Below are 288,358 nucleotides of genomic sequence, written 5' to 3' on the forward strand. Positions count from 1 at the left end.
ACTTTTTCACTACATGTTAATACATTTCATTATACGCGCTTTGAACCTCACATATGTCAGTTAAGTGAACAATTTTTGTAAGGCAATACTACCATAAACAAATCTGCAAACAATCTCTCACAAAATGTTGTCGGTTTTTTTTTTTTTTTTTTTTCTTAATTTGTTCTTTCGCTTAAAAACATTTGGTTAAACTTCGTTAAGCAGTCAGACATCTTAGAAATTCCAGAGTGGTCTTCAGATTTTGTTTCTTGTCTTAAAGATAAAACTAGATGGACCAATATGGCTTGGATTTTACTATTCACCATTTAGATAGCACTTGTAGTGTGGGAATTAGGGCTACAAGAATATTTTTTTAACATACAGAGCTTCTTTCTGTGATTAAAACTGTGTCCTCCTTGAACCTCAGGTTTCCAGAATGAACTCTTGATTCTCAGCCTCCCACCTCCTCTGACTGCACCCACAGGACTTGTGGTCGGACAGATGCAGGTGGGGTTTCCATTGACCTCATCTGTCTCACACACTGCTTTTGATCCCCACCCAGATACTTGTCACGATACTGCCTTCAGGACAGATTATGTTCTTCCAAAAATTTCTCTTCGGGGATTCTACTGGGGCTATCAACAATTACTAATGTCTACACACAGAATCATCCATCTGTGATAGGGGCTTTTTGACTTGACAGTCATCTGGATCAGTCCTGTCTCTGTGTTGTCAGATGTGACCCTCTTGAGAGCACAAGGAGGCATCTCTTCGACTCCCTTTGCCTCACTGCACCCCAACATGGTGACTTCTGCTGTGGCTGCTCAGTGGATGAGCCCGTTTCTAGCTCCTTAAATTCAGTTTGATAATCTTTTAACTAACCTCTTAAAATAGGTTTGTTTACTGAGATGTGGATGGAGAGGAGGTGAGGCCCAGCACAGAGGTGTCGGAGGGGCTTCTGAGGTCTCTGCTGCTGCTGCTGCTAAGTTGCTTCAGTCGTGTCCGACTCTGTGACACCCCAGAGACAGCAGCCCACCAGGCTCCTCTCTCTGTCCCTGGGATTCTCCAGGCAAGAACGCCGGAGTGGGTCGCCATTTCCTTCTCCATCTGAGGTCTCTAGATGGTGAATGGATGGGTGACGAGGCCACTGACAGAACAGAATCCTGACAGAAGCTGGAGATGACAGACACCAAGTCCAGCTTATGATGTCAGTTTGAGTTGCTTGGGGGGTTGACAGATGGGAATATCCAGCAGGCATTAAGGAAATGAAAATAAAAAGATCACAGGATATATGTGATCTTTGAACATATCAGTTGGATATTGCACAAATATATGTACTTCTTTTATATATATATATATGTAATGTGCTACACATTTATTAAAACAGCAAGACAGATTTTATCTGAGCTATTGCAATAGGGGAGAGAAACCTCAGTATGGAACTGGGCAGCGTGGAAACAAAAAGCCTTTGGGCCACACTGACTCCTGTGCCCGGCAGCGCCTGCAGGACTGTGGTTCTGAAGGGCCTGTGTAAGCGACACACTCCTAGGGCCCAGCCTTGCTACCTCTCACCTGAATGTTGTCCAGTTAGCACTTTAGCATCAAAGGCTGAAGACATTAGAAAGAACAGGACACAGATGGAGGAGGGGAATTTTCATGTACAGACAAGAGAGTGAGGGCTCAGAGGATGTGGACAGAAAGGTGGACCCTCCAACCTAGAAAGGTGTTCCTGAGATGGAGGAGAAGGAGGTGCACATATGTCTGTCCAGGACAGTTTTGTAAACAAATTTAGGGGCAGGAGATGTCACAGGAAGGCCCGTGTGCACGCAACGGCCGCAGAGGTACTGGAGCAGCAGAGAGTGAGGCAGACGATGCCAGCGGCAGAGTTAAAAAGCTTAAACTGGTGTCTGAATATTCAGGTAGAAAATCACTCAACATTTTGAATTTTCCCTTTGCATAATTTTTTATTACGTGTACTCTCTTCTCTTCCAGAATGCTCACTCATCAATATCTACCTTTCACACTTACCCCTGTTGGAATTAGAGCTCTGGCTTCTGAGCGGTGAGCTCTGAGAAGAAGACAGTCACAGTCGTGCTCCACAGGAAGGAGCCCAGCTGTCCCCAGTGAGCAGCTCTGATGCCACCAAAGTCCCCAGGATGGAGGCAGGAGGTCCACAGGCTGCTGTCCCTCCAGAAATGAGCGTCTCCCTGCACTGCACATCCCAGGTCCCAGAGCAGCGTGCGGAGCGCACGGGTGCAGGAGGAGAGCTGCTGAGTAAGGGGGCGGGGACACAGAAGGGAGTTAGACCCAGTTTACTACTAATGTTGTTCTATCACGTCCACTACCCAGCCCTTACTGGAAACAGGCACACACGTCTGCACCTGTCTTGTAAGAAACATTTTATTGAAACAACACTACATACAGTGGCATGTTCCGTTCTGACAAATGCGTTCGCTCAAGGAACCCATGTGGGTGACAGAAGGCGTGTCTGCCACCCCAGAAGGTGCCTCTGCCCCTCCCCAGACAAGCGCAGAGGCCGTCGGGTTCCTCTGGTCACAGGCTTGTTTGGATTCTTCTGGAACTTCCTGTAACTGTCATAACTGTGTACTCTTTACTGTCTGGCTTCTTCCACTCGGGACAATAACAGTTGAGATCCATCAATGTCACTGTGTGTGTCAGAGGTGAGCGCCTCTATCAGTGAGAAGTGTGCCCTGTGTACACAGCCAGAGGGCCTCCACAATCCTGGGGACGGACTCAGGGCTCACTCTAGTTCTGATTCTGTGAACAAAGCTTCTGAGAACATCCCCACACAAGGCATTCTGTGGACATGTATGTTCTCTCTCTGAGATGAATATCTGGAAGTGGAATTTTTGAGACACAGGGAAAATGTGTTTAACCTTTTTAAAAAGTGCCAAATATTTCCCTAAATCATTCCATTTTACACTCTATTGGCTGTATTTGAGAGTTATGGTCAAACCCTTGACAACACTTGTATTGTCAGTCTTTTTAAGTTATTGGCATTCTAGTGAGTGTGTTGAAGTATCTCATTGTGGTTTTAATTGCTTTTCCCTGATGCTTAATGGTATTGAGCAATTTTCCCTTTCATACTGCCATCTGTGTATCTTCTTGAGGTGACTGTTCAACTACTCTGCCCATTTTGGGCTGTTTATCTCTTCCAATAAATTATATTAGTTCTTTATGGACTGAATTTGAGCAAACTCCAGGAGATAGTGGATACAGAGGAGCCTGGCATGCTGCAGTCCACGGGGTTCCAGAGTGAGACATGACTTAGCGACTAAACAACAACCCAGTAATTCTTTATGTGTGGAGACACTAGCTTTTAGTGTGATGTGTACTGTAAACATTCTTTCCCATTCTGTGACTTGCTTATTGATTTTCCTAATGCTGTCTTTTGAAGATAAAATAGTTTTTCTCCATTCAGAAAGAAAAATGGTTAACTTAGTTATCTCACCCCCAAATTTTCAAAGTATAGTTTCCTTTAAAACAATTAGATCATACTGCATGGATGCATTCCACATCTTTGAAAGAAACACGCTACCTTGCTTGTTTTGCAGTAGAATGTTAATCAGTATGGTTTCACTTAGGAAGGTTTGCATTTTCGTGTTTTCTCACCCATCTGAGATGTGTCTCAGCCCCCCAGGGCTTATTTACTATAGATGGAACGTTACTTGACGCGCCCAGGGACCTGTCACAGCATCACGTGCGGCTCTCCAGGTCCAAAAGCCAAGTTTCGGTTCTTTAGTGGAAAGTTGAGCATTATCGTGGTGGCTAGTAAATATCTGTAAACTACAAAAGCAGTGTCCTCCCTGGATAAGACGAGGCTGCTGGACGTTTCAAGACCATTCCGTAAAGAAAGGCACAGCAGGAGGGCAGAAGGACACCAGACAAGTGGGACAGCAGCTTGAGAGTCGGGGTCAAATCTGAGACATTTCCAGGAGATGCTGGGACGCAGCCCGTGGGAGCAGACCAGGGGCTGAGCGCTACCGGCAAGAACTGCATCAGAGGACGGTGACGCTGAGCCCACGGGAGTCCAAGCTCCAAACGTGGAAAACGGCTTTACTGAGTCTTGCATTTCAAAGAGGAAAGTGTGCGACCTGCAGAGTCATTCTGTTACATTTTTGTAATTTTCCTTCTCTTCCTGCCAATAGTTTGTTTTGCTATCCGGATGGGTAACTACAAATTTAGTACATAGTGATTCAACTTGGAGCTTCTCTCTATAAACAGTTGCTACTGAAATTCAAATGACATGTGACAGCCGTTAATGACCTCAGGGTCATAGCCTGTGTTGTGCCCACAGTGGCTCACAGCCTGCAGGCACCCAGGTCACTGGGCGGACACCCCTGACCACTGCGCTTCCTTAGAAAGGGAGCAGAAGTAGGGAAGAGGTGGTCACTCGGACGGTAAGAGCAACAAGCTAGCACCAATCTAGTAAATATTGATGATTTAATATGGTTCAGTCTGATAGTATCAGCACCAAGATCGCTGCCAGACATCTGAAAAGCTATCCTTTCAAATGTTGAGTTGTCCACGCCCCACTCGAACCCCTCCTTCCAACTGATGCATCTGTAGGTGTCAGCACGTCCCACAGATTTCATCCTTTCCACTGTTTATCCGTCAACCATTTGCAAAACACTAATAGAACCTTTATTATGAAAACACCCAGGCACCTTCCTCCCAATGTCCAAAATCCAAAGTCACTTCTACTAATGAAAAGGAATGTGCTCCCACATCTGAAAAGAATGCCTTTAAACAGAATGTCAAAAATGAGCAGAAACTGTTCATTCCAGAATTTGTTTAGATCACCCCCTCTGCGGCAAGGCTTGGGTGGACCACAATCACATTCTTGCTTTGTTGTTTAGAAAGATATGGTATGCCAAAAGTTGTGCAAACCCATGACATATGCCACATAACATGAGTCATTTTATCTTTCAAATACCAAAAAGGAACCTTAATAGCTATTGTGTGCCAGTTCCAGCCTGTCAATAACCAGCACTGTGACTGGACCAGCCCTTGTGGTTCTCATTATGATTGCAAGACACCCCTCAGCACTAGCTATTGGGAAACTCAAAAAATAGATGTTTATTACTTATAGAACCTGGGAATTACATGGCACCCCTGGTGCCACACTGCAAGGTCAGGGCGAAGAGAGACAGACAGGAGGAGGGAGGGAGGGAAGGTCCTGTGAGGACAAGCCTGCGGTCTTACCTTTACTGGGGCTCAGGGTGGGGACCTGGGGTTTTCCTGGGCTCCCTCTCTACTAGTGAATTTAAAACATAAGAGTAGGAATTTAAAATGCAGGAAGAGAGAATAAATCAACTGATCCAGTGACCAGTCACAGAAATCAAACAACATCTTCCAAACAATGGCACCTCCATGGGGGAGGTGGGCTGGCCCTTTTCCCTGGAAAGCCTTCCTTGAAGATGATGCCTGCTTTGAGGTGGGAGTCTTGGCAATCCAAGCTTAAGTCAGGCACTTGCATTACAAAAAAGAAAAATGCCCCCTGTTAGGCTCAACCCTGTGATGCCAAGTCATCAGAATCAACTGTGAGGATGGTGACGATGAGACCACCCAGGCAGCTGATGCAAGAAGTCAGGGGGAGGGGGCATTGCAACTCAGAAAGCACAGATCTGAACAGGATTCTAGTCACAAATCCTGTAATAACTACACAGACAGTAGTCTGAAATTCGATCTATAACAACTGTACCAAACTTGAAGGGTCCTGCAATAAAACTTAGTCAGTGACCTTGGGGGCCAAGGAATCCGGTCACAGATCTGGGTGACACTGTCGAACACTTTATTGTCTTGGCCGCCTGGTGTAGGTAGGTTTGAACCTGTTCTGAGTTGGTGGGTTGTCTCACTCTCATTGAACCCTCTCTTGGTCCTAAGAGTAGCTCAGTTCAATCAGAGCTTGTGTCTCTTTTCAGGAAGCGGCGATGCAGGTGGGCTCCCCACACTGGGCCTACGTGGTGCACATATTTGCACAAGGTTTTTATTAAAAGTAATAAATTTTGAGTAAACTCCAGGAGTTAGTGATGGACAGGGAGACCTGGCGTGCTGTAGTCCATGGGGTCGCAAAGAGTCAGACACGACTGAGCAACTAAATCGAACTGAACTTAGTAGGAAGTGCTTCCATGGAAACACAGGAAAAACAAGGCTAGCGATTGGAGCAGACAGTAGTCCCAGCTGTGGAGTTCTAAAGGCCGCAGGTCAAGATTTCTAGATTTGGGTTTGAAGCATCTTCAGATGGAGTGAGGCGTGCAGGGGCAATCTGAGAGCTTCTCTCCGCAGCTTGAATGTCTCTGGGTCTTTCTTAGTGAGCACACAGCAACAGGCACGAAGCTGCTATGGCAACACGAGCTGCTGTGATTTCTCTAAGTTCATATCAAATTACCCAACTTTAGCTTGCATGGCTTCAGGAAAAGGGCAGTTTTAGTTCTTAATGATTCCAAGTCAGAGGGTGGGAGATGAACTGGGAACATTAGTTTGGAGAGCTGAGGCCTGAGATTAGAGGAAACAGGGAGCATTTTGGATCCGGTCTAGTTTACGGGTCCACAGTCAAAACCTCAAATACAATTAACAGAACTAGAATTTGATATCCACAACTGTATCGTAAACTTTCTACAGAAACATGTTTCCTTTCTCTGATTATCCCCATTTCTATTGAAGAAAACTTAGTAAGACTAATTTGTTTACAAATTAAATGCAGTTTCAATGATTTGGCCTGATTATTTATGTAAGTGCAGCAGGTACTCCAGCTGACCATTTCGATTCCTTCAAGTCTGCTTTGCAGAGTCTTCTCCCCAGGAATCTCAGATTGAACTTAAAGCCTCTGGAGGCTAGGAAGCCAAGCCAAGAATTTACCATTAGATTTTGTCTGTGATACTTACAGATTTGGGTTAATTCCTCTCTTCTCAAGGTCCCCAAAATATCCTGAGCTTCCTGTACCTGCCCAGAAGTGACCTCCCTTACTCACCTGATAAGGCTGCCAGGAACCCAGTAAGCAAACTATCAGACTGGTTTTGCAAACTGTCTGGTCATATCTGAATCTGCACACATTCTCAATACTTTTTAGTCAAAGTTTTGGTAATTAAACAGTGTTTCCAATTGTGTCCTGTTATAAGGAGAATGGGTTTCCCAGGTGGCACTAAGGGTAAAGAACCCACCTACCAATGCAGGAGACATAAGAGATTGAGGGTTCGATCCCTGGGTCAGGAAGATCACCTGGAAGAGGAAACGGCAACCCACTCAAGTATCTTTGCCTGGAGAATCCCAAGGGCAGAGGAGCCTAGCAGGCCAGTCCATAGAGTCACAAAGGGTCGGACACAACTGGAGTGACTTAGCACACGAAGAGAACAGATCCTTACTCAACGTAACCATATTGCCACAAAAATAAGAACACTCACTGAGAGTTCTCTAATTCTGGAGGGATCAGGCAGGGAGGAAAAAAGATAAACATTTCATCTTTGTTCACAAAGTTATACTTTACCAAATTGTTTGTTATAAGTCATAATTTAAGAGATTTCTTGAAATCTGGAAAAATCAAAAGATTAAAGAATTAAAAATTTTCAAACAAAAAGTCACAAAATTATAATTATCCTCATTTGCTCATTCACTCCTATGTAATTAATTCTTTACATTGACACCCCTCCGCTTGACATGGCCATTATTATCTCAGCAGTAGCTTTTCCAAATTTACTTTGTCCTACATTTTCCCTTGCTAAATCTCCATGTTAGTGTTTTTCTTTAAGATATTATTTAGCTATTATTACTGACATTAAATAATTTAAAATGTATTTTTCTTAAAGTCACATTTGATATAACTGCAATCAGGACTTTTGGAAAAATTTATATAAAAATGAAAGCAATATACAACAGAAACTAACATTTAGTATAAAAAGTCATACACAAAACCGGCATGTTAAAAACAATAGGATCTGATGCACTGTTGGTGGGAATGCAAAATGGTACAGATGCTTTGAGGTTCCTCAAAAAATTGAACGAGAATTACCACATGGTCCGGCAAGTCCACTTCCGGGTGTTCATCCACAAGAATTGGAAGCAAGATCTTAAACAGATACTTGGAAGCCAGTGTTCATAGCAGTGTGGCTCATGGTAGCTGAAGCGTGGAAGCAACACGCGTGTCCATCGATGGAAGAACAAACAAGAAAACTGTGGTCCATCCGTGCGACAGAACAGTAGCGTTCAGCCTTAAGATGGAAGAAACCCCGACACCTGCTTCAACACAGATGGGCCTTGAGCTCATCACGCTCAGTAGCACGAGCCAGTTACAAAAGGACAAATACTGCCTGATTCCACTTACCCAAGGCCCCTGGAGGAGTCACGTAACGGTCGAATGAGCGGAAGCAGAGGTGGGTGCAGGGCCGGGGGGGCTGGAGTTCGGGTTTAACGGAGACGGGACGTCAGTTTTGCAAGAGAAAATGCTCTGGAGATGGTTGTTGGTGATGGTTGCACAACAATGAGATTGCAGTTAAGAACAGTGAACTGTACGCTTAAAAATAAAGATGGTGATTTCTGTTTTATGTATATTTTATATACATAAAATATATATATTTTTATGTATATATATATATATTTTTTTTTATGTATATATACATAAAATATATACAATAAATGCTGGAGAGGGTGTGGAGAAAAGGGAACCCTCTTACACTGTTGGTGGGAATGCAAACTAGTACAGCCACTATGGAGAACAGTGTGGAGATTCCTTAAAAAACTGGGAATAGAACTGCCATATGACCCAGCAATCCCACTGCTGGGCATATACACCGAGGAAACCAGAATTGAAAGAGACGCGTGTACCCCAATGTTCATCGCAGCACTGTTTACAATAGCCAGGACATGGAAGCAACCTAGATGTCCATCAGCAGACGAATGGATAAGGAAGCTGTGCTACATATACACAATGGAATATTACTCAGCCATTAAAAAAAATACATTTGAATCGGTTCTACTGAGATGGATGAAACTGGAGCCCATTATACAGAGTGAAGTAAGCCAGAAAGAAAAACAACAATACAGTATACTAATGCATATATATGGAATTTGAAAGATGGTAACGATAACCCTATATGCGAGACAGAATAAGAGACACAGATGCATGGAACAATTTTATGGACTCTGAGGGAGAAGGTGAGGGTGGGACGTTCTGGGAGAATAGCATTGAAACATGTATATTATCATATGTGAAACAGAACACCATTCCATGTTCGATGCATGTGACAAGGGCTCAGGGCCGGGGCAATGGGATGATCCAGAAGGATGGGATGGGGAGGGAGGTGGGTGGGGGGTCCAGGAAGGGGAACACATGTAAACCCATGGCTGATTCATGTCAATGTATGGCAAAAACTATTACAATATTGTAAAGTAATTAGCCCCCAACTAAAATAAATAAATTTATAAAAAAAAAAAAAAGAAAAGTTAAACATTTAAATGATGTAGCTAAAATTAAGAATATTAAATAAGATTCCATGAGCTCACTTGCCCATAGACTGCGTCATTTACTTATTTTAAACTAGTTTTAAGGTAATTTTATTTTAACAAAGAAGAACAGTATAGTTGCCATAAATGGATTAAAGTGTCTGGATAACTCCGGAATGTTTGAAAAATTCAGGTCACTTTTTCTAAAATTTTGCTCTTTGGAAACAGCAAGAAGAAGCATGTGTACCTGTGGTCAATGAAGCTGTAGTAGGGAGCCCAGGAGATCAGCCCCGGGCATTTCTGAGGAGTGGGGGCAGTTGAGTCTCGGGGAGCAGGGGCGTGGGGTGGGCGGGGCCTCGGCAGGTTCCGGTGGGCTGGGTAACACCGGGGCTTCCCAGGGCGTTTCCGCGCGGGCGGACTCTTGTGCTGTTGGGCACCTGTATCTGGAAGAGTTCTAGAAGCATCCTGATTCTTCTGGGGCTCAAGAAAGGCTTGGTTCTGGGGTCTCTGGAGGCAGGTACATCTCTGAGGAATCATATGAGGGTGACTGGACGCTGTCCCCGCTGGACAGTCATCCGGTGGTGGGGGAGCCCAGAAGCCAAGCTGTATGTGAGGGTGGAGGCCCCGGCAGAGGCTAGTCCACCCAGCAAAACGGCCGCGTCCACCAGAAGGCCAGGGCTTAGGGCCAGCACGGCCATGTTCCCACACCCGGCGAAGCCTCTCTCTCCCCCTCCGCGTCTGTCTGTCAGTCCCTCTGTCCCTGTCTGTCTCTCTCTCACCCTCCCCTCTCTGCAGACTAAATTATGAAAGAAATACTAGGTTACTTTTTATTGAAGAACATTCTATTTTAACTTGACCAAATTCTGTGCGGAAGTGCTGGACGCCATTTCCATTTTTCCAGGGCAGGGAATCCCCGTCAAGGAGCGGGTGGGCCGTGGCTGTGAGGGTGGCTCAGACGTGCGGGCGGCCCAGATACTGACCGGCTCTCTCAGGACGAGGACCCAGACACAGGCCACGCTCTGGCCCAGCGGTGCCCTGCCCGTGGGCCAGCATCACTCGGCCTGAAACAACTGAAGCTTGCCGTCCAAGGTGGCTGTGACGAGCTGCGATGGAAATAAAACACATGTGGTTTCCGTCGCCTGTTATTACATGAGAAACCTGTAGGAGAATCAGCTGATGTGGGACATTTTCCTTATTGATATTTTATAGACCACAGAGCAAAAGCATCCATGTGTACAGCACATTCTGTGCCTATGCTTGATTAATCCAAACTGCATTCCGTGGCCATTGCAACATTTGTGAGAGCTGTGGTCAGAATCAGTCCATCTACACTACCCAGAGGGGACAGGGCGCCCTGCTCAACGTCCCATGGTCCCAACCAACCATGAGAGCTCAGGGACCAGAGGCATCAGCTGGGCGGCCCAAGATCCTGGGACGAGTCGGCCTGCGGAGGGGGCCAGAACACCATGGGCCGCTGCCCCAGGGGGCTGTGTCAGGGCCCAGAGCCGGGCGCCTGGCTGCCCCCTCAACCCCACTCCTCCCTGGGGCCGTGTTTCCAGGGGCTAATTCAGCAGAGGCCAGCCAGCCTTCCGCCCTTTGCCTGTGGGCTCCAGCTGCCCTAACCATAGACTGGGGCGGGGCAGTAACAACACAGCTGGAGGCTCAAGTCCAAGGTCAAGGTCAGGGTGCCAGCTCTAGCTCTGCTGAGGCCACTTCCTGGCCGGAGCTGGTGTCTCACCGTGTGCTCACGTGCCCTCTGCCCCTCTCTTCCTCCCAGGAGGCCAGCCCCACAGGGGCAGACCCCACCCTGGGGCTCATTCAGCTCTTCCCACAAATTCAGCCACAGCCGGGGCAGGGCTTCACCAGATGAACTGGAGGGGGTGGCAGCAGGGCACAGGGTCGGTGCCCCCCAGGCCTGCTTTCCGCTTTCCTTCTCCATCTCCCCGCTCCACATCCACCCAGCCTGAGCTCGTGCGGAAACGAGTGCTGCGCTCTGACCGAACCCCGGCCCGTGCCGACACGGTCAGATCAGAGAGGAACTTGGACCAAACCGTGCAGGGCCCTGAGCTTCACCAAGGGCCGGAGCCCATCTCACCAGGACAGCAGTGCGCCCTTTACCGGTGATTCCAGCAACAGGTAAAGGTGGGGGCCAAACACACAAGCCTGGGTCCCTGCAGAGCCTGAGCGGGGTCCCTGCCAGGAACTGCTGCCGGCCAAGAACCCAGAGCTCCGTCCTCGCTCCCCGTGGCGCCGTGAGTCCAGGCCAGGAGGCTGCGCCGAGGCCCCGGCCCCTCCCGAGGCCACGGCTGGCTTCGGTGTTCTCATCACATCAGCAGAGGCTCATCCCAGACCCCCAGCTGTCTCTTTTCCCCAAGGAAGGTGGATTTTATTATTTTAAGCAATACAATGGGGGCTTCCCTGGTGGTCCAGGGGCTAAGCCTGCACTCTCAGTAGAAGGCCCCAGTTCGATCCCTGTTCAGGGAGCTAGATCCCACATGCTGCAACTAAAGATCTCCAGGGTCACAACTAAGACCCAGCTCAGCCTAAATAAATACATATTTTAAAAATTACAAGGGGATAGGCCTGCTTTCATCAACTTGATCAGAGAATAAATGAGTGAAGTGGTTTCCATGGAAAGGCCAGGGAAGCACTAGCATCCATGGCTTGGGAACTCTGTCAGTGGGAGCAGATTTCCGTGGCAGGGGCCAGAGGGCCCTGACTGGGTGAACCTGAGCGGGAGGCGCTTCTGAACCTGCTGGGTGGGTGTTCCCTTTGCCCAGTGCCTTGACAGAGAACTAACACTACACTAACACTAGTTCTAACACTAGTGACCTCCGCCTCGTCCAGCCAACTGTCACGCCCATATGCATCGTGCGCAGGCCTGCTACGCTGGCATTTCTGGGTGCCCTGCAGTGGCCTTGACTCTGCACTGAAATGCTGTATTGCTGTGTCTATGGCCACCTGGATTTCAAGTGTAACTTCAAATCCAGTGAAGGCATACTTGTCCTGCCATGACACCCGTCTGTCTGTCAAGCGATATAAAATCTGGATCAGCCTTGGAACCTTCTCTTCATTCACACACAGACTGAGCATCTCACTGTGGCCGCCTCTCCCCCTTCGGATGCCGCTGGGCTGGGCTGGTCCTGACCACTCCCCCTGCAACCAGGCCACCTGGGGCTCAGCTCCGGCCTCACGTGTCCACCCTGCTTCCAGTCCCTCTTCCTGAGTCAGCACACAACGCCCTTCAGTATTACGGTCAAGAATTTGAACAACTCCACCAGCCGTCCCAAGGTCAAGTTGACTTTGATCTTGGCTGCAGTGTTCCTTGTGTTTACTGCTGTGTAATAAATACAATGTCCAGTGTGGTGGGGCAGACGGGGCTTCAGAGTTCCCACAGTCACATGGGGTGCAGAAACTACATAAAAATCCTGATACCCCAGCCCTGGGACCAGAGGTACTTTGGAGATGGTGCTGTGACACAGCCCCAGGAGTCCTGAGCAGCCTGGAGCCGAGAAACAGAGGGAGGTCCACTGGCAGCGCCTTGACCCCCTCCTTACAAATGCCCCGTCTCAGCCAGCTCAGGACTTAAAGCACTGGACATTGAACAGTGTATGAACTACTGAAATTGAATTCTCATGGTCTGGAGGCTGGAAGACCAAGGCCTGGTGATCGTGATAATCTGAACTGATGCTGACAGTCAGACTTGGGTCTGAGGATGCGAACTGTTCTAGAGGGACAACTTAGCTCTTACTTCAAATAAAAAGCTAAAAGAAAAATTTCACATTGGGGCAGAATTGCTCTCATTCACAGGTCCCAAAATAAATTTATGCTCATGAGCATGTGTCAAATTTATTTCAAAATTTCTCTTGAATTGGATTGTATCAGAGATGATGGGAAACCACACATATCTGGGATTAAAAAAAAATAACCCAGTCTGCAAAACACGGCTGCAAATCTCATACCAACAACATCTTAGAACATTAACAATCCTTTCTTAGAACTGATTTTGAAACCATATAAACAATTTTCAGATAGCAGTAGCACTGCTATTTCAAGACTCTTGAACCATTAAGAAAAGGGAAAAGCAACAAAATCCAGTGGATAAATGTATGAGATCTTAATCACATGAATGTTGTTCAAATTTGGCAGGAATTAACCTCTGAGTGTCTTTTTCCAGTGGTCATGGTGAGAGATGGACCATAAAGAAAGCTGACCAATGAAAAATTGATGCTTTCAAACTGTGATGCTGGAGAAGACTCTTGAGAGTCCCTTGGACTGCAAGGAGATCAAACCAGTCCATCCTAAAGGAAATCAACCCTGAATATTCATTGGAAAGACTGATGCTGAAGTTGAAGCTCCAAAACTTTAGCCAACTGATGTGAAGAGCCAACTCATTGGAAGAGACTCATGTTGGGAAAGATTGAAGGCAGGAGAAGGGGACAACAGAGGATGAGATGGTTGGATCGCATCACCAACTCGATGGACATGAGTTTGAGCAAACTCTGGGAGATAGTGAAGGACAGGGAAGCCTGGTGTGCTGCAGCCCATGAGGTTGCAAAGAGTCAGACAGGACTGAGTGACTGAACAACCTCTGAATGTCAGGTCTTCTTGCACGTGGAACATACGCTGGGTGAACCCCGGCGCCTTCACTGGTCCCTCTGGAGCAGGTGCCGTCAGGTGCCGAAGAGAAAAGAGGCAGCAGGTGGGTGCGGGGCGTCATGGAAAGCGGAGCTGCAGGAGGACAGCGCCTGACTGAGCTCCAGAGGACGCGTGCTAAAAGATGCGTGGACAGGAGATGAGTCCCTCTGGAGCCAGCTGGCAAAGTGAAACCCAGAGTCAGGAAAAGGAAAACACTCCTGACTCATCTGCAAGGAGGACTGGAAAGGGGCCGTGAGAACTCAGAGGGGGACACAAATGGCTGTTTTGGTTGCAAGGGACAGAAACCCAACTTGGACTAGCTCAACAGAAAGGCATTCTATTATGTGTTATGGGATGTTTGATTTCACCTGAAGCAGGGGTATTGATTCCACCAGTGTGTATTGCAAATCCAAGGGCAGTTAGTGTGAAGGTTGTAACAAGTCTGAGGCTTTCCCAGGATGCATGAATGTATACAGTCGAATAGGCAAGAAAATAAGGGCAAAAATGAAAAAAGGACAGATAGTCAGGGTGGTAAGTTCGTGAGGCACACTCTGTCAGCCTCAGGAAATCAGTGGTTTCTGCTTTTAAAAGATGAGGGACTTGGGCTTTAATGGCCATATGGACACAGAAGGCAAGGGCTTGGGATCTGGGGAAGGGGACTGGGCCCGAGGAAGCTGAGTGTTTAAAGCTGAGTGACGTGTGGACCAGAAGGACCACCCATATGCCCATGGAGACTAGGCTATCTTAGCTTGAGGCAAGGAAGTCGTCTCCAAATCCATAACCACAGGACTGCTCTTGCAGTTTTAGCTTATGCTACCTGACACAGGATGTCCAAGCAAAGAAGCTCACCAAAAAAAACCAAAACGTGGTCTTGGCTGGGAAGACCCAGAGCACTTCTCAGGGCAAACCAAGACCCTCTTCAGCCATCCCTTCAATTAAAATCATGTAAGACCCTCAAGGATAAACTCTGATCATGATCATATTTGAAGATTTCCTGTCAAGTAGAGTTGGTGGACACAATAACCATCAGAAACGGAGTACAAAAACTTTAGACAATAGAGTCATATCATACACAGTCTTTAAATAAATATATTTAAAGTGACTAGAAACTTAATAAGGGTATAAGGCACTGTCGTAAAGAATGGAAAGATTGAAAAGAACCAAAGTGAAACTAGAAATAAAAGTAGTTACTGATGAGTTAGAGCTGGTGAGCTCAGTAAACTGGGAAACAGATATGAGGAAGTCATCCAGGATGTGGCTCATAGAGTTGAAAGGATGAAAAATAAGAAAGAGAGTTTAGATGACAGGCTCCGTCTAATATCCATCTAATAGGAATTCCAAAGAAGAGCACTCAAACAGAAGGTAGAAGAGGGACTATTTGAGGGACATTAACTGTAACCAACCAGGATTAGGGGGCAATGTGATTGCCACTGATAGAACAAAATGAGTTCTAGGAAAGTTCAATAATAATAAACCCACACCTTACATTAAGTCTCCAGGATGGTACGCACAATACAATGGGCCCGTGTCTACTCGTAGAGACTTGAGCGCAGTTAGGGCGGGTGAGGCAAAATCAAGACACCAAGACACAGTGACTATGAGACGCAGCGAGAATCAAGGCTCCCTTCTTCATATATTACTCACTTTTAATTTTTAAGTATTACTGTCAGCTATTGGTCATTAATTTTATCATGGTGTTCATCACTGAAAATAACTCTTTAACTCTGATGAAAATAAATTGATCAAAATTTTTTGTCTACTGTTTTATACTTTCCAGATTTTGTTTTAAAAGTCTTTCCCAAGCATAGGTCACAATGCTCTTTTCCTATAATCTATTCTACTTACTTATAGTTTTACCTTTCAAATTTAAATAGTTAAGTCATTAGATGCATGCATGTTTAAACAGAAAGAGCTTAATTTTTTTCAAAATAGCCAGTTTTCCCTTAAACATTGTACCAAATAATCTATCTTTTCCCCACAGTTCTGTGGTGTCATACTTAATAAAATTAAGTTCCCAAATATCTCTGAAATTTCTTATATATTCCTCTGGCTTTATTCCAGTTATTGAGCCAATAACACGTTGTTTTCATTTTCATGGTTTTGAAGTATTTCTCATTATCTAACAGGGAAAATATGAAGTTAACTTAGCCTTTTATGTATCTTTTTTTCCCCAATATATGTGTTTTGGAATAAGCTCATTGAGAGGTACTGGAATTTTGATTGAGACTGCAATAAATTGATAAATTAGTGAAGAATTGGCAACCTTATAATCTTAGGCTGTAACTTAAATTATGGAAGGATATAAAATGCTATTTAAATCTTCTCTGCAGTTTGTTAGCATTTCTCAAGTTTTCCCATGATTATTTTTTTGTGTGTGATTAAGCTCATAGATATTTTCAAGTGTTATCTGCTATAAAAAGGAAATCTTATTATAAGTTTTGTTAGTCATTATTGGTGTATTGACCGATGTTACTAGTTTTTATATTCAATAACCATGAAAAGTCATATTAGTTCTAACAGCTTAATGATTCCACTGTATTAGTTTTTCCAGTTAAGTGAATGAAATCATCTGCAAATATAAGACTTTTGTCTTTCTTCTTTCAAGCCCTTTCACTTTCATTTATTTGCCTTTCTTTGTTTTATAAGCCAAGATCTCCAATATTATGTTAAAAGCTGTTGGAGTAGTTGCTCTTGTCATGTGCTTCATCATCAAGAAAATGCTTGTAAAACCTGTCCATTATATTTAGTATTTGCTCTGAGTTTTGCTACATAACCTATACCACTCTTACATTGCTAGAGTCCCTTTTAATCTTAAACAGTAGTGGATATAAACGTTCTTTCTGCATCTACTGAGACAATACAAAATATTTTCTGTTATTCAAGTAGTAAATTAAGACCTTAGACCTTCTAATGTGGAACCAATCTTGCATTTGGGGATAAATCTTAACTTAATCAAGATGTATTTTTAAGTTCACAGTGGAATTCAGTGGGTCATGTTTTATTAAGGATTCACATAGATTTACTCATAACTGAAATGGGTCAATAATCACTTTTTGTTTTATATTCAGCTGGGACTAAAATAATAAATATGCTACTCTCATTGTGAAACAAGTGGAATTCTTATACATTCATAGCTACTGGGAATGCCAAATTGCACAGTCACGTGGAAAATGGTTTGGCAGTTTCTTATAAAGTAAAACATACACTTAATGTATGACCCAGAAATCTCAGATATAAGTATGGATCCAAGAAAAATAAAAACATATATTGGCACAAAGAGCTGTTCATGAATGTTTCTGTAGCTATATTCATAATAGACTAAAATTCAGACAACCAAAATATCCACAACTGGTGAATGCATATACAAAGTATGATAATCATACAATGGAGCTAACTACTGGTAGGTGTAACAAGATGAGAAGTCTCAAAAAGCATTATGCTAAATAGAAGACTCCACACACTAAACACACATCGTACTGTTCAGTTTATTTGACTTCCTGAAAGGACGTGTAGGGACAGACATTAGTGGCCAGGACGGGAAGAGGGCGCCGACTGCAAAGGCGCTCAGGAGACCGGGTGGTGGGACTTGGGGAGCGAGATATCCTCTAGGTATTTTAATGCCTGAAACATTATAAAAGACTTAAGCACACCCTTATGTGCATACAGGGGAGCAACCCTGCAAAATGATAACTAACAACCAGCTGTGAAAAGGTAGGGGTGTCGTCCCAGCAGTAACTGAAGAACGAGCAAAGACGGCCAGCGCCCTCGTTTCCACGTGCAGAGTCGTGCTCACACTCACTGCGCGTGTAACTGTAACTCGCTCCTTACAATGCGGGCCGCTGAGACGCTGCATGCTCCTACTCATTGCCTTCCCCGTAATCATGACCTCACACAGCCTCCCTGTGCCTCGATGGCCCCTGAGGAAACAAGCTTTTCAACGGTCCCTTTTCGTCACTGTTCCCACAAACTCGGAGACTCGTTTCTTCACTCACTGAGAACCATCTTCCACATGTGTGACAAGTGGGGCAAACCCGCGTTTCTCTAGAAGCTTCACACTCTTTCTGTTCCCACACGGAGCGCGCGGCCCGTTGGAGGCAGAAGGCAGCAGGGCTCGGGTCTGGGCACAGGCTGGGTCCGCGGTGGGGCCTGACCCGTGTGCTGTGCCCTCCCAGTGAGGCCGCACCAGCTCGCCTCCTCGGCATTCCCGTCCATGCAACAGGGTCATGCGTGCTAAGTCGCTTAGCTGAGCCCAGCTCTGGACAACCCTGTGGACTGTAGCCTACTAGGTTCCTCTGTCCATGGGATGCTCCAGGCAAGAACACTGGAGTGGGTGGCCATGCCCTGCCCCGGGGGATCTTCCCAACCCAGGGATCGAACCCGCATCTTTTAGGTCTCCTGCATTGGCAGGCAGGTTCTTTACCACGAGTGCCACCTGGGAAGCCCAACAAGGACAAGGTTACAGAATCATGTCCGCCCTGACTGTTCTATCCTTGGGGATGAGAACACCTTCCACCTTCCACATCAGAGACTCTGAGAACCAGGTATGGCAAATACTCTTGCTTTAGAATGTAAGTATCACCTCCTCTGGGACAACCAGGACCGTCTCCTACATTTTGGTTCCAATGTGAGAGGTGCCGTGAGGGAGAGGGGGCACCAGCCTGCAAACAGCAGGCGAGGTCTGGCTGGACGTACACACTCAGTCCTCTGCTGACCCGTCAGAAGTCGGACCGGCCCTTCCGGCTTTCGGCTGCTGTGAGAGCTGCGATAACAGGGCAGACTTGCCTGTGGGGCGGTGAACCCTGTGAGTGAGGTCCTAGGCTGACACTGGAACTGGGAGAAAGTGATGAACGCGAATAACCAAACACGAGGCATGATCATCACGCCAACAAAATCCACGCTTCCAACGTTCTCTTTTCCTGCATGGATCCAGCCTAAGACACCACCTCTCTATGATCTGCATGTGTGGTTATCTACAAACCATCCTTTCACTGGATGTCTTTCCTAAACATAAATAAATCCCCAAACTCAGAGCATCCTTGCAAAAAGAAAAAAAAAGAAAAATTATCGAATTTATTCTGAACAACAGGCACGAGTGAATCTGTCTCAATCGCTCTTCACGGGCCGGGGTTTCACGGACGATCAATGAAAAACGCCATAGAAGAAGCAGGCTTAATCTGATTTGCTTAAAATTCTTAGATTTGAAAATAGTTCTGACAGCTGAACCCTTTCACTTCCAGAGACCCAAGGTCTGAGCTCCTCAGAAAACCCATCTCCACCTCCCAGCTGGAAGTGATGGGCCCACAGGAACGCCGAAGGGGAGGTCCACCTTCCACTCCCTGTGACGCGGGCTAGGGGGCTGGCACAGGGGGCACTGCTCCTTAACACCACACCCGACAGCACAGACGGCAAGGGAGAGAGGCCCCAGCTTGTCGCTGGCGTGAGGAGAGGAAGGCCTATCACTGTTCAATCGTGCACCCTGGGTCCCAGCCTAATTGAAGCCTGGATGTATCTGTGCCAGGATGAATCAGCTGCCAGGCCCTCTGGCACAGCCGCTGTTTGTCTTTGGCTGAAGGAAGCCAGAAGGCACTTGCTTACGTGCTTTGGAAGACCTTGTGGTAGACGAGGGGGCAGATCTGAAATCGCCACAAAAAATTTAGTGTTCAGCCCCATCCATCAAAAGGAGAAATTTAGAAATGAGAACAGACTTTCAAATGTTCTCTGAAGCAGAATTTGAAAATTATATTCAATGATATGCTATCCCATTACTCCAAATATGACAGCTTACAAGGAGAAAGGAGCAGTATGTGGATGGTCTGTTCACAGTCAATAGAACGGCCTCGCTTTAGGGGGGCAGTGTCATGTGTCAGCTTTGATCTTTTCTAACCCAGTATTAGAACCCCCTCATCCTATGATATTTCTGGACTTTCTCGGGTAGCCAGCACAGAACCAAAAGGAGACCTCTCCAACTCTCTTCCCCTTTTCTAACCTTGTACAAAACCTTAGAGGCTAATGTAGAATAAAACGGTAAGAAGACCACAGATGAAGCAACGCAAACATCCACGGGCAGAGGAATGTGGCACATATATACAATGGAATAGTACTCAGCCATAATAAAGAATGAAATGACACCATGTGCAGGAACATGAATGGACCTAGAATGTTCACTTCATACTAAGGGAAGTAAGCCAGACAGAGCAAGACAAATATCACATAGTACCACTTAGACATGCACTCTAATAGGTGCAAACTAATGTCTATGAGACTTTCCTCATAGCTCAGGCAGTAAAGAATCTGCCTGCAATGCAGGAGACTCGGGTTCGATCCCTGGATTGGGCAGACCCCCTGGAGAAGGGAATGGCAACCCACTCCAGTATTCTTGCCTGGAGAATCCCATGGACAGAGGAGCCTGGTGGGCTACAGTCCATGGGATTGCAAGAGTCAGACATGACTGAAGTGGCTTAGTATGCATAAAGAAGACACAAGGAGACACAGGTTTGATCCCTGGGTCAGGAAGATCCCCTGGAGAAGAAAATGTCAACGCACTCCAGTATTCTTGCCTGGGAAATCCCATGGACAGAGGAGCCTGGTGGGCTACAGTCCAGGGGGTTGCAAGAGTTGGACACGACTGAGTGATAGGTCCAAGGAGCAGCGGCTGCGCGGGCACAGGAGGGCTGAGAAGAGTTACTCCACATTCAAGGTCAGGAGGGGCTGTCGTGAGTAGATACCCCTTGTCCAAGGTAAGGAGCAACGGCTGCACTTTGCTGGAGCAGCCGTGAAGAGATACCCCACGTCTAAAGTAAGAGAAACCCAAGTAAGATGGTAGGTGTTGCGAGAGGGCATCAGAGGGTAGACACAGTGAAACTATGATCACAGAAAACTAGCCAATCTGATCACATGGACCACAGCATTGTCTATCTCAATGAAACTAAGCCATGCCGTGTGGGGCCACCCAAGATGGATGGGTCATGGTGGAAAGGTCTGACAGAATGTAGTCCACTGGAGAAGGGCATGGCAAACCACTTCAGTGTTCTTGCCTTGAGAACCCCATGAACAGTACGAAAAGGCAAAAAGATAGGACACTGAAAGATGAACTCCCCAGGTCGGTAGGTGAACAACATGCTACTGGAGATCAGTGGAGAAATAACTCCAGAAAGAATGATGGGGTGGAGCCAAAGCAAAAACTATACCCAGCTGCAGATGTGACTGGTGATAGAAGCGAAGTCCAATGCTGTAAAGAGAAATATTGCATAGGAACCTGGAATGTCAGGTCCATGAATCAAGGCAAACTGGAAGCGGTCAAACAGGAGATGGCAAGAGTGAACGTCGACATTCTAGGAATCAGTGAACTAACATGGACTGGAATGGGTGAATTTAACTCAGATGACCATTATATCTACTATTGTGGGCAGGAATCCCTTAGAAAAAATGGAGTAGCCATCATGGTCAACAAAAGAGTTCGAAATGAAGTACTTGGATGCAATCTCAAAAATGACAGAATGATCTCTGTTCATTTCCAAGGCAAACCATTCAATATCAAGGTAATCCAAGGCTATGCCCCGACCAGTAACACTGAAGAAGCTGAAGTTGAACGGTTCTATGAAGACCTACAAGATCTTTTAGAATGAACACCCAAAAAAGATGTTCTTTTCATTATAGAGGACTGGAATGCAAAAGTAGGAAGTCAAGAAACACCTGGCGTAACAGGCAAATTTGGCCTTGGAGTACAGAATGAAGCAGGGAAAAGGCTAATAGAGTTTTGCCACGAGAATGCACTGGTCATAGCAAACACTCTCTTCCAACAACACAAGAGAAGACTCTACACATGGACATCACCAGATGGTCAACACCGAAATCAGATTGATTATATTCTTGGCAGGCAAAGATGGAGAACCTCTATACAGTCAGCAAAAACAAGACCAGGAGCTGACTGTGGCTCAGATCATGAATTCCTCATTGCCAAATTCAGACTTAAGTTGAAGAAAGTAGGGGAAACCACTAGACCATTCAGGTATGACCTAAATCAAATCCCTTATGATTATACAGTGGAAGTGACAAATAGATTTAAGGGACTAGATCTGATAGACAGAGTGCCTGATGAACTATGGACAGAGGTTCGTGACATTGTACAAGAGACAGAGATCAAGATCATCCCCATGGAAAACAAATGCAAAAAAGCAAAATGGCTGTCTGAGGAGGCCTTACAAATAGCTGGGAAAAGAAGAGAAGCAAAAAGCAAAGGAGAAAAGGAAAGATATATCCATTTGAATGCAGAGTTCCAAAGAACAGCAAGGAGAGATAAGAAAGCCTTCCTCAGCGATCAATGCAAAGAAATAGAGGAAAACAATAGAATGGGAAAGACTAGAGAGATCTTCAACAAAATTACAGATACCAAGGGAACATTTCATGCAAAGATGGACTCGATAAAGGACAGAAATGGTATGGACCTAACAGAAGCAGAAGATATTAAGAAGAGGTGGCAAGAATACACAGAAGAACTGTACAAAAAAGATCTTCACGACCCAAATAATCACAATGGTGTGATCACTCACCTAGAGCCAGATATCCTGGAATGTGAAGTCAAGTGGGCCTTAGGAAGCATCACTATGAACAAAGCTAGTGGAGGTGATGGAATTCCAGTTGAGCTATTTCAAAACCTCAAAGATGATGCTGTGAAAGTGCTGCACTCGATATGCCAGCAAATCTGGAAAACTCAGCAGTGGCCACAGGACTGGAAAAGGTCAGTTTTCATTCCAATCCCAAAGAAAGGCAATGCCAAAGAATGCTCAAACTACCGCACAATTGCACTCAGCTCACACGATAGTAAAGTAATGCTCAAAATTCTCCAAGCCAGGCTTCAGCAATACGTGAACCGTGAACTTCCAGATGTTCAAGCTGGTTTTAGAAAAGGCAGAGGAACCAGAGATCAAATTGCCAACATCTGCTGGATCATCAAAAAAGCAAGAGAGTTCCAGAAAAACATCTATTTCTGCTTTATTGACTATGCCAAAGCCTTTGACTGTGTGGATCACAATAAACTGTGGAAAATTCTGAAAGAGGTGGGACTACCAGACCATCTGACCTGTCTCTTGAGAAACCTGTATGCAGGTCAGGAAGCAACAGTGAGAACTGGACATGGAACAACAGACTGGTTTCAAATAGGAAAAGGAGTACATCAAGGTTGTATATTGTCACCCTGCTTATTTAACTTATATGCAGAGTACATCATGAGAAACGCTGGGCTGGAAGAAACACAAGCTGGAATCAAGATTGCCGGGAGAAATATCAATAACCTCAGATATGCAGATGACACCACCCTTAGGGCAGAAAGTGAAGAAGAACTAAAGAGCCTCTTGAAGAAAGTGAGAGAGGAGAGTGAAAAAGTTGGCTTAAAGCTCAACATTCAGAAAACTAAGATCATGGCATCTGGTCCCATCACTTCATGGGAAATAGATGGGGAAACAATGGAAACAGTGTCAGACTTTATATTTTTGTGCTCCAAAATCACTGCAGATGGTGATTGCAGCCATGAAATTAAAAGACGCTTACTCCTTGGAAGGAAGGTTATGACCAACCTAGACAGCATATTTAAAAGCAGAGACATTACTTTGCCAACAAAGGTCCGTCTAGTCAAGGCTATGGTTTTTCCAGTAGTCATGTATGGATGAGAGAGTTGGACCATAAAGAAAGCTGAGCGCTGACAAATTGATGCTTTTGAACTGTGGTGTTGGAGAAGACTCTTGAGAGTCCCTTGGACTGCAAGGAGATCCAACCAGTCCATCCTAAAAGAGATCAATCCTGGGTGTTCATTGGAAGGACTGATGTTGAAGCTGAAACTCCAATACTTTGGCCACCTCATGTGAAGAGTTGACTCATTGGAAAAGACCCTGATGCTGGGTAGGATTGGGGGCGGGAGGAGAAGGGGACGACAGAGGATGAGATGGTTGGATGGCATCACCGACTCAATGGACATGAGCTTGGGTAGACTCCGGGAGTTGGTGATGGACAGAGAGGCCTGGTGTGCTGCAATTCATGGGGTCGCAGAGAGTCGGACACGACTGAGCGACTGAACTGAACTGAACTGAAAGGCCTCAGACTGGCTCACATTTGAAAGTGCTGGCTTCAGGCCCTCTCAGCAGAGAAGAGCTCGAGAGGTCACCGAGGACCCTCACTGCCACCTGGATCGCCATCCTTGTGTGTCACAGGTTTCAGGAAATCAATTCCCCCGACGGAGCATTGCCCCTCCGCAGTGAGTGGCCAGCCTCTCCTGTGGGCGCGGGGCCCCGGTCACCGCGGCCACCTCTGCCCGCTATCCTGACCGTCCGGGCTTCACGCAGGGTCCTTGGCTCAGGTCAAACTCCTGGTCGAGGAGCCCCGGGTTCCCGGTGTGGGTCTGGGCAGCGGTTTCTGAAATCTCTGCCGGCGGCCCCGCAGTGAGCCAGGGCGCAGCTCTCCGAAGGCTTGCATGCTGTCATCTCGTTACTTCTCCAGCGCCTCTAATCCAGGATAAACATTCCCACGTCCTTCCAGTTTGCCGAGGCCCACATGTGGAAATGTTTTGTGGGTGTCCTCTGGCTTCTCCCCGCGAACGTTCCCGTAACTCGGGCCCAGCCCCGCGCACCAGGGAGGGCTCTGGCCCCGGGGGGCTCCGTGGACACAGGTCTGCCCGGGGTGGCCTCGCCCAGATGGCGCGGTGCTGAACCGGTGGCCCAGGGACAAGCGCGTCCTGGGCCGGCCCTTCGGCGCTTTCCGCGACCAGCCTGGGGCAGGGTGCGCTTGCCGTGGGACACTCCATGCCACAGTCGGCGGCGGGACGTCCCCAGCCCAGGTGTCCCGGCAAGGACAGGACTCCAGCAGTCCTGCCCTCTCACCGAAGCACCCCTGCATGGTTATTAGACTGAGTCTGACCCGGGAGCTGGGGGCTCCAGCAGGCCAGTGACAGCCTCCCTGTGATGGGCCAGGAACCCGCCGCCTTCCACCTGGGGAGGCCCCCAGGGAGGGGAGCTGTTAACAGGTGGGTTTGTCTCCAAGAGACTTTAGGGTCTGCAGGGGGAGGCCAAGGGGAACAGACCCCTGCTGCTCAGGGTTGGCATGGAGGTGAGGGTGTGGGGGGACCTCATTGATTGGGGGGTCCTGGGTATAGAGGGGATTAGGGTGCCAAAGAGGGTCTGGATGTAGAGGACGTGGATGTTGGAGGGTCTGGGTGCTGGAGGGGTTTGTGTGTGAGGGGATGGGAGGGGTCTGGGTGGGGGTGGGTGCGGTGGGAGGGGTCTGGGTGGGATGGGTGTAGGCTGCTCTGACTGGCACGTGGGCTCAGCGTGCGCGTGCTTCCTGCTTGGAAGGAAAGGGTCCAGAAGTCTCCGGAGCCCACCCTCGCGGGGGTGAGCCGATGGCTCAGTAGCTCATGCAGACCCCGGCCTGCGTGCCCACCCCACAACCCACACCTGCAGACGTGGCCGCGCTGCGCCCCAGCCTCCCACGCAGACTCACAGACTTGCTTCGGTGACTAGAAGACCCTGCGGTGCCGCCTCATCTGACGTCTCCAGAGAAGCAAGACTCTCTCTCTCGGGCCAGAAGTCTCCAGAGAGAGGAGCGTGGTAACCTTGACCCGCCTAAACCTCACCTATGTCAATGACAGGGTCCGAGTTCAGAAGTGGAACTTCCAAGTGGATGAACAACTTTATGGGCTGTTTAAACTATCCCTACATCACTGGCCACACACACACACACAAAACATACTGCTGCATAAAAAAATTAGAATGAGATAATTACTCACATATTTTAACAAGTAGAGAATCTTCTGTCACAGAACCCAAGAATTCTGTTTTTGTTTTGAAAGAGAAAAAACTTGTTGAACTAGAGTCACTGGTGTGAAGTCCTGCTCCACAGTCCTGCACTCAGGTCCTAGCCAACGGGGGAGGGGAGACTGCAAAAAGCAAATTCAGGGACGGAGCTACAGAGAGAGGGCAAAGGAGAGACTGACATGCTCCTCAAGCAGAAGCAAGTCTGTAAATGAAAATTCTAAACACATTTAAACTGAACCCTAAGGCAGAGAGTTTAATAACAGCTGGAAGATAAATGCATTCCAGATCAATTTGAAATAAATAAATAATAATGATAATTTAAAATATGTATAATTAATTATATATATTTAATTAATTATAATTAAATTATAATCCACATTATATAATATATATAATTAATTATAATCCACAAAGAGATGAATGGACAATAGCCAAATGAAAAGCAAGAAATCATTTTACACACTGCAATGAAATATAAGAAAGTAGATATGCTAAAAAATATGCTGCAAATTTTAAAACACTAGAAAAAAATGCAGAATACTGCCTGCTGAGACAAAACACATTTGAAAGAAGTTCATTAGAATATAATACTAAAGAACCATCCAAAATTCAGCTTAGAGAGACCAATTGATTTAAAAATATAAAAGATCAGTTAAGAACCATGGATGATACTTTAAGAGTTTCAAAAACATATGTTGATATATGGCAGAAATCAACCCTATGTGTAAAGCAATTCTCCTTCAACTAAAAATAAATAAATTAAAAAAGCACGTCTGAGAGAATCCAGAACAAAGAATAAAGGCAATTTCAGAGAAACAATATTTAAGAGGTAAAGGATGGCAAATTCCTTATCAGCAGCATTAGCTATCAGGAAGCAATAATATTTCAAAGTGCTAATAATAAAATTAATGTTAATACTATATCAATCTAAAAATGTACACCAAGCTAACCTATCATTTAAGAGTGATGGCAAAAACGAAGACATTTTCAGATACACAAAGACCAAGAGATATTATCATTTTCAATACCTCACTGAAAAAAATGCTACTATGAAAAGCAGCCTTTCGGCAACGGAAGGTAACCTATAGGAAGAAACAAGATACGAGACACAGCCAGACACAGAAAGCGATCCAATCGAGGCAGGAGCACGGCGCTCACAGCGCGGCGGCCTCTTGGAGCAGAGCCATGGAGCGACCTCAGACTTTCTCACTGAAATGTGTATCCTCGCATAACCAAGTATATAAAGGACAGTGCTAAGGGTGACAGTTAAAATAGGAACTACATTCTTCAGATTCTAACCAACACTGAGAAACATATTTAAAAATCAAACTTGCACAGGCAGAAAGGGCAACAAAAGAATCAAAGCGCGACATGAAAACAGCAAAACTCACTTGTAAATGTTTTATGTCCGGAGTCCAAGATACCATGGATGTAAAGGCTCCAGGTAAAAGGCCGTAACTATGAACCCAAGAAAGTCAGCTAGAGAAATTGAAAGAAAACAGATGAGAAAATTATGCCACATGCATATTAATGAGTATAACGTTTGTTTAGTGCTGTTGATGTAAAATAAAGTTAATTTAACTTCAAAAACAAAAGTAGGGAATAAAGTTGAATGAAAAATAATAATACGAAGCAAAATCCTTGGGAAGATCACAAGCTTTACACACAAACTGCATCAGATGCCTAACGCAGAAACTGGAAGGGCTACAAGGAGACGCTGAAGCTGCGGATTTTAACTCACCCCCATTATAAATCCACAGACCAAAGGCAGATATATGTATGTTTCACAAGATCTGAAAAGCAGCATCATATTTGATCCAAAGGCTATGACGTAATAGATACTAAGCAGAATCTTGTACATATAATTCATGCATATTTTTTCCAGAAACACATGGACATCTTATGAAAATTGACTGCAAAGCAGGTCACTATGCCTGGGGCTAGGTCAATACCAAACAGATCATAACCTTCGGAAATGATTCATTAGAAATCACATTTGGAAATGTTAAGAAAAATGCATTCCTAAGTAATTCATTGACTACAAAGGAAATTGTTATAGAAATTTTTTATATAATGAAAAATTAAATAAAAGAAGTACTTCATGCCAAAACTGAAACAAAACTGATGTTTGAGAGAAACCTATAGCTTTAAATGTAAATGTTAAGAGACAAAAAAAGTCTGAAATAAATAAGTGAAAGATTCAACACAATAAGCAATAAGCTTAGAAGAGTACAAATGAATGATACTAAATGCAGAAGGAAAGGATAAAAGACAAGAGCAAACACTAAAGAATAAGTTAAGAAATCCGAGTGAGGCCAAAGGCTGCTCAGCTGCAATGACTAATGTTGCAATGCCCTTCCCTGCAGCAGCCCCACCTTGGACGGAGCAAGGAGAGAGGCAAACATCCCTGAGACAGCAGCAAACAGCCGAGGTCAGCTCAGAAGGACTCATCCCTCTGCCTCACGGCAGCCCTGTGAACTCTCTCTGCGAAGTCCCAAACTCAACCTGAACTCAACACACTTCCTCTCCCACCAGATCGGAGAGAGTAACCACCACCTGTCTATTCTCGATTATGTCTGTGGTATATACCATGTGGGCTCCTATGCCTTTAAAAGGAAAGCTTGCTAACAATTGAGGGAAAATTGCAGTTTAAAATGGTCATAACAGGTTAAAAGTTCAGGTATGGAGGTACTGGCAGGAAGTGTACTGACATGTAGATTATTTTGAAATGCATCAGAAATCAGATGAGTGGATAAAGAAGAAGATAGACGGATAGTTATGTGATAAAGCAAATGTGGTGAAATATCAATCATAGAATCTAAACAGTGGGAATTCAACTGCTTCCTGCAAACTCTCTCAACTTTGATTATATTAGAATAGGTTCATAATAACGTTGGACAGCGTAGCAGCCTCTGTCTTCGATGAAGGTATCTGGTTATCCACTCTTAACATCCTCTCAAAGCTTTGATGAAAATCAATTATTTTAGGCTTAGCGTTTCCATAAAAGAAATGAAAATTTTATCTTCTACTTTCTGTGTAATTTGCCACAGATCCTCAGATGAGGTCTGTCAACACAGACAGTATTACTTGGCCGTCATTCATCACAACAGTGCCACATGCGGTTCCACGTGACAATCACCAGGCCACAGCTGAGCAGATTGTCCCTTGGCAACAAATAGCGATTATATAAAAGTGTATCAACATTAACTTTGTGAGTCAAGTTACTGTGGGGTGTTCTTCAGGTCCTGATAAGCTCTGGTTAGTTAAAAACCACGTGCTAATAGTCAGGATCTTAGTTTTTTGAATGTTGAGTTTCAAGCCAGCTTTTTCACTCTCCTCTTTCACTTTCAAGAGGCTCTTTAGTTCCTCTTCACTTGCTGCCATAAGGGTGGTGTCATCTGCATATCTGAGGTTATTGATATTTCTCCCAGCAATCTTGTTTCCAGCTTGTGCTTCATCCAACCCAGATTTTGCATGATGTACTCTACATAAAAGTTAAATAAGCAGCGTGACAATATACAGCCTTGACATACTCCTTTTCCAACATGGAACCAATTTGTTGATCCATGTCCAGTTCTAACTATTGCTTCTTGACCTGCATACAGGTTTCTCAGGAGGCGGGTAAGGTGGTCTGGTATTCCCATCTCTTTAAGAATTTTCCACAGTTTGTTGTGACCTACATAGTCAAAGGCTTTAAAATAGTCAATGAATCAGAGGCAGATGTTTTTTTGGACTCTCTCACTTTTTCGATGATCCAACGGATGTTTGCAATTAGATCTCTGGTTCCTCTGCCTTCTTTAAATCCAGCTTGAACATCTGGAATTTCTTGCTTCATGTACTGTTGAAGCCTAGCTTGGAGAATTTTGAGCACTACTTTGCTAGCGTGAGAGATGAGTGCAATTGTGTCATAGTTTGAACATTCTTTGGCATTGCCTTTCTTTGGGATTGGAATGAAAACTGACCTTTTCCAGTCCTGTGGCCACTGCTGAGTTTTCCAAATTTGCTGGCATACTGAGTACAGCACTTTCATAGCATCATCTTTTAGGATTTGAAATAGCTCAACTGGATTTCCATCACCTCCACTAGCTTTGTTCATAGTGATGTTTCACAAGGCCCACCTGACCTTGCATTCCAGGATGTCTGGCTCTAAGTGAGTGATCACACCATCGTGGTTATCTGGGTCATGAAGGTCTTTTTTGTACAGTTCTTCTGTGTATTCTTGCCACCTCTTAATATCTTCTGCTTCTGTTAGGTCCATACCATTTCTGTCCTTTATTGTGCCCATCTTTGTGTGAAATGTTCCCTTGGTGTCTGTAATTTTCTTGACGAGATCTCTAGTCTTTCCCATTTTATTGTTTTCTTCTATTTCTTTGCATTGATCGCTGAGGAAGGCTTTCTTATCTCTCCTTGCTATTCTTTGGAATTTTGCATTCAGATGGGTATATCTTTCCTCTCCTCCTTTGCCTTTTGCTTCTCTTCTATTCTCAGCTATTTGTAAGGACTTCTCAGGCAACCATTTTGCCTTTTCTCATTTCTTCTTCTTGAAGAAGAATGGTCTTGATCACTGCCTCCTGTATGCGCCGCCATCCATAGTTCTTCAGGCACTCTGTCTATCAGATCTAATCCCTTGAATCTATTTCTCACTTCCACTGTATAATTGTATGGGATTTGATTTAGGTCATACCTAAATGGTCTAGTGGTTTTCCCTACTTTCTTCAATTTAAGTCTGAATTTGGCAATAAGGAGTTCATGATCTGATCCACAGTCAGGTCCTGGTCTTGTTTTTGCTGACTGTATAGAGCTTCTCTATCTTTGGCTACAAAGAATATAATCAATCTCATTTTGGAGCTGACCATCTGGTGATGTCCATGGGTAGAGTCTTCTCTTGTGTTGTTGGAAGAAGGTGTTTGTGATGACCAGTGCATTCTCTTGGCAAAACTCTGTTAGCCTTTTCCCTGCTTCATTCTGTACTCCAAGGCCAAATCTGCCTGTTACACTAGGTATCTCCTGACTTCCTTTTTGCATTTCAGTTCAGTTCAGTTCAGTCGCTCAGTCGTGTCTGACTCTCTGCGACCCCATGAATTGCAGCACGCCAGGCCTCTCTGTCCATCACCAACTCCTGGAGTCTACCCAAACCCATGTTCATCGAGTCGGTGATGCCATCCAACCATCTCATCCTCTGTCGTCCCCTTCTCCTTCCGCCCCCAATCCTACCCAGCATTGGGGTCTTTTCCAATGAGTCAACCCTTCGCATGAGGTGGCCAAAGTATGGGAGCTTCAGCTTCAACATCAGACCTTCCAATGAACACCCAGGATTGATCTCTTTTAGGATGGATTGATTGGATCTCCCTGCATTCCAAGGGACTCTCAAGAGTCTTCTCCAACACCACAGTTCAAAAGCATCAATTCTTCGGCGCTCAGCTTTCTTCACTGTCCAACTCTCACATCCATACATGACTACTGGAAAAACCATAGCCTTGACTAGACGGACTTTTGTTGGCAAAGTGATGTCTCTGCTTTTAAATATGCCATCTAGGTTGGCCATAACCTTCCTTCCAAGGAGTAAGCGTCTTTTAATTTCATGGCTGCAGTCACCATCAGCAGTGATTCTGGAGCCCAAAAAAGTAAAGTCTGACACTGTTTCCACTGTTTCCCCATCTATTTCCCATGGAGTGATGGGACCAGATGCCATAATCTCAGTTTTCTGAATGCTGAGCTTTAAGCCAACTTTTTCACTCTCCTCCTTCACCTTCATCAAGAGGCTCTTTAGTTCTTCTTCACTTTCTGCCATAAGGGTGGTGTCATCTGCATATCTGAGGTTATTGATATTTCTCCCAGCAATCTTGATTCCAGCTTGTGTTTCTTCCAGCCCAGCGTTTCTCATGATGTACTCTGCATATAAGTTAAATAAGCAGGGTGACAATATACAGCCTTGACGTACTCCTTTTCCTATTTGGAACCAGTCTATTGTTCCATGTCCAGTTCTAACTGTTGCTTCCTGACCTGCATACAGGTTTCTCAAGAGACAGGTCAGATGGTCTGGTATTCCCATCTCTTTCAGAATTTTCCACAGTTTATTGTGATCCACACAGTCAAAGGCTTTGGCATAGTCAATAAAGCAGAAATAGATGTTTTTCTGGAACTCTCTTGCTTTTTCGATGATCCAGCGGATATTGGCAATTTGATCTCTGGTTCCTCTGCCTTTTCTAAATCCAGCTTGAACATCTGGAAGTTCACGGTTCATGTATTGCTGAAGCCTGGCTTGGAGAATTTTGAGCATTACTTTACTAGCATGTGAGATGAGTGCAATTGTGCGGTAGTTTGAGCATTCTTTGGCATTGCCTTTCTTTGGGATTGGAACGAAAACTGACGTTTTCCAGTCCTGTGGCCACTGCTGAGTTTTCCGAATTTGCTGGCATATCGAGTGCAGCACTTTCACAGCATCACCTTTGAGGATTTGAAATAGCTCAACTGGAATTCCATCACCTCCACTAGCTTTGTTCATAGTGATGCTTCCTAAGGCCCACTTGACTTCACATTCCAGGATGTCTGGCTCTAGGTGAGTGATCACACCATCGTGATTATCTGGGTTGTGAAGATCTTTTTTGTACAGTTCTTCTGTGTATTCTTGCCACCTCTTCTTAATATCTTCTGCTTCTGTTAGGTCCATACCATTTCTGTCCTTTATCGAGCCTATCTTTGCATGAAATGTTCCTTTGGTATCTCTAATTTTCTTGAAGAGGTCTCTAGTCTTTCCCAATCTGTTGTTTTCCTCTATTTGTTTGCACTGATCGCTGAGGAATGCTTTCTTATGTCTCCTTGCTAGTCTTTGGAACTCTGCATTCAGATGAGAATATCTTTTCTTTTCTCCTTTGCTTTTCGCGTCTCTTCTCTTCCCAGCTATCTGTAAGGCCTCCTCAGACAGCCATTTTGCTTTTTTGCATTTCTTTTCCATGGGGATTTTCTTGATCCCTGTCTCTTGTACAATGTCATGAACCTCTGTCCATAGTTCATCAGGCACTCTGTCTATCAGGTCTAGTCCCTTAAATCTATTTGTCACTTCCACTGTATACTCATAAGGGATTTGATCTAGGTCATACCTGAATGGTCTAGTGGTTTTCCATACTTTCTTCAATTTAAGTCTGAATTTGGCAATAAGCAGTTCATGATCTGAGCCACAGTCTGCTCCTGGTCTTGTTTTTGCTGACTGTATAGAGCTTCTCCATCTTTGGCTGCAAACAATATAACCAATCTGATTTCGGTGTTGACCATCTGGTGATGTCCACGTGTAGAGTCTTCTCTTGTGTTGTTGGAATAGGGTGTTTGCTATTACCAGTGCGTTCTCGTGGCAAAACTCTACTAGCCTTTTCACTGCTTCATTCTGTATTCCAAGGCCAAACTTGCCTGTTACTCCAGGTGTTTCTTGACTTCCTACTTTTGCATTTCAGTCCCCTATAATGAAGAGGACATCTTTTTTGGGTGTTAGTTCTAGAAGGTCTTGTAGGTCTTCATAGAACCGTTCAACTTCAGCTTCTTCAGCATTAGTGGGTGGGGCATAGGCTTGGATTACTGTGATACTGAATGGTTTGCCTTGGAAATGAACAGAGATCATTCTGTCATTTTTGAGATTGCACCCAAGTACTGCATTTCACTCTTTTGTTGACTATGAGGGCTACTCCATTTCTTCTAAGGGATTCTTGCCCTCAGCAGTAGATGTAATGGTCATCTGAGTTAAATTCGCCCATTCCAGTCCATGTTAGTTCACTGATTCCTAGAATGTCGACGTTCACTCTTGCCATCTCCTGCTTGACAACTTCTAATTTACCTTGATTCATGGACCTAACTTTCCAGGTTTGTATGCAACACTGTTGTTACAGCATCAGACTTCACGTTCATCACCAGTCACATCCACAGCACGTGCTGTTTCCACTCTGGCTCCGCCTCTTCATCCTTTCTGGAGCTATTTCTCTGCTCTTCTCCAGTGGCATGTTGGGCACTTATGAACCTGGGGAGTTCAACTTTCCATATCATATTTTTTTGCCTTTTCATACTGTTGATGGGGTTCCCAAGGCAAGAATGCTGAAGCGGTTTGCCATGCCCTTCTCCAGTGGACCTCATTCTGTCAGAGCTCTCCTCCATGCCCTCCATCTTGGGTGGTCCTCCACGGCATGGCTCACAGTTTCACTGAGTTAGACAAGGCTGTGATCCATACGATTAGATTGGTTAGTCTTCTGTAATTGTGGTTTTCATTCTGTCTGCCCTCTGATGGAGAAGGATAAGAGGTTTGTGGAAGCTTCCTGATGGAAGGGACTGCCTGTGGGGGAAACTGGGCAGTAAATGGTAAATGGTAATCCCATTTCTGTTGATGGGTGGGGCTGTGTCTCTCCCTGTAGTTTGTCCTGAGGCCAAACTATGGTAGGGATAATGGCAACCTCCTTCAAAAGGACTTATGCTAGCATGCCAGGACTCCAAGGACTGTTGTATTCAGTGCCCCCTGACCCTGCAGCAGGCCACTGTCCACCCACACCTCTGCCAAAGCATCCTGGACACCCACAGGCAAGTCTGGCTCAGCCTCTTGTGGGGTCACTGCTCCCTTCTCCTGGGTCCTCGTGTGCACAAGGGTTTGTGCCCTCCAAGAGTCTGCTTCCCCAGTTTGTGGAAGTTCTGTAATCAAATCCCACTGGCCTTCAAAGTCAAATTCCCTGGGGGCTCTCAGTCCCTTTGCAGGATCCCCAGGTTGGGAAATGTTGTGGGCCCTAGAATTTTCACAACACTGCAAGAATTTCTTTGGTATGATTGTTCTCTAGTTCGTGGGTCATCTGCTCAGTGGCTCTATGGTGGGATAATGGCGACCTCCTCCAAGAGGATTTATGCCACAAGCCACACCTCCTAGGTCTGCTCCCTGTCCCTGCGGGAGGCCACTGCTGACCCATGCCTCCACAGGAGACACTGAAAGGCAGGTCTAGCTCAGTCTTCTTTGAGCCCTCCGAGCATCTCTGGTGGGTATGAGGTTTGATTCTAAATGTGATTTCACCCCTCCTACCACCTTGCTGGGGCCTCTCCATTGGCCATGGATGTGGGGCATCTTTTTTTGGTGGGATCCCACATTCTCGTGTTGATGGTTGTTCAGACTCCCTTCTGGATGCAGGCAAACAGGACTTGGACCATCTGAGTGACGGACAGGTTGTCGGCAGAACTGAGACACAACCCCAAGTGGACAGCCAGTGTTCCCCAGACCAGCAGCTGTGACAATTACTTGTGAGCTTATTGGAAAGGCAGGTCTCTGGCCCACCCAGAGCCACTGAATTAGAGCTACCTCTTCCAGATCCCAGGTACTTGGAAGATGCTGACGTCTGAGAAGTGCTGGCAGGCCCAGTCCCTTAACCACACCATCGGGAATGGTGTGTGGGCAGAACCAGCTGGCAAAGCTGACTCAATAGGAGCGCAGGCCCACCCCCAGGAGTCTGGATTCAGTAGGACTGGGGGCGGGGGGTGGGAAAGAGGAGCCTGCATCCAGTAAGTTCCCTCCCATGAGGCCAACGGCTGCCGGTGCAGGGGCCACACCCGGAGAACCACTGCTCTGCAGCACTGCCTCCCAACAGGCCTGGGTGCCGCGCCTGTGTGTCCAACACAAGTGCTACTAACAGCTTCCCAGCTGTTAAACCGACGGACGATGCTTCCAGAAATTAACTCCACGGTGCACATTTGCACTTGTATAACACTATCCTGTTTTCAGTGGAACTGCAATTTCTCTGCAAACGTGCAGTATTTCATCTGACCTAAAAATTGAAATGCTCCAACTTTACAAGCTGAACCTGGGGGACATCCAAGCACTAATTTTTCCATTTTAATCAGGATTCCTTTGCTTGGAGAAGACTGGCACACATCAGGACATGGGTGATCTCCAGGAAGATGACCATCGGAATGCACGTAATAATCCTTGTGTGCTGTCTCAACCCTCTACCCTACACGACACTGAGCAAATACAAAGTCTAACCATTCACATGCTGACAGGACTTGAAGTAAGTGATCAGAAAAGAAAGGCCAGGGGGCCTTGTTGGTGCCTTGCTGTTGTTCAGTTGCTCAGTCATGTCTGACTCTTTGCGACCCCATGGACTGCAGCACCCCAGGCCTCCCTGTCCTTTACCATCTCCTGGAGCTTGCTCAAACTCATGTCCATCGAGTCAGTGATGCCATCCAACCATCTCATCCTCTATCATCCCCTTCTCCTCTTGCCCTCAGTCTTTCCCAGCATCAGGGTCTTTTCCAATGAGATGGCTCTTTGCATCAGGTGGCCAAAGTATTGGAGTTTCAGCTTCAGCATCAGTCCTTCCAATGAATATTGAGGACTAATTTCCTTTAGGATGGACTGGTTTGATCTCCTTGCAGTTCAAGGGACTCTTAGGAGTCTTCTCCAACACCACAACTTGAAAACATCAGTTCTTTAGTGCTCATCATTCTTTATGGTCCAACTCTCACATCCATATGTGACTACTGGAAAAACCATAGCTTTGACTAGATGGACCTTTTTGGCAAAGTAATGTCTCCGCTTTTTAATATGCTGTCTAGGTTTGTCACAGCTTTTCTTCCAAGGAGCAAGCGTCTTTTAACTTGATGCCTATCTTAATGGAATTTTAATTTGGAATTAAATGGAATTTTAATTTGGTGCCTATTTTAATGCAAAAGAGTAAGTAACTTTTCCAAGTGTCTGAATTTACCATCTCTAACTCCTGCCTTCTCTTGTAATTGCTGAAGCCCAAAGACAACAAAACATTATGCCATATGAAGAGCAAGCCTGTCTGAATGGAGGAGAGATGCAGTGATTCCAAGAATTAAAAGAAGCAATAGGAACGAGTGAATTTGCAGAATCATGTTCACAGGACAAGAATGCAGCTGGTACAGGAAAACATAGGCAAAGTAGGTAAAAATATAGTTATTACGGGCTAGCTGTATACCTACACTTACCATCTTCAAAAAGTATGCCTTTTTCACACTAAAGAATCCGTCTGCAATGCAGGAGACCTGGGTTTGGTCCCTTGGTTGGGAAGATCCCCTGGAGAAGGGAAAGGCTACCCACTCCAGTATTCTGGCCTGGAGAATTCCACGGACTATACAGTCCATGGGGTCGCAAAGAGCTGGACACGACTCAGCGACTTTCACTTCACTTTGCACTAAATCTTGTGGTACTCGCATCACTTGGTTTTTCAGAAGTGGAGTGAATACCATGGGCAGTTGTGCTCCTTCTGCCTGGGACACACCAGGAGAGAACCAGACATTAGCACACGTGGGACGGCGGGATGAGGAGCGCCATTAACAAACTGAGTTAATTAGGTCATGGTTGACAGCAGCAGCCACAGAAATGGACTCTCAGCAAACAAGCTCGCAGAAGACTGTTAGGTTCAACTCGAGGATGTCTAATAGGTGAGGACACTGTGGCAACATCAACAGGTTACTAACAAGGAGGATGACCTCAAGACCTTTTCCTCGACTCCTGACGAGTCCACAAGTGCCATTGATAATATCTGCTTAAATGTTGTTGATTTAAGAGGTCAGTAATTCAAAGTGACCCAAGAATTAGTAATTCAAAGTGACTGAAGGGTTAGTCAGTAGTCGGCCTGGAACAGCTACAGGTGAGACTATTTCAAAAGAAGTTGAGAAAACACGGATGTGGGACAACCTGAAGTGGAATCCACGAAGTCGTGTCACAGCTGACGGTGCAGAAAGTATGGAGGGAAAGACAACACCTCTGAGAACGTGCAGTGTGTGAAGCTGAGGGCGCTCTGCCAACAGGGACTGTGCAGAAGGTGCGGTGAGCTACGCCATCTCCGTGAAGTGTGGTGATGATGGTGAACTTAGCGCCCTGGTCTCCTGACCGTCCACAGCGGGGTGGAGTCTGGGGAGACACAAGCTGAACACTGACTCACTCGCTGTGACAGCTCGGCGGCGTAGCATCCGTGAAGCTTTACTGCAGCTGTTGAGCTCGCAGTGCAGACAGAGTTTCCTGAATGAGAACTGCTTTCCACCATGTTTAGCAAACACTGAAGGACTGTGGAATTAGCTTGATACTGTGTCTTAATAAACCTAGCCTGAAATTACAGGGCAAAACAATACTTACGGGCCAAAGTTACGCTGCGCTAAAGTCATTCTGATGGAAACAGACGCCTGCATCAAAAGTGACAGAGAGCTTGTCGGCTCCCTGTGCTGTCAGAGTCCAAACATGGAGAGAGCGCTCCACACCCTTATGCTTGAAGCAGAGAGATTTCCAAAGCTCAGCCCACAGCAGCAGCTCCAGCAGAGAGTTTTTCAGGCCTCAGTGCAGGGGCAGGACAAATTTCCACATTTCAAAGTCCATTCAGCTGCATGTGAAGAGCTCCTACCTAACCTTCAACCGAAGGTGATTAATGAAACATTAACGGACAAACATCAAGAGTGAAATCTAATGGGTTCTATGACCACTTGCCAAGTGATGAATATGCTCAATTAAAAGCAAATGCTTGTGGGTTGATATCAGTGTTTGGTAATACCTATCTGGGTGAAAAGACATTTTCAAAGATGAAATACGTAGAATTTCATAATAGATAAGCATTAACACATGAACATTTGCAATTAATTTTGATATAAGGAATGTTAACTTTGAACTCCACATTAAAAACATAGTATGCCTCCCAAAAATCTTATTTGATTCTTCTCATCTGCAGATCCTTTATTACAACAAAAACTGCACTCAATTTTACAATGATATTTTGAAAGTCACTGGTGAAAACACTGCTGAGATCTATTTCCTTTCTTCTTATATAAGTACATACATAACATCCTCAGTTCTCCTCCTGGCTCACACCTAAAACACTTTCTTGCTGGTCCTTTACCAAAAAAGTTTTCTAACCTTTACTCTAGATATCACCTTCAGTTCAGTTTAGTAGCTCAGTCGTGTCCGATTCTTAGCAACCCCATGAGTCACAGCACACCAGGCTTCCCTGTCCATGATCAACACTCAGAATTTACCCAAACTCATGTCCATCAAGTCGGTGATGCCATCCAGCCATCTCATCCTCTGTCGTCCCCTTCTCCTCCTGCCCTCAATCCTTCCCAGCATCAGGGTCTTTTCCTGATGAGTCAACTCTTCGCATGAGGTGGCCAAAGTATTAGAGTTTCAGCTTCAACATCAGTCCTTCCAGTGAACAACCAGGACTGATCTCCTTTAGGATGGACTGGTTGGATCTCCTTGCTGTCCAAGGGACTCTCAGGAGTCTTCTCCAACACCACAGTTCAAAAGCATCAATTCTTTGGTGCTCAGCTTTCTTCGCAGTCCAACTCTCACATCCATGCATGACTACTGGAAAAACCATAGCCTTGACTAGATGGACATTTGTTGCCAAAATAAGTCTCTGCTTTTTAATATGTTGTCTAGGTTGGTCATAACTTTCCTTCCAAGGAGTAAGCGTCTTTTGATTTCATGGCTGTAGTCACCATCTGCAGTGATTTTGGAGCACAAAAATATAAAGTCTGACACTGTTTCCACTGTTTCCCCATCGATCTGCCATGAAGTGATGGGACCAGATGCCATGATCTTAGTTTTCTGAATGTTGAGCTTTAAGCCAACTTTTTCACTCTCCTCTCTCACTTTCATCAAGAGGCTTTTTAGTTCCTCTTCACTTTCTGCCATAAGGGTGGTGTCATCTGCATATCTGAGGTTACTGATATTTCTCCCGGCAATCTTGATTCCAGCTTGTGCTTCTTCCAGCCCAGTGTTTCTCATGATGTACTCTGCATAGAAGTTAAATAAGCAGGGTGACAATATACAGCCTTGATGTACTCCTTTTCCTATTTAGAACCAGTCTGTTGTTCCATGTCCAGTTCTAACTGTTGCTTCCTGACCTGCATACAGGTTTCTCAAGAGACAGGTCAAGTGGTTTGGTATTCCCACCTCTTTCAGAATTTTCCAGTTTATTGTGATTCACACGGTCAAAGGCTTTGGCATAGTCAATAAAGCAGAAATAGATGTTTTTCTGGAACTCTCTTGCTTTTCAATGATCCAGCGGATGTTGGCAATTTGATCTCTGGTTCCTCTGCCTTTTCTAAAACCAGCTTGAACATCTGGAAGTTCACGGTTCACATATTGCTGAAGCCTGGCTTGGAGAATTTTGAGCATTACTTTACTAGCGTGTGAGCTGAGTGCAATTGTGCTGTAGTTTGAGCATTCTTTGGCATTGCCTTTCTTTGGGATTGGAATGAAAACTGACCTTTTCCAGTCCTGTGGCCACTGTTGAGTTTTCCAGATTTGCTGGCATATTGAGTGCAGCACTTTCGCAGCATCACCTTTGAGGATTTGAAATAGCTCAACTGGAATTCCATCACCTCCACTAGCTTTGTTCGTAGTGATGCTTCCTAAGGCCCACTTGACTTCACATTCCAGGATGTCTGGCTCTAGGTGAGTGATCATGCCATTGTGATTATTTGGGTCGTGAAGATCTTTTTTGTACAGTTCTGTGTATTCTTGCCATCTCTTCTTAACATCTTCTGCTTCTGTTAGGTCCATACCATTTCTGTTCTTTATCGAGCCCATCTTTGCGTGAAATGTTCCCTTGGTATCTGTAATTTTCTTGAAGAGATCTCTAGTCTTTCCCATTCTATTGTTTTCCTCTGTTTCTTTGCATTGATTGCTTAGTCCCCAAATTATACTTAGTGTGTTTAGGTAATGCCTCTATCTGTTATCATCATCTGTGTGGATGAATGGATAGATGGATAACTTCCTGTTTTGCAGTCTTAATACAATGATCCATGGCTGTTAGTTTACTGCTGTCAGTGAAAGGGACGTGGAGCCATTCTGAAATGCCAATGTTGGGAAAAGCAGGCCCTGGTCAGGGTACCCCACACCCATGTGACTACAGATGGCAGTTTACATTATTTATTACAAGGGCCTTCAATCCAAATTACAGCAAAAATAGCTTTGCTGAGCACATACAAAATATTATGCTATTTCACTCTACATAGAGAAGCAGCAGCACTAACACAATACTCATTGTAAGACCGCCCTTCCGACGGCGGCTCAGACGGTGAAGAATCTGCCTGCAGCGCAGGAGACCCAGGCTGGATCTCTGGGTCAGGAAGATCCCCTGGAGAAGGGAATGGCAACCCACTCCAGTGTTCTTGCCTAGAGAATCCCATGGACAGAGGAGCCTGGTGGGCTACTGTCCATGGAGTCACAAAGAGCTGGACACGAATGAGCCACTGACACTTTCACTTCACTTTCCAATGGCAACGGCTCATGGCTTTGTCAAACTACAATGTCTTCTCATCAAATGTGAAAACTCTAACCCAGAATACTTGAAAATGTAATTAAGCATTGTTAACCCACCCAAATAACTAAGTCTACTTTTTTCTAACGCAATACTTTGCCTTTAGACAACAGAATGCTATTTCAGCTTAAAGTGTAACTGAAGTAAATTCCTAAATAAAATTTAACTGTTGTAATGTTTAAAGAGCTCCTCACCCTGAAGTCAGCAGCCCAGCACAATGTCATTACTCCCAGGTTTACACGGGGAGCTTTTCTTTAAGAAACTGATAATAGAAATGCAAGCACAACTGGATTCTCTACTCTCAGCTGCTCAAGCTTCCAATGGGAGTTTCAGAAACTTTAGAAACTGCCATTTCTGCTGTAATACATCATTGTTAAAGTAACAAAGCAAGACATTCTGTTGCTTCAGTCTTTAAAAATTATGAAATTATCCAACACTAATTCTTCTACTCCTGGCTGCTTATTTTCCCTGACAGAAGACAAAAGCAAACATCAAGTTTTAGTCACTAGCAGTTCGCACCCAATTTTCAACTGTGGCTTAAACAAAAGACGACAACAGCAAAGCTAACAAGAAGCTTTCAGCATAAAGGAGTCACACTATCTTTCTGACACCAGCAATTCAACAGGATCACTCCCCAAGGGTCAAGCCCCTGGTGGGTCTTTTAGTTGCTCTGCCCAAGGTGTCTATAAGAGGTTTGGCTGTTATTGTTGTTTAGTTGCTCAGTCGTGTCCAACTCTTTGTGACCCCGTGGACTGTAGCCCACCAGGCTCCTCTGTCCATGGGATTCTCCAAGGAAGAATACTGGAGTGGGCTGCCATTTACTTCTCCAGGGGATCTTTGACCCAGGGATCACACCTGCATTTCCTGCATTGGCGGGTGGATTCTTTACCCGCTGAGCCACCAGGAACCCCCATGAGAGGTTTGTGTAAGGCACTAGCTTTGTGTTCTGCTTCACAAAGTCAATCAGTTGTTTAGATTGTTTTAATACAGGAAAGACAGAGCGTCAAAAAAGAGAAAGTCCACAAGACAGAAGCATGATCACAGGTCCCAAAGGAACTTCAAATTGTGTTATTCCTTTCAGCTGCTTTATTTCAGAGGAAGCTAAAATTAGTAAGGCAAAGAACTGCGTAATATAGCTAACAAGACACCACCAAGAAATCACACTGGCTTTCCAGACTACACACAAGCAGATTTTAATTATGTTATTTAAAACTCCTTTAAAGGCAGCAAACATGAGCATTGAAACACTGGAATGCAATAGAACCATCTGTCTATTTTTGCCTTTTTATATATTAGATATAAGGACTTGAATCGCCTTTGATTTTATATTAACAAAAGGTTATATTCACTGTTTCAAGAGAAAATATGGAAAAATCAGTGTCTGCCTAGTAGGCCTGCTATAGTCTCTTCCTCTTAAAACAAAGTATGTTAAGAGATAGGAAAGAGACCATGTAAAGAACTAAGAAATGAGAATGTTAAAATATGGACAAAATCACCACTAACTCTGAAGAAAATGGAAAAAGACTGAGAAAATATATCTTCACGAAATAAAGAACGTTAAAAAATACAAAAAGATGTTCTGATTGTTTACTGTTGTATTACAAGCTATCCCCAAACTTAGCTGTTTAAAACAATGACTGTTTTCTCATATTTCACGGTTCTCAGGGTCAGTGAGCAGACATTCCCACAGATGGAGCAGGAGCTGGAGGGGCTTCTGCAGGTCTTAGAGAGCAGTGTGCCTGACGTGCATGTTTCATCGGTAGAAACAGCCGTGAGAGCACCCAGATCCATGAGGGAGGGGCGGACACTCACCTCTTCTTGAAAGAAGCATCAGACAGCCCGCAGCCACGTTTTACAACCCTAGGTTCCGAACCCACCGTTCATTCCCTGATTAGAGTTTGTCCACTTTGACATATTCACATATAGTCAAAGATAGCAACTTCCAGAAAATAACCAGGCCTAAGTAGCAGCAGTTAAGAATAGAATATGACACTTTGATCAGTCCATTACTTATAAACAAGGTTCTAAAGGACTATCTCTAACAGTGAAAGGCAAAGGAGAAAAGGAACGATATACCCATCTGAATGCAGAGTTCCAAAGAATAGCAACGAGAGATAAGAAAGCCTTCCTCAGTGACCAATGCAGAGAAATAGAGGAAAACAATATAATGGGAAAGACTAGAGATCTCTTCAAGAAAATTACAGATATCAAGGGAACATTTCATGCAAAGATGGGCACAATAAAGGACAGAAAATGTATGGACCTAACAGAAGCAGAAGATATTAAGAAAAGGTGGCAAGAATACACAGAAGAACTGTACAAAAAAGATCTTCATGACCCAGATAATCACAATGGTGTGATCACTCACCTAGAGCCAGACATCCTGGAATGTGAAGTCAAGTGGGCCTTAGGAAGCATCACTACAAACAAAGCTAGTGGAGGTGATGGAATTCCAGCTGAGCTATTTCAGATCCTAAGATGATGCTGTGAAAGTGCTGCACTCAGAATGCCAGCAAATTTGGAAAACTCAGCAATGGCTACAGGGCCGGAAAAGGTCATTGTTTATTCCAATCCCAAAGAAAGGTAATGCCAAAGAATGTTCAAACTACCACACAATTGCACTCATCTCTCATGCTAGCAAAGTAATGCTCAAAATTCTCCAAGCGAGACTTCAACAGTATGTGTATTGAGGACTTCCAAATGTTCAAGTTTTAGAACAGGCAGAGGAACCAGAAATCAAATTGCAAACATCCATTGGATCATAGAAAAAGCAAGAGAGTTCCAGAAAAACATCTACTTCTGTTTCATTGAATACACCAAAGCCTTTGATTGTGTGAATCAGAACAAACTATGGAAAATTCTTCAAGGGATGGGAATACCAAGCCACCTGACCGGCCTCTTGAGAAATCTGTATGCGAGTCAAGAAGCAACAGTTAGAACCAGACATGAACAATGAACTGGTTCCACATTGGGAAAGGAGTACGTCAAGGCTGTATATAGTCGCCCTACTTATTTAACTTATGCAGAGTACATCATGAGAAACGCTGGGCTGGATGAAGCACAAGCTGGAATCAGGATTGCCGAGAGAAATATCAATAACCTCAGATATGCAGATGACACCACCCTTATGGCAGAAGGCGAAGAAGAACTAAAGAGCCTCTTGATGGAAGTGAAAGAGGAGAGTGAAAAAGCTAACTTGAAACTCAACATTCAAAAAACTAAGATCATGGTATCTGGTCCCATCACTTCATGGCAAATATATGGGGTAACAATGGAAACTGACAGACTTTACTTTCTTGAGTTCCAAAATCACTGCAGATGATGACTGCAGCCACGAAATTAAAAGATGTTTGCTCCTTGGAAGAAAAGCTATGACCAAGCTAGACAGCATATTAAAAAGCAGAGAGATTACTTTGCCAGCAAAGGTCTGTCTAATCAAAGCTATGGCTTCTCCAGTGGTCATGTATGGACATGAGAGTTGGACTATAAAGAAAGCTGAGCGCCGAAGAATTGATGCTTTTGAACTGTGGTGTACGAGAAGACTCTTGAGAGTCCCTTGGACTGCAAGGAGATCCAACAAGTCCGTCCTAAAGGAGATCAGTCCTCAATATTCATTGGAAGGACTGATGCTAAAGCTGAAGCTTCAGTACTTTGACCACCTGATGTGAAGAACTGATTCATTGGATAAGACCCTGACTCTGGGAAAGATTGAAGGCAGGAGGAGAAGGGGACGACAGAGGATGAGATGGTTGGATGGCCTCACCGACTTGATGGACATGAATTTGAGCAAACTCCGGGAGTTGGTGATGGACGGGGAGGCCTGGCGTGCTGCAGTCCATGGGGTCGCAAAGAGTCGGACAGGAATGAGCGACTGAACTGAACTGAACTGAACTGATCTCTAACAGTCAATGTGGTAGAAATGGAGTCAGCCATTCATTTGTGGAGCTTCTTACCGTACATCAAGGGTCAGACCTATTTGCCAGTCCTGTCTAGAAGATACAGATGCAGGAATAAAGAAGTTGGGCGTTGTCTCTGTCTCTGAGAAATCAGGTGCCCAAGAGCACAGGCGTGCAGCAGCGCTCCAGTAGCTTCTGACTGTTACCTCGGACCTCCCTGACAGACACCTAACGAAGACCGGAAGGCCAGCTGGCAATCCACACACTCTGATAGGTGACAAACTCCAGGTCTAGATAAGACTCACTTATTTCAGGTTGAATAAAGAGAGAAAACAGCAAAAGCAATAGCTTCACAAAGAAAAAAAAATATATATATATACACACCCACTCAGTCGTGGACATAAAATTTTTAAATGCAAAATAAAAATATGATCCAAATATATCCCTCAATGTATTAAAAATTCAATACATTAAGATCAAGTTGGATTTATTCTAAGAATAAAGATTGGTTTAAAAAAAAGTAAAAAAAATGATCATTTCAATAGTGCAGAAAGAGCATGTGTTAAAATTTAGCACCCAGGACTTCCCTGGTAGAGCAGTGGGTAAGAACCCAACTGCCAATGCAGGGAACAGTTTCAGTCCCTGCTCCAGGGAGATCCCGCGTGCCACGTAGCAACTACGCCTGTGTGTTACCACTACTGAGCCCACACACCTAGAGCCTGCGCTCCACAACCAGAGTGGCCGCTGCGAGGAGAAGCCCGTGTCCTGCGAGGAAGGGCAGTCCCCACTGGCCACAACTAGAGAAAGCCCACACACAGCAGCGAAGACCCAGTGCAGCCAGAAGAATTTTTTTTTAATTTAGCATCAATTCTTAGCAAACAAGTAAAAGGGAACTTCATTTGACAAAGAATAATTTTTAAAAGCAATGATAATTTCAGAAAGCTACAACAAACAGCAAACTCAACGAAATGTTGAAAGCTTTCTCTGGAAGATTGGGAACAAGATCTTACCACTTGCATTCAACATTTTGCTAGAGAATTTAGCCAGTGTAGTAAAAAGAAAAACAATAGATAAAAGTAGTGATGAGATTTTAAAGAAAGAAATAAAACTGTCATCATTCAAAGATTACGTGTAATAAGAAATAAAACTCTTATTAGTCACAGATTATATGATGCTAAAGAATAGAATCTGCTAATATATTTTTATAATAAAATGTTTAGCATGATTTCTGAATACGAAATCAATATAGAAAACTCAATTGTATTTCCACATATGAACAAAAATATTAAAATAAACTTTTAAAGACATATTTTGTATAGCATCTGAAATGTCAGGTACCTAAGAGAAAGTTAACAAAAAGAATGTAAGACATTCTACACAGAAATTTATAAAACACTGAGATAAAATCTAAATAAACAGAAAAGAATGGCAGGGTCTTGCACGAGAAGAATTAATATTGTCAAGATGTCTCCGCAACTAACCTATTAGTTCAATTTCAGTTCAGTTCAGTCGCTCAGTCGTGTCTGACTCTTTGTGACCCCATGGACTGCAGTGCGCCAGGCCTCCCCGTCCATCACCAATTCCCAGAGTTTGCTTAAACTCATGTCCATAGAGTCGGTGAGGCCATCCAACCATCTCATCCTCTGTCGTCCCTTCTCCTCCTGCCTTCAGTCTTTCCCAGAGTCAGGGTCTTTTCCAATCAGTCAGTTCTTCACACCAGGTGGCCAAAGTATGGGAGTTTCAGCTTCAGCAAAAGTCCTTCCAATGAATATTCAGGACTGATCTCCTTTAGGATGGACTGGTTGGATCTCCTTGCAGTCCAAGGGACTCTCAAGAGTCTTCTCCAACACCACAGTTCAAAAGTATCAATTCTTCAGTGCTCAGCTTTCTTTATGGTCCAACTCTCATATCCAGCCAAATTCCCCACAGGTATCTTTTGTGAAGTTTAATAATATTATTTAAAATTCATATTAAAATGAAAATGGCAAATCATATCAAGACAGTTTGGGGACTTCCCCGGCAGTCCCATGGTTAAGACTCTGCACTTTCACTGCAGGGACTGAGGTTCTGACACCTGGTCAGAGAACTGAGATCCTCGGGCTTCTTCGCACGGCCAAAAAAATAAAGGAAAAATACAAGCCTATGACCCTTCACTTCCTGCCCTAGTTGCATAAATGGAGAAATCTGTTCACATGTGTAACAAGAGCCATGGGTGAGAATGGGCAAGGCAGCCTCATTTGTAATAACCAGAACAAAGGAAACTACATTGCATGTCATGTATATTCAGAAACAAGGAATATATATGTTTTGGGGGTGTATGTTTTTAAAACTAAAAATAAATCCAAGGAGGTGATGATCACGAAAGTTAGAATACCAAATATATTTTTGGAGAAATGGACACAGAATCTATTGGTACAATGTTCAATGGTAAGTCACTGTGGGGTACACAATTGTTTTATATACATGTCTTCAATATATTATATTTCACAATAACAAGAAAAGTGGAAAGAGTAATAAAAATACAACTAAATCTCTTAGTGAAACAAGATTCTACTTATAAACAGTGGGGGAAAATTCAAGCCAACGATAAAAAGCATGCTTAATTTTTACACTCTGTAGCTATTTCTGCTAAATTCACAAATATACCATATCCATGGTTATTGAAACTTCTCCATAGTTAGAAATTTTTTGTTTTATAGTTTTGCTACATCCCAAATGTCATGCTTTAATTAAACAAGAATGCTTGCTACCACCACACTGATATAACAGTACTTGAGAATGTTATAAATATAACTTGGGAATTTTATCTAATAAAATATTGGAATAAAATAAAATAAGGACCATACATTTGGAAATTAAGTGTCAAAATTATTACTATTTCTGTTAAGAGTATTTACTTAAAAAATCAAGGATACCATGTGAATAAAAATATTCAGTGAAAGAATCATCTGCAAATTGATAGCTTTTTTATGCCAACAATACATTCTTAGAAAGTATAATAGAAAAACAGACTTCATGGGCTATTTCAGTACCATAAAATAAACACAAATATGCATACATGTTTATTATATACTTATCTATTATAAATATCTTTGGGTACCTGATGCGAAGAATCAACTCATTGGAAAAGGCCCTGATGCTGGGAAAGATTGAAGGCGGGAGGAGAAGGGGACGACAGAGGATGAGAGGGTTGGATGGCATCATCGACTCGATGGACACGAGTCTGAGGAGCTCCGGGAGGCTGGGGAGGACGGGGAGGCCTGGCGCGCCGTGGTTCACGGGGCCGCAGAGGGTCGGCCGGGACTGGGCGACGGAGCAACAAAACTATAAATAGCTTAAATAAATAAAATAAATAAAGAAGAAATTAAAATTTGTGTAAGTGTATATATTTTAAATAACTTACAAAGAGATACATAAGCAGAAAAGCATATCAAGTTTTTGAATGAAATCTTCAAAATTATAAGGTTCTCAGTTCACTGAAAATTGATCTATGAATTGAATGAACTCCAAGTCAAGACCTCAATATGAATGACTAACTCTGACATTCAGCTGAAAAAATAAATCACAAGAGTGACTCAGAGGAAAACAGCAGAGAGATAAGAAACGTGAGCTTCTGTCCCTCCATAAAGGCAGTGACAAATTGGCACGAACGGACAGAAGTGGCTTCTTTTTTTTTCTTCAGAAGTCTGAGAATTAATCAGAGGTTGCAGGCACCATAAGAACATTTACTCAAGAAAACAGTTGAATCTCAGTAAGAACCAGAAGGTTTCTGGGTTTGACTCACCTCAGACCCATTCCCCACCCCCTTGCTCAGGGGTAGCCATGACAGTAATCCCCTGCATCTCCTGTACTGGATGGAGCAGAACGGACCTCATGTATAAGAATTTGAATCACTTATTTTGATCTACGTGATGTCTGCCTGGAAGCCTGGCTCCAAAGCCTTGCCTCTGCTTTACCAGAGGCAGTCTGATCCAGGGTGGAAGCATCTGCCCAGAACTGATACAGGCGGACACTTCCGTTGCTGCTGCCTGGGTCACGGTGACACTGGAGCAAACAGCTCACAAACCAAAAGCCTTGGGAGGAAAGGCTGGAAAATGAGACATCGCAGGAGCTGAAGCAGCTCTGCTGAGGTCCTGGGGACTGAGCAGTCCGTGTGCTCACCTGGGGCCGTGTACCGGCTCAGGAAAGGTCCAGAAAGCACCCAGTTCTCACCTTTGGCTGACCGTGAGGTTCAGTGAAGGGGTGGTGGGTAAGACAGAGCCGTGTGCTGCTTGGCTGCGTGTGGAAGATGTGCGCGCGCACACACACATACACACACACAGCTCCTCTTCAAAGACAGGGAAATCGTTTGGTTCCAGACATTTAAGGAAATCCCTGTCTAATCATTAATTGACAATGAAGTCAACTGGCTGGAGACTTCAATGGCCATAAATGACAAACAATACATACAGAATTTTCACTCAGAAAGTCAGCAAAAGACAGATAAAGATGCCTGCCGTGAGGAGCAGTATAAAATCATCCTGGGAAAGGGAGAAAATCTGGTTTCTAGAGGGATCACATTGTAACGTTCACGGAACTCGTTTTCAACAACAACAAAAGTATGAGTCATGTAAGGACACAATAAAGAATGACCCATTCACTGAAAAAGGCGGCAAAGAGAAACTGTCCCCAGGGAAGCCCACACATGCGACTTCGTAGACAAAGACTTTCAATAGGTCCAAGAAGCAAACAAAAAGAAACTATGCCTAAAAAACTAAAGGAAAGTTTGAAGATAATGTCTCACCAAATAGAGAATGTCAATAAAGAGTGAGAAATCATAAAGAGAAATTCTGATGTTGAAAAGGACAATAACCAATATGAAAAACCCACCAGTCCCAGAGAGACTCAACAGCAACTCACATAGGCAGAGGAAGCTGTCAACTTGAAGCCAGGACAGAACAGACACAAGTGGACACAACAGAGTGTCCACCCAAGGACTGGGAGGACAAAAATGAAGACAAAGGGACAGAGCCTCAGAGACCTGTGGGCACCGTCAGGCCCATCAGCACCCAGACACACTGGGAGCCCAGAGAGGAGGAGAGAGGAGGCGGGAAGAGTGTGTCAAGAAACAATGGCTGAAAAATGCCCAAATGTGATGAAAACCATTATTCCACATATTCAAGAAGCTCAACAAACTCCACGTGGAATAAACTCACAGATCCACACCATCAGGATGAACTTATCCAAAGATAAAAGCAAATCTTGAGAGCAGCATGCAGAGACTGACTACCCGAAACTGGGCGCCCATGTACAGGAACTCGATGCCAACATCAAAGCTAAATGCCAGAAAAATGAGAGTGAAAGCCAGTGTTTGCAACAGGATCTCAGTTTCCTGTGTACACGCACATGCGCATGTGTTACATACACACATATGCACACACACATGCCTGGAAGACCCGAAAGCTCAAGCATTAACATGCCAACAGCGGTGAGCTCTGGGTGTGAGCTCTGAAGGACCGAGTGTCTGTTTTTCCCTTTTCTTTGTTCACTTTGTTTCGTTCGTGTATGTTTTCTATTTTCCAAAATAATATATATTGTTCCTTCAAAAGTGGGAATGCATTAAGAGATGATGTCAATTCTCAAGTAAAACAAATAATTCCACCAACATATTATTTCTGTATATCTGTATGCTAAATGTTTCATAAAATGACTTCATATTCTACCTATTCTAAGAATAGAGGCTTCTATTCATTACGGGCAAAACACACTCGTTAAACCAGAGCCATCTTTTAACTCCGCTCTGGCACATCCTTTAGTAGGTAAATCAAAGTGGTGAGTTTTGGACAAAGCCTGTCGATATGGGCCCCATCTTAAAAATTCAGGGAGGTTACCACCAGCACACTTTCAACGAAGTCTGCGAGCTTTATATGTGGAAAATTTTGTTATGATACCTTTTCCTTTGGCATTCTCTTTTCTTGAATAACGCTTATCCCTGAATGCAAAATAAAACCAGTTGCCGTATTTGCATAGTTCACAGACTCTGTTAGCACTGTGCCATGACTAGCAATAACAGAATTATGTGTAACAGGAATCCTATGTGTTGAGGACAACTCCAGCCTCCAGCACTGCAACTTATTTAAAGATAGCGTTTTCAAGTCGACCTTATAAATCATTTACAGAGAAGCTGAGCGGGGCTGAAACTACCGTCCAGCCGCCTCATTCCTGAGCCGTGAGCGCAGTCGCTGGGGCGGGGGCGGCAGCGGGAGCGAGCGCGGAGCGGCCGCCAGCCCGTCGGGAGCGAGCGCTCGCCCTCGCCAGATATTAGATCAACAACCATTAAACATAATACGAACCATTTTCCGTGGCCAGGGCTCAACAGCTGCGCTACAAACGGCTACAAATATGTCCCGGGAGGCTGCGGGCCCAGCCCGCGGACGGCCCCGCCGCGGGGCGCCTCCCCAACGGCCTCCGGCCGCCACGGGGCCCCGGTTCCTGCACCCAGATGCACAGGCACGTTCGTTCCCCGTGAACTGCACACACGCCGGTCCCCACGCCGGCCTCAAGACACACCCACCCGTGTGGCTTCTGGGGGGCAGGAAGTGGCCCAGCTCTGCAGAAACCCAGGACGGGCTCTGAGCGCGGAGTCTGTGGCTCGTGTTTGTCACTCGCTTGGGGACCTGGCTCCGGGGTGTGTGAGCCTGGGGTTCACTGCTGGTGAAGGGCAGCTCTGTCCTGAAGGAGGTCAGAGGTCAGTGGCCACACCTCTCCTGTCCCCTTACCACACCTTCCACCTATTCTGTGGATCCAATAAAAATAGTACATTAGTTACTGAAAGGCTGAATGTTAACATCCTGAGACACAGGTCTAAATTCTATGATTACAGAATTACGTTTCTGAGAAGTGTCACAAACCTCCCTAAAACAGAGCACACATACACAGACAGACACACACGCGATTTACGACACACACACCACCTCCCCCCGCTTTCACCAGAGGCCCGGACACTGCCCCGTGTTATCTTGGTTTTGGACATTTACTGCCTGTGTTCTTCACTAGAGTAAGTTTCAGTGACAACAAGGATCCATCGGCCTGTCCATTACTGTTCTTCACGACACTCGATAATTCTGACTGAACGAATGCGTGAGTGGGTTACATCTGACACACAGAATTACATTCTCTTGTCTGTTTTAATAAAAGCGGGCTGCTGCTGGTCTCCTTGGGTCAGTTTTCACACCCTCATCTTTACATATCTAAGTGAAAGAGTTAGGAAGCAATGAGGTTTTCTGCAGTTGACAAGGACCTTCAGCCTTGGTACTGTTTCCTCACCGTTAAGCACCTTCTGAAGACCTTCCCACCTTGGGGAACCCGCCACCTTTCACGTCTCGCATCGCCCGTGAAGCTCGGGAGGCAGGCCCCCAGCGCCCTGCTCAGGGCGGGCAGCCCCGCCTGAGGTTCACAGACGCGGTGCAGGCATCACAGGGGACGTCAGTCTGGACGACAGCAGCAGCTGGGAGCAGTGCTCATCACCAAGTCTGGCCTGTTTTCCTATTTTTATTCCTATTTTCATGAACTGAGGCTTTAACTCCAAGGCCAACCCTTCATCAGAACCCCCAAGCTTGCACAGTAATTATACTTAGTTACCTTTAAATTTTGTTAACTTTAGTCGTATGAAACTCGCAGCTTTACGTGTTTTCAGTTTTTGAGGTAATAAATGTGTTTCTGTCGAGGTAGATGAATAGAGTATGTGTTTTTTACATTTTAACTAAAATAAGAATTTTAGACTCTCATTTCTGACAATGCCTCACCCTAGGCCCCTAGGACCAGGAAACTTCAGGAAAAGCAGATGTCAAGGATGAAGGTTCACCTTGAAGGAGAGTGATCACTGGATCTGTGTCACCACTGGGCCATCTGACTGTCGATAGCAATTCAGCACATATGTTTGAGCATATGTGGTTTCTGCCAAGTAACATGCTAGCGTCTAGGGCAGTAGAGTTCACAGATGACGACAGCAAGGAACAGAAACAGGAAAGGAAGTTCGCAGGTCTTTAAAGGGTCTGGGAGATAGGGCACAATCCCCGCCCAGGAGAAGACGGGAGCCCAGGGAGGACACCGTGGGGAGGTAGGCTCTTGAAGGACAAGTAGGCTCTAGAGGAGGGAGACAAGTGGAGAGAACTTTCCAGAAAGAAGAGCTGGCCCAGGGCGGGGGCACGGCCGCGTGAGTGCACAGCCTGCAGGGGGTGCGGGGTCCAGCGCGGCGGGCAAAGAGCGCACAGCCTGTGGGGGGTGCAGGGTCCAGCGCGCCGGGCAAAGAGCGCACAGCCTGTGGGGGGTGCAGGGTCCAGCGCGGCGGGCAAAGAGCGCACAGCCTGCGGGGGGTACGGGGTCCAGCGCGCCGGGCAAAGAGAGCACAGCCTGCGGGGGGTGTGGGGTCCAGCGCGCCGGGCAAAGAGAGCACAGCCTGCGGGGGGTGTGGGGTCCAGCGCGCCGGGCAAAGAGAGCACAGCCTGCGGGGGGTGCGGGGTCCAGCGCGCCGGGCAAAGAGCGCACACCCTGCGGGGGGTGCGGGGTCCAGCGCGCCGGGCAAAGACTTTCGGAGGAAAAGAGCACATGAGGCCAGAGGACCAGGTGAGAGACATGCAGTGGGTTCTAGGTCCACGCCCAGAGCGACAGCTGTGACTACACAGGAACTGGGGAGAACGCGCCTGCATCCAGAGAAAGGTCCCTAAGAGAGTGATGCCAAGTGGAGTCCAAGGGTTTCCTAAAGACGGCAGACCCCTGTTCAAAGACAGAAAAGCCAGAAGCAAACGGTGTGTGCTGAGATGCCACACCTGGTCCTCCCTTGGGTTCCGTCTGTTACGATGACACTCGAGGGAGAGGACAATCCCAAAGTACTGGTGACGCGTCACCAATGGCAATGATTCTCAACATGTGACTGTTCATGTGCCCAAGTTTGTGTCTCCTGTCTAACTGCCCCGACTGGAACCTCATGGACAGGATAGATCCATGTTCTCAGGACAATCATGAACACAAGTGGTAGGAGTGGACATCTTACATCTTTCCTAATCTTAGGGGGAAAGTATCCAATCTTTCAAAATTAACAATGATGTTAGCTGTGAGTTTTTCATAGACGGATTTCTATCATTTTGAAGTTCGATTGTTTGAATAATTCATTAATGGCTGTTACATTTTGTCAAATGATTTTTCTGTGCCTACTGAGATGATCATACATACATTTTCTTTATTGACATAATGTATTATGATACATTAATTTACTTTTTTTATTAAGCCAACCTTGCATTCCTGGGATAAATCTCAATTGGTAATGGTATATAATTTTTTATATATATTTCTGGATTTGATTTGCTAGTAATTTGTTGAGAATTTTTGTGTCCATATTCATAACAGATATTGGTCTTAGTTTTCTGTTCTTTTGATTTTTTTTAAAAATCAGAGTAATACTGATCTCATTGAATGAGTTATGCTGTGTTTCCTGTAATTTCTTGGAAGATTTTGTGAAGAAGTGGTATTAATTCTTCTTTAAATGTCTGGTAAGATTTACCAGTGAAGCCATCTTGTCCTGGATTTGCTTTGTGGAAAGTTTTAAAATTATTATTATAATGTAATCTTGTTATAAATCTACTAAAATTTTCTATTTATTCTTGAGTCAGTTTCACTAATTTGTACTTTTCTAGAAATGTTTCCATTTCAACCAAGGTATATACATTACTGTGATACAGCAGCTCATTGTAAGGCAGGCAGAGATGTCTCCACTTCCACTTCTGATTTCAGTAATTTGAGTCTTCTTTTTCTTCATCAGTTTTAGCTCTTATCATAAGTTCAACCCTTGATAACTTCATGTATTCTAACATCTGGATACATAAATTTCTCATCCAAGTAAAATTTGAAATTATTTGTATTTTCTACTCATCTATAAGAATGTTTTAATGTAAAAGATATCTATGAATATATTTTTAATTTTTTTGTGAACTGTTTAAAGTATAATTTTATAAGATGACTCACCTAAAAATTAAGATAGCTAATCATACACAGGTAAAATTCTAAATTATACTGAAAGGCTACCATACTGTGGGAAAAACACCCATTTAGGATTCTAGAGACCTCTGTAACGTGTGTTCTGCCATGCTGCTGCTGCTGCTGCTGCTAAGTCGCTTCAGTCATGTCGGACTCTGTGCGACCCCAAAGACGGCAGCCCATCAGGCTCCCCCGTCCCTGGGATTCTCCAGGCAAGAACACTGGAGTGGGTTGCCATTTCCTTCCCCAAGGCATGAAAGTGAAAAGTGAAAGTGAAGTCGCTCAGTCGTGTCTGACTCTGAGCTACCCCATGGGCTGTATCCTACCAGGCTCCTCCGTCCATGGGATTTTCCAGGCAAGAGTACTGGAGTGGGTTGCCAGTGCCTTCTCCATTCTGCCATGAACTAGCTCTATAATTTTCACTAAATCACCTCTTTTCTTTAGGCTACAAATGAAATACCATAGCTGGAAGGACTAGCTAATGCATCCCCATCAGTGGTGGAGAGCTTGAGGTGAGGCAGATAAACTCTGCTCAGAAGTGAAGTCTGAGCCCAGGTTTCCTGCACGCCAAGCATGATGGATGCTACAGTGCCCGTGTGCGCTTAGCATGGGCTTCCCAGGTGGCTCAGCGGTAAAGAACTCACCTGCGATGCAGGAGACCCTGGTTCGATTCCTGGGTTGGGAAGTTCCCCTGGAGAAGGGATAGGCTGCCCACTCCAGTATTCTTGGGCTTCCCTAGGGGCTCAGCTGGTAAAGAATCCACCTGTAGTGTGGGAGACCTGGGTTCAATCCCTGGGTTGGGGAGATCCCCTGGAGAAGGGAAAGGCTACCCACTCCAGGATTCTTGCCTGGAGAATCCCATGAACAGAGGCGTCTGGTGGGCTACAGTCCACGGGGCCGCGCAGAGCCGGACACGACTGAGCAACTAAACCATCATGCTCTTTTCATTATTTTCTTCAAAGCACAAAGTTTTTTTTACTTACAAGTAGGTTTCCTTGGGTCTAACAATTAAAAGACATGAGAGTCATACAGGAGACCATGAACTATTTCAAATTCTTAAATTCAGCAACAGGGGAAAAAACATTGAAACTTCTTTTTTCTTCCTTTCTTTTATAATCTGACGTAAATCACAGAAAGCAAAGGCAAAATTTAAAAGCAATAAGATATTTTCCAGTAGTTCACCTTATCCTTGGAAATGAGACTTATTAACTGTTATCCAGATGTGTTTAACATAGCTCAAAACAACTGCACTCTGGTTTTAAACTGTAGGGTAATAATTTAACAGTGTTCTATCTGCCTGAAACAAGACCACCCACACTTGAGAAATTTCCATCTCTCTTGAAGTCTGTATAACACAGAACTTGGCAAGCAAGGAAACGGCAGTAAAGAAGGCGAAAATAAGGTCGGGAGAAGGCAGTTTCCTATACAGAGTATGAAACTGCTGATGATAAATAGAAGCAACTATTGTTCAGTTTTCATGCCCAACACATCCACATTGGAACAGTTGCTTCCAGCGGGAAACAGCAGCACAATTCCAGATCTGTCTCCATTTAACCCAATGCCTTCCCCCTGCACTTTCGGCTGAGAAGCCAGGACCAACGACTGCACACAAGGCGAGGGATCGCTCGACAGAAGTGCATCCTGAGGTTGCCAGCGTGCCTGTGAGCCTTCATCTCTGGAAAATGTTAGAGCACCTTTGTGTGCCAGGAACAAACACTCAAACGAGTGAAAGTGAAGCCGGCACCACAGTTCAAATGAGGGTGGACGAGGAGTCTTCTCTTGGAAGATTCTCCTGAGTCCTTCATCAGGACCACAGCTGCCGTGTGTTCCAGGGGACCCCAGGGCGGCCAGGCCCCAGGCACCCTCTCAAGCCTGCGTGCTCGCCGTGACCCCGCACACACCTGCATGGAAGCCCCTTGGCTCCAGCCACAGTCACTATTGATCTGGGTACGTTTCTTTATACCCGAGTATCCCGTTTAAGTGGGCTCCCCTGGTGGCTCAGATGGTAAAGAATCTGCCTGCAATGCAGAAGACCTGGGTTTCATCCCTCAGTTGGGAAGATCCCCTGGAGAAGGAAATGGCAACCCACTCCAGTATTCTGGCCTGGAGAATCCCATGGACAGAGGAGCCTGGTGGGCTACACTCCATGGGGTTGCAAAGAGTCAGACACGAATGAGCAACTAACACTATATCCCATTTTAAGTATGGAACTAATAACACAGGTGACAGAGAGTGCTTAAAAATGAAGGAAAATGCTACAGAAAAGATTGCTTTTTCAATTCCAGCTGACCGCCCCAAGATGTTTGATAGCACGCATCAGACAGCAAGGATTCATCATGCTCCCGAGACAAGCCACGCAGGGGGCTCTGCACCCCGAGGAGTGGAGCCAACACACTGATCAGATGTCTAAACTGCACCCGCGAATTGGAGCTCTCCCCGGGACCAGGCTTCACTACAGATGTCAAGGATGCAGCCCTCAGGGGGCGGGAGGAGTGGACCTGGGGTCCGAGCTGCCCTGACCAGCCCTCCAGTCCCCGCCTCCTCTCCGCAGCTCTCAGCAAAAGTCAGGGTCAGGTCACACAGCGGGGCCCTCAGGGGCAGGAGGGCCTCCCTGTCACGCCTCAGGGAGCTGTGCAGCCCGTAGGCATTTTCTAGGGAGCCGCGGCTCGCAGATCCACAGGGTGTAGATTGACTCGAACACGCAGCCCTAACCCAGAGTCATCCTGCTAAAAGTGCCACAGAGGTCAGGGCTGTCCTCTCAACAAACAGTGGGAACTTCTGTACCAGGAGGCGGCTGTCCCCTTAGTAACAGAGGCAGTCCAGGGCGCCTGCTTCTTTCTCCCGAGTGGCCCCGCGCGATCCTAGTGACTGAGAGACAAACTCATCCCAGGCCAGCTGCCCCAATGTTTTCCCCGCCTCTACACGAGGCAGGTGAGGCGCAGCCCCCTCCTCCACGTGGCTTGGATTCCGTGCGGAGGGGCGGCCAGGAAGAGCATAGACATGAGCGCAGACTGTGAAACGGTAACAGGACCAAGGACGAGGGCCAGGGCTCCGGGTCGGTGGTCGGAGGAGGGCTCTCCGCAGGTGTGACCCGGGAACTGGGATCCTTGAGACAAGAAGCTGTTGATGGAAAATTCAGGGAAATCACTGTAGTCAGGGAGAAAAGCAGGGCACAAATCCTGAAGAAAGAACAGCTCTGAGTGGAGCAGAGACATCTGGGGAGCTGGACGTGCCTGCGGGGTCGAGCTCCCTGGGCGGGGAGGAGGGTGGGGGCAGCACAGGCCGCAGGCGGATGCAGGGCCTCACAGGACCCCGACCTCCTCGGGCAGAGGTAGGCGCCGTCCCAGGGGGGAGGTGAGGGCAGGAGGGGAGTGACACCCGCTGGTCTGTTTCAGGGACATGTCTGGCCGCCGGTGAGAAAGGGCAGAAGAGGGGCGTGGTCCAGGAGAGAGAACGAGGTCTGCACGAAGGTGCTGGAGGAACTTGCAGAAGAGTAGACAGATCTGACTTGTGGGTCAAGACTGTGGCCAGGGTGTGTAATCACATCTCAACAAAGCAGGGGCTAAACTCACGGCCAAGAGTCCTTATCTCCTGAGGATATTACCGCATGTTGAGATAGTCATAGCTGAGGTACACCCTGCCAGAGGCATCCTTCCTGATAAGTGGAGAGTATTCTGGGGTCGGGGGCTAAAACAAAACAAGACGTGTTATAACTGTTGAAAATGGAAGGACACGGAGATCCAGTAAGCAGTGAACAGACGCTTGAACTTCTCCACAATAAGACGCCTGCAAGTGGAAAGCACAGGGGCGGACAGGCCTGCTGGGTTGGAACCACTCACACAGGGCCCCACAACCTCTCCAAGTGACCCCTCTCTGCCTAGAACAGCAGGAGACTTCTGAACAAAATGTACTCTTTTTAAGACACTTTAATTTGTAGAAAGGATCCATTCATTTGGCAGTTTGGAAGTTCTTTGTTACACTGAGCTAAAAATAAATCTTTCTGAAACTTCCAACCCTGGGACCTGGTTCAGTAACGTGGAAACCGAGAAGCAAGTGGACTCTTCCTACATGAAAACTCTATAAAGACTGAAGGGCAGCTGTCAGTTCAAACTGATCCTTCAAATTGTTCCCTAAAACCAAAAGGAGATGTTTTCCCATAAATAGTTCTTTTCTTCTTCCTTCTCCTCTTTTTTAGCGCAAGGCCAGGTGCCCTTAGCTTCCTTCTGTGCTTGCTCACTGACTCGTGTCCAACTCTTTGCAACCCCATAGACTGTAGCCCACCAGGCTCCTCTGTCCACGGGATTCTCTAAGGCAAGAATCCTGCAGTAGGTAGCTTTTCCCTCCTCCAGAGGATCTTCCCAACTCAGGGATCGAACCCGGGTCTCCCACATTGCAGGCGGATTCTTTCCGACTGAGCCACCAAGGAAGCTCTTCTAGGACCTTGCAATTTCAACTGAAGCCTCTCTTTTCACTGGTTTGCTCACAGACATTGTCCACATACTGAATGCAGGTCAGGAAGCAACAGTGAGAACTGGACATGGAACAACAGACTGGTTCCAGATAGGAAAAGGAGTACGTCAAGGCTGTATATTGTCACCCTGCTTATCTAACTTATATGCAGAGTACATCATGAGAAACGCTGGGCTGGAGGAAGCACAAGCTGGAATCAAGATTGCTGGGAGAAATATCAATAACCTCAGATATGCAGATGACACCACCTTTATGGCAGAAAGTGAAGAACTAAAAAGCCTCTTGATGAAAGTGAAAGAGGAGAGTGAAAAAGTTGGCTTAAAGCTCAACATTCAAAAAACTAAGATCATGGCATCCGGTCCCATCACTTCATGGCAAATATATGGGGAAACAGTGGAAACTGTGGCAGACTTTATTTTTTTGGGCTCCAAAATCACTGCAGATGGTGATTGCAGCCATGAAATTAAAAGACGCTTACTCCTCAGAAGGAAAGCTATGACCAACCTAGACAGCATATTAAAAAGTAGAGACATTACTTTGCCTAACAAAGGTCTGTTTAGTCAAAGCTATGGTTTTTCCAGTAGTCATGTACGGATGTGAGAGTTGGGCTATAAAGAAAGCTGAGCACCGAAGAATTGATGCTTTTGAACTGTGGTGTTGGAGAAGACTCTTGAGAGTCCCTTGGACTGCAAGGAGAGCCAACCAGTCCATCCTAAAGGGGGTCAGTCCTGAATATTCATTGGAAAGACTGATGTTGAAGCTGAAACTCCAATACTTTGGCCACCTGATGTGAAGAGCTGACTCATTTGAAAAGACTCTGATGCTGGGAAAGATTGAAGGTGGGAGGAGAAGGGGATGACAGAGGATGAGATGGTTGGATGGCATCACCGACTCAGTGGACATGAGTTTGAGTAAGCTCGAGAGTTGGTGATGGACAGGGAGGCCTGGCGTGCTGCAGTTCATGGGGTCGCAAAGAGTCCGACACAACTGAGCGACTGAACTGAAGAAAGTGAGATCTCACTAAACTCCATTAAGACCTCAACCCTTCTAGTTCAAACACATCCTATGAAACATGAAGCGGCTTTGGGACTCAGGGCCCCAGCACGTCCTCTCTGGCCAGAGCTTCACCGCTGTGGCCCTTTTCCCGTGGGTGCTGAGCACAGGGCTGAATGCACCCGCGTCTCCTCCGCTCCTGAGAAGCTGGAGAAATGTCCAAACTCACACGGAACCCCTTCTCTTTGGGGATTTCACTGAGTTCCACTAAATCTTAAAAAGGAGACGACAGTAGGAGCGTTTTCTCAAATCAGAGAATAAAAGGGTTTTTCCCTTCGTTTAAAAGGTTTTATTTAACTTACTGGCGTGTAGCTTATTTACGGTGTTCTGTTGGTTTCAGGTGTACAGCAAAGGGAGTCAGTATTACACCCATCTGTCCCCTCTTTTCTTAGATATTTTTCGTAACTTTCTAAACCGAGTGGAGGAGACTCTGTCACGTCAGCGACTGGTGTAGGTGCTCAGTGAAACGTTTACAAAAGGTAAACTTTCAGGAGAGCACCAAGCCGAGTGGCCTCTGCCCCACTGGAGGAGAACAGGACGCCAACAAGTCCCTTCATGTTTGCACACAGTCTCCGATGTTTTCATGTGGGCACGAGATAAACAGAGCGCGTACTAGACAATTCCAGGGAAAATAAAACAGTGGAGGAAACAGGAAGTCCCAGCCGCGCCTGGGCCAGCATGGCCCTTCACACTGTTGTGAAGGGGCGTGAGGACCCACCTTGCTGCGTGAGGCTCTTTCACTGGGAATAAACCACGAGAGCAAACGTCTAAACCACAGGGCCTCACAAGGTTCTAATCCTCCCCTTCATTAGCCAGTTAGATGGCAGGCACCCTGCCTCCACTGCCTACATGCGTCTGAGCCCCCGACTTCACCCCACCTCCTGTGCCTGCTCCCCTGCACCTGGCGGGTCTGCGCCCCCCACCCCATCTTCATCTCCTGTACCTGGTGGGTCTGCGCCCCCCCACCTCACCTCCACCTCCTATGCCTGCCTCCTCCACCCACAATGTTCTGTCTCCAGCAGACCAAGTAAGCCCTTCTTCTCTTTCTTGTACAACTATCAGAAGGAAGTGCTGGTGCCAAATATTCACTGAATCTTTATAATGTACCTTAGAACAGAAATTAGGAATTAATCTTACGGCATGAGCTTGGGCTATAGCGGTGTGCATTCTGGAAGACACATCACATCCACCAGCTCACGTGGTGTTACAGTCATACACATCTCGGGCTGGGGATGAGCCACAGAAGACCCCTCCCTTTACTGGTGCTAATGAAGCTTACAGTCAATAGAAAACGCTCGCTGTTTTAATAAAACACAAGTATTTAAAAACATTAGGAATGAATAGTCACAAAAGGATGAGTAAATATAACAATAAGTCAGAAAGTCAGGAAAAGAGGGATCAGCGCGAGTATCGTGGGCAGGTTCTGGTTGTGGATGCGGGATTTCTCCTCAGAACCCTCTCTCAGCAGCTCTGTGACCCTGGGTCCATCTCAGCCTCCCTTGTCTGTCTGTTTTTCTATAAGAAATGATGACACCTTTTAGGATGACTTTGAAGGCTAAATAAATATCTACTTGATGTGAACACAATAACTTGCTATGGAAGCCTAAGGATGATTCTCAAGGTCAATCCTCCTAGAAGAAATAGCTCTTAGAGCTATTACCATGAACGTGGAGCACAAGCCAGGGGGTGTCCCTGCTTGCGCGCTAGGGCCGGGTTAGGACAGGAGGAGCTACCGCCCGGGTTCCACACCAAGGCTGCTTTATGTGAGCTCTGTGGCCCGACTCCTCCAGATGGCGGCAGGGTGCATTTTATCAAAAATGTAAAATCATGAGTGTTGTCTCTGATCTTTCAAGTTACTTCTAGCTCTCAAGTGCCACTATTCTAGTTCTGCTAAAATGGACCACGAGCAAACAGACTAACAAACAAGTCGTAATCATCTGAAGCAGCCAAGTAAGAACCAAACCGCACGGGACGTGCCTTCCAATTTAAGGCAACTGTGGAAACTTGATTCCGAACTGCGTTTCCAAGCTAACTGTAGGCCCACAGTCCCCTCGGCCTCGAGATCTGGAAGAACTTAGTGGCTTGGCAGGATGGCATGGCAGCTGGGCACGGAGGCACGCAGCCTCCCAACGGAAAACCTGATGGCTGTGCAGGCCGGGGGTCCAGTAACCAAGGTCCCCCTCCGCTCCAGCGCTGCAGGGAAGAGCCGCGCCTGCGGCGGGTTCTGAGCAGCCCAGATCGGAGCCCTGCTTACCCTTCTCCTGTCTGTGGGTGTCATCCCTGGGAAAGCTCAGGCTTAAATCCTGAACTAGCACAGGGGTGACCGAACAACACTAATGCAGTGAGTCCTTAGAAAAAGTAAACACCTTAGGATCCCAGATCTCCAACTTCTGAAGCCACGAAACAGACGTTCGTGTACATCCCTTTGCCATCTCACTCCCAGGGCAGCAGGACCAGCGGCCTTCGATCGATTCACAGGCAACAGTGGAAGGGGCCCTCTTTCTCAGCTGGTCTGGGGTTGCACTAAAGTCTACATTTTACACATAAACTCACTCTGTGTTTCTGCTGATTCATCACTTTAAATGCCTGCAGAGCAGACCAGAGCACAGCTGGGTGTCCTAGACCCTGGGTCTCATATGTGGATTTCTGCCTCCATGGGAGGGAAATGCCCTCAGGGGAGACTGTGACTCCCGGGGCCGAGCGAGCGCAGTAGTCAGCAGTGGTGATGGGATTGTGACACGCTCGTGTGCACACACACACATGAACACACCCAACACATGCGCACGCACAAACTCACGATTCACTCCCCAGGAGACACTGAGCCTTTGCTCTGCTGGTGACGGCCTGACTCTCAGTCAAGCATAAAAGTGAAAGTGAAGAAGCAAAACCGTCCTCCTGAGGCGCGCAGACTCCAGCGGGGAAGCTGACACGTGAACCAGCCGTTCAGGAATGGGCACTCGCGCGCTGCTCACTGTAGCGCTGTGCTCAGCCGCTCCTCATGTCCCACTCTTCGACCCCATGGACTGTAGCCCACCAGGCTTCTCTGTCCACGGGGTTTCCCAGGCACGAGTACTGGAGTCGGCTGCCCAAGGTGAGCGGGGGTCTGCCTGAGGACCACACCGAGGGCAGCAGGGGCGCGGGGCCGGCGCAGGACCCCCGTGAACAGTGTGGGGCGGCAGAGCTGGGAAGTGGGCCAGCTGAGACCTTGTGGGACAAAATCCTGGAGGCTGTGCTGAGGATTTACATTTACAGTTTCATTTATGCTTTTTTACCAAAATCCTACAGAGAGAATTATACAGCAGTTAAGCAAAATGGTGACTATGAGGTCACACAAGGTCAATTACAGTACTATAGTGAGTATTTTCTAGAATAACATTGAGCCTTCAGTTTTATAATGCAGTCACAAGCAGTCAAACATTTCAGACATGTTATCAGGCATGTAGAGAACTTTTGCCATAAGCACCTTTGCCACAAGCGTTTTCAGTGCGTGACTAGTTGGCATTAAACCAATTACTCGGGAAAGAGCAAAGGGCTGGAGGCCGTCTGGCTGACTTCCTGGTTCTGTTTCCCCTTCACCGTGCTGCCTTGTTTTCATGCGACACAAGCCAAAGCCCTCATAACGGTCTACACTGTGACAGGCAGACGGGCAGCCTTAAGACAGTGGATGATAACGATGCATATCAACCGGGCAGAAAATAGGGGAGTAAAATTACCGGAAGTGAGAGTGCAAAGCCGCACTGCATTGTCTACCAGAAAGTGACAATATATCGGTTTGCAAATCCTCTGGTGATCTGAAGGGGCAGAGTCGTCACGGGGATGTGTGACAAGCAACAGTGGACCAGGAGCGCACAGCAGGGCTCAGGTACACAGAACATCTCAGCACTAGGAAACCGATACCTCTCTTAGTAAAGAGAGAACATGAGCAAAAAAAGAAAATGTGCAACGCTGAATGAGAAGATGAATCAACAAGCAAAAAAAAGTATAAAATACTACAAAGGAAAGACGTGGAAGGCAACCACAAAATAAAATCGGTCATTTATACATGATTGCCATGACGCTACATGCATTTTAAATTATTCAAATATTTTGTATTTCACAATAAAAACTTTTTCTTTTTTGTTATTCATTTCACACTATGTACTTTGAAATGTAACTGTTTTAATTTTTGGTTTTTTAATCCTTTATGGCAAATTTGCCTTATAGCCAATTAGGTATTCAGAATGCTTGCAGCAGAAACACTAAGAGCAAAATACTTATGGCAAAAGTTCATAGAACCATCGACAGGAGACTACGGTGTAAGATGTCTTTTCAGTGCTCCCAGAAACCTTAATATCTACCAAAACCCTCCTAACTTTATAGTACTTCATGATTTCTTCAAACTTTGAGTACTGGGTAAATTATGCCATCATGTTTCCTCACGTGATTTAGTGTTTTCTGGGTTCAAACTAGCAAGTGTGACCTGCATTTCATCAGAAATTGGTCTAAATCCAACATTTCTCTCGACTTGCCATTTCCTACAAACTCGCAATGGCTTCTGGATATAAAATGCCTTCCTCACTGGAGTACTCTGTTTACAGTTCAGTTCAGTCGCTCAGTCGTGTCCGACTCTTTGTGACCCCATGAACCGCAGCACGCCAGGCCTCTCTGTCCATCACCAACTCCCGGAGTTTACCCAAACCCATGTCCATCGAGTCAGTGATGCCATCCAGCCATCTCATCCTCTGTCGTCCCCTTCTCCTCCTGCCCCCAATCCTACCCAGCATTAGGATCTTTTCCAACGAGTCAACCCTTCGCATGAGGTGGGTCTGCTAATCAGTGATCCTGAAGCATACCTGCGTTTAGAACTTTCTCTTTGCTTTTTTTAACCAGGTCTGCCCACTGGGTCCCACAGTGGCCTGGGACAGTACTGATTTCGTGCAGGTAACGACGCCTGGGCTGTCTCTGGCCAGGCTGCAGATGGAGCCGGGGGCATCTAGACCATTGAGCTCAGCATTGGCCCTGGGTTCAGGTTCAGTGGGTTCTTGCTATAGAGTGATGGGTGTGGGCCTTCCTAGAAAAGTGGGTGGAGGTCAGGGGTTGAAACCTAAGCGCTGGCAGTACCCCAGGAGGACAGCGACGTGGCAGTCGGCCTCTGTACTGCCATCCAGGTCACTTATCACAGAAGCCCCCAGAACGGGCTCTGACACCCACCCTGATGTTCTAGTGGGAAACTCAGCCGTCCAGCCTCTTGATGGACCTATGGAGGCAGCACACGTGGGTCAGGACGCAAATATCCCTGCTTTCTTAGAAACGCCCTCGTAGACTTTCACGCACAGCACGCGAGGTGTACTCCAGCCCGAGTTCCTGCTGCTCGGCTAAAACAGATTCCGCACCTCTCCAGGGCACAAGAGCCATAAATCCACAGCAAAACAGACTTCAGTAGACCAACGTTGGCAACTTGAGCCCTGGAATAAATTCTGCTACTAACGGTTCAAACTGGAAATCCTCTGTCTCGCGCTGTGGAACACGACGCCCTCTCTCTGTTACAGCCTCACCCACTCGGGTGGTTTCCAGCACAAACAATAGCTCCTCCCAGCTTCAGAGGTTCAGTTTCCTTCCTCTTCTGTTGAAGAAATTCTGTCAGGAACCTTGAGGCCAACACCTTATTTGTTTCATCTTCGTAAATAATCATCTGGACAGGTTATGCCTACACTACAGTGAAAGATCAATTTGTGGTCCTTTTTCTGGCCATCATGGGAAATCGCTTGAATATTAAAATAAATAACGTGACAGTAGCAGGCTTCCTACTCCTCAAGTCTGCACTACATTTAAATTTATGGTTTGGCTGTTGACTTTGCTAAGATCTGCAGAACATTTTCCAAAAGGGAGATACTGTAGATTTTTTAGAAGTGAAATTAACTTTTATGATGTGGGCATGATGAGAAAGTCAGGAAGTATCTGGGAATAAAATACTCTTCAGAACCAGAGCACTGGATCTGAAAACACATGTTTGAAAGCACTTGACGTCTAAAAAAAAAAGCATTAATGCCACATTCACAGAATATATATTACCTCCCATAGAATGGAAACAAGCAGCTCTTTTGCAATCTTGATGTAGAATTCATCTCTAGTCAGAGAACCTAAGATGGAGAACATGCTGCTGGTCCTCAGGTCTCTGTGAGTAAGAGGCGGGCTCCCCTCTCGTCCTGCGTGTTTCAGATCCCGTTTCTCCTGGGAGCCTTCCCAGGCTCACAGGGCACTTAGGACTCCTCTCCTGTTCTTACACAGCTCTTTGGCTGTGTAGTGTGGGCACACCGCTCCAGAAGGTGGGACCTGAAGTCAGCTCGATGGAAAACAAACCTTAGCATAACTACTCGCCAACCACATGGGTTTGTTCAAGTATGCTAACTTCTTCATGCCTCAGTTTCCCCATCTGTAATATGAGGATAATTAAGTACCCACTTCTCCAGGATGTGATAATCAAATAAATAAATGTTTATTAATAAATATCACTTCAGTTCAGTTCAGTTCAGTCACTCAGTCGTGTCCGACTCTTTGCGACCCCATGAACTGCAGCATACTAGGCCTCCCTGTCCATCACCAACTCCTGGAGTCTACCCAAACCCATGTCCATCAAGTTGGTGATGCCATCCAGCCATCTCATCCTCTGTCGTCCCCTTCTCCTCCTGCCCCCAATCCTTCTCAGCATCAGAGTCTTTTCCATTGAGTCAACTCTTCCCATGAGGTGGCCAAAGTATTGGAGTTTCAGCTTCAACATCAGACCTTCCAATGAACACTCAGGACTGATCTCCTTTAGGATGGACTGGTTGAATCTCCTTGCAGTCCAAGGGACTCTCGAGAGTCTTCTCCAACACCACAGTTCAATAGCATCAATTCTTCGGCGCTCAGCTTTCTTCACCATCCAACTCTCACATCCATACATGACTACTGGAAAAACCATAGCCTTGACTAGACGGACCTTTGCTGGCAAAGTAATGACTCTGCTTTTCAATATGTTATCTAGGTTGGTCATAACCTTCCTTCCAAGGAGTAAGTGTCTTTTAATTTCATGGCTGCAATCATCATCAGCAGTGATTTTGGAGCCCAAAAAAATAAAAGTCTGACACTGTTTCCACTGTTTCCCCATCTATTTCCCATGAAGTGATGGGACCAGATGCTATAATCTTAGTTTTCTGACTGTTGAGCTTTAAGCCAACTTTTTCACTCTCCTCTTTCACTTTCATCAAGAGGCTCTTTAGCTTTTCTTCACTTTCTGCCATAAGAGTGGTGTCATCTGCATATCTGAGGTTATTGATATTTCTCCCGGCAATCTTGATTCCAGCTTGTGCTTCCTCCAGCCCAGTGTTTCTCATGATGTACTCTGCATAGAAGTTAAATAAGCAGGGTGACAATATACAGCCTTGACGTACTCCTTTTCCTATCTGGAACCAGTCTGTTGTTCCATGTCCAGTTCTCACTGTTGCTTCCTGATCTGCATACAGGTTTCTCACTTAGAACAGTGATATTACACAGTACATATTAATATCTAATGAGTAAAAGAAAATTTCTAAATTGAACTCAAACCCTTTTGTCTTTGGCTACAAATAAACAATCAGGCTCGGGCGTGTGGCCGGGAAGAGAGACTCTGAATGGGATTCCTTTAACACAGCGCGTGGAGGCCGGCAGCAGCTGGACAGAAAACTCAAGAGGCATCAGAGGCAGAATCAAAAATGAGACTTGATGCCTCTTGGATTTGAATCCAGACAAAGACGGGCTCAGTACTGGCTCTGCCACACTCTGGGTATCAGACCTTGGTCAACAGGCCCCCATACTCCTCAGTGGCCTATCCAGTTTCCCATATAATGCATATAATCATATGTGGATATAATATAAAGAAAGTAGAGAACATATATCTACACAGATAAAAAAAAAAACCCACACAGGGAAGTCCCTGGTGATCCAGTGGCTAAGACTCCACAGTTCCACTGCAGGAGGCATGGGTTCAATTTCTGGTTAGGGAACAAGATCTCACATGCCACATGGCAAAAAATAATAAAAAAAAAAAGATAATATTTTAAAATACCATACACACATACTCCTGCACACAGAATTCAACATTGTAACAACCCTCTTAGCTGTTCTAGAATCAGAGAGATTATATAATTCAACAACCCAATTTTAGAGATAAGAAAATCAAGTCTCAAGAGGTTCAGGGAAGAACTACATGGCAAATATATAAGATTTTGCTGTTATTGTTTAAATCTGCTTAAGAGATAATGTTTAAACAAAACTGATAATAATGTAATGTGAATTTATAGCATATTGAAAAGTGAAACACATCATTATCAGAGATTAAAGGCCTGGAGAGGAGAAATGGAGATGCAGTTACATCCATCTACAAGGTTTTTACTGTAGATAAAGGGCTTCCCTAGTGGCTCAGACAGTAAAGATTTCGCCTGCAATGCATGAGACTCAGGTTCGATTCCTAGGTTGGGAAGATCCCCTGGAAAAGGGAATGTCAACCTACTCCAATATTCTTGCCTGGAGAAGCCAATGGACAGAGGAGCCTGGTGGACTACAGTTCATGCAGTCACAAAGAGTCAGACACGATTGAGCGACTAAGACTTTTAGTTTTCATAGATAAAGTGGGATAATATAACCCGAAGGCATGCTGGCATAAGTTAAAGTATACACTTCAAAATTTAAAGCAACTTCAAATTGCTAAAATAGCATGCTATAGCTAGAATCCAGAAAAGTTACAAAATAGAAGTACAAAAAAAATCCAACTCAGCCAAAAGAAGACAGGAAAAGAAAATAACATATGGACAAATGGAAAACAAATAAACAAAGTGAGAGTCTTAAACATAATTATATCAATAATCACATTAAATGTAAGTGGTCTAAATATACCAATTAAACAACAGAGAACATCAGATTGGATAAGAGTAAGACAAAGCTGAATACCACTTATAAGAAACACACTTTCAATATAAAGACCAAACAGGTTGAAGAAAAAAATGAAGATATACTATCGTAATGCCAATCAAAAAGCTGGAGCAGCCATATTAATATCAAGTATATTTCAAAGAAAATAAGGAAAAAAGACACCATTTCATAATAGTAAAGGGATCTAATCATCGAAACAACATAACAATCCTAAGCCTAATACAGGAGCTTCAAAACCCCACGACACGGACAAGACTTTGACTAAATCGGCTCATTGCTCTGGCAATCCTGCGAACATCCAGTGTGGAGAATCACTGACTCTAAGAGGAAAAGGAGCCAATTTTCAAAAAAAGAACAAAGTTGAAAAGTGTCAGTGAAACCCCGCGCGAGCAGCCGCAGTGGTCCAGGCCTGACAGGAGCGAGCGTTTCTGGCGAAAAGCGGCCCCGCGGCCTCGGGCTCAGGGGCCCTGGACCAGACTGAACTGGCCTTGACCACGTGCCTCTGCAGGCCTCAGTCATCTCCAACCATAGGGTGCTTCCTACTCAGGGCTGAGCTTCATTTTTTTCTAAATGTTGTAATCAAGAGCAAAAGGAGTCTGCGAGGCTCTGTTTTCTCACAAGAGACAAAGAGACAGGAGAAACAGTTCAAACAGACATGGTAGCAAAAGTCTTTTCTCTGCCAACATAATTTTTTAAAGTCTAATGCTAATCAAAATAGAATTCTTTTGCTTATTTTAAAAGTTAAAATGCAAACCATTAGAATAATGAAACTTATTTCCCAAGTTCACAGACTGGCTTGACTTTCTGATCCTGATGGCAGGAGGGCTGCAGGGAGCTTTAAAAAGAAAGGGTCACCATTTCCGGGGCTTCTCAGAAGAGCCAGGCAGGCACCCAAACTGCATCTACACGACCCGAGTTAACCTTTCCGACTGGAGGGCAGTGTCCCTTGTGAGGCCTGTGCTTTCGGCCCCAGGAGGCCCTTCCAGCCTCACTGCATCAGCCTTGGTGGGTGACGCGCCCCCCATCCTGTGAAACCTGCGGGCTCCACAGCAGGTGCCCGACACCCACATGGCAGGTGGCAGCCCCCTGCTGGCTCGGGCCACGCTGTCCATGGCAAGGGCGCTGCTGTCAGACACAGTCCAGGCAGCCGGACACCTGCGCTTCCGTCTGACTGCAGCACGGGGGCTCAGCTGGAACCCACCTGGCTGGTGCAAGGCGCTGACCAGACTCTCCCAGCTTCTGGAAAGCTCTCTGGCCCCTGCCTCCCAGCCTGCTGTCGCCTGGCCTCGGCCTGCATGCTGGCCTGGCTCGGGCACTGCCCCATCCTGGGAGCTCTTGAAACAGTCCCAGTAAATGAACAGATCCACCTGGTGTTGTTTGAGTCTGCAGCACAAGGCCACTGCGCAGAGCTGCGGCTGTGGACCCCCGGTGCCCGACAGGCTGGAGGACGTGCACTGTCCACTGCTGTCCACGCCCGCGGAGGAGCTCAGAGCCTCTCGGGTCACAGCAGTCTCCACTCCCACCTCGACCTGGCAGGTCTGGGTGCTTCCTGACTAAAGTCAGACACAGGAAGGAACCGCAGGCTGTCAAAATCCACACTCAGAAAAACTACACACAGAAAGAGAGCCATTCTCTGGGACACTGCTTCGCCAGAAGGCATGATGATCCTAGAGAGTCACTACAGTTAGAAAAATTACAGCCAACGTGTCAGCCGGGCTCACTGCACCCTCTGAGGATTCAGAAGACTGAGAACTGGGAGACGGATCCTCACGTTACTTAAATGGCTACATTTGCACTGACGTACTTTGCCCGTGGGCAGCTGAGAACTGACAGTGGAACGCAGGACGTGATATTAGTTCCATTTTATGCATCTTTGCTTGGACTTTCAGGCCAATTGCTAAATGCAGAGCCTAACTTTCTTTGGTAAAATTTTAAACGAAGATGAAATTTTATCCTAAACCAATAGTCAGAAGACTGAATGTTAATACTGATTCCCCACAATATTCAAAATTAGAAATACCCTGGGAAATTGACTCTCTATCCCAGGTAACGGAAAAGGCAATGGCACCCCACTCCAGTACTCTTGCCTAGAAAATCCCATGGATGGAGGAGCCTGGTAGGCTACAGTCCGTGGGGTCGCTACGAGTCGGACACGACTCAGCAACTTCACTTTCACTTTTCCCTTTCATGCACTGGAGAAGGAAATGGCAACCCACTCCAGTATTCTTGCCTGGAGAATCCTAGGGACGGCGGAGCCCGGTGAGCTGCCGTCCATGGGGTCGCACAGAGTCGGACATGACTGAAGCGACTTAGCAGCAGCAGCAGCAGCATTCCAGGTAAGACAGAATGCTGCCTGCCCTGATCTATGACTTGGTTGATATTTTAAGAGGATCATGAAGTCCCACCTACCAAGAACACCTCCTCCAGATGTCAAGCACCCGTGATGTATGTGGGCGTTGCCTTCCTCCCTTACCGCTCCTGCCTTGGATGCGGACCTGCCCACCACGCAGACGCCAGCGGGGCTGGGAGCACACGGACCAGGCCGCTGCTGAAAAGCTGAGCCGGCCGGGGCCCGGGGGCCGGGGGCGGCGGCCGACAGGGGCTAGGCAGGGCCGGGGGCTGGGGGCTGGTGGCGGCGGTGAGAGGAATTACCCAAGGACCAAGGTAAGAGAAATCCAAGTAAGACGGTAAGTGTTGCGAGAGGGCATCAGAGGGCAGACACACTGAAACTAAAATTACAGAAAACTAGCTAATCTGATCACATGGACCACAGCCTTGTCTATCTCAATGAAACTAAGACATGCCGTGTGGGGCCACCCAAGACGGATGGGTCATGGTGGAGAGGTCTGACAGAATGTGGTCCACTGGAGAAGGGCATGGCAAACCACTTCAGTATTCATGCCTTGAGAACCCCATGAACAGTATGAAAAGGCAAAAAGATAGGACACTGAAAGATGAACTCCCCAGGTCAGTAGGTGCCCAATATGCTAATGGAGATCAGTGGAGAAATAACTCCAGAAAGAATGATGGGATGGAGCCAAAGCAAAAACTACAACCAACTGTGGATGTGACTGGTGATAGACGCAAAGTCCGATGCTGTAAAGAGCAATATTGCATAGGAACCTGGAATGTTAGGTCCGTGAATCAAGGCAAATTGGAAGTGGTCAAACAGGAGATGGCAAGAGTGAACGTTGACATGCTAGGAATCAGTGAACTAAGATGGACTGGAATGGGTGAATTTAACTCAGATGACCATTATATCTACTACTGTGGGCAAGAATCCCTTAGAAGAAATGGAGTAGCCATCATGGTCAACAAAAGAGTCCAAAATGCAGTACTTGGATGCAATCTCAAAAACGATAGAATGATCTCTGTTCGTTTAAAAGGCAAACCATTCAATATCACGGTAATCCAAGTCTATGCCCTGAGCAGTAACGCCGAAGAAGCTGAAGTTGAACGGTTCTATGAAGACCTACAAGATCTTCTAGAACTAACACCCAAAAAAGACGTTCTTTTCATTATAGGGGACTGGAATGCAAAAGTAGGAAGTCAAGAAACACCTGGCGTAACAGGCAAGTTTGGCCTTGGAGTACAGAATGAAGCAGGGAAAAGGCTAATAGAGTTTTGCCACGAGAACGCACTGGTAATAGCAAACACTCTATTCCAACAACACAAGAGAAGACTCTACACGTGGACATCACCAGATGGTCAACACCGAAATCAGATTGATTATATTCTTTGCAGCCAAAGATGGAGAAGCTCTGTACAGTCAGCAAAAACAAGAACAGGAGCTGACTGTGGCTCAGATCATGAACTCCTTATTGCCAAATTCAGACTTAAATTGAAGAAAGTAGGGAAAACCACTAGACCATTCAGGTATGACCTAAATCAAATCCCTTATGAGTATACAGTGGAAGTGACAAATAGATTTAAGGGACTAGATCTGATAGACAGAGTGCCTGATGAGCTATGGACAGAGGTTTGTGACATTGTACAGGAGACAGAGATCAAGACAATCCCCATGGAAAAGAAATGCAAAAAAGCAAAAAGCTGTCTGAGGAGGCCTTACAGATAGCTGGGAAGAGAAGAGAAGCGAAAAGCAAAGGAGAGAAGGAAAGATATTCCCATCTGAATGCAGAGTTCCAAAGAATAGCAAGGAAAAATAAGAAAGCCTTCCTCAGCGATCAGCGCAAAGAAATAGAGGAAAACAACAGATTGGGAAAGACTAGAGATCTCTTCAAGAAAATTAGAGATACCAAAGGAACATTTCATGCAAAGATAGGCTCGATAAAGGACAGAAATGGTATGGACCTAACAGAAGCAGAAGATATTAAGAAGAGGTGGCAAGAATACACAGAAGAACTGTACAAAAAAGATCTTCACAACCCAGATAATCACGATGGTGTGATCACTCACCTAGAGCCAGATATCCTGGAATATGAAGTCAAGTGGGCCTTAGAAAGCATCACTACGAACAAAGCTAGTGGAGGTGATGGAATTCCAGTTGAGCTATTTCAAATCCTCAAAGGTGATGCTGTGAAAGTGCTGCACTCGATATGCCAGCAAATTCGGAAAACTCAGCAGTGGCCACAGGACTGGAAAACGTCAGTTTTCATTCCAATCCCAAAGAAAGGCAATGCCAAAGAATGCTCAAACTACCGCACAATTGCACTCATCTCACATGCTAGTAAAGTAATGCTCAAAATTCTCCAAGCCAGGCTTCAGCAATACGTGAACTGTGAACTTCCAGATGTTCAAGCTGGTTTTAGAAAAGGCAGAGGAACCAGAGATCAAATTGCCAATATCCGCTGGATCATCAAAAAAGCAAGAGAGTTCCAGAAAAACATCTACTTCTGCTTTATTGACTATGCCAAAGCCTTTGACTGTGTGGATCACAATAAACTGTGGAAAATTCTGAAAGAGATGGGAATACCAGACCATCTGACCTGTCTCTTGAGAAACCTGTATGCAGGTCAGGAAGCAACAGTGAGAACTGGACATGGAACAACAGACTGGTTCCGAATAGGAAAAGGAGTACGTCAAGGCTGTATATTGTCACCCTGCTTATTTAACTTCTTTGCAGAGTACATCATGAGAAACGCTGGGCTGGAAGAAACACAAGCTGGAATCAAGATTGCCGGGAGAAATATCAATAACCTCAGATATGCAGATGACACCACCCTTAGGGCAGAAAGTGAAGAAGAACTGAAGAGCCTCTTGATGAAGGTGAAAGAGGAGAGTGAAAAAGTTGGCTTAAAGCTCAACATTCAGAAAACTAAGATCATGGCATCTGGTCCCATCACTTCATGGGAAATAGATGGGGAAACAGTGGAAACAGTGTCAGACTTTATTTTTTTTGGACTCCAGAATCACTGCTGATGGTGACTGCAGCCATGAAATTAAAAGACGCTTACTCCTTGGAAGGAAGGTTATGCCAACCTAGATAGCATATTTAAAAGCAGAGACATTACTTTGCCAACAAAAGTCCGTCTAGTCAAGGCTATGGTTTTTCCAGTAGTCATGTATGGATGTGAGAGTTGGACGGTGAAGAAAGCTGAGTGCCAAAGAATTGATGCTTTTGAACTGTGGTGTTGGAGAAGACTCTTGAGAGTCCCTTGGACTGCAGGGAGATCCAATCAATCCATCCTAAAAGAGATCAATCCTGGGTGTTCATTGGAAGGTCTCATGTTGAAGCTGAAGCTCCAATACTTTGGCCACCTCATGCGAAGGGTTGACTCATTTGAAAAGACCCTAATGCTGGGTAGGATTGGGGGCGGGTGGAGAAGGGGACAACAGAGGATGAGATGGTTGGATGGCATCACCGACTCGATGGACATGGGTTTGGGTAGACTCTGGGAGTTGGTGATGGACAGAGAGGCCTGGCATGCTGTGGTTCATGGGGTCGCAAAGAGTCGGACACGACTGAGCAACTGAACTGAACTGAACTGAAAGAAAGGGGTTTGGTACACCCGGCACCAGCTTCTCAGTAGCTGACTTTGTAAGTCCAACTCTTCCTTTTCATTATCAAGTTTCTGCAACGGCTCAGGTTTTGTCTATGAGCGACTATGTATCAGAAGGAAGCCCTTGGTCTGCTACGTAACAAAGAAAGAAGCATTTGTGGTGAACACACAATAGCACCACTTACCAAAGCCCTGTTCTTGATTTCTGGAAATCCTCGGGTTAATTCCAGGAGACAGCGGTGAGGCCCTCAACCATTTTCTCCAGCATGGGGGCCCCAAAGGAGGACTGGGGTCAAGTCACCCACAGGCTGGCGGCCCTGGCACCCACCAAAGCCACGGGGAGCCAGTGTCTGTCCGCGCGGACCCAGACCAGACCCTCACGGTGTTCTTGCCCTCAAAACATGCTGCTGCGTTCGAAGAAAAACACACAACTGTTTTGACGTTGACCACTGATGACTTTTCACCGAGGCCGCTGTGACGTTTGAACCGCCAGGAGGGTAACCTCACGTGCCTACCACAGACTTGTCACGTCCTGGGGATGGAGCTCCGCCTGGGGGCCCCCTCCCCGCTCTGACGACGAGACAGGTACACACGCGCAGAGAGCGAGCACGCTCTGATGAGGCCTCAATGGCAAGCCCCAGCCCAGCCGAGTTTACGTCACATGTCTGTACTGTACCGCGATTATCACACAAGGCACGCAACATCTGAGCCCAAGGTCCTCACAGAGGAAAAACAGGAACACCACACTCTCACCACTCACTGTCCTGGGACTTTAGATCCCCCCTGGAGCCAACCAAGTGCCCAGCACAGAGCCTGGCACTTAACAAGCAGTTGAGGCCGGAGGGTAAATCAGGAGCTCGGGATTAACAAACACACACACAACCCCGTGTAAGACAGGCAACCAACAAGGACCTGCTGTGCAGCACGGGCGCTCTGCTCAGCACGTTACGCTCACCCATATGGGAGAAGACTGAAAAAGAATGAAAACATACATCTGTATGACTGAAGCGAAGAGGAGTTAAACAGCCTATTGATTAGGGTGAAAGAGGTGAGTTCAAAGCTGGCTTGAAACTCAACATTCAAAAAACTAAGATCAATTAAGACCATGGCATCCAGTCCCATCACTTCATGACATACAGATGGGGGAAAAGTGGCAACAGATTTTATTTTCTAGGGTTATTTTCTACTGACAGATTTTATTTTCCTGGGCTCCAAAATTATTGCAGACAGTGACTGAAGCCATGAAATTAAAAGATGCTTGCTCCTTGGAAGAAAAGCTATGACAAACCTAGACAGCATATTAAAAAGCACAGACATTACTTTGCAGGCAAAGATCCATATGGTCAAAGCTATGGTTTTTCCAGTAGGCATGTACAGATGTGAGAGTTGGACCATAAAGAAGACTGAGCACCAAATAATTGATGCTTTTGAACTGTGGTGCTGGAGAAGACTCTTGAGAGTCCCTTGGACTGCAAGGAGATGAAACCAGTCAATCCTAAAGGAAATCAGTCCTGAATATTCATTGGAAGGAATAATTCTGAAGCTGAAGCTCCAGTACTTTGGCCACCTGATGCAAAGAGCTGACTCATTGGAAAAGACCCTGATCTTGGGAAAGATTGAAGATGGGAGGAGAAGGTGATGACAGAGGATGAGATGGTTGGACGGCATCACCGACTCCATGGACATGAGTCTGAGAAAGCTCCGGGAGATGGTGAAGGACAGGGAGGCCTGGCGTGCTACACTCTCAGTTCAGTTCAGTCTCTCAGTCGTGTCTGACTGTTTGTGACCTCACGGACTGTAGCCCGCCAGGCACCTCTGTCCATGGGGATTCTCCAGGCAAGAATACTGGAGTGGCTTGCCACGCCCTCCTCCAGGGGGATCTTTCCAACCCAGGGATTGAACCCAGGTCCTCCCCATTGCAGGAGGATTCTTTACCATCTGAGCCACAAGGGAAGCCCAAGAATACTGGAGCGGGTAGCCTATCTATTTCTCTAGGGGATCTTCTTGACCCAGAAATCAAACCAGGGTCTCCTGCATTGCAGGCGGATTCTTTACAAGCTGAGCTACCAGAGAAGTCCCAAATCAACTATACTTCAATAATTTTTTAAAAAGTAGTTGATAAATATCACTGTTACAAGATTTACCAGCTGGTCCTTGTCCTAACACCTTCCTCCTGCCTCTTTCCTCTTTAGAGAGTGGCATCTAAGAAGCAAAATGAAACCGGAGAAATGCTTTTCTAAGAAAAGATCATCAGATTTCAGTTTGGAAAGCTCAGGACAAACATCTCAGCCACAGTCTGTGCATTAACGCAGTGTGGACATTCAAAACTGGGGGCTCCAATGACAAAATAATATTGAATATGCTTGGGTTTACTGCAAATCTTTAAAAAAGGCCCACAGTGGCCCAGGCGGAGGGGAGGCAGTCAGCATGGATATGAGGCAATTGCTGGACTCCATCCCAGCCCTCAGACAGAGCAGGAGCCAGGGGAACCAGGGAGTGGCTGGGACAGGGGTTCACACGTGCGGGCTCTGATCCGGGGGCGGCTCTGATCCGGTAGCAGCTCTGCAGCCCAGGGGCATCTGGAAATGTCGGCACTGCTGGGAGGTCTCAGCATCAGTGGGAAGGGACCATGGATGAGAGTCTGGCTGTGAGTGAACAGTTGTGCACGTTTTGGGACAGTGACCTGAGGAACCATTCAAATGCATCTTCCTACAGAAACTAGAAGTCCAGGTGCAGGAGCCCTGCGCACCCTGACAAGACAGTCTCTGTGCGAGGACAGGGCAGGTTTGTATCCCGGTACGAAGAGCATATGAACTTCAGAGTAACAATTAGGAATAAGAAGATGTGTCAGGTTCTCCAGAGAAACAGCACCAGCAGGACAGATAAGGACACATTATAATGAGATTTATTCCAGGAGGTGGCCCACTTGGAGATGGAGGCTGAGAGACCCAGGATGGCTGGAGGGGCCACTCAGTGCAGCCTGAGGGCCATGGGGCTGATGGCCGAGGCAGGGGAAGGCGGACGCCCCGCTCAGGTCGGGGGAGGAATTCTCCCTTCCTTCCACCGCGTGCGGGCTCCAGGCCCTCGGCATGGGGTGAGGCCCCCACGGCGGGAGGGCAGTCCTTCCCCGGTTCACCAGCGCAGATGCCCCTCTCCTTGGAGACCCTCCCAGACATGCACAGAAACAGTGCTTCACCAGGCGTCTGGCCTCCCTCACCAGTCACGATGACATAAAATTAATTATCACAAGAGCTGTTCTTAAGCTCTCTCTAAACATACAGTTTTACTTCTATGGCAACTTCTGGAAGTCAGCAGAGAAATAAAAATGGAATAAAATGGAATCAGCTCAGAACCCCAAACGGCCCCCACAACACTCTCCAACCAAAAATGAAAATTATAACATTACAAACAAGGACCAGCCACAGACATTCGACTGCAAAAATCTGGAAGATATTTTCCTGTAACCGCAAGACTAAAGGACATAGATTGAGAAACAAATGCTGGCGTAAACACGCACCACCCTCTGAAACAACGCGATTGTACAGGGCAGGGGGAAGTCCCGGGCAGCCCCCGGCTCTGAGAGCCGCACAGCCGCCCCAGCTGGGAAATGCAGGACATGGGGCGGCTGCCCGGATCCTCAGGGCCGTCTCCCGACCAGGACCTCGCCTCCTACGTCAATTTGAGGCTGCAACTCCATCAGTAAACGGGTAGCTTGGAAATGCAGGACATGGGGCGGCTGCCCGGATCCTCAGGGCCGTCTCCCGACCAGGACCTCGCCTCCTACGTCAATTTGAGGCTGCAACTCCATCAGTAAACGGGTAGCTTGGAAAAGACAAGACAAGCAATGGCCCCAGCTGATCCAGGAGACGCCAACATACAAATTACGGGGAGGGCAAGCGGTGCGCAGAGAACAAGACCGCCCTGCACAGACCGAAAGCGCAAATGCACCCAACCTGCTGAAACCGGTGGGCCTGAGGCCATGGAAAACCCATCCTCACGATGCCGAAGAGCGAATAGAGGACCAGAAAAGACTGCTTTCTCTTTTCCAGGAAAACAAGGTCAAGATGGCTGAGAGACGGTGAGGACTGGACTTCTCAGTAGTGCACGTTCCTGAGGAGAAACAGGGCGGGATGATTTCAGGATTCCTTGTGATTCCTGATGACCTGCGGTAGCTGACGGGGAATGAACTGTGCTGTTCAATATTTATGCTTTGCTGCTTCATTTAGGATGTCGAGCCTTCTCAAAAAGTGAAGCTGAGAGGAAACACAGTCATTTCATGTCAGGTCCCGCACACGCGAACACGTCTGTGTGGGACACGGCCCCGCACTGTGCTTAGTCAGCCGTGTCCCACTCTTTGCGACCCCATGGCCTGCAGCCCACCGGGCTTTTGTCCAAGGGGATTCTCCAGGCAAGAATACTGGAGTGGGTTGCCATGCCCTCCTCCAGGGGATCTTCCCAACCCAGGGATTGAACCCAGGTCCTCCCCATTGCAGGAGGATTCTTTACCATCTGATCCACAAGGGAAGCCCAAGAATACTGGAGTGGGTAGCCTATTCCTTCTCCAGTGGGATCTTCCCGACCCAGGAATCGAACCAGGGCCTCCTGCATTGCAGGTGGATTCTTTACCAACTGAGCTACCAGGGAAGCCCGTGGCCCCGTGACTTGGGTGTAAGTCCAGGCTGGAGGCAGGCAAGACGCCCCTGCCCAGGCCCGCGGATGCTCATGCAGTAAAGCCTCTTCCCAGCGCCCGCTGGGGAGCAGAGGCTCCGTCACGCTGCAGCCTCTTCCACCGGCGCAGACACGGTGAATCTCAGTCCCTCAGAGCAGACACTGACGCGGAACGACCAGCGATGCAAACGGAGGTTGGTGCTGGACACCACGGCAACGGGGGCCTCGATGCACCACGGCGATTTCGTGCAGAAGAAAATGACCTGTGGCTCATTTTCATTTGTAAATTTTCATCCAACCTATTAAGGTCTCAGTTGTAAGACCTAGTTTCCTTAAGCCTTTCAATATCTTATTTATCACATGTAGAACTCTAGTAGATTTTGACCATCACATGCAGAGAGGCCTTCAATTTGTGTTGACTCCACTCATGATGAACAGATTGAAATCCCTTAGGCAATGATTTAGTATAATTTAAATTCTCTTAAAATTATTGATTCCTTTCAAGTGTAATATATTACATTTCTTTAAATGACAAAAATAAAAAACCAAAATGCTCCCAAATTCTTAATTCTCAAAAATCTAAAAAACTAAACTGTATCAATATGATGACTCTCAGTTCAGTTCAGTTGCTCAGTCGTGTCCGACTCTTTATGACCTCATGGACTGCAGCACACCAGGTCTCCCTGTCCATCACCAACTCCTGGAGTTTACTCAAACTCACGTTCATCAAGTCAGTGATGCCATCCAATCATCTCATCCTCTGTCGCCCCCTTCTCCTCCTGCCTTCAATCTTTCCCAGCATCAGGGTCTTTTTCCATGAGTTAGTTCTTCATATCAGGTGGCCAAAGTATTGGAGTTTCAGCTTCAGCATCAGTCCTTCCAATGAATATTCAGAGTTGATTTCCTTTAGGATTGACTGGTTCGATCTCCTTGCTGTCCAAGGGACTCTCAAGAGTCTTCTCCAGCACCACAGTTCAAAAGCATCAATTCTTCGGTGCTCAGCTTTCTTTGTAGTCCAACTCTCACATCCACACATGACTACTGGAAAAACCATAGCTTTGACTAGATGGATCTTTGTTGGCAAAGTAATGTCTCTGCTTCTTAACATGCTGTCTAGGTTGGTCATAGCTTTTCTTCCAAGGAGCAAGCGTCTTTTAATTTTATGGCTGCAGTCACCAACTGCAGTGATTTTGGAGCCCCCCAAAATAAAGTCTGTCACTGTTTCCATTGTTTCCCCATCTATTAGCCATGAAGTGATGGGATCAGATGCCATGGTCTTAGTTTTCTGAACGTTGGGTTTTAAGTTAACTTTTTCACTCTCCTCTTTCACTTTCATCAAGAGGCTCTTTAGTTCTTCTTCACTTTCTGCCATAAGGGTGGTGTCATCTGCATATCTGAGGTTATTGACATTTCTTCCCGCAATCTTGATTCCAGCTTGTGCTTTATCCAGCCCAGCATTTCTCATGATGTACTCTGCATATGAGTTAAATAAGCAGGATAACAATATACAGCCTTGACGTACTCCTTTCCCTATTTGGAACCAGTCTTCTGTTCCATGTCCAGTTCTAACTGTTGCTTCTTGACCTGCATACAGGTTTCTCAGAAGGCAGGTAAGGTGGTTTGGTATTCCCATCTCTTGAAGAATTTTCCACAGTTTGTTATGGTGATGACTATAGGAAACCAGAATTGAAAGAGACGCGTGTACCCCAATGTTCATCGCAGCACTGTTTACAATAGCCAGGACATGGAAGCAACCTAGATGTCCATCAGCAGATGAATGGATAAGGAAGCTGTGGTACATATACACAATGGAATATTACTCAGCCATTAAAAAAAATACATTTGAATCGGTTCTACTGAGATGGATGAAACTGGAGCCCATTATACAGAGTGAAGTAAGCCAGAAAGAAAAACAACAATACAGTATACTAATGCATATATACGGAATTTGAAAGATGGTAACGATAACCCTATATGCGAGTCAGAATAAGAGACACAGATGCATGGAACAATTTTATGGACTCTGAGGGAGAAGGTGAGGGTGGGACGTTCTGGGAGAATGGCATTGAGACATGTGTATTGTCATATGTGAAACAGAGCACCATTCCATGTTCGATGCATGTGACAAGGGCTCAGGGCCGGGGCAATGGGATGATCCAGAAGGATGGGATGGGGAGGGAGGTGGGTGGGGGGTCCGGGAAGGGGAACACATGTAAACCCATGGCTGATTCATGTCAATGTATGGCAAAAACTATTACAATATTGTAAAGTAATTAGCCCCCAACTAAAATAAATAAATTTATTAAAAAAAAAAAAAAATGAAAATGCTGCTCAAAAACTTAGTGAAATTTTCTTATTTTTCTCAGCTAAAAAGTCACAAGTCAAAAGTCAGTTCACATTTCAAATTAGAATCAGATACTTTAGTATAACAAAGTCCTTAAAACATTTACAAACACCTTAAATACCACTTATCTTCTGATTATTCCTAAATTTATGAAAATCTATTAATAGTGCAGGCGTATGTACTTATCTCTATATTTAACTGTAATCACTGAAGAAACACTTTCTGATCTACAGTGAGTTGGAGCCGCATTTCGGGGGAGCCAGCACACACATCATCAGTCAATTTTAAATTAAAAGCTGGAACAATCAGTAAGCAAAAAGATAAAGATATGAAGAACAAAAACAAGTAATTTACAAATGAGAAGAAAAAACCTGAATACGTGATAGCATATGAAATAATGAGTAGTCTCCCTAATATTCAAAGAAATTCAAATCAAAATAATGGGACACTATTTCCTGATAATGAATTTAACAAGATAATCAAAGTGTTAACAATTGATGCTGGTGGGGAAACAAGCAGCACTTTGAAAAATGTCTGTCTGTATTTATCAGAATCCTTTCAAAGTTTCACTATTTTACTCAGCACTACTGTTCCTGATAAACCTAGTTACAGAAAACGCTGTGTACACAGAGATGTACATCAACACGTTACTTATAACATCAAGAACAATTCAAATATCTGTTATGAAAGTATCACTATGTTAAAGCAAAGTTGGAACTTTCCAGATTTCCACCCCTCCACTCCCCCTTTCCCCAGTCGCCAGCTGGCTCAAGGCAGGGAGGACAGAGGTCGTGGCCTCACACACACAGCCCGTAACTGCTCCTGGTCCTTCCTCCACCGGGTCTAAACCACGCCTGGAGCTGGACTCCACCTGCGTCCTGTCTCTTTGCATAAACAGTTTTAGGTCTCTCATGTTCCTACTCTATTTCTTGGGTAATGTTAGTGACGTAGTTAAATGCAACCCAGCAAAGGTGGAAAGACCAAAGCAGGATTTTCCATAATAAATCCCACATGGCACAGAAACGGACAACAGAAAATAAATACCTACTTAATACCCTAAATATCCACTGTCAATAAGAAAGGGCTTTTGTGTTATCTTTCATCTATGCTGTATTTCATTAATTATTTTATAATTGACATCAGGTAAAATGGATGCTGTGATATCAATGTAAGATACCTTTGATGACATGAAGTAAAGTTGTATCTGTGACTGCTGTTCATTCCAACAAACGTCCCCTACCTCTGTCTTCCCGTGGAGCGGCTCTCCTCTGCAGCTCACTTGCCCGTTTCCTCACCTTCTTCCCTGCAGGGCCGCAGACCCGCTCCCCGCAGCCTGCCCGCTCCCTCTCCTGTCTTCTTCTGACCTCCGGTTTGAATACCCTGCATCGTTTGCTAGAAATCAGTCTTGCTTGGCTACCATCGCAGCCGGGATAGATTAACTGTGAAGTTCGTCTCCACCTCAACAGTGAAGTATGTTAAGACAAACACACCACCTTCTATAGACTCAAAGCTGACCACCTGCCCTCCAGACCACACTGGACCTGGCCACCCGGCACAGCCGCACATCCTGGCAGGGCCATAGGGGGCAGCGTCCTCACAGCCTCTCAGGTCTCGGCCGCCCTATGGAGGCCCTGCTCCCCGTAAGCTGGTAGGACCCCCCCGTCACTGTCAGAGCCCTTTTCTCTGAGCCACACGCACTGTTGGAATCATTTCATCAGTACAAGTATAAGCTTCTTGCAAAAGACTCACAAGTCTTACTTTGACACCCGAGCAACATCAATAATGAAAAGTCTACTCTGGGACCATATCTAGCAGCTTATTCCAAGGGCCTCAAAACTTTAATTTTTGAAAGGGGATAATATCTCTCTCAATTAAAATTTATTTACAAAGAAAAAAGCTAGCCATGGGATCTGTCTCCTGACTTCCCCCAAAGCTATGCAGCATCCCTGGAACAAAGCTGGCACCACCCCAGGAGTCCTTGTCTCCTTCCTGACCAGGAGATGCGGAGGCTAGCGCCCACTTTGCTAATCCTCATGAATGTGCCCTTAAACGAGGTCTGGACTGCGGGAACACGGCCAGCAGGTCTGCGTAGCCTGCCAGCCGCTCCCCCCAAGTCCAGCACGGTCGTGGGCCTGACCAGCACCAGAGCCACCACGGGGCAGCCAGTGTTGACCAGACAACCAGAAGCACAAACAGAGGGAGATCTGGAGTAAAAGATGTAAGCAGTATTAAGTACTAATGAAAATTGAGTATTTGGGAATTCTGATCTCCCTCTGTATTTTAACAAGATCATTCACTTTTCTGGGCTGATTTGCAACAGATGTTACTTTATCTTAATCCTTTCTCCTAATTAACATTCTTTAAATTTTGTGGCTCTCCTTCTCCCTCCAAATTCTTTTCTGGGGAATTTTGAAATCCATTCCTTACTTGCACTGTACTTGCTTTCCTCCTTCCATCTTCCTGTCCAAGAAGATCTCCTTATTTATCTACATTTCAGTTGGAGCAAATGTCCATTGGCACAGAATGACAAATACTTTCATTGTAAAATGAAAAACCCTCTATTTCTCTTCCTCCTCAGTAAAGGTCAATTTTCGAAGTTTATCTCCCTGCACTCAATGAGAACTAGCATGTAAACTTAAATATAATAAAATTCTACGCAAACACAGTCTGACAGATACAACAGCTATGACATGAGACTTGTATGAAACAGAAGAAACCATACCTGAGCGGCAACTGGGCTGAAGGCCACGGCGGTGACCGTGTTGGTGTGTCCTGAGAGTCTGCAGGAGAAAGTGCTGGAGCTGGTTTCGTACACGTACGCCTGGAAGACAGAAGGCACAGATGCTGTGTTGCAGACGCGAATAATCTGCAAGGAATCGTGCAAAGCAGAAGCAAGTTTCCCAGCTGATCATGCATCAGAGCTGCATCCGGGGCAGCTGACACACTGCCTAAGCCATGGAAGCAACGTCGTGAAACATGCTTTTCTCTTTTCCTTTTGAGACAGTTCGTTATCTTCATGAATTTACATCATACTTTCTATTTTCTGCCATGAGCCTCTACAAAACCCTTTGACCAGTTTTCAATATATGCTCATGTGTGAGGATTAATTTTAAGTAAAGGGTTTTGTATTCCACCCTTCTCTGAAGTCCCAAATTGAGCGGGAAAATCTGTTTTATTACCCTTTTCCATAAACTTGAGAGGCAAATGTCTATACTTTGCTTCCTACTAGTCAGGTTGGAGTTTGAGCAATTCAAACATTTAGAATTTTCTCCAAGCAGCTAATGAAATGAAAAGTAAAAACATACATTCCTCTCTAATTGTATTACTATATTAAAAGATATACGTGTGGGGTCACTATTGAATGCTTCATGTTAGGGATAAACTCTGGTTCTCAGGTGTGGGAGAACAATTCTAATTATTAAGCAACAAAATGTGCCAACAAGTATTATCTAAACTCCACTGATTATTAAGGCAAGTGCCATATGCAGGAGAAAGACCTCAAAGTTGATTCCTTTTCTCCAAAAATATCAACTTTAATGTGCTAATGAGTACTTCATATTTAGACTTTCCAAGTGATTCTGTCATTGGCTAAACAGTGGAAGGACTGATGCTGAAGCTGAAACTGCAATACTCTGGCCACCTGATGTGAAGAACTGACTCATTGGAAAAGACCCTGATGCTGGGAAAGATTAAAAGCAGGAGGAGAAGGGGACGACAGAGGATGAGATGGTTGGATGGCATCACTGACTCGATGGACATGAGTTTGAGCAAACTCTGGGAATTGGTGATGGACAGGGAGGCCCGGCATGCTGCAGTCCATGGGGTCGCAAAGAGTTGGACATGACTGAATGACTGAACTGAACTGAAACAGTGGTGTTGCAATAAAGTCTACATATAGATGTTTTATATATTCTGAACTAAAGTGGAAAAGTAAAATGTCTGCCTTTTCCTCCTGGCCCAAAGATGCGTTTATTTGAAATGAATATGTTTACTTAACTCTAAGACTTCTCATGTAGCTACTGGGGTGAGACCCAAAGACAACTTGAGAATATGCGTTTCTAACAGTTCCCAGGGGAGACCCCACTCCGAGAACCACAGGGCTAGAGTAAGCATGACACTTGTACAGTGAATCTCCGTCTGCAAAACACTTCACCGCTGTCACACCAGCCACAGCTGGCCAGGGTGTGTGTGCGTGCAATGATTAGCACTTCACACGCTACCGAGGAAACTGAGTCGTGCAGGGAGCAAGCCACCAGCACAGCCATCAGGCGTCCACACTGAGATTTTCCACTGGTTTTTCTGACTCTAAACTTTTATTTGCTGGAAACAACACCCTTCCTAAAGGGCTAGGGCCTCCAGAGCCCCTCTAGCCCCACAGAGGCTTCAAAACCCTCCTTGCTGTTTCTTGCCCCCACAGTGAGGGGTGCTCTCATTAATTCTGCAGGCTTCTCAGAATCAAGGCTCTCCTCTTGTCTGCTATTCAGATTGAGTGGATAAGAGAAACGACAATGACCACACCTCTGCTGCATCTATTATTTCCAACTATAAGATACCGAGATTAATGATGAAAGCAAACACTCACTGAACCTAACTTGGATATCAATTTCCTCATGCAATCCTCTCTAGAGTCTTACAAAAAATATAATTATTGTCCCAATTCTACAGGCAAGGAAACCGAAGTTGGAGGTGGGTGCTCTTCCCAGATCTTGCAGCTGCAGGAGCTGAAACCAGGCTGGACACCATAGCTGCCTCACTCCAGCATCTGAGCTGCTCACCAATAAACTGTGCAGGTCTTCTGGAGCCTTCACCTCCTTCTGCATGTTCCATATTGTGTGTCAGCTTTGATGTATCATTTGTCACCCTAGGACTTCCCTAGTGGCTCAGACAGTAAAGCATCTGCTTACAATGCGGGAGACCTGGGTTTGATCCCTGGGTTCGATCCCCTGGGAAGATCCCCTGGAGAAGGAAATGGCAATCCACTCCACTACTCTTGCTTGGAAAATTCCATGGATGGAGGAGCCTGGTAGGCTACAGTCCACAGGGTCGCAAAGAGTTGGACACAACTGAGCAACTTCACTTCATTTCACTTCACTTGTCACCCTAACTGTAGGTTGTGTGCACATGTGTTTACATCTGTGTGCACGTGTGTGTACATCTGTGTGTTTGCTGTGTGTGCATGTGTGTATGTGTGTGCACGTGTGTCCCCATGTGTGTGCGTGTGTATATTTGTGTGTGTATACACATGTGTGTGCGTCTGTGTGGCTGGTACATCTGTGTGCATGTGGGTGCACGTGTGTATACATCTGGGTGCACATGTGTGCATATGTGTGTACATCTGGGTGCACATGGGTGTACATCTGGGTGCACATATGTATGTGTGCACATGTATATGTGGGTGCACATGTGTACATCTGTGTGCACGTGTGTGTATGTCTGGGTGCGTGTGTATATGCATCTGGGTGCATGTGTGTGCATGTGTGTATATTCTGTGTGCTCATGTGCATGTGAGTATGTCTGTATGCAAGTCTGTGTACATGTATGTGCATGTGTGTGTACAGCTGAGTGCACCTGTGTGTATGTCTGGGTGCACGTGTGTGGGTAGGTGGGTACACATGTGTGCATATGTGTGTATGTCTGTGCATGTGTGTGTACATCTGGGTGCATTGTGTGTTCACGTGTGCATGTGTGCGTGCATGTGTGTATGGGTGCGTGTGTGTGTGCCAAACATTTGGTGCTCGATTGTTCAAATAGTACAGCTGCCTTGGAAGCTTCCAACAAAATTAAACCTACACCAGCCTTCTGACCCAGCAACCTCACGGCTCTGTACACACCCAAAAGAAATGAAAACAGATGTCCACAACTGCTCTTAGCAACTTTCTTCAAAAAGTTAACCATACAACTACTTTATGACCTGTCTATAAATATGTCAATAAAATTATAATTTTTGGAGGAATATACACCATGTCCCCTACATATGAATGAGTTCCATTCCAAGAGTGCATTCATAAGTTCAATCTGTTCTTAAGTCCAACAGTTAGCCAAGGTACCCAACTAACACAATCAGCTATACAGTACTGTACTGTAATAGGTTTATAATATTTTTCACACAAATAATACATAAAAACAAATACAAATAAAGAAAACATTTTTAATCTTACAGTATAGTACCTTAAAAAGTACAGCAGTACCAGCTATATCACCACTGCTTTCACACTTGCTTCTAGACATTCTGGACTTGAAATAAAGATAACAGACTAGTGTATCCTATGCAGTAAAGTGCACATAAGCGCCTTCACTTGTGGAAGGTGCATGCACACGAGAGTGTACACCTGACGCGTGAAGCAGTCTGTGTGACTGGACGCGCCAGTGCACACTCGCATCTTTGAAAATTCACAGCTTGAAGGTTTGTATATAAGGCACTTGCTGTATTGCATATTACTACACATATGCTGCACGCGTGCACACACACTTTCTAGATTCCAGGCTCTGCAGGAAGGGAGAAGCAGATTTCCGACCACCACGGACATCTCCACGCTGCAGTTTAAGAGACTGAAAACCACTAGAACCAAACTGAAGTGAGACTGGGGCTTCGGGTAGCAGGTGTTCAAGGGAAACCAGTCACTGTTTCTAAGTTTAAAACAGCCAGGTCTTCAGGTGACGCCAAGCAGCTGCCACATTCAGGAAGCAGGAAGAGGCTGGCATCAGAGACTGACATGTATTCAACTTGTGATGCATGAACAGCTCAAATCATGGTTGAATTTACAACAGAAGACGCGAGAAGAAGAGTCAGAAAACAACTAGACAAGTGCCTAAAGAGAAGCAACTGGAGCAAAAGATTTCAAGAGATAAGAAAAGGGCGGGAAAGGAGGCCTGGAGGTAACCGGGCTGATGTCAGGAGTCTCAGTGTGATGTGTGACTGAGTTTCAGTGTGATGTGTGACAGACACAAGTACAAAGGTAAGGTAAGTGCAAGCTTATGGCTTACGTTAGTATTTCTAAGGCCCAGAGAACTCGCCTGTGGGCTAATGGAAAACAGGGCGAGAAAGAGACAGAAAGTTCTCTGACACAACAGTGCCTGGAGGGTCAAGAGTGGATGCACCCAGGCAGCTGCAGCAGCAGCCAGCAGAGCAAGAGACCGCCTCTGCGCGCCCCCCGCCCTGAAGGACCGCGGGCGAGGGCGGGTGCAGACACACGGCTGGAGGGCCGATGTGCAGAGGGCGGCTCCGAGAGCTCGCAGGCAGGGCTCGAGGCTTGAGCTTCCACTTTCATCAGCTTCTGTCACAGGATTACCTCTTGTTGAAAAGTCCTTCCTGAGACTCCTCATTTTTACCTAAATCCAAATGGGAACTAACACTGGCTTGTGTCTGCCTGGACTCTCAAAATGCACCTAAGATGACACTGTGGTATTCACTGTGAAGCAATTCTAAGTAAGAGTCATCTAAGAAACAGTCTTGTGTGTTCTACATGAAAATGGCATTAAAGGAAACATATCTTTTAGGACTTCCCTGTGGATAATAATCCACCTGTCAACGCAGGGAACACGGGTTCAATCCCTGGTGTGGGAGGATTCCACATGCCACCCGTGTGCCACAACTACCAAAGGCTGTGCGCCAGAGCCTGTGCTCTGCAACGAGAGAAGCCACTGCCGTGAGAAGCTCGCACAGCAGAACCAAGAGCAGCCCCCATTCACTGCAACCAGAGGAAGCCTGCATACAGCAACAGAGACCCAGCACAATCAAAGAAATAAAGAAACGTAAAAAGAAAAAGAAAGGAAAACAAAGAATGAACAAAGGGAACAAACATAAAAAAAATAATTTGATAAATAAACGAAACATGTTTTCACCCAGAAGGTTCCTGGGTCAATGAAAACAGCCGTTTGCAGCTCCCAATATCAGAAATATTTTTATCACGAGCTGTATTCCACACAGTGGCAACGACCAGTCCAAAAGGACAAAATGTGCTTTATGTAAAGAGTGGGAAAGTAACAAGGAATTCTGTAATTGACTCAATTTTATTACAATCTGTGGCAAGAACAAAATGTTTTAATTAGAGGTAACAACAGTTATTGATTCATGAAGCAATCTCCCCATTAAAGAGAGATAAGTGTTAGCTAAAATGTACTAAGAAAATAAAAGAAACTGAAATAAAACCTGGATAGAATAAGTGTTACTCTGAAACTAAATCAATCCCTGGGAAGAGGGGTGAGGAAAAACGAAGCAACATTTTTCAGGCAAAAGATGAGGATGTGGCAGAAACCACAGGGGTGCTGGAATAATACTGCCCAAAATATTTTCACAAAAAGTGTAAGGGACTGAATGTACTACTGAAAAAGATCAGCGTTTTGCAAACAGGACTAGACCAGTTCATTACAACTGTTTTGTAATTCTGTTGAACCGTATCCGCGAAGATGAAGTGTCTTTCATTTTTTCATCTCACGGGATTCTAACACGTGTCCTCCATTTTCCCTTTCCCCAAATTAACCCCACAGAAGAAAAAAGAATTGCAAACAAAAGTGAATTCTGTATTTCTGAAGCTTCATAATAATTATATGGTCCATGGGGGAATCAACTGTCAAACTATGGACACTTACTTTGCTTTTTAAAATATTTCCAAAAATGATATTTCTCAGAACTGTGCACATTTCTTCAGATCACCGAATTTTTGTTAAAAAAAATAGTATTTTCTCAGAAGACCAAAATAGTCAAGGTTTAATACAGAGCCCTATTTAAAATCACACTGAGGCAGAAATGCTGCCTGTGTCCAGGAAGCTGTGGAGAGTCTGTTAGAGAATGTTGGTGATGCTGCTCTGGGCTCTCCCATCACGTCTGAGGCAGACACACAAGCTCCTTCTTCTCTCATGGATCCCCACCAAGCCCAGACAACAAGAATTGTGACAAGCAAGGTGACAAGCTCCTCTCTCAGAGACGGAGCACGGCAGATGCCTAGACGGCCCTGACTGCAGGTCTAACTGTCGGGGTCGCCCACCCAAGGGAGAAGCAGCCCCTTTGGTCTGGAAGCAAATCCTGATCAACCTGGTTTCCAATAACTGCTTGGTCTTTCTCAGCATCTGTGGACCTATGATGAAATGTGCAACTAATTATCTGCAAGTGTCCACTAGTTCATTCCTTCATTTTGATTTCTCTGCAAAGGTGATTCTATAATGAAATAGCGGGCCCATGGTTTTGGTGTGATCCCGAGCAATTCATCACGGTACAGTCACAGCTCTCTGCACAGTAAGATTCAAGTGACATTTCTAAACCACAACCACGCACACGTATTATCTCCTCTTCCCTACAGTAAGCACCGCCGTGTGCTACGGCAGATGGAGACCCCACGGATCAGAGACCCAGCGATTCCCTTTGGTACAGAGAAGAAGCGGACACAGACGCAGGCGCCCCTGAGCCGAGCAGCCCCTTCCGTGCCGGGCCCCGCCCTCGAGGAGGCCGTGAAGGGGCTCCTGCGAGGGTGAATCAAGCTCGTGCACGTCAAGGACTGCTCCCAATGCCCGTGTGTGGCCTTGCATTTGGAAATTTTTCAAATACGTGCAAAAGTACAGAGAATTATACAGGAGCCACACACACACACAACCCGAATGCAACATCGTCAAGACCTGACACACTTGCTCCAAGTGTCGTATCTTGTCTTCTTTTTCTTTCTAGTTTTTGGGGTTAAAAAGCATGAAGTACTTTGAAGCAAATTGCAAAAATGAGTCCTATGTATTTTGTACGTATTTAAACACATGGGCATTTTACACCTAACTGTACTGCCATTTTTACATCTAAAATAACAATAATTCCCTGATATTTACTACCCAGTAAATATCAATACCTTACCCAAGTATTCTCGAATGTCTTTTAACAATTATGTGGGGTCAACCGGGATCCAGTCGAGATCTGTGCATTGCTCTTATGTCTCCCTATTTTGGAGCAATCCTTCCTCTGCCTGCCTCTTTTTCATGCCATGCTGTTGTTGAAGGAACTGGACCGGTGTCCTGAAAGATGCTCCGTATCTAGGACCTGTCTGCTTCTTTGTGCACCCTTTCAATTTGTCCCATTATCCTGGGTATTTTCTCTTAAGCCAGAAGTTACCTACAAAGACTCAGTTAGCTCTGGGCCCCCCGTTATCACAGGACTGCCTCTTGGTGAAGACTGAGGAGGCACACACTCTAAAACAGCATCAGTGACGCACACGGACGCCTAACCGGCTCCATACTTAATGACCTGAATGGCGGCCAGGAGGTCCAGGCTGTGACAGCAAGATGCTCCCTGGGAGAATTTTCCATCAACCTTGTTTTTAATTGTACTGATGACATTTAACATAAGTTCACCTTCTTAACAAGGTTCAGGTACACAGTGCAGTGCTGCTGACCTCAGACGCCAGGTTCACAGCAGAGTCCAGTCCTTGCTCGTCCTGTATAACTAACCCCTGTGTCCCCTGCCCAGAATCTCCCACGCCCCCACCCGAGCTCCTGGCCCCACTTTCCACTGTCTGCCTCTATGAGTCTGTTTTAGGTTCCTCATATAAGTAGGATCACACAGTATCTGTCCTTCTATGACTGGCCTGTCATACCTTGTGTGTGATTGCTATTTAATACCATTACTATGTGGCAGCCTCAAAGCACTGGCCCCTAGTCAAGATTCTATCCTAACAGGCAGCAGTCTTAATTGTCTCCACAAGAATGGGTGTAGAATCTCTGCCTGAAGACCAGCACACTGCCACGGCAGCACATACGTGTCTGTCCTCAGCACCACAAGCCACGTATCGGCCACAAGGGCTAAAAGCAATTCCACACGGGTAGCAGCGGTTTGGATGTCCTTCAAAACGGCGCTCACACCTACAAGGAAGAAAAAGCCACCAAGAGAATTTCTCAATCCTGAACATAAATTAGGAGGAAGACACTGACTTATCTTCACAAAAATGAGCAAACTAACAGTGAAACAACATCTTTATATGGGAGGATTATTAATGATAAATGGTGAGGCAGCCTATTCTGCAGACCCTCTACAAATAATGACACACTCTCAAAATCATAAATTCACAAAAACAACAAACTAACATTAAATAAACTTTTTTATATATGAAAAGCATACAAAAGTCACACAGGATAGAAACAGAGGGTTTATACTTGTTTAGTGAATGAAGAAGAAAACAGGCAGTCTGCTACTATTGTCCTTACGGATATGCATACGTCACACGTAAAGACACAGAGACAGATGGAAGCAGTTACTCTGTTAGATACATTATATACTCAATGGCTGTCTGCCATAATTATCAGGACATTTTAAGGAATAGAATTATGTGTGTGTGTATAAATATGTGTGTGTGTGTGTGTATCACTGTGTGTATATATGTATACATATATATACACATCTGTTACATGTATGCACTCGTGTGTGTATATACATATATACGCACATATTTTTGTATACACATATACACACACACACACACATCTAACTGTAATACGTATGTATCACTGTGTGTATACACATTTGTATACATATATACGTACATCTCACTATTACATGGTCATATCACTGTGTGTGTGTGTGTGTATTTGTATACATACATATACACCTCACTGTTACATGTATGTACCCCTGTGTGTGTGTATTTATGTATATATATATACACACATACTTTGAATACATATATATGTACACACATCTAACTGTAATATGTAGGTATCACTGTGTATATATATACATTTATATACAAATATATGTACACCTCACTGTTACATGTACATCTTACTGTGTGTGTACATGCTTGCACACATACATATACATCTATTACACACAAGCACACTGAAGTCTAACAGTGAAGTGATCAATTAACTCCCTGTACATTTCCAGCAATCAGAGGCCACATGTCACGTGTAACAGAGGAAAGACCAGTCATCTGCTTTTTTATCATTCCAAACTGTGTGACCCTTTCTGTGTATAAATCAGACTTTTCTTAGTCAGTGTGAATAGATTCAACACAACCTTGTCATACTTGGAAAAACAAGCTCAAGTTGAGTTTGCCATGAGCTTTAATTAAAGTATATTGTGTGGCAAAAACCACTACAATATTGTATAGTAATTAGCCCCCAACTAAAATAAATAAATTTATTAAAAATATATAAATATATATTCTATGTGGTCTGTCCAGCCTTACCCCCAGCTGCAACCCAAAGAGCAGAGGGAGCCTCACCTCAGGGTCCTCAGGTCCCAGAGCTTTACCCCATCACCAGTGGCTGTGGTTGCAAAGAGATTATAAGCCTGGGATTGCTGGGTTGTGAATGATGACCCCTGTAATTATACGGGGAAAATCAAGGCATATTTTTTACAGGTTGAATTAATAAACATTATACTAATCATGTCTAACAACACTGAATCTAAAGAAAGAAATTAACAAATAGCTTTTTTATTCATAAAAATTTTAGAATTGGACTCCAAAAACTTCCTATGGATAATTGCTAATGGAACATTTTGACCTTAAGAACTACTGATGTATGTTTTCTCTATATGTAATGCCACAGAAAGTTATAGAACTACAAATGGCAAAAGATCAAAAGACTGATAATAATACACCAAATTTATTTTTTAAAGTGTAGGTCATAAGCCACATTCAATAAATTATCTGAAAGATGGTCTTAATAAGGCATTTAAAGCTTGAGGTCAGTTATTAGTTTCCTGATTATCAAACTCTGAGACCCCCTGAGCAGGTGCCTGTGACGCTGACTTGTGTGAAATCCAGCTCGTGTCCAGCAGATGCTGACCTTTCCAAGGACCTGCCTCTGGTCCAGTCACCAGGCCCTCAGGACCCTCACCCTCTCCAAGCTGCTGTCAGAAGAAGTATTGCCATGATTTTCAGTGTCTAGTGGATTGAAACTGAACTCCATCTACAGAGCCATCTGGTCCCAAACATTACTTAAATATAATGTGGTTTATAATAATTTCCATCTTCCTACTATGTCAAGAATATCCAAACATTAATGTTAAGACAAATCTAATAAAGTGTGTCCACAAGTATTTATGCTTAAAATGTATGCATACCCACAAGCGATTCTTCATTTACAAACCGGAGTCAAAGGCTTATATAAATTCAGTGACTAGAAAAACAAACAAATATGCATTGAATCTTAACTCTGCACCCACAGCATTCTGAACACTTCACATTTCCTCCTCGTAGCAAACTTGTGAAGTGTCACCTATTTGACTCCCTTTTTCATATGAGAAACACAGCATACAGAGGGGTCCATTCACTGCCACCCAGTAACTAAGATCAACACAGCATGTGACCCACAAACTGCAACTGGGTTAAGACAGCTTGATAACTCATAACATAGAAACAATAGACAGTCAATAAATATTCAGAGGTCACCTACTGAATGTTGGGTGCTCTGCAACACCCTGAATATAGAAAGAATAAAACACAGATCTAGTTTAACAGAGAGATGAGTGTACAGTTACAAGAGCTTACAACATTGCTAGTTTCTTGAAATTGAACAGTAAAAAATGGAAAAAAAGAAAAACAGAAATAATATACAGAGGTCAAACATTTTGAGGGGAAAAAAAGAATTTAGAAAAATATCTGATCAATCCAGTAGAGACTGAAGAAAAAAATGAAGCCAAGAAAATTCATGGTAAATAGAAATTGAAGTGTTCTTTTTAAAGATTGATGAGAAAAACAAAATAAGATCAACTGATGAGTCATCATAATAATTTCTAACAGAGTAAGCCCAACAAATAAGAAAGATTCCTAGTTGGATTTCAATAAAAACACTTGAAATATATTAATTTTAATCGTTGAAAGTAAAGGGTGGGGAAAAAGAGCATATGCTAAGTAAAAGGAGGAAAGATTGATAGTATAAGTATTAAGAAAAAATAGAAGTAAGGCAAAGTATACCTTACTAGACTAGAGATCTCTTCAAGAAAAGACTAGTGCTTTCTTCAAGAAAATTAGAGATACCAAGGGAACATTTCATGCAAAGATGGGCTCGATAAAGGACAGAAATGTTATGGACCAAACAGAAGCAGAAGATACTAAGAAGAGGTGGCAAGAATACACAGAAGATCTATGCAAAAAACATCTTGATGACCCAGATAACCACGATGGTATGATCACTCACCTAGAACCAGACATCCTGGAATGTGAAGTCAAGTGGACCTTAGGAAGCATCACTACAAACAAAGCTAGTGGAGGTGATGGAATTCCAATTGAGTTATTTCAGATCCTAAGATGATGCTGTGAAAGTGCTGCACTCAATATGCCAGCAAATGTGGAAAACTCAGCAATGGCCACAGGACAGGAAAAGGTCAGTTTTCATTCCAATCCCAAAGAGAGGCAATGCCAAAGAATGCTCAAACTACCACACAATTGCACTCATCTCATACACTAGTAAAGTAATGCTCAAAATTCTCCAAGCCAGGCTTCAACAGTACATGAACAATGAACTTTTAGATATTCAAGCTGATTTTAGAAAAGGCAGAGGAACCAGAGATCAAATTGCCAACATCTGTTGGATCATCATAAAAGCAAGAGAGTTCCAGAAAAACATCTACTTCTGCTTTATTGACTATGCTAAAGTCTTTGACTGTGTGGATCACAGCAAACTGTGGAAAATTTTTAGAGAGATGGACATACCAGACCACCTTACCTGTCTCCTGAGAAATCTGTATGCAGGTCAAGAAGCAACAGTTAAAACTGGACATGGAACAACAGACTGATTCCAAATCAGGAAAGGAGTACATCAAGACTGTATATTGTCACCCTGCTTATTTAACTTATATGCAGAGCACATCATGAGAAATGTTGGCCTGGATGAAGCACAAGCTGGAATCAGGATTGCCGGGAGAAATATCAATAACCTCAGATATGCAGATGACACCACCCTTATGGCAGAAAGCAAAGAAGAACTAAAGAGCCTCTTGATGAAAGTGAAAGAGGAGAGTGAAAAAGTTGGCTTAAAACTCAACATTCAGAAAGCTAAGATCATGGAGAAACAATGGAAACAGTGACAGACTTTATTTTGGGGAGCTCCAAAATCACTGCAGATGGTGACTGCAGCCGTGAAATTAAAAGACACTTGTTCCTTGGAAGAAAAGTTATGACCAACCTAGACAGCATATTAAAAAACAGAGACATTACTTTGCCATCAAAGATCCATCTAGTCAAAGCTATGGTTTTTCCAGTCGTCATGTATGGATGTGTGAGTTGGACTATAAAGCTGAGCACCAAAGAATTGATGCTTTTGAACTGTGGTGTTGGAGAAGACTCTTGAGAGTCCATTGGACAGCAAGGAGATACAACCAATCCATCCTAAAGGAAATCAGTCCTGAATATTCATTGGAAGGACTGATGCTGAAGCTGAAACTACAATACTTTAACCACCTGATGAAGAACTGACTAATTGGAAAAGACCCTGATGCTAGGAAAGATTGAAGGCAGGAGGAGAAGATGATGACAGAGGATGAGATGGTTGGATGGCATCACTAACTCAATGGACATGAGTTTGAGTAAGCTCGGAGAGTTGGTGATGGACAGGGAAGCCTGGCGTGCTGCAGTCCATGGTGTTTCAAAGAGCTGGACATCACTGAGTGACTGAACTGAACTGAAAGTACACTTAACTAGTAATCGTTTTTGAAAGTGATAAAAACAACTATACCTGAAAATATAAGATATTGTTCAGTCACCCAGTCATGTCCGACTTTGTGACCCCATGGACTACAGTATGCCAGGCTTCCCTGTCCCTCACCATCTCCCGCGGTTTGCCCAAGTTCATTTTCATTGCATCGGTGATGCCGTCCAGCCATCTCGTCCTCTGATGCCCTCTTCTCCTTCTGCCCTCAATCTTTTCCAGCATCAGGGACTTATCCAATGAGTCAGCTCCTTGCATCAGATGACCAAAATACTGGAGCTTCAGCTTCAGCATCAGTCCTTCCAGTGAATATTCAGTGTTGATCTCCCTTAAGATTGACTGGTTTGATCTCCTTGGAGTACAAGGGACTTTCAGGAGTCTTCTCCAGCACAACAGTTCAAAGCCATCAATTCTAAGGTGTTCTGCCAAATTTATGGTTCAGCTCTCACAGCCGTTGCCGGCAGAGTAATGTCTCTGCTTTTCAACACATTCTCTAGGTTTGTCATCACTTTCCTGCCAAGAAGCAATCATCTTTTGATTTCATGGCCGCAGTCAGCATCTGCAGTGATTTTGGAGCCCAAGAAGAGGAAATCTGTCACGACTTCCACCTTTTCTCCTTCTGTTTGCCATGTAGTAATGGGGCCAGATGCCATGATCTTAGTTTTTTTAATATTAATCTTAAGCTGCCTCTTTTCACTCTCTTCCTTCACCCTCATCAAAAGGCTGTTTATTTCCTCTTCACTATCTGCCATTAGAGTGGTATCATTCGCATATCTGAGGTTGTTGATGTTTCTCCCGCCTGTCTTGATTCCAGTTTGTGACTCATACAGCCCGACATTTCTCATGATGTGCTCAGCATATAGGTTAAACAAACAGGGTGACACCACCTTTATGGCAGAAAGCAAAGAGGAACTAAAGAGCCTCTTGAAAAAGGTGAAGAGGAGAGTTAAAAAGTTAGCTTAAAACTAAACATTCAAAAAACTAAGATCATGGCTTCTGGTTCAATCACTTCATGGCAAATAGATGGGGAAACAATGGAAACAGTGACAGACTTTACTTTCTTGGGCTCCAAACCACTGTGGATTGTGACTGCGGTCATGAAATTAAAAGATACTTGCTCCTTGGAACAAAAGCTATGACAAACCTAGACAGCATATTAAAAAGCAGAGACATAACTTTACCAATAAAGGTCTGTATAGTCAAAGCTATGGTTTTTCCAGTGGTCATGTATGGATGTGAGAGTTGGACTCTAAAGAAAGCCGAGCACTGAAGAACTGATGCTTTTGAACTGTGGAGAAGATTCTTGAGAGTCTCTTGGGCTACAAGGAGGTCAAACCAGTCAATCCTAAAGGAAATCAACCCTGAATATTCATTGGAAGGACTGATGCTGAAGCTGAAACTCCAATACTTTGGCCACCTGATGCGAAGAACTGACTCACTGGAAAAGACCCTGATGCTGGGAAAGACTGAAGGCAGGAGGAGAAGGGAACAACAGAGGATGAGATGGTTGGATGGCATCACGGACTCAGTGGACATGAGTTTGAGCAAGCTCCAGGAGATGGTGAAGGACAGGGAGGCCTGGCGTGCTGCAGTCCATAGGGTCACAAGTAGTCAGATACAACTGAATGGCCAAACAACAAACTAGTTTATGTATGTGGAAAACTGAAAGCTCATATGTAAATAAAGGCTAGGTTGAAAAAATCAGAAAATATTTACTGTTAAATCAAAAGGCCATTTGCTAAACTAGCAAATTACAACCAAAGCAGCATTCAGAGAGAAATTTATAGGCTTAAATGCACATGTAAGAAATGCACAAAAATGGGTAAAATTCATGTCCATGCATGGTGCCGTGAGGATGAGGTAGCCAGGGACACACAGTGGTCAGCGCTGCTACAGGAAGGAGCACACACAGGCTGCAGAAGGCAGTGTGTGCTCTGAACGCGCACATTGGAAGTTCAGTCCAGTTCAGTCGCTCAGTCGTGTCCGACTCTTTGCGACCCCATGAATTGTACCACGCCAAGCCTCCCTGTCCATCACCAACTCCCGGAGTCTACCCAAACCCATGTCCATGGAGTCGGTGATGCCATCCAACCATCTCATCCTCTGTCATCCCCTTCTCCTGCCCCCAATCCTTCCCAGCATCAGGGTCTTTTCCAATGAGTCAACTTTTTGCATGAGGTGGTCAAAGTATTGGAGTTTCAGCTTCAACATCAGTCCTTCCAATGAACACCTAGGACTGATCTCCTTGTAGTCCAAGGGACTCTCAAGAGTCTTCTCCAACACCACAGTTCAAAAGCATCAATTCTTTGGCGCTCAGCTTTCTTCACTGTCCAACTCTCACATCCATACATGACCACTGGAAAAACCATAGCCTTGACTAGACGGACCTTTGTTGGCAAAGTAATGTCTCTGCTTTTCAATATGCTATCTAGGTTGGTCATAACCTTCCTTCCAAGGAGTAAGCGTCTTTTAATTTCATGGCTGCAGTCACCATCAGCAGTGATGGTGACACTGTTTCCACTGTTTCCCCATCTATTTCCCATGAAGTGATGGGATCAGATGCCATGATCTTAGTTTTCTGAACGTTGAGCTTTAAGCCAACTTTTTCACTCTCCTCTGTCACTTTCATCAAGAGGCTCTTTAGTTCTTCTTCACTTTCTGTCATAAGGGTGGTGTCATCTGCATGCACTTTGGAAGAGTCACAGTGAATTCAGCAGGGTCGGCAAACAGGAACGAGAAGGGGGAGAACAGCTTTTCCTGTAGCAAAAATCATTGCACTTCTTTAAAAAAGAGAAAAAAGTAAGACCTAGAGCTAATGAAGTATCTATTTTAAAGCAAATTATATCAACTTAAGTGACTATTATCTCTGAAAATCTAAAGTTCTGGTGTGACAAGATAGTTTCATTAAACTATTTAAAATTTTACATATTTTTTAGCTTTTCAATTCAAATTAACTGTCTAGTATTATACATTTGGGCTCCCCCGATGACTCAGCGGTAAATAATCCGCCTGCAATGCAGGAGACCTGGGTTCAATCCCTGGATTGGGAAGATCCCCTGGATGAGGGAAAGGCTACCCACTCCAGTAGTCTTGCCTGGAGAATCCCATGGACAGAGGAGCCTGGCGGACTACAGTCCATGGGGTCGCAAAGAGCTGGACACGACTGAAGAGGCTGAGCACACGTGCACATTACAGATTTACATCACAAAAATGCAAATATCTCATTCAGACACAAAAAAGAGTAATAGCCAATCAGATTTTTTTAAATATATAAAGAAAAGACATCTGCTGTGATTCTTAAAGATATCAATAAATCGTAAAAAATACTTATGCACTTTCATTCTAAAAATAAGCCATTAGTGATATAAAATAGGATTCAAAAATAGGAACACGTGGCCCTCACTTTTTGTGACTGGATGATAAAATGAGTTAAATTCTGCTTGTGCAACACAAGACAGCTGCAAGTGATCCTCAAAAGAGGTCATTACACGAACTCAGATGCTCAGGACGACAGTTCCTGCGGGGCTGTGGTTAGTCTGAACACTTTGATGCACACGGCGTAACTGAACAGAAATTTAAGGGAAGTTTAAGAAAACTATTAAGCCATGGTGTAAACCTCTAACCTTATACCCTCATCTTTTCATTCCATCATATACCACTCAGATGTTTATTTTCAGGAAGTAAAACTGGTTCTTTTCCCATCAAACCCCGCAGAACCCCCTTCCCAACATAACGCCTCTCGTCTGACCGCACAGCGTGGGCTGCTGTGCCCTGCTTCCCACCCTCCATGACACGCGGACGGCTCAGGACCCACCGGCTCTCAGGCCCGCAGGGGAGAAAACCTTGTGTGGCCTGGCCTGGGGGCCGCAGGGCGCTCCGCTCCACTGAGGCCTGGGAGAGCGGCAGCAGCAGGACTGGGACCAACGACCCCACGGGCACAGGAGCCCGAGGAACCTGCCCCAGGTGGGAGCCGCTGAGCCCCCTGGTGGGAGTGACGCCAGGTCTGTGCTGCCTGGCGCGGGGCACCCCACAGCAGTGCCCCCGGGCAGGAGAGCAGCCCTGGCCTCGCAGATGCCCCACCCTCTCACCTGAGACAGAGGGTCCACACCCACCCTGAGGACAGCAGGCAGAGATGAGCCGAAGGCTGGACGCAGAGTCAGGAGTGTGTGTCCCCGGGGCCCCTGCGGAACTGAAGGCTGGACGCAGAGTCGGGAGTGTGTGTCCCCGGGGCCCCTGCGGAACTGAAGGCTGGACGCAGAGTCAGGAGTGTGTGTCCCCGGGGCCCCTGCGGAACCGAAGGCTGGACGCGGAGTCAGGAGTGTGTGTCCCCGGGGCCCCTGCGGAACTGAAGGCTGGACGCGGAGTCAGGAGTGTGTGTCCCCGGGGCCCCTGCGGAACCGAAGGCTGGACGCGGAGTCAGGAGTGTGTGTCCCCGGGGCCCCTGCAGAACCGAAGGCTGGATGCGGAGTCGGGGCTTTGTGTTTTAGCAGCAGGCTGGGGGTGCAGGGCTCTTGGAGGGGCAGGAGTGGACCGGGGCCGAGGCTGACTGGGAGCTGGACTCACACCTACATCCTCTGGAGGTTTGGGTTCGTGGCATTAACCCCCTTCTGGGATTTTATATTCGAGTCAGTCTGGGAACACAGGAACCTGAGACCCAGGGACCTGTCCGGACCCTCCGGCAGGAGTCAGGTCGCCCTGCTTCTCTCTTTCCTGTACTTTCAAAGGCCCCATAAAGTCAAGTTCTGTCTGACCACGTGTGAAGGACCGATTTCAACCAAATGCTGTCTGCTCTGACCTTCCAAAACAGCACAAGCATCCTGTTCTCATCGCTGGGGGCGGGGGCACTCTTTTCTCCCACCTTACAGAGCTTAAGGGGACTTCCCTGGTGGCTTAGATGGTAAAGAATCGCCTGCAATGCAGGAGACCCGGGTGTGATCCCTGGGTTGGGCAGACCCCCTGGAGAATGGAATGGCAACACACGCCAGCATTCTTGCCTGGAGAATCCCAGGGAAAGAGGAGCCTGTTGGGCACAGTCCATGGGGTCGCGAGAGTCGGACACGACTGAGCGACTAACACACTCTACGGAGCGTCAAGAGTCGATTTGCATGAGTGAGGGTTACTCACACGCACATCTCCCGCCTTCCAGGCCGCAGTTTCTTTGAAAGCAGACGTCATTTTTGTAATAATTCAGCCTGACTTTCAACTGCAGGAAGCAAAATTCTGTACATTTCTCCTTAATACTCATGGGAATAAAGGAATTGTGTGAAATTAGTTGCATATGAAGATTAAGAGTTTTCTAAGGCAATGTCCACCAGCCCTCATAAATTTATATTGTTAAAAATAGCTTCCATTTAATGAATTTAGCATATGCTAAGAAATCAATATACATTATATTATTTAATCCTTATAACAAAATCTTTATATGCAAAAGGTTAAAATATCTTCTTTTATGAAATGGAAACAGAGAGGAAGATATCAGTCAAAACAGCAACATATTACTTTTCAAAATGAAATAACTTCTCTGAAAATATGACAAAATCTGGTTAGCTAAGTTTAAAAGAATTGTCTTTACCACTATTTTAAAGCCAAGGCTTTATTTTTACGTTATAAGTAAAAGAGTATCAAAACACCAAAATTATACTTTGCATTTTCAACTTAAACAGTTTTGGGGAACCAAACTGAAGAAACACCTTATGCTGATCTCTAACATACCAACTTTCAATCAAGTTTTTATGGCTGTATGATAAACTTCAGAAAGAAATAAAGATTAGAACATGCAAAAAAGAAAATAGGATTTATAATGGATTTATAATGGAAAAGATATGTGAGTCTATTATCAAATCCATTGAAAAGCCCAGAACTCTACCAGGTCTAATAATCAATCTGGCAGATCTTACTTTGAAATGAGCAGCGTGAGACCACAGTTCCCAAACGCAAACCGCACTCCTGCCGTGCAGGACACGGCCCCACAGCCCTCCCAGGACCGCGCCGGCAGGGGGCGCCACCACGCCGCACGGACTCACGCCTGCGCTGGGTCCGAGGCTGCTACGTCCGCAGCGCCACGTCACTGCGCTCTTCAGAGGGCGCCTTCATTCATCTGGGGGAACCTACTGCACAGTGTTTAAAATATTCTTGCTCTGTTTTTTATGCAGTTAAGATTGTTCCCAAAAAAAGATGCAGAAAAATAATCTTTTCTTCAATAACTCTCAGCAAGCTGAAAACATCACAAAAACCAAAAAAGCCTCCTCTTAATTGTAAATGTCCTCCTTAATGAACCCCCAAGGGTAAACTGGGGGAAACGTCCAGGTAGGACCCAGTCTGAGCCTCAAGGCGCCCGTCCACGACCAGGTGCCCCCCCCCCCGGGAGGAGCGGACGCTTGCCGCCCCGGGGAGGCAGCTCCCCCCTTCCTTGGCCCCCAGCCGCTGCCCACCAAGGCCAGGAGCCGGGACTCTGGCCACGGTCGAGTGGACGGGCCGTCCAGACGGACCTCCCAGGACTTGGACGCGGGGCCTCAGGCCACTGCCCCTCACATCGGGGGTCTCCCACTGCCCCCAACACAGTCTGACTCTGGGTCCAGCACCCCCGGCTCCCGCTCCCCCAGGACAACACCAAAGTCCATTGGTGAGAATTCAGCTCCACAGCCCTGGATCTGTGGCCTCCTCCCACTCAGCCACTTACATAACCTCACCAACTATCAGACCACACACGCCGTCACACGGAAACTTAAACCTGAATAACATCTTAAAACTGTGGATAAGAGAGTCTTCTTTGAGCAATATAGAAAGACTTCACTACAAAAGGAGAATATCCTTGAACCATAATGCATATTTCTTCACGCATTATAAAGTAAACCCTTAATTTGGAAAGCAATTCCAAATCTATCAAAAATCAAAGTTGTAGTCCTGAAAAAAAAGTTCTGTTCACAAGTCTCTTGGTTGTTCTTTTGGGCAACAAAGCATCTTTTGAACTAAACTGTGAGACCATGAATCCATCAGAATGGCCACTTCCTCAGTCCCTGACCTTCAACACCCAGTTGTGTGTTATTTTGAACTCTTCCTCTGTTGAGACAGACCAGCTGCACCCTACAGAGAGACCTGCAAATCCACAAAGCCTGATTCACATCCCTGCAGAATCTACCCAGCACTGGAAACGCCCAAAACCACAGCCAAGTGGTAAATGAAAATGGGACCATTTTCATTTGAAAGTGGTAAAATTAAAAACTGAGACTACAAAATCATCAAAGACAAAGGTACAAACATCCACATTTGACACAGCATCCAAATGCCTTCTAACATCAAACATTAAGGCTTACAATAGCTTCATGACCAATAAAAATCACTGTTGCTTTTGGCAGCAAACTGCTATCAGATTGCATCGTAAGTTTGTTAAACACTCAAACGCCAAGTTTACAAAGGCTGTGCGCTGTCAGAAGCTCACTCACTTTATTCTGACAGATCTGGTGGATGGGCCGAGAATGGGCTCCCGTGATGACGGCCGCACTGCAGCCCACGTTGAGGTCGAAAATCTCCAAGGTCCGGTTCCGCCCAGCAGCAAGCACGAGGTCTGGGGCTCGGTTAGGGAACTTCTCTCGGCAGAAGGTTGCACGGACAGATGACCAGCTATGATCTCCTAAGGCTCCACAGGACAGTCCTGACCACAACTCACTCCCCACCTGATCCCGGGTGCCTGGCCAGAGCTGCTGGGAGGATGAGGAGGCCAGGCATGTGGATTTCCATGCCGGAGGCGTAGGTCCACTGAGAGTTAAGCGAGGTTTGAGATGTCAGGAAACACCCAAATCAAGAGGCGGAATGGCCGTCCTGCATGTAGGCACCGAGCTCAAAGACGGGTCTGAGCCAGAGATTAGACGGGGCTGCCGTGGAGGTGAACCACGCCCCCACCAGGCCAGGCTGCCTGCATGGAGGACAAGCCTTGAACACAGCACATGGCAAGGACGCTTCATCCACGTGGCCAGGAGGGACAGTGGTTAAGACTCCATGCTTCCACTGCAGGGGTCATGGGTTCAATCCCAGGTCAGGGAACTAAGCTCTCACCTGCCATGTGGTGTGGCCAAAAAAAAAAATGTATATGCACTAGAAAAGTACAGAATAGAAAAAGTACTAGACCTAATAATAAACCCAATGCTAAAGCCAAAATACTCAGGGATCCTCACTCAAGGACAGAATAATCAGAACAACACATTTCTGCTAAGGGTTTTTGTGTTTTTAGCAAAAGGTTCTAGCGTAAAAAAAATTACGTTTCTAACTAAAATATACTAGAACCTCTAATACCCTGTATCAGTCCTTCTGTAATTTCAAGAATAAAACTTTTCAGAAGACTCTGACTTAGACCTTTGCATAAGTCTATAAGATGACTCCCTAAAGATCAGAGCTTTGTTTCTAGGTAAATTAAAGTCAATGCTCTTTAATTTAAAATGATGATGCAACCACAAAAACTCAAAACTGAACATTGTGGGATCAATTTGCTGTTCAAGAGCACTGCTGTAACTGTGCCATCTTCCACATGAGTGGCGTACACCATTCAGTTCATCAAAGGATGCACATGGTAAGTGTAGCCGTGTCCTGTTTAAATGCGCTAAATTACTGTTACTCAAGAAGCGAGCAGACCAGAAGCCTCAGGTCATGTCACTCTGCTCTACGACACAGGCTCCCTGCGTCCAGCTTTCCTTTCCCTCCAGGGCTCTTTTCATTCTTGAGATGAAGCCACTACACGAAGGCCCCTGAGCTCCACGAGGTCCGAGCGCTTAGCCCGTGCCTGGAGCCTGGACCCTCAGCACAAGCCTCTGCCGGAAGGATGATGGTCAGGAGGTGAAAACATCGGACGCACAGCAGGAGAAAGGATACAGGAGTGGAAATCGTTCACTGCGGACAAGCTGGCGATCTCCGTGGCGTCGGTCGTGAGGAGCCTGCACACGGGCGTGCACCAGCTCTTCTGCCTGTACCTGCGAGAGGGTGGAGGACGGTCTACCCCCTTGTTCCCCTTTTGCCACAACCCAAGATTCTACCTTCAAAACTTGAAAACAAAAGTTTTCATGTCAATATTAACAACCATATTTCATTAATAAATATTAATAATAAATAAATTGTATTAGGTAGCAAGTTGACTACCCAAGTTATCCTTTAGGTAACTCTAGCTTTTCCTTTAGTAAAACTTCATGAAAAAAAATCACTATATATATAGCCAAGTGGAATTCATCCCTATCTATGAGAAAACAAATTTTTCTCCTAATTTTAAAATAATTGTGTATGCTTAGCAAGACTCTACAGATTAAACCCGGGTCTCCAGCATTACAGGCAGATTCTTTACAATCTGAGCCACCAGGGAAGCCCTACACACTTAAGATGCCCAATGAGCTATAAGCTATTTGTTGTTGTTGTTCAGTTGCTCAGTGGTGTCTGACTCTTTGTGACCCCATGGACTGCAGCACCCCAGGCCTCCCTGTCCCTCACCATCTCCTGAAATTTGCCCAAGTTCATGTCCATTGCATCGGTGATGCCATCCAACCACCTCATCCTCTGATGCCCTCTTCTCCTTCTGCCCTCAATCTTTCCCAGCATTAGAGACTTTTCCAATGAGTCAGCTATTCACATCAGGTGGCCAAAATACTGGAGCTTCAGCTTCAGCATCAGTCCTTCCAACGAATACTCAGGGTTGATTTCCCTTCAGGTTGACTGGTTGGATCTCCTTGCAGCCCAAGGGGCTTTCAGGGTCTTCTCCAGCACCACAGTTCGAAGGCATCAATTCTTTGGCACTGTGCCCTCTTTATGGTCCACTCTCACATCCACACATGACTACTGAAAAAACCATGACTTTGACTAGACAAACCTTTGTTGGCGAAGTGATGTACAGGTGGGCAATGGCCAAAGCCTTTAGGGCTCAGTGTCCAAACCTCTCAGACACTTGAGGTGTGGATGAGACTTGGTGTCGGCCCATCCTGTCCACAGGGAGGTAACTGCTGGGCAGGGGTCTGATGCCCAGAGCCAGGCACAGAGTGGCGCCCAGAGGGGTGACTCGGAGTGCAGGGACAGGCCTCACGTCCCGGGAGGAAAGGCACATGCAGACTCAGGGGACAGGCCAGGCCAAGTCTTGGGGAAGCTTGGGAATGAGGCTTAGTGATCAGCAGAGATTTCATAAACCCCTGTGTGTCCTGCTGAGAGACGGCCCAAAGCCACACAGCAGGACGGCTAGAGAGGTGATAGCAGCAACTTAATGTGGACAGAACAGCCCAGCAAAGGGGGTGCAGACACCCCTGCAGTGGGGGAGGGCCGGGAGTGCCTCACGGATAAGTGCAGGTGTTCCTGACCCAACCCCACACCTGCCCAGGGTGCAGGAGTCCCCAGTGCTGGAAGCTGGCATGTGCCCATCAAGGTGAGCCTGCCAGCACCACGGGGACTCTGGGTCAGAGATGAGGGAAGTGGGAAGGGGCCAAGACAAGAGGCAAACAGCTTGTCCATGAGACCAGCCCCACCCAACACCCAGGGTGCTCCTGGGGCCCTGAGACATGCAGGCTTAAACAGGTCTCCCTTTCATCTTGCCATGAGAAACACAGATGTGATGCCTGGAGCTACAGCAGCCACCTTGCTCTGCAGAGTGACAAGCAGTGGGACAGAGCCACCCAGAAGAGGGTGGTGGGCAGCACCTGATGGAAACACCAACATCACGGTGTGAACACAGTGAGCGGCTGGTCGGCTACAGGAAGGAAGCTGGTGGATGGGCCCCTGCTCTGCAGGATGCAGGACAGGGGTGACTGTTGGCACCGCCTTCAGAGAAGTGCGAGCCCACCACCACACTGCTGGGCACCACATACGCCCCCTGTGGGGTAGCCGGAGAAGAGAGTCCAGAAACACCCACCTGGCCCACCGCCAGATGCGCGCAGAAGCTCAGGGCAGCCCCACTGGAGCAAACGAGGCGTCTGTATGTGGGAACCAGGAAGAGCTGCGGCCGCCTCCTGTCGCCCGACAAATCCCCACAGGTAAACCCAGAGAGCAGCCGTGCTCGTGAGCATGGTCGCGTTCAAAGGTGTGTCACACGTGAACCGCCCATCAAACCGCACGGACACCTGGATGGGCAGCAACTACAGACCAGGCACAGGACGCGAGCACGTGGGTCTCAGGAAGGGGAAGAGGGGGCGGGGCTCAGAGGGGAGGCCTCGGCTCTCTCTGCAGGTCTCATTTGCTTAAAGACAGCCAAGCATCAGTGTCTGCCAGCGTCAGGTGTGCCCGGCGGGTGTGTAGCAGACCTCATGCCTCTGTGGGTGCATATGAAACGTTCCGTGCACGCATGCTCAGTCGCCCAGTCATATCAGACCCTTTGATACCCCGTGGACTGTAGCCCACCAGGCTCCTCTGTTCGTGGAATTTTTCAGGCAAGAATACTGGAGTGAGTAGCTATTTCCTTCTCCAGGAAATCTTCCCAACCCATGGATGGAATTCCTACCTGCTGCACCGGCAGGCTGACTCTTTACCACTGCACCACCTCAACTTACTATAAATAGTAACAGTCTCACATACAGAATGTGTTAATCATGTTGCTGAACCAGGGCGACAGCCCCCTTTCCTGAGCCCCGGCCACTAGTGAGTGCCCCGAGGCCCAGGCCCAGCCCCCAGGGAAGCTCTACATGCGGAGAAGGGACTTCTGGTCACAGGAGGGTGTGATCACCTCTTGGACCACGTTACTTTATTTACACCCAACACGCTGTTGAGATGCAGCGTCCCCGACCGCAGGGGGTGCTACCTCCGTAAGTCGTCCTTGCTGGTGTCGATGTGATGCTTGAGCAGCTGGACCTCAGGGCCAGAGGACGACAAAATAAATGCATCGATGTAGTAAAACTGGGCCGACTGGACAGGCTTAGGGAACGTGTCTTTGTCCTGCAGTGCAAATCCGTCATCATCACTAATGAATAAGTGTCAGTAAAAACTCTACTGCTGTAAACATGAAACCCTCTCATCCTAACACAACCATCCACTTATTCTAAATGTACAGGATGCGTCTTGTTAGAACCAATGTGCAACCTTTGGCTCTTCTTCCTGACTCTCTAAACGATGCTACATATTTAAAATTTTACTGTAATGAGTGTTTGGAATTCCGGCCGTTTAAAAACTCTACAGTGAAAGAAAACTTGCACCTGACAGCACACGCTGAAGCCAAAGTTCTACACCTGCTTTAAGCCCAGCTCTGAGGGGTCTGCTCCCCCGATGACAGGGCACAGCCCATGCAGGGTGCAGAAGGCGACAGGACTCCGGGCCCCAAAGCCAATCCCGTCTCTCCCCACGGCCTCCGAGGCCCGCCCGCCGTCCTGGGAGTGACCAGCCTCCCTTGAGCAGTGCCCCAGGACTCAGTCCCCTTTTACAAGACTCACAGGATGGGTGCTAACAGCGTCCTTGAAACCGCTTCCTGCCAGCGAGGAGCCTGGTGACTCACAGCCATGTCGCCTGTCACCCCCCTACCCGCGTTCCTGACTGCCTCCCCTCTCTTTCCAAACGATCCCCCATGAGGTCACCAAAATAAGACATCTTTCTCCCCAAAACACACTCCCCCCACATAGTGTCCTGTGGGCGTTATTACCACCTCTACTATAGAATCATGTTTATTTTTATATTTAAATTGTCCCCATACTTTACTATTGTTCTGCCATTTTCAGACCGTACAGGTGTAAGGCTTATTTACCTGTGTGCACGTGCACACGTGTGCACGTGTGTGCTCTGCGTGTTTGCGTGTCACATGTGCGTGTAAACACACTGTGCTGCCGGGTGGGGCAGGACATTGGGCAGGAGAAGCTGGGAGGGGCCCCCGACCGCCCGCCGTCTGCGCCCCGGGTCCCCCGTTACCAGACGCAGTGCCGGCTGCAGGCTGCGCACGGACCACACGCGCAGCGTCCCGTCCTGGGAGGCGGACAGCACCCAGCGGCCGTCGTGGCTCCAGCACACGCTGCCCACTGCCCCATCATGACCTGAGGGCAGAACAGGAAGAGCGGTCCCTGAGCCTCCCCAGAGCAGCCGACCCGCCGTGTCCAGAAGGGAGTGACCCCGCGAACGGAGGCGTCTCCCAGCCAAGCGCCCCAGCGAGCCGACGCCCAAGCAGGTGGGCCTTGCTTCATCTAAAGGCCAAAGACAGTCTGCGAAGAAGGTGTTAGACGATGACATTGGCCGACGATTACAGTGTCTGAGCAATCAGACCTGCAGATAATGGACCGCTTATCACTTAGCCCGTCCCCTCCTTTCCGGGGGAATAAGCGGGTGCTCAGGAAGGGAGAGGAAACACTGCCCAGATCAGGTGGTAACACCAGGGGCAACACCACGGCCGCTCGTGGGGGGTCCCCGGCCCCTGCCGGCCCCGCATTGGCTGCCGGCTGGTCTGCTTGGTCCTGATGAAGCGTCAGGACCCACTGCAGCTTCTGTCTCGGCCCCTCCGACTCTCCCCACCCACTAGCCAGCCCTGCCCTCTCTGCTTGGTGTCAGCCACCTCTGGCTCTGAACCCACACACGACCTGATTTTTGGACCCGCTTTGTCCTCACAACCCCTTAGAAAGGCCATCGCGGCCGGAAGGCAACCTTAGAATCACCCAGGACCGCGCCCACGGCCACTGAGAAGCGGAGGAGCCTGTACAGGGAAGGGTTCTCGGAGGTGGATACTTGGAGTTTGGGAAGAGAAAACCGTGGTCCTGCAAGAGGAGATTCAGAACCAAGAGGGCTGGGCCGGGCTGTCCGCGGGCCACGGTGCACGCACGCGGGTGAGAAAACCAGTGACGCCTCCCGTGCTGAGCAAGGCTGCACCTCTGAGCCCCACGCCGTCCCGGGGCAGGCTCCACGGACCTCCCCAGGGCCCGCGATCCAGCGTCTCGGACTTCCAGTATCGGAAGCTTTGTGACAAACTGCAGAGAAAGAACAGTGGACGAGGGGACACTCTTGTCTCGGCAAGCTCACCCCAGATGCCAGTGCGCACCCGGGGATCAGCGTGTGAACTACACTCGGGAACCTGAGATGGGACAGAGAGGTGTAGCATCACCGCATCACCCTGGTCAGAGAGCCCACAGGAAGAAAGGGGGACACCATCCTGGGAGGATGGACAAGCGTAAACAGGACCTGGAGAAAACGGAGAGCCAGGACCGACCGAGCGGAGAAACACCAGAAATGGCTTTGCTGCCCTCTGCTGCAGGCTCCCGGGAGCTACAGCGAAGGCACCGTCTTGTCCCCAAGTCCGCGTGGACAGGCGGGAGCTGGACACGCCGAGCTCCACACACACACCAGCTCACGCCGAGCAGCTCCCCTCCCTCCTGCCTCAAACGAGGCTGCTTGGGCGCCACCACCTCCCCAGGCGGCAAGAGGCCTCAAGGCCACGTGAAGCGGATTCAGCAGGGCTCCCTCCCCTCGCCCACGCGGAGCGGACCCCTGCCTCCGGTCCCCCCACACCCCCACAGCTGACGAGCACCGCCCCTCCCCAGGAGCAGATCGGTAAGGAGGCTGCCCGCTCCTTCCCGAGGACGACTCCCAGTGACCACAGGACCCCAACTGGACCCTCTCCTCCAAGCTCCGCCTTGGACACCGGACGCGCCAGGACCCCGAGGCCTGTGCAGACACTGGCCTCAGGGTGAGCGCTGACACCCCCGGCCCTGCTGAGCCACGTGCCCCCGGGACCCCACCAGGCCCCCCTTTCTCAGTGTCTTCCCCCCACAGCCCCAGCAGACGGCTGCCGCCTCTGATGACCCACGGCCCCAGGTGCGGAGAGTGCGCACTCGAGAAAAAGAGCAACAGGACACACAGCCCCGACCTCAGCCCTCCCCCAGGACACACAGGCCTGAGCCCAGCCCTCCCCCAGGACACACAGCCCTGACCCCACCCCCAGGACACACAGCCCCGAGCCCAGCCCTCCCCCAGGACACACAGCCCTGAGCCCAGCCCTCCCCCAGGACGCACAGCCCTGACCCCACCCCCAGGGCACACAGCCCCGACCCCAGCCCTCCCCCAGGACACACAGCCCCGACCCCACCCCCAGGACACACAGCCCTGACCCCACCCCCAGGACACACAGCCCTGAGCCCAGCCCTCCCCCAGGACACACAGCCCCGACTCCAGCCCTCCCCCAGGACGCACAGCCCTGACCCTCCCCCAGGACACACAGCCCCGACCCCAGCCCTCCCCCAGGACGCACAGCCCTGACCCTCCCCCAGGACACACAGCCCTGACCCTCCCCCAGGACACACAGCCCCGAGCCCAGCCCTCCCCCAGGACGCACAGCCCCGACCCCAGCCCTCCCCCAGGATGCACAGCCCCGACCCCAGCCCTCCCCCAGGACCACAAGGGCAGGAGCAATGGTGGAGGTCGGGGACCAGTCTACAGGCACCCACCAACAGGAAGGACCCTGGACGGGGGCCAGTGGGCAGCCCTCGGACAGACGCAGACCTCAAGAGACGGCAGCAGGAGTGGCAGGCTCAGTGTCACTCCTTCATACGACTTCGCGTGTCCACAACCCCACCGCACTGAATGAAATCTGAAGCGACTGACCCCAGGGTTTAGCTGCTACGCCCCTTGCCCTCCACCCGACATGAGGGGTGGTCCTCCCGGGCCGCACTCAGACCCTTCCAGCCGTGCCCACCAGTCCGCCCTGTGCCAGGTGCACCCTCAGGGGAGGGACGGCACCGGGCCCCCCGGCTTCCCTGCATGGCCACGTTGGACGGGAAACACTCTCAAGTCTGAAGCATGAACACAGACCCTGCCAGTGAACGACACCCCACTGGGATCCATGGTCGTCACACTGGGATGCATCACCAGCTTGTGCTCTCAGAAGCGGAGGCCTCCAAGAGGGGATTTAACTGAGCATCTAATACTGCCAATCAATCAAAACCAAAATACCCAGAATGTACTTCGCTTAGGTGATGATGGGAACAAAGACACGTATCTTTCTGCCTCTGGGTGATCATCGAGAGGCTACTCATATTTTCAAGGCTGACTTGTCTGGCCATTAACCACCCTCGTGCACAGACGAAAACCTCCATCTGACACAGGAGAGGCAGGTGATAAGGATGCTCTTCCACAAAATGGAAATAGAGCACGCTCTTCAAAGGCGAGCGGGAACAGCCACTGCACTGTCTTAATTCAGCAAGCAGAAGCCCTTTTCCAACAATAAAATGCACAGAGACACGTGCACAACCAACATACCACCATGGACACCACGTGGCGGCTGCTGGGGAGTGAGCCGTGGGCCTCCAGAGAGCACCCCCTCCCTGCACGGTGTAAGCCCCCGAGTCATGGGTGCCCTGGAGCCCCGCGGGCTGGGGGTGAGGAGGAGAGAGGCTGTGGGAAGCGCTCCTGGGAAGGGCAGCTTCCCCCCCACCATGCAGGCCTCCACTCTGCCCAGGGGTGCAGATGCTGGGAGGAGCCAGTCCCGGGCCTGGGGAGGGGCTGAGGCCCCCTCTCCTCTGCTGCTGGGTGGCAGGGCAGGCCCCCCCCCTCCAGGCCCCGGCCATGGCCCCCAGCCCCTCCTCTCTAGTTCACAGAAACAGACGTACTAGTGAAAGATGTTCTGTGTTTTAGCTGTTATTAAGGTGCCTGCCAAGTATAAGTTTTGAAGCAAGTGGCATCAGGAGCCTCATGAAGAGGGCAGGATCTCAAGGTTTAGGACCAGGAATCTACATGTCCAAGTCACAAACAGAAACGGCAATAATTTTAACATCACTGCCCTCATCTCAGTGGGCTTCCCAGGGGGAAATAGTGGTAAAAGAACCCACCTGGCCAGGGCAGGAGATCAAAGAGATGCAGGTTCAATACCTGGGTCAGGAAGATCCCCTGGAGGAGGGAAAGGCAACCCACTCCAGTATTCTTGCCTGGAGAATCCCACAGAGGAGTATAGAGGGCTACAGTCCATGGGGTCGGAATAGTCAGACACGACTGAAGCGACTTAGCACACACACCCTCATCTCAAACCTACTCACTTAAAAAAGTTCTTTCCCTTATTGCATTCACAAAAATGTTTATGTACAAATGCTACTAACGTCCAAGCCACGCTTCTGTCCTGGCTCTAAGATCGACTTCCCTCTCGCAGCACCACGGGCCCCTTTCACAAATGCGCCTCCAGGTCTGGCCCCACACGCGACACTCACCCTGCTTGGCTCAGCAGCATTCGGCAGAATCTGGTCATTTCTTTCCCCAAGTCAGCCACAGCTCCAGTCTGTTCTTGTTTGAAGGGAACAAGCGTGGCGCTTGCAGACTAACAACAGGACCATAATGAGGCTGAATTTGCACCCCAGAGAATTAAAAAGGCCACACTGAAGCCAGGCCCACAGGGCAAACAGAAACCCAACAGAAATCCTTGAGCTCATCCTACGGAACAGCAGGTGAGGGACGCGTGTCAGAAACCCTCCACTGGTTACCACCCTCACTGAGCAAGCTCACCCTATAACCACCCTGACAGATAATGCCTCTGACATATGGGTCCCTATAGTTCCAGGGGCTTAAGCTGGTTTCAGGAATGTGGAATCAGCTGTGTGCAGCCTGAGCTCAGCCCAGCCAAGCCTGTTGGGAACACTAACCCTAAAACAAGGCCTGTGCAGATGTCCGGCAGACGACCTCCTGACATCAGTGGGCCCAGAACGCCCCCCTCGCCTCATGGCAGGTACCTCTGCTTTTGTATGTACATCCCATGACGAAGCATGCTACCCTGAGACATCTGTGCAGCACACAACCTCCTCGCCTTGTCCCTACCTCCCGTCCCGTCCCCCGCACCGAAGACCACCCTGCTTCTCGGTCCCGTAGCTGCCCGGCCCCGCCTCGGGCAGCAGGCCTGAGCTCTGCCCTCCCGTCTCCTTGCTCGGCTGCCTGGTGTGAACCCTTCCTCTGCTGCAAGCCTTGGCATCTCAGCATTTGCCTCTGTGTCTGGCAAGTGGACCTGATTTGGTAACAAGAGAACAACGCTTACAAATCCACATTAACTAAAATTCTACATCTCACCTGACAAAACAGCAGGTGTCCCAGTAAGATCAGCGTTGCAGACAAGGCACAAGCGGTCGGCTAAGCCACAGGCCAGCCGCCGTCCATCTCCTGCTTGGAAAGGAAGAGAAACTCCTTATAAATCATAACTCAGAGGCACCACACTTGCAACAGGTAAAATTATAGAGTTTTTCAGTTAACCTGATGTTTGTTTTTTCAGGTAGTGAGGAAACCTGAAGCAGGTAGCAGCGTTTCCTCAACTCCCAGTCGCTGGGCGTGGAGGGTCCACTGGGGGCCTCCTGCCATGCCCAGCTTCTTCTGCAGACAGGAGCCGAGGGCTGGGGCTGGGGGGCCTGCCCAGGATATGGGGCTGGTCAGAGGCAGCACCAGGACCTGAACCTGAGCCTGCAGGGAAGCTGTGAGCAGCTGGCTTCCCAGCCTCCCATGTCTCCTCTTAGGGGCATATTTGCCTCAGCCATGCCATCTAAACACTTCTCTAAAGTAAGGCATCATAAATTATACATTTCCCCCATTATATTCAAGCTTGAGGATTCTACTTTTATGGTCATGCTTGGTAAGCAAGCATATCAAATATCACATAAATATTTACCAATAATACTACATATCCAACTTCCCAAAATTATTCAAAAAATTATTTGGCTGGCTGGAATTCTATGAAAAAAAAACAAAAGGAAGTCAGCGCAGTTGTAAATAACAGTAACCTTTCAGATTTGGGCAGACAGCTGCTTTGGGCAGACAGCTGGTCAAACACTCAAGGAGGTGGGGGCGGGGGCTGGTGCACAGACAGACCCTGGACTTGGGCAAAGACATATTCTCACCTGTAAGCAAATCTAGAAACCAGAAATGATGTTTAATCTGAAAAGAGCTTAAATAGTGGAGCCACCTGGATGAGAGCTGCCTCCTGACTTCTTCTTTGAGTTCCCAGGAAGGAAGTAAAGTGTTCGGATGCCCTTGACAGGGAGTGGTTGCCAGGGGCTGAGTGTGGCTTTGGGGAGGCACCACCCACTGGGGAGCGATGGGCTCCACCCACTGAAGAACCAGGAGACCAGGTCTCCAGGGGGCAGTGGCAGCTCTTCTGTAGCCTCTCCTTTGATGAACCAGCCTCTGTATGCAGCCCTCCTGCCAGGCTCCCTTGGGGCTCATGGAGGAGACGGCCACCTACTCAGAGCACAGACCTGGAACAGCTTATAACCAAACCAGAGCTCCTGCCGCCAGAAGCTGCAGGGCATGCATGGATGCCCTGGGCTAACCCTAGTGACATTCCAGGGGAAGAAGCTTTGATTTTAATCTAGACTCAAACAATGTCATAGTACTTCAAATAACCAAGATTTTAAAAATCTATTTTAAATGGAATAATGGGCAAAATAAGAAGCTTGCAGTGAAGCGCAGCTCTGGCTGGAGCAGCATACCTGAATGCTGAATGCAGAGCAGGGCAGCCTGGTCGTGGGCCGTGGCCAGCTGCCTGCGGAGCTCGCCTGGCAGAGGACTTTCCAAAGGGTACTCCTTACTTCAAGGAAGATCAGAGAAAATAACTGAGACAGTCCAAAGTAACATTAGAAATAAAAAATATACCAGAAAGAAGGTGAATGCTTCCCTATTTACATGTATGATTTTATTCCATGACATTTATATAAATATATATATACAAACTCTTACATTCAGAACCATGAAATAATATGCATATGCTGCCTATAGGAGACTTACTTCAGAGCTAAAGACATACACAGACTGAAAACGAGGGGATGGAAAAGCTTATTTCATGAGAATGGAAACAAGACAGTAGTAGCAACACTCAAATCAGACCAAACAGACTTTAAAATAAAGGTTATTAAAAAAGTAAACAATGGCATTACATAATGATAAAGGGATCAATGCAAGGAGACATTATACTCATTAACATATATGAGCTCAATAAAATAGCACCTAAATATATAAAGCAACTATTAACAGACATAAAGGGAGAAATTAACAACAATACAAGAATAGTAGGGGACTTTACCACCCCACTGACATCAAAGGACAAAGCATCCAGACAGAAAATCAATGAGGAAACATGTTTTAAATGACACAATAGACAAGCTGGACTTAATAGATACCTATAGGACATTCCCCACCCAAAAACAGCAGAATACACATCCTTTTCAAGTACACATGGAACATTCTCCAGGATAGGTCATATGCTGGGCTACAAAACAAGTCTCAACAAGAGACAGAGGACAGAAATTACATCCAGCATTTTTTCTAAACATAATATTACGAAACTGGAAATCAGTTACAGGAAGGAAAACGTGAAAAGCGCAAACACATGGAGACTAAACAACAAGCTACTGAAAGCAAACGAGTCAGCGAATAAATCAAAGAAAAATCAGAAAACACCTCAAGACAAATCAAAATGGAAACACAGCTTTCCAAAAATTTATGGGATGCAGCAAAATAAGTTATCAAAGGGGAAGTTTTATAGTGCCACGGCCTTCCTCAAGAAACAAGAAACTCTCAAATAAACAATCTAATCTTCCATCTAAAGAACCAGGAACAGAAGAATAAACAAACGCAAAGTCAGCAAAAGAAAGGAAACAATAGAGAGCAGAGAGGAAATAAAAGAGACCAAAAAACAACAGAAAAGATCAGCAAAACAAGAACTGCGTTTGCAAAGACAAAACAAAACTGACAAATCTTCAGCCAGGCTATCAAGAAGAGAAGAGAGAGGCCCAAATAAATTAAATAAGAAGTGAAAGGGGAGAACTAAAACCAATACCGCAGAGGTAGAAAATGTCATTAGAGAATACTGTGAACAGTTATATACCAATAAACTGGACCACCTAGAAGAAATGGATGAATTTCTGGAATCATGCAACCTTCCAAAACTAAATCAGGAAGAAATACACAATCTGAAGAGATGGATTACTAGTAGTGAAATTTTATTAGTGATTTTAAAAACTCCTAGCAAAAAAAAAGTCCAGAACTGAACAACTTCATGGGGGAATTCTACCAAACACAAAAAGAAGAGCTAATTCCTATTCTTCTCAAACTATTACAAAAACTTGACGAGATGAAACACTCCCAAATTTACCTATAACACCACCATCACCCTGATACCCAAACCGGACAAAGATGCTACAAAAAATTATAGGCCAATATCATTGATGAATATAGATGCAAAAATCCTCAACAAAATATTGCAAGTTTGAATTTAACAATGTATATAAAGGATCATACATGCTAAAGTGGGATTCATTCCAGAGATGCAAAGATGCTTCAATACTCACAAATCAATCAGTGTGATACACCACATTAAAAAAAGAGATGACAAAACAACACAGTCATCTCGACAGATGCATAAAAAGCATTTGACAAAATTCAACTTCCTTTTGATAAAAAAAAAAAATTTTAACTCCCTGGAAAAACAACCATAGGAAATCCAAGCTCAGCAGAGCCCAGGGCTGCATTCCATACTCGACCATGGATGTTTGAGAGGGTCTGATGGGACGTGAGGGCATCTGGTGGAGACGCCTACTCAGTAGTAATGACCTGCTGACATGGGAACAGCAGACAGGGGCAGGAAGAGAACCAAAGGACACAATTAAACGCGGGCAAGTCAGGCCCAGCAATGTCTTGTGAGCCAGTGACGGCAGGTGCAGCTGTAACACTCACTGGAATGAGCAGCAGTTCAAGTGCCAACAGCCCACAGTCTCTGAGAAGATGGCGTCACTTCTAACAGCAGAACCGGGGGCCCTGCAGGCCCCAAACACCTTCCTGTCTAGAGAGACAGACGCGGGGAATCTGCAGAACTCGTCCACCATCATGGGACATGGGGACAGGTGTGGACGCAGAGCCAGGCAGCCAGCCCTGAGCTGAGGGCCGCTGGGTAAAGGAAGCATTTCCAAGCCAAAGAGCCCATCGCAGGCCACCCAGAGTGGCACTGAGCACCGTGCCTACTCAGACTTCCTGTCCAATTACGACCTAAGACACTTATCAGAATAATCGTTAGCTCTCCAAAATGAAACTTAAAACAAAAATTAAAATTTCTAAATAGTTAAGGTGATAAAAGCAGCAGCATGTCTGAAAAATGATTAATATGAATTAAATTTAACTAAAAGAACAGGTAGATACAAAAATAATATATACATATGTGTGTGTACATGTACATACTTACACATATGTACTTAAAAGGTCTTATATCTGTTTGAAAAAAATAAATTAAAGTATCTAAAGAGTTCCTCCAAATTATCTCAAATTTATTTGGGATGCACAAACTAGGTTACATACCACCTATAATTGTTCTTGCATTTTGAAGCTCTTTTACCATCATTTTTGAAATTAGTCTTTGGTGAAAACATAGTTGCACTGTGGAAAGAAGAACTCTATGTGACTCAGAGATTAAAAGTTCTAAGGTTAAGAGACCTACTTTGCAGTGAAAAAATAAACATAAATACATAAATGCTTCCCATGTCCCAAGTTAGTAATAAACTGAACATTTAATCACTTTAATTTTGACAGCTATTCCTCTAATTCTATATCCATATCAGCTATTTCACTAATGGGGACATAAGTGTATTCGTGAATTAAAATTCTGGAGAACACTGTGCTATTTACCTACAAATTCTGGGTTCCTAGACAAAAACTAAGATAATCACTTTGCAGCCAGGCATGCAGGGCAACCCCACATTTCAGCTTCAGGTCTGGAGCCCTGGGAGAGAGACAAGTCAGGGGGAGGGGGCTACATTTGCTGCAGAATCTGCAAGTCTACTGGGCAATGACCCGGAGCAGACCTGGATGAGGCAGGTGAGGACACGCACATGTGCCCGTGAGGACCAGGATGGGGCGGGGGGCTCATCCCACCCAGAGCACAGGGTCCAGGCAGGCTGGGTGAGGGTGGTGGCAGCTGGGTGAGGTCTGAGGAGGAGGAAGCACCCAGGCAGGGAGGCAGGCAGCCTGTCAGCCTCACCACCCCCAGGACGTCACAGTGAGACACAGCCTCACCCGGTGACCTCACCTAGAATCTCCCTGTACTTTTCCCAGAAAGTTCAAACCCTGGGGCTAGTACTTAGGACTGACCACGGCCTGGTTCTTCCTCCCCCTGGACTCCCACACAGGCCCCACATGCAAGACCCAGGCACGTCCAGTGAACCTGAGGAGTCCACACTTAGCAGATGGCACCACCATGGAGCCAGCACACAGGCTCGGGGCGTAGACTAGTGTGCAGTTGCACTGAGGCATGAATTCAGGATCTATCTATCCACCACCCACCCATCCACCCACCTACCCATCCATCTATCCATCCATCCACCCACCCACACATCCACCCACCCATCCACCCATCCACCCATCCACCCACCCATCCACCCATCCACCCACCCATCCATCCATCCATCCACCCACCCATCCACCCATCCATCCATCCACCCACCCATCCACACACCTGCACATCCACCCATCCATCCACCTCCTGCATTGCAAGCGGATTCTTTACCAACTGAGCTATCAGGGAAGCCCCAAAGTAAATAGTAAGCACTCAATAAAGCTTGCTACTGCTGCTTCTGTTGTGTGATGGTGACATGCTGGGGTCCAGACGCCCACCTCCATCCACACCAGCACCTGCGCCCGGAGGCCATGGTCTGTCTCTGGGAGGTCCACTCACCACGGGGCAGCCGTGTAGCCTGATGACCGAATTTTGCTGTGGAAAACCAGCGGGTGGTCCTTCACGACGCTCCGAGCAGCTGTGGGAAACGTGGTTACAGAAGAAGCAAATCATTAACACGGCTGCTTCCTCACGGACAAGGGCAAGGCTCTGCAGAGACAGCCAAGTTCACACGAGAGGAATCAGTGCACACCCTACAGACTGGAGAGGCTTCATACCTGATGACAAACCAACGCCACCAGCGGAAAGGGAAATCAAGGGCATTAAAAGTACAAGAAAACAAAAAAACCATGATTTTCCTCCTTAAATGACCTGAATCACAGTGTTTAATACTGTGTATTTCAGATACTCAAAGGCTAAAACGTCAGCCCTTCCCACAGCGCTGGCCCCTCCTGGCACGTCTGGAAGAGGCTGTCCGCTCTGGGGTGAGACAGGCCACCCAGAAGCCGGCCGGCGGGATTCTTTCCACGGGGCCCTGAAACCTGCAGCATGGAGCAAGCGCCTCTGTGCTGGTGCCAGGTACAGCTACAGGAAGGCAAGTCTCTTAAGCCAACCAAGTGTCTCTCTTAGCCTGTGTTTATCACGACACAACGGTAAGAAAGACCAGCCATCAGAGCATTTTAATGGCAAGGAAACACTTTACCCTAGTCTTAACACACTGTAAGTTTCCATGGCCCAGCTGGAACTTGGTACTTTCCATGGTTACAGCTCTGACACCTCAGGAACTTACCACTGACACAGACATGTCCCAAGGGTGCTTTCAGACAGAATAAAGTCCTGCCAGAATTACTCATTTTTATGTATATTTAATACTTGCTATTCAATATGAATATTCTGTACAATATTATAAAACAGCTTTAGAAAATGGATAAATTACACAATATTGAGTACTCCTAAAAATTGTTCTCTTTTTTTAAAACAAAGAAATTCAGCTCTGTTTTTGGAACTATTTCAAACCTGATAAAATGAGACACATTGCCATCAAAAGCTCAGGGAACCCCGCTGGGCATGGAGGCCCCAAGGAGGGAGCTGGGCCCCCAGAGGCCCTTGGGAGGGACTGGAAATCAAGACGCACCCAGAGGGACCAGGAAACCTTGCTATTGTAAGAAGAGGGATGCAAATTTTGAGATTACAGAATCACTATAAATCAGTCATCTTCTGTAATATTCCATACGAATATCTTCTAAACAACACACAAAGCCGTCATAAAAAGTCAATGCTTTAAAAGTTCACTAGTCTCTGGATACGGAGAAATTATAATCTCTGTAATAAACTTTACTATTTATACGACTCTTCTCACTAAAGTTTTGTTCTACAATCTACATATTATTTAGCCGTGAAGCATAGTACAGCATGTACAGTCATCTGGAACAAAATGATACATCCTAGTAGGGCATTCCCTGTCAGTCCAGTGGTGAGGACTTGGTACTTTCACTTCCAGGGCCCAGGTTCAAATGCTGGTCGGGGAACTAAGATCCTGCAAGATCCTTGCCATGCAACCAAAAAAATTTTAAAAATCTGGACAAAACTATCATTCAAAAAGATACACACAGCCCTATGTTCACAGCAGCCAAGACAAGGAAACAACCTAAATGTCCACGGACAGATGAATGGGTAAAGAAAATGTGCATTTATACAGTAGGATATTAGTTCAGTTCAGTTCAGTCGCTCAGTCGTGTCCGACTCCTTGCGACCCCATGAACTGCAGCATGCCAGGCCTCTCTGTCCATCACCAACTCCCGGAGGCTACCCAAACCCATGTCCATCGAGTCGGTGATGCCATCCAACCATCTTATCCTCTGTCGTCCCCTTCTCCTCCCACCCCCAATCCTACCCAGCATTAGGGTCTTTTCCAATGAGTCAACCCTTCACATGAGGTGGCCAAAGTATTGGAGTTTCAGCTTCAACATCAGACCTTCCAATGAACACCCAGGATTGATCTCTTTTAGGATGGATTGATTGGATCTCCCTGCAGTCCAAGGGACTCTCAAGAGTCTTCTCCAACACCACAGTTCAAAAGCATCAATTCTGCGGTGCTCAGCTTTCTTCACCGTCCAACTCTCACATCCATACATGACTACTGGAAAAACCATAGCCTTGACTAGACGGACTTTTGTTGGCAAAGTAATGTCTCTGCTTTTAAATATGCTATCTAGGTTGGCCATAACCTTCCTTCCAAGGAGTAAGCGTCTTTTAATTTCATGGCTGCAGTCACCATCAGCAGTGATTCTAGAGTTTAAAAAAATAAAGTCTGACACTGTTTCCACTGTTTCCCCATCTATTTCCCATGAAGTGATGGGACCAGATGCCATGATCTTAGTTTTCTGAACGTTGAGCTTTAAGCCAACTTTTTCACTCTCCTCTTTCACCTTCATCAAGAGGCTCTTTAGTTCTTCTTCACTTTCTGCCCTAAGGGTGGTGTCATCTGCATATCTGAGGTTATTGATATTTCTCCCAGCAATCTTGATTCCAGCTTGTGTTTCTTCCAGCCCAGCGTTTCTCATGATGTACTCTGCATAGAAGTTAAATAAGCAGGGTGACAATATACAACCTTGACGTACTCCTTTTCCTATTTGAAACCAGTCTGTTGTTCCATGTCCAGTTCTAACTGTTGCTTCCTGACCTGCATACAGGTTTCTCAAGAGACAGGTCAGATGGTCTGGTAGTCCCATCTCTTTCAGAATTTTCCACAGTTTATTGTGATCCACACAGTCAAAGGCTTTGGCATAGTCAATAAAGCAGAAATAGATGTTTTTCTGGAACTCTCTTGCTTTTTCGATGATCCAGCAGATATTGGCAATTTGATCTCTGGTTCCTCTGCCTTTTCTAAAACCAGCTTGAACATCTGGAAGTTCACGGTTCACGTATTGCTGAAGCCTGGCTTGGAGAATTTTGAGCATTACTTTACTAGCATGTGAGATGAGTACAATTGTGCGGTAGTTTGAGCGTTCTTTGGCATTGCCTTTCTTTGGGATTGGAACGAAAACTGACCTTTTCCAGTCCTGTGGCCACTGCTGAGTTTTCCAGATTTGCTGGCATATCGAGTGCAGCACTTTCACAGCATCACCTTTGAGAATTTGAAATAGCTCAACTGGAATTCCATCACCTCCACTAGCTTTGTTCGTAGTGATGCTTTCTAAGGCCCACTTGACTTCACATTCCAGGATATCTGGCTCTAGGTGAGTGATCACACCATCGTGATTATCTGGGTTGTGAAGATCTTTTTTGTACAGTTCTTCTGTGTATTCTTGCCACCTCTTCTTAATATCTTCTGCTTCTGTTAGGTCCATACCATTTCTGTCCTTTTTCGAGCCTATCTTTGCATGAAATGTTCCTTTGGTATCTCTAATTTTCTTGAAGGGATCTCTAGTCTTTCCCAATCTGTTGTTTTCCTCTATTTGTTTGCACTGATCGCTGAGGAAGGCTTTCTTATTTTTCCTTGCTATTCTTTGGAACTCTACATTCAGATGGGAATATCCTTCCTTTTCTCCTTTGCTTTTCGCTTCTCTTCTCTTCCCAGCTATCTGTAAGGCCTCCTCAGACAGCCATTTTCCTTTTTTGCATTTCTTTTCCATGGGGATTTTCTTGATCCCTGTCTCCTGTACAATGTCACAAACCTCTGTCCATAGTTCATCAGGCACTCTGTCTATCAGGTCTAGTCCCTTAAATCTATTTGTCACTTCCACTGTATACTCATAAGGGATTTGATCTAGGTCATACCTGAATGGACTAGTGGTTTTCCCTACTTTCTTCAATTTAAGTCTGAAGTTGGCAATAAGCAGTTCATGATCTGAGCCACAGTCAGCTCCCGGTCTTGTTTTTGCTGACTGTATAGAGCTTCTCCATCTTTGGCTGCAAAGAATATAATCAATCTGATTTCGGTGTTGACCATCTGGTGATGTCCACATGTAGAGTCTTCTCTTGTGTTGTTGGAATAGGGTGTTTGCTATTACCAGTGCGTTCTCATGGCAAAACTCTATTAGCCTTTGCCCTGCTTCATTCTGTACTCCAAGGCCAAACTTGCCTGTTACGCCAGGTGTTTCTTGACTTCCTACTTTTGCATTCCAGTCCCCTATAATGAAAAGGACATCTTTTTTGGGTGTTAGTTCTAGAAGGTCTTGTAGGTCTTCATAGAACCGTTCAACTTCAGCTTCTTCAGCATTACTGGTCGGGGCATAGACTTGGATTACCGTGATATTGAATGGTTTGCCTTGGAAACAAACAGAGATCATTCTATCGTTTTTGAGATTGCATCCAAGTACTGCATTTTGGACTCTTTTGTTGACCATGATGGCTACTCCATTTCTTCTAAGGGATTCTTGCCCACAGTAGTAGATATAATGGTCATCTGAGTTAAATTCACCCAATCCAGTCCATCTTAGTTCGCTGATTCCTAGCATGTCGACGTTCACTCTTGCCATCTCCTGTTTGACCACTTCCAATTTGCCTTGATTCGTGGACCTAACATTCCAGGTTCCTATGCAATATTGCTCTTTACAGCATCGGACTTTGCATCTATCACCAGTCACATCCACAGTTGGGTATCGTTTTTCCTTTGGTTCCATCCCATCATTCTTTCTGGAGTTATTTCTCCACTGATCTCCATTAGCATATTGGGCACCTACTGACCTGGGGAGTTCATCTTTCAGTGTCCTATCTTTTTGCCTTTTCATACTGTTCATGGGGTTCTCAAGGCAAGAATACTGAAGTGGTTTGCCATGCCCTTCTCCAGTGGACCACATTCTGTCAGACCTCTCCACCATGACCCATTACTCAGCCATAAAAAGAATGAAATAATGCCATTTGCAGCAACATAGATGGACCTGGAGATGATCATAAGTCAGACAGAGACAACATCATATGGCATCACTTATATTTGGAATCTAAAATATGACACAAATGAACCTGTTTTCAAAACAGAAACAGACTCACTGACATAGAGATCAGAATGGTGGTTATCAAGAGCGGTGAGGCGGGGAGAGCTAGACTGAGAATCTGGGATTAGCAGAAGGGATATTACATTTAGGGGGCTTCCCTGATGGTTCAAACAGTAAAGAAAGTGTCTGCAATTCAGAAGACCTGGGTTCGATCCCGAGGTTGGAAAGACTCCCTGGAGAAGGGAATGACAACCCACTCCGGTATTCTTGCCTGGATAATTTCATGGACAGAGGAGCCTGGTGGGCTACAGTCCATGCGATAGCAAAGACTAGGACACGACTGAGCAACTAACACATACACACACACACACACACACACACACACACATAACATTTAGAATGGATAAACAACAAGGTCCTACTGTATAGCACAAGGAACAATTACATCCAATCTCCTGGGATAAATCATAATGGAAAAGAGTATTTTTTAAAAAAATATACATCTGTGTAAAACTGAGTCACTCTGCTGTACAGCAGGGATTGGTACATTATAAATCAACTAATACTTCAAGTAAAAAAATTTTAAATAATGAAATAAAGAAGCCTTAAATTCCACCTTAAGGGGTGATCTAAGTAAAACATACATGTAAATGAATTTGGTTAAAAAGAAAGACAGTCCCGAGTCTCGTTTTGCAGCAGGTCCCCACACAGAGGACGCCATCGGGTCACACTGCGGAACGGGGCTCAGTGCAGCTGGCAAAACAGGCCAGGGTATGAGGGATGGCATCGCTTTTAACAGAGTTCACCCTCCAAGTAATTTGCTTCAACTGAAAACATAGTTAGGATTTTGGAATACTCTCTGAACAACCTAGTATCATTCCAACTATTAGCCATTTTAATTAATATTTGTTAGTCCACAAGTTTCCCCAAAGAATGTTAAAAGAAATCTATACATAACATAACATTATTTGGGGCATTATTTAAGAAAATAATTCAAAAAGACTTTTTACGTTGCCCAAAGTTATAGAGTTACTTACTGCCACTGAGCTGTACACACAAATATGGTTAAGATGGTAAATTTTATGTAATTTATATTTTACCACAATAAAAAGTACACACAAGAAATAAGCGAAGAGATGCACACTGCCATATATAAAATAGATAAAAAGGGAAAGCATTAGTCACTCAGTCGTGTCTGAGTCTTTTTGACCCCATGGACTGTAGCCCGCCAGGCTCCTCTGTCCATGGAATTCTTCAGGCAAGAACACTGGAGTGGGCTGCCATTCCCTTCTCCAGGGGATCTTCCTGACCCAGGAATCAAACCCAGGTCACCTGCATTGCAGGTGGACTCTTTACCGTCTGAACCACCAGGGAGGCCCCTAAAATAGATAAACAACAAGGATTTACTGCGTAGCACACTGACAGACTTTGTTTTCTTGGGCTCCAAAATCACTGCAGATGGTGACTGCAGCCATGAAATTAAAAGATGCTTGCTCGTTGGAAAGAAAGCTATGACAAACCTAGACAGCATATTAAAAATCAGAGATACCACTTTGCCAACAAAGGTCCATATAGTCAAAGCTATAGTTTTTCTAATAGTCATGTACAGATGTGAGACTTGGACCATAAAGAAGGCTGCATGCCAAAGAACTGATGCTTTTGAACTGTGGTGCTGGAGAAGACTCTTGAGAGCCCCTTGGACTGCAAGGGGATCAGACCAGACAACATGAAGGAGATCAGCCCGAGAAACCACTGCCAGTACTTCTCATGTTTGAATTCCTGTGAATTACACCCAAGTCGGGTGGTTCAGATGGTAAAGTGTCTGCCTACAGTGTGGAAGACCCGGGTTTCATCCCTGGGCTGGAAAGATCTTCTGGAGAAGGAAATGGCCACCCACTCCAGTACTCTTGCCTGGAAAATCCAATGGACGGAGGAGCGTGGTAGGCTGCAGTCCGTGAGGTCGCAAAGAGTCGGACACAACTCAGCGACTTCACTTTCACTTTCATACCCAAGTCATGAAGAAACACCCAACATATTCCCCACCACAAAAACCATGTCAGAACACGTGAGAGGCAGAGAAAGGAAGGAGCAAAGGAAGAAGGAAGCACCGAAATTCCACATCGATGAACGTGAATCCACAACGCGAGAGAGTGAAGCTGAACAAACATAACTCGGACGGGGAGCTGCCCTACATTCTGCATTTCAGACCACATTACACTCACCAGACTGTTTCTGAGTAGCCGGCTTGGTTCTTTCTTCCTTAACAAGTCCCAAGTACAGCGGAGAGGTCGGTAAGACACAGGAGCTAAAATAAAAACACAACCCTGGTCTGTGAGAGCAAACTTGCGTGACGGACTTGTTCCAGGGAAACATGCATCTTAAAGACAGTTTCACACGACTCCGCACCTGGGCAGCACCGACAGGTCCAGTCCCCGGCAGGGGCACTGCTGGGACCTCAGCAGAGCAGCAGGGTCCACCTCCACCAGCGCGGTCTTGTTCCCGAACATGGACGTGAGCAAGCAGAGGGCCTGCACAGACAGGTTCAGAGAATCGGTCGTGGTTGTGGGCACACTTTAGTTGAGCTAATGGGTGCGCTGTGTGCAGACGCATGTGACCGCTGAACCTGTGCACACAGCCTCACGCAGTGAGCAGCCAGGAGAGCACGTCGGAAGGGAGGAGAACCCGCAGCAGGAGAGGCGCACCGTCCCGGCCCTCGCTCACGACTCACCTCACGCCCGCCGGTTCTGCTCGCCACGGTGCACGATCCAGCAACCTGAATGCTGAGGCTCCTGAAGTCTTCATCCCCAGCAAGAAGGAAACAAGCCACATGTCAGGCCGCGAGGTGCTACCTGCACACGGGCCGGGGCTGGAGATGTGAGGACAGCGCACAGGCTGCTGCCCCACAGAGCTGACTCGGCGCGAGCCTGCAGACCAAGCTCCGCACGTAGCCGCGAGAGTGCGGAAGGCGCAGCATCCCCGTGAGGACACTGAGCCAGGCCGGACACATGGTGTTGGACCTTAACGGACAGAAGACCAACTGGTAGGGGGCGGTGCAGGCGCCGGGGCCAGCGGAGGCCACGTGCGCAGAAAGGCGACAGGGAGGTGGCTCCCCAGGAGGAGGGCCCAGACCAGGAGCCCTCGGGGAGCGCAGCGCAGGCCAGGCCGGAAGCCAGCACAGACGAGGCCCAGGCCGTGTGCACACGGGGCAGCAGGCAGCGGTCCGTCGTCTCCTCGCAGCTCAGGGGCCAGTGAGGACTGAGCCTGCGGGTGCGTGGACACCAGGACGGGCGAGGAGACCATCACTCAGCCCAACAGCTGTGATGGTGACCAGGAGCCGCAGCAAGGCTGTGGCAGGGACACAGGGTCAACTTTAGGTCCTGGATGTGGCTGGGCCCCAGGAGGAGAGGGTGGGAGGCCTGATACACAAGGGAGACAGAGGAACAGGGGGCAGGTGACGGGCTGCAGGAGGGGCTGGGGGGCGCCAGGACAGCCAGCGTGGCACGGGTGACCGGGGAGCCTGGTCCCTGGGGGACAGTGATGGGCACCCACTGTGACCCCCGAATGTCAGACAAAGGAAAATGTTAAAGTTACATACTATCTGTATCAAAGATTCTCTGAACGTAGATCTTACCCTTGTAATGTACAACAGCCTCCAGTTCAAAGCTTGCCAAGTTAAATATAAGCAAACCAGTGGAGCTTCCAATCCACAAGCAGCTGGCGGTCTCAGAGAAGCTGATTTCAAAAGGAAGAGAGAAAAGCATGTGCTGACCATCCCCCCTCAGCCAGGGCGGCAGGGACCCCAGGCCTCGGGGAACCTCAGGGTCCCCTGCCCGAGTCTCAGGTGCTGGCCCCATCTCGGACAACCTCTAGCATATCCCCTGGGCAGGTTTCCTAGGCCCTACTGTCCAGGGAAGGTAGAAGTCAGAAGGCCACAAGCTGGGCCCGACTCAACTCTGACCCGAGGCTTTCCTCTCCTCTAAGGTCACCAGAGGTGGGCACGTGCGGCCTCTGTGAGACCCCCGCACAGGTGGGCGTCCCTGCCACAGCCCCACACCTGCGCCACGTCTGCACTTGAAGACCCTGCTGAGCGGAGCTGACGAAGAGGAGACTGACCGACAGTGGCGTTCACACCAGGACAGACAGATCGGCCACTGCTTCTTTGTTTTCCGATTTACAAACTGGGCACAGGCTGTAAACTGACTGGTCAGCCCCCTCTGGCTTTGCAGACCTGGACTCAGAGCAGCTTCTTCAGGCACCTCCCTCCCACGCACACCTTGCCCACCTGGCCTCCAACAGCCCCCACTCCCTGGGCTGCTCGTGGGTCGTCTGCCTCCAGCACCAGCCCCAGGGAGACCACGTGAGCCTGAGCAGAAACAGGGTCACTCTCCCTGAGCAAAGGTGGTGACCCAAGGCCTCAGACCCCCTAGTCAGCTTCAGTCCAGGCCAGGCAGGGGCCCTGTGCAGACACGGCTGCCTGATGAGTAAGCACAGCAGGGCTGCAACCGCACCAGTCGCCTCCTCAGGGTTCCCACCCCAGCAGGACCAGAGGCAGGTCTTAGTCATCGCCAGAGCTCTCCGCAGCCTGTGCGGAGCCAAGGGGAATGAAATCATGACGTATTGGCTTGGTCAGAGTAAAACAGTGGCTCCCTGATGTTGCCAAATATTTAAAATATTACTATAAAACAAGAAATAACTAAAATTCATTTGGGGTCAAATTTAAAGGTATGAAATATGGCACAGATGGAAGAAGTTTAGGATAAGTTATGACAATGTTACCCTTTCCCTTATTACAGAAGTCAAGATCTGCCTCAATGGGTGAAGTAAATTAAAATCATCTCATTTCCTTTATGAAATAGAGTTAAAAATAACTGATCGAGATCATCAACCTTAAGGCTTAAAATATGCAACTCTAAGAACACTTACAGTTATTATTACTTATACAGACAAAAATAATTTGGTTTTATTTTAATCATTCTAGAAAAAATGAACCTAATCTAGGAGGCTTTCTCCATAAGGGCTTGGCGGGGTTCACAGTACTTACAATCCACAGTTGCAGGCTGCCAGGCTCAGGACAGGAAGGGCCACTTCAGTCTCTTGTCCTGTTTCTGGGGTCTTCGTGGACGGAGGCTGACCACCTTCTATGGACAGAATTACTGACAATCTGAGATGCGACATTAAAATGACTGGTCACGGTAAAGGCTAACAGCTGACCCCGCAGGGCACTGTAGGAGATGCATGCTGTTACAGTAACTCAGATCAGAATCAAGAAAAACCCTTGGTCTTGTACATTATAAAGCACAAGGCTGGAAATACAACTCAGACCCTGTGTCATGAGCCTGCAAGGGAGGGAGACGGAGTTTTAAGGACAGACCTGCAGAAAGGGGGCGGGAGGAAACGGCTTAGAAACTCACTGTGGGTCTGCAAGTGGGCTCCAGATCCGCTGTGTGTGCTGGCCGCTCAGTCGTGTCTGACTCTTTTCGACCCCAAGGACTGTAGCCCACCAGGCTCCTTGGTCCATGGGATTTTCCAGGCAAGAATACTGGAGCGGGTTGCCATTCCCTTCTCCAGGGGATCTTCCCGACCCAGGAATCGAACCTGGGTCTCCTGCATCGCAGGTGGATTCTTTACCATCTGAGCCACCAGGGGAAGCCTAAGATCCACTAGATAAGGGCAATTTCTGACCCACTTTAAGAATAGCTTACATTTACTAATATACATGTCATATGTATCTCACACACTAAAAGAAAGGACACAACAATGATAAAGATGAAGGGGAGCAGAGACACGTCTGCTGCAACATGAAAATGAATGGATGTGGGTGCTTATGACAGAGAGCCCGCAGCCCAGTTAAACAGTAAAACCAACAGCTTTCCCAGCACATCGGCTCCTCCTGGGGTGGCGGCAGATATTCAAGTACCTGACCATGGGGATGGGTGGAGGGTGACGAGCAGGAGGAGGGGCCAGGCCAGCCAAGCAGACTCAGCTGAGAAGCCCCAGACTCCTGGATGCCCCTGCTGCGACACCACCCGTGGAAGCCAGGCAGCCCTGGGTGGGGGAGGGACGGGAGCCCTCTGTGCAGCAAGACAAGCCTCCACCGCCTCCACCCCGTCTGTTCCCCAAGTCCTGCCTGGTTCGAAGTCCCCGGCTTCCCCCTCTCCCTCCACACCTGTTCACGGGGGCTGTGGGCTCTGAATCCCATGGGAGGGTCTGCAGGGCATCACCTGGCCACGTACCTGGCTTGGACCCTGCCCTCCTAGTGGAGAAGCTCTCTCTCTTTTTCCTCAGGTCAACATGCGTCACACAGCGGTAATGGTGTCCTTCAACCAAACTGAAGATCCAAAGCTGGAAAAGCAAAACACGTCTAGACATGCAGGCACACATCTAGATGAACAGGGACAGGTCCAGACATGCAGGAACACATCTAGACACACGGAAACATGTCTAGACATGCAGGAACACATCTAGACACGCGGGAACATGTCTAGACATGCAGGAACACATCTAGACACGCAGGAACACGTCTAGATAGGCAGGAACACATCTAGACATGCGGGAACACATCTAGACATGCGAGAACACGTCTAGACAGGGAGGAACACATCTAGACACGCAGGAACACATCTAGACACGCGGGAACACGTCTAGACAGGCAGGAACACATCTAGACATGCGAGAACACGTCTAGACAGGCAGGAACACATCTAGACACGCAGGAACACGTCTAGACAGGAAGGAACACATCTAGACACGCAGGAACACGTCTAGACATGCAGGAACACATCTAGACGAACAAGGACAGGTCTAGACATGCAGGCACACATCTAGACGAACAGGGACAGGTCTAGACATGCAGGAACACATCTAGACACACAGAAACACGTCTAGACATGCAGGAACACATCTAGACACGCGGGAACACGTCTAGACAGGCAGGAACACATCTAGACACGCGGGAACACGTCTAGACAGGCAGGAACACATCTAGACATGCGAGAACACGTCTAGACAGGGAGGAACACATCTAGACACGTGGAAACACGTCTAGATACACAGGAACACGTCTAGACATGGGACTCTCGCCAGATATGACAATGAAGAGCAGGCAGCCATTGAGAAGAGTTGAGCAGAGGGCCGACAGGATGAGATGGCCCTTCAGAGACCCCTAGCTCTTCCTTTCTGTCCTCCAATACCCTCCCCATCCCCTGACCCGGAAGGGCACAGAAGTGGGTGACATGACGGAGGTCACACGTCTTATACACAGCACAGACTGAGCGCAGGTGTGCTCCTGTGCCCAGCACTGCACGCCCAGCCTCTCCAAACACAGCCCCGCGAGCACGGCCGACGCATCCCCGGAGGCAGCTCAAACAGGTGACGGCGGCTGTCTCGCTGTATCTCACTGTTCACCGCACCAAGGGCAGGCGAGGTGCGAGCTTTCCGGAAGAATTCTCAAGGCGCCGCAGGAACTGTAAACATGTTTGTTCTGTCCAGGCTGGTGCGGCAGCCATAACGCAGCCTCAAGGGCTTTCCAGACGGAGCTTATGTGTGCTTACACGACAGCAGTGGCCCAAGGCCAAGCGGGTACTTGGTGATGTGCATGCGCAGTGCTACAAGTGAGCTCGGCTGTTACATAATCATTATTTACAACATGTGGGGTGAGGGAGCCTGACCACCACCATCTTAGCTAATTTTGCTCTTTCCCTTTAGCGGTCAACTTTGTCAGAAAGGAAACAACTATCTCAGCTGATGCAGTAATGTAACAAGAAGCAGACATCTAGTCTTGGACCTGGCCCGGCCCAGGCGCAGCGCTCCTAAAACCCTGGGGGTTTCCTGATCACGGAGAGACCACGGTACCGCTGTTAGGTTGATGACGTGACCTTTGGAAAGCCCTCAGTATTCTTGCCTGGAGACTCCTAGGGACGGTGGAGCCTGGTGGGCTGCCGTCTATGGGGTCGCACAGAGTCGGACACGACTGAAGCGACTTAGCAGCAGTGTGTTTAAGGATGGGGGCTGGTTGCCAAGGAAACAACCCCTGACCTCTGGGGAGGGGGGCTAGATGGGCTTCCATCACCCACAGCCGAGGATCAAATCAATGAGGCCTCCATAAAAATCCCCGGAGTGCGGGTTCAGGAGCTCCAGGCAGGTGAAAACATCTCCCTGGGGAGCAGAGCCTCCTCCCCACGTCCTGGGAGCAGAAGCTCCTGTGCTGAGGCCCTCCTGACCTCACCCCTGCAGCTCTTCATCTGGCTCCTCACCTGTGTTAACAGAACCGAGGGAGGAAGGGGTCGTGGGAACCTCCAATTGGCAGCTAAGTCAGACGGAAGCTGTGGGTGACCTGGAGACCCACTACCTGGGACTGGCGCGGGGTGGAGAGGATGCAGGTTTGTGGGCTGAGCCCCCAACCACCTCCAGGCAGATGGTGCCAGACGAGGTCAAGGCAGGACCCTGCTGGGGTCACGGGAACACTTTCCTGTTGGGGAGCCCTGCATCTGGGGACAGAGTGCCAGCAGAGCTCAGTGTGAAAGCAGAGGCCCACAGGAGGAGGGCCTGGGTGACAGCCTAACACAGCGTCCTCCCAAATCATGCCAACATCCACTCTCTTTACATGTTGTTTATTTGCTGTGGCCGCACTGGGTCTTCAGTGCTGTGGTGGCTTCTCTAGGGGTGAGAACAGGGGCTGCTCCCTAGCTGTGGTGCGCAGGGTTCTCACTGTGGTGGCTTCTCCTGTTTCTCCCTTGAAGTCTCGAGGGTGCACAGGCTTCAACAGTTGCCCCCGTGGGCTCAGTATTTGCAGCACCCAGGCTCTAGAGCACAGCCTCAGTAATTGTGACTCACGGACTAGTTGCTCCGTGGCATGTGGGATCTTCCTGGATCAGGGATCAAACCCACGGCCCCTGCATTGGCAGGCAGATTCTTTACCACTGAGCCACCAGCGAAGTCCAATAGCCACTTTTAAAAAGAGAACAGTATCCACAGCTTGCAAAGCAAACTTCAATTGCTCACCCAAAAGTGAAAGTGAAGTCGCTCAGTCGTGTCCGACTCTTTGCGACTCCATGGACTGTCGCCTACCAGGCTTCTCAGGAGACAGTCCATGGAGTTTTTCAGGCAAGAGTACTGGAGTGGGTTGCCATTTCCTTCTCCAGGGAAACTTCCTGATCCAGGGATCGAACCTGGGTCCCCCGCATTGCAGGCAGACGCTTTACCATCTCAGCCATGCTCACCCAAAAACTAAGTTTTAAAAAAGATCAACTATCTTCAAACCTCTCAAAAGGTATAAAGCTGACACTAAGGGCTGTACTAGCCTTACAGAAGGTCACATTTCCTGCAGGCAGGCCGCCAGGGACCAGAAGGTCTGGCCTCAGCCACGGATAAAAGCAGCCTTGAAACAGATGCCTTCATGTACACAGTCACCCATCACAATAATGTCTGAAAGCTGGAATTGCACAGTGGCTCTCACCTGGCCGTCCGCACAGCCGGTCACCAGCTGCTGACTCTGCGGGTCCACGAGGAGACTCAGGAGGGGGGTGGCTGCGGATGGAGCACAGAGCCCTTAGCTCGGACGCCTGCCGGCCCTGCTCAGCACCAAGCCCACCCGTGTGATCACACTCTGGGGTCACCGGCCCCAGGAAGAGCGTGAGAAAAGCACACTGCTGCCCAAAAGGGCTCAGGAGCGGTACACAGCCCACCCAGGCCAGCCCCTCACTCCTAGCCACGTCCACTGGCTCTGCCGGCAGAAGCCACAGCGCTGGGCCTTGCTTCCACGCGACAGCGGAGGCGGACAGCACTTTTCTTAGGGCGCCAACATGATTCCCCAATTTTCTGAGACAGAGAGGCTCTGACTCCAAGCATATGCATAATTTTAAGTTAAAAGTTTCAAAAAGATTAACTGTTATGTGAATTCTTTCAACATGTGGATAGACAGTAGATGAGCATGAAACACTCTCCACGAGTGACAGAGACCCTACGGACGGTGCAGCTCTGGCTTAAAGATTAACGTGAACTAGGAGAGACTGTGTGCACATAGCCTACAGACAGAAAACTTGTAAAAGTTCCAAGTTACCTGTTAACACTGATGAGCTGTGTATCAGTGATCCCATACGATGGTCCCAAACCTTTGGACAGACACACATTTCTTTAGAAGAAGCACAGGCAGTGTCACTGTTGCTACAACTCGAACTAATACTTGTACCCGACTACCAATTAATTTATGCGAATGTTTATCTAAAGGAGAAAATAATAAGGATATAAATAACAAAACTATAGAAACACAATAGAAGATATCAGAATCATACAGGAAATAAACATTTCCAGAAATATCAACCTATGGGTTTGGAAGACGCAGACAAGACATGGTTGGTAACATTTCCTGCGCTTCAGCAACATCTTGAGATGAGGTGGGAAGACTGGAAAGGACCAGTTATGTGGAGACGGGCTCACACTCCTCTCCTCCAAACAGCAGCTCTAACCCTCACACACCCAGGACACCAGCACCTCACCTCACAGAGAAGTGAGGCTCAGCACAGCCAGCCCTCTGCAGCAGGGAGCCGGGGCTCCTGCCCCGACCACTGCCTCAGAGCAGGGAGGGGACCTTTCTCAAGTCGGTGACAGAAACATCAAGGGGACGAGGGCAGTATTTACAGTCTCCCTCCTCTCTGTCTGCAGACGCCTGCTACCCACCCTCAGTTTCCTTCAGTTACAGCATACAACGTCCTCATGTCTCAGCCAAGTAACAACCGCCATGAACTCACTGGGAGGTGGGTGGGGCCTGAGCTTGCATTTGAGTTACTTGCCTCTCAAGCCCAATTGAGTTCTGACTGAATCTTCTGCTATTGGAAAGCGGCTCCAGGGAATACCACGGAGGTAAATTAAGGTGCCAGTCCCCGCAAGGCCCCAGTTCCAGGAGGAGGGTCCCGCACCAGACTCCACCCCCTGGAGTCAGTAGATGGTGCTGTAGGCCCCAGCTCCCCACACTAGTCTGGTGACGGGCCAAAACACCAGACTCAAGTTGAGGGCAGTCGTCCCTCGGACAGTTCACGTGTGGCAGTGGCCAGGAACCAGAAGCACAGCGCAAAGTGTCCACATGCCCCGACAGTCTGACGCCCGCCACATACCTTGAAGCTTCTGTCCTCAGACGCCGAGATGATGATGTGTGTCTGCCAAGCACAAAACTCGGCCGCGGTCACTGGGCCGTGGTGACCATCCAGCTCTGCCAGTGTGGACCGGCTCTGGGGCATTGGGGAAGGTCAGACACTGAGTGCTCTGGTCATTATTAAGAAGTTACATGAATCGCACAGAAAATAGTTTCTACATAATCCCGTCACCCAAATGTGAAACTTCCTGCGTATAAACCTGTAAGCTAAAACTCAAGACACCCAGCCAAGAGGGAGGCCCAGGCAGTCCTGGGCTGATACCCTCACAGAAGCTGCCCAGTGAGCCTCTCTGGCGAGAAGAGGCGGGAGGGGCCGCGCCTGGGGGCCCGTGGCTGTGGGGCCAGGATCTCACCTCGAGGTCCAGCGTGAGTACTTTGTTCCCCGCACACACCGCCACCACTCCGTCGTCAGGACTAAGCCTCAGACACAGCACCCTTCCCAAGAAGGCGCCAAGGACGGTCCCCCGCGGAAGGCGCCCTGCAGGGAGTTCGGTCATCAGTGTCAGCCTGTCAAGACCACTCAGCAATGCCCACAATGACCTCTGGGAAATGCTGACAGCAAAACCCTCTGCTCTAGGATTATGTGCAGAAGAGCATGAGCTTTGGTCTGATTTTGGCTCTTCAAGAGAATTAAAAACATTGGAAAGTTCTTCTGGAAATACATGGGACCCAGCGACTGGCCACAGGAAAGTGACTCTGCGTCAGGGAGGATAATGTGTCTTGGGGAACCGCCCACGCACACACCCTGGGCGAGTCATGGGTCCCAATCCTCCCTCCTCCTCCCTGCGGCCACCCTGGCTCCAGACCCAGCCAATGATCGGCCATGGCCTGTGTCAAGCAGGCAGAAGGGACGCTGTGCCCACCTGAGCCTTAGCTCCAGTCCAGAGCTTCTCCACCGCCAGGAGGAGGAGGTATCAGGCCAGCCTGCAAGCCCCACAGTGATGCTGCAAGCCAGCCTGCAGCCTTACCTTCAAGTGAGGTCACTGGGCCAGCCTGCCACTGGGCAGCAAAGGCTCAGTGCCCACCGGGGTCTGACCCAGAGACTGAAGCCGCTTGTCAAGACAAAAGCCCACGGAAAGGAAACTGTGCACCTGCCGCACTGTGACTCCGCTCTGGGGGCCACCACACGGATCTGCCGCGCTGTGCTCAGCAAGTGCTTATAAACCTCCCCGGCACCCTCAGGCCTAGGACACATCCAGGAACCAGACAGAGAAACCCGCCTCTGAGGGAAACTTACAGAGTGGGCAGGCAAGAGGCATTTAGATGCCATAAGCAAAACAAATAAACCAGCTCCCCATTTGTTCCACTGATCGATGTGTCTGCTTCAGTGCTAGGGCCATGCTGCTTTGAAGACTGTAGCTCTGCAGCACAGTCTGAAGTCAGGGAGCCTGATTCCTCCAGCTCTATCCTTATTTCTCAAGATTTTCTCCGTATCTCTCATGTTTCCATGCAAATTTTTAAATTATTTGTTCTAGTTCTGTGACCCACCCAAGTCTTTGACTTCACCTGATAAAATTCTCCTAACATCACTGAGCTCCAACCACATGGGCTGGTTCTCAGCTCTTCCATCAGCAGCTCTTGCCCTGACCCTCCTCCTCCGGCCCAAACCCCGCCCCTGCAGAACCTGCAGCACTGAGGTTCCTTTCCCTACTCACTGCGCACAACTGTCTGCTGGTTCACATGTTCTAGTCTGTCTCCCACACTAAGCTGTAGGTTCACTACTGTCTCAGCAAGGGAAGAATATTTCAACTTGTCAAGCTTCTTTCAGAGTTCCACAAAAATCACCAATTTCAGAAGCAGATAGTCTTAAGATGAAAACTAACGAACCTATGGTGTCCCCCAAGGTCAGCAGTTCTGAGTGGCCCGGTCTACTTCCCACACAGAATATCCAGCTTAGACACCAAGTTTCAAGGTTAAAGGCATCAAATATACCTTGTGTCACCAAGTGCATTTAAAATGAGTCATTCTCTTTGTGCATTTTAAATGTATTTAAAGCCCCGTCACCTTGAAGCTCTTCCTGTCTGCACTCATCCAGGCCCCACATCATGACACAATCTAGTGATGCAGAACAGACCAGAAGCGGGCTCTCTCTGCTCCCAAATGTCACGGCAGTGATGGGCTGACGATGTCCTTTTAGGATCATCAGCTGAAGAGAGTAACAAAAAACAGAAAGACCATAGATTATAGAAAACATTTTTTTAATAAAAAAGAATGTAGCATAGCCTCAATCCTAAGAAATCAAATGGATTGAGTTCTTCAAACATGTATTTCATATATTCATTTCTACTTCATCTATTAAAATTACTGTTCATGTACCATTAAATCACTCTCTTGGGTTAAGTATTTCACTGTTGCCCAGTATCACTAATGGCACACAAATCAAATGATTGCACCCTCCTTCTGTCTCTTCCCTATTTATTCGTTAGCAATGCACACAGCATCCCCACTCCATGCCAGAGGGGTGACAGCTGTGCTAAATACTGAAGGATAAGGACAGTAACAAGGATTTGGCAGGAGGAGCTGAGAAAGCAAAGCGTGTTTATGGAAGAGCTGGTGTGAACAAAGCAAGAAGACAAAGTTGGAGGGAGTCTAGGCCACGTACTAAGGCCCTGACAGCCACGTGGGGAGCTAGGATGGAGCCACAGAAAACCATAGGCCAGCACTGTGCATGTGGAAGAACGCAGTGACCAGGTCTGGTTTTTCAGGAACACATATTTCTGAAGGTTCAGAAGAGAGACGAGGGTGGGGGCACAGAGGAAACCAAAACACTCCAAAGGCACAACAGAGGCTTGAGCCAAGGAGGCAGAGTTGGAGGAGGGAGGGGATGACCAGTAGACTGAAGGGATGAAGAAAAGACAAGAGGAGGCAGTCAGCAGTACGGCTGAGACCCTGTATGAATACAGCACAAGGAAGAGGGGACACACGAGGGGAGGGTGGGGGAGTCAGTGTGAATACAGCACAAGGAAGAGAGGACACATGAGGGGAGGGTGGGGGAGTCGGTGTGAATACAGCACAAGGAAGAGGGGACACACCAGGCGAGGGTGGGGGAGTCGGTGTGAATACAGCACAAGGAAGAGAGGACACACCAGGAGAGGGTGGGGGAGTCGGTGTGAATACAGCACAAGGAAGGGAGGACACACCAGGCGATGGTGGGGGAGTCAGTGTGAATACAGCACAAGGGAGAGAGGACACACCAGAGGAGGGTGGGGGAGTCGGTGTGAATACAGCACAAGGAATGGAGGACACACCAGGGTAGGGTGGGGGAGTCAGTGTGAATACAGCACAAGGAAGAGAGGACACACCAGGGGAGGGTGGGGGAGTTGGTGTGACTACAGCACAAGGGAGGGAGGACACACCAGGGGAGGGTGGGGAGTCAGTGTGAATACAGCAGAAGGAAGAGAGGACACACCAGGGGAGGGTGGGGGAGTCGGTGTGAATACAGCACAAGGGAGGGAGGACACACCAGGCGAGGGTGGGGGAGTCAGTGTGAATACAGCACAAGGAAGAGGGGACACACCAGGCGAGGGTGGGGAGTCGGTGTGAATACAGCACAAGGAAGAGAGGACACACCAGGCGAGGGTGGGGGAGTCAGTGTGGACCGGCGGTGATCTCCCCAGAAGGCAGAGGTGCTCTCAAGCCAACCTCAGGTGGATAGCATGCCTTCTGCTGTGAGAGCTCTGCCGCAAGTGGGAGGCCCAGGAGAGTCCCTCCTATGCCCATGGCAGGTGGGTTCATCTGTACCAACCTTCCCATGAGAAGGACAAGATAAAAGACACACACTTGGCCAAAAAAAGAAAACATTTTCTCAGACATCAGAGAGTAATGAAGGCAACAAACAATTCAGATCAGAGAAGAAGGCTGAGAGGAAGGATCCCAGCACCAAGGCTGCTTCTCTGGTGAAGACAGCTACGCTCCTGACTAATCCAGTGAAGCACTTGAGAAGCAAGGTATTTATGGGGCTGGGGCACAAAAATGGTGCAACTAAATGCATTACTGTCTGGGCATAAGTGGAACAATCTTACTGGGAGAAGAGCAAAGAATTCCATCCCGTTACAAAGTACTTCTGAGAATAGACTCAAAAGCCATAAGGGTGACACTCTATGTACTTCTTCCCTTTAAAACGCAGTGGGTGGATTTTAACAAATTGCTGCTTTAAAAAAGAAATACAGCCTACCAAGGTGGGAGGGAGAGGCATATTGCCAATTCTACCAAATGTCTTTCAGAAAATAGAAGAAAAATTAGAGGAAACATTTCTTTTCAGAAGAAACAGAAGGACTACTTCCTTGCTCATTCTGTGAAGTCAGCATTACCTGGATACCAAAACCACACAAAGTCATGACAAGAGAAGAAAATCACAGATCAATCTCTCTCATGAACAGAGATGCAAAAATCCTCACCAAATATTTAAAATATTACAAAATCAAACCAAACAATTTATAAAAAGAATTATAACCATGACCAAGTGGGATTTATTCCATGTACACAAGGTTGGAAGATTATAAAACTCTGTGGAAAGAAATAAATGAAGAACTAAATTAATGGAGAGATAGTCCATGTTCATGGATATGAAGACTCAATATTGTTAATATGTCAATTCTTCCCAGCTTGATCTATAGATTCAGTATAATCCAAATGAAATCAACAAACTTACTCTGAAGTTTATCTTGGTGGGGGCAAAAGACACAACAGCCACATAATATTGTAAAATAACACAGGGGGAGGACTGATCTACCTGAGTTCAAGGCTTACTCTAAAGCTCCACTGATCAAGACTGTGTGACGTTGGCAAAAGAAAAGACAGATCACTGGGAGAGGGGAGAGAGCCAGAAATAGTCAGCAGACTAAAGAAACAAAGGCAATACAGTGGGAAAAACTATATACTTCCAAAAGGCAACATAGACAAACTCTAGATGACTTGAGTTTGGCAACGACTTTTTAGATAAGACATGAAAGACATAACCCATGAAAGTAAGAATTGATAAACTAGACTTCATTAACATTAAAATTTTCTGCTCCATGAAAGACACTATCAAGAGGATAAAAAGAAAAACCATAGGCTGGGAGAAAATATTTGCAAAAGACATATCTGATGAAGGACTGTTATCCAAAACATACAAAGACTTCTTAAGACACAAGAAAATAAACCACTCAATTAAAAATGGACAAAAGACCTTAACAGACACCTCACCAAAGAAGATACGCAGGTGGCAAGTATGAAACGTAAGTCATCGGGGAAATTCAAATTAAACAGCAATAAGATACTACTGTACATTTGTCAAAATGGCTAAAATCCAGAATAGACAACACCAAATGCTGACAAGGACGTAGAGCAAGAGGAACTCTCATCCTCTGCTGCTGCTGCTACTGCTGCTGCTGCTGCTGCTAAGTCGCTTCAGTCGTGTCCAACTCTGAGCGACCCCATAGACGGCAGCCCACCAGGCTCCCCCGTCCCTGGGATTCTCCAGGCAAGAATACTGGAGTGGGTTGCCATTTCCTTCTCCAGTGCATGAAAGGGAAAAGTGAAAGTGAAGTTGCTCAGTCTGCTAGGGCCACTTTATCAGACAGTTTGGCACTTTCTTACAAAGTGAAGCATACTCTTATCTTACAACTCAGCAATCTTGCTCCTTCGTATTTACCGAAGGACTTGGCTTCCCTCGTAGCTCAGTTGGTAAAGAATCTGCCTGCAATGCCTGAGATCCCAGATCGATTCCTGGGTTGGGAAGATCTGCTGGAGAAGGGATAGGCTACCCACTCCAGTATTCTTGGGCTTCCTTTGTGGCTCAGCTGGTAAAGAATCCGCCTGCAATGCGGGAGACCTGGGTTCGATCCCTGAGTTGGAAAGATCCCCTGGAGAAGGGAAAGGCTACCTGTTCCAGTATTCTGGCCTGGAGAATTCCACGAACTATACAGTCTGTGGGGTCACAAAGAGTCAGACACGACTGAGCAACTTTCACTTCACTTCACTTTGAAAATTTATGTCTGCACAAAAATTGATGTTTACTGCAGCTTTATTCATAATTGCAAAAACTTGAAAGCAATTTCAGTAGGTGAATGAATAAACAAACTCTGGCCCATCCAGACAAGAAAATATTATTCTGCACTGGAAAGAAATCATCTATCAAGCCAAGAAAAGACACGGAGAAAACTTTAATGCTAATTACTAGTGAAAGAAGTCAATCTGAAAAGGCTACATACTGTATGATTCCCACATACAGCATTCTGGAGAAGACAAAACTATGGAGACAGTAAAAGATCAGTGGCTGCCAGGGTGAGGGGGTCAGGGAGAGGAATGAGCAGGCAGAGCCCAGAGGACTTTCAGCAGGGAAAGCATGCTGTGTGATGCTATAATGGTGAGTACATGTCACTGGACACCTGTCCAAACCCATAGAGCGCACACGTCAACTCTAAGGCAAACAATGGGCTTCAGGTAAAAACAACATCAATGCAGGCTCATCAGCTGTAACAGATGCACCATGTAGGGGTGCTGACCTGGGGGAGGAAATGCATGTTTGGGGACAAAGAGATAAAGGAAATCTCTACTTTCCCCATAATTTCACTGCAAACCTAAAACTGCTCTTAAAAAATAATAATCGTAAAATACAAAAAAAAGAAAAAACAAGCAAAAAGTAGACTCCAAAAAGAAAAGTGTACCAAAATTCCAGAGAAAGAAATGTTAGCAGGGACAAAGCACGTCCCACCATGTTAATGGAGTCACTTCATCAAGAAGATATAAAGATACTGAACATTTACTGCTTAATGGAGTTTCAAAACATGGAGCAGGACGGGAGAGAAGCAGACAAGCACACACCTAGTCAGAGACCTCAGGAGCCTCAGTGACTGAAGGACAAGGGTCCTAAGGAGAGAACCGACAGAGCACGGTCAACCAGTCGGACCTAACTGACACCTAACTGACATTTATAAAACAAAAGACACACAAACACTCACAGCAACAATAGACAAAATTATATGTTGTCTATTACAGAATAGCCTCAGTGTGCATCAACAGCAGAATGGATAAAAACAAATTACAGTATATCCATACGGTGGGATACTACTCCAACAACAAATTACAGTATATCCATACGGTGGGATACTACTCCAACAACAAATTACAGTATATCCATACGGTGGGATACTACTCCAACAACAAATTACAGTATATCCATACGGTGGGATACTACTCCAACAACAAATTACAGTATATCCATACGGTGGGATACTACTCCAACAACAAATTACAGTATATCCATACGGTGGGATACTACTCCAACAACAAATTACAGTATATCCATACGGTGGGATACTACTCCAACAACAAATTACAGTATATCCATACGGTGGGATACTACTCCAACAACAAATTACAGTATATCCATACGGTGGGATACTACTCCAACAACAAATTACAGTATATCCATACGGTGGATACTACTCCAACAACAAATTACAGTATATCCATACGGTGGGATACTACTCCAACAACAAATTACAGTATATCCATACGGTGGGATACTACTCCAACAACAAATTACAGTATATCCATACGGTGGGATACTACTCCAACAACAAATTACAGTATATCCATACGGTGGATACTACTCCAACAACAAATTACAGTATATCCATACGGTGGATACTACTCCAACAACAAATTACAGTATATCCATACGGTGGATACTACTCCAACAACAAATTACAGTATATCCATACGGTGGGATACTACTCCAACAACAAATTACAGTATATCCATACGGTGGGATACTACTCCAACAACAAATTACAGTATATCCATACGGTGGGATACTACTCCAACAACAAATTACAGTATATCCATACGGTGGATACTACTCCAACAACAAATTACAGTATATCCATACGGTGGATACTACTCCAACAACAAATTACAGTATATCCATACGGTGGATACTACTCCAACAACAAAAAAGCACAAACTGTTGACACATGCAGCAATGTAGATACATCTCAGAATAACTACTCTGAGTGAAAGAAGTCAGATGAAAAGAGTTAAAACTGTCTGATTCCACTTACATAAAACTCTAGAAAATGCAAAGTAATATAAAGCTTATATTTAGAATACATAAAAAACTCTTTCAAATCAACAAGACAGATAATTGAGCAGGAAAAAAATGGCAAGAGACTGAACACATATATCACAAAAGAGAATGGCCAAACGAGCACATCCACAATAAATGTGCTCAAAGGTGTTAAAGCTCACTAACCATCAGGGAACTTCAAGTCATAATTAAATACCAGTAAACCCCAAGGAGGGACAAAGTTAGAAGAACCAAATGTGGGTGAGGGCGTAGATCAACTGGAAGTCTCACCCACCATGTGAAGGACAACAGGTTGGAACAATCACTTTAGAAATCTTGGCATTAATTTTAGACTAAATATATGTACTCCTTAAGACTCAGAAATTGTATACACCTGTGTATCAAAAGATACATAAAAGAATGTTTGTAGCAATCAAATATGGAAACAAACCAAATCTCCAATAATAGTAGAACAATAAAGTGTGGTCTAGCCACAGTAGAACACTGCACAGTAATGAAAATGAATGTGGATGAACCTCAGAAACATAAACTTGGTGAATCAAAGAAAGCAGCAAAAAAAAACGCATAATGCATCACACCATTTATACTAAGCTCAAACATTAGCAAATCTCACCTGACGTCTTTAAAACTCTATCAGTTTGATGTTAAAGACTGCAACAAACACAATAAACTCGCTTAAATGCAGTATTAAAAATATGTAAAATTAAAAATAAAAATAAAAAAATGAAGTGAAGTCACTCAGTCGTGTCCGACTCTTTGTGACCCCATGGACTGCATCCTGCCAGGCTCCTCTGTCCATGGAATTCTCCAGGCAAAAATGCTGGAGTGGGTTGCCATTTCCTTCTCCAGGGGATCTTCCTGACCCAGGGATTGAACCCAGGTCTCATGCATTGCAGGCAGACTCTTTACTCTCTGAGCCACCAGGAAAGTGGTGGAAGTTTATTTAAAAAAATAGATAGTGTTAAGATGAACTTTTCCTTGCTTATACTCTTATTCAAGAAGAAAATTTAAAAAATTTAAATTTATTTTTAAATAAAGTGATTCCAGACAGTTTATTTCCTAAAAATCAAATCTTAGTATGTTTTGTTTTGTTAGCATTTTCTCCCATAGCTGGTAGCTGAATCCACAAAGGGCAAAACCACACCAGCAGAATCAGAGAAACAGAACAGTGATGGCAAGTCTCTGTGACATAACAAGACACACGTGTAATTTTCACACCTGGTGAGGAGGGTCCTTGGTGTCCCATATGCAAAGTTCGTTTCCATCTAAAGGGAAAGCACAGGACTGCCCACTGCAGGCAAGCTGAACATGGGATGCGGGCTTCATGGAATCCACCAGGAACTTTTCCACCACGATATCACCTGCATGGCCATCATTCCTGGAGAACACCTCTTGTGGTTCTTCCATCTTCCACCTGGAGCCCCAAGAACATATGAATGACCACGGGCACGATGCTTAATGCAGACCACAGTCTGTTGTTTATGCCCAATTACCAGTACGATCACACACACACATCACACGTCCTGACTCATCTCCCCTCTTCTCCCCCAAGAAAGAGAAAACAGAAGCCCTGACCACTCCAGAGGTTCCCTGCCATGACTGCTCACTGCTCCCACAGGCTTTCAAGTCACGCAGACCTTGGCTCCAGTCCTGTGGCTCCCACTGAGCAGACCCACAGAGACGTGGGGCGTCTGCGGCCCCGGCTGGTAACAGAGGGAACGCCATCCTCGCAGAGGCCTGGTGATCACCAGCCCCAAGCCGCACCTCCAGATCATGGCCAGAGTCGACAGCTGTCACCATCGATGAAGATACAAAGTCACCTTCTACACTGGTTGGTGGAAAACTACAAAATACATTGCTATCTACTGCTCATCTGGGATCCTGTCAACTATTGTACAACATTCTGTCATCCGAGCTGACTACCTCGGATAATGTAACCACTGGTGCACCGGCCGAGTCTTATAAATCATAACTCAGTGAGACATGGACAGAAACAGAAAGTTTCAGACCCTGTCCCACCTCACAGCTAACAACTCTCTGTCACCAGCTCACACACAAGGCAGCAGCTCTGGGTTACCCCGCTTCCGCTCTGCCTCACAACCCATCACAGGCTCCCGTGCCCCTGAAACCTAGGGACGCAACCACTGACAAAGCCAAGAGCAAGGGCCTCACCGCCCGTCACCAGGGTGGTCGTGTGGACTCAGGGAACCCAGGCCTGTGGTCACCAGGCTGGTTGCAGGGACACAGAGAACCCAACCCTCTGGTCACTGTGCTGGTCATGTGGACTCACAGAACCCAGGCCTGTGGTCACCAGGCTGGTTGTGTGGACTCAGCCTCGACAGGTCTCATGGGGAAGTAGCAGTTAGGGCAGAAGAGGACTCTGTGGACAGGGACCAGCAGAGATGGGGAGGGAGCAGGAGGTGGGGAGCTAATGTTCTTGAGGGCGGTCATGGCATGGTGGCCACTGAACTGACCGTGGAGCAGGGTCATCCTGACGCTCAGATGACCCTGGGGCACTTCTGGTGGTTGCTAAACAAAGAAGAGAGGTGAGCAGGGCTGGCATTCAGGAGACGCATGGTCATCTGGCAGCAGCATGTAAGGGTGAGAGTCGGGAGCGGCCAGGAGGGAGAGACGGGCTGATCCCAAGTCCAGACCGGGATCTGGCCCAGAGACCCTGGACAGCAGCCCTGTGAGCACGACAGGTCAGCCAGCACGCAGTCCATGTGCCCCTCCCCGTGAAGACCTTTCTGCCCCAGCCCACTTCTCACTGCTGCTCAACCACTGTCCTAGCTTCCAGGCTTCCAGGCACGAAGCTTAAGTGAATGCTAACCCTCCCTGTCTCTGCCCTCACAGCCAGCCCACGGCCAGCCCTTTATTTCTTCGTGGGGACTTTCAAGTGGAGGGCCATGACAATCCTAAACTGTAATGTGCTGTGGGTGGACACCTGGTGGATTGTCAGACAAAGCTGCAAGGGTTCTCTCTTTGAGGGACAGAATCCCATGAGAACGCAGGTGCTGCGCCAGGGTACGGACGCCCTGTGTGGGAGGAACGGGACCCAGGGCCCCAGCATCAGGGTCTGCTCCTTCTGTCTTGGACTTGGTGAGGTTTCCCTCTGTCTCAGCAGCCATAATGGACTGAGACATGCAGTGTGCACAGTCCCACACCAAGGCCTGTAGGTCCACCTGCCGCTCAGGAGGCAGGTGAGGGCACAGTGGGACAGGGGATGAAGGCACCTGGGGGCCGGGCCCAGGGCGAGGACCACGGCAGCCCAGCTGCACGGCAGCCCCCCCACCAGTGTTTCAGGCGGCTGGGGACCTGCTCTGCCCACTGTCACAGCAAGACGGCAGCTCTTCTCATCGGACTTTCAGGGGGGCCGAGTCTGAGCTCCAGACAAAGTTTCTCTGACCCCGGGTGACATCAGGACTGCCCACACCAGAGCAGGAGTGAGCTCCTCGCTCTACTAGAGGCATATCCACTTCCTCTTGGATGAGGAACCAGCATGCTGGCTGTGCCTACAAGTCAGACATTCAAGACAGAGCAGTGCTTACGTGAACCTATAAGGTAAACACAGTTAAAATGGAATAAAATGTTCAGGTGAAAACTATCCTCATTTGACTTAAATTAAAACAATCAAATAAAAGTTTCCTAGAAAATGGATTTTTCTCAACCATCTCTAGAACAATCCAGCTGGCAGGAATATCTATATTTTTCAGAGGCTGTATCAACCAAAGAACACGAGAGAAAACTACACACGCGCGTGCGCAGAGCTAGTGTAAGCTGCACAGCTACACATCCGAGGAGAGGCCTGTCCTCAGGACGGGCCAGGGCGGCTCCTGGGAGACACGCTCAACAAGGGTGAGTCTGGGGTCTGGGACCAGCCTGACCGAAGCAGCTCGCCCTGAGGCTGTTTCCAGCGAACCCGCCCCCCCAGGGGGGCCTCAGCAGCTGAGGTGGTCAGGGTAGTGCTGTGCGCCTGCACGGCTGACCGCAGTCACCCTGGACTCCAGGCCCAGCAGGGGTCCCTGGTCTCACGCTGTTGCTGGGAGAACTAGTCTGCCTGACTCCCAGGGGGTGGGTGCGTGAGGGCAGAGGAGGCTCAGAGCGGGTGCTCTGGGCCCGCCCACTCCCCTCTGCCTGCCGTCCTTTCACAGGGAGAGACCTGAGCACAGCATCTCCTCTGAGCCTGCGTCAGAGCGCTTGCTGAACACTGCACACACTCCCCACACCTGTTAGGACATCTGCCCTCCTGTTTCCGAGGCGTGGCACCTTCTGCTCGGTCTTCACCAAGCCATTCCCACTTTCTCCCCAGAGCCACAGGAATGCCACCAAACCACACTTCCCAGCTGCAGGGAGAAGCCACAGCCTGAGGTACAGGCGGTGTGGCAAGGCTCAGAAGACCAAGAGGGAGGGCCCTTCACTGGAGGCGCAGCTGAGCTGCTGCTCCATAGGGTCGCCTGACCAGCAGCACCGGGTTGCCTGCTGTGCGACCAGGAAACGGACCTCTACTGTGTGAAGCACTGAAACGTGAGGTTACTTGTGACAGCTGCCCTGACGCCTGCAGAAGCTGGTACCCGAGGGGGGACGGCAGTGACCCTGCAGGACAGTGCTTAGTGACTTAGTGGCAGGCAGGGCACTGAGACAAAGAGAAGGCTCATGGTCGGCAGTGACTAAGCCTGTGGCCCTGGAGGAAATGATAGGAAAGAACCCGTGTTTGTAGCCCACCCATAAAGTCGGCTTAAGCAAACAGACACGAGCGGAACAGAAAGTAACCAGAGGCCTGGGGACCCTGGGAGACAAACTGCAGCCCCTCCACCCCCAAAAGCAGGGCCACCCAGACTCTCCTTCCAGGGAAGGTCAGGTCGGGCAAGGCCACCTTCCCTCCCAAGCCTTTAGCTCCACAAACCCCAGGTCTAAGTTCCTCAGGTTCGAGACAGAGGAGCGAGCAAGTGAGTGCAAAGGAAAAGCAAAGCCGGGCCTGGTGGAGCCAGCGGCTGGCACGCGGAAGGCACACAGACAGGAATTCAGCCACTCCTGGGAGAGCCAAGAGGCCAGACATGGCACAGCGGGCACGACGACGGCTGACTGCTTGGGACTGAGGGTCTCTGGGCGCCCCCTCCTCACAGCTGCAGGAGGGGGACCGCGGCAGTCCCTCCTCACAGAGCACAAGAGACCGCAGAGGGCAAGGTCTGAGGGGCGGACCTAGGGCGTCACGCCTCCGGGCAGCAGTCAGGATCCACCAGGAAGCAATTCCCACACCCCAGCCCAACTCCAGCTCTGCTCCGGACCCGTCTCCCTTAGGACGGGGAGCGGCTCCGGTGGGGAGCAGTTCATGGTTGCAGAACCACGAGGAACCACGCCGGGCCCCACAGGACAGCAGTGCATGCTGAGAGTGCTCTGTGTCCGGCACGGTGGGGCGGGGGTGTGAGGGGCCCGCCTGTGCTTCCAGGACCGAAGCAGCAGTCCGGCCACCAGAACGGAAGCAGCAACAGGGGCTGCCCGTTCCCCAGACCACTCCCTTCCCTTCTGAAAACTACACCGCCAGCTTCCCTAGCAGCCAGGTGCCACCACGTGGCTGAGTTCTGGCGTGGAAGGAGCAGGGAGTCTAGGGCACAGTGAAGCTAGGCCACTTAGGATCCCAGAAAACCCTCCGCCTGACTCTCTTCTCCCCGCACCCCTGGCTGGCTGGAGGGGCTTTGGGGGGCCTAGTGAGAAGGAGACTGAGAGATGGAGAGGACCCATGGGCAGGAAACAGGCTGTCACCCATCAGGGCCCTTTGCTCCTGCATGAGCCTATCCCTGCTGACAGAAATCCTTTAATTTTTTTCATTTACAAGAGCAATGCAATGCAAAATATTTAAACAGCACAGAAATAATACAGTTGTCCTTTCCCTCCCTACGCCACCTCCTTCCTGTGTCTTCCCAGAGAAAATCAGTTTGAGAGTCCCATATGTGCATCACAGGAAAAGTCTGAGAGGACACACTGCAGTCAGCTTCTGATGCTGTTCCTGTGTATCTGAGGCTGCATAAGCACTTTAAGAAAATGTGGTGACAAATTACTACTAGAGAGGCCATTGTTCTAAAGTCACGTCAGTAAACGCAGAGCACAAAGCAATCTCAGATGTGGGTAGGCTGTACATTCAAGCCCCTTTAGTTATACAAAAGAACACGTAAACTGCACAAAATTAGAAAATCCATACAAGAGAAAAAAAATAATTATTCTCTACTTTTCAAGGGGCACCACTGTTAAAATCTTCTGCATCTCCTCCTGTTTTTTTTTTTTTTGTATAAATGTGTATATTTTTAGAGAGAGAAAATTACTCCCTTTTGATTATAAAAAGATTTGAGTGCCCACAGTAAAATGATAAATGGCACCATAATTAACGTACCCTTGATGGCTTGCTTAGTAGCTAAAGAAAATATAAAGTTCTCTGAATTCGCCAGAATAGGAGACAGGTTCTAATTCTAGGTCCATGGAGAACAGAACTAGTATAAGATGAAGCAATGGTTGATCATAAAGGTATGAAAGCACCAAATTATACTCTGGCCTCCCTGTGTCTTTAAGTCCTTTCGTAAGTTAATAAATACTTTAAAAGGTTATATTTAGCTGCTTTAATAAAAAAAAAAAAATGATATCTTCTTTCTATTGCCCCAGCTGAGAGAAGCCTGATTTTACAAACCATTGGTTCTTACAACACAAATTTTGTACTTTTATACCACAAAATGAAATGAAAGAGAACGAAAAGTGTTGCTGCCGTATCAGTAAACTAAGGACTCTGTCGCCATCAAGCCATCACATCACAACCTCCCAACAGGGCACCCTGAGGAGACAGGAGGAGAAAGCACAGGATACCGGTCTGAGACAGCTGAGGTGCATATTAAAGGAATGATTTCACTGAGCCCAGATTCTTGCATCTTCTCATACATAGAAAAGTGCTAAATTCCTTGAACGGAGATATCTGGTTTTCTTTGTTGTTGTTAATCAGTTGCCCAGTTGTGTCCAACTCTTCACAACCCCTGGTTTTAATTTATAGTCATCTTTTGATGTTCCGACTACCTGGTCTTTGTTACAAAATCTCCTATATATATCCTGGCTTCCCTCTTGCTTCTTCAAAGCAGTCTCTCAGAGCCATCTGAGATGCTGTGTCCCAGCCTTGAAGTCCTCAGAATAAAACATAATCTCAACTTTTAGGTTGTGCATTTTTTTTCAGTCCATACCATGACTTGTTAGGCAAGCACAAATCACTGACTACCAATAACAGTAATGATGCTGAAGTTTTAAAGTCATTTCTTGATGCATCTCTATGTATCTCTATGTACTCCCGTGTATTCCAGTCTGATATGCTTTCTTGACAGGAAAATGTTAAACTTGGAAATGGCCCAGGTTCAGCGGGATGTCACAGGTACCAGATACTTCTTGCAGGAGGAGGTGTGGAGGTCCACTGGTGCTACCTCAGTCATCAACCCAAACCAGTGACTCCCCACCTGGATGCAGCTTGCCCCAACTTCAAATCAACGCCACTCCCCTCAGATAATCAGTCTTAAGTCTCTCAAGCCTCTTTTACACGCCCATAGGTGACATAGATGTTAACACTTCAAAGCGGCAACAGACACATTTTTTTAACCCAACACATGACAGTCTCCTCAGCAACCTGACCAACCCACACCGTGTAGCTACTTGGCAGAGTTCAGGTTCTACAAAAAAGGGCGCAAGAGTCATTGCCTGTTGTTAATATTTACACTGCACCTGTTTCCACAAAAGTGATTCATCACGTTCTAAAATGAAACACGGGGACTGGGATCAACACAAAGTATGATGCTAAAATGAACATAATCTATCTTGGGAAAGTATTTTTCAGTGGCCAATAGGCGCCCATTAACACCATATCACAAGTTAACAAAATGAATCCTGAATATAAACACAACTGCATTTTAAAGCCTCTCTTAGGAGTAGTTCATGAAGTAACATGCTTCTAAGAGAGAACAGGTAACCGGCGGACCTGCGTCTCACCTGGGTCCCCTCAGACCTATCCCTGAGTCAGCCAGGTGGCCAGGTGTACTCGCTTCCGGCTGAGCACCAGGCAGTTTAGGGCCAGCGCCCCGCCCCCGTCGTCATGGTTACGAGCCCTGGGCCGTGTCAGCACCCCTTCGCCATTCTCGCGATAACCCGGAATCAAAGACCTGCCCCCCGTCCGGGCTCTGCCTCACTTCCGGGCGCCGGTCAAGTTCTAGCCTTCCTCACTTCCGAGCGCCGGTAAACTTCCGGGCACCGCCCTCCTTCGAACGCCTCACTTCCGGGCGCGCCTCATTTTTGCTTCCTCCGGCGCGGACGCCCGGCCCGGAGGCTCCCGGCGCGGCGCCTGCGGGGAGAGGAGGTGAGTCCCGGGGCGGCGACCCGCCCCGCCGCCCGCTCTGCGCGACCGCGGCGCGCTCCCCTCCTCTGCCCCTCCCTCCCCCGCGCCTCCCCCCGAGGCGGCCGGGACGTGCTCAGCGCCCCCCGTGGTCTGTCTGCAGGACGCTCGCGGATGAGCACGGCCTCCGCCTGGCGCCCCCGCCATGGCCGCTCCGTGGAAGGGCGCGCTTCTGCTGCTCCTGGCGTCGCAGGCCGTCTCCTCGGCGCAGGCCGCGGACGAGGAGGAGGTGCCCGAGGGCTGGGTCCTCCTGCACGTCGTGCAGGGTCAGGTAGGAGCCGGGAACTACAGCTACCTGAGGTTAAACCACGAGGGGAAGATCGTCCTCAGGATGCGCAGCCTGCGGGGCGACGCGGACCTGTACGTGTCCGACAGCACCCTGCACCCCAGCTTCGACGAGTACGAGCTGCAGTCGGCCACGTGCGGCGCCGACGCCGTCGCCATCCCCGCACATTTCCGGCGCCCCGTGGGCATCGGTGTCTACGGGCACCCGTCCCACCTGGAGAGCGCGTTCGAGATGAAGGTTTACTACGACGCGACGCTCGAGCCGCATCCGTTCGGTGAGGCCGCCTACTCGGACCGTTCTGATGCGAGTCGCAAGCACGCCTATGCCCCGGAAGATGCGTCTCAAGAAGAGGAGTCTGTGCTCTGGACGATATTAATTAGTATTTTGAAGTTGGTACTTGAGATTCTTTTTTGACTCGTTTAACATACTGGAGTATAATACTCGTCATCTGCGAAGCTGAGTGCCCTTCGCTGTGAACCTAGCTACTCTGACCCGGTTGGCATTCTGCTCACCTTTTCTAGGTGGGGGATGAAAGGATAAAGCCATTCAGTTTCGTTACCTCAGTCACCCCCAAAGTACGCAAAGCAGCAAGCACGATATATTTTCTTTTAATAAAGCATCAAAATTCCTGTAAAAGGAATATGCACAATAGAATGTTTAAACCCCACTTTGATTAGTCAGATGACTAGATGATTGCAGTGATTTAGGTTTTTACTCTAGAGACTCAAATAAATTAGTGGGTTAGCTTTAAAGAGTTACTTAAAGCAAGTCTGAAAGTAATCATTTCTCCACACTTGCCTGACCGTGAACTAATAAAAAGTCCCCTGTCTATACCCGAAGTAGAGACAGCACCTGCTGTCCAACAGGATTTCCTGGTAGGCAGGTGGTGTCCCCATGCCGGTTAATGATGGTTCTCAACTCAGCTGCGCCAGATCGCCTCAGGTGGTAATTTTATCATCTTGGGCCCTTACTGAAATTCTTTCGTTATTAAATAATTGCTCTGCTACCCATGGTAGACCAGAAAGAATACAGATTAGGAAAATTTCATGAAAATTATAGTAACTTTTAGGTTAATGGAGTAATAGTTAAGTATTTCTAATTAAGCTGCATAAATGTTACCACTGAATTTCTGGAGAGAGCCAAAGTACTAAGAAATAAAGACTTTGCAAGATGGAACTATTTTTCTACTTGGTTTCCAGGGTGAGAGTGGCTTATAAATAAATAAATTTGCAGATTTTAAGCACGTAATTTCAAAATCTTTTATTGGCATAAAAATGAGAATGTTGTAAATAAATTGGCACCAAATACTTCATTTAAATGCATATTACAATATTGGGGTCAAAAAAACTATCCCTCTTTGCTGTTTTTCCCCCTTCTGCCCACTTTCCTGGGTGTTGGGGGTGCTCGCTGACAACAGTCACAAATCCAGCGACCTAGGAGAAAAATTGTTAAGTTAATACAGGATGAGACTTAACTTTTTAGGACTGAGTTTTAAAACCATTTAGCTCTCCTCCCTTAGCTAAGGCTACTGATAATCCTCACTGGGTTTCTGGTGGCACAGGCACTAACTTCCCTAAGGTCATCAGTGTCATAAATGCCCTGTGAAATGCACAGGGGGAGGGAAGGGGTCATGGAGGAGCTAAATAATGATAGGCCCCTTGAAAAAATTATAACCTTTCTGAAATTCAAATACTACCATACTTTAAAAGTTCAATCACACAAATCCTTATATAAAACCTATTAACTGACTTTGGCTTATTTTTAGGCATCTCAGCATCCCCTCAAGTCCTGGTATACTATGCTCTCATAGCACTTTAAAATGTATCGAGTATTTGATAGCATTATGATAAACTATACAACATACTTGACCTGAATTACTGTAGAACTCTAAATAATTATTTAAGTTGCTTACATCTCAATGATTCCCAGGAAACCTAGGCATATATTTTATAAAGTATCAGACAGTGTTAACTATGCAAATCAGTTCTAAAACTACACAATTATGTGTATAATGTTTTAGTCCAATTACTGTGATTTATTCTTTGATTCTGTGTTCATTCTTAAGTTATCTGGAATTGTTATGTTGCCTCAATTTATAAAAATCTGGTTTAATATGTATAAAGGCATATAAGTCCTTTTGTTCAATTTCTAAATGGCATATAAAAATAAAATCAAGGCTTTGAAACACATCGATGCTGCTGCCTTAGCTATTTCAGTAGAACAACACTAGCTCATCTGCATATACTGAGCTCTACTTCCAAAACTTACAGGCAATCTGGTATCTCACTTGTCCTTTAGTCAGCTTGTCTAGAGAAGAAAAACAGGTGGACATGACCATAGCTTTGATCACTTGTGAATGGAAGGGTCTCCAGGCCCTTCATGTCATTATGGTATTTATGCAGCCTCCAAAAAAAAAGAAGTGCTGGAAGAGTCCCTTCACTCAAAGATAACATTCCTTCTTTTTCAATCTTTACCTGGTGGGATAGCACCAAGGCCCACACAAAAAGTATGATAACCTCTGTCACACACATCACAGAACATCATTTCTTCTTCGTGGTGGGGTTGTCCACATATAATGCAAGTCTTACACTCCATACACTGCCATGGGTAGGTCTTAATCATAGAAACAAGCTCCATAGTCATATCCAGGCAAGAAGGATGGCCTAAACCAAAATCAGTATTAGTTGTATTTCACACAAGAATTTTTAACTTAATATGGCATAGTAAAATGCTAGTTTGCTTGAACTTCTCAAGAATGGCTACAACATTTTAACTGCCAAAGAGAAATGGAAATAAAACCTAGAAGAAAATACAGGGACTTTTTATGTATCTGATGACTCTGGGTCAAGCCTAGCTGACAACTTAAGAACGCGAGTTTTCGAAGCAACAAGGAGAGCTTAAAGGGTGAAGCTGCGTCGGTACTCACCGCTGCTGTCACACTGGGAGCAGTGTACAAGAGGCTCGGCCTTCCCTCTCCTGTTGGACTCCTTACCCTTCAGACAGATCCCACACAGAGCATTTGGAATGGCCTTTGGCTGGAAGGGTACAAGAGGGCTATAAATTCATGCCGGAAGAACCTACTATGGGTTCAAAAGGAATTATTACTGTATTGCCTTATTTTACTTCCAGTGACTTGTTAATGAGGACTTAACTTGCTAATGAGGACCTTGAAAGACATAACCTGACACCAGTCTGCCTTCAACATACGACGGCCTACCAACTAAAGCCTTGGACTTCATTTTTAAATTTTGTCAAAGGCATGATCTCATGTTAGGATTAGATGTATCATTCCACACTCCCTATGTACCAGTAAGATCTGTACAGTGACCTGGAGGGGAGACTAATATACTGTCAAACTGCACTGTTAACTGAAAGAAAAATGCAAGTACCGAGAGACTGCTACACGGGAGTTAGGCTTGTTCCCTAACAGAAGACTCCACTGTAAGCAGCTTATATGCTGCTGTTGTTTAAAAGCTGATGTTCTCCAGAGTTGTAAGACTACATCTATAAAATCTAAGTTACAAAATCAATGTTAACTGAAAGGTTTCAGGCATACACTGTCATGTGCAGAAGCTGAGTTATGTAACTTGTTCCCTCTGCACATCTCATACATTAATAGAGAAGCCTACACTTAAGAGAAAAAGTATTCACTATGACTTATAAAACATAAAAAAGTAGTTCTCAGATGTGCAAAATATAAAATGATCACTTAAAAAATATGCAGACACCCCCTATGTTTCAAGTACTATTCATTTCTCAGATGAAAGACATAATCCAATGAAGGCATTTGGGCTTTAAAAAAACACTTGGCAAAACATGGGAAAGAACAAAGAAGGTTCAGGACACCTAGAATTCCGAGGGGAGGGAGGGGAGGGGAGGGGAGCATCACAGCCTTGACCGTGATAACATGACGCACGCTCACTTCATGAACAGGGAGCAGCGGCAGGAGAGAGCGCAGGCAGGGGCCAAGTGTGAATGAAATGGGGGCCGAGGGCATGTTCTCTGACTCACTCACTCATTCCTTCATTTATATAAAAACTGGGAGAACAAGTATTTTAAGTAGAAACACTGTGTCTGTTTTATTACAACTCAAACAACATCTTACATTTCCATTCCCTAAGTTACTGAACCAAGGAGGATCCTAAACAGAATTCAATTTTGCACACTGTTACTCCAGCTTTGAAATGTCTCGCTGCCACCTTCAAAACCTGTACAGCCTAAACAATATGTTCTTAATTGTTTAGGTTTTTTGTTTTTCTTTTTAATTATCTTTCATTACAAAAGATGACAGAGGCATTCAAAAATAATTTTTGGCTTATTTATTTAAAAAAGTCAACCTTATACATAAATATAATAAAAACAATAACTAAACAATCACAAACATCTCTACAAAATAATAAATATCATGGAAGTTAAAACATACATATAAAACTTTACTGTTAACTATTCTATATCTCCTGTATATCTTTATACCCTGCTCCCCAACAAAAGGATAGTGTCACATGCTCAAACGTCTTCAGTCTTGCAGTGTAGTTACCCTCTGTTGTAACTGCTACATTCTACCCATAAGGTTCTCATTGTGTTTTCTTACACCTAAATAAAAAATAGCTAGGAAGTGCACTTCTATGATCCAAATTCTGGTTCAGTTATGATCAAATCTGTAACTGCCATAATATACAGCAGAAAGCTACCTGTCAATCCACCAAAATACAAAATATCTTTTGGTTACGGTACCTGCACTAAATGTGTAAGATATTTAATACTTACAGTTCAAGTTAGATACTGGCATACTAAGTACTTTAATATTTTTTCAGTAAAGTCAAGGAAGTAACCACACAATATTAAAATCTAAATCGAGAACCCCTCAGAGGAGATCCTTTACACAAATCAAAAGGAGTAAAACACAAAGCTAGTCGTTCACATTCTAGAGCAGTTCAAGTTCTACAACCATCAAAATATACATTGAACACCTACGATAAAAGGACACCAAGAAAGTTCTAGGTTTACTTCTAAGCTTAAAATCATAATGTTCTGTTAAACCACTTAAAATTTTTCTTACCCAATAGTCTTCATCTTGATGAAAAGGGAGAGATGGGTGGAGAGGGAGGGAGACAGACACAGACAGAGACAGCTTTGCAGCGTGTTTATGACGGCGCCACAACTCCATATGAACAAACACTTTGTTCACTCAAGCACTCTGAGCTCTCTCAGAAGCCACACTGCTCACATCCAGGGCTGTACACGTCTAGTGTCTCAGGGTTTGCAGAGGTGATGGAAGAGGAAGGGACCAGCATGTGGAGCTCCCTGAAGGTTAATGAACGGAGCCCTACGTGTGTCTGACGGACAGTCCTACTCCGTAACAGCAACAACATCAAAGTTTAACTATTGACAAGAAAATTAAAAATATTCTGCCTAAGAGTTCTCATATAAAAGGCTCGCGATACACAATTTTCCTCCTTGAACACAATCAAAGACAGACTTTCATGACAGCACTAATACAGTATAGATTTTAATTATATACTTATAACACAGGCCTGAATCCTAACAATTATGCTTTAATTTCAGGTTAATGTAACCTAAACAATACTGTCCTACAAATTAAAGGCAAGCACTAGTGAATCTTATTAAGCAAGATATCAGATACATTATAATTTTTCTTAACTTCTGCATTTTAAAACACATTTATATGTATGACCTTCAGCTTGAAGTACCCTAATAATTAGGCACGTCTTGGCTTATTAATACTTTTCGTAGAGAGGTTAACTTTTAATAAACATGTTCACATTAAAGTCTAGATACTGGTTGTTCCAAACTTTGAAATACCTGAAACATTTTTAGTTACTAAAAACGTTCACAGATTATAAAATGCTCATTCTGCACATCCAACTCCCTTGAGTACTATCAATTTAGGTTAATCTATTTGACTTCTTATATCTTAAATCAATGATGGTATTGAATAGTTCATTTTCAACCTCTATTAAAATGTCCATTTTAATCTTCTTCCTCCTTTAACCCATGATTAATCCAGGCTCACCGTCTGCAAGGTCCACTTAAAACGGACAGTGTGCTCTGGGCCACCACCCCCACCCCAAGCTCTTCGCGGGTCAGACGCACACCGTGTAGCACACCGCAGGCTAACTTCCCAGAATTTAATCTTGGGAGTTCATGTGCTTTCAGTCAGCAAGCGTTCATTTAAATCTTTAGTTTAAAATCCTAGATAAGCTCTATATGTAAAAACAAGAACAAAGTCTCATGGTTGCAGCCTACTGCACCGTCCTTGCTAAATGGAGCTGGGCTCAAAAACTACGCACTTGAAAGCTGCTGATTTAATATGCAATACACTAACTTGTTAAGCTGCTTTCTTACTGTAGGAAAAGGAGGCCACGGACTCTAAGAAGGGCTCTGCTTAGTCCGAGGGGACACTGGTCAACAGCCACTGGAACCTGTGCTTCCGGACAACACTCCACAAGCCTGGCCTGACATCACAAGGGTTCAGCAACTCTGTGCTCAGCACAACTTTTTCATCATCTTACTCTAAAATGCTCCTTCAAAACACCTTCATAATCCCATAAAAAGCAGACTGATAGATACCAGACTGAAAACTGTGTATTTTACTATTACCATTCAAAACACAAACTTGCAGCTAGTTCTACTCCTTTTATGATAATCTTAAATCCCCACATATGAATGAGGCTACTCACCTCTCACCCAGCCCTCTGAAGAAGGGGCAGAGAGCAGAAAGAAACGCTAAAAATAATACTATTGCTGATAGCATGCTACCTGACCGAGAATAACCCGATCAAAAAGTTAGTAAGTTATAGCTAAGCCAAATCACCTTGCCACATAACGTGTCAATCCTTGTCACAGAATTGCACAGGCTACTCGCCAAGGTGCGGCTACAAAATCACCACATTTTACTACTTTCCATCGCAGAGTTAGCTGAATTTGGCAAATGGATCAAATACTTCTCAGACTGAACCCAGATCGTTCTTAATGAAAGGCACCACAGAAATGCAACTTTTCCGTGAGGACTTCCTCCCCACTGCACTGCTCGGCATTGCTAAATACCAGGAAGCTTTCAATGTCAGACAACGACGATTTTTACACTGAGGAAACAAAGTATTAAGTTCTGCCTATTAGATCCCTTTTCAAAAACTCATACTTGCCTGGTTAGTACTTAAAAAAAAGATTCTCTTATCAATTTTACATATACAGAGAACACGCTAACCCATAGCCAAAGTGACAGAAAAGCCAGCAGGAAAACAGAGCAAGACGGAGGCAGGCTGACAGAGGGCACACACCACAGGAGAACAGCTAGTGAAGTGCAGCAGCAGGAGCTCCACAACTTTGAAATTCAAAGTTAAAATATTTCAGGGAGAGAGGCTGGTCAGGAAGGAAGCTGAGTCAGGGGCTTTTTTCTTCTACCTTGTACCCAGGAACTGACTTGGACAGTACAGAACGTTTGGAAGCATCTTTGCGTGGAGGGGCAGCCTTGTCCTTGGACCTCTGTCTTCCTTGCAAAGGCTCCTCCTGGCCTTCGGGAAGGCCTTCCCCCTCGGACATGTTGCCAGAGGAGCTGTCCTGCAAGTCAAAGGCACAAACATAGGTCCCTTGGAATTCATGCAGATTTGAGTCTGAATTCTGAAAACTACAGAAAACATCCAAAAAAAGTTTTAAAGTTCCCTCAATTTCAAAATAAAAAGATAATTCTGATCTAAGAAAACATTTCCAGTGGAGAATAAAATTAGAAGTTATGTTAAGAATCATTTTTCTATCTTATAAATACATTATAGCTAATTCCATTTATATCAGCTAGTACCTTAATTAACTTTGTTTTCTGACTGAATTTGACAAGAACAGAACTATACTTCAGTTATTAGTACACCACCCAGCTTCAACACCATTTTACCATGTCACAAGGGAACATACTTGTTTCATACAAAAATATTCTTTAAAAAAAACTGCTTGAAATAAGTGTGGGCATTTTTACTAAATAATAAAGGTCATTAAAGATCAAGCACAGAATCGTGTCTTCATAATGTTAAACTATGCAGAGCCAATCAGTATCAAGTGTCTACAACAGTATCAGACATATTAGGTTAGTACAAAAGTAACTGAATCATTGAAATATGCCTTTGATATTGGAATACATTCTTAAATAAATGTGGTTATGTTACACATCATTTTAATGTGCATTTCTTGCTTTATTTTTTTTTGCTAATGACATTACTTACTGTTTATTTTATATTTATTTTAGACTATAAAATAAATATAAATATTTTAGACTCTGGGCTTCCCTGGTGACTCAAACAGTAAATCATCATCTCCTGCAATTCAGGAGACCTGGGTTTGATCCCCGGGTTAGGAAGATCCCCTGGAAAAGGGCATGGGAACCCACTCTAGTACTCTTGCCTGGAGTATCCCATGGAGAGAGGAGCCTGGACAGCTCTAGCTCATGGGGTTCCAAAGAGTCGGAGCAACTAACACTTAAGACTATGGAAATGATTTTAGACAAACACCAAACTCGAGTGATTTTCTTACTTGAGTTCAAAATGGGTCATAAAGCAGAGGAGAAAACTCATAACATCAACAACAGGTTTGGCCCAGGAACTGCTAACGAACATACAGTGCAGTGGTGGTTCAAGAAGTTTTGCGAAGGAGACTAGGGCTTTGAAGATGAGGCGTGTAATGGCCACCGGAAGCTGACAACAACCAACCGAGAGCCACCATCGCAGCCGATCCTCCCGTGTAATTTTAACTACACAAGAAGTTGCCAAAGAACTCAGCATCGACCATTCTACCATCATTTGGCATTTGAAGCAACTTCAGTTCAGTTCAGTTGCTCAGTCTTGTCCAACTCTTTGTGACTGCAGCACACCAGGCTTCCCTGTCCATCACCAACTCCCAAAGCCTGCTCAAACTCATGTCCATCGAGTCCGTGATGCCATCCAACCATCTCATCCTCTGTTGTCCCCTTCTCCTCCTGCCTCCAATTTTTCCCAGCATCAAGGTCTTTTCCAGTGAGTCAGTTCTTCGCATCAGGTGGCCAAAGTATTGGAGCTTCAGCTTCAGCATCAGTCGTTCCAATGAATATTCAGGACTGATTTCCTCAAAGATGGCCTGGTTTCATCTCCTTGCAGTCCAAAAGACTCTCAATAGTCTTCTCCAACACCACAGTTCAAAAGCATCAATTCTTTGGTGCTCAGCCTTCTTTTATGGTCCAACTCTCACATCCATAAAGATGAAGCAAGTTGGAAAGGTGAAAAAGCTTGATAAGTGGGTGCCTCATGAGCTGACCCAAAATAAAAAACCATCATTGTGACGTCATCTTCTCTATTCTACGCAACAACAACGAACCATTTCTCGATCGGATTGTGATGTGCCACAAAAAGTGGATTTCATACAGCAAACAGCGACCACCAGCTAAGTGGCTTGACCAAGAAGCTCCAAAGCACTTCCCAAAGCCAAACTTCTATCAGAAAAAAACATCATGGTCACTGTTTGGTGGTCTGCTGCTGGTCTAATCCACTAGTTTTCTGAATCCCAGCGCAACCGCTACATCTGAGAAGTACGCTTGGCAAATCGATGAGACGCAGTGAACCTGCGACGCCTGCAGGCGGCACGGTCAACAGAAAGGCCCAGTTCTCCTCCACGACAACGTCCGACCGCATGTCGCACAACCAACACTTCGAAAGCTGAATAAATGGGGCTATGAAGTTCTGCCTCATCTGCCACATTCACCTGACCTCTCACCAACCACCTACCACTTCTTCAAGCATCTTGACAACTTTTTGCAGGGAAAACCTTTCCACAAGCAGCAGGAGGCAGAAAATGCTTTCCAAGAGTTCGTTGAATCATAAAGCATGGATTTTTACACTAGAGAAATAAACTTATTTCTTGTTGATAATAATGTGCTGCTTGTAACAGTTCCTAATTTGATTAATAAAGATGTGTCTGAGTCTACTCATAAAGATTTAAAACTCACGATCCAAAATTGCAATTACGTTTGCACCACCCTAAATATTTCACATGTTCCAAACTTAGAAGTTCAATAGTAATCTAATTCCTCATTTTTTAATTTAAAAATTTCTGATTAGAATAAAAATGTCACATTCATCTAAATTATGAAAGTTAGAAAAGATTAGTTTATCCTAAACCACCTGACAGACATTGAGACAACTCCTGGGAGCATGCTGTACCTCATTTGCTTCAGTGATGTGTTTTGTATAGGTGCCCCGATGCACACACACATCCTACCTACACATACACCCTCATTCTTTAAATGCAAAACTGAATAATGTTGCGTATGTGTGTTAATATTTTTAAGTATTACGTGCATTTCATCACATTATTCTTCGAAGTGCATTTCTACCATGTAAATGTAATATATCACCAATTGTGGACATTAGATTTACTTCTAATTTTCGCTATATTAAATACTGTTAACACTCCAATGGGCATCTTTTTCCTAAATAAACTTTGCTACCATCTCATCAGGTTCTTTGGATAAATTCTATCCGTGTATTTGCCAAGTCAAATTCCGTGGAATTAAAAAACTATGTATGTACTATGAAAATGCTTTTCCAGTAAAGTTTTTCCCAGAAAAAAACTGGATTAACTGACACCCCCACTAGCAGCATAGGAGAATGTCGGCCTCATCACCCCCTCTTCCCGACACAGAACCCCTTGTGGCAATGTGACAGGAGAAAAGTCATGTCATCACTTCAGTATCTGAAAAGCATCTTTCTTTATGCAACATGTTTTAGATGCTGTTAGTGACAGTGACGTGTAGTACCTATGTAACGCCAGCACAAGCCCAGGTTCCGGTTGGCTACAGTGGAAAGTGTACAATGGCCAACTGCTGAGGATGCCGTGCTGATAAAACCCACCCTGTACCACCGTCTTCTTTGTTCCCCTTCAGCTCCACAGAGCACACCAACTTCCCCACAGTCCCACAACAGCATTCTGCTATTAAAAAAACATCATGCAGGACAACCTAACGCACAACATGTTGGTACCCTTAACATTTTCCCAGAAGAGGCCAAAGACTATGAATCACATTCCAAGGAGGCAATCAGCAAAATTTCAGAGGGAAAGGAGACACCTCCTACTAAAGATAAATGCTCTCACCGAAGTGCCTTTGTTTTTCCGTTTCTCATCACCTCGACCGTCTTCGGCATCATCTGAGTCACCATCGCTCTCAAGGGCAGGGAGCTCAGGGTCGAGCGGGGGCTCATAAAGCGCTGTGTTTAGTGGCAAATACCGCAGCTCATCCGGTGAGTACCTAGGGTTCAGAGAGAGGGTTTTCCATTTTCCTCTATTATTAAATACAATTGCACTAATTCTGAACTACCATAACAGCCTTAATATTAACCCCAAATACTTTTGAAAAATGATTAGAGGCAATAAATAATTTTTTCACTTTGGTGCTCAAATAGGGACATGTAACCAATAAAAAGCCTAAACATTTTTTCACCTAACAGTGTAAAATATACATTTGATTCTTATTGTCAAAAGATAATGTCTCTCCCCTTTACCCTCAACACCCCTGTCAAAGAAACGTCAGCAGTGAAGGATGAAACTGTGGCCACACAGAACCGTGCACAAAATCCAGCTGCCTGACCCCCACACCTTCACACGGAAAGCAGGCACAACCGCAAGTCCATCTCACAGAGCAAACGTGAGCATCAAATAAACTAACACAGGACAGTCACAGCGGGGCATGGTACAGACACCATTTCAGAAACAAAATTTCCAGGAACAAAGTATTTAAAACCGACTTGTGAACCATGTATTCTAACCAATGTGATCACCTCTTTCCTCTGAAACTAGGGACCGGCAACCCGTTCCCCAGGCAGCCGGCACACGGCCTGCTGACAGTGTCTGCGCTGTCATCACAGGACCGCACCACAGCTACATCCTGGAGCCTCAGTCGGCAGTGGACGTGGATCAGCATCCTCCTCAACCAGGACATCACACCAGAAAGCATGAGGGGTGGGGGGCACACAGGCCTATCACCCGATAATCTGTTTCCTCCAAAATGAGAAACGTTAAATTTGCTGACTCACTGCTGCAGAGAAGAAGCCAATTCTGACTCCATGTTGGAACTGTTGCTTTGACCAGCTTTTCGTTCCTTCTGTTATTATAATCAAACAGAATGGCCTGTCTCAGAGTACCCTACCCCTCTTCGTGACTAAAGTGCCTTTATTCAGAACCCGGGGTCCACCCATAGATGGCAGGAGGGAAGAAATTAACACATCCCCTGCCTGAGGCTTGACATTCTGGGAGATGTTTGCAAGGTTAATTAATGGTCTTTTTTACTTTGCTTCCTCACCTCCCCCCATCTCTGATATATAAAAGAACCTGGCATCCAGATCTCATAAGATGGTTACTTTGAGGCACTAGCCTGCCATCGACTCGGTCAGCCAGCTCCCCAGATCAAGTCTGCTCCTCGCCCCAACCCCTCGTCTCTCCGATTTACCAGCCTGCCGTGTGCTGACCTGAGTAAGCTTGGACTCTATAACATCCTGATTTAAGTCTGACTTTCAAAAGTATGATCCTATGGTCTCTTAAATACTACTGTCTAAAGAATATTCCCTCTCCTAAAAACGTAAGGTTTCTCAGGAGGCAAAGGCTGGGACTGACAGGAGTAGTTGGTTCCATCCAGGTTGGGAAGAAGAGACAGGCGGCACCCTCACCGCCGGAGTGGAACAGCAGCTGAGCCGGGCAGCGAGGCAGCAGGAGCCCTGGGCCGCCTGCCCTCCTCCACGCGGGCCATGCCCGCCTCTCCAACTCCCCCTGCTTCTGTGACCAGACTCCCAGGCTGCAGGGGGGGAGCGTGGGCGAGAGTCGGCATTTCCAACCACCGCTGCCGGCCCCGGACCACGCTTTCAGGAAGGCGGTCTGCAGCTCCCCCTGGTTCCCGTCCACGGAAGCATGGACAGGTGAGCAGGGAGGCAGTGTCCCAGGCTCTAGCAGCAGACGCTCAAGTTCAGCGAGAGCATTCTTCACCACAGAAGACAGAAAACACCGACACAAATCTTATACCTTTTACAGTGACGCTTACAGAGTTAAACACTTCTAGGAGACAAACACAAGGCCTTGAAGTCTCTCAGCAACACCAATACTAGCGGCAAAAACAAAGAACAAAAAACCCCACTATGTACCTTTTGTAGTATTCCTGGAACTGTCCGGGGATGAGGGCCACCGGGTAAGAACTGACCTTGGTTCGCTCTGTGGGCAGCACCTTGTACTTCCCTTGAGGCACCTGGATAACCTGGATTAAGAGAGAGAGACACACACCTGATTCCAGGCACAGAACGAAGGCTTCAGGAGAGCAGTCCCCTCCTGCCCTGGGCTGCACTTCCCCCACAAGGTACAAAGGCGAGAGGCGTTGGGAGCTGTAACCCGGGAACAGCTGGCATTTATGGTTCCACAGGTCCATGTGTCTGGCTGTTTACCAGGGCCACTGTTTCTAAGGAAAGGCAGTATGTCTGCTCACTACGTATGGGCTACGTAAGAAACCTTTGGAGCTCAACTGCCTCGTCTACGAAACAGAAATAACCCTAGTTTCTCCTCCCGCAGAAAGGGTGGGAAGTGCATGAGCTACTGTGGGAACCTCTTCCGGCCGCCCCAGCACACAGGAAGCTATTCAGCTCCCAGACTCCTTCAGCACCGTGTCCACCACAAAGCAAGGAACTCATCACACACAAGAGAAGCAGACGTCACCAGGCACACTGGAGTTACAGCCTCGGTTCAGGGGGAGAAAGGACACACTGCTAGTACAAAACACTACGACAGAGGCACTGAACAGCCCACGGCAACAAGCAACGAGTGAAGTTCAGGGACTAATAAACATTAGCGGTCCTACGTGTGTCTGTAAGTCAAAATAAGCTCTCCTCTCTTCCATTCGCTCCCGGTTTAAGTTGCTGTTAAATTCAGCTGCTTTTTTGGCAGCTTTCTTAATGTACTCAGGCACTTTGCTGGCTTCAACTTTCTGAGTATTCTGCTGTTGCATTTGCTGAAATAAAAATATTACAGTTGGAAGTTACATCTAACTTTATAAAATGTGATTTCCCAAACCAAACTCCTGGTTACCTCGATACTTACAGAATACTCTTTATAGTGATCTGTAATTCGTTGGCGTTCTTTTTCCTGTAGAATAACAGAATATTCAGCATGTTTGGCTGGATATTCTTTTATCATTAAATCAATTACTTCATCACTGCGCAATGCTGTTAAACCTATTTCAGACAAAAAAAAAGTAAAGAAGCTCTTTTAATGCTAACTGAACATACTGATTTTCAAAACTGACTTTCCTTCAAACTACTCAACATAAAAGAAGCTTTCCAATATTCAAAGCAAAATATTTTAATACACTCAAAAATAAGAAAAAATAATACTCATAATATAAAATCAGATAGTTAAAAAGAGATTACCAAAGTTGCAATGGCAAAGAAATCAATTTTTTAACCAAACTTTTTTAAGATTCCATGTACTATATACAAACATATATCCCTTTATTAGAAACAACGGCTAAATAATAATGCACACTAACCACTGGCAATTAACACAGGGTATTAAGTGAGAAAAACAAAGACTTTTATACTTCCATTCTTAGCCTTCAAAGTCAATTTACTAGAAATATTATAGAACCAATTCAAATTTCACCAAAAGCGTCAGCACACACGTGAGTTATACAAATAATTTTTTAAATTCATAGTATGAGATTATACCAATTGTTGAGATGAACTCCCATGGTTTTGTATTAAAAAGCTGTACTAATATATTTAGGAAAGGAACAGTACAAATAAAGCACAGAGACAATTACACATAACTAAAAACTGAGCTTTTTAAGTATTTAACTAATACTTTTAAAAAGTACTTGACAAATTTTGGACATAAAACATACATACACTTTGACGACTGTGTGAAGGTTATTAGAAAATGATAGTTATAAAATGTCAGTCTCCTTTGTATTTTAACAAGAATCAAACATGAAGTTAACAATTTAGCACCTAAATAACTCCATCTATTTATCGTTAGTCTGGCTGAGTATTCAGGGGAAGAAGCAGGGTCCGTCCGACACCGCTGCGCACGCGGCCCCTACCCAGGGTGCACAATAACTCCATCTATTTATTGTTAGTCTGGCTGAGTATTCAGGGGAGGAAGACGGGACCTGCCCGATGCCGCCGCGCGCGGCCCCCACCTAGAGTGCACTGCGTCTCCGTGATGACGTTCAGCTCCCTCAGGTACAGCTTCTCTTTATGGGACAAGTCTCGTCGCTCTAAATCTCCAAAAAAAAGAACACAATAGTATTACAAATAGTCTTTTGCATTTGTAACATTATGTATTTATAAAAGTTTTAAAAGCTTAAAAAACTTAGAAAAAAAATTTTTAAGTGAAAATCTTCATGGATTTTAAAAGTACTTCCTGTTCATATTCCAAATATTATTAAAAGAACACAAAAAACAATCTTACAAATCAAAAAAAGGAAAGTTAAAATAAAACTGAGAACAATCCAAAGCAAAAAGGTAAGACAAATAACTATATTAAAATAGTTGATGAAATACAGCCTTTCTCAAGTTCAGGTACAGCTTAAGTAGCTACTCCATTCCTAAGGTCAAGGAGCAACAGTCAAGAGTCAAAACCCCTGGTTCATTAATGTGATTACAAATTGATTTTTTCCTGCAATTTTTTCCCAGGAAATCCACCTTCCTCATTTTGCTTGTAAAAACGTTTATAAGGCATAAGAACAAATGGCTAGTAGAGAGAGATGTCGAACGAGAGCTGTAAATAAAATCAGCCAGCAGAAGAATATAAAATGTTATAATCTATACTCAAATACTCAGAACTTGACAACCCATGAAAAACAACTACTATTAGTTACGAGTCAGATTTAATTTGTTACATGAACTGAGACTCAATACCTGGATACTTCCGTTTGAAGGAGGTCACGCCCAAGTATTCGCTGACTTGCTCCTGGAGCATGTAGTACTCTCCGGCTTCATCGGGCGGCCACTTGTACTCTATCAGATTCTCTGCTGGGTAGTAGCTGAAGCTAAAGCACAGAAATACATGTTACGCCTTAAATGTGGCATTTATAAAATTTTAATCATTTTATTTTAAAGGATATTCTTTTCTAAAGATTTTTGAGAATGTGTGTTTTTAAAGATTTGGAAAAACTGTTTTAATTATCTAAACTCTCAACCAGCCTTCTATGATTTTGTATTACAAAGAAGTTCCCATGATTTCATGTGCATCCAAGAAATTACAGAAGAGGTAGAGAGAAAAGAAACAACTATCTGGAATACCAAAGCAAAAGAGTGCATTGGAAATAACATTTTCTATGGATCACAAAGAACAAAGATCACAACTTCAGGAACAAAGGCAACATTTTTAGCTTTTGCAAATCAGGGTAGTGATACCAGTTCTGAATTCTTTCTTGTGGGCCCAGCACTCAGAGCCACGATTTCATGCACCCAAAGTATAAAGTAATCAACTTCTGTTTATCATCTGCTCTTCAATGAGTCACCAACAGATGAGAAAGCAAAACTCTAAAATCTTATTTCTCAATAAAGTAAACTATAAACCACAGACCCCACATACCCAGGAGCAAAACATGGACCGAGTCTGATGGTGCCAATGCACTGCAGATCAGTCCCAATCCTGAAGAACAAAGACTACAGATGTCTGGACCTACACAATTCAACCTCTAAATTTCATCAGTGGATAACACAGGTAGAATATTACATGATTTTATGCATCTATCCAATTAAGGCTTCCCTGGTGGCTCAGACAGTAAAGAATCTGCCTCCAATGTGGGAGACCCGTGTTTGATCCCTGGGTCAGGAAGATCCCCTGGAGAAGGCAATGACAACCCACTCAGTATTCTTGCCTGGAGAATCCCATGGAGAGAGGAGCCTGGTGGGCTACTGAGCGACACACACACACAGACACACACACACACACACAGACACACACAGACACACACACAGACACACACACACACACATCCAATACCAACACACACACACACACACACCCCAATTAAAAGACAAAAGAAGAGTTTTCTCAAAAGTGGTCCTGGGAAATTAGACATGCAAATGGACATGTATGAAACATAACCCTTGTACCTGATGTCGCCTAGAAAAATGAATTTAAAAATGGACAGATGACCTAAATATAAGAACTAAAACTAGGAGACTCTTAGAAGAAAACATGAGGGTAAATCTTCATGATCTGAGATTTAGCAATGGATTCTAGATATGACAGCAAAAGAAAGAGTAAATAATTTGGACGAGCAAAACTTAACATGTTGTGTATCAACAGAGTGGGAGAAAATATTTGCAAATCATATGTCTGATAAGTAATTAGTATCTAAAATATATAAAGAATTCCTACAACTCAACAACAAAAAAAATTTAAATATGGGCAGAAAACCTGAATAGACATTTCTCCAAAAATAACTAATGGACAGTAAGTACATGAAAACATGTTCAATCTGACTCCTCATTATGGAAATTCAAATCAAAATCACAATAGATTCCATTTCACACCTTTTAGAATGGCTATTATTAAAAACAAATGGGAAATAGAACATGCTGGTGAGGATGTGAAGAAATCAGAAACTCTGTACATTGCTGGTGGGAATATAAAATGGTGCATCCACTATGGAAAAGTTTGGCAGTTCCTCAAAAAGTTAAACATAGAGTTGTCATATGACCCACCTATTTCACTCCTGGGTATATACCCAGAGAAGCTGAAAACAGGGCCTCTGAACAGATATATTTATACACCAGTGTTCAAGGCAGCATTATCCACACCCCCCAAAATATGGAAATAACCCAAGTGTCCATCAACAGATGAAAAGATAACACAGAGTATATTTATAACAATGGAGTACAATTTAGCCTTAAAGAAGGAAATTCTAACACAAGCTACAACCTAGATGAACTTTGAAGAAATTATGCTAACCAAAATAAACCAGACACAAAAAGACAAATATTGTATGATTCCGCCTACGTGAGGTACCTAGAATAGGCGAAGTCATAATGACAGAAAGTAGAATGGTGGTTGCCAGCAGCTGCGAATGGGGGAAATAGGAATCTTATTATGTAAAAGTTTTGGAAATGGATGGTGGTGATGGTTACACAACACTGTGAATGTAATTTATGCCACTGAATTACACACTTAAAGGTAGTTAAAATGGTGAATTCTGTGTGTATTTTACCACGATAAAATTTTTTTTCTTTGAATTGCACTAAGTAGCAAAAAGCAACTTTGGTGTCACTTTGTAAGACCCAATCAAGACATTTTACAGTCCTTAGTAACTGCCTTTGCCAGGGCTGGGGGGATGAGGAGGAGAGAGCTAACACAGAGAAAAGACACATAACACAGAAAACATTAAAAGCAATAAAATGACAGTACCCAAGATCCTGGCTGGAAGTGTCGCAGCTCCTGGAGCTGTCTCCAGAGCCCATCCGCCTCCTTTTGGATGGCTGGGTCCCATCATTTGAATTATCTTCGTTATCATCCTGTACATTCAAAAGATGCGACAAAGAACAGTAAATAAGGAAAGATTATGTAACCCTCCCAAACTTGCTAAAAGGCTCAACTTAAAGGCTTCCTAAAGATTATAAAAATGATAACTTCCTATTATAATTAACCAGGGACAAGAATTTGGCCTTGGCAAGACCTGGAAAAAACCAAAAACTAATCTCCAATACAAATTAAAGTAGAAAATTTTCAATAAACTTGTAGGTCTAAATCTACTTTTCCTTTCTTACCAAGAGGTTAAAATGCCTTCTGCTTTGAAGAAACACATCAAACTGCTGCAATACTCTGAAATTAAAATAAACATTCCTACTCTAGCTAGGATAAAAATGTATGAATCAGTTACTGTTTAATTCAACTTAGAGCTGGTTTATTCTAATTGGCTATTTCAGATACTTATATCCCTGTGAAAAGAGGACACAAAGGAACAAAAACAGATGACCAATTCTGTTATTTTTTTTCTTATATTGCAAAAATTCAGCAAAAATATACCAGAATAAGATTCATCGATCAATACAACACACACTACCTCCCCAAAAGAGGTTTAAAATTTTTTTAAGTGACATTTCCCATTATGTGACTTTATCAAGGTTGTTAAGTTAGACCATTTCATTAAGGAAATGAATGATGGCTCAAATATCAGGAAATTAATTTAATCACATTGTTGTTGTCCCTAAGGCAAACACAGGGGTAAATCGATGTTTATCGGACTCTTTTGTGACCCCGCAGACTATAGTCCCCCAGGCTCCTCTGTCCAAGGGATTTCCCAGGCAAGAATACTGGAATGGGTTGTCATTTCCTGACCCAAGATCAAACCCGCATCTCCTGCATTGGCAGGTGGGTTCTTTACCACTGAGCCACCCAGGAAGCTCAACCACTATTAGCCAAGGCTTAAATAAAAAAGATTAAAAAAAAAAAAAAATCAAGGTAATCTAGCCTCCTAAGACAATACAATTTTGTGAAATATCATGAATCCAAGAATACAGAGATAGTGAGTATGCTGGTCAGGCACATCAAAGCTGGACTGCCTGGAATCTTACTGGGCACTGACTACCCCTCACCAGCTGAGTGGTTATCCTCTCAGTGGTGAGCCGCTCCTCATCTGTAAAACTGTGACAATAGTACTGCCTCTATTACTTGGCCAATGTAGGGATTAGAGTCAATACATGAAATAATTAGAGCAAGGTCTTGCAAACAGTTAAGTGCCCAGCAGAACTTGGCTAATATGACTGCACTGATGATCAAGTCTCAAAGGGCTCCCTGTTAGGCATCTACTCAGATTCTTTACCAAATAGCAAAAACTGCAGAATATTCTCCTTTTCAATTCTTAGAAAATAAGTATTCAGTTAAAGAGTCCTGTATATTCCTATTAAGATAAGCAACCAGGTAGGAGATGGAGAACAGCCTAAATCTACTAAATATTCTCCAAAAACTTACTCCCAACATTTCATAGTCAACAAGCATTCAAGTATCATTTCTCTTCTACTTTACTTGCTTCTGAGCACTTCAAGGATTTTTATGTCCATTTGTTTAAATACCTTTCTCTTAGCTAAAAAAAAATGCATACACTTAAAAAGTGTTAAAAAGTTAAAAATAGAAAGTCCTCAAAAAAGCTGAAAGCACAATTTCACATGTAGTGTTCGAATTTGCTATTATGAATTCTAGACAAATGTGTTATTCCATATAGTGAGTATCAGGGATAGTTCAGTTCAGTTCAGTTCAGTCACTCAGTCGTGTCCTACTCTTTGCGACTCCATGAATCGCAGCACGCCAGGCCTCCCTGTCCATCACCAACTCCCGGAGTTTACCCAAATCCATGTCCATTGAGTCGGTGATGCCATCCAACCATCTCACCCTCTGTCGTCCCCTTCTCCTCCTGCCCCCAATCCTTCCCAGCATTAGGGTCTTTTCCCATGAGTCAACGCTTCGCATGAGGTGGCCAAAGTATTGGAGTTTCAGCTTCAACATCAGTCCTTCCAATGATATTTCCTAACAATATGATGGAATACGATTAAAAGAATTTGCCTGCAACCTGGATATTGACAGAGAAGTCCGGGTTTTAAGGCTTCCCACCTCTGAAGTCAGCAATGTGTATTTCAGAGTCCTGGGTGGCTCTCACGTTGGGATTAAACACCTTTCTGAAGGTCACTGGACAGGAATGTGAGCCGTGAAGGGAGAGGGCGAAGGGCAGGGAAGCCTGGCGCGCAGCAGTCACTGGGGCCGCAGAGTCCGACACGACCGAGCGACTGAAGCACCACAACGGCAGGTCACAGATTCGGGACAAGCCTCCTTGGCTGGCCCGGGCTCCGGCCACCCTCAGGCCCAGCCTGGGCTCTGGAAGCCCGGCCTAGAGGAGCCCCGGCGCCCGGCCGCGCTCCTGGGGCCCCTGCGCGCCCCCCGGGAGGAGCGGCCGCAGGCTCGCCGGCGCCCACGGCCCGGCCCCACGGCCACCACCGACACCGCACCCCGGAGGGGGCCCCATTACCGTCCAACTTCAACTTTCCGGTTACAACTAAAATGCGGACATTTTAAAAGTCGTTCTGTCACAAACTAGTAAACTAACTGAACACAAGGTGGTTTACTAAACGCTCATCTCGACTCTTCACTCATCTGACTTTCAAACGCGAAGTCCGCCTCACTTCCTTAAAACAGCACAGACGACGAAAGCAAGTCCGCCTGAAGAGAACTGGGCGGCTTTGTGTTGACTTAGCTCTTCAAGTTAAGCTCATTAACTAGCTAACTTGTTTCCCACTTTTACACAGTCCTACTCTTTAGGAAGAACCCAAACATTTCAGAAGGACACTCCTCAGACGAAGGCGCGCCTCACAACACGCCAGGGCCCAGACCTTCGGGAAGGAGAGCGCCCTCGGCGTCGGAGGAAACTTTTATTTCCTCGGAGAGCGGGCTGCCCCGGGGGGGCGTGCTCAGGGGTGCCTTCGGGCGGAAACCGCCAAGAACACTCGGGACTGAGGCCGAGCGGACCCCAACCTGGCGGGGCCCCGAGGCGGCGCCGGCCCGGCGCGGGTCCCGCCGCCCCTCGGGCCTCCTCACGGCCTCCCCCAGGCCCCGGCCCAGGCCCGGCCCGCTCCTCACCTTCGGGGACTGCGCTCCGGGGGTGGCCGGGTCGCTGTCGCACGGCCGCGGAGACAGCGCCGTCCCGGGGCCGCCCGCCGCCGCCATCAGCCCGAGCGCCCCGCGCCGCCGCCGCCGCCGCCGCCGCCGCCTCGTCCCGGCCGCCGCCGCCGCCGCCACCGCCGCCGCCGCGCGGGCCGCCCGCCGCCCGGGCCCCGCCCCCTCCGCCCGCCCGCCGCCCGGGGGCCGGCCCCTGCCTCCGCGCGCCCCGCGGCCCGCCAGCGCCGCCGCCACCGCCATGGCCGCCGCCAGCGCGCCGCCCGCCGCCGCCGAGGACGCCGCCCGCCGCCCGCCGCCCGCCGGGCCCGCCGCCGTGCGCGCCCGCGGGGCCCTCCGCGCCCTCGGCCGCCGCCGCCCGCTGCGCTCGCCGCCGCCGCCGGCCCCCAGCCGCCGCCCTCGGCCGCACGCAGCCCCGGCCCGCCGCCACCCCGCCTCCCGGCCGCCGCCGCAGCCCGGCGCGCTCCGCAGCCCCACCTCCCGCCGCTCCCCTCAGCCCCCAGCCCCGCCCCGGCCCGCCGCCCAGGGCGCGCTCGCCGCCGCCCCCTCCCCGCCGCCCCCGGCCCGGCCCCTCACACGTCAGCCCTCTCCTCCCACCGCGCCCCGCCCGGGCTCCCCGCCTCTCCCCTCCGCCACCAGCCTGAGGGGCCCCTCCCCGCCCCTTCCTCCCAGGTGTTCGCGCCCGCGTCCCCGCGCTCGCTCCCGGGGGTCCCCGCCCCTCCACCTCCGCCTCCATCCTGCGGGCCCCCTCCCCGCCCCCTCCCTCCTCGGTGTCCGCGCCGCGTCCCCTCTCCTCCTGGGGGTCCCCGCCCCCTCCCTCCCAGGTGTCCACGTCCCCCTCCCCTGTCTCCCTCCAGGGGGGTCCCCGCCCCTCCATCCCAGGTGTCCCTCCCTCCCCGGTGTCCGCGCCCCGTCCCCTCTCTCCATCCTGAGGGGCCCCTCCCCGCCCCCTCCCTCCCCGGTGTCCGCGCCGCGTCCCCTCTCTCCCTCCAGGGGGTCCCCGCCCTCTGCCTCCCAGGTGTCCACGTCCCCGTCCCCTGTCTCCCTCCAGGGGGTCCCCGCCGGGGGTCCCCGCCCCTCCCCCTCCGCCTCCATCCTGAGGGGCCCCTCCCCGCCCCCTCCCTCCCCGGTGTCCGCGCCCCCGTCCCCTGTCTGCCTCTTGGGGGGTCCCCGCCCCTCCATCCCAGGTGTCCCTCCCTCCCAGGTGTCCGCGCCGCGTCCCCTCTCTCCCTCCCGGGTGTCCCCGCCCCTCCCCCTCTGCCTCCATCCTGAGGGGCCCCGCCCCGCCCCCTCCCTCCCCGGTGTCCGCGCCCCCGTCCCTTCCTGGGGCCACCGCCCCCCCCTCCCCGGCGTCCGCGCCCGCGCCCGCGTGCCCTGACCCGGCGGTCCTCGCCGCCCTTCCCTTCCACCTCCTTCCCCAGGGGCCCGCCCCCTCGTCCTCCCTGCCGGATCCCTCCCCGCCTCTCCCCGCCCCCTCCCTCCCCTGGGCCTCGTCGCCCCGCCCCCTCCTCCACCTTCCCGGGGGTCTCCCCGGCACCCTCTCCCTACCCGGGGGACTGCGTCGGGGGAGGCTCTGAGGGCCCGGGCTCGTCTCCTCGCGTTCCCGTTTCCCAGTCGCTGTCCGCCGTCCGCCTTTGTTCTCTGCTGGCGGCCTCGAGCTCTCCGGCGCTCCTCGACCACCTGCCAGGGAACCTGTCCTTTCCAAAGGCATCCTCAGCTTACTTTCACTTGAAAAGTTGATCCACATCGACCTTGGTGCGTGCGGGAGTCCTCAAACTTAGGTGAAATTAAGGACTTTGCTGGGATGCTGCGGATGCAGAAGCTCCCACCCAGGATGTGTGATCGCGTGCGGAAAGGAAGGACATAGCATCGAGCGGAGCATTTCGGGACCATACCGGCCTCATCGGATTCCCGCTCCGCTTTTTCTGGCTGCGTAGCCATAGCCAGTTGTTATGGAACGTTCAGTACTGTTGTAAAGTGCTTAGGCCCGTAGAAGTCACCAGGAAATTGACTGCTATTGTCAATCCTGGTTCCTAGGCTTCACGTGGTCACTTTTGGACTTCACCAAAAATTAAAAGAAAAAAGAAAGGTAACAGAACCTTAAAGGGACACATGAGAGGCAGCTGAGACAGGATGACAATGGTGCCAGAAATGTTAAGGTTGACCTCTCAGAAGACACTTTGTACCTGAGTGTAGCTGACTTGGTTCCTGGCAATAGAAAAAATTCCTGGATTTGGCATACAATATGGCTTCCCTTTCCTGCATTATTTTTACTTGACACCCCGCAGACAAGTTTGGAAAGGTAAGACAGGGATTGTTTCTAGCAGGTCAGTTTGACACAAAGGACCTCCTTTGACTCTCCCAGCCCACCCTTTCCCCATTTGCATCCAATCAGAGATGGCATCACCAAGGTCTCAACGCTGGCAAACTGCTCCTAATCCAGCCTCCATTTTGTCCAAACAACCTCCTCAGAGCAGCGCCCATTTCCCTGTCAAAAGCCCGCTGAAGAAAGTGGCCTAAGTGTCTGAATGACTCAGAGAGAACCAACATCTTTCCCCCAAAGTCCCTCAACTGATCAAGACCCTCCGTCAGACTCTCTGGATAGAGTTTAATGTTTATATATATACATATATATATTCAGTTACTTGGTTCTAGTCTTGTTCCTTGGGTATTTTGTCTCTGGATCAAATTCAAATTTAAAACTCTTATTCCAGGCCAATAAACACTGATTCAGCTTTTCATCCTGCAAGGCATAATATTAAGGCTGTGCGGTGTACGATCCCTGCACACAGGCTGCTTCAATACTAAAAGAATTAGTGTGTGTTGACTGGAAAAGAAAAAGCACAACCTGAAAGTTGAGACTTGTATTTTATTCAGCAGGCACACTAAGGACTGCAAGTTCTAGACACAGGACTCTCAGATCACTCTGAGATAACTGCTCCAAAGAAGCTAGGGGAGGAGCCAGGATGTATAGGTGTTTTTTGCAATAAAGACCTAATTAGAACATCAGAAGATTACTGTTAAAGAAAATCAGATATCTCAAGTTAAGGAATCTAGTGCTTTTGTCTGTAGGAGAAGATCCTAGAGTCTGGGCTCATTGAAATCATTCCTTTGATATGTACCTCAGCTCCCTGGGGCCAGTATCCTGTTTTCTCATCCTGAGATCTTCAGGGTGCATTGAGTGGGGTGGGAGTGGTGGCTGCAGCGCCTGACTGCTGGATAGCCAGGCATCCTGCCTCCTTCCTGAGTTCCCTCAGGGCTTATCATCATCATCCTATGGCTATAATATGATGGTTTGATGGCTGCAACATCCTTTGTTTACTGATATCCTGGGCAATAATTTTCATTCACAGATGGGTGAAAATTTACTTGCAACCAGAAAAATTAAGAGTTTAAGCTTGACATAGAATTTGAAAAGTAATTTGAGATACTGATAGAACAACTACTGGTAAATGTACAATTTGTTGTTGTTCAGTTGCTAAATTGTGTCCAACTCTTTGTGATGTCATGGACTATAGCCTGCCAGGCTCCTCTGTCCATGGGATTTTTCCAGGCAAGAATACTCGAGTGGGTTGCCATTTCCTTCTCGAGGGCATCTTCCCAAGCCAGAGATCAAACCTGAGTATCCTGCATTGCAGGTGAATTCTTTACCACTGAGCCTCAAATGTACAACTAGAAGGATAAATATGGGTTCAAACTCAAAAAAGATGGAGAAGCGGGAAAGTAGGAGGGATATTCAAGTATGTCACTCATTCCAGTCTGGCGTGAGGAATAGGGTTAAGTGAAGGCATAGTCTCAGATTTAGGAGTGAAATATACAGGGATGCTGCTTGATATAAAGGTGAGAACAAAGATTTGGAGTTAAGACTTTGGTGTGATATACCAGCTGTGCCATTTACTAGCTGTGTGATCATGGATAAACTAATCTTTCTGACCCTCCAGTTCCTCATTTGCAGGATTAGAATAATAATGTCCATTCATTTATTTCACAGAAGTTTTATGGAAACCAACTAGGAACTATGTTAGGTGATAGAAATATAAGGAATCATGTATTCATCAAATACTACCTTTCTATTTATTGTTAGACCCTGAGTTAGGCACTGGCAATAGAGTGCTGAAGAGAAAAAGCCATAAAACTGATGAGACCATTAGAATATGTAGTTATAGGTGAGAAAAAGGCTCAAGGTCAAGAATTCCAGAGATACTGGTGAAAATAGAAAAAGGAAGAAAACTATCAAGTACTGTAAGCTGAGAGTATTTCAAATATGAGACTGGCAAACATGTCATTCGAGAACTTGAGTAAGATAAAGACCGAAAAATGTCCACTGTACTTAGAAATTTGGTAATAACTAACCATCTTATTTGTTGCAAGCTATTTCAATTGTGTGACAGTGTCAGAAGCTAAATTGAAATTGATTAAGGAAGGACTTAAAAGATGCTTGCTCCTTTGAAGAAAAACTGACAAACCTAAAACAGAGACATCACTTTGCCGAAAAAGGTCTGTCTAGTCTAAGCTATGGTTTTTCCAGTAGTCATGTATGGATGTGAGTGTTGGACTATAAAGAAAGCTGGGCGCTGAAGAGTTGATGCTTCTGAACTGTGGTGTTGGAGAAGAGTCTTGAGAGTCCCTTGGACAAGGGGGAGATCAAATAAGTCAATCCTAAAGGAAATCAGTCCTGAATATTCATTGGAAGGACTGATGCTAAAGCTGAAGCTCCAAGACTTTGGCCACCTGATGCGAAGAACTGACTCATTGGAAAAGACCCTGATGCTGGAAAAGATTGAAGGTAGGGGGAGAAGGGGATGACAGAGGATGAGATGGTTGGATGGCATCACGGACTCAATGGACATGAGTTTGAGTAAGCTCTGGGAGTTGGTGATGGACAGGGAAGCCTGTAGTGCTGCAGTCCGTGGGGTCACAAAGAGTCAGACATGACTGAACTGAACTGACTGATGCTGAAGCTGAAGCTCCAATACTTTGGCCACATGATTCAAAGAGCCAACTCACTGGAAAAGACCCTGATGCTGGGAAAGATTGAGGACAGGAGGAGAAGTGGGCAACAGAGGATGAAATGATTACATAGCATCACTGACTCAATGGACATGACTGAGCAAACTCCAGGAGATAATGGAGGACAGGTGAGCCTGGTGCACTGCAGTCCTTAGGGTTGCAAAGAGTCAGAAACGACTTAGCAACTGAACTGATTTTGATGATAACAAGGATGAACCAAGGAGCAGATGACCAACATGTGCTTGATGAAAATCAGGTCCTTGAGTTTGAGTTGGTCAAGGAACTGGGAACCTAGAGAACACAAGCCCTAGTTGCACAATAGCACAGGGCAACAACAAAAAAAGACCGTGAAGCAGAAATCATGCAAAGCGATCTTATTAAAAAGTACAGTTCTTCTATGACTGTAAAAACTTTTGTTAAAACATTGAAAACTCCCTTATTGCCAATTATACATGTATACAGAATTTTCATTGCAAAAGTAGTATTTATTTAGTACACTATAATTTGAAACGAGAGACATTAAGAATTAATATTTTCTTTTTAATAACTTTGCTAAGAGTAATTTAAATTGTGCTTGCCTTTTTCTCACCCTACAATTTACCTTTTTCTATGCCTTGATAAACTGTCATACTTATTTTGAAGTTTGGATTGGCTTCCAACATTTTATCTTTTGCAATTTCAGTGTTGTAAATTATCTCCGAGAGTTTCTTCAACGTGAAATTTTAAATCAGTCTCACTTCCTCTCAACATCTTCATCCTTTTGTCATGACCAGTGGCTGTAACTGACCTATGAAATCTGGGTGCATATTTCACAGCACTGAGCCTCCAGCTAGCTTGGTGTGAATCAGCCCTTGTAGTTGTCTAAAATGATGGAACCAGTTTTTACTGGCAGAAAAGTTTGCTTTTCTGTGTCTTTGTAATTACAGTTTCCTTTTAACATAGTAACTAACTTTGACATTTTGGCCTGAATGCTAGTCAAACTGATTGAGATTTTTATTATTATTATTACAGTTGACACTTGCCCTGTGCAGGTCCACTTACATAGATTTTCTCGTTAAATACATCCTACGCTACCATGCCTCCTGCGGTTGGCTGAATCTGCTAATGTGAAACAGAAGATACTGTATCCAAAGTAGAAGACAGTCTTTCTCAACTGAAAGGGGCTTTCTGTTCCAAAAGCAACTCAAACTGAAAGATGTCCACACAACTTTACCTCATTTTTCCTGCTTCCTGGACTTCCTCCACATGGTTCCTCCTTCCATGCAGGCTTAGGTCTCATCCTGTCTTGATTTTGCTGTTGTCATTTTCAAGCTTCCTCTAGCATCATCACTTCTCCTTTGCTGCGCTTTCACCTTTTTTGGCCAATTTCCTCTTTAGGCTGTCCATTTTTGTAAAACATCACATGGGTTCATCACTGGGAGGCAAGCAGGTAACATGACTACATGCTTTGCTGTCTTGTGGCCTGAAGCACCAAAGAGAAGTGCAGTGATCAGTGACTGAAAGACTTCGACAGAAAGCCCGTGATGCCCATCTGCTGTTTACCTAATGACTTGGGGAGTGCAGAGCTGGATGAGGAATTTGTACTTCATGCAGCTACTGACAGGTAACCACTGAGGTCACTGCGATATGAACCACGCTGTTGGGGGACTGGTGTAATTTAACTACACTGTAGTCAAAAACTTGTGCGAAGTGAGAACTGCCGTACTGGGTGGTTCTCTCTGTGGACAGAAGTCACAAAGAATGATGGCAGGAGGTGAGTGGAGATGAAGCTTGTGATCCAGCAGCTCAGGTTTTCAAGTAATGAGAAGGAACATCCCAGGGGACTCGCAGGCAACAATCACACACAGAAGTAACAAACTGTATATCCAGATGGCGTAGATCTGCAGGAGCTAGAGCTTTTCCCAGTCAGGGGTTGCCTGCCCTGCCTCCTGGCTCTGAGGCATGAGGCATTAGGGATGAGAGAAAACCAGCTTCTACTTGAGAGAGTTGCAGTGAGACTCCACCTCAGGGAGAAGTCAGGTCGCTGTTTTAAGGAAAGAAACTCAAAACGCATCTGGAGCAGAAGCTGGGAGAATAGAGGAACCATGTAAATGAAGGTCAATAACCGGCTATAAAGTTTTGGGAAGCAGGGACTCAGATGAATGGGTGTCCAGATTTCTGCAGTGACTAAAGGAAACATATGTGACATTTGATGTCGTTGATCCTTACGGTTCCTTAACGGCAGAGGGAAAGTAGCTCAGAAGTTAAGGTTTTGAATGTTTGGTATGCTGCTCTTGTGGCTTCAGTTACTTCACACTTCCATGGGTGGAGTGGGGAAAGAGCTTGATGATAGCAGGGCAGAGGTTTCCTTGATACAGACACAGCTCCGAGGAGGAGGCAAGGGAAGGAGCCTGTGGTGCAAGGGAGGCAGGAATATATGCGCAATCTCAGGAACACACAAAGGAGCGGGTCTAAAGCAGGTGGGATTAGAAGTGAGACCTGGGTTGGCAGTGTTGCTAGGGTTAGAGGTGTTTATAATGCACCTGGAATCCACTAAATCTCATTCAGTTCAGTCCAGTCGCTCAGTCGTGTCCGACTCTTTGCGACCCCATGAACTGCAGCACGCCAGGCCTCCCTGTCCATCACCAATTCCCGGAGTCCACCCAAACCCATGACCATCGAGTCAATGATGCCATCCAGTCATCTCATCCTCCGTCATCCCCTTCTCCAACTGCCCTCAATCTTTCCCAGCATCAGGGGCTTTTCCAATGAGTCAGCTCTTCGCATCGGGTGGCCAAAGTATGGGAGTTTCAGCTTCAGCATCAGTCCTTCCAATGAACACCCAGGACTGATCTCCTTTAGGATGGACTGGTTGGATCTCCTTGTAGTCCAAGGGACTCTCAAGAGTCTTCTCCAATACCAAAGTTCAAAAGCATCAATTCTTCGGCGCTCAGCTTTCTTTATAGTCCAACTCTAACATCCATACATGACCACTGGAAAAACCATAGCCTTGACTGTACGGACCTTTGTTGACAAAGTGATGTCTCTGCTTTTTAATATGCTGTCTAGGTTGGTCATAACTTTCCTTCCAAGGAGCAAGCATCTTTTAATTTCATGGCTACAATCACCATCTGCAGTGATTTTGGAGCCCAGAAAAATAAAGTCAAGCCACTATTTCCACTGTTTCCCCATCTATCTGCCATGAAGTGATGGGACCAGATGCCATGATCTTAGTTTTCTGAATGTTGAGCTTTAAGCCAACTTTTTCACTCTCCTCTCTCACTTTCATCAAGAGGCCCTTTAGTTCCTCGCTTTCTGTTATAAGGGTGGTGTCATCTGCATATCTGAGGTTATTGATATTTCTCCCAGCAATCTTGATTCCTGCTTGTGTTTCTTCCAGCCCAGCATTTCTCATGATGTACTCTGCATAGAAGTTAAATAACCAGGGTGACAATATACAGCCTTGACGTACTCCTTTTCCTATTTGGAAACAGTCTGTTGTTCCATGTCCGGTTCTAACAGTTGCTTCCTGACCTGCATACAGATTTCTCAGGAGGCAGGTCAGGTGGTCTGGCATTCCCATCTCTTTCAGAATTTTCCACAGTTTATTGTGATCCACACAGTCAAAGGCTTTGGCATAGTCAATAAAGCAGAAATAGATGTATTTCTGGAACTCTCTTGCTTTTTCAATGATCCAGTGGATGTTGGCAATTTGATCTCTGGTTTTCACGTATTGTTGAGGCCTGGCTTGGAGAATTTTGAGCGTTACTTTACTAGCATGTGAGATGAGTGCAATTGTGTGGTGGTTTGAGCATTCTTTGGCATTGCCTTTCTTTGGGATTGGAATGAAAACTGACCTTTTCCAGTCCTGTGGCCACTGCTGAGTTTTCCAAATTTGCTGGCATATTGAGTGCAGCACTTTCACAGCATCATCTTTCAGGATTTGAAATAGCTCAACTGGAATTCCATCACCTCCACTAGCTTTGTTCATAGTGATGCTTCCTAAGGCCCACTTGACTTCACATTCCAGGATGTCTGGCTCTAGGTGACTGATCACACCATCGTGATTATCTGGGTCATGAAGATCTTTTTTGTACAGTTCTTCTGTGTATTCTTGCCACCTCTTCTTAATATCTTCTGCTTCTGTTAGGTCCCTACCATTTCTCTCCTTCATTGTTCCCATCTTTGCCCATCTTTGCGTGAAATGTTCCCTTGGTATCTGTAATTTTCTTGAAGAGATCTCTAGTCTTTCCCATTCTATTGTTTTCCTCAATTTCTTTGCATTGATCACTGAGGAAGGCTTTCTTATCTCTCCTTGCTATTCATTGGAACTCTGCATTCAAATGGGTAGAGCGTTCCTTTTCTCCTTTGCTTTTGGCTTCTCTTCTTTTCACAGCTATTTGGAAGGCCTCCTCAGGCAGCCATTTTGCTTTTTTGCATTTCTTTTTCTTGGGGATGGTCTTGATTCCTGTCTCCTGTACTAAATCTTGAGAAATGGAGACTTTTATATTCTGGAGAATCTAGAACCTAAGAGTTTATAGTCACTCCAAGAATGACTGAGGGATTCTGAAGCAGGGAGTGACATAACCAAAGTTATGCTTCCAACATGGTTACATCTTCAGTCTTACAGGTGAAGACGAGACTGGTGGCAAGGAAAGGTCATTGGATTTCCTCCCTGGTTCATCCTTAGAAACATTTGCTGTGATTTACAGAGGTATACTTACTTAATGCTAGCGTCCCAGTACAATAAACACTCAGGGGAGGCAAGGGCCCTGTCCATTTTGTTCACTGCTCACACTATGCCTTTCACCCAGTGCCTGGCACATGGCAGATAGATGAGTGACATGTTGAACAAAACAATCAACACATGAAAGAATAAAAGAAAAGGACCTCAGAAATGGGAGAGAAGTGAAGACCCAGCAAGAGATGTCACAGTGGGGAAAAGCGCGATGGTTTGAGTCACTTCAGAGAAACAGAATCCATAGAATTAAATAACTAAGTATGAATGGGGTTGGGAGAAGGGCAAGAGGAAGCAGAGTTGAAGGCCATCTGAACTGTCAAACCAAACGATAACAGGGAACATCTCAAGACTTGGTACCTCCAGAGTTATGCTAAGTGCTGGGCATGAGAGCCAGAATGCATAGTACACTCAATTCACAAACTAACCCTCGGAGGAAGGTGTAATTCTCACTTTACAAAATCACATTTATAAGCAGTCAGCTCAATACCAGGAAGCATGTGTTCCCTGATAAGTTCACCAGGAAAGAACACTGATTAACATGAGCTCCTTCTTAGGTTTGTTATTACTGATTTCTCTGTGGCCAAAGTTCGTGAACAATGACTCCTGTTTTAAAGATTCTTTGGGCTACAACTGTCATGTCTCTGCTGTGCAGTGTGGAACTGCCAGCACCGGGTTATCCAAGACATTCTAACACACAAGCGAAAAGAAAATTCTCACATTTCTGTTCTCCTGTTTATAGATTATTCAACTAAGCTGTATTTTTACTGTCTATTAAATTTGACATGGATTTTCAAGTTCTGATTATAACTGTGAAAACAGAATGAATTATTACAGACATTACCGGCTCCCTCCCCCAAGCCCACCCCCTGCTTCTTTCTAGAGGAGCTCCAACTGAAAGTGATGTCCACTCTCCACGTGGCCATGTGCTTCAGGGAAGGTGAGCTCCAGCCACACCCCGGGGAGTGAGTCATAACTGAGCCATGGGAACGCGATTAAATTCTATCAAGGTAAACAACTATGCATAGATGTCCAAGCGGAGAGTAGGAAGACAAAAAGAACCTGGATCCTTGATCAAAGGCCTGGGAAATACAATGTTGCTCTTTTTAAAGATGATTGTGTTACATTTTTTGGTTCTTGCAACTAAAAAGAGCCTGAGGAACAGACTAACAAATAGACTGCACACTCGCCCCCTGTTTTGATTGGAGGGAGAGGTAGTAGGGAAGAGTAGTTAGGGAAGTATAAAACACCTCAACATCTTTCTTTCAAACTTGGTAATTTCTTTCAAAAGAATGCATGCAGTCTATTAAGATAGCATACAGAATATATCTTCCTTTGGATGTTCTCCACAATCTACTGTAACATTCGCTTAATTTGACATTTTACAAGGTTGTGTCCTAATTTCCCACAGCAAATTCTGATTTTCTTAAATCTAGCAAAGATGAAGGCAGGAGGAGAAGGGGACAATAGAGGATGTGATGGTGGGGTGGCATGACTGACTCACTGGATATGGGTCTGAGCAAGCTCCAGGAGCTAGTGAAGAGACAGGAAGCCTGGCAATGTTGCAGTCCACGGGGTTGCAAAGAGTCAGACACGACTGAGTGACTGAACAACAGCAAATCAAGAATGATAATTTCTCCATATTATAATCCACTATAAACATTCATATACATATATATGAAAAAGGCATATACATATACTTCTTATACTTTGGGATAAAACGTTAATAAATATGATAACTAGTAAGTATAAAGGTAAAAATCCAGCTTTTACTTGTTTGTTGTTAAAAGAATACAGTTAAGAAGCTTCAGTTGGAGATATAAGAATATAGTTAATCAAAACTACTATGAAGTTCACAAGTCTATAAATTTTCATGTATTTTAGAAAAGTTTAGAAGTAAACACTCTTTGGTCCATAGAACAAGCTATTCGCAGTAAAGAGCAAACACTAAGACCAACGCCACGTAAGTTTCAGTTTCATGTTTTGCGGAAACCCAGCTGTCCCACGCCACATCCCAGATCCATCTGCTGGCAATCTAGGACAGAAATGTTCAGAAGGTCCACTTTAGATCAAACATGTTAAAACAAGTTTGTTTTTTTCAGAAGTTGCATCACTATCTTAGGAAGTTTTATTTTAAAAGTAATTTGTCCAATTTTCCCTTTGCTGAAAAGGCTTAATAGTGACGCTTCCTGGGCCCATCTTCTCTTTACTGGAGACAGTAAGTTGTCTAACACAGAGAGCCGGACTTTAGCAGTGTGTGCCCCGGGGCGGAACAGGAGACACGCTGTAATTCGGGTCTAGGAGTTCTGCGTGCAGTACTACTCTGCTGTCACAGTCCATTGTCAGGCATTATCCTTCCTACCCGCAGATTTTCAACCAAAAGTTTGTTAGGGTCTTGTCTTGAAATGAAGAAATGGCACTGATCCTATAAGCAGGCTGTTAGAGAAATCCTAACTCCTTTGCTTCATGTACAAAGCCACACAAAATCTGACTTTTCTGTGGTGAGCTTCTCCCATCAGGAGGTTGAGTCTGCTTTTCCACCCCATGAATATGAACTGACCTTGGGACTTGCCCTGAGCAAAATAATGTGGCACTGCGCAGCTGCCAAGAGAGGCCTTAGTAAGTCTTCTGCTCTCACGTCTGGAATGCTGCAACCAGCCCCATGTAAGGACGCCATCGCTCCTCTGGAGGACGATGGCTTCTGGGCAGGGGAACCAATGGTCACGACTGTGAGCAGGGCTGTCTGGGACCTCTGGGCCAGCTGCGTCGCCAGACGGCCGAAAGTGCACATGGCCCATCCAGACTGAGCTAACCCACAGGACAATAAGCAAGCACATGACTGGTGTTGCAAGCTGCTCACTTCTGGGATGGGGCTACCTAAATATACCCCAATCTCTCTGGCCATCAGTCAAGCCTATGTTGTCTTTGTGGTCCATGTTTTCTCTGCTTGGACTGTCTCCCCGACCTTTAGCACAGCTGGCTCCTTCTTGTTGTTCAGACCTCAGAGGACGACCTCCGCTTCTCCAGACCCTCCCAAGGAGCCACCTGTCCACCTGGAAGCTACCCGTTCCCTGAGTGTGCAGGTGGATGTGGTAGAATTCCCTCCTCCCTGGTAGCCTGGCGACTGCCCTGTGGGCGGCAGCCTTCCCTGGGGCCAAGTCTTCCCGCCATGCTCGCACGTGGAGGTACTTACATTGATTGCCTGACCCGTCTTTTGAATAAATAATACTTTTATAATGAACTTATAACGGTGGTACCCAAATTCTTTGACCGATGACAATATGCGGTCTGCTAATTCAAGTGACAAATGAGAAAAGACTTTGTCGTCATATTTGACATCTTGAAGACTTTCCTTTAAAAAAATTAAGAAAAATATTTTAATTTTCAAATTTTAAATAAAAATTGAAGTAGAAAATGTGTCTAATTAATATATGCAGCTTTTGGAAACATACACATATCTCTAACCAAATGATATTAAATGGTTGATATGCTTACCAATTTATTTCAATAACAATTTTGAAAACAATTTGATTTGGTTTTAAAATTATGGTCAATTACTCTTCATTAGCACCCCCACTCCAGTACTCTTGCCTAGAAAACCCCATGGATGGAGGAGCCTGGTGGGCTGCCGTCTATGGGGTCGCACAGAGTCGGACACGACTGAAGCGACTTAGCAGCAGCAGCAGCAGCTCTTCATTAGCAATCCTTAAGCTTAAGTTTTCCTTTACTAGATTACTCTGCCAAACACTTATTAGGGAGACACAGATGTTTTTTTTTTGCCACTCGGCCTGTGGAACCTCAGCTCCCTGACCAGGAACTGAGCCCACACCCTGCACTGGGAGCGCGGAGTCTTCGCCGCTGGCCCCACGGAAGTCCTCTTCCTGTCTGCTCGTCTCCCGCAGCTAAAGGCCACGTCTTTCTGATCCTGTCCCTGTGGCCTCTCCCTCTACTGCCTTTTTCTGTGACCTCCAGGAGAGTGACACGGAAGTCAGAGATTGCTCATTGTGTCTGTCACTAAACTAATGTACAGCTGGGAGTGGGAGACAGATGTGGGCCATGAAGCACTGCATTTTTCTACAGACCAAGAGCAGACTGGGACCCGCTGGGGAGCAGGTGGCACCTGCCTTTGATTAACTGACTCAGACCAATGACAAACTAACCAGTGTTCTAGGTTCTCATGATAACAAATGGATGCCTACCTGCTAATTTTACAGGCAAATAAAGCCAAATAAATTACCCATTTTTTGGTTGTGCTTCCCTTCTAGAAGGCTTTTGGATCTGAACTGGGTCTAGAAGCATTTAGTTCCCTCAGGCATTTAGCTCAATCTTTTGGACACTTAGCAACATCCATTCTCTCTTTTCAATCTTCCTAAGAGATCCTAGGCTTTTATCTATTAACACATACCTGTTCCATTTTAACAATTAATGAATAGTTGCTGTAGGAAGATACCCACAAACTCCAGCAGTATGTATTATTTCTGTGTCTAGAATGGTGATAATGTTCCCTAAATACAAAGGAAAATCCCCAGCGTCTTTGTGACCCCAGGCTTCCCCCTACATATCCAATAAGCTGTTTCAAGCCGCTTATGCTCAATGCAGTTCTATAAATGATCACATGTAAATACAACTTGAAATTCTGCTACACCCAAAAAACTTGAGCTCAGTCAGTGTCGCAGGGCCAAGTGAGAGACACACCAAAATGCTTGCTATTAGGCCACAGGGTTAATAATTATTTTATTGTCTTGAGTTGAATTTATTTCCAAGTTATAAGCCATAATACAGGTTCCAAATGTTATCTGGTAATTATTACTTCAGTTTAGAAATCCATCTATGTCTATGGTGGTGGAGGGAGGTGGGGGAAATGGGTTTCCTAAATATTCTTCTGTATTAACATATTCATTTAAGAATTAACTCGGATACAATTAAGGGGCTATAAATCAAGGAAATGGCAACCCACTGCAGTATTCTTGCCTGGAGAATGCCACAGACAGAGGAGCCTGGTGAGCTATAGTCCATGGGGTTGCAAACAGTTGGACATGATTAAGCCACTAAGCACACAAGCACAAATTATTTGTATAAAAGAAATTAACCGCATGCTTTCTCCCCAACAGCTAGCTTTCATCAGTTGTTACTAAAGGAATGCATCTTGCAAATTTGAGGTGGGGAAGGTAATGTTAAAATAAGGAGTACTCTTGGAGGGGGATTAGGCAGGGTAGAGTCCCACAGAGGGAACCTGGTCATGAGAAATCTCCTGGGTGTCTGAAGCCCAAAGGTGAAAAGGGGATTCAGTAAAGGTGGCCCCTTAAACAAACATTCTATAATTTGAAAGTTTTTAATTTGGCCCTTTATTAGGAGAGATGGTGAAGGGGATTCTTTCCATCTGAACAATGTAACCTTCAGACACAAACACTAGTATAATTAATATTGGTATTACAATATTAACTCTGTATAATTGAAGAAGCTTTGTTGGACTAGCCTGAAAACATGTGTCTGAGTTGCAAATAATTGTCTTAAATGAACTTCAGATTCCAGCTTGTTTAATGAAGAAGAAAATCCACACATAAGTTGGGGATTGCCTGTTCTTAGGATGTTTAGTGTAGTCATGAATCAGTTTTTCACACATATTCAATATGGGTTTTATTTTTTACTCATTCCTTCAAATATGGGAAAAAGATGGAAACTGCAGGATAAATAATTTATGGATAATAAAGCATTAAATGAAATACCAAAAAAAATTCTTTTTGACTTAGCTTTAATCATGGTATCAACATGAAGATTATTCAGTATGACTACAAAGTACTTTCAGAGATAAATGCTACAAAAAATCAGTCAGGGTAACTATACTACCATAAATCTTAACATGGTTTATCACATCCCCAAAATTAAGATGTTGCTATCATATATATCTATCAACCTACCTTTAGTATCTGCTGGACTTTCGTTTCTACTGAATGAGCCTGGAATTTTTTCAATGGCTCCATTCTATATGAATTAGCAAACTTTAGTTTTGCCAGGGCACTCTTCCATTCTTTACCTAGATCAGCAATTGAGTCATCAAATGGAGGCTCTACATACTGAACATCATGAATTGATTCTCTCAGTCTTTCTCTTAAAATTTGTGCATACTGAAAGGAGAGGGGGAGAGACAGAGATGACTTTTTAAATTCCATAATGAAATTTCAGTTTTAAGGACCCTGAGGCAGTGGGACAGGGCTGACACAAAGCTTGGAAATCCATTATAATGGACTTCTATGAGTATGTGGTTGCTAAATCCTAGAGTCAATCCTGGCTATCAACTTGGACAAGGAGAAAAAAATATATAGGTATCATCTATCTATCTATAAACATGCAAACACAAATTTGAATGCATAGATTTAGAATATCCATGGAAGATGCAGAAGAATTAGAAACAAGAGTGGCCTTTGAGAGGGCAACTGAGTGGCTAAGAGACAGGTATGTAAGGAAAACCTTTCATGTTCCCTACTCTGACATTGGGGCTTCCCTGGTGGCTCAGAGGGTAAAGCAACTGCCTGCAATGTGGAAGACCTGGGTTCAATTCCTGGGTTGGGAAGATCCCCTGGAGAAGGAAATGGCAACCCACTCCAGTACCCTTGCCAGGAAATTCCCATGGACAGAGAAGCCTGGTAGGTTGCAGTCCATGGGGTTGCAGAGTCAAGACATGACTGAGTGACTTCACTTTCACTTTTCACTCTGACATTATGAAAATATTATCCTTTATTGTCTTCTTATAATTTTGATTATTTTATCTTTGAATAAATAATACAATTATTTGTTAACTCATTTATAAGTTTTAATTGAAAAGATAACAAAAGTGGTATATTTAATATATATGTCATTCCATGCTTTTGACATTCAACATTTATTTGATAACATTCAACCTGCCTTAAAGAACTATTTATTTAGTGGCTATTATGGTTAAGTATGGGGTTCCCAGGTGGCACTAACGGTAAAGAACCTGCCTCCCAATGCAGGAGATGTAAGAGACATGGGTTTGATCCCTGGGATGGGAAGATCTCCTGGAGAAGATCTACTGGAATGGCTACCAACTCAAACTCTCTTGCCTGGGAAAGCCCATGGACAGAGGAGCCTGGTGGTCTACAGTCCACGGGGTCACAAACAGTTGGACACGACTGAGCAATTAACACTTTTACTTCAGTTAAGAATGGGGGCTTCCCAGGTGACGCTAGTGGTAAAGAACCTGCCTGCAGATGCAGGAAACCGAAGAGAAGTGGGTTCGATCCCTGGGTTGGGAAGAGTCAGACACAACTGAAGTGACTTAGCATGCACACACAGTTAAGTACTCTATGCTCTGAAGTTACAGTGGTGAACTTCATTATGATAACCAGGAATTGTTTTACTTGTATTAACTCATAATAAAGGAGTCTGCATCCATGGAATTATCCTTCTAGTGGAAAAGGAAAGTGAAGTCATTCAGTCATGTCTCACTGTTTGCAACACCATGTACTGTAGCCTGCCAGCCTCCTCCGTCCTTGAGATTTTCCAGGCAAGAATACTGGAGTGGGTTGCCATTTCCTTCTTCAAAATAGTGGTAATTGCTACACAAATAAAATCACATGACTTGATAGACAGTCACCATGAGGGTCTAATTTGGACTGAATAATTGAGAAGTCTCTTCTGAAATAAAGTTTGGGCTGATGTCTAAAAGGAATGGGAAATAGGCAGGACAAAGTACTTAATATGTTCTGAGAATAAACATGTGTTTGGCATGTATGAATTATTTAGAGTGAGGAAAATAGTAGCAATAGAATAAGGTTAAAAAGGCATCATGTACGACTAAGTAGAATTTGAAAGGGAAGTTGAAACTTATTCCCAGAACAATGAGGAACCATTGAAGGATTTGAACAGGCAAATGGAATTATTCCAGGGATGCCTGTTTATTCCAGGAATGCAAGGATGGCTCAGATAACCTCAATGATGTGATAACTCACCTGGAGCCAGACATCCCAGAGTGCAAAGTGGGCCTTAGGATGCATGACTACGAACAAAGCTAGTGGAGGCGATGGAATTCTAGCTGAACTATTTCAAATCCTAAATGATGCTGTTCAAGTGCTGCATTCACTATACCAGCACATTTGGAAAACTCAGCAGTGGCCACAGAACTGGAAAAGGTCAGTTTTCATTCCAATCCCAAAGAAAGGCATTGCCAAAGAATGCTCAAACTACTGCACAGTTCCACTCATCTCACTCACTAGCAACCCAGAAAAGGCAATGGCAACCCACTCCAGTATTCTTGCCTGGAAAATCCCATGGACGGAGGAGCCTGATGGGCTACGGTCCATGGAGTTGCTAAGAGTCGGACATGACTGAGCGATTTCACTTTCACTTTTCACTTTCATGCACGGGAGAAGGAAAGGGCAACCCACTCCAGTGTTCTTGCCTGGAGAATCCCAGGGACGGGGAGCCTGGTGGGCAGCCGTCTATGGGGTCGCACAGAGTCGGACACGACTGAAGCGACTTAGCAGCAGCAGCACACGCTAGCAAAGTAACACTCAAAATTCTCCAAGCTAAGCTTTGATAGTACATGAACCAAGAACTTCCAGATGTTCAAGCTGGATTTAGAAAAGGCAAAGGAACCAGAGATCAAATTGCCAACATCCGTTGGATCATAGAAAAAGCAAGAGAGCTCCAGAAAAACATCTACTTTTGCTTCATTGACTACGCTAAAGCCTTCGAATGTGTGAATCACAATAAACTGGAAAATTTTTCAAGAGATGGGAATACTAGACCACCTTACCTGCCTCCTGAGAAATGTGTATGCAGGTCAGGAAGCAACAGTTAGAACCGGACACAGAACAGACCGGCACAAAACTGGGAAAGGAGCACATTAAGGCTGCACACCACCACCCTGCTTATTTACCCTGTATGCAGGGCACACCATGCAAAATACTGGGCAGCATGAAGCGCAAGCTGGAATCAAGATAGCCAGGAGAAATAGCAATAACCTCAGATATGCAGATGACACCATCCTTATGGCAGAAAGCTAAGAGGAACTAAAGAGCCTCTTGATTAAAGTGAAAAAGGAGAGTGAAAAGCTGGCTTAAAACTCAACATTGAAAAAACTAAGATCATGGCACCTGGTCTCATCACTTCATGGCAAACAGATAGGGAAACAATGGAAACAGCGACAGACTTTATTTTCGTGGGCTCCAAAATCACTGCAGATGGTGACTGCAGCCATGAAATTAAAAGATGCTTGATCCTTGCAAGAAAACAAACCTAGATAGCATATTAAAAAGCAGAGACATTACTTTGCTGACAAAGGTCCATCTAGTCAAAGCTATGGTTTTCCCAGTAATCATGTATGGATGTGAGAACTGGACCATAAAGAAAGCTGAGCTCTGAAGAAATGATGCTTTTAAACTGTGGTGTTGGAGAAGACTCATGTCCCTTGGACTGCAAGGAGTTCAAACCAGTCAATTCTAAAGAAAATCAGTCCTGACTATTCATTAGAACTGATGCTGAAGCTAAAGCTCTACTACTTTGGCCACCTGAGGGAAAGAACTGACTCACTGGAAAAGACCCTGATGCTGGGAAAGAGTGAAGGCAGGAGAAGGGGATGACAGAGGATGAGATGGCTGGATGGCATTACCAACTTGATGGACATGAGTTTGCGCAAGCTCCGGGAGTTGGTGATGGACAGAGAATACTGGGGTGCTGCAGTCCATGGAGTTGTAAAGAGTCAGACAGGACTGAGCAACTGAACTGACTGACTGAAGGATGGCTCAACATCTGCAAAGCAAGCAATGTGATGCAGAAAAAGCTCTGACAAAAATTAATGCCCACTTATGATTAAAGAAAAAAAAAAACTCTCAACAAAGTAGTTATATAGGGAATGTACCTCAACATAATAAAGGCTCTATCTCTGCATCAAAAGCCCATAGCTAACAGCATACTCACAATATAAAGATACTCATATATTATCTTTTTAAGGTACTGTTCAATTCAGTTTGCAAATATTTTGTTGGGGACTTTTCTATGTTCATCAGGAACACTACCCTATAATTTTCTTATGGTGAACTTGGCTGCTTTTGTATTAGGGTAATGCTGGCCTTGAAAATTAGTTTGGAAGTATTCCTTTCTCTTCTATTTTTTGGAAGAGTTTGATAAGGACTGGAATTAATTCTTTTAATATTTGGTAGACCCCACCAGTGAGGCCATCTGGTCCTAGTGTTTTGGTTTAGGGAGGTTTTTGATTACTGATTCCATCTCCTCACTAGTAATCAACCTGTGAATTCAGATTTTCTCTTTCTTCATGATTCAGTCTTGGAAGGTTGTATGTTTCTAGGAATTTATCCATTTCTTCTAGGTTGCTCCAATAATTGGTAGTGATTTCTTATGATCTTTTGTATTTGTTATACCAATTTTAATTTGTTCTCTTTAATTTCTAATTTGATTTACTTGAGTTTTCTCTGAAGTCTTGGTCAATTTGTCCCCTCTCCTCACCAGGGACTCGAAAGATAATAAAAGTTTTGCCTCAAATTTTCCCATAGATCACTAATGTCTAATATTTTTTTTAGGTTTTCTAATGGTTCCAAATAGGGAAAGGAGTATGTCAAGGCTGTATATTGTCACTCTGCTTATTTAACTTATATGCAGAGTACATCATGAGAAACGCTGGGCTGGAGGAAGCACAAGCTGGAATCGATTGCCAGTAGAAATATCAATAACCTCAGATATGCAGATGACACCACCCTTATGGCAGAAAGTGAAGAACTAAAAAGCCTCTTGATGAAAGTGAAAGGAGAGTGAAAAAGTTGGCTTAAAGCTCAACATTCAGAAAACTAAGATCATGGGATCCGGTCCCATTACTTCATGGCAAATAGATGGGGAAATAGTGGAAACAGTGGCTGACTTTGTTTTTCTGGGCTCCAAAATCACTGCAGATGGTGACTGTAGCCATAAAATTAAGACGCTTACTCCTTGGAAGGAAAGTTATGACCAACCTAGATAGCTTATTAAAAAGCAAAGACATTACTTTGCCAACAAAGGTCCGTATAGTCAAGACTATGGTTTTTCCAGTGGTCATGTATGGATGTGAGAGTTGGACTATAAAGAAAGCTGAGCGCCGAAGAATTGATGCTTTTGAACTGTGGTGTTGGAGAAGACTCTTGAGAGTCCCTTGGACTGCAAGGAGATCCAACCAGTCCATCCTAAAGATCAGTCCTGGGTGTTCATTGGAACAGGACTGATGTTGAAGCTGAAACTCCAATACTTTGGCCACCTGATGCGAAGAGCTGACTCACTAGAAAAGACCCTGATGCTGGGAAAGATTGAGGGCAGTTGGAGAAGGGGATGACAGAGGATGAGATGACTGGATGGCATCATTGACTCGATGGTCATGGGTTTGGGTAGACTCCGGGAGTTGGTGATGGACAGGGAGGCCTGGCATGCTGCGGTTCATGGGGTCGCAAAGAGTCGGACACGACTGAGCGACTGAACTGAACTGAACTGCCATTTCTAATTCACTAATACTGTTCTACATTGTCAACTCTGCTGTTGGTTCCATTCAGTTTTACCTTTTTAACACTATATTAAGACAAGTGAGACTATATATAGACAAGTGAGACTAATCAAGTTTTCAATTATCAGTAATTTAAGGTTTTGGAATCATTGGTTGCAAGCAACAGGAACTGATTCTTGTTAACCACATATATAACTAATTGGAAAGACATGAAGTAGCTCACAGAATGGAAGAGAAGGCTAAAGAACCAGGCACTTAAGGCACTTCAGTATGCCACTTCAATTTAAATTAATCTCGATCATTTTCCTGAATTATTCCAGGGAGAGTTCATCTAATCAGCCTAGTTTTGGTCTCATTCCCACTATAAAGTTAAGGCGGGTGATTGACAGTCCCACCAAAACTCTATTCAATGGGGAATAAGTTCATTTTTCCAAAGGAAAACTGAGATGCTACTATGAAAGAAAATAAATGGACACAGGAGAGAGAAAATCAAAAGATATTTATAATGATTAAACTGTGTGTCCTAATTTTTCTTATGCTCAGGATCATGAGAGTTATCAGCTACCTAAAAGTTAGGAATGACTAATCAGTAACTCATTGTCCTCAGGCACACTTAATGAGCATTTGAGAAGTCTTTTCTGAGTCTCTTTCCATTTATCCCTCTTTTCCAATTTGTGACCTGTAAAAGCTCAGACTTTAGAGACAGCTATAATTAATCACATTCATTATCAAATAAGAAAGAACTGCCTTGTCCATGTCCCCTTTTCCCCAGATTCTGGCATGTACACCAAATGTACCTGTCATCCCCTCCTTTTGGATTCAAACTTACTTTTCAAGACTTCAGATCTTTAGTAGACAGTAAGTTTATAAAGGGCAGCTCAAAATAGAAATATTTTTCATTACTGTAGGTGACCTATGGTTACTCAGACTTATATACAATATGGTTTCTGGGAAAATGAGTTTCAAGTCCAGTACATTAAGCCGTCAGCCTTGCTGTGCTCTTAGTACTGTGAACATGCCCTTCTTACTTTCACTCCTTTTGTTCTCTTTCCTCTGTAAAACGTAGAGAGCAAAGAGCAGTCATTAGCATCTGAAATGTTACCAAGACTTTTGGGGGGGTGGGGGTGGGGAGGGAATCAAGATCTTCAAAAATTCTCTCCTCCATCCTGTTGATTATGGGTCCCATTAAGTAGGTATGAAAACAGTTACAGACAAGTGGACCAGAAGCCCAGCTCTATTACTACAATTTTGTACCCTTGGACAAATTATTTTCTCTCTTTAAAGTCTCAATAAAACATGGAGTATTGATCACTAATGGTTTCCAGATTATGGTCACATAGAAATCTGGTGCTATACCACCAATAAAACTGAGTGACATTATCCATTAATTTCAGATAGTAAGTTAATGGGCAGAATTATTTTCAATTTAAATTTCTCTTTTCTATGTTCTTCAAATACTGAGGCTGCTGCTGTTAACAAAAACTCAAAACATCTCATTGTTCTGCTTGGTATATCCAAATATTCTTGTTTTAAGGCACACATACACCGGCTTCTGGTTAGTAAATCTGTCCTTGGTTTGAGTAATGACATTAAACACATTAAAATTACGCATTTCTGGAAAAAGTTCCTTTCGGGAAACCTGAGCTGAGTAAATCTGAAGAGAACTGTTCAGAATGTACTGTACATTACAGAATGTACTGAGAGAGCAGCTGTTTTGGTCCACGCGGTGCTCGAGGGTCTACACCACAAAGGTGGGAGAGTCCTGCAGCCCAGAGGGCGGCCCGTGCCCCGTCTTCGCACTCACTGCCTCCTTCTCGAACATGCTAGGCCTCCTCTCTTTGCGAGGCGTCAGCGGCGGCTGCTGAGGCGCCGGCACCGAGGGCGCCTTCGCGCCCCGACCCCGCTTCTCCATAGCGCCGGCGATCTGGGCTGCCTTCACCCCCGCCGCAACGCCTCCGCCGCTTTCCGCGCGAGTGCTTGTCTCGCGCGTGCGTCGCGCCAGCCGGAAATGCGCCTCAGGCAGGGGCGTGGCGTTTGCGTCATCCCTCGGCGCCGCGGCCGGGAGCCGGAAGTCATGGAGGTAGCGTCGGGGTAGCGGCAGTCCCAGAGCGTACCTGTGTTCGTCCGTCAGGCTGCGACGCTGGAAGCACCTTCTTGACTTCAGCCGGCGCCGCGGCGGAGGAGGGCGGGCCGTGTCCGCCCGAGTGGGCGCCTGCTGGACCCCCCTTCCGCCCTGGTGCTCCCTAGTGTCGCCGACCCCGCGTTCGGGGTTGCAGGTCCCGGCTGAAGTCTGCGAGGACGTGGCGTGGGGACCGAGCCTGCGCCCTGTGCTGGAGGGGAAGCTCTGCGGCCGCGACCGCCAAGTCCAGGAGCTGTTCCCGGGACTGCGGGCGGGCACGCGCAGCGCGCCGTGGCTTTTAGCCTTTGTTCTGACTGGCTTTCACCCGTAAAGGAAGTGTCGTCTAGGTGGTCCCTTAGCGATGTTGGAAGTATGTGTGGTGATCTCGCCTCTGGTTCACACTTGCAAATTAGAATTGTAGTTGACATCTTTAGGCCACTTTGATAACGTAAAACTAAATCAAGGGGTCTCAATAACTGGCTGCCTCAGTGGAGTTGCCTCACAATAAAGATTTTACTTTCCTTTCTCAGGGATTTCAGTGTCAATCGATTATCTGTGAGCAGTTTTTAACACTAGCTGCTGCTTGCTGAGTACTGTGTGCTGGCTGCTTTTCAAGTATTATCTCTGATTACTGCTGCCATAGAAGGTGGTCATGTTTTGCCCCGTTTTACACTTAAAAGTCTCAGGTATGTTAACGTTTCCAAGGCAAGAAGTGGAAAAGAGGCTGAGGAAGAATTCAAATTCAGATCATTCTAGCTCTCAAGAACAGCTCATTTGCATTATCCCATGCTTCTCTGGGCAAGACACTGAAGTACCAAAGATGACACGGAGGGGGTACACACACACACAAATGCAGGCTTTGGGGTTTCTAGTGGGAGGACAGGCATGTCCCTGAGTGTAACACACAGAAGAGATATTTATTGTCTTGAGTAGCAGTTAAAGCGTTGCAGCATCTATTATTTGTTGATTTGAGGTTGGATTTTATTTCTCGATTAACAGCAGGGTCTCTTCTTGTCTAAGAGAATATGAGCTTAAAAAGTTAACCTAGAAGCCAACTTCTAGAATTGCATGTCTATTTGTAGGAGTAGAATGTAGACATTCCCAAATCTGAAGGTCTTGGAGCCTTAGAGAGATCCATTTCAAGTCAGGGTGAAAGTGTTAATTGCCCAGTCGTATAGGACTCTCTGCGACCCCATGGACTGTAGCCCACCAGGATGCTCTGTCCATGGGATTTTCCAGGCAAGTGTACTGGAGTGGGTTGCCATTCCCTTCTCCAGGGGATCTTCCCAACCCAAGGATTGAACCCCAGTCTCCCGCATTGCAGGCAGATTCTTTACCCTCTGAGCCACCAACAAGGGGTAGGAGGAGCCAATAATTCATTTAACTCTTGTTTTTCGTGTATCGTGTTCCAGCATCTGCTGTGTCCTGGACATAGAACGTGTAAGACCTGGTCTCTTTGCCCTAGGATCTTATTGTTTGGTTGAGTCTGAGGGATGACTGTGTTGATCCCGTGTCTACAACCAAAAGAGACTTTACTTACAACCTCAGTTGTGAAATTCAGGGCCCACTTTACTAGTGGAGTAGATGAGTTTTTCTGCAGAAATACCATTTCTGCCTGTCTCCTGTCACTCCAGAACTTCAGCTCATTCCTCTAGAGTTCAAATGCAAGGAGTCCCTTTTGATTGAATGTAACCTTTTTGAGTTATATTTGTGTATTTGTCCAGAGACAGACCACAGGAGTTTTCACACTATGATCATTTGATGTAAAGCGTTAACTAGGAATAAAATTGTTAACTAGTTATGTGAAAGGATAAAGTGAGATCTCTGAAAGTGTGGTGGAGACGGCAGCTGCAGGAAGCAGTCACTCCAGAGGCCTGAAGGAAGCGGTTGGCATTTTAAAGCTTAGACACTTAGAGGAGGGTCCCTGCGTGGCTGAAACTCAGGTCTCTGAGGAGGAAATTGTGCTGCAGAGCTGCATGGAAGAGCCTGGCAAGTAGGATGCAGAGTTGTGAAGGGAAGTCACTGGATGTGTGGTGTGTGTTTCTGCTGGGTGTTCTCGGGTGAGGCTGTTCCTGCAAGTGTTGGAAAGATTGCAGACTGGATTCAGCTGCTGCAGCAGGAGGCACTGCAAGTGCAGGGCAATGCTCAAAGTAGTGGAAATGACCTAGGAAGGCACAGGAAATTGCCAGGCTGCAGGCAGGAGAAGCAAGGGCCCCCTCCCATGCTGTCTTGCAGTGTTCCAAGGAGAGTGTGCTGACTGGTTGAGCAGGTGTCACAGAGGACTGCTGAATATTCCACACAAATCTCTCAGGGAGTACCTCAATTGCTGGGGCCTGAAAGCATTGGTTGACTTCAAGGCTGAGAGCGGGAATGAAGCTTTTGGGGACAGGAAGAGTGGACAGGATAATGGGCGATACTAACAGGGATGGAGGAACTGAAGCCAGCTGGCTTCCGAATCAGGGAGCTGCCAAGACTTACTAATGTTGGAAAATGCTCACCCCTTAACACATCACATAAAGACACCAGGTTCTTTTCAGACCTGGAATATGATCTCTCTGCAGATTTGTTGGGCAATCTTAGCGTAATGTCAGGAGAATGATGAAAAATTGGTTTTATTTGATTTTTTTATGAAAAAGCAGCATGGTTTGCTGCTTTTTACACTATGTAGGGAGTCAGAATTATGCATTTTTCTCTGCTTTAACATTATTTAATGTTTAATTCATTTAATAGCTTGATTTTCTATTTTTCTCAGCCCTCCTTTAAAAATGCTTATTTTGATAACTTTGGGATAATTTGTGAATGCTGAAAGGAATAATCCACTATCCATAAAATATTCTGAGCTTCTGTAAATTCTTATGTTAAAAATATTATGTTTAATAAAATAACTTAAAATCTTTAAATATTTACTTGAAAATATTTGCATAAGTAATCTTTAGTTAATATTTAATCACAATGTTTTAATCATATAGTTCTTCTGACATCCAGAAAGTGTGTTAACACAGTAACTATTCCTGAGTATATTCTATACTTAAGACACAATAGAGTTTTCCTGTGACTTAAATATGTTATAAACTTAATATTTTCTGTTAAAGAGTGTGTTTTGTGTCTTATATTTCAGATACTAATCGGGGAGCCGATTGCCACCTGTCTTTCTCCTTCAGTGTATGACATGATCTGTAAACTTGGGTTTGAAGCCAGAGAAAATTGCGACATCAGTAGTATTGTAACTCAAAACGGTGACGTATGCTGGAAGAAAATTACAGACTGCATGGTTTATACAGAATCAGGTTTGTACTTTGCCTGCAGCCCAAATGCCTGTCAATACTGTTCTCTTTGAAATGTCTTAACCTGTAAACTTTCCCTTTCTGACCACTGCTTTTTGGGTTAGGAGATGTTATATTAATAGTACAGGCTTAACTCAAAGAGAAAAAGAATCGTGTGGAAAGAGAGGGAGTGAGACCAGAGAAGCGCAGGGGAGTGAAGGGAAAGCCGAGTGTGAGAAGGCGGGGTCGGAGGCCGTGCGGGCTGAGGAGCTCTCGGCCTGCAGTCCAGGTCGAAAAGGGGAGAAGACAGAAGTCATGACTTACGGGTATGGGGTGACCAGTGGTACATACAGGTATTTTACGTGTCTTCTAGGCATTCTTGTACCTTTTTTTAAGTAGGGATGTGGATTAGAATATTTTAAAATAGTTGAAAAAATTATAAGCAAACATGCTCTGGCCCAGCACTTCCATCCAGCAACATACAAGACAGGTCCAGTCACAGGTGTGAACGTGTGCCCGTGCCAGGTTACTCCTCGCAGCATTTGTAACAGGGAAAGGGAGAAGCAAAGAACACTGGGAACAGCCGGATGTCAAGCACGACAGGATTGGTCAAACAAATTATGGAAACTGCGTGCAAGGGAGCATAATGCAGGGGTGAGGGAGTAAGGAGGCCCATCGTTCTGGCCCAGAAATCTCTCTGAGCTGTATGGCTGAGTGAGACAATAGGGGGAACATGTAATAGTTGCCTGTGTATGTATGAATATTTCTAAATACACTCAAGAAATGTATAACATTTCTTGAAGTGTGAAAGCTGCTATAGGAAGGAGAACTGGTGGCAAGAGAGAGACTTCCACCCTTTTATATTTTTGGGTTGTGAACCATGTAAATGTTCAGCCAAAACTTACAGAAAAAACCCTCAAACCAAAAATTCATATTATAAATATGTCCCAAAATAATAATAAATTATTAATATTAAAATAAAATAAAACTAACATTAATATTAAATATTTATCATTAATTAAAATATTAATATTAATTTATAATAATTATAAATTAATGTCATTGGAAATCTCCTAGTCTAGTAATGTTACATGAAAAAGTCAGGTTAAAGTATTACATATACAAACTTACATACAGGTAAAGAAATTAAAAAAATATTTTTTGTCTTATTTGAACCTTTCTGTATTTTTCAAACTCTCTGACAGTTTTTCTTTTATAATCAGGTAAACACATTGTAACTTATTTTCCACAACATGAGTATCTTTGTTTTAAGTTCAGTTTAAACTGGTTCTCGATTTTGTGGAAATTTCATAATTGAAGGCCTTTGGCAACGTAGGCATTTTCGTCACACGATGTGGAGCTCACTTGCTTTCTCACCCCTGCAGCCCGGGGTCTGGACCACCGGGAAAGCGTGCGGCTGCTGGGCCCCGTGTGCCGGGCCGTCCACCTGCATCTGTTGTCTCTACCCGAGGGGCAGTTTGAAATGCGATACGCACCAGCGCTCCAGTGGACAGGTGTTCCAGAGGTTTGGCTTTTGAACAGCAACAAAGTCTTAGAAATGAAAGACTGCAGATTCCACTTGGAGGCCTTTGCTCCTTGCTGATGTTAAAGGGGTCTCCTCCGTTCTCAGGGCCCTGGGCTGTGAGAAGGCGTGAGTGTTGCGAGGGGAAGTTGGAGCTGTTTGCAAAGCCTGGGCTGAGAGACGCCCTTTGCCCAAAGAAGTCTCTGGATGCAGTGTCAGGATCGGGGTCCGGGGCGGCGGTTTGGTGCATGGTTGCTACGGGTCCCAGAACAGAAAACTTGGACAGCTCCCAAAAAAGAGAAAGACCTTCCAGACAGATCGTAAGATGTTCTTGAGGCACTGGGACCAGGGGACTCGAGGCGGGGATGCTTGGCTTGTCGAGGGCGGCAGAAGGGAGGTGGGGTGGTTCAGGGTTCAAACCAGCCGTTTGCCTTGGCACGTCAAGTGGTCACAGTGGAGCAGTGACTCTGAAAGGCTCTCTCTGGATTCTTGGGCTTTCCTCACGCAGAGCGCAGGGCCTTCCCTTCTCCCTGTGCAGTAGCTTGCTTCAGTGGCAGGGGGAGCTGCCTTATTTGTCTTTTTAAGAAGTAATCAAAATGAGATATAAGATTTAGGTCAAAGTATTTGACTTTCCAGTTTACAGTTATGCCAGATTTATTGCTTTTAATAAGCATTTACATAAAGAAGTTCCCAAAACCTCCTTAGGTATTCAAACATTTTTCTTGATTCTTTGTATCTTCTTATATTTATATAAAAAATGTTTACCTACACCAAAACCCAAAACAGTCATTAAAACATGGTAATTGAAATCTTTAGAGGTTTAAATTTCATTAATAGAATTGTGACTTTGAGAAATAATGCTTATTGAACACGAATTCTGATGTGTCTTATTCTAAACAGTTATTTCCTGAAATACTTGACGCCTTGAGAAGTCTTGACTCTTCCAGTATTTCTCTCAGCCTCATGAAGCTCACGTCATGTCTGGAGCGAGCCCTGGGTGATGTAAGTGTGAGGACTCTCACTGTTGGCCGTGTAAAGTGTCTGAATGAACAGTAAACTGTTTTGCAGTTTCACTGAGATTTCTAGATTTTAATTGTTTTCTTGTATAATCACTTGGCACAGATTTTTGAAATATTTTTCTTTTTGAATGATTGTGAGATCAGAAACATCAGTGTCTCCAGTTCTTTCCTCCCCTCATTTGTAAAGACACTTGCTTTGTGGGTGATATTTTGATTAATGTGATTTGGCTCATTGTAATACTGTTGTTACACAAGTTTGTTTGAATTTCAGGTATATTTACTGATTGGGAAGGACTGCCCCTTTCTTTTAAGAGATCTGCTCGCATCTGAGGAACTCGCTCAAGTCTTCGGGCAGCCTGTGGTAAGCTTGTCCAGTTAAAACTGAGGGAGGAGAAAGGGCCCCAAACAATCAATATTAGCTCTAATTTTGTTTCTCAAAAATTGATGCTATGTTAGGAAAAAATTAATTATTTCAGGGATTCAAGCTTGCTTTCCTTTCCCATAGATCCTTTCCAGCCAAAATTGCCATGCTTCTAGCCAAAAGACACACCTCTCTCTTGACCTGGTGTTAATGTGCTTTGATGATAGCCTCTGATATGATGACCTCAGGCGTAGGAGCCTCTGGTGTAAGAGCTTCTGGTGTGATGAGCAGGTGTGATGACCTCAGGTGTGGAGCCTCTGGTGTGATGACACTGGAGGAATAGCCTCTGATATAGTAACCTCTGGGGGCCAGGCGAAGGAGCAATTTGAAGTCTATTGATCTCATTGATTGTGTATTATAATAGTAATTCTAGAAGCTATAATACTAACTTATTCAAGAGTAAAATTTTAACCCTTTAAAGAGTGATATTACAATTTTATTATTTAAAAAATCAATATTTTTAACGTGAGAAAGTATACCTTTTGCAGCTACTGAAACTTAAGTTGAAAAAAAATTTAGATGCCAGTTTAAAAGTGGGTACTTTTTCAAAATCTTCTTGAGGCCACGTGATCATGATTTTTTAAGACCAGTGAGCACCCTTCAGGCAACTGAATAAGTCAGGTCAAGGAGAAGAAGCAAGCCAGGGTGGTGCCCGCCAGGAGGGCGTTCACAGACGGGACTCGCTGCAAAATCTGGTGTCAGTGAAGCTTCCCCGCGCCTCCTGGCGGTCCGTCACGCCCTGCCGGCTTAGGGTCATCTCTTCCGGTGGAGAGTGTGGCGGGAAGCCAGGCCGCGCGCGGCCGCGCTGAGCCCTTAGACCCCTTGCTCCGCCCTGTGTCCTGCCTGTGCTGTGCCGTGAGCCTTCTGTCCACCCGCAGCCCTGTCAGCTCCCAGGTAATTTTCCTAGTTCCTTGGCATATATACTTGTAATTTCCCAGATGGTATGAGCAATAAATTTAAAATAATAGTAAATTTAAAGCAAGTAATATTTAATTATTAATGTTGTTATAGTTATTGACATTTAATTAAGTTCACGTTAAAGTATTTTAAGTTAGCGTGAGAGCCAGGACTTCCTGGAGTAGCACGGAAGGACTGGCTGTCAGACGTTCTGGCACGGAGTCGAAACCCCTTGTGTGAGTTCCTGCCCCTGAGGGCATCCAGGGCACCTGTCTCCTGTTCCCCCCGAGTCGGCAGGTGAATGAAACAGCTTCAGTCCTTTCCCGAGTCTCTGGGAGGCTCAACTCCTCTTTCCTACGACACGGGTTTGAGTCCTCCTAGTCTCTGCGCGGCTTCCGTGTGGTCTGAATCTCCTGTAACGCGTGGTGCTGTACACGCAGAGGATGCCAGGGAAGGTGTGAGTGTCGCGTTGGACACGCAGGGTCCTTGTCCTGAGAGGGCCTTCACTTCGTGTTGGCGGGTAGGAGGATGGAGCAGGCGAACAGAGAGCTTCAAGTCAGGCGGGAGGCCAAGCCTCGGCGCTCAGCCGCCCGCCGTGGAGTCTAGTCTGTCGTTTGCCTCGGAGTTGTTTTAGCTACAGACCGGGCCTCTCGACGTGTGGCGTGAAAGCAGTGTGTCCGGGGGATCCCACCCCCTGTGGCTTTGGGGCCTCTGCCCCCTCGGTCTCACCCTCCTCGCTCGTATGGTTCTCACGTGCGTAGCGCGGGTACAGCATCTCCCTCCGGGGTTGTCCTCGGGGTGAGCGAGTAAGGGACACGTGCAGAAGCGTCTGACACGGGTGCTCGGCGCGCACGGGTTGGTTCCTGTGGTCCTCCGCGCTCTGCGCTCGTGGTCCCCTCGGTTCCGGGAGGAAAGCTCACGTGCTCCAGCTGGGTTGGCTCCTCAGTAACTCCGTGCCCTGCCCCCTCTCCCAGATGGACGTGCTCAAGGTCTTCGTGGGCTCTCCGCGTGGGCTCAACCTCCGCAATGTCCTGTGGCACGGCTTCGCGGCCCCTCCGGAGGTTCCGCCCAAGTAGGTGCTGGGGAGGCCTGCGCGCGCTTTCTTCATATGCTGAGAAGTTTGATTTATTTTGAATTTCACATCAAGGAAAGATGTATTTTGAGATAAATAAGAGCGTTTGGGTTCAGGATGTTGAAGACAAAACTGAAGGTCAGTGGCCGAATGGCTGCTGTGGTGTCGGGTTCCCGACTTAGCGCTCAGCAGCGGAAGTGGTGATGCCCCGCTCCCGGCGGGTGGGGTCCTCGGGTTCGGCCCTCTGGTTCCTGAGATCTCACTGGTCCTCTGGACCGCTGCACAGCTTCAGCCCCACAGCCAGTGGGATTTTCTGCAATTTGATAACCGTTTTGCTTCCTTAATTTTAAACATTTTTTTTTAAGTAGAGCTTTTTACATGTGTGCTGGGTCCGTGTTTCTAACAGACCTCTACGGTGTGTCCACTAGATACTGCTCAACGATGGTGTTGCTGACAGCAGGACTGGGTCAGCTACTGAAGGGTTACCTTCAACAGACTAACTTCACGTTGGCACATCGACCTTTCGTAACTCTTACAAGTGTAGAGGATTTGATCGTTTTTCCTGGCAAGTACCACATTTCATGTTTTTCTTTGACTCTATCTTTGTAAAGATATTATAACGTCATTAAGCAACACTGAGACTCAAGCTCTATGGGAGGAATACTTACTCTCCAGGGGCAACGTGCCTTTGAAAGTTTCATGAAGAACTTCTTAAACTTTGCCACATAAATCCTCACCTCTTCCCATGGTGCCCCCAGGGTTGGCGCCGGGAGTCTGAGAGTCACGGCTATGTGAATCAGTGTTAATGTTATTGATGAATAGTATTAATAATGTTGATCAATATTAATAATACCGATCGACATGAACCAGTATTAATGATAAAATTAGTTTGTTGTGCAGATGTGTGGCTTGGGCCAGTCTGTGACGTGCGTTCCCTTCTCCTCTCTGCTGTCTTAATTGTGATGCCAGAAGTGCCACTATGTAAGTGGTCTCCTGGGTCATCTTTGGACTTCCCTGGTGGCTCAGTGGGAAAGAACCCGTCTGCCAACACAGGAGACGAGGGTTCAATCTGTGGGTTGGGAAGATCCCCTGGAAAAGGAAATGGCAACTCACTCCAGTGTTCTTGCCTGGGAAATCCCATGGTCAGAGGAGCCTGGGGCTACAGTCCTTGGGGTCACAGAGAGTTGGGCATGACTTAGCAACTACACAACAAATATCATCTTTTGTGTTGTTTTTTTTTTCCATGGCGAAGTCTTACCAGATTAATGAGGTTGAGGACACAGGACTTCGAGAGAGCAGATAAACCCTGTGTTTGCTCCAGGCCGATTCCCTTTGCTGTTTGGCCGTAGATGTGTCTGTATTTGACGATGTAAACCCTGGAAGGGACAGTGCAGAGCACTTGGCCCAGTAGTCTTAGCTTTTTGGTGTCATGGAATCTTTCGGTCTGGTGACTGCCAATAGCATATATCTTCTAAGACTTGTGTAGAGCAGTTTTAAGTTTACAACAGAATCAGGAAGGAGGTGCAGAGATTCCCAGCCACCCGTCTCCCATGTCAACATCTCTCATCAGGTGGGACATCTGTGGCCACGGATGGATGAGCCTACATGGACACGACACGGTCACCTTAAGTCCAGATTTTACCTTTGGGTTCACTCTTGCTTCCCATATCTTTGGAAGATGTATTTTCTTGGTCAGTGTGGTCAACCAGTTGCCCCTGAACTCCTCTGCTCACACAGTTGCAGCCTCTATCACTGGTGCAGTTGCCCTGGGCCCCTACGGGGTGCCTGTGGTCACCTACAGCCCTGGCCTAGTTCAGGTGGCCTCACTGTTAGACAGCACACGCTGCCCACGGTCCGTCTTCTCAAAGAGGTTGGCCCAGTGTCATCACTCCCTAAGCGTGTTCACACCTTTTTTCAGTTGATCAGTGTGATTGTACTTAAAAATATTTGCTATTTTACAGATGTTACGTCTGAGGTGCTTTCAGTATTAGAAGAAGTGATGAAGAAGTCCACTTTTATACTGAAAATCATGTTGCCATATTGGGAAGTTGCATTAACCAAGTTAAAGTCTCACAGGTACCTGCAGTGTGGCTTTACAGAGTGGTCGCCGGTGGTCTGGGGGCCAGGCCTTCCTAGAACCCTCTGCCTCCCGTACCGTGTTGCTATTGGAGTAAAAGCGCACAGGAGTCGACCCGAGCATAAATTATCTTCCTGTAATTAATTAAAAGGCATCTTGTAATTATATTTTACACATTTTTTTTTTGTTTTTCGGTACAGTTTTATATAGCTAATAATGATAATTGTTTTAATCTAACTTTTGTTTTAGAAATTAAGAAATTGTTCTGGCTGCCCTGCACACTCGGCAGAACCGCAGCCCCCATCAGGGATTAGGCCCGGGCCACGGCTGTGGAGACCCAGGGTCGCAACCGCTTGGCCACCAGGGAGCGCCCCAGTAATCACTATTTTGAATCGACTTATTAATATTTTTCAAGCTCTCATTGTGACTGAAACACAGTGTGCAGTGTTAGAGAATCAGGAGAGAAAGAGGCTGTCCGTCCCCTCTGTTCCCAGGGAAGCGGGCCCCGGGCGCTGCACTGGGAGGTCAGTGGGCTCCACTTGCCTCCGCATCACTCTGTCCTGATGCACACACTTGACCGGAAACCGTGAGAGCCCCCCGACACCCTGGCCTCTTGAGTACTTTTAGATGAAACAAGTGCGGCAGGTGTTTGCCGACATTTTATTCTGCTGCAGCTACTAAAAATGCCGCGTCATACAGTGAGATACCGGAAACGGTTTCATGGTCACTCGTCTCGTGAGACGTTGATCCTGTGTTTGTTTCTCACGTTAGCGAGTGATATCACCCCTCGCTGCTTTGGACACCCATTGGTAACCTCTGGAAAAAAGCACCCTTATTATGGTGTTGGTGCCAGAGTTTACCTTTAAAACATGAAGTTTTACTGATTTCCTTCAATTTCACAGGTTTGCTGACTGTGCCATATTGTTGTTGGTGCAGCTAGAGACTGGACTTAGGAAAGTTTTTGCTGAAGTTAACAAATGTCCGAAGAGACTTCTAACTGCTGAGGTACACGTGCTCTAGTGGTTGGTCATGGTGGTTGCTGCTGTATTGACAGTTTTCTGTCCGTAATTGAAGTTTTTACTATCTTGTTTTTGTTTATCGTTAAATGAATTTTCTCGCAAGAACTTTCTTTGGAAGGCTTGACCGTCATTTTTGTGGTTTCTTATTTTGATTTTGTATGACTTATATTTATCTGTGATTCTTCCCTTATGGCTCAGCTGGTAAAGAATCTGACTGCAGTGTGGGAGGCCTGGGTTGGGAAGATCCCCTGGAGGAGGGAAAGGCTACCCACTCCCGTATTCTGGCCTGAAGAATTCTATGGACTGTATAGTCCATAAGGTTGCAAAGAGTCAGACATGACTGGGCAGGATAAAAATGGGAAAAAAATTCTAAGTTGTTTTTAAACTTAATGATGTCATAAAAGTGGTTGATGCTTATGCTTTCTCTGAGGCCATGGTGTACTATTGCAACCCCGCGAGGTGGACATGGGTGGTTTACAGCTTGCCTTCCCCAAAGAGACTGCTTCCTTTTGGCCAGAGCTGCCAGTGGGGCTTAGAGATGCCTTTGAGTGGCCATGTCCTAGTGGGCTATGGGAGAATCCATTAGGTAGGGAAAGGGGAAATGTATATTATGGGACAAGCGCAAGCGTCTCCCGTAGCTGCTGTGCTGCTTTCTTTCCCTAGTTCCTCTTCCTCTTTTTGCCCCTTAAATAGGTATTCCTCAAAAAATCCTGTTCTCGACCCTCTACTCTTCTTTATATGCATCCCCTGGAAGAGCTCACACAGTCCAGTGCCTGAAGCTGTTACCTGTGTGGGAGCAACACCGATCAGAAAATACTCCAAAACTAATGAAAGTGAAAGCCCCACATGGTACAAGTTGTTGGTGCAGCTAAAGCAGTGCTAAGAGGGCGGTTTAGAGCGTGAAGTTCCAGCCGTCTTCAAGGCATTCTCTCTAATTCACAGTTAGTTCTTTGATCTCCTGTGTTACGTTTACACCTGTTTGTTGCATATGTTCATAGGAGCTTTCCCCAGCATCCAGATTTACTTTACTTCAAAAAGGCAATTTTTTTCTTCCACAAATTTGTTCTCTGATATTCCTTACTATCCTTATTCTAAACGTGATTTTGCCCCTCCTACCATCTTGTTGGGGCTTCTCCTTTGTCCCTGGATGTGGGTGTCTCTTTTTGGTGGGATCTAGCATTCTCCCGTTCATGGTTGTTCAGCTGCTGCTGCTGCTGCTGCTAAGTCGCTTCAGTCGTGTCTGACTCTGTGCGACCCCATAGACGGCAGCCCACCAGGCTCCGCCGTCCCTGGGATTCTCCAGGCAAGAGTACTGGAGTGGGGTGCCATTGCCTTCTCCGGGTTGTTCAGCAGTGAGCTGCAATTTTGGAGTTCTCTCAGGAGAAGATGAGCGCACGTCCTTCTACTCCGCCATCTGCTGACATGCAAAATACTAAGATCTTGGCATCTGGTCCTTTCAATTCATGGCAAATAGACAGGGAAACAATGGAAACAGTGACAGACTTTATTTTCTTGGGCTCCAAAATCACTGCAGATGGTGACTGCAGCCGTGAAATTAAAAGACGCTTGCTCCTTGGAACAAAAGCTATGACCAACCTTGACAGCCTATTAAAAAGCAGAGACATTACTTTGCTGACAAAAGTCCGTCTAGTCAAAGCTATGTTTTTTCCACTAGTCATGTATGGATGTGAGAGTTGGACCATAAAGAAGGCTGAGCCGCGAAGAATTGATGCTTTTGAACTGTGGTGTTGGAGAAGACTCTTGAGAGTCCCTTGGACTGCAAGAAGATCCAACCAGTCAATCCTATAGGAAATCAGTCCTGAATATTCATTGGAAGGACTGATGCTGAAGCTGAAGCTCCAATACTTTGGCTACCTGATGCGAAGAGCCGACTCATTGGAAAAGACCCTGATGCTGGGAAAGATTGAAGGCGGGAGGAGAAGGGGACGACAGAGGATGAGATGGTTGGATGGCATCACCGACTGCATAGACGTGAGTTGGAACAAGCTCCAGGAGATGGTGATGGACAGGGATGCCTGGCGTGCTGCAGTCCGTGGGCTCACAGAGAGTCGGACCCAACTCTGTCCTCTTGGTGGCTCCGCATCCAGCTTCAGCGCCATCTTGTGCTCCACCTGCCCTCCATTGCCCTCGTGCATCACCCTGCTAGTCGGTCCTGCCCCTCATCTCTCCCGTGGTCCGGCAGTGCTAGGCCTCACTGGCTCGTATCTCGCTCACCTGACCTTGTCTCTCACAAGTCTTCGTGCTTCTCCTCCTCTAATCCATTCTCACCCTGCCGCTGGTTATTTGCTAAGTTTAGGAGTATTCCTGTGTCTTCTATGAACCCATCTGCTTAAAAGTCTTTCATGACTTCCAGCTCCTGGTTGCACCACTCACGTTTCTGCATGGTTTAAAGGATCTCAGAGTCTGGCCCCAGCCTTTCTCCACTTTGTTTTCCACCTGATTTCACCAGCATCATTTAGACTCCTTGCCAGTTCCTGGACATGCATATCTTTCCTCTTCCTTGCCCTCTGTTCCCTGTGTGGCCGCTTGTGGCCACAAGGGTGACCTCCCAGAGCCTTGTCTACTCAGACCTAAGGCTGCTTTTCTCTGTTCTGTTTCTGTCTTATCTGGAGGTGGTTCTGCGTTGCATTTTGTCTGCTGGTGCCACACCCCGTGCCTCTGACTGCTCTGCTCAGCCCAGCGTCACGGAGTGAAGCCTGGCCTTCCAGTGGGAAGAGCTGAAGCCCCAGTGTCAGCTGTCATTCGAGTGCTCTTAGAATTGACTTCATGGTGTCCTGGCCACTCAGTGCATGGCTCTGCTGCTGCTGCTGCTGCTAACTGTTTCAGTCGTGTCCGACTCTGTGCGACGCCATAGACAGCAGCCCACCAGGCTCCCCTGTCCCTGGGATTCTCCAGGCAAGAACACTGGAGTGGGTTGCCATTTCCTTCTCCAATGCATGAAAGTGAAAAGTGAAAGTGAAGTTGCTCAGTCGTGTCCGACTCTTTGCGACCCCATGGCCTGCAGCCTACCAGGCTCCTGGCTCTATGGTTCATGAATTTGGTCATTTAGTTGTCATTTCACTGCACAAGTAGATACTGTGGCTGTTTCTGCAGAGGATACAGATTATCAAATAATATCTTAAATTTTAGCCCAGACTTTTATCCAGAATAAACCTAACATCAGTTTACTGATGAGTGAGTGATAGTCACTCAGTCGTATCTGACTATTCACCACCCCATGGGCTGTAGCCTGCTGGCTGCTCTGTCCATGGAATTCTCCAGGCAAGAATACTGGAGTGGGTTGCCATTTCCTTCTCCAGGGGATCTTCCCGACCCAGGGATTGAACCCGGGTCTCCTGCATTGCAGGCAGTTTCTTAACTTTCTGAGCCACCAGGGAAAGCTACTTTTAAGAGACATTTCTAAGTATAAAGACAGGTCAACTTAAAAGTATCAGCAAATACATGCTTGACTTTATCTTATAATTTGTAGACAGTACATTAGAATATGTAATGAGTCCATATACCTTTTCCAAACAACCGAGACAGAAGTAGCAATAAAGTTATAAATGACAGTCATCAAACAGATGAAATAAGGTAGATGAAACCTCTCTCTCAAAGAGATGGGGACTGGGCAAGTGGTCAGGAAGGAAATACAATGTGCTTTTAACTTTGTATGAAAAATAATTTTCATACAGTTTACTTACAAGGTGATGTACAAATGAAAATACTTTGTAAAACTCTAAACTGCTTCTGCAAATTCTATGATTATTTTATGGCATAAGATCTCTTTAGAATCAATGGAGGTGAGTGAGACTGTGACTTTTTAGAAGCTTATGTGTATTAGGGGTGCAAGAGAAGATATTTATACCAATTCTGTAAACCAAGATAGAAGTTAATTTCCATCATTTGTGGAGATGAGTGAGCAGTTCAGTCTTTGAGGAAGTGGTGGGATATTTAGTGGGCAGTTGGATGCTTAGACTAGGGCCTAGGAGAGATCTTAGCAGCAGAGCAGGTTCGGGAGGATATGGGCTTCAGCGCCATCTTCACAGTAATGCACGTTGGAGAATATTTGATAATATCAGGATGCAAATCTGTTAATAAGCATTAACAAGTACAGCAGGCTTCTTGAGTGCTCACCTCACAATACTGATTTTGACACGCTGTGTGTAAAATCGTGCTGGCTTCCCCAGAAGCCTTTGAGATGGGCATTGCTCACTTCTGGTGTAGTGGAGAAACGGGTATGTGAAGGTGCTTGGGGTTTCACGTGCAGAAGGTGCTGAAGTGGGGATTGGAACGTTGAGGCAGCTGGCCCTGAGCCACATCTGTAAACCCTGCGCCAGTGACTCAAGAAGCATGAAAGGCAAGGCTGCTTGTTGGAGAAACTCCTCGATTGTGCTCGCTTGCACACAAATGCCAGTCATCAGCAGAAGTGCTCTGTGTGTGTGAGTAGTGATTTGTGAAGTTGTGGGATCCTGAGTGTCAGATGCACCTGAACTGCTGTGCTTGTGAGGGTGGTAGTCTTACACAGCTTGTCCACCAGGATCGCTGTATCTTCATGCTCTGTGTATCGTATGTCTGTTGTCAGTGACATCCTTCCCAAAGTGTTGCTAGATAAAGTTTTATTTACAAATGAGGGCTTCATACTTGTGGCCCTGTGCTAGAATTTTTTCCTGCTTTGAATAATGTCACACTACTTGTATTTTGCTTTAATTATTTATTTTCTTTCCTTTTCTGAAGTCAACAGCTCTTTATACTACCTTCGATGAAGTAAGTAAACTTCCAGGATATCTTGAGACAAACAGAACATTGTATTTGTTTAAAATAAAAATTAAAAATCAAATTAATTTGATTAATTTTAATTAAATAAATAAAATTAAATCAATCAAATTAAAAACCATAAATTATATGCTTGCAGGAAAATATTGATAGTCACATAAGCAGAAAAAAGAAAAAGCTGATGATATTGTTGAGTATAGCTTTCAGGCTAATGATTAGTTATGGAAAGGCCATAAAATACATGTACACACATGTATATATGTATAAACACACCATGTACAGTGTTTGCAGATATACATAAACACATATATACACATACACACATACCTATATACACAAACTATGCATAAACACACACATATATGTATGCACACGTGAATATGTGTTAGTTGCTCAGTTGTGTCCGACTCTTTGTGACTCCAGGGATTGTAGCCTACCAGGCCCCAGGCTCCTCTGTCCATGGAATTCTCCAGGCAAGAACACTGGAGTGGGTTGCCATTCCCTTCTCCAGGGGATCTTCCTGACCTAGGTATTGAACCTGGGTCTCCTGCATTGCAGGTGGATTCTTTACCATCTGAGCCACCAGGGAAGCCCATATATGCACATACATATACATGAATATATATAAGCACATATACACATCTACACACATGTAAATACATGAAAAAATACATTCACACAATTAAGAATACATATATATCTTCTTAAACTCATTATATTGGTTAAGAAAACCTTTCATAAATAGGTGGTTGCTACTTTCTTAAGACTGTCCTTATTTAATCTGCTTTGGACTTAACACATGTCATACAATATGTATAGTATCTTTTGATACTGAAAGTTCTATGTGTGTATACCAGTTAATCAACTTACTTCCTTTTGCTGTTTTAGATATTGGCAAAACACTCGAATGATGGTAAAATCAACCAACTTCCTCTTTTCCTGGGAGAGCCTGCAATGGTAAAGTGTCAGGCATTTATAATTTAATACTCTGCTATTTACCAATATGATTAGCTCTTCTCAAAAATGACATTAATTTTGTCCTGTTTCCTGCCCAGAAGTGCTTCTGAAGCATTCACGTGTCTGAACTCCACTGTCTTTGCGGCCGACGCTGGCTGAGCCCTGAGCAAGCTCAGGTTCTGTGCCTCATGCTGGTGGTTCGGACGCCCCGCCCCTGGGCCTGACCGCTTAGCCGCCCTGGTCCTGACGGTGTCTGAATTTGTGGGTTGTATGAATTTACTGATGAAACGTGTGGAAGTGTTAGTCGTTTAGTCGTGCCCGTCTCTTTGTGAGCCCGTGGACTGTATGTACGTAGCCCACCAGGCTCCTCTGTCCATGGGATTCTACAGGAGAGAATACTGGAGTGGGTAGCCATTGCCTTCTCCAGAGGATCTTGCTGCCTCTGACTCAAGGATAGAACCCAGGTCTCGTGTGTTGCAAGCAGATTCTTTAACATCTGAGCCATCAGGGAAGCCCATATGTGCTGGTAGCAGGGACTGTTTTTGCTTTATGAACAACAACAAAGTCAGATGTGACTAGTAAGATAGCGTGTTGGATGAGAAGATAATTGTTTAGAACTGTTTTCTACTTGTCAAATTTTTGTATTTTATGAGGATATTGCAGTGACTTCTTTGGACTGTAAATAGAATTTTTATATTTTTTAACTGGGAGTCAGCATCCTGGGTTCCAGTTTCTGCTGTGTGACATCAGTCACTCCTTTCTGCTACCAGGAAGTTAGCATGATTGAACTCGTTTATCTAAAACTCTTTTTCATCTTGAATCTCTGTGACTCCTCTGTCCAGCGGCAGTTTGCCTGAATCAGCAAATTTGGTTTTCTGACTCTTTTTCCTCTGCCTGTGGAAGAGTCCTTGAACATTTGCCATTAAGGAAACAGCCGTGTCTTCACAGGGCTTCAAAAATAAAAGGGCGATCTGAGAAAGGACACACGAGAAAGAGGCATGAGGGGAAAGAAAACCGGTGTTGTCCGTGTGAGCAACACGGACCAGCCTTTGTCAGCAAAGTGAGGGGTGTGCTTTTTAATATGCTGTCTAGGTTGGTCACAGTTTTTCTTCTGAAGAGCAAGCATCTTTTAATTTCGTGGCTGTAGTCACCATCTGCAGTGATCTTGGAGCCCAAGAAAAGAAAGTCTCACTCTTTCCATTGTTTCCCCATCTATTTGCCATGAAGTGATGGGACCAGATGCCATGATGTTCGTTTTTCAAATGTTGAGTTTTAAGCCAGATTTTCACTTTCCTCTTTCACTTTCATCAAGAGGCTCTTTAGTTCCTCTTCTCTTTGTTTCATTAGAGTGGTGTCATCTGCATTTCTGAGGTTGTTTCTGTTTCTCTTGGTACTCTTGATTCCAGCTTATGCTTCATCCAGCCCGGCATTTCACATGACGTACTCTGCATAGAAGTTAAATAAGCAGAGTGACAATATACAGCCTTGAGTTACTCCTTTCCTAATTTTGAACCAGTCCGTTGTCCTGTGTCTGGTTCTAACTGTTGCTTCTTGACCTGCACACAGGTTTCTCAGGAGGCAGGTAAGGTGGTCGGGTGTTACCATCTCCTGAAGAATTTTCTGCAGTTTGTTGTGATCCACACAGTCAAAGGCTTTAGCGTCGTCAGTGAAGCAGAAGTAGATGATTTCCTGGAATTACCTTGCTTTTCCAGTGATCCAAAGGATGTTGGCAATTTGATCTCTGGTTCCTCTGCCTTTTCTAAATCCAGCTTGAACATCTAGAAGTTCTCAGTTCACATGCTATTAAAAGCTAACTTGAATGACTTTGGGCATTACCTTGCTGGCATGTGAAATGAGTGCCATTGTGCAGTAATTTGAACATTGTTTGGCATTGCCCTTCTTTGGGATTGAAATGAAGACTGACCTTTTTCAGTCCTGTGGCCACTACTGAGTTTTCCAAATTTGCTGGCATATTGAGTGCACCATGAAATGTTCCCTTGGTAGCTCTAGTTTTCTTGAAGAGATCTCTAGTCTTTCGCATTCTGTTGTTTTCCTCTATTTCTCTGCATTGATCGCTGAGGAAGGCTTTCTTATCTCTCGTTGCTGTTCTTTGGAACTCGGCATTCAAATGGGTATATCTCTCCTTTCTCCTCTGCCTTTAGCTTCTCTGCTTTCCTCAGCTATTTGTAAGATCTCCTCAGACAACCATTTTGCCTTTTTCCATTTCTTTTTCTCGGGGGTGATCTTGATCACTGCCTCCTGTACAAAGTCACGAACCTCCATCCATAGTTCATCAGGCACTCTGTCTATCAGATCTAATCCCCTGAATCTATTTCTCACTTCCACTGTAAAATCATAAGGGATTTGATTTAGGTCATACGTGAATGGTCTAGTGGTTTCCCCTACTTTCTTCCATTTAAGTGTGAATTTGGCAATAAGGAGTTCATGATCTGAGCCACAGTCAGCTCCTGGTCTTGTTTTTTTGCTGACTGTATAGAGCTTCTCCATCTTTGGCTGCAAAGAATATAATCAATCTGATTTCAGTATTGACCATCTGGTGATGTCCATGTGTAGAGTCTTCTCTTGTGTTGTTGGAAGAGGGTGTTTGCTATGACGAGTGCGTTCTCTTGGCAAAACTCTATTAGCCTTTCCCCTGCTTCATTCTGTACTCCAAGGCCAAATTTGCCTATTGCTGCTGCTGCTGCTAAGTCGCATCAGTCGTGTCCGACTCTGTGCGACCCCATAGACAGCAGCCCACCAGGCTCCCCTGTCCCTGGGATTCTCCAGGCAAGAACACTGGAGTGGGTTGCCATTTCCTTCTCCAATGCATGAAAGTGAAAAGTGAAAGTGAAGTCGCTCAGTCGTGTCTGACTCTTGGCGACCCCATGGGCTGCAGCCTACCAGGCTCCTCTATCCATGGCATTTTCCAGGCGAGAATACTGGAGTGGGTCGCCAGTGCCTTCTCCAATTTGCCTGTTACTCCAGGTGTTTCTTGGCTTCCTACTTTTGCATTCCAGTCCCCTATAATAAAAAGGACATCTTTTTTGGGTGTTGGTTCTAAAAGGTCTGTAGGTCTTCATAGAACCATTCAACTTCAGCTTCTTCAGCGTTACTGGTTGGGGCATAGGCTTTGATTACTGTGATAATGAACGTTTTGCCTTGGAAACGAACAGAGATCATTCTGTCGTTTTTGAGATTGCATCCAAGTACTGCATTTCAGACTCTTTTGTTGACCATGATGGCTACTCCATTTCTTCTAAGAGATTCCTGCCCACAATAGTAGATGCAATGGTCATCTGAGTTAAATTCACCCATTCCAGTCCATTTTAGTTCGCTGATTCCTAGAACGTCGACATTCACTCTTGCCATCTCCTGTTTGACCACTTCCAATTTGCCTTGATTCATGGACCTAACATTCCAGGTTCCTATGCAATATTGCTCTTTACAGCATTGGACCTTGCTTCTATCACCAATCACAACGTTCAGAAAACTAAGATCATGGAATCTGGTCCCATCACTTCGTGGGAAATAGATGGGGAAACAGTGGAAACAGTGTCAGACTTTATTTTTGGGGGCTCCAAAATCACTGCAGATGGTGATTGCAGCCATGAAATTAAAGATGCTTACTCCTTGGAAGGAAAGTTGTGACCAACCTAGACAGCATATTAAAAAGCAGAGACATTACTTTGCCAACAAAGGTCCGTCTAGTCAAGGCTATGGTTTTTCCAATAGTCACGTGTGGATGGCAGAGTTGGACTGTGAAGAAAGCTGAGCACCGAAGAATTGATGCTTTTGAACTGTGGTGTTGGAGAAGACTCTTGAGAGTCCCTTGGACTGCAAGGAGATCCAACCAGTCCATCCTAAAGGAGATAGTCCTTGGTGTTCATTGGAAGGACTGATGCTGAAGCTGAAACTCCCATACTTTGGCCACCTCATGCGAAGAGCTGACTCATTGGAAAAGACCCTGAGGCTGGGAAGGATTGAGGGCAGGAGGAGAAGGGGACGACAGAGGATGAGATGGCTGGATGGCATCACCGACTCAATGGACATGGGTTTGGGTAAACTCCAGGAGTTGGTGATGGACAGGGAGGCCTGGCATGGTGAGATTCATGGGGTTGCAAAGAGTCGGACACGACTGAACTGACTGAACTGAACTGAGTGAAGCATTTTAACAGCATCATCTTTTAGAATTGAAATAGCTCAGCTGGCATTCCATCACCTCGACTAACTTTATTTGTAGTAATGCTTCCTAAGGCTCACTTGACTTCACACTCCAGAATGTCTGGCTCTAGATGAGTGATCACACCATCGTGGTTATCTGGGTCATTAAGACCTTTTTATGTATATTTCTTCTGGGTACTCTTGCCCTCTCTTCTTAATCTCTTCCACTTTTGTTAGGTCCATACCGTTTCTGTCCTTTTGTACCCATCATTGCATGAAATGTTCCCTTGGTACTTCTAAATTCTTGAAGAGATCTCTAGTCTTTCCCATTCTATTGTTTTCCTCTATTTCTTTGCGTTATTCACTTAATGCTTTCTTATCTCTCCTTGCTATTCTTTGGAACTCTGCATTCAGATGGGTATATATTTCCTTTTCTTCTTTGTCTTTCACTTTTCTTCCTTTCTCAGTTATTTGTAAAGCCTCCTCAGACAACCAGTTTGCCTTATTCCATTTCTTTTTCTTGGGGATGGTTTTGGTCACTGCCTCTTGTATGGTGTTATGAGCTTCCTTCCATAGTTGTTCAGGCACTCTGTATACCAGATCTAATCCCTTGAATCTATTTGTCACCTCCACTGTATAATCCTAAGGGATTTGATTAGGTCAGTTGTGAAAGGCCTAGTGGCTTTCCCTACTTTCTTCAACGTAAGTCTGATTTTGGCAATAAGGAAATTATGATCTGAGCCACAGTCAGCTCCTGGTATTGTTTTTGCTGACTGTATAGAGCTTCTCCATCTTTGGCTGCAAGGATATAATCAATCTTATTTCAGTATTGACCATCTGGTGGTGTCCACGTGTAGAGTCTTCTCTTGTGTTGTTGGAAGAGGGTGTTTGCTCTGACCGGTGTGTTCTCTTGGCAAAACTGTTAGCCTTTGCCCTGCTTCATTCTGTACTCCAAGGCCAGACTTGCCTGTTACTCCAGATATCTCTTGACTTCTTACTTTTGCATTCCAGTCCCCTAGGATGAAAAGGACATCTTTTTTTGGTATTAGTTCTAGAAGGTTTTCTAGATCTTCATAGAACCGTTCAGCTTCAGCTTCTTCGGCACTAGTGGTTGGGGCATAGACTTGGATTACTGTGATGTTGAATGGTTTGCTTTGGAATCAAACCGAGATCATTCTGTCGTTTTTGAGATTGCACCCAAGTACTGCATTTCAGACTCCTTTGTTGACCATGATGGCTACTCCATTTCTTCTAAGGGGTGTAGCCCACAGTAGTAGGTATAATGATCATCTGAATTAAATTCACCCATTCCAGTCCATTTTAGTTCACTGATTCCTAAAATGTTGATGTTCACTCTTGCCATCTCCTACTTGACCACTTCCAATTTACCTTGATTCATGAGCCTAACATTCCAGGTCCCTATGCAGTGTTGTTCTTTACAGCGTCGGACTTTACTGTCACCACCAGATGCATCCACAGTTGGGCATCTTTGCTGCTTTGGCTCAGTCTCTTCATTCTGTCTGGAGCCGTTTATCTGCTCTTCCTCAGTAGCGAATTGGACACCTACTGACCTGTGGGTTCATCTTCCACTGTCGTATTTTTTGCCTTTCATCCTGTTCACGGGGTTCTAAAGGCAAGAATACTGGAGTCGTTTGCCATTCCCTTCTCCAGTTAACTACATTTTGTAATAGTCCACAGACTTGGGTTTGCCAGTTATACCGGTGTATCAGCTATAAATAATGTAATTTTTTTACTCTTTTAAAAATACTTCTATGTCTGGCAGTTGAGTGTTTATAGTATGTAATCCTCTTCTAGTTATATTCATTTTTAATGTTTAAATTCTTGTTGTGTCCTAGTATTTTAGGAGAATCTCTTAAATTTTCCAATTGTTTGGACTCTTTTTCTCATTTATTTCTGGTTTTGCTGCATTGTGGACAGAGTGACATTTGTAATTATCACTATTAATCAGCCTTATTTAAGATGCTTTTGTTGGTTATGGCTTCACTACTATGTCAAAGCTATTTTAATGAAGAGTTTTCCTTCTTTTAGCTGAGAGAATTGTGTGTAGGGAGTTAACAAGAAGCCAGGACTCGTCTGTGACCTCAGACGCGATAGCAGAGAAGCAGAAGCAGAAGCCTGACCAAAGTTGTAGTAACAATGGTCTGTTTTCTCTAAACCAGGAAAAAGCAGCAGTGAGGTCATTGATTAACCTTGCAGTAACCTATGTTTCTCGCTGCCACCCAGCTTCTCAGCTCAAAAAACAGGTATGTGGGGAGGGGTGTGCAGGTCCACAGTTGTAGAGATTTGAAGGGTGCAGGCTACCTCCTCCAGCCTGGCTTCGGGTCCCCAGACCTGGCTCTGTGGCTTGTGTGCCTCCCAGACGCGTAGCCTTGGCCTGGCCACTGTATCTTTCTGGGGTCCAGTGGTTGAGGTGATGGTGGGTTTGCGTCCTCATTGTTTTTAGTACTTTGTGGGTGACTACGTGCTGTTAACCTAGGACCTGTCACAGGTGTTGCTTGGCAGTGGTGAGGGATGTCAGCTTCATCAGACTAGCTTTTGTTAACCTGTAGATTAAACAAGCTATAAGCTTGTGAGCATTTCTACCCAGATATTGTGATTGGAGAGTGGCTCAGAAACTTTATTTTACATATGGCAGGCAGTACCAGGGAGCAAGGTGGGGTCATGTCCAAGAATATAATCATCACGATAGTTGCTAGTAGAAATTCTGAAAGGAAGCTGTGGAATCAGTGCAGGATGGGCTGGGGAGATTTGCAGAGGTGTAGGAGAGAAGCTGAGCCCGGAGTGGAGACCCCAGGAGCGTCGGGTGGGAAGGGGCTGTCGACACTTCCTAGGGAATCTCATGTTTTCACCTGCCTTCCTTTACCTGAGTTGACCGGATAACAGATGCCCACCAAGTTTTCAAATGTAGCCTCTGTAGCAGTTTTACAAATCTGTCATGTCAGGTGCTGAGCTGTGAGGGGAGCATTGGAGCTTGGCCTCTGCTGCCTTTGCCCGAAGAAGCCGAAAGGGAGGCTGTGCGGTGAGTCCTCAGAAGCCTCGCAAGGCTCCGTGAACCTCAGCTCCAAACAGTGTCTTCTCTGGCAAGACTGTCAGGAGACAGGTCCCAAGGAGGGGTTACTAGGGCTTGGGGCTGGGGGGCCAAGACTAGGGGCTCAGGGCCCAGTCATGGGGGAAGCATTTGCAGAGACCCAGGGCTCAAGCATGAAGGCAGGCCTTGTGGGGAGGTGGGTGGTGTCCAGCAGAACAGTCAGTCGGTGGTGCCTCTGTCCTTTACCTTAACCTCGGCCTCCGATGTGGCTTTTTCGTTTTATTTTGGGGAAAGCAAGTTGCAGATGAAGTGCTTTGCCCAGTGAACCACTGAAATAAACATCAGTTTGCACTGGTCCTAATTGGGCAACTGCTCCTTGTCACATGTCTCTAAATGTTTTCTGTCTTCAGATCAGAAGGTGATTCTGAAACAGATGCCTGCAGCTCTTTAATCACAGAAATCGTGGCTGAGCTATGTTGCCATGTGCCTGAGACACACCGCGCTGCCCACGTCTCAGGGCCCCTTCCTCCTGAGGAGTGAGTCCGGGGTGTCCTGGGTGCTTGGGCCTGGGGGAGGTGTGTTGGGTTGCAGACTTCATGGAGGAGCTGGTTAGATAAGCCCTGACGGTGCATGTGGTGACAGATATTCTCACACGGGATCTACCGAGGCTGACGCCTGTGACGCGGCCACGGCCAGTGTGCAGGCTGCCGGCCCGGGTCGGACGGGCCCTCAGGACCCACTTTTCGCCCCGCAGGTGGCCCAGGCTGCTCCGCGCGCTCTGCAGCATCCCCGTGCGGACCCTCTTCTGCCCCCGAGCTGTCCTGGAGGTGCTGGCTGTGCTCCGGAGGGTCAGCGCCCACTGCCGCCGCGTTTGTGGCCAGGTAGCCGCGTGCGTGGACCTGAGGCGCCGGCAGTGGGAGGACCGGAGCCTGCGCTCCCGGCAGAGGCGGAACTACCTGCGTCTGGTGCGCAGGTGCGTGCTGTGCGGTCTGCTGGGCGGGGCTATGGTTGGCGGAGCTCTGCTGGGCGGAGCTATGGTGCACAGCTGTGTGCTGGGCGGAGCTATGGTGAGCGGAGCTCTGCTGGGTGGAGCTCTGGTGCGCAAGTGCGTGCTGCACGGCCTGATGGGTGGGGTTATGGTGGGCGGAGCTCTGCTGTGCAGAGAGCTGGGCGGAGCTATGGTGGGCGGAGTTCTGCTAGGCAGAGCTCTGGTGCGCAGGTGCGTGCTGCAGGGTCTGCTGGGCGGGGCTGTGGTGGGCGGAGCTCTGCTGCACTGTCTGATGGGCGGGGCTATGGTGGGCGGAGCTCCAGCTCTCACCTGGTGGGCTTCTGCTCTGACTTCAGAGAATGGTTATTTTCGAGAAAAATTGCAATAGGTGTCACTGTAAATACCACCTGTAACTTTAGAATATAGCTTCTACAGACCTAGCGAATTTTTTGATTTTAAAGGTGACAGCAGTTTTACCCGGCAATGCTAGCATTGTGTATCTAGAATGGGCTGCATCCTCACGAAGGTACCTTATAAAGGTGATAAATACTTACACTTACTAAATTTTAACTGATTTTGTGTTTTTAGTATGAAGCTTCTGTCTCCGATGCTTTACCTGATTTTATTGCTGATTGCACTGGAATTGATCAACATTCACATGGTTCTTGGGAAGAATGCTTCAGAATACCAGGAGTACCTGAGGTCAGTGTGCAACACTTCAGAATACCAGCGGTATCTGAGTCAGTGTGCACACTGCAGGAGATGAAGCTGTGTGTCAGTGATTTTGAGTCATGTTCCCTCCTGTCTGGCTCTGAACTGCTCTTCTCTGTGGGTTTGGAACTCTGTCCTGACAGCGTTACTGGGAGGAGGCTGGTGAAACTGCACCACCATCAGCTGCATGGATGCCCGGAGCTTGGTCTCGCTCTAATCCGCAGACTGTCTGCCACAGGGCCATCTGGGCACTGTAGGGCAATGCCCCCTGCCCACTGGATGCCAGCAGTCCCAGTTGTGATGGCCGCAAAGGGCTTCAATGCCCCCAGTATCCTTTGGGGGCACAGTCACCTCAACTGAAAGCCACGGTCTAGACAGGGGGCTGTGGGTTTTCATTGTATTTTTTTAACTTCGCCCTGAGTGTGAAAATTTTAAAAATTCATAGTTGGAGAAAATTTGGGGCTATTTGGGAAATTTTAAGGAGAACTTGGGAAATGTGGACGTGGCCCTTCTTCCTGCCAGTCAGAGGGAGTTCCCTGTGGGCTTCCTGGTGAGTCATCTTCCAGCAGAAGCCTTTTGGCAGCAATGGCTGCTCCCAGTGGGACGTGTCTACTGTGGAGCAGGGTGGTCCCTCCGTGGGGGGTGAGGCTAGTAGGGTGGAAACAGGAGGCATAGCCCCCGAAGGTCCAGTGTCTTGTGGTCCAGGTGGCCCCTAAGGTCCCATCAGCAGAGCGTCCCGCACGGACCCGGGAGCGGGTGAGCTGGGTGGCGCGTGGACGTCCGCCCTGCGCACCGACACTGGCCTTCTCGCCTTCGTCCAGCTCACGTTCTCTCATTTCCATTTTGTATGTATTTCCTTTTCTTGAATCTTCAGGTGAAAATTAGCTAGAGTACTTCAGTTGTGATTCCAAAATGAAGGGAATACACATAAATCCTTATTGCATTTTACAGTAGGATAGATAAATTACTTTCTTTCTTTTAAATAGGTTCTTAAAGTGTGTCTTGCAGTACACAGAGAACCTGGCGGCTTACACCAGCCAAGACAAGAACAAGTGGGACGAAGCTGTCCATCTCACACACGCAGCCTTGTTGAAGATTTGGACTTTTATTGAAAAGAAACAAATGTTAATATATTTAGCCGAGAAATCCACGAGTAAAGTCGTCTGATAAGTCAGGATGCCTCGGGCTCTATCAGAAACCCAACCGACCACGTGGACTTCGTAGCCTGTGAATTGAGGACCCAAGGGCAGAGTAGGTGTCCAAGGGCATAGCATCCAAGGGCAGGTGGGTTCAGGACTCTGCTCCAGCAGGGCCCCAGGCCTCCTGCCCTGCAGTTCTCCAGTCGCTTTCCCGGCTGCTGGTGTGAGCCTCAGGTGGATCCCTGGGAAGCCGTGGCCGGAGCAATTTGGGGCCTCGTCTCCCAGCACGTCCTGTGCAGAAGAGAGACTCTTCTCGCTCAGCTTCTTGCTCAGCTGTCACGCAGCATGGGTGGCTACATCTTACTGGCCATAGTGCTAATCTTGAAACGACAGCTATGACCAGGACCCTGCCCTGCATTCATGGGTCAAGCTGGGTGGACGTCCACCCCTGGACCAGCCACTGGAGCATGGCAGGAGGGCTTGGGCCAGTCACCCCCGTCCTTGGAGCAGAGGGTGAGGTTGATGGGATGTAAATCTCACTGGAGAGAGGTGGGAAGGCCCTGGGCAGCAAGCCTGCTGGTCAGCGTGTCCCCGGGGGTCCAGGTCTGGCAGGTTTAGTGCAGCCCCTGGGAGGACAGAGTGAGACGGGCCGCAGACTCCCCAGGTCAGGCTCATGGGAGGCCCCGGCAGCCACCGCGGGAAGCTCCTCGTCTTCTCCGGTGGCAGCAGCAAGGCCCGTGGGTTTCCAGGAGCTCCTGCAGGGGTGCCCTGAATCCCGAGTCTCCGTCCACTTGGCTGTGCCCCTCCCCCGCTGGCTGCACAGCCTCCTCCTGGCCTTGCTGGTGAGTTGGCCTCGCAGAAAGGGCGTCCTGCTCTGGCCTCTCTGCCATCAGAGGTCGGCGGGGAGGCCGCCGTGGGGCGGGTGGGGCCGTGTGACCACAGACTTTCCTGTTCCAGCTGTTGCTTCTCCAGCTCAGCAGCCACCACCCCCTTGTAACTGAACTTGTGGGTAAAGACGGGGATGCCTCCCGCTTCTGTCTGCTGTGACGCAAGACCCCCCACGTCATTGCCTCCCCTCAGAGGAGGTCCTGTGGTCGGTCACAGCCCCCAGGCTGGACTCAAGTTATAACTTAGAGGATAACCGCTCGTAGCCTTGCTGGTCTTGGCGCTGGAATGGGGTGGTGGGGGCAGGGAAGAAGCGGCCAGAGCTGCACGGTGACCATGGGACCTGAGGGCCGGGCTGGCCGCTGGGCTGAGGAGCCTTCCTGTCTCATCGCCGCCGCCTCCCTCCGCCACTCACCTCTGGTCGCGGATCCTCACCTGGCAGGTTGACCCAAACCTCCCTCCTCAAAGAGCTTTCCCACTAGAAATCTAGTTCTGGTAACTATTGTTGTCCATTGCCTTTTACCCCTGGAAACGGGGATGCTGAGAGCTTTCCCAAGGCCCCCCCCAGGGCCGCAGCTGTCCCCAGGGGTGTGGGGAGCAGCCCCCCAAGTCACAGCCCTTTGTCCTTTGCTTCCCTGGTGAGGCCGCCGGGCCCTCAGCCCGTCTGTGGCAGCGTTTTCTTGAGAACAGAAGCGTCCAGGCCAGCAGTGCCCAGTGCACCGCCCCCAGCCATGGCTCCAGCGGGGCCGGGGGCCACCCCTGCACACCTGCTGCCGTGACCGTGGGCCTCTCAGCGGGACGCAGCCATGGGCACCGCCGTCCCTGCCGCATCCTCTGGGGGCTGGAGCGTGTGCTGAGTGGGTGCCACCCTCCTCGCTGAGCACCGGTGGCTGATGTGACGGGGTGGGGGGGTCCCTGCGTCTCCTGATGCCGAAAGCAGGCCGTTCCCTCTTCCTCACCCCCTGACGCCCCTCATGTCGACCCCCCGGCTCGTTGCTCCTGGCTCCTGACCGCTGACCTCACTGACCCAGCACTCCCTTCCTATGGGTCTCCCCTCACCGCGTGTCCTTCCTGGCGCTCGACCTGGAGCGGTCCTCGCGCCCGCTGTCCCAGGGCCACCCTGCAGCTTTGCCCTGCAGGTGGTGTCCGAGGACTCTGCAGAAAGCACAGAACTCGTCACGCCTTGGGCAGCCATCAGGGAGGGTACAGGTAGGTACACGCAGGGAGGAGTGAGCCTGTGGCTTTGACCCCGCCTTGGAGCGAGCGGAGCTGCCTGCTGCGCGGAGTGGCGTCCGTGGCTGGAGAAGGAGGTGTGAGGGGGGGGCTGCCTGATGCCCAAAGGCTCAGATGCGCCTGCGACTGGCTCCCTCAGGAGACTCGGAGCCCTGGGCAGAGGCGGGGACCTGGTCTGTGTGGGGTCCCCAGGTCTGTGCTATGGGCCTGTGTGTGGCTCCACATGGCTCCCATGTCCACACGGATGCGTGTCCACCAGGCCTGGTGGCACCCAGACCCCAGGGTAAGAGCCACTTTCACGTCCACCTGCAGGTCTTACTCTGGGTCTCATGCGAAACCGGCCACTTGGTAGGTGAACCGGTTAGCGGCCACACAGCAGGCACCAGTCCTGTAGACGTTGCTCCCAGAACGCAGAGGCCCCTGGGCGTCTCCTCTGTCCAGGTGGCAGGTGAGGTGCCCACCTGTCCGTCCCCTGAGAGGGCGTCCGGGCCCCGCTTGCTGGTGGGTTTACGCTGCAGCCTGTGGCCGTCCAGCGCTCCATCAGGCCGTCTCGGCCGCCGTGTTTGCTGCCCGTGTCACGCCATCGACGGTGCCGTGTCCGTCCATCCCGGAGCGGTGTTGGTGGTCGGGGTTGCGTCTGATTACGCGTGGCGTGGTGCCCGCCCCGGGGTGCTGACCGCAGACAGGGGCTGTGTCCATCCATCCCGGAGCGGTGTCGGCGGTCGGGGTCGCGTCTGATTACCTCAGCCCCCGGTCCGCGCTTCCCTTCCGTGACTGCGTGCTGGCCGCGTGACCCTGTGGCTCTCAGCGTGCTGCCAGCTTCATGGTCATGGGGAGAGTTCATTCTGCCTACTTCTAGTTGCCCTTCTCGCCACGGCCGAGGGCCAGGGGACCCACCGTCCTTCACGGCAAGAGGTCTGAGCTGGGGCCGGGGCCACAGGAGGATCGGGGCTCTCTGCCCGTCTGCTTGCAGCCGGCCCCCCAGCCCTTCCATGGATCGAGGAGGCTGCCCTTCCTGTCTGTCTAAGGGGCGCTGGGTCGAGGTAGCCACCAGAGGCCTCTCGACTGGGGGTCTCTGACCAGCTCTGCCTGCAGCCGTCACAGGACCAGGAGGGCGAGCAGGCCCAGAGAGACCCCCTGCCTTTGGGCGTCAGCGTCGCTTCCCAGAGCAGAGCAGCCACTCCTGTCTCGGGGCTTCCTCGTGGGCTGATGGGGATTCTGACGCCAGTGTGCCTGCCCTGTGGGCTGCTTTCTCCCTGACTCAGCTTCCCACGCGCTGGCCCCGGACTGTTCCGGGGGACTCAAAGTCTCTCTCCTTTTATTAACCCCACACCCTGGACAGCATCTCAGTGTCAGTGTGTCCTCTCCCCCCAAGTCTCTCCCATCTTGGTAAACAGCCTCCACCTGCTCATCAGGTCCCAGGCAATTTCTCCCGTTTGAACTGTTCCAGGAGGTCTCATTTCTGTCAACCTAGAAAGTGAAAGTGGTAGTCACTCAGTTGTGCCTGGCTCTGCGACCCCACGGACTGTAGCCCGCCAGTTCCTCTGTCCATGGGATGCTTCAGGCAAGCATACTGGAGTGGGTGGCCATTTCCTTCTCTGGGGATCTTCCTGACCCAGGGATCGAACCCGGGTCTCCTGCATTGCAGGAAGACTCTTTTCCATCTGAGCCACCATGGAAGCCCGTCACCCTAGATGTCTGACCAGATTGCTTCCCTTTAGGGAAGTGCTGTGGACCCAGGAGGTGAGCAGCCCCGCACATGAGAGGCACACAGGGTACAGTGGGCTCTGCTCTGAATTATAGGCTGTTTTTCTCTTGCTTTTATGCTGATGGTTCCCAGACCCTGGTCCCCTGGACAGCTCAGCACCAGCACCACACAGGCCGTGTCCACTCACCAAAACCCTCCTCGAATGTCTAACCCCAGCCCCTCAGAGTCAGCCTTCCGTCCGCTCCCCCGAGATGGTCTCCTGTCCTGCCCGCCACTCTCACGTGTCCCGCCTGGCCTTCCAGGTGGGCTGAGTTCCCGCGGGAGAGAGTGACCACACGCCCAACACCAGGGGGTGCTGTCCGCGTGTCCCCCGGCCCCAGCAGCGTGGGTCCTTGGTGTCACTATATCTGCAGGCCTTTCCTGCGGGTCCCGTGCAGCGGACGGCGGCAGCACAATGCCTGCAACGAGCGCTGTGCTGGCTGGGGGGCCGGGCGCTGGGCACGTGGCTGCTGCCCGCCCGCCCGCTCGCTCGCCCTCTGGAGGCCGCATTGCTCCTGCCTGATGTGGGGCCGGGCACTGTCCACGGCGTCCGCCCCTCCCTGCAGCCTGTGTCCTGCCGACCACCTGCTCCTGGAGGGAAGACCCTGCCTCTGTAGATGCAAACCTGTGTCCCCGGGGGCAGCAGCCGCAGCCAAGGGGGCAAAGGGCGTTGTTCTCAGCTGAGGTCCCATGTCTGCTCTGACCCTCGGACGGAGGGTGGGGGCAGGAGGAGGGGGCCGGCCAGTCCACAGTGCACAGGCAGGAGTCGCCGGTGAAGCTGGGGCTGGCTCTGAGGGGCCGTGGTGTGACACCGTCTGTCATGGCTGAGAAGCGGCCATAGGCTCCTGACGCCTGGGGCTCTGTGCCAGGCTCCCGCCTGGACTCTGCATCCTCTGCCAGCCCAGTACCTCCAGCCGACGGAATTGCTGGGGAAAGGAAGGAGGTGAAGGTTAACTAGGTCTGGTCCCCACGCAAGGCGGCAAGCTCTCGGAGCTGTTCAGAGTGAGGCCTGGAGGGAGCAGCTGGTGCTGCGCGGGGCCGGCCGCAGCGTCGGAGGCCTCGGGCTCGAGCCCGGAGACTCCCAGACTAGAGCCTGGCTCTGTCTATCACTCACGGGCTCGGCCCTTCACGCCCCGAGCTTTCTCCTGGGTGGCGTGTGCAGAGGAGGGCCCCTCCCGGTTAGGGTGCCGTGCTCAGCAAGTGCGGGGCGCGCCAGCCCCTCCCGACCGGGGCGGCCATCCGTTAGTCCTGCCGGCCTTCCTCGAGGCCCGGAGGAAGGATGGTGCGGAGACTCGGAGGCAGTCACGCCCTGCGCGTGCGGAGAGGGCCCCCACCCCCGCCCCAGAGTCTGCAGACGTTTCTGTGCACGAGGGGGACAGGACACAGCTGCCGCCTCTTAAGTCCTCGTCCTCCTGCTGAGCTAAGAATAGCCCTGCCCTGGGCCGGGCGGTGTCCTCGGGACTATGTGCCAACAGAGCCAGAGCCGACTGTGAGCAGGCCCTGCCTGTGCCGGCCCTCAACGTGCGGACGCGGGGTGGAGGGGGTCGATGGGGACCCGGGTGAAGGGGATCGGTGGGGACCCGGGGTGAAGAGGGTCGGTGGGGACCCGGGGGTGGAAGGGGTCGGTGGGGACACTTTCCCAGGGATTCCGTGGGGAATCTGCTCCTGTGAATAAACATTGGGTTTCTCACATCAGAGATGCTCTGAGCTCTGTTAATGCTGTTGGTGACTTGCTGGGCCTGTTTCGTGGAGCTGTGCTTCCTCTGTCGGGACGCGGGGTGGCGCTCTTTAGCAAAGCGAGGCCGAGGCGACTGCGGGAGGCAGCGAAAGCCTCCCGGGCCGTGGTGTTTGACCCAGCGGGACCTGCCCCGTCCCCTCCTCCTGCTTTGCCTGCAGTGGGCAGAGCTCGGCTTCCCGGGAGGGTGAAGAGCGACACGCCAGCTTGTCGGCAAGTATGGCGGGGCCTGTCCCCGGCCGTGAGTTTCCATCAGCGAGGCAGGTTCCAGTGGACGGGAGCTCCGTCCCTGGGAGGACAGTCTGGCAGGCTGATCCACAAGGCTGAGAGCAGACTGCCCTGAGAAGCTCTTTGTGTGCAGACAGGGTGACTTCCTACAGAGGACAGCGTTCAGGATTTGCTCTGGGAAAGGTCTCCTAAGCTCACCTTTATTACGAGGTGCAGAGACCAACTCCCACCTGATGTTGCAGGGTGGTTGTACGGCTGAGAGAAGCCCGCAGGGTTGCAGGCCTCCCGAGAGCATGGCCACAGCCAGTTTACAGCCGCACTAAGTAATTCCAGCCAAACTGCATCCCTGGGCGGTGTGTAGCGCCCCAGTGTTAGGGTCAAGCTTCACCTCCAGGGAACGAACACCTCCAGGGCCCCAGGACCCCGGAAAGGGGCAACCAGAGTGAGTTAATGAAGGACACTTTACCATCGATCCAAGATCAGATTTGAAGTTTTTCCCAAGAGCCTGGAGAAGCGGAAAGTTCTGACATGTCATTCGATTCCTTTAAAAGAAGAGTGGTTTAGATTATGTTCGTAAATCTGCCCTTGTGCAAGCCTGTGGCACAGATTACAATCAGGCGGCCCAGCACAGGTATAAGCACCTGGGCGGCATTCCTTCCAGGGCACCTCGTGGGCCTCGCTCGTCCACGTCCTTGGCCTCCCCTCCCCGGGGTAGGACTGCTCCTTCAGGACTGAGGAGGCCTGAGGAAGTTGTCTCCTTGGGCGGGAGGGAGCGTCTCGGTGGGGCTGGTCCTTCCCCGCAGGGTGTGTAGCCGGCGTGGGCTCGGTCACACCCCAGTAGGTGTGGCCTGCGATGTGGCCTCTCCTCTCCATCAGACAGTAACCCCGTTTCTACAGGGCTTCGCAGGTGGATTATCTCGAACGAATTCCCCCAGCAGCCCTGTGAAGGCGCAGTCCCGCCGCTTTACAGGTAGAGAGGATGGACCCAGCGGGCCCTGGTTCTTACTCGGTCAGATTCCTGTGTTTCCGCTTGTTTGTTTCTTTTCTTCCTTGTTCAGTTCAGTCGCTCATTCATGTCCGACTCTCGGACCCCGTGGACTGCCACACACGAGACCTCCCTGTCTATCACCAGCTCCCTGGAGCTTGCTCAAACTCATGTCCATACATTCAGAGATGCCATCTAACCATCTCATCCTCTGTCGTCCCCTTGTCCTCCCACCTTCAACCTTTCCCAGCATCAGGGTCTTTTTCCATGAGTCAGCTCTTCGAATCAGGTGGCCAGAGTATTGGAGCTTAAGCTTCAGCATCAGTCCTTCCAATGAATATTCAGGACTGATCTCCTTTAGGATTGACTGGCTGGATCTCCTTGCAGTCCAAGGGACTCTCAAGAGTCTGCTCCAACACCACAGTTCAAAAGCATCAATTCTTTGGCACTCAGCTTTATTTATGGTCCAACTCTCTCATCCATACCTAACTACAGGAAAAACCATAGCTTTGACTAGACAGAACTCTGTCAGGCAAAGTAATATCTCTGCTTTTTAATATGATGTCTAGGTTTGTCACATCTTTTGTTCCAAGGAGCAAGCGTCTTTTAATTTCATGGCTGCAGTCACCATCTGCAGTGATTTTGGAGCCCAAGAAAATAAAGTCTGTCACTGTTTCCATTGTTGCCCCATCTATTTGCCATGAAGTGATGGGACCGGATGCCATGATCTTAGTTTTCTGAACGTTGAGCTTTAAGCCAACTTTTTTACTCTCCTCTTTCACTTTCATCAAGAGGCTCTTTAGTTCTTCTTCACTTTCTGCCATAAGGGTGGTGTCATTTGCATATCTGAGGTTATTGATATTTCTCCCAGCAATCTTGACTCCAGCTTGTGCTTCCTCCAGCCCAGCATTTTGCATGATGTACTCTGCATAGAAGTTAAATAAGCAGGGTGACAATATGCACCCTTGACATACTCCTTTTCCAATTTGGAACCAGTCTGTTGTTCCACGTCCAGTTCGAACTGTTGCTTCTTGACCTGCATACAGTTTTCTCAGGGGGCAGGTAAGGTGGTCTGGTATTCCCATCTCTTGAATAATTTTCCACAGTTTATTGTGATCCACACAGTCAAAGGCTTTGGTGTAGTCAATAAAGCAGAAGTAGATGTTTTTCTGGAACTCTCTTGCTTTTTCTCTTCCTTGTAGTAGTTGATAATTCTGATTTCTCTGGCTTAGATGAAAGTGAAAGTTGCTCAACTCTTTGCCACCCCATGGAATTCTCCAGGCCAGAATACTGGAGTAGGTAGCCTTTCCCTCCTCTAGGGGATCTTCCCAACCCAGGGATTTAGCCCAGGTCTCCTGCATTGCAAGCAGACTCTTTACCAGCTGAGCCACCGGGGAAGCCCAAGAATCCTGGAGTGGGTAGCCTATCCCTTCTCCAGGAGACCTTCCCAACCCAGGAATTGAACCAGAGTCTCCTGCATTGCAGGCAGATTCTTTACCAACTGAGCTATCAGGGAAGCCCCCTAGATGAAAGTTACATACTAAGATGACATAACTAATTAAAAAATAAGTATTTCATTCCACTATGGGCAAGACATTCTACCAGGGAGACTGAAGAGTCCCGAAAGGCCACAGAGACAAAGGCAGGAAGTGCCTTCCGAAAGACACTGAGTCTGGGTGAGCAGGGTCCCCGGATGTAACAAGCTCCCACTGTCTCCAGCTTCGCCACCTATAGTCTGGGCTGGAGTCATCACATTGGCCTTGGGGGCTGCTGGGTGAGGAGAGGGGTGAGGACAGGCCCTGGGAGGAATGACAGATGGAAGAAAGCAGAGCCAGGAAGGCTGACGAGGACCAGCTGAGGTCCCGGGGAGGCTGGGGGTTCAAAGGAAGACAAGACCCAGAAATGTCCCTTGAAGTGGCCTGGGTGCATCCACGGCTCCGGCAGTCAAGGTCAGGCCGGTGGGAGGGTGCTGGAGGCAGGAAGCACAGACTGTGTCCCGGGGGGTCAGTGGAGAAGGGGAGGGGTTGGCAGGGGCTCTGGGGAGAGCTCAGTGGGGGGCCAGGGGGACCGCTGCAACTCAGGGCTCAGTGTCTGCAGGAGAAGCTGCGGAGTAAGGAAGGGGGTGCTGGAGCAGGTGAGACGGACAGGGGTGCGGAGCCCCAGGCGAGGCTCCTGACCTCAGAGGAGGGAAGGAAAACGCGGTGCAGAGGGTTCCCGGGAGGAAGAAGGCTGGTGAAATGGGTGCAAAACAGCTGAGGGCACCAGCTGCAGCATGAAGGGAACGGAGAGCGATCAGAGGGCAGGCTGAGAGTGGGGATGTCTGGGCGGGGCTGGGGGCCGTGAGGGCGGCGGTCAGCAGAGGATGGCACTGCGGGGAGCCTCGGGGCGAGGAAGCCTCAGGGGCACGCACCTCAGGGTGAGGTGCAAGCTGGCTCCGTCCTCCCTCCTTCCTCTGGGGAGGGTCGGCCTTGCTTACTTATGAAGGAGGGACCTGAGTCTGAGTCTGGCCATCGCGTCCAGGGCGGGGACTCAGGACAGCTGCTGGGAGCACCCGCGGCCAGCAGGAGGCCCGTTCGCTTCGTGCTATTTGTCACGACCCAGCAGGGACACAAGAAGGTGTGAGAGTGGACCCCTGGCAGGACAGACGCGGAGGTGTTGCTGCCTGCGGAGCTGGTCCAGGCCGCTGTGTCCAGATGGCCGCTACGCGTCCAACCCTGTTGCTGTGCTTGTCACACACCCCTGGGGGGCCCCTCCTCTCTGCACCCCCACCCCTCTGGCCGCCGGGGACCACCGAGGTCCCACGCGCCCAGCTCTGTTGGCTGAATCCCCAAGGTTCCTCCACCTTCTGCGGGCACCTGACGAGGATGCCCTGAGGAGGATGCCCAGCCCCGCAGGAGGCCCACGCCGGCACCCTGCTCCAGGGTGTTTGTCACCCCCGAGGCCACGTTCTCACCATCACTTCACATGGGTCAGCTGCTCTGTGAACCCGGTGGATCTGCCACCCAAGTGACAGCTCTGCTGTAGCCACCAGGACGTGCCCCACGGGTCTGAGAGGAAGCGGTCAACTTGTCCCCGCCAGCCCCTCTCTTCTAGGACATTCATGATAGAAGGTCTGTTTCCTGAAGATGTAGTGGGCGGCATGGTTTTCAGACCAACTGGCTGCTGGTGAGGCAGCGTCTCCCTGACTGCCTTGCTCACCCGTGACCACCTTCAGGCCCATCACGTCCTTGGGTCCCAGTGGACGCTGAAGTGGAGGGAGCAGGTCCAACCCTGCAGCTCCCTCTGTGTTGGGGGCACCAAACACTCAAGGCTCCAGATGGAGGAATCCAAGCGTGGCCAGGCTGCAGGGTGTGGGGTGTTAGCCTCCATAGAATCAGCACAAAGGTCCCAACTACTCAGTTTTATTGACAGCTCTGATCTCTTCTCTGGTTAATTCCAGGAAAAGACTTTTGCCAATCTAATAGGTTTCCTATTATAATAGGGTGGAGCTTCTGTTTATATTTTTTCCCTGACTATCTAGTTAAAGGTTTTTGCCCACTTACCTATGGGTTATAGATCTTTGCCTTTCTTATTGATTTCTAGAAGCTCTTTATATACTAAGGATGTAGCTTGTGATAGGAAAAGAATATATATATATATCTACACACACACACACACATTTTCTCATTGTTTTTCTTACTTCTTAATTTGCTGATGTTAGATTTTATGCAGAGGTTTTTATCTTTATGTAGTTGAATTTATTAATCTTTCTTTTGTTTCATTTGGATTTTCAGTTTTAATTAGAAGAGTCTTTCTTTGACTACAAGATTATATAGGAATTTGCCTATGATTTCTGTTAGTACTTTTATGATTTTATGTTTAAATATCTGACTCATTTGGAATCAGTTTTGATGTACAGTGTGAGACAAGGATGTGGCTTTTATCTTTTATTATTCACTTTGTTGGAGGGCTGCCCAGCTGTTCTAAAGCCATTTACCCAGTCTCTTTTTCACTACTGATCTGAGATGTCACCATAACTACATACTAATTCATCACATTTTCAGCACAGCAATGGTCTAATAACTAACACGATTTTCCTACCTCAACTTGTTACTTTTTCTATTTGAGCTTTAGAATCAAATTGTCTAGTCATATTCTCCAATATGCTATTGGAGAAGAGCAGAGAAATAGCTCCAGAAAAAAATGAAGAGACTGAAATATAGTATATTAACACATATATATGGAATTTAGAAAGATGGTAATGATGACACTATATGCAAGACAGCAAAACAGACACAGATATAAAGAACAGAGTTTTGGACTCTGTGGGAGAAGGCGAGGGTGGGATGATTTGAGAGAATACCATGGAAACATGTAGATTAGCACATGTGAAACAGATGACCAGTGCAAGTTCAATGCATGAAGTGGGGAACTCAAAGCTGGTGCTCTGGGACAACCCAGAGGGATGGGGTGGGGAGGGAGGTGAGAGGGGGGTTCAGGATCGGGGACACATGTGCACCTATGGGTGATTCATGTCAATGTATGGCAAAACCACCATGATATTGTAATGTAATAAGCCTCCAATTAAAATAAATTAATTAATTAAAAAAAAAAAGAATGAAGAGGCTGAGCCAAAGTGAAAACAGCACCCAATTGTGCATGTGACTGGTGATGGAAGTAAAGTCCAATGCTGTAAAGAACAATATTGCATAGAAACTTGGAATGTTAGGTCGATGAATCAAGGTATATTTGAAGTGGTCAAGCAGGAGATGGCAACAGTGAATATCGACATTTTAGGAATCAGTGAACTAAAATAGATAGGAATGGGTGAATTTAATTTAAATGACCGTTATATCTATACTGTGGGCAAGAATCCCTTAGAAGAAATGGAGAAGCCCCCATAGTCGACAAAAGAGTCTGAAATGCAGTACTTGGGTGCAATCTCAAATGACAGAATGATCTCTGTTCGTTTCCAAGGCAAACCGTTCAGTACCACAGTGATCCAAGCCAATGTCCCAACCACTGATGCACAAGAAGCTGAAGTTGAACGGTTCTATGAAGACCTACAAGACCTTCCAGAACTAACACCAAAAAAGATGTCCTTTTCATCCTAGGGGACTGGAATGCAAAAGGAAGAAGTCAAGAGATACCTGGAGTAACAGGCAAATTTGGCCTTGGAGTACAGAATGAAGCAGGGCAAAGGCTAATAGAGTTTTGCCAAGAGAACACATTGGTCATAGCAAACACCCTCTTCCAACAACACAAGAGAAGACTCTACACATGGGCATCATCAGATGGTCAACACCAAAATCAGATTGATTATATTCTTTGCAGCCAAAGATGGAGAAGCTCTATACAGTCAGCAAAAACAAGACCGGGAGCTGACTGTGGCTCAGATCATGAACTCCTCGTTGCCAAATTCAGACTTATATTGAAGAAAGTAGGGAAAACCACTAGACCATTCAGGTATGACCTAAATCAAATCCCTTATGATTATACAGTGGAGGTGACAAACAGATTCAAGGGATTAGATCTGATAGACAGAGTGCCTGAAGAACTGTGGACGGAGGTTCATAACACTGTACAGGAGACAGTGATCAAAACCATCCCTAAGAAAAAGAAATACAAGAAGGCAAAATGGTTGTCTGAGGAGGCCTTACACATAGCTGAGAAAAGACGAGAAGCAAAAGGCAAAGGAGAAAAGGAAAGATATATCCGTCTGAATGCAGAGTTTCAAAGAATAGCAAGGACAGATAAGAAAGCCTTCCTCGGTGATCAATGCAAAGAAATAGAGGAAAACAATAGAATGGGAAAGACTAGAGATCTCTTCTGGAGAAGGAAATGGCAACCCACTCCAGTATTCGTGCTTGGAGAATCCCAGGGACAGAGGGGCCTGGTGGGCTGCAGTCTATGGGATCGCACAGAGTCAGACACGACTGAAGTGACTTAGCAGCAGCAGCAGCAGAGATCTCTTCAAGAAAATTAGAGATACCAAAGGGAATATTTCATGCAAAGATGGGCTCAATAAGGGACAGAAATGGTATGGAACAAACAGAAGCCAACAATATCAAGAAGAGGTGGCAAGAATACACAGGAGAACTATGTAAAAAAGATCTTAATGACCCAGATAATCATGATGGTGTGATCACTTACCTAGAGCCAGACATCCTGGAGTGCAAAATCAAGTGCACCTTAGGAAGCATCACTACAAACAAAACTAGTGGGGGTGATGGAATTCCAGCTGAACTCTTTCAAATCCTAAAAGATGATGCTGTTAAAGTGCTGCACTCAATATGCCAGCCCATTTGGAAAACTTAGCAGTGGCCACAGGACTCAAAAGGTCAGTTTTCATTCCAACCCCAAAGAAAGGCAATGCCAAAGAATGTTCAAACTGCCGCACAACTGCACGCATCTCACATGCTAACAAAGTAATGCTCAAAATTCTCCAGCTAGGCTTCAACAGTATGTGAACCAAGAACTTCCAGATGTTCAAGCTGGATTTATAAAAGGCAGAGGAACCAGAGATTAAATTGCAAACATTTGTCGGTTCATAGAAAAAATGAGAGAGTTTCAGCAAAACATCTACTTCTGCTCCATTGATTATGCTAAAACCTTTGACTGTGTGGATCACAATAAACTGTGGGAAATTATTCAAGAGATGGGAATACCAGACCACTTCACCTGCCTTGTGAGAAATCTGTATGCAGGTCAAGAAGCAACAGTTAGAATTGGACATGGAACAACAGACTGGTTCCAAATTGGGAAAGGAGTAAATCAAGGCTGTAAATTGTCACCCTGCTTATTTAACTTCTATACAGAGTACATCATGCGAAATGCCAGGCTGGAGGAAGCACAAGCTGGAATCAAGATTGCCAGTAGAAATATCAATAATCTCAGATATGCAGATGACACCACCCTTATGGCAGAAAGTGATGAGGAACTAAAGTGCCTCTTGATGAAGGTGAAAGAGGAGAGTGAAAAAGCTGGCTTAAAACTCAACATTAAAAAATTAAAATAATGGCATCCGGTCCCATCACTTCATGGCAAATAGATGGGGAAACAATGGAAACAGTGACAGACTTCATTTTGGGGGGCTCCAAAATCACTGCAGATGGTGATTGCAGCCATGAAATTAAAAGATGCTTTCCTCTTGGAACAAAAGCTGTGACCAATCTAGGCAGCATATTAAAAAGCAGAAACATTACTTTGCCAATAAAGGTCTGCATAGTCAAAGCTATGGCTTTTCCAGTAGTCATGTATGTATGTGAGAGTTGGACCATAAAGAAGGCTGATTGCCGATCAATTGATGCTTTTGAACTGTGGTGTTGGAGAAGACTCTTGAGAGTCCCTTGGACTGCAAGGAGGTCAAAACAGTCAATTCTAAAGGAAATCAGTCCTGAATATTCATTGGAAAGACTGATGCTGAAGCTGAAAATCCAATACTTTGGCCACCTGATGAGAAGAACTGAGTCCTTAGAAAAGACCCTGATGCCGGGAAAGATTGAAGGCAGGAGGAGAAGGGGGTGACAGAAGAGGAGATGGTTGGATGGCATCACCGACCCAATAGACATGAGTTTGAGCAAGCTCCGAGAGTTGGTGATGGACAGGGAGGCCTAGGGTGCTGCAGTCCATGGGGCTGCAAAGATATGGATGCAATTGAAGTGAACTGAACTGAGTCAGCTTCTCATGATAAAAAATTCAAAATCAAATATTCAGAAAAACCTGAATCCATCCTTATTTTTGTGGTTATTGCATTAACTTGTAGAACAGGTGTGGAGACTGCAGCCCGTGTTGCCAAGTCCTGCTGTGAAGACAATGGGAAGCCTCTCCGCTTGTCATGTTTTCTTGTCTGAATTCTTTAGGGCACTTAAAAGTGTTTCTCATTTCTTAACTTCTTAGGTTTATTCTGAGAAACTTTGTCTTTGGATGAGTAAATGGGAGGTTAACTTCTTTCATTATATCTTTTAAAACTAGTAGCTTCTCTCTTTTAATTTTATACCCTGATATCTTGTGAAATGTTCTATTCTTTTGAGTTTGGTTGGGCATCATTTTCTCCCTTTTTAAAAAACAAGTATGCCCCATAGTGTTTCCAGCGAGCTGAACGCCCTGAGTGTGACACTTGCAATTTCTAGAATCCAGGGGAGGTGAGTTAGACAGAAGTGATAGTGATGCCAATCAAACAGATAACATCACTACAAGTTGGTTTGCAGCATTTAAGTTTCTTTTTTTCTTAATGATTAGAGGTCCCATGTTGTCTCTTTATCATTATTATTATTTTCTCTTCATAATGTCTTTGGGCTGAGATAGATATATTTTGCCATGTTAAGAAAATATTTATACAATCTTATTTTATTAAAGTGTTTAATACCAAATTTTATCAAATACTGTTTCAGCTTCACTAAAGATGACTATTATATTTTTTAAATCTCTGAATCTGTTAAGAGGTAAAGCAAATACCTTCTTTTGAAACCAGCTTTTTAAAAGATTTGGAATTTATTTTGATATGTAATTAGTTTGGTTGAGCTCTGTACGATGTATTATTGGGAACCCAGTTTTCCATAAGGACATAGTGTTTTTTCAAGCATTTGAAGTTCAACAGCATCTTGAATTCATTTAACAAAGCCTCATGGCAAAAAAAACAGACATGCGCAGTCATGCCATTATTTAAAAGTGGACATTTGTTCTCTGAGTTTGAAAAAAGATAGATATATATTTTAATGAAGTGACATGCAGTATGCTCATCTTAAACAAAGCAAGCATCTTAAACAAAGCGACAGTGCCCAGAAGTTGGTGTGTAGGAAGTGAGAAGATTGGATAAACACTGTCAATAAATTTAAGTAGACAGGACGCAAACTTTTAAAACCCTTTAAAAAAATAACCTAAGAAATAGCTAGAAAAGAAATAAGCAGGAAATCTAAGTTCACAGATGCCTTCTGTCAGACAACCTGCCTGCTGCTGGTCTCCATGGCAACAGCAGAGTGAGGGACCCGAGACGGAGCAGCCGCCACAGTACGTCCATTGATCCCTGGACACCTTCATTTCCGAAGCTTGCTTGTTGCCTTTCAGTTCCGCAGAATCACATTACGACTTTGTGGTGACCGGAAACCAAGGGGAGAAAAGATTCCTGCCTCTTGGGACGGAGCAGCCACTCACCTCTAAGGGGAGCAGTCTCGCTTTTTACAAAACATCTCCCACTGGGACCTGGATTGGGTGCGGGGAGCCCAAGCCCTGGGTCTGGATGCATAAACTGCCGGCACCACACTCAGGACTCAGTTTTTGATATTTCTTGTGTCACGGAGGTGGTGTGAATGGGCTGTAGACACTGACTTCTAGGTCATTTATTTGTCTCCTGTGCAGTGCAGTGAAGTGGCAATAAACACATCACCTCGAGCTGGGGGCGGTGGGAGAGCATCCGCCAGTCAAGAGCTGCTGATCTGATGGCATTTCCTCCCCTGGAACCTCCTCCGTAAACAGCTGGGCAGGATTGCACCGCCTCTCCGTCAGTCGAAAGGGTGGGTGATGAATCTGATGAGGCTGCAAGCGTGGGTGGCTGGAGCCCAGCACCTCTGCCATCCTGTCCAAGACTCCTAAAGCATTTTTGTTTAAACTCAACAGTGCTTTCTGATGAGGATGTGAGCTTTAAAGCTTCAATGCTGCCATTTTTCAAAAGGGGCAAAGCACTGCTAACGATGACAGAACTGGCCCCACGGCAGCAGCCCTGGGGGGTGAACCAGGGTTTCTCCAGGCATGGTCTGTGCTGCCGCCTCCAACCTGCATGGGGTAGGAGCCCCACGAGAGAACAACTGGAACCACCTAGGACAAGCCACCAGCCAGATGGATCTCTGTCCACTGAGTCATGTGTGCGGAGGGGCCTGGGCGGTGTGTGAACTATGGGGAGGGGGTGACCCGCGGCTGAGGGCTGAGCAGAGCAGACTGGTCTCCTCAGTGTTGTAAAGGCTGCTTCACGAAGAGGCTGCTGTGAACGCGGGTACAGCCTGTGCGAATCTGCTGACTAAGGGTGTGACCAGCCGCTGTCTGTGTGCTCAGCTTTGCCCAGGGCTCCTGCGCTTGGAAAGTCTCTTGTTCCATCAGGAGGACCTGCCGTCCACATGCAGGACAACACAGCCCAGGTTCTGTGCCCAGGCAGCGCTGGGGCCGATGCGCTCTGGACGGAGGGACTGGTGCGAGGTGTGTCTTTACGTATGTGACGGGGCCTCAGATGAGCAGGAAGGATTATTCCATCATCCAGGTCCACCTGGAAGGCTTATTCCATCATCCGCTTCCAGGGTCACAATATAAAATCTCCATCAAAAAGCTAAATCCTTCCTTGGCCTGGATTTCTTTAAGATAATCCCAACCAGAGCATTCCCACGGAGAGGAGCCCCTCGTTAGTCAGATGTACCTCCTAACAAGCTCCCTAGCGAGGGCCAAGACATTATGCAAAGGGCGTGTTATTTATTTATCTTTCCCAGAAAACAGAAAGCACACTGCACACACACTTGCCATTCAGTTTGGCAGAGGCTGCGACAAGGTGGTGACATGTTCCTGTATCAGGAAGGAGTGTGAAAACATTCGTGCAAATTAAAAGCTCCTGACGGAGATGCCCAACCAGGGGGTCCTGCTGCCTTGAGTCAGCCCAGTCCCCCAGGGATGCCAGACAGGGGTTGCGGAGGGGAGTTGGGGGTGGGGGGACAGGTCTCCGTCCTCAGACAGACAGCCGGCTCTTCCTTCAGCCCGCTGCCCAGCTCAGCAAAGGAATGTTTGAGCAAGATAACATGCCCCCAACAGCCCAAATAAAGTGCTACCGAGAACAGGTGGGCCTGTTTGAAAGGTAAACGATCCCCAAAGCAACAATCAGACCAAATATCTGACTCTACGATTTGGTTAATGTTTTCCCTCCCAGGGTTGCCCATGGGGGAGGAGGGCGCCAGGCCGAGTGCCAAGTGGATGGCCTCCCCTGCCAGGATCTCTCTTTCACCTGCAGCCCCAGCAGGGGCAGCCTCTGATTTCACACCATCAGTCTGTGCTGTGGGCCTCGCTTCAGCCCAAACCTGCCTCAGGTCTTACTACCTCAGCCCTTACTACCTCAGCCCTTACTACCTCAGCCCTTACTGCCTCAGCCCTTTCTGCCTCAGCCCTTACCTGCCTCAGCCCTTACCGCCTCAGCCCTTATTATTTCAGCCCTTACCGCCTCAGCCCCTACCTGCCTCAGCCTCTGCCTGCCTCAGCCCTTACCTACCTCAGCCCTTACCGCCTCAGCCCTTACCGCCTCAGCCCCTACCTGCCTCAGCCCCTACCTGCCTCAGCCCTTACCTACCTCAGCCCTTACCACCTCAGCCCTTACCACCTCAGCCCTTACCTACCTCAGCCCTTACCACCTCAGCCCTTACCGCCTCAGCCCTTACCTACCTCAGCCCTTACCACCTCAGCCCTTACCGCCTCAGCCCTTACCTACCTCAGCCCTTACCACCTCAGCCCTTACCTACCTCAGCCCTTACCTGCCTCAGCCCCTACCTGCCTCAGCCCTTACCTGTCTCAGCCCTTACCGCCTCAGCCCTTACTGCCTCAGCCCTTATTATCTCAGCCCTTACTGCCTCAGTGCTTACCGCCTCAGCCCTTACCGCCTCAGCCCTTACTACCTCAGCCCTTATTATCTCAGCCCTTACTGCCTTAGCCCTTACCTGCCTCAGCCCTAACTGCCTCAGCTGCCAGAGCAAGATCTGTGCTCACAGCCCAGAAAAGGGCACCACCAACCCCCCACCCCCCAACCTCTTGCTCCTTTCCCCCTCACGCCCCCTCACGCCCTCACCCCTTCACCCCCTCTTCCCCACCACCGACGCCTGAGCCCTGAGGCTGACTCTGGGCTCCTCTGCTTGGCCCTTAATCCATTTTCCCTCCAGCTCCTGGTGACAGTGGCTCCTGCCAGGTCTGCTGGTGGCGGCTCCAGCAGTGGGACGTGTGCCCAGCTGGTGCCCTGGGCCTCTGTGTTCACGTTTGCAGCAGCTTCAGTGCCAGGAGAGTGGTCCCTGAGCATCCCGCAGGAACAGGGGTCTTCTTGTGGCTTCCTCCCCACTTGGAGACTGAAACTCTGCTTATCCGGCTCCATGTCGTTATCTCTGGTGAGACTAACAGAGAAACAAAAGTAAGCCCCTTGTGCGTTGGGGGGCAGCAAATGGTGTGAATAGGAGGCCCTGCTGGACGTCCTGGGGGCGGGACACCAGGGTCCACGAGGAACGGCCCTGCGGCCAGGATAAGGGACTGGGTCCTGGGGCTGGCTGCTCCACCCCGGGAGAGCCTTTCCACAAAGGGCCCTGGGCCCAGGTTCCTGGCTCAACTTGTCCGCAGGGGTGCTGCTCACAGGCCGGCATCCAGTGCGTCCACCAGACATCCACGAGGTGAGCAGACTGGCCCCAGTCCACCGATTGTGGCATGAAGTTCTCAGACAGAAAAGCCATTGTCACAGGCCCCGTGGGGGGCGTCACCCTGGTTTGGGGAGACTCTAGGCTGATTTCATCTTTACAAACACAAATGATCTCAAGCTGGGCCAGAGCCCTCAAAGGAGATTGTCTCCCTGCTCTCAAAGGGGCCCCCTCGAGGCTATAAACCCTTTACTTCCTGAGCAGCTTCTCAATGACAGCCTGCCGTCCCCTGTAGGACACTTCCTGTGGCTTCCTGGTTGGCTGCCCAAGGAGGGACATGGGCCACTGACCAACAGCTTGAGGCAGGGCCATGGCCTGGGGACCCCGGGCTGGAACTCAGCCTGAGAACACCGGCCCGGCCACAGGAACCCTAAGATGCGCTTGGATGCTGGCTCTTCTGCAGGTAAAATGCTAAACTCTGGGTGAGCCACAGTCACTAGAGATCACGGCCTTCAGTTAAGTGCCATCCACTCTCCTGAGGAACCGAGCAGACCCTCCCCTGGGTCTGCCCCGAGCAGTTTGCTGTCGTCAGCGATGACCCGTCACCACCTGCAGTGGAGCTGCCTGGTCCCCATCCGGCCGCCATCCACTGCCCGTCACAGCCCGTCTCCCTCCACTGACTGCCCTGCGGGGCGTGTGTGACGATTCCACGTGGCCCCTGCAGCTCTGGGCCCACCGTCCCCAGGACACGGCACAGCAGCCCCAGGAGGGGACAGTCCTCAGCGGAGGAGCTGAGCCCACGCCAGCCCTGGTGGTCCTGGGTGGACTCCATGGGGTGCACATCCCCAGTGGGCATCAGTGCTGCCCAGGGCAGGCTTGGCCATGGGTGGGACCGCCACTCTCAGGGGCTTGCCCCTCCCTCAGGCGCTGTGGCTCCCATGGCCACGGGCAACCAGGGACCCAGACTGTGGTCTCATGCTCCACCCTCCTCTGGGGCAGGGGCTGGGTCAGCGAGTGGGGCAGTCTCGTCCTAGCTACCCTCTGCTGGCAGCGGGGACGCGGACAGCCACCCCTGAACCTTCCAAGGCACGGGCTGGGTTGCTGGCCGGCCTGGGGCAGGGACGGGGCAGGGACGGGGTAGGGGGCGGAGGGCAGGCCTGCTCTCCCTGCCCGGAGGTGGCATGTCCTCTCCTTCGTGTCCCTGCCCCTCCCAGGTGCAGGGGGCAGAGGCCACAGCCCCCTGGGAAACCCTGGCCCAGGGACATGCTGCCCACTGAGCAGGTGTGTGAGGGGGTGACTGCCGGCTGACTCCACCCCCGGATCCTGGCCTCAGTGTTTGGTGAGGTTGTGTGGGCTCTAGGCTCTTGCAGCCAGGGGAGGTCGTACTGGAACCTGGCCTCCAGTCTGTGCTCTTTCCACTGAGTCTGAGTTCACGGCCGCTCACGAGCTGCAGGACCCTGTGTGCGTCACATCTTCCCTGTGGGCAGATTCTTGTGTCTAGAAACCCAGATTCTGTCTAACCGTTATTTTAATGCTGAGAAGTCAGGGAATGCCTGGCTACGGTGCAGACTTGGAGTCAGTCAGAGTCCCCAGCTCAGATATCTGAAGATACCTGCCGTAAGATTCTTGTACCACAATGCTGATCATTTGAGCATTTGTGTAAATGTACCATCAGTGGCTGAAGTAGGAAATGGCAACCACTCCAGTATTTTTGCCTGGAGAATCCCATGGTCAGAGGAGCCTGGCAGGCTCCATAGGGAAGCAGAGTCAGGGACATGACTGAAGCGACTTAGCATGCACGCACCATCAGCATGCCACCATCAGTGGCATTAAATGCATTCACCATATTTGTGTAACCATCATCACTCTCTTCACCTAAATCTTTTTCCTCATCCTGAACATAAGCTCTGGACCCATTAATCAGTAACTCTTCACCCCACCCCACCCTGGTAACCTCATTTCCACTTTCTGTCTCTGAATTCTCTATTTCTGGGAACTCCTATAGCTGGTATCATACAATGGTTGCCCTTCTGTGTCTGGTTTACTTTACTAAACATAATATTTTCAAGGTCTGTATATGATGTAGCACATATCAAATTTTCCTTCCTTTTAAGAATGTGAGAGTTGGACCATAAAGAAGTCTGAGCGCCGAACAATTGATTCAAACTGTGCTGTTGGAGAAGACTCTTGAGAGTCCCTTGGACTGCAAGGAGATCAAATAAGTCAATCCTAAAGGAAATCAACCCTTAATATTCATTGGAAGGACTGATGCTGAAGCTGAAGCTCCAATACTTTGGCCACCTGATGTGAAGAACTGACTCATTGGAAAAGACCCTGATGCTGGGAAAGATTGAGGGCAGGAGGAGAAGGGGATGACAGAGGATGAGATGGTTGGATGGCATCACTGACTCAATGGACATGAGTTTGAGCAAACTCTGGGAATAGTGAAGAACAGGGAAGCCTGGCGTGCTGCGGTCCATGAGGTTACAAAAAGTCAGACACTACTTAGCAACGGAACAACAAAGGCTGAATAGTATTCCCGTGTGTGTGTGACATCATATTTATCCTTCATCTGCTGGTGGACATCAGAGTTGTTTCTATCTTCTGATTGTCGTGGACATAACTGTGCAAACATTTTTTCGAGTTCTTACTTCGGATTCTTTTTAGTATACACCTAGGAGGGAAACTGCTGGGCACCTCATAATTCTATGTTTTAAATTTTGGAGGAGTACTGAAGTGTTCTCCACTGGACACGCCCACCCGCCACATGTGTGTGAGGCTCCAGGCTCTCCATGTCTGCACCGACAGGCGCCGTTTTGCATTTTCAGCAGTTACTGTGGCCGTCCTGCGAGGTGTGAGGTGGTGTCCCGGGAATGCCTTTGCTCCGTGCCGCCTACTGACTGACGATGTGGAGAATCGTCTCACATGCTCGTTGGCCATTTCCACATCATCTGTCTCTGGAGAAATGCCAGTTCAACTGCCCGTGTTATTTGTTCGTTTTGTTTTCTTTAGCTGTAGGGATTATTTATATATTCTGGATATTAATACCCTATCAGAGAGAGGATTTCCTAGTATTTTCTCCCCTTCTGAAGGCTGTCTTTTTGCTTTCTAGACTGTGTTCTCTAAGCACAGAATTATTAATTTTGGTGTAGTCTGATTCATCTGTTTTTCCTTTTGTTGCCTTGCTTTTGGTGTCACGTCAACCTTATGTGTTAACAGTTCATTCTTTCTTTACACACTCACACCTCAGTCAAATGTCTAAATTCCCGACACTTGTGTAACTGCTTCTGGGTTCTCGGCCTGGTTCGGCAGCCTCTGCTGCTCCCAGCACCACAGCCTCATCATGGACTTCAAGTCAGTCTCAGCACCCGGCGGGGCGGCTGCCGCCCCCTCCCTGCTCCTCCCCCTCCTCTAAAGTGGCTCTTGCTATTCCAAGCTCCTTGCTCCAATACACTGTACCATCAGCTTATTAATTCCATGATGCATATGGCAGGGATTCTGATTGGAATGGCATTTAACTCACAGCTTTTAAGGGGCGGGATCACCATGGTCACAATATTAGCCTGGAACATCCCTGAACACTGTGTATTCCCTCTTGTTCACATCTTTTAATGTTCCTCAATATTTTAATATTTCCCCACCAAAGATTGTGGAAAACGTTTTTAGACATATTATTATAATGATATTTTAAAAATAGCTTTTGTGCCATTGTTTACCAAAACAACACCAACAACTGGTTTTGGTAGATATACCTGAATAACTTCCTCTTCTTTTCTTTTTTTTAATTTTTAATTTCTCTTTTTAAATTTACCCTAAGTTTTTAATACATATATCTCGCTGTTGTTGTTCTGTCGCTCTGTCATGTTTGACTCTTTGCGACCCCATGGACTGCAGCACGCCAGGCCTCCCTGTCCTTCACCATCTCCTGGAGCTGGCTCAAACTCATGTCCACCGAGTCTGTGATGCCATCCAACCATCTCATCCTCTGTCGTCCCCTTCTCCTTCTACCTTCAAACTTCCCCAGCAACAGAGTCTTTTCTAATGAGTTAGCTCTTCACATCAGGTGGTCAGAGAATTGGAGCTTCAGCTTCAGCATCAGTCCTTCCAATGAACATTCAGGACTGACTTCCCTTAGGATGGACAGGTTTGATCTCCTTGCAGTCCAAGGGACTCTCAAGAGTCTTCTCCAATGAATTATATATTCATTATATTGATGCTTCTCCAAAGCATCAATTCTTCAGTGCTCAGACTTCTTTATGGTCCATATCTCACATCCATACATGACTACTGGAAAAATCATAGCTTTGACTAGGCGGAACTTTGTTGGCAAAGTAATGTCTCTGCTTTTTAATATGCTGTCTGGGTTTGTCATAGCTTTTGTTCCAAGGAGCAAGCATCTTTTAATTTCATGGCTGCAGTCACCATCTGCAGTGATTTTGGAGCCCAAGAAAATAAAGTCTGTCACTGTTACCATTGTTTCTCCATCTATTTGCCATGACATGATGGGACTGGATGCCATGATCTTAGTTTTTTGAATGTTGAGTTTTAAGCCAGCTTTTTCACTTTCCTCCTACAGTTATATATATATATATATTTTTTTTTTTTTTACTGTATTTTTAATTCAAAGAAATCCAAAATTGTCAGTATTTCTATTCCTCCAAACAGGAAAAAGATTTTAGCAGTTTTAAGTACCTATATTTAAACATGAAGTTAGTTATTGATTTTTTTTAAATGTAAGTTTCAAGTGCTCAGCATTGTAATTTGATATCTCTGTACACTGCAGGGTTGTCGCCCGAGTCTGGTCACTGCCCATCAGCAGAGAGGGCTCCCTTCACCCACGCCATCCTCCCCAACCCTTCCCCTCTGGTAACCACCAGTCTGTTCTTCACATCCAAGGACTTGGATTTTTTGTTTGTTTTTTAGATTCCACATACAAGTTAGATTACATGGTATCTGGTTCCCTCTGCCTGACTTGTTTCACTTAGGATAATACCCTCAAGATACATTCACGCTGCTATACATGCAGAATTTCATATTTGTATGACAATATTTCATTATATATGCATAATATAGTCTTTCATTATGCATCTACCACAGTCTCTTTACCCACTCACCCATGGCTGGACACTTCGGTGGCTTCCATGGCTTGACTTTTGTGAACAGTGCTGCTGCGGGCCTGGGGTGCACATGTCCTTTTGCGTACACTGGTTTAATGAAATGTGCTGTGAAGATCCATCTCTCTGTTCCTTGTGACGTTTTGGTGAGGCTCTGGTGGCATCTGTTGGCGGTGCTGCTCCAGCATGGACTCCCCTAGGGCAGCTGGCCTGGAGTGGATGGAGAGGACACCCCTGGACAGGAGGCCCACGACGTCCAAGGGTGCGAAAGGGGCAAGAGGCTCGGCCCTAGGGAGCGCGCATTCCACCCGCATCTCTGACGCGTCCAGTCCTCCCTGCAGGCCGAGCGCCTGCAGCCATCTGGGTTGGCATCTGAGCCCCGTGGGCCCCTCCTTGCACTCTGGTTCCCCAGCTCCCGCTTCTGTTCAGATCAGATGCTGGACCTTTGCGGACGGTTGAACTCTCATCCTGCCTGCCCTCTTCGCGGGTTCCCGTTTCCCAGGTGTGGGAGAGGGGTGGGCAGCGCCGTCTGTGGACGGACGGACGGACGGACGGCAGGACCAGGAGTGGGAAGGCGTTTCCTGCTGGCATTAATCCCCGTCTGGTCCTGCTATAATTTACTCGGCTCCGAGTTGAAAGGCCGGATTCAAAGGCCCAGAGCAAACCTTTGCTCCGGGGAACAAAGGCAGGGGATTAGCTCCTTGTTATCAATCAGTGTTGTCAGGATCAGTGTTGTCAGGACCAGGCAGAAACTCTTCACCTGTTGACACCTTAGCCACGCCTCCAATGGGAGTCAAAGGTCATTCCTGCCCAAAGTTTTGTGTCTCAGCTGCCCTGGCCCCGAATTACCTTTAAAAATGGCCTCAAAGGACCGGAGATGAACGTGGATTAGTGCCTTAATCTTGAGCAAAGCCTGAGGTTAGGGTCTGGGATGCCGGGCGGGTGGCATTGTCTGGGGCTGACCCTGGCACGCGGCCCATGGGTGAGGCCAGCTCTGTGCCTCTGGACACGACCCTTTGACTGGCTGAGGCTGGCTCACGGGCTTTAGGCACTGATTTAGTGGGACAGTGGGGATAGTCAACAGCCAAGCAAATGAACTCTCGGCTCACCTGTTGGGACATGGAGGTGGGGCTCGTGCTCCAGCAACTGGCCGAGACCCCCTGCCCCCACCCCTGCCTGTGATCAGGGTCCCCAGGAGGGTGACCGCATGAGATGGAAATTGCCTTTTCTGGCTGCACCTGCTGTAGGCACAGCCCTGCATGGCAGGCTTCCACTTCAGGTGGCCAGTGGACACCTGGGAGGCAGAAAGGGGTCCCTGAGAGGGCCCCACAGCTGGCGGGGCCCGTGGTTGGTGGGGATGGAGGTTCCCTCTGGCCTTGCCTGCAGATGTACCCTGTCCCTCCCTCTGGGCAGCTGACCAGGAAGCCTGTGTCCTGCATAGGATGGCGGTTCAGGAAGGTAAAGGGCTTACAGTCGAGGCCTCGAGGGGGCCCTACCGAGCCTTTGAGAGGAGAGAGACAAATAATCTGTTTTCAGTGGGCTCCAGCGACGGCTACACCAGGTCAGAACGGTCTCATCCTTTCTGTCTAGTTGTCACTTACCGGAGAACACGCATCCTGTGAAATCCATGCCCAGCCGCCCTGCGTCCAGGGCTGAGCCTTGCGAGCGCCCCGGCTTTGACCCATTTGCTGGGCCGTGTGCTAGAGCCTGAGGTGCTCAGGGCTGTCCAGCTCGCCCCGGATCCGAGCCGGAGAGCAGAACTCGCCCAGGTGGCCTCCCTTTATGGCCAAACTCCCATTTCCACTCCGTGTCTCCACAGACAGTGTGCCCCCCGCCACCCGGGGGGTGAGATACTGGCGGCTATGGCCCCAGGGGTAGGACGGAGGGACCCAGAGCAGCGGCGGCCTCGCTGTCCCCCACCGCCCCTCCTGCACTGAGGGCAAGGACCAGCCTCACGGTGGTCCCTGCTGGATGTCCATGTCACCGAGTGGGCCCAGGGGATATGGTGGGGGCAGCAGCCAGCCAGCCCACTCACCTCTGCCGCCAGCGTGTGCAGGACGCGGGGAGGGGTCCCAAAGGTGCCCCATGGGCCAGGGGAAGGAACAGGTCCCAGGGCGGCCCCGTGGAGCAGACCCTGGCCTCACTACCGCCAAGTCATGGCGAGAGCCTTCGGCACGAGGCGCTGAGATGTGGGGTCGTCTCAACCACAGCTAGTCTGTCTCAACTCCAACACCGGAGAACACTTGGGCTTAGGTGTCTGTCCCGACGGAAGTGTTAGTCACTCAGTCATGTCTGACTCTTTGTGACCCCGTGGACTGTAGCTCTCCAGGCTCCCCTGTTCATGGGATTCCCCAGACAAAAGAATACTGGAGTGGGTTGCCATGCCCTTCTACAGGAGATCTTCCCAACCCAGGGATCGAGCCCAGGTCTCTTGTCGCAGGCAGAGTCTTTACTGTCTGAGCCACCAGGGAAGCCCGTCCTGGTGCTATAAAGGAATGTCCCTCGTTCCATCCTGCAAATGGGAAGAAGACCAGATGCTTTAGCTCCAAGTTGGAGGAAGAGCCCTGGGTTCGCAGCTGCTCCTGTCAGAGTGGGCACCCTACTAGGCCCGGGTGCAGGAGTCCTGCTGGCTGGACTGTCCTCAGGTCCTTTAGCACCAACCCTAACAGGGTAGGTGCTTCTTCAAAGTCGGCACAGTGACAAGTGTTTGTGTAAAGAGCCAGCCTATAGCCCCCAGATTCATGCTCCCCAAGAAGGAAGACACTGTGCTGTGTCTCCAGGGAGGAGAGTTTGTTTTTCTTGATCTGGGCTGAATTCGAACCTAAGTCTGTTCACCCCAGGCAGCTCAGCAAGTGTCCCCAAGTGCGGGCCCAGCTCCCACGTGGTTCAAAATGAGAAGTGAGAGAGATGCCCTAAATTAAGAGAATTTTCTGGGTGCAGAGTGATGTCTGTTGTGAAGCAGGAGTGGGGTGGAAGGGAGGAGGGGCAGACAGAGACGGGGTGAAGAGGAGACACGGGGTGAAGAGGAGACACGGAGGGTCGGGGTAAGGGTGAGGCAGCCGGGCAACAGGTCCTGTAAACCCCGGTCCGGTGGGCGAGCTTGCAAGGCCGCTCAGGGGCCGGCAGCCGTGAGAGAGGAGGAGCGTCTTTCCTGCAAGTCACGCGCCCAGGGGCCCCTGGGGGTGGCCAGAGCCTGGCTGTGGAGCCCCCTGGGACCCACGGGGACCCCAGAGGCTGAGCCCCCTGCTGAGCACAGCGGTGATTAGACGGAATCAGTCGTGGAGATGGCAGGGGAAGGCGGAGATTGGGTGGGACCTGAAATTCGTGAGACTTTCAGGGTCCAGCCTCGAGGCCCTTGGCTCAGCCCTGGTATGAACCGTGAACCATGTGGTTGAAGGTGCAAGACTGCCCGGCACCCTAGGGACAACCCAGGCTGAGGGGACAGCGAGGGCATCAGACGGACCGACAGAGGGTCCCCGGTCAGAGGGGGCGGGGCCAGCCCTGCATCACGGCTCTTTTCTTGGGACTGAGCCCGGGGGCGCAGGGGGTGTGTGTGGGCGGGGCCTGGACGGGCGTGGGGGCGGAGCCTGGGCGGCCTGGTGCTCTGCAGCCCTGCCCTCCTCAGCCTCCTCTTAGTCCCCTCCATGCTCTTTGCTTGGGGAGCGTCTTCTAATGTATCCGGCCTGGCATCGCGGCCCAGGTCTTCAGTCCTGGACTTGAGCCAGAGTCCCGAACAGTCCTGTGAACCCGACATCACGACCGCGCCTCCGGAAACTGTGACCTGACCCAGCTTCACCGAGACCCGACGCTGGGGCCTGGTGCCATTGCTGCATTTGGACATCTGTGATATTTGAAGGCTCGCAGGTGACTGAGGGCAGCCTGTTGGTGACTCCGGGGTGGGGTCCCCGGCCTGCCCTCAGGGTTGCAGGTGAGCCTGGCTTCTCCCAGCTGAGCCCCAAGTCTTGCAGGAGAAGCTGCGGGAGCTGCCTGAGTCCCGCCCGGGGTCTTGGCTGGGAGGGAGGTCCATCCGGTCCTGCCCTGGCCCTGAGATCGCCCCCTGTCCGCGGCCCCGGCAGCAGTCCAGACACGCGTCCCTGCTGAGGTCCCCTCTGGAGGGAAGGCACCTCTGCCTCCCGGTGTCCACGTGCACCAGCCAGCGTCTAGAGGCGGGAAGTCGGTGGGGAGGGCAGGAGGGCCGGAAGACCAGGCGGAGGGCAGGTCGCCGGGAAGGAGCACCCAGAAATCTGGGTTTCACTTCGAGACCTCCTGATCTTTAACAGGAACGTTTTTTAAAAGAAACACTCAGAGGCCAAGCACAGCCCGTCTGCAGGCCGGGTAAGGGTCACTGGCCGAGTATGCACGTGCTCCCCCCACGACCCCTGTCCTTTTGTGAATTCAGCACCACTACATGTATCACTCTGGGCTCCTGGAGTGAAGCTGGGAACAGGTTGGACCTCACAGTAACAGGGGACCTCCAGGGTGTGAAAGCCACATGCACACGGTTCCTGGGGAGGCTGGCAGGGCAGCACTAGGCGCTGGGCACTGGACACTGGGCTCTGGGCACTGGATGCTGGGCTCTGAGCTCTGGGCTCTGGGCACTGGATGCTGGGCTCTGGGCTCTGGGCGCTGGGCTCTGGGCACTGGATGCTGGGCTCTGGGCTCTGGATGCTGGGTGGTGGGTGCTGGATGCTGGGCACTGGGTGCTGGGTGCTGAGCGCTGGGCTCTGGGTGCTGGATGCTGAGTGCTGGGCGCTGAGCACTGGGCTCTGGGCGCTGGAAGCTGGGCTCTGGGCTCTGGGTGCTGGGCGCTGGCCCATATGTACCATGTGGGAGGGCGTCTCTGTGGAGAGGATCCTCGGGTTAGTCCAAAGAGAGGGGCAGCAAGTGCAGAGGACCCAGGGATGAGAGGCCTTTCTGGGGACGAGAGGGAGACTACATGGCCATCCTGGGGGTGGGGGACCCAGGGTGGCATGGGAGCACAGCTGCTCCAATGGTGTTTGAAGAGCTTAGTCCACTGAGAACAGAGGCCGGATCTGCAGCAGCTCGGCGTCCAGTCACAGGGAACTTGAGTGGGGTGTGCACTTGGGGGTTAAGGTGGTAGAACCTAGGGTGGGGATAAGGAAGACGGGGGAGGCATCTGTCCACAGAAAGCACAGCTGGCTGCCTGGGCCAGGGCTGGGGCTGCGGAAGGGACCTGGTGGGGGAGGAACCAGCGAGGAGTGAGCAACCACGCCCAAGAGGTGGAGGGCTGTGCAATCTGGGAACCAGGCAGGAGGCATCCTGCAGAGGCTGAAGCTGGGCACTGCTGGGCACTGACCAGCGGCTCCACATGGTGAGGCTGAAGCTGGGCACTGCTGGGCACTGAAGCGGCTCCGCAGGGTGAGGCTGAAACTGGGCACTGCTGGGCACTGACCAGCGGCTCCGCAGGGCAAGGCTGGAGCTGGGCACTGCTGGGCACTGACCAGCGGCTCTGCAGGGTGAGGCTGGAGCTGGGCACTGCTGGGCACTGACCAGCGGCTCCACATGGTGAGGCTGAAGCTGGGCACTGCTGGGCACTGACCAGCAGCTCCGCAGGGTGAGGCTGAAGCTAGGCACTGCTGGGCACTGACCAGCGGCTCCGCAGGGCGAGGCTGGAGCTGGGTGCTGCTGGGCACTGACCGCTGGCTCCACAGGGCGAGGCCCGTTTCCTGGCTGGTTCCTCGTGGGCCGGGCCCCATGGAGACCTTAGGGCCCCAACCGTGAGAAGAGCATGAGGCTTCCTCCCACGTGTAATGCAAATACAAAAAGCGTTTTGGAACAAAACAAACTTTGAACTGTGATGAAATTTTTAAAAATTCCCCTAGATTTTCCGGTTGCACAATTCTTGGTAAGTTTGTCCAGATCACCCATTGCCTTGGTGTGTCTGAGCAGGAGCACATGTCCTCACAGGGCAGTCGGCCTGGTGCCGGAGCTCTGCCCTTGGGGCGATTGTGTCAAAGCAGAGATAACCACCCCACCCGCCACGCCCAGGGGAGCTCCCTGGGGCCAGCGCGGCCTGTCCGGCAGCGTGGAGGCTGACAGGGTCGCCCAGGGAGCGGCACTGCCCCCCAGCCCCGCGCCTCGACTCCCCTCAGTGCCGCCCCCGAGAATATCTGGTCTCCCGCCGGCCATGGGAACCCTACCTTCGTTCCCAGCGGGAGCTGTGATCCTGTCTGCTTATCTGGGTGCCTGTGGGTGTCTGTGCCGGATGTAGTTCTGTTTATTTTGGAAACGCACTTACTTATTTAGCATGCATCTTTGAGGCTTGCCAAGGATATGCCCTGAGACTTTGACCAATCCCCCAATTCAGTGCCCCCCAGGACTAACTGGAGGAATCATTTGGTCTCCCAACCTTTTTGATGGTTTACCCCAACAGTAAACATATAAAAATTATTTTATTGAAGTAGAATTGACTTGGCATCATATTATTTTCAGGTGTGTAACATACTGATTTGATATTTTTACACATTTCAAAATGATCACTGTGGAAGTCTAGTGACCATGTGTCATCATATAAAATTATAACACTGTTATTGACTGTGTTCCTTATGCTACGCACCTCACCCCTGGGGCTGATTTATTCTGCAACTGGAGGCCCGCCCCTCCTCGCCCCCCACCCCAGTCACCTGTCCGCTCTCTGTGTCTGCGACTCTGTTTCTGTTTTGTTATGTTTCATCTTTTGTTTTATTTTTTGTTTTTTCTCAGTTCAGTCACTCAGTCGTGTCCGACTCTTTGCGACCCCATGAATCACAGCACACCAGGCCTCCCTGTCCATCACCAGCTCTCGGAGTTTACCCAAACCCACGTCCATCGAGACGGTGATACCATCCAACCGTCTCATCCTCTCTCGTCCCCTTCTCCTCCTGCCCCCAATCCTTCCCAGCATTAGGGTCTTTTCCAATAAGTCAACTCTTCGCATGAGGTGGCCAAAGTATGGGAGTTTCAGCTTCAGCATCAGTCCTTCCAATGAACACCCAGGATTGATCTCCTTGAGGATGGGTTGATTGGATCTCCTTGCAGTCCAAGGGACTCTCAAGAGTCTTCTCCAACACCACACTTCAAAAGCATCAATTCTGCGGCGCTCAGCTTTCTTCACCATCCAACTCTCACATCCATACATGACCACTGGAAAAACCATAGCCTTGACTAGACAGACCTTTGTTGGCAAAGTAATGTCTCTGCTTTTTAATATGCCATCTAGGCTGGCCATAACCCTCTTTCCAAGGAGTGTCTTTTAATTTCACGGCTGCAATCACCATCAGCAGTGATTTTGGAGCCGAAAAAAATAAAGTCTGACACTGTTTCTGCTGTTTCCCCATCTATTTCCCATGAAGTGATGGGACCAGATGCCATGATCTTAGTTTTCTGAATGTTGAGCTTTAAGCCAACTTTTTCACTCTCCTCTTTCACTTTCATCAAGAGGCTCTTTAGTTCTTCTTCACTTTCTGCCATAAGGGTGGTGTCATCTGCATATCTGAGGTTATTGATATTCCTCCCAGCAATCTTGATTCCAGCTTGTGCTTCTTCCAGCCCAGCGTTTCTCATGATGCACTCTGCATAGAAGTTAAACAAGCAGCCTTGACGTACTCCTTTTCCTATTTGGAACCAGTCTGTTGTTCCACGTCCAGTTCTAACTGTTGCTTCCTGACCTGCATACGGATTTCTCAAGAGACAGATCAGTTGGTCTGGTATTCCCATCTCTTTCAGAATTTTCCACAGTTTATTGTGATCCACACAGTCAAAGGCTTTGGCATAGTCAATAAAGCAGGAATAGATATTTTTCTGGAACTCTCTTGCTTTTTTGACAATCCAGCAGATATTGGCAATTTGATCTCTGGTTCCTCTGCCTTTTCTAAAACCAGCTTGAAAATCTGAAAGTTCACAGTTCACGTATTGCTGAAGCCTGGCTTGGAGAATTTTGAGCATTACTTTACTAGCATGTGAGATGAGTGCAATTGTGCGGTAGTTTGAGCATTCTTTGGCATTGCCTTTCTTTGGGATTGGAATGAAAACTGACCTTTTCCAGTCCTGTGGCCACTGCCGAGTTTTCCAGATTTGCTGGCATATCGAGTGCAGCACTTTCACAGCATCACCTTTGAGGATTTGAAATAGCTCAACTGGAATTCCATCACCTCCACTAGCTTTGTTCATAGTGATGCTTCCTAAGGCCCACTTGACTTCACATTCCAGGATGTCTGGCTCTAGGTGAGTGATCACACCATCGTGATTATCTGGGTCGTGAAGATCTTTTTTGTACATTTCTTCTGTGTATTCTTGCAACCTCTTCTTAATATCTTCTGCTTCTGTTAGGTCCATACAATTTCTGTCCTTTATCGAGCCCATCTTTGCATGAAATGTTCCCTTGGTATCTCTAATTTTCTTGAAGAGATCGCTAGTCTTTCCCAATCTGTTGTTTTCCTCTATTTCTTTGCATTGATCGCTGAGGAAGGCTTTCTTATCTCTCCTTGCTATTCTTTGGAACTCTGCATTCAGATGGGAATATCTTTCCTTTTCTCCTTTGCTTTTCGCGTCTCTTCTCTTCCCAGCTATCTGTAAGCCCTCCTCAGACAGCCATTTTCCTTTTTTGCATTTCTTTTCCATGGGAATTTGCTTGATCCCTGTCTCCTGTACAATGTCACAAACCTCTGTCCATAGTTCATCAGGCACTCTGTCTACCAGGTCTAGTCCCTTAAATCTATTTGCCACTTCCACTGTATAATCATAAGGGATTTGATTTAGTTCATACCTGAATGGTCTAGTGGTTTTTCCTACTTTCTTCAATTTAAGTCTGAATTTGGCAATAAGGAGTTCATGATCTGAGCCACAGTCTGCTCCCGGTCTTGTTTTTGCTGACTGTATAGAGCTTCTCCATCTTTGGCTGCAAAGAATATAATCAATCTGATTTCGGTGTTGACCATCTGGTGATGTCCATGTGTAGAGTCTTCTCTTGTGTTATTGGAAGAGGGTGTTTGGTATGACCAGTGCGTTCTCTTGGCAAAACTCTATTAGCCTTTCCCCTGCTTCATTCTGTACTCCAAGGCCCAATTTGTCTGTTACGCCAGGTGTTTCCTGACTTCCTACTTTTGCATTCCAGTCCCCTATAATGAAAAGGACATCTTTTTTGGGTGTTAGTTCTAGAAGGTCTTGTAGTTCTTCATAGAATCGTTCAAGTTCAGCTTCTTCAGCGTTACTGGTCGGGGCATAGACTTGTAATACCGTGATATTGAATGGTTTGCCTTGGAAACGAGCAGAGATCATTCTGTCATTTTTGAGATTGCATCCAAGTACTGCATTTTGGACTCTTTTGTTGACGATGATGGCTACTCCATTTCTTCTAAGGGATTCCTGCCCACAGTAGTAGATATAATGGTCATCTGAGTTAAATTCACCCATTCCAGTCCATCTTAGTTCGCTGATTCCTAGAATGTCAACGTTCACTCTTGCCATCTCCTGTTTGACCACTTCCAATTTGCCTTGATTCCTGGACCTAACATTCCAGGTTCCTATGCAATATTGCTCTTTATAGCATCGGACTTTGCATCTATCACCAGTCACATCCACAGCTGGGTGTAGTTTTTGCTTTGGCTCCATCCCATCATTCTTTCTGGAGTTATTTCTCCACTGATCTCCATTAGCATATTGGCACCTACTGACCTGGGGAGTTCATCTTTCAGTGTCCTATCTTTTCGCCTTTTCATACTTCATGGGGTACTCAAGGCAAGAATACTGAAGTGGTTTGCCATGCCCTTCTCCAGTGGACCACATTCTGTCTTTTCTCAGCCTGACTTATTTCACTTAGCATAATGCCCTCTAGATTCATCCATGTTGTCAAAGATGGCAAGACTTCGTTCTCTTTAAGTTTGAATAATGTCCTGTTGTGCATACATACCACGTCTTCTTTATCCGCTCATCTGTTAGTGGTCAGCAGGCTGCTTCCATGTCTTGGCTATTGTAAATAATACTGCAGTGACCATAGGGGATACCTATATCTTTTCAAATTAGTTTTTGTTTCCTTTGGAAAAATGCCCAGAAGTGGGATTGCTGGATCATACGGGATTTCTATTTTTAATTTTCCTTTGAGGAACCTCCGCACTGTTCTCCACAGCAGCTGCACCGTTTACATTCCCACCAACAGTGCACAAGGACCCCTTTTCTCCGCATCCTCAACAGCACTTGCTGTTTGTTGCCTGTTAGATGATAACCTTTCTGATAGGTGGGCTGTGGTACCTCCCTTTGGTTTGAATTGGCATTTCCCTGATGATTAGTGATGTCTAGCATCTTTTCATGTATCTGTTGGCAGTCTGCTTGTTGTCTTTGGAGAAATGTCTATTTAGGTCCTCTGCCCAATTTTTAATTGGGTTGTCTGTTTTTTTGATGAGTTGTGTGAGCTCCTCGAATATTGCGGATATTAACCCCTTATTTGGAGAAGGAAATGGCAGCCCACTCCAGTATTCTTGCTGGAGAATCCCCTGGACAGAGGAGCATGACAACCTACAGTCCATGGGGTAGCCAGAGTCGGACATGACTTAGTGACTAAACCACTACCCAACCCGTTATTGGTCATGTCATTTGCAAACGTCTTCTCCCATCCAATAGGCTGCCTTTTTGTTTTGTTGATAGTTGCCTTGGCTGTGCTAAAGCTGTTTAGTTTGATGTAGTCCCATTTTAAAAGTTTTGCTTTTTTCCCTGGCCTGAAGAGACATAGTCAAAAAACTCCTGCTAAGACCCATGTTGCAGAGCATACTGTCTGTGCTTTCTTCTAGTTTTATGGTTTCAGTCCTACATTTAAGGCTGCAGTCTGTTTTGAGTTTATCTTGTGTTTGTGTGAGAAGCTGGTCCAGTCAGATTCTTTTGCATGTAGCTGCTCAGTTTCCCGCCTGCATTGGTGAAGAAACTGTCTTTCCCACATTGTATTTTCTGGTCTGCTTTGCTGCTGATTAACTGACCACAGGTGTGTGGGTTGATTTCCGGACTTCGATTCTGCTTCATTGATTATGTGTCTTCTTGTGCCAGTACCCACTGATTTGATGACTGTAGTTCTGTGGTTTAGTTTGAAACTAGAGAGCATGATGCTTCCACTTTGGTTCTTCTTTCTTACATGATTTTGGAGATTTGGGGTCTTTTGTGGCACCATTCAAATTTTAGAATTATTTGTTCCAGTTCTGTGAAAAATGTCATTGGTATTTTGATTGGATTACACTGAATCTATAGATTACCTTGGAAATTATGCTCATTTTAACGATATTCATTCTTCCATAGCATGGACTCCCTTGGACTGCAAGGAGATCAAATCATCATTGAACACAGGCTATCTTTCCATTAGTTTGTGCTGTCTTCTGTTTTTTCATCAGTGTCTTTTATAGTTACCCAAGGACAGGGTTTGACCACCTAGGTTAGATTTATTCCTAGGTATTTAATTCTTTTTGATGCAGTTGTAAATGGGATTGTTTTCTTAATTTCTGTTTCTGATAGTTTGTTAGTGTATAGAAATGCAACATATTACTGTTTATTAATTTTGTGTCCTGCAGCTTTACTGAATTTATTAGTTCTAATAGTTTTTTGGTGGAGTCTTTGGAATTTTCTATACATAGTATCAAGTTATCTGCATATACTGACAGTTTTACTTCTTCCCCCATTTGGATAGCTTTTATTTCCTTTTCTTCTGTGACTGTTGTGGCTAGGACTTATATTGAAAAAAAGTTGCAAGAGTGGACATCCTCATCTTGTTTCTGATCTTAGAAAAAAGCTTTCAGCTTTTTACTGTTGAGTATGATGTCAGTTGTGGGCTTGTCCTAAATGACCTTTATTATATTAAGTTATGTTCCCTCTATACCCACTTTGTTGAGAGTTTTTTTTAAATCATAAATGGATATTGAATTTTGTTAAAGGTTTTCTCTGCATCTATTGAGATAATCATATTATTTTTATTCTTCAATTTGTTAATGTGGTGTATCACATTGATTGATTTGTAGATATTGAACCATCCTTGTATGCCTGGGATAAATCCTACTTGGTCATGTTGATGATCCTTTTAATGTATTATTGAATTTAGTTTGCTAATATGCTGTTAAGGATTTCTACATCTATGTTCATTAGGGATATTGGCTTATAATTTTCTCTTTTTTTTGTAGTGTCTTTGTCTGGCTTTGGCATCAGGGTGATGCTGGCCTTGTAGAATAATTTTGGAAGTATTTCTTTCTTTGAAATTTTTTGAAACAGTTTGAGAAGAATAGGCATTAAATATTTGGTAGAGTTCACCTGTACAACTGTCTGGACCTGAACTTTCGTTTGTTGAGTGTTTTGTTTTTTTTTAAATAACAGTAAATATTTCAACCTTGTTCTGATAATATATGCTTATTTATTTATAAATTATATCCATAAGCAATTGTTCTAAGGTATCTCCATTATAAGGACAATGTCGAGTTTTACTTGGGAGTTTAGGCACATGTGACGGACGCTGAAGGTGCTGAGATGAGGACACTGGGGGCGGGCGGGGGGATGCGGTGCAAGGGGCGGCTGCAGACCAGACGGACCATACACTGTCTACACCGGAGTCCTGCTGGTGAAAATCAGAGCTGTCCGTGTGAAATCGAGACATTTCCAGGGTCTGCTACAGCCCTGGGACAAGACCCCATAAATACTGCTTTTGTGCAGGTCAGTTTTCTCATTGGACTATAAGCTCCTCAAAGGCAAGGCCAAAAAAAAAAGCTTATTTCACAGAACACTTAGCACAGATCCCGGGGCGCACCTGACTGACCTGCTTCTGATAGAGAATTGGGAAAGAATTCCAAGCAAGTGTCAGGAGAAATGCTAAGGAATAGCGTGTCTTCATAATAAACTAGTCCCAGATGTGATATTTTTTCTTGCTCAAGTAACACAAGAGATAAAATGTGCTAGATCAAAAAAAAAAAGATATTATTTTCAACATAAGGGAATGGAATGCAAAAGTAGGAAGTCAAGAAACACCTGGAGTAACAGGCAAATTTGGCCTTGGGGTACAGAATGAAGCAGGGCAAAGGCTAATAGAGTTTTGCCAAGAGAACACACTGGTCATAGCAAACACCCTCTTCCAACAACACAAGAGAAGACTCTACACATGGACATCACCAGAAGGTCAACACCGAAATCAGACTGATTATAATTCTTTGCAGCCAAAGATGGAGAAGCTCTATACAGTCAGCAAAAATCACCAGGAGCTGACTGTGGCTCAGATCATGAACTCCTTATTGCCAAATTCAGACTTATATTGAAGACAGTAGGGAAAATTACTAGGCAATTTAGGTATGATCTAAATCAAATCCCTTACAATTATACAGTGGAAGTGAGAAATAAATTCAAGGGATTAGATCTGATAAACAGAGTGCCTGAAAAACTATGGACGGAGGTTCATGACATTGTACAGGAGGTGGTGATCAAGCCAATGCCCAAGAAAAAGAAATGCAAAAAGGCAAAATGGTTGTCTGAGGAGGCCTTACAAATAGCTGAGAAGAGAAAAGAAGTGAAAAGCAAAGGAGAAAAGAAAAGATATGTGTATTTGAATGCAGAGTTCCAAAGAATAGCAAGGAGAGATAAGAAAGCCTTCCTCAGTGATCAATGCAAATAAACAGAGGAAAACAATAGAATGGGAAAGACTAGACATCTCTTCAAGATAATTACAGATACCAAGGGAACATTTCATGCAAAGATGGGCACAATAAAGGACAGAAAAGGTAGGGACTTAACAGAAACAGAAGATATTAAGAAAACATGGCAAGAATACACAGAAGAACTGTACAAAAAAGATCTTCACGACCCAGATAACCACGACGGTGTGGTCACTCACCTAGAGCCAGACATCCTGGAGTGCAAAGTCAAGTGGGCCTTAGGAAGCATCACTATGAACAAAACTACTAGAGGTAATGGAATTCCAGCTGAGCTATATCAAATCCTAAAAGATGATGCTGTATAAGTGCTGCACTCAATATGCCACCATATTTGGAAAACTCAACATTGGCCACAGGACTGGAAAAGTTCCATTTTCATTCCAATCCTAAAGAAAGGCAATGCCAAAGAATGTTCAAACTATGGCACAATTGCACTCATCTCACACGCTAGCAAAGTAATGCTCAAATTTCTCCAAGCCAGGTTTCAACAGTATGTGAACCAAGAACTTCCAGATGTTCAAGCTGGATTTAGAAAAGGCAGAGGAACCAGAGGTCAAATCGCCAACATCTGTTGGATCATCCAAAAAGCAAGAGTTCCAAAAAAACATCTTTTGCTTTATTGACTTGTGCCAAAGCTTTTAACTATGTAGATCACAACAAATTGTGGAAAATTCTTAGAGAGATGGGAATACCAGACCACCTTACCTGCCTCCTGAGAAATCTGTATGCAGGTCTAGAGGCAACAGTTAGAACTGGACATGGAACAACAGACTGATTCCAAATTGGGCAAGGAGTAAGTCAAGGCTGTATATTGCCACCCTGCTTATTTAACTTATATGCACAGTACATCATGCAAAATGCCGGGCTGGATGAAGCACAAGCTGGAGTCAAGGTTGCCGGGAGAAATATCAATAACCTCAGATATGCAGATGACGCCACCCTTACGGCAGAACTTGAAGAGGAACTAAAGAGCCTCTTGATGAAAGTGAAAGAGAAGAGTGAAAAAGTTGGCTTAAAACTCAACATTCAAAAAATGAAGATCATGGCATCCGGTCCCATCACTTCATGGCAAATAGATGGGGAAACAATGGAAACAGTGAGAGATTTTATTTTCTTGGACTCCAAAATCACTGCAGATGATGACTGCAGCCATGAAATTAAAAGATGCTTGTTCCTTGGAAGAAAAGCTATGACAGCATATTAAAAAGCAGATATATTACTTTGCCAACAAAGATCCGTCTAGTCAAAGCTACGGTTTTTCCAGTAGTCATGTATGGATGTGACATATGGACCATAAAGAAAGCTGATCACTGAAGAATTAGTGCTTTTAAAGTGTAGTGTTAGAGAAGACTCTTGAGAGTCCCTTGGACTGCAAGGAGATTGAAACAGTCCATCCAAAATCAGTCCTGAATATTCATCGGAAGGACTGATGCTGAAGCTGAAACTAATACTTTGGCCACCTGATGCCACGAACTGACTCATTTGAAAAGACCCTGATGCTGGGAAAGATTGAAGGTGGGACGAGAAGGGGATGAAAGAGGATGAGATGGTTGGATGGCATCATGGACTTGATGGACCTGAGTTTGAGCAAGCTCCAGGAGCTGGCGATTGACAGGGAGGCCTGGCGTGCTGCAGTTCATGGGGTTGCAAAGAGTTGGACACGACTGAGTGACTGAACTGAATTGATATTAAATAAATATGTATTATATGTCTATATGTTTACATATATGTTTGTGTGTAAACATGTTAAAAAACAACTTAATTGTCTGGAGAGTTCACCACTGGAGAGTTCATTCAGGACTGGTGACATATTTTGTGGGACCTGTTCAAAGAGAAAAAGTGAAATTCTGTCCAGATGCCATGGCTGTATCGGGGGCACTGATCCAAGACTGAGGGCCCCCTGAGCACGGCCCCGCATAAGAGTGGATGCCTGAGCACGGACCCGAGCATGGGGGTCCTCGTGGTTTGGGGCCCCGCTGGTCTGGCCTGAGTCCACTGCCCTATTTCAGCTATCTTCACACAGGCAGAACCAAGCCCAGTCGGCTCCAAGCTCTCGCCTGTGTAGCTTGGGGCTGATCAAAAGCTCGGATCCAGGCCCAGATATGACAGAGAACACCAGCCATTAGGGTTGTGACCTGCAGACCACACGTCTGTCTCAGCGGCTCTGCTGGGTCCTGGCAGGAGGGCTGCCGTAGCGTGGCCTGGAGGGGGCGGGGCCGGCGGGCTGTGGCTGGAGGGGGCGGGGCCGGCGGGCTGTGGCTGGAGGGGGCGGGGCCGATGGCCTGTGTCTGCCCTGTTTCTGCGCCTCACCCAGCGGTGCCCACCCAGCAGTGCGACAGCCAGGCTGCATCACCCACCAGGGATCACCCTGGTAACATGTCGCCCTGGTAACGCCTCACCAGCCTTCAGCCCTGCTGCTGCTCCTTGAACTCTGTGGCCACCGCAGCTCCTTCACCCCGTTTGCAGTTCGCTCCTGCAGAACCAGCCCCTCGCATGTTCCCTCCCTTCTGTGACCCTGACCAGCTGGCGTCCCCCACCTGGCCAGGCCCTGGCCCTTCCTTGCTGCCTACATTGGAACAATTCCACCTCTTCTCTTTGTCCCAGGAATCTCCTCTCTGAGGAGCTAAGGCCTTCTACCGAACAGTCCTTTACACCAACAGCTCTTTCTTTTAGATTCTTCTGCTCCAACAGCTGGTGCTGCTTCCACCTCCCAGCTGTGTCCTGACCTCACCCCAGGCTCGCTGAAGGGGTGACCCGAGAGTCTGCACCGTGCTGGGAACCGCACCTCCCCAACAGGGAAGACAGCAGCCCAGTGAGAGAGCAAGCGGACGCCCCTGCCTCCTCTGGGCACACCTGCCTCCTCTGGGCACCCCTGCCTCCTGCCCTGTCTCCTCTCTGCACACCTGTCTCTTCCCACTGCACCCCTGCCTCCTCTGGGCACACCTGCTTCCTCTCTGCACCCCTGCCTCCTCCCTGCACCCCTGCCTCCTCTCTGCACCCCTGCCTCCTGCCCTGCCTCCTCTGGGCACACCTACCCCCTCCCCTGTCTCTCACAGATGGAAACTTCCCTCAAGAGGAGCTGCTGCTGCTGCTGCTAAGTCGCTTCAGTCGTGTCTGACTCTGTGCAACCCCATAGACGGCAGCCCACCAGGCTCCCCCGTCCCTGGGATTCTCCAGGCAAGAGTACTGGGGTGGGGTGCCACTGCCTTCTCCAATGCATGAAAGGGAAAGTGAAAGGGAAGTCGCTCAGTCGTGTCCGACTCTTGTGACCCCATGGACTGCAGCCTACCAGGCTCCTCCATCCATGGGATTCTCCAGGCAAGAGTACTGGAGTGGGGTGCCATTGCCTTCTCCGAGCAGCAGCAGCAGCAGCAGCATAAACCCTAGAGAGTGATAAGCTCACTCAACTCTATAAATCTGTAAACTGATGTTTGTAGCTGCTCTAGTCATAAGCTTCAAAAACAGGATCTAAGCCCCATGTCCTTCCCTTCCTTGTGACATGTCCCTTCCACGTGACAGAAATATGACTTGCAGTGAAAGCCATGAGTGGGACCCACAGCCATCCTGCTGAGCAGAGGAGCTCGTCTGACACCGTCTGCTTCCGTGTGTGGCCTCCAGAGGAGGGCTGCGGGGACAGAGAGGTCAGGTCAAGGTCAGGCTTGGGGGTGGGACTGCAGGGCTCCCTGAGGGTGTGTCCCAGGGTGCCGGCCTGTCACGGTGCGGGTGGGCACCCGAATTTACAAACGTGATAAAGCTCACAAAACTCGACACCACAGAAAGAGTAGTTTATTGCACGTAAAATTTTTACAAGCGCACAGAAATTGGGAAGAATCCACTTTTTAAAAGCTATAAATGTATGTCCGCAAGGTTCCTAGTCATGTATTAGCCCTCATCGTAGATGCTTGTGACTTTCTAGTCCATAAGTACCTGTGTGTGAGGCACACGTGTCTTGGCTTCGTTGTGTAGGGAAGTTCAGTCAGTCACTTTAGCCACTGATAGGGCTTCTCCTTTGAATTGAAAAAGATTCCAGTTTACAATTCTCTCTCAGTGCGCGTTGGGAAGAAAAGCGGCCCCCAAAATGATCATGTTTCAATCCCCAGATCCTGATATCAAGTTTGTTTATATGACAAAGAGTGTGGGTGCTATGAATATCGCCAGTTAGCTAACTTAAAGCAGGGGGCTGACCCTGAATTACCCAGTGGGCCTGACGTCATCCCAAGGTCCTTACTGTGGAAGCGGAGGCAGCAGAGGTCAGAGGGCTGGGACTGGCCACGGCTGGCCTTGGCGATGGAGGAGCAGCCATGAGCCGTGGCCTGTGGTCGTCAGAAGCCGGAAAAGATGGAAACGAGGCAGAGGATTCTGCCCTGGAGCTTCTACAAGGAACTCGGCTGCTGACGCTGTTTCCAGCCTAGTGAAACCAATTTAGGACTCTCCACCTGCGGGTCTTAGACGTGCGATTTACATTGTCTGAAGCCACTAGGTTGGTACTACTTGTCGCGGAACCAAGATGCTAACACGCGGTCTTGCGGTCTGACTGCTTCCAGCGTGGTCTCCAACACCTGCTCTTGTCCCTCAGGTATGACAGGAAGCTCAGAGCCCCGTCCAGACCTCCAGGTCAGAGTCGCGATCTGGGGTCGAGCCACTGGCTTCTGGAGGTTTCTGCCCCATCGAGGGGGGCACTGACCCGAGACCCCAGAGAACTGGTGCCGCCCCTCTGGCAGACCCCGGGGCCTTCCAGGCCAGTCCCTTGGGGATCAGAAACGCATGGCCCAGGGCAGTTTCCCCACGTGAAGATCAGAGAAGCGGCCTCTGTCCGGGGCTAGGCCACAGGCCGAGATCATCCCAACACCCCACCGGCTTGTTGGCTGAAATGTGGAGCCCGGGACCCACCAGTGTGTTAAGACACATTGGTTGAACTTGGGCAGGAGACACCCTTCCGGGCCATCACCAAGCTCACCCGCCTGAAGACTGCCGGGCTGCCTCTGGGCAAAGCTCACGGCTTCTGAGGGTCCAGCCCTCCCTGCCCCCCCCAGTCCCTCTTCTGTGCTCAAACTGTGGGGTGCAGGGCGGTTCAGGGCCCGCAGCAGACAGGAGGACCCATTACCACCCCATCCCTGGGGGCACGTCAGCGTGGGGGGCTGTGATCAAGGAACTGGAAGGAAAAGCTGCCCTGCAGCACCGCTCTGCACCCCCTGTCAGCAGGCTGTGATGAGATAATTAAATGCCCGGGCTGCCAGAAGGGCCCTGGGGGCCGCCGCGGACAGGCTGCTCCGAAACCTGCACAGGAAATCCCTGGGGATCCGCGGGCAGGGGAGATGCGGACCCTCCGGCCGTGTGGGCTGCCTTTTCCTGGGAAGGTCAGTAGGGGCTCAAGATGCGTCCCTGGGGGTTTGTGTCTAAGTCCTCTGCTGTGAAAAGGAGATGCCGGAGAGCCCGGGGTGGCGGCCTGGCCTCCTCAGGGGGCGGCCGTGACAGGCGAGGGGGAGGCGATGGAGGCCCAAGGAGGGCAGACAGGTGGCAGCAAGTGAGGGCACAGAGGCCGTGGAGGAAAGCCCCAGGTCGCAAGCTCCTCAGACCCCTTCATGCATTTGCAGGGAAGGCTGTGTTCCCACCCGCCCCGGGCCGGCCAGTCTCCACACGCCCCTCTCGGACGCGGACGCCCTTCCTGCTGCCCCTTTGTGGCCACTACTCCTTCCGCGCCTGGACTCTGCTAACCAACCACCACCGCTGCACCCAGACCCTCTGCCCAGGTCCGTGTCCCTGTGAAGCTGTTGCTGACCTCTGAGCCAGGCACGACAGTCCTCTCTCTCCAGGGGTTACCTTACTGTCTGTTACAGTTGTTATTGTTTAGTCGCTCAGTTGTGTCTGACTCTTTGCGACCCCATGGACTGCAGCAAGCCAGGCCTCCCTGTCCATCACCAATGCCCGAAGTTGCTCAAACTCACATCCATTGAGTCGATGATGCCATCCAACCATCTCATCCTCTGTTGCCCCTTTCTCCTGCCCTCAATCTCACTCACAGCTGTTACCCAATGGGGATAAATTAACAGTAATGACTACTCAGTTTTCTGACCTTTGAGACTTTTTTCCAAGAAGAAGACTGGTTGTGAAAGAAGTCTAGCTTTTAGCCCGTGAATTGCCTGACATGCAGGGGGTAACCTACATGAATATGAAAACAGAAATTTCTGCAATATGAAAGCAGAAATTGTGTCCTGGAACCAAGAGCAGACGTTGTCTAGAGAGAGGTTTAATTCTGCTGAGCACTCAGGAGTCTACAGTAATGCTTTGAAGTGCCTTGACTTGGTGCATTAACGACAGGTTTGGACTGTGCGATGGATGAAGAGGACGTGTTGCTACAATGGTGTTTCCTCTGAGAAGTTGTTAATTCCATTATTTGCCATTTCTCACGCCCCCAATTTACTCAGCCCACGTGTAGCTAAAGTTGAGTGTGATTGGGTTATTGTAAGTGGGGTTGTTTGAAGGCACCGGAAGCTGACTCTCCTGGGAGACTCGGTGGCCAGAGGAGCTTTTCAGGGACCCACACCTGTGTCCCCCATCACCGAGGCCCCATGCCACTTCCTGGCAGAGTCCAGGACCATTCAGACCGTTCTTTCTCAGCTGCTGCAAGAAAAGCCCACTGCTGTGAAAAGGGAAATACTTGTGGTTTGGCTTCCCCTTTGGGCTGACATTTTCCATCAAGAAGAATGAAAGTTTTACTCTTTAAAGATTATGTCAAGCAGGAGTTAAATGACATTGATATTTATTACTACAAACAAATCAGCTGAAACAGAACAATAAAAGCAAGAAAAGACAAGTACCCCTGAACTGTATATTTCTGCTTCAGCTGGAAGCAGCTGTGTGTAAGTCAAAGAGAAAACACAAGAAATAGCACATTATGCAAATGTATGGTTTGGAACTTGGAGACAAAGCACCAAGCACATTTTCAATATGCAATAAAAATACTAGTTTCATAGAAAATTTGTACATGTGTTAAACAGCCCACAGATTTAGGGTGTGGTGCTGGTGAAACAGACCAGGACTCCTGCTTGCGCGGGTTGACAGTTCCCACAGTCGTGCCGCTGAGCGCAGCTATGCTGGTCTGGGGTGTTTCCGCCTCGCAGCCCTGCTCCAGACAGCCCTGTCTATGCTGCGTCTTGCGGGCCTGCAGGGGAGGAGCGGTCCTGGGAGAGGCCCTGCGCGTCCCTTTGTCCCCGAGTGAGGCTCTCCTCCAGCAGCACCTGCCCACGCAGGGACAGACCCCGCCGACCAGGTCGGGGTCAGGCCCTCCTCTCACTCCACGCCCCGCTTTACTGGCCCACCAGGCAGAGAGCTGCTGCAGCCTCCAGCTCGAGGGGACCGCACCCCCGGCCTGGGACCTTCAGGGTCATCGCAAGGACACCAGCCAGCGCCCGAACTTCTGCTGAAGTTGGACGGCTCTTCCAATGTCCCCTTTGTGCTTTTTCTCACTGGTGTTGAAATTAGGACAGCGAAGGCATAAGAAGATGACCCACTTGGGACTGGTCGGTCTTTAATTCCTGTTAATATAAGATTTTTATGTTCAATGAATGTTAAAGTGAGATATGTCAGTGAGGCTCAGTGTCTACATAAATCATAGAGAGAAGACCACATGCTTGACATGAGCTAATTCTGTTCTTTATTCAGAATACAAAGTCATCAGCCTTCCTAGGTGGGACATTCATCAGACACACATGGCGTGAATTTGAAAACGGAGCAAACACTGACACATCAGTAGGCCCAGCAGCTCTCTGCCGAAGTGGGCCAGCGTCGCCTTCACACTTCCCTCTTGTCTGGCCCTTCGGCCTCCCAGCCCAGCTTCCCTGGGGCTGCTCCCCGAGGACCTGGAATCACATCATCACTGTGGCTGGAGTGACCCCTGGGTCCTGGAGGTGTCTCAGCGAGGTGGCTGGTCCCCCAAGGTGGCTCCAGCCAAGGCCTCATCACACCTGTCCTTTGTATTCACGTGTGTGAGCTCTTCCCTGGAGCAGCATCTCTTGACTTTAACCTGCGGCAAATCACCTGGGCAAATCACCTGGGAATCGGCCGAGATAAGGTAGACTCAAGTGCCTGAAGGGGAGCTGAGCATCTGCCATTACCCGGACATTCCCGGGGTGGGGCTGGGTCACAGACGCTGTTTGAACGAGGACTCCGGCCCCTTGAGCGGGTCTGTGGGCTCCTGGATGACCAGCATGTGGACACCACGGAAGCCCTGCCCGTGTGGGCAGTGACTGGGCTGTGCTGCTTGGAGGAGGCGGCGCCCACGAGGGGACAGCCCCGAGCGGCAGGTAAGGACCAGCGCACGCAGCTCGAGCCTGTGGTCACAGGCGACTGTGTCACGATGGCCCAAGGGCTTTGGGCCGCGCCCTCAGAGGCTTGTGTGGAGGGAGGAGCCTCCACTTCCCCTGGTCTCCCCGCTGACGAGCACAGGGCCAGGTCTGCGGGTCTGCCAGGTCTGACCGGCGGGCTCACTCCGAGCGTCTGTGGAGCAGCTGCTCGGCCCTGTGTGCTCGGGGCTCAGCACACGCTGAGCAGATGCAGTTCAGGGAGGGGGACCTGGGGAGGCAAGAGCCCAGTGACGTGTGTGAGGTCAGAGGCGCCAGGCGTGTGAGGACGAGGAGGAGTCAGGCCCAGGTCCACACCCCACCCATGGCCCGGGGGGCTGTGAGCCGGGCCCTCCCACCTGACCCCCTCCCGGTGCCCTTGCTCCCAGGCCTGGCCGCACTTCCCGGCTCCGCGGCTCTCCGGGTGAGGCAGCAGGAGCCGGGTCCCCCGCTGCGAGAGGTGCTGATGCCCCTCATCCGATCCTGTCCTGAGGCCCCAGGACGGGGCCAGGGCACATCCCCTGTGGCGCCAGGTTGTTAAGGTCGGGGCCCTGCAGCTCCAGTGGCCTCTGTCCACTGGACAGAGGGTCCCCACGAGGGACTGGACCCCACTGGAAGAGACACGCTGGCCAAGGTAACACGGAACATCAGCGGCCTGCCAGCAAAGATGTACGTAGAAGCCAGGCAGCAGGTCCAAGCCGGCTCCCCTCAAGGCAGGTGTGCGGGGTCGTCTCCTGAGCTGTCCTGTCCGAGGACACGGTCGGGCCTGGGCCGTGCTGTCGGAGGAAACGGTCAGGTCTGGGCCGTCCTGTGTGAGGACACGGTCGGGTCTGGGCCGTCCTGTCTGCGGACACGGTCGGGTCTGGGCCATGCCGTCTGAGGACACGGTCGGGTCTGGGCCGTGCTGTTTGAGGATACTGTCGGGTCTGGGCTGTCCTGTCGCAGGACACGGTCGGGTCTGGGCCGTCCCGTGTGACGACACGGTCGGGTCTGGGCCGTCCCGTGTGAGGACACGGTCGGATCTGGGCCTTCCCGTCTGAGGACACGGTCGGGTCTGGGCCGTGCTGTCTGAGGACACGGTCGGGTCTGGGCCGTCCCGTGTGAGGACACGGTCGGGTCTGGGCCGTCCCGTCTGTGGACACGGTCGGGTCTGGGCCGTCCTGTGTGAGGACACGGTCGGGTCTGGGCCGTCCTGTGTGAGGACACGGTCGGGTCTGGGCCGTGCCGTCTGAGGACACGGTCAGGCCTGGGCCGTCCTGTATGAGGACACAGTCGGGTCTGGGCCGTGCCGTCTGAGGACACGGTCGGGTCTGGACCGTCCTGTGTGAGGACACGGTCGGGTCTGGGCCGTCCTGTGTGAGGACACGGTCGGGTCTGGGCCGTGCCGTCTGAAGACACGGTCGGGTCTGGGCCATCCCGTGTGTGGACACGGTCGGGTCTGGGCCGTCCCGTGTGTGGACACGGTCGGGTCTGGGCCGTCCCGTCTGAGGACACGGTCGGGTCTGGGCCGTCCCGTCTGAGGACTCGGTCGGGTCTGGGCCGTCCCGTCTGAGGACTCGGTCGGGTCTGGGCCGTCCCGTCTGAGGACACGGTCGGGTCTGGGCTCTCCTGTCGGAGGACACGGTCAGGTCTGGGTCTCTAAGGGCCTTTGGCCTTGCCCAGCCTGTGTCCAGGGAGCATCATGTGGAGCAGGGGTTCGGTGTGGTTCACATGGCCCTGCTGAGCACTTCTGGTTCTGGGTGTCTTTCAGGGGGGCTTCTGAGGGTGGGGCGTGACTGAGTGATGAGGAATCAATTCACTTCCCGTTTGAGACAAGCCTAGAGAGGGTTAGAGGCAGCCCTTCAAGGGTCTTCTTGTGAGACAAGGGGCTTTGCTTGGGCCTCTGTGTCGTTGTGTTCGTCTCTGCGGCGAAGGGCCCTTGTGGTGACTGGGGATCAGCAGCCCCGTCGGCACTGCCAGTCCGGCCACGGTGAAGGGTTTGCACCAGTTCTCGGAACCCCTGGCTTCATGCCCAGAGCTCTGGAGGGAGGCAGACTCGTCTTTTCCTGAACTCGCTTCGGGCTCTGCTGCCAACAATGCAGGCTGGTGATTAACACGAATATTCCTCACGCACACGCACAGGTAAGCAACTGAGAATCCCCGCCTTCTGCTTATGTGACAAGCTCGAGGTCCATATGGATTCTTCAGAGAAAGTTATTTCGGGGTGTTTGACGGGTGCACATGGCAGGCCTCTGTGGGGCCGCTGGCCAGACCTCTCCTGCTCCCTCAGTCAGCACACGCTCACTCAGCCTGCTCTTCAGGCCTGAGGCTCAGAGAAGACAAGATGTGTGGTCATAACAGCCGTCTGTGGGTTCCAGATTGTTTGTGACCAAATCCACGGGAAATACCCCCAATTTGCAATGTGCTTTGGAGGGTTGTTTTGTTTGTTTTTAAAAAATCAATAACAGCATAGTTTGGAAATTAAAAGAGCTGATTCAAATCTGGGGACAACAAGCCCATTTCTGTTTGAAGCTTTATCTTAAAAATTTGAAACTTCAAAGTAAAATGAGAAGTTGGTAAACTGCAGTGTTCTTCTCTGCACCAGCTGTGTCCCCCACAAAGCTTTTGGTGGGCACATTAAAAAATGTTTTTTAATTTAAAAAAGTTTTATTGAAAATATAGTTGATTTAAAATGTTAGTTTCAGCTGTACAGCAAATGATTGTTATATATACATATAAATATATATACATTCTTTTTTATATTCTATTCCATTATAGGTTATTACAAGATACTGAACATAGTTCCCTGTGCTTTTCAGTAGGTTCTCTTTGTTTATTTTATATGTAGTATTGTGTGTATGCTAATCCCAAACTCCTAATTTATCCTCCCTCATCCCCATCCATCCTCTCATCCAACCATCTCATCCTCTGTCGTCTCCTTCTCCTCCTGCCTTCAATCTTTCCCAGCACCAGGGTCTTTTCAAATGAGTCAGTTCTTTGCATCGGGTGGCCAAAGTACTGGAGTTTCAGCTTCAGCATCAGTCCTTCCAATGAATGTTCAGGACTGATTTCCTTTAGGATGGACTGGTTGGATCTCCTTGCAGTCCAAGGGACTCAAGAGTCTTCTCCAACACCACAGTTCAAAAGCATCAATTCTTTGGCGCTCAGCTTTCTTTATGGTTGAACTCTCACATCCATACATGACTACTGGAAAAACCATAGCTTTGCCTAGATGGACATTTGTTGGCAAATTAATGTCTCTGCTTTTTAATATGCGGTCTAGGTTGGTCATAACTTTTCTTCCAAGGAGCAACCCTTTTTAATTTCATGGCTGCAGTGACCATCTGCAGTGATTTTGGAGCCCCCCAAAATAAAGTTTCTCACTGTTTCCATTGTTTCCCCATCTGTTTGCCATGAAATGATGGGACCAAATGATGTTAGTGTCTTGAATGTTGAGTTTTAAGCCAGCTTCTTCACTCTCCTTTTTCACTTTCATCAAGAGGCTGTTTAGTTCTTCTTCATTTTCTACCATAAGGGTGGTGTCATCTGCATATCTGAGATTATTGATGTTTCTCCTGGCAATCTTGATTCCAGCTTGTGCTTTAACCAGCATGGCATTTCACATGATGTACTCTGCATATAAGTTAAATAAGCAGGGTGACAATATGCAGCCTTGATGTACTCCTTTCCCAATTTGAAACCAGTCCAGTCCATTTTTCCCAATGTCCAGTTCTAACCGTTGCTTCTTGACCTGCATACAGATTTCTCAGGAGGCAGGTAAGGTGATCTGGTAGTCCCATCTCTTTAAGTTTGTTGTGATCCACACAGTCAAAGGCTTTGGTCCATGTTGCTGCAAATGGCATTATTTCCTTTTTATGGCTGAATAATATTCCATTGTATGTATGTACCACATCTTGCTTACCCACTCATCTAAGTTACTGGGTGGACATCTAGGTCACTTCTCTGTCTTGGTTATTGTAAACGGTGCTGCTGTGAACACAGTGGTGCGTGTTATCTTTTCAAACTACATTTTTCTCCAGATACATGCCCAGGAGTGAGACTGCAGGATCCCATGGTAGCTCTATTTTTAGTTTATTAAGGAAACTCCATACCGTTCTCCAGAGTGGCTACACCAATTTACATTCTTAGTGGGCACATTTTAAAGGTAAACCCACACAACATATAATCATGTCCCTTGATTTCATGTTGCTAACAAATCACCATGATATCATTACCTCACCTAAAACTAACAGTATCCACCTGGCATCACCTGACCCCATCTGTGTCTGCTCCCTGGTCTCTGGCAGGTTCTCTCTCGTGGGTCTAAACCCTTCCATGCAGTGCTTTTGGGTCCCAAGTCCCTTGGCGGCTTCCTATCAAGTGTTTTTGTTGAGGACACGGCCATTTCTCTCTTGCTGTGTCTACATCCTGGACTCTGCAGGCCCGTGTGTTTTCCTCTGTTCTTAGTGGTGTTAGATCTCCTGGGACTTGGTGCGACCCGGGCTCCTTTGGTCAGAGTCCTTGGGGTGGGGGTGCTAGATGACCCTGCTGTCCAGACAGGAGCCCACGGCTTCCAGCTCGGAAGCCCCCAGAGGTGGTTCTGAAGAAGGTGCGACAGAAGGGCTGAGGTGGAAAGATGCTTTCCTAAGACATGGGGCAGGTTGCTAGTGTCCGTCTGTCTGCAAACGGGGGCATCAGAACCCACCCCCTGCCCTCTTTTGATCACCGGTGGAGTGACCTGCCTTCTCCCCCACTGCCTTCCGCCTGGTCCCGGGGACGCTGAAGCCTGCTCTCTCTGAGCTCCCTCGAGCCCTCCTCCGTCAGCAGCGCCCGCCGTCCCTCTGCTCAAGCCATCGTGATGCTCTTCCATTGCCGACTCCAGCGGGGCCTGGGTCTCCGTCTACCTCCTGGGTTCCCAGAGTCCTTGTCTCATTTCCTGACGCCACCCTCCCTGTGGTCCTGATGCTCTTCCCTGCGTATGTCCTGATGTTGGAAACCCCCACCCCCCACCTCTCCCATCACTGACCACCTTCCCTCAAAGCTGCACTTCTCTGGGGTTGTCACACTCGTTCCTGTAGCTGTGATGGAGAACCATACGCCAACGGCCCCAAATCTACGTTTCTGCCCCAGATCTCTCTTGAGATCCGGGTTATTAAAGGTATCTGATGTCTCTACTTAGGTACCACAAGCCATCACGCACTCAGAGTGTCCTTTCTGGAACCACCCTCCTCTCCTGCAGGCCTGAGCCAATCCCACCTGGAGTGAGCGTGCATCGCATACTGGTGTTGCCCTCACAGCAGGCCTTGCCGCCGGAGGCAAACGTCAGGCGCAGAGTGACTGGTTCTCGGAAGGCTCACCGTGCGGGCTGTCGTCCAGGATCTGTGCTCCAGGAGGTGGGGGCAGATGGGCCCGGTGAGGGGGCAGGGGTGCTCCACGGGCAGCTCACCACTTGGGTTGTTTATAAGTATCCCAGCTCTGCCCCTGCCTCGGGCTAAGGGTAACGGGAAGGTCAGCACGGACTAGCAAACAGCAGACCTCAGTGCCACCCCACCTCTATCCCGTGGGAGAGAACACACCAGCTGAGACGCAGGTAAGGAGCATGTGTGCGATTCTGCTGCAGGGTTCTCCGGCTCCGGGACGGCCCCCTTAGAGGGTAAATAGACCAAGCCATCTGTTTGCCCACAATGCTGCTAAGGCTTTATTTTACCAACCCATTCCCCTCAGTGGGGAAGGACTGGGACCTGTGAAAACAGAGATTTACCTCTTAGATAAGAGACTGAAGAATAATCAACAAAGTAATTCTTTCCTGAGTCTAGGAGTCAAGTTTCTGTGAGCCTGTCTGAAAGGTTATAGTTTAAAGACATAAAATCTTAGGGAAAATGGGCTGGGGTTCTAAACGTTGAGCGTGAACCTATGAACGTTACTACAGATTTTTAAAATTTTTTTTTTTCTATTGGTTAAAATAAAGCACTAAGGTGTTAGTTCCCTCCTGAAGCTGTGACAGAAAATCGCAAACTTAATGTCTTAAAGCAGCACAAATTTATTCTTACCGTCTAGACGTCAGATGTCCAAAACCAGCCTCTCTGGGCAGACGTCCCGGGGCAGGCTGGCTCCCCGTGGAAGCTGGAGGGAAGCGAGGGCCTTGCGCTGTGCCCCAGCTCCCAAGGGCCGCAGTGCTCGGGGCCCCTCCTGCCGCCCTCTCCGAGGAGAACCCGGCTCCCCCGCTGCACTGGGACTGTCTCCTGGCTCCAATCCTTCATGTGGTCCCACGGCAAAGGCCCGTTTCCCACGTCAGTGACGAGGGTTCTGGGCTCAGGACGTGGAACCGGGGGCAGAGGCCGTTATGCAGCCCGCCCAGTTAGCGACAGAACAGAGGCAGCTTTCACAACGGCGCGTCTTAGGCACTGTGGGTCCCCAACACGGCCGACTGCCGCTTGCTCTGGGCTCCTCACAGACGTTCCCACTTCCTCTGCAGCAGAGCTGTCTTTCCCCCGGGCCAGAGGTCCTCTGTCTGTGGGTCCCCAGCACCCTGGGGCCCTGGCTGCCCACCCACCTGCCCCTGCAGGAGCCTTGACTCCTCCACCCTGCGCCCCCCACCCGGCACTGGCCTCCCCTCTGCGTGGCCTCGGAGCCCCTCTCCTGTCATGTGGACCCCAGGACACGCCTCGCCAGGTTCCTGCAGTTGAGGGGAGAATCGTGGGAGTAAGCCTGAGTGCCCCGCCCTCCCCAGATGCCGAGGAAAGAGGGCTACCACATGCTGCCCTTGCTCCCCGGGGAGGGGCGGAGCCTTCCTGGCTCACCTGCTGCTTCCAGGACTGACCGCTGGGTGCCCCCCCCCCATGAGAGGCCCTCAGGCAGGGGCCCTGGGTTGGGAGGACTGCGTATGGAAACAGTTCCTGCCATGCACACCCGGTCATGTGTGTGTGCACATTGTGCACACGTGTGTGCACACAGGTGTGTGGGGATGTGTGTTCCTGCCACACAAACCGGTCACGTGTGCGTGTGTGTACACATTGTACGCATGTATGTGCACGCAGGTGTGTGGGCATGTGTGTTCCTGCCATGCACAATCGGTTGTGTGTGTGTGCACACAGTGCACATGTATGTGTGCAGATGTGTGGGCACACGTGTTCCTGCCATGCACACCGGTCGTGTGCATGTGCACATGTATGTGCGCAGGTGTGTGGGCACGTGTGTGCAGAAACTGGCCAAGCTGGCTGGAGGCAGCCTGTGGCCGTCTCTGTATGCCGGTGTCACTGTCCATCCCAGGTGTGTCTTCAGAAGTGGTTACCTGGGTCTTCACACAAAAGACAGACCACATTGTTGTTGTTCAGTCACTCAGTCACATCCGACTCTCTGTGACCCCGTGGACTGCAGCACGCCAGGCCTCCCTGTCCTTCACCATCTCCCAGAGCTTGCTCAAACCCGTGTCCATCGAGTCAGTGATACCATCCAACCATCTCATCCTCTTTCGTCCCCTTCTCCTCCCGCCTTCAATCTTTCCCAGCATCAGGGTCTTTTCCAATGAGTCAGCTCTTCACGTCAGGTGGCCACAGTACTGGAGTTTCAGCTTCATCATCAGTCCTTCCATCAGTCCATACATCATAACAAAACCCAGAGCCTGGTCTTTGGGAGCAGGAGGCTGCTTGGTGGTCAGTGATGACAGCAGGTCAGTCATGTTTGCTGCCGAGTCCTTCTGGCCATATCATGCGGGAACACTTGGTTTATGGCCGGGGTGTCTGCCCCTGCTCTGAAGACAGTCCTGCGAGAGGACGGCCGTGCCAGCACCCTGTGGGGTCTGAGCAGGCTTCCCATTCACGTGACGCTGTAGCCAGGGGCCTGCAACCACGGCCGCTACTCCAACAGTGCTGCCGGAGGTTCTAGAGAAAGCCTAGCAGCTCCTGTCTGCGGCCAGGGGTCATGCACTGCATCCTCAACAGCCCTTCCACCTGCGGCTCCTGGAGTTCACGGGCCTCATCTCCTTGACCTGCAGTGTCCCCGGAGCAAGGGCCACACCAGGGGCCGTGCTGAGTGGACACGCAGCTCCAGCGAGGCCCTTGCAGGACCGGTGGCTGAGTGAGGGCTGGACGTGAGAACAGGAGGCAGGGCCCCGTGCGTCCTTGCACCTTCTGTGCCATCACCACATCTGCCCCGGGCACGTCCTCCTGGGTTGGCAGGTGTGGCCGTGGGCCACCTGAGGGGTGTGAGCCACGTGGGTGTGAGCCACGCGGAGGCCGTCCGTCCAGGCCGGGGTCATCTGCCCCATTTCCTTCCTTCTGCCGCTGCTACGCGGATGGAGGGAGGGAGCTGCAGGGGGAGGAGACTGGGGCATAAGAGGCTCCCTCCAGGTAGGCCTCCAGGTGGGCCTCCAGGTGAGTCTCCAGGTGAGGCCCCAGGTAGGCCTCCAGGTGAGTCTCCAGGTGAGTCTCCAGGTGAGGCTCCAGGTGGACCTCCAGATGAGTCTCCAGGTGAGGCTCCAGGTGGGCCTCCACGTGCTGGGCCAGAAGCCGGGAGCCCTGGAGGCCGGGCAGGTGGGGCCCATAGCTGCTCGGTGCCTTAACCATGCTTCAGACCAGATGTGAGGCCTCATCTCCCCTCCTTGTCCACCCCTCACCCCACAAGGACTGCCCACAAGCCGCCTGTGCGGGGGCTCCTGCCACAGAGATTCTAGAGGGAGGGAAAGGAGGCGAGAACACGGCCACGCCATCTCTCGCCTGCCTGTTCAAACAGCCTCAGAGAGACAGGCTTTCCCAACACAATCCCAGTAGGTTTTCCCTAAGTGTAATCCTTTAAGAGCCTACTTTTCTGGATGACTTGAAACATAAACCCAGAGTTTAAGTTAAAATAAATTTCCCCTCTCCCCTGTGACATGAACATCCAATCTGTGAGCCTAGTTGTTCCTCTAAAGTGAAGTGAAAGTGTTAGTCGTTCAGTCATGTCCGACTCTTTACGACCCCATGGACTGTAGCCCACCAGGCTCCTCTGTCCATAGGATTTTCCAGGCAAGAATACTGGAGTGGATTGCCATGCCCTCCTCCAGGGGATCTTCCCAACCCAGGGATCAAACCCATGTCTCTTACGTCTCCTGCATTGGCAGGAGTGTTTTTTTACCACTAGGAGCATCTGGGAAGTAAATTAGGATATATATAATTCAGTTCAGTTCAGTGCAGTCGCTCAGTCGTGTCCGACTCTTTGCGACCCCGTGAATTGCAGCACACCAGGCCTCCCTGTCCATCACCAACTCCCAGAATTTACCCAAACCCATGTCCATCGAGTCGGTGATGCCATCAAACCGTCTCATCCTCTGTCGTCCCCTTCTCCTCCTACCCCCAATCCTTCCCAGCATTAGGGTCTTTTCCAATGAGTCAACTCTTCGCATGAGGTGGCCAAAGTATGGGAGTTTCAGCTTCAACATCAGTCCTTCCAATGAACACCCAGAACTGATCTCCTTTAGGATGGATTGATTGAATCTCCTTGCAGTCCAAGGGACTCTCAAGAGTCTTCTCCAACACCACAGTTCAAAAGCATCAATTTTGCGGCGCTCAGCTTTCTTCACCGTCCAACTCTCACATCCATACATGACCACTGGAAAAACCACAGCCTTGACTAGACGGACTTTTGTTGGCAAAGTAATGTCTCTGCTTTTAAATATGCTATCTAGGTTGGCCATAACCTTCCTTCCAAAGAGTAAGCGTCTTTTAATTAAATTATATATAATTACATCAGTAATAAATGGTGTACTTTAAAATATGAATGAATGTTTAAGCATTCTGGCTGAGGAATAATTCCACGATTCCAAGGATGGCGTCTACAGTTTCTGTCAGAGTCTCGGAAGGCCCTACGACATCAGGTGTCTTAGCACCCTCTCGAGATGCAGGACTCTCATGTCTGGTCCTTCCCCCAGCTGACCATCCTCACGGAGGTTATGCACCCGCATTGCTCAGACCCTCCAGACGGGCAGCACTGGCTCCGGCCCATCCAGCTGATCTGAAGGCCACAGTTTGGACGGTTCCAGATGCTGGAAGGACCAGCAACGGGTCCAGCGGCCCCAAGCCTGAGCCCTCGTCTGTACGGCTGGCTTTGCCCCTGCGGCTCGAAGACCTGGAAACGGCCTTGGGGCCCGCGCTCCAGGCTCATGTGGCCACCAGGCCCGCGCGGTCTGGTTTCTGTGAGTGTGAGTGACTGTGAGTGAGTGTGTGAGCAGGAAGATTCGAGCAAGTGTGTGTGAGGGGGGTCAGCGAGGCAGTGAGGAGGAGGCTGGGGGCTGGTCCTGGGGGCAGCGTGTGGGCATCTGCCCCTTGCTGGGCGGCTCCTCTCCTCCTTGCAGAAACCCGGGAAAGGAAAGGCTACACAGGCCTCCTCCAGGGTTGCCCAAGGCTGCGGAGCTGAGAGGCCTCGAGGCCGGAGACCCTCCAGCTACATCCCCCCAGCCCCGAACCCCCCACCAGGCATCCCCCTGCCACCCCTGCCCCCACCAGGGAAGAGCCATCCACCCAGATGTCCCCCACAACCCCACTGGGGAAGACCCGCCCAGCCACCCCCGCCTCACAACGGGCATCCCTCAGCCACCCGCTCAATCCCCGCCACCCTCCCCCGCACCGGGGAAGACCCCCCCCACCCAGCTGTCCCCCCCAGCCCCACCAGGGAAGACCCCCCAGCCACCCCTGCCGTCTCCCCGGCTGTGGGGCGGGGCCAGTGTTGACCCTCCGGGTGCTGCACTGGGAGGCCCTGGGGTGGGCTGCAGGGAGAGGGTCCCGCCCGCTTGAGCTGCATCCTCCGGCCTACGGCCCCGCCCCGCCGAGGTGGCTGCCCAGCCGCCCCCCTCCCCAGGCCCAGGGCATCCCCGGCTCCCTCCCAACGCTGCCGGGGGCTGGGCTGTAATCAGCCACCCTGCAGACGGCAGCCCTGCCCCTCACCTGGCCTCCCTTTCTTGTCTCTAAATTGGCTCCAGGAGCTTTGTAAGGCCATCTGCACAGGCGGCACTGACACGAATACACACGCTTGCACACGTGCACCAGCACCCACAAGTACATGTGCACCGCGTGTACACGTGCCAGGAACAAATGCCACACGACGCACACGCGCATGCACAGGCATGCACACCCACAGGCTCACGTGGCGCCGTGGGCAGGTCCCGCCGTGTCCAGGCCCCACGGCCCCCACCTTCACGGACCCACAGGGTGAATGTCCCACGGACGCCCAGCCCCAGGGTTTACTTCTTGCTCTCACCCTCCCTCCAGGAGAGGCCGGGTCCCCCCAGGAGGGCCCAGATGGTCAGCCAGGAGCAGGAGGGTGGTGTCCAGTACGCCAACCCCAAGGGCGGCCTTTCCAGATGAAAGCAGAACACCTGGGAGCCGGCGTGGGCAGTCGGGGACGAAGGGAAGGAGGCCCTGGGGGTGGTGCGGGGGGGTGGGCGGCCCCCAGACTCCGGTCTGGGTCTACTCACATCTGCGCTCACCTGGTTTTCCCTGAGAAACCCGAACACCAGCAGGTGCTCTGGGTCTGGGCCTTCCAGCCTGGGGCCTCCTGGCTGTTTGAGCCTGGGGCCAGGAGCCAGGGTTTGCCTCCTGCAGGAGGGCACTCTGCCCACAGCAGAGGCCGGAGAAGGGGCTCTTTGAGGCTTGGGCATTTATTAAGTGCCTGCTCTGTGCGAGTGGACAGAGTGCTTCACCGCCGCTCAGCGCCTCTCTGCCTCTCCAGCTCCTGCCCACCCCGAACAGCAGACGCCACCCAGTCACAGAGGTCGAGCGGGGCCCAAGTTATGATGGATGAGCTGATGACCAGGGCTCGCCGGGACGGCTGAGTGTCAGGAAAAGGCTTGTGGGTCCCTTTGCCCCATGGAGGCGGCCAGAGAAGACGGACAGACAACACCGACGGAACAGAAATCCTGCCCGCCCAGCAGAACATGCCTCCCTGGGCCTCAGCCTGCACATGCCTTCTCCGCCCAGCGTAGGGCCGGGATGGGCCTGGAAGACGGGTGCGGGTCGTGTGGCTGGGCACAGGCCTGGCTGAGTTCCGGGACCCGAGGCCCCCTGCAAAGTGCAGGAGCACGCAGCTGAACACGTTTCCCGTGAACGTCCAGATGGTCAATAGGCCAAGCTGTGTGGGTAGGCCTGTCCCAACCGCCCAGCTCTGTGGCCAGGCCAGGGGGCCCACAGCTTGTTCACAGTGACGGGGGTGCCAGGCCCTGTGCTAGAGAGAACACCAGCCCCCTGCCTGTGAGGGACCCCTCCCCGTGAAGGCAAACCACGCGTGGCCTGCCTCATGTTTCCCCTTCAGGGTAACGCACGCTCCTGTCCCCACTTCTCCTGCTCCCCCGTGAGGGGCCGCAGCCTGCGGGGAGGGTGCCCGTGGGCCTCTGTGGGGGAGTGAGCTGCTCAGTCCTCTCCGCTCTTTGCAACCCCGCAGATTGTAGTGCACCAGGCTCCCCTGTCTACGGGATTCTCGAGGCAAGACTCCTGGATTGGGTAGCCTTTCCCTTCTCCAGGGGATCTTCCCACCCCAGGTATCGAGCCCAGTCTCCTGCATTGCAGGCGGATTCTTTACCTCTGAGCCTCCAGGGAAACTTCCGTGGGGGGAGGGTCCAGCGTTTGCTGTCTGGGTTCAGCTGCCTCCGAGGACCCTGCTCTTCAGCCCGTTTCTGTGCAGTCAACGCACCTGGGCAGGAACGGGCGTCTGAGACGAGGCTGGAGAAACACGCCTGAACTTCAGGGGCCCAGCGCGTGTGAGGGGGGCTTGGCGTTCATCCGGGGAGGGGGCTCAGCACAGGCTTTCAGGGGCTCTTTCCAACCCGCAGGTCGGGGGTCACAGGGCTCCAGACGCCGCCTGTGTATGGACGCTGACGCCCCGGTCGTTTGCTGGGCCCCAGGCAGCTCTTGGTTGTGCCCCAAGTCACGTCTGTTCTGACAGGATGAAGACTGGCTGCCTCTGAGGCTGTGGGAACAGCTCCAGGGCTCCTTGGGCCACGTGGAAATGGAGCCGTCCCTTCCCGACCCCTCTTGGGGCAGCGAGGCCCCCGAGGCCTCCCAGGCGGACGCTCACTTGGCCGAGGCGCCGTCCCTGACCGCAGAGCCCAGCGCGGGGCTGTCGTCACGTGGCTGGGGCTGGCCGCCCGCCTCCACCCTCTGCACTTCCCCAGGGACTCTGAAGGCCTGTCCGCCAGGCGCTCGCTGTGGGGCAGGGCGGCTGGACACACCCGGCCATTCTTCTCCTCCACGGGGCCTCCTCATGCCTCTCCTCCCTGCAGGCCAGACCTCGCTCCTCCAGACCGCGTCCCCCAGCCCCTCGTCCTGAACGGGAACGGGAACGCCCCGTCACGGCTGCTGGACCCCGCTGCCCCCACCGCTCAGGTCAGGACCCTGAAGGGCGTCCACAGAGCCTCTGGGGGCTTCTCCTCCTGGGCTTGTTCCGCCTCCTCGGCCCTGTCTTCCAGCCCCAACTCAGAAGCCTGACGCTCCGCCAGCCTGCGGCCCCGGAGGTGGCAGCGCCAGGCTGGGCTGCTCTTCAGCGTGTTGGGGAAGCTGGACGTCACCCCCCCTCAGCGGTTGAGGTCACACGAACGATTTCAGCAGCCTGTGTCCCCGGGAGCTGGACTCGAGCGGGTTTTACTTTAGAAAAGTGGTTTCTTCTGCTTTTGGCCACATCAGGTTTTACCTGTGGCGCGTGGGTTTCCGTCTCGCTGCAGTGCGCGGGCTCAGTGGCCCCCTGGCTTGTGGGGCCCTAGTTCCCCGATAGGGGACAAACCCTTGTCTCCTGCACTAGGGGTGGACGCTTAACCACTGGACACCAGGGAAGCCCCGTCAGAAGGATTTTAGTTTTTCGTTGTTAACTGAGATTCCATCCACAGATGTTCCATTCATAGCAGAGAGCTCCACGCACCACACCACACACCACACCACACACACCACACCACACACACACCACACACACCACACACATACCACATACACCACACCACACACACCACACCACACACACACCACACACACACACACCCCACATACACCGCACCACACACACCACACCACACACACACCACACACACACACACACCACATACACCGCACCACACACACCACACACACACACACACCACATACACCGCACCACACACACCACACCACACACACACCACACACACACACACACACCAAATACACCGCACCACACACACCACACCACACACCACACCACACACACCACACCACACACACACCACACACACCACACACATACCACATACACCGCACCACACACACACACACACCACATACACCGCACCACACACACCACACCACACACACACCACACACACACACACACACCAAATACACCGCACCACACACACCACACACACACACACACCACATACACCGCACCACACACACCACACCACACACACACCACACACACACACACACACCAAATACACCGCACCACACACACCACACCACACACCACACCACACACACCACACCACACACACACCACACACACCACACACATACCACATACACCGCACCACACACACACACACACCACATACACCGCACCACACACACCACACCACACACACACCACACACACCGCACCACACACACCACACACACACACACACCACATACACCGCACCACACACACCACACACACACACACACACCACATACACCGCACCACACACACCACACCACACACACACCATACACACACACACACCAAATACACCGCACCACACACACCACATCACACACACACCACACACACCACACACACACCACACACACCACACCCCACACACACCATACCACACACACCACACATACCACACCACACACACACCACATACACTGCACCACACACACCGCACCACACATACACCACACACACCGCACCACACACACCATACCACACACACACCACACACACCACACACACACACCACACCACACCACACACACCACACTACACACCACACCACACACCACGCACACACACACACCACACACCACACACACCACACACCACACACACACCACACACACACCACACACCACACCACACACACCACACCACACACACACCACACACACGACACACACCACACGCATACCACACCACACACACCACACCACACACACACCACACACACACCACACACACCACACCACACACACCACACCACACCACACACACACCACACACACCACACACACACACCACACACACACCACACCACACACACCACACCACACCACACAGACACCACACACACCACACACACACACCACACCACACACACCACACACACACCACACCACACACACCACACCTCACACACACCACACCACACCACACACACACCACACATACCACACACACACCACACACCACACCATACACACCACACTACACACCACACCACACACCACGCACACACACCACACCACACACACACCACACCACACCACACACACCACACCACACACACCACACACACA

At 47.8% G+C, this 288,358-nt stretch overlaps 4 protein-coding genes and 2 long non-coding RNA genes across 40 annotated transcripts; 2 read left to right on the forward strand and 4 right to left on the reverse strand.

The window, feature by feature from the left end:
• Positions 1–10,253: 10,253 nt before the first annotated feature.
• On the reverse strand, positions 10,254–154,877 carry WDR27 (WD repeat domain 27). 29 transcript variants are annotated; one of them, XM_081529659.1, is made up of 26 exons: positions 153,828–153,930; positions 147,039–147,234; positions 139,751–139,892; positions 138,100–138,224; positions 137,709–137,822; positions 136,658–136,709; positions 136,055–136,125; positions 132,834–132,942; positions 131,642–131,738; positions 130,232–130,332; positions 129,329–129,396; positions 129,007–129,128; positions 128,823–128,905; positions 121,724–121,802; positions 120,355–120,429; positions 117,495–117,592; positions 116,086–116,175; positions 110,971–111,092; positions 109,877–110,010; positions 106,987–107,084; positions 105,567–105,688; positions 94,695–94,792; positions 93,231–93,333; positions 85,223–85,321; positions 48,170–48,403; positions 10,254–10,541 (listed from the first exon to the last, which is right to left on the reverse strand). In XM_081529659.1, the coding sequence occupies exons 2-25, from the start codon at positions 147,225–147,227 to the stop codon at positions 48,188–48,190; spliced, it is 2,607 nt and encodes an 868-aa protein (XP_081385785.1). In that variant the 5' UTR covers positions 147,228–147,234; positions 153,828–153,930; the 3' UTR covers positions 10,254–10,541; positions 48,170–48,187. The 29 variants fall into 29 exon arrangements, with proteins under 29 accessions (XP_081385785.1, XP_081385784.1, XP_081385783.1 ...); XM_081529658.1 differs by having other exon boundaries at positions 120,352–120,429; XM_081529657.1 differs by having other exon boundaries at positions 116,086–116,178; positions 120,352–120,429.
• LOC145521282 (uncharacterized) lies at positions 63,510–78,876 on the forward strand. The gene is made up of 2 exons (XR_014065290.1): positions 63,510–63,694; positions 77,681–78,876. It is a non-coding gene; the product is annotated as an uncharacterized LOC145521282 (long non-coding RNA).
• Positions 154,878–155,758: 881 nt separating the features above from the next.
• On the reverse strand, positions 155,759–176,339 carry PHF10 (PHD finger protein 10). 7 transcript variants are annotated; one of them, XR_014065287.1, is made up of 12 exons: positions 176,162–176,339; positions 172,943–173,049; positions 170,443–170,573; positions 169,722–169,799; positions 168,623–168,756; positions 168,384–168,533; positions 167,680–167,789; positions 165,644–165,797; positions 161,939–162,094; positions 157,440–157,548; positions 156,782–157,176; positions 155,759–155,946 (listed from the first exon to the last, which is right to left on the reverse strand). XR_014065287.1 is itself a non-coding variant. In XM_081529688.1 (12 exons), the coding sequence occupies exons 1-12, from the start codon at positions 176,246–176,248 to the stop codon at positions 155,861–155,863; spliced, it is 1,491 nt and encodes a 496-aa protein (XP_081385814.1). In that variant the 5' UTR covers positions 176,249–176,339; the 3' UTR covers positions 155,759–155,860. The 7 variants fall into 7 exon arrangements, 4 of the variants coding, with proteins under 4 accessions (XP_081385814.1, XP_081385813.1, XP_081385816.1 ...); XR_014065286.1 differs by having other exon boundaries at positions 169,722–169,805; XM_081529688.1 differs by having other exon boundaries at positions 156,988–157,176.
• Positions 176,340–187,673: 11,334 nt separating this feature from the next.
• On the reverse strand, positions 187,674–199,402 carry DYNLT2 (dynein light chain Tctex-type 2). Its single transcript, XM_081529691.1, has 4 exons — positions 199,232–199,402; positions 191,843–192,049; positions 189,118–189,276; positions 187,674–187,959 (listed from the first exon to the last, which is right to left on the reverse strand). The coding sequence occupies exons 1-4, from the start codon at positions 199,337–199,339 to the stop codon at positions 187,849–187,851; spliced, it is 585 nt and encodes a 194-aa protein (XP_081385817.1). The 5' UTR covers positions 199,340–199,402; the 3' UTR covers positions 187,674–187,848.
• A 79-nt stretch (positions 199,403–199,481) lies between these two features.
• On the forward strand, positions 199,482–226,652 carry ERMARD (ER membrane associated RNA degradation). The gene is made up of 16 exons (XM_081530892.1): positions 199,482–199,916; positions 202,665–202,833; positions 204,195–204,334; positions 205,232–205,333; positions 205,622–205,711; positions 207,643–207,740; positions 208,169–208,305; positions 209,702–209,816; positions 210,720–210,822; positions 216,501–216,576; positions 222,780–222,994; positions 223,694–223,770; positions 224,190–224,315; positions 224,534–224,752; positions 225,356–225,469; positions 226,465–226,652. Exons 1-16 carry the CDS (start codon positions 199,908–199,910, stop codon positions 226,643–226,645), a joined length of 1,971 nt encoding a protein of 656 aa, XP_081387018.1. The 5' UTR covers positions 199,482–199,907; the 3' UTR covers positions 226,646–226,652.
• A 3,880-nt stretch (positions 226,653–230,532) lies between these two features.
• On the reverse strand, positions 230,533–231,745 carry LOC145521281 (uncharacterized). The gene is made up of 2 exons (XR_014065289.1): positions 231,597–231,745; positions 230,533–231,408 (listed from the first exon to the last, which is right to left on the reverse strand). It is a non-coding gene; the product is annotated as an uncharacterized LOC145521281 (long non-coding RNA).
• Between the last annotated feature and the right edge of the window lie 56,613 nt (positions 231,746–288,358).

The sequence above is a fragment of the Giraffa tippelskirchi genome, chromosome 9, assembly GCF_054371585.1.
Source record: "Giraffa tippelskirchi isolate mGirTip1 chromosome 9, T2T-mGirTip1v1.2.pri, whole genome shotgun sequence".
Lineage (NCBI taxonomy): Eukaryota > Metazoa > Chordata > Mammalia > Artiodactyla > Giraffidae > Giraffa > Giraffa tippelskirchi.

Coding starts and splice junctions, on each gene's coding strand:
- ERMARD (XM_081530892.1), top strand. Junction 224,316..224,533: donor GGGCCCCTTCCTCCTGAGGA/GTGAGTCCGGGG, acceptor TTCGCCCCGCAG/GTGGCCCAGGCTGCTCCGCG. Junction 224,753..225,355: donor TACCTGCGTCTGGTGCGCAG/GTGCGTGCTGTG, acceptor TTGTGTTTTTAG/TATGAAGCTTCTGTCTCCGA.
- WDR27 (XM_081529660.1), bottom strand. CDS start 154,701: ATGCCCACGGGGCGCCGGAAATGTGCGGGGATGGCGACGGCGTCGGCG. Junction 137,823..138,099: donor TACTCACGCTGGACCTCGAG/GTGAGATCCTGG, acceptor CCAATGCCCCAG/AGCCGGTCCACACTGGCAGA. Junction 132,943..136,054: donor CCGGCTGTGCGGACGGCCAG/GTGAGAGCCACT, acceptor TTGCTTTTCCAG/CTTTGGATCTTCAGTTTGGT.
- DYNLT2 (XM_081529691.1), bottom strand. CDS start 199,339: ATGGAGAAGCGGGGTCGGGGCGCGAAGGCGCCCTCGGTGCCGGCGCCT. Junction 192,050..199,231: donor GCATGTTCGAGAAGGAGGCA/GTGAGTGCGAAG, acceptor CTCTCCTTTCAG/TATGCACAAATTTTAAGAGA. Junction 189,277..191,842: donor AAGTCCAGCAGATACTAAAG/GTAGGTTGATAG, acceptor ATTTTTTTAAAG/GAAAGTCTTCAAGATGTCAA.
- PHF10 (XM_081529687.1), bottom strand. CDS start 176,248: ATGGCGGCGGCGGGCGGCCCCGGGACGGCGCTGTCTCCGCGGCCGTGC. Junction 167,790..168,383: donor ATTTTGACTTACAGACACAC/GTAGGACCGCTA, acceptor CTCTTAATCCAG/GTTATCCAGGTGCCTCAAGG. Junction 165,798..167,679: donor TTCCAGGAATACTACAAAAG/GTACATAGTGGG, acceptor TCTGAACCCTAG/GTACTCACCGGATGAGCTGC.